The sequence below is a fragment of the Echeneis naucrates genome, chromosome 4 (genome assembly GCF_900963305.1).
Source record: "Echeneis naucrates chromosome 4, fEcheNa1.1, whole genome shotgun sequence".
In the NCBI taxonomy this organism is placed as follows: domain Eukaryota; kingdom Metazoa; phylum Chordata; class Actinopteri; order Carangiformes; family Echeneidae; genus Echeneis; species Echeneis naucrates.
In genome coordinates, this window is record NC_042514.1 from 7,697,579 (window position 1) to 7,918,072 (window position 220,494).

General features: G+C 41.1%; 2 protein-coding genes across 29 annotated transcripts; one reads left to right on the forward strand and one right to left on the reverse strand.

Annotated features, from left to right (window-relative positions):
• Nucleotides 1-18,368: 18,368 nt before the first annotated feature.
• On the forward strand, nucleotides 18,369-187,781 carry celf5a (cugbp, Elav-like family member 5a). 28 transcript variants are annotated; one of them, XM_029501005.1, is made up of 12 exons: nucleotides 18,369-18,513; nucleotides 33,691-33,773; nucleotides 114,576-114,624; nucleotides 158,814-158,942; nucleotides 161,523-161,602; nucleotides 168,848-168,994; nucleotides 176,164-176,312; nucleotides 183,495-183,700; nucleotides 183,824-183,826; nucleotides 184,020-184,106; nucleotides 185,227-185,310; nucleotides 187,635-187,781. In XM_029501005.1, the coding sequence occupies exons 1-12, from the start codon at nucleotides 18,369-18,371 to the stop codon at nucleotides 187,760-187,762; spliced, it is 1,290 nt and encodes a 429-aa protein (XP_029356865.1). In that variant the 3' UTR covers nucleotides 187,763-187,781. The 28 variants fall into 28 exon arrangements, with proteins under 28 accessions (XP_029356865.1, XP_029356867.1, XP_029356866.1 ...); XM_029501007.1 differs by having other exon boundaries at nucleotides 168,848-168,991; XM_029501006.1 differs by having other exon boundaries at nucleotides 158,817-158,942.
• Nucleotides 187,782-196,988: 9,207 nt separating this feature from the next.
• On the reverse strand, nucleotides 196,989-210,125 carry rgmd (RGM domain family, member D). Its single transcript, XM_029500131.1, has 5 exons — nucleotides 210,052-210,125; nucleotides 206,377-206,417; nucleotides 203,727-203,875; nucleotides 200,632-201,143; nucleotides 196,989-198,652 (listed from the first exon to the last, which is right to left on the reverse strand). Exons 2-5 carry the CDS (start codon nucleotides 206,412-206,414, stop codon nucleotides 197,954-197,956), a joined length of 1,398 nt encoding a protein of 465 aa, XP_029355991.1. The 5' UTR covers nucleotides 206,415-206,417; nucleotides 210,052-210,125; the 3' UTR covers nucleotides 196,989-197,953.
• Nucleotides 210,126-220,494: the final 10,369 nt, after the last annotated feature.

The window sequence follows — 220,494 nt, forward strand, 5'->3', positions numbered from 1 at the left end:
ATTAGTGGCAGCATCCAGCAAATGATTACCAGGCTGACCCAGTACCCGTATGATCACTTTCAATGCCTCATATTGGCAGTGCAATGGAATAGGGTCCCAGCCAACATACAAGAAAGCCAAAACACAGCCTAGACTCCACATGTCCACAGCCACACCCAGCGGAAGGCCCAGGATGACTTCAGGGGCCCTGTAGCCAATTATCTGTATTATTGTGCCAGTGTGCATTCTGGAGAGAGGCAAAGCCATACCAAAGTCAATTAGCTTCACCTTGAAGGAGTGCAGGTTTTGATCCACCAACATAATGTTGTCAGGCTTGATGTCTGCATGCACCACACCTGTTTTCTTGAGGGCGTACAGAGCCATCAGCAACTGCTGTGCAATCATTCGAATACTAGGCAGACGTAATGGCTTTAAGCTTATCCTCTCTATGAAGCTTTCAACGCTTATATGCAGCATTTCAAATACCAAACAAATATGTCCGTTGTGTTCAAAATGCTCGATAAGCTTGATCAAGTTGTACTTGTCATGGTCTACATTCTTGAGTCGCTGAAGCATGACTAGCTCTCTTTTACCAGCCCAGGACTCATCTTTCCTCACAATTTTTACAGCCATCTTCTCTTTTGTGTCTAATCTTAGGCACTGTGCCACTTGCCCAAATGCACCTTTCCCTACAATCTTTTGTACTAGGTACCTATTTTGTCCACCAGAGAGAACATCATATTTTTCTAACTGAAGGTGCTTGTCAACATTTCGACGAGCAGCACGAATGAAAGTTTTCTTTTTATTCACAGTTTCTTCAGCAACAACAGTGTCATTTAAGTCAGTGTGCCCTGATGGTCTCTTGTTAGCAGGGCCTCTGTCTGCTGTGCTGCAGCCTTTGTCCGGGTCAGATGTGACTGAATTTATACTTATAACTTCGCTGGATGTCACAAACCTCTTGAATTTAACTGACAGTTCCTCGTGCTGGCATTTTTTTTTCGTCAAACGGGCCGCTGTCACGTAATGGTTTGCATCCTTGGAAAAGTGTCTCATGGTGATGAATCGGTGTCCCAGTGCTCTGCTGGGGGTGATTCTTTGTGCTGCATCTGCATTCAGCATCCGTTTGAGGAGGCTGAAAAAGGCCTGCGTGTCCTCCTGGGCAGTGGGACTGTCCTCCTCAGGGAAAGTCCTAGCAATGTTGTTAAAACTGTCGCAGTTCTCAAAAGCACCCATTGAGCTGTCGGGTGTGTCTGTATTGGTGCAGCAGGGGAACTCACACTCTGCTTTCAGCATCCATGAAGAACCAGTGGAGTTTGTGATTTTAGTGAAAAAGTTTCTCATGTAAATGGCGTCATTCAGCATCTCATCTTCAAACTGACCCTGCATCTGGGTGATGATTTTCAAAATTTCCAGTTGACAGTGTGATGGAAATGGGTCCTGATTATAATATAGAAATGCTAAAACGCAGCCAAGACTCCACATGTCTATAGCCTCGTTCCATGGAAGGCCTAAAATAACTTCAGGGGCCCTGTAGCAGACCTTCTGAAAAATATAGCCAGGGCGTATTTTGGAGGTATGAATAGCCGTCCTGAAATCTATCAGTTTGACCCTGAAGGGCTTCTGCTTGTGATTGACCAACATGATATTGTTGGGCCTGATGTCTGCATGTACCAGCCCTATGCTTTTGAGGGCATTCAAAGACACCAGCATCTGCTGTGCAATTACTCGAATCTCAGACAGAGACAGCGGCCCCTCCTTCTCTAAAAAGTCATGAAGGGTTATGTCCAGCAGTTCGAATGTCATACAGAAATGTCCCTTGTGGTTAAAATGATCAATAAACCTGACCAAGTTGTTCTTATTTGGGTCAAGCTTCTTGAGTCTACGAAGATTGGCCACCTCTTTTTTTCCAGCCCAGCCCTCGTGGCTCCTCAAAACTTTCAAAGCAGTCTTCTCCTTGTTTTCCAGGTTTAGGCACTTGAGCACTTGGCCATATGTTCCTCCACCGCAGACACCCTTGATGAGGTACTCACCTACTTCAGCAGTTAGAACATCAAATTTTTGGAACTCAAGGTGGCTGTTCTTAAATTCAACAGGGGAAGGTGAAATTGAGTTTTTCATCGTAGCTGGTTTCTCTTCAGTTTTTCCGTCGTAGTTTAGTCCTTCCTTTGACGTCATTTCAAAATTCCACGAGTAGTTTTCTGTGCCAATACAAAGTCCTCCGAAGGGGGAATTCCAAATCCTTGTTAAAGTGAGGGGTTGTTCACTACACGCCGGTAATAAAGTTTCCTTGGTAAATCTGTAGTACTGTTAAAGGAAGCTGCTTTAGTCCTTCTCTCCATATATAAACATTCTGAGAGGATCCTGATGACATCGCAAAGATGCCTTTGAAGTTTAGACTGACAATTCTTTGAAGTTGTGACATCACACACTGTGTGCAAACTGACCACTCAGACACTCGACATTGGAAATGCCAAATAATTGTTAAAAAAAAAAAAAAGTGTCAGCCTCACATGTATACAACAAAATTTGAATGACATTAAATTAATTCTTTTGAGTTGTTTGTACATGTTTGTACATTGCCATGGTAACAATAAAGGTGCCTATATTCCATACTAGAGTTGCCATAAACAGTCATTTTGACCACTTTATGATCATGACAAATACCTAACTGAGATATGTATGTATTATTGTGTTACAGAATATTTTAAAAGCACAAAAGAAGACCTTAATGTACATTTTTACAGGCTCAAATATACATTTATTAATTTTGATATCATTGCATATACTACTCCTAAATAACAACTAAAAACCTCTTGTCTGAATATGATTATACTATTTGTGCAGTCATAACAAAAATTCAAAGAACTTTGAAGTGAGATCATCTTAAACAAGAAAAATACAGAGAACATTGTAAAAACCATGAGATAATTACATAACAGTGATTTTATATTAACTAATTACATCAATAGCTTGCTTGACTATTTGAATCTCACTGACTTAACAGCCTGACTGTTATTTTACAGAAATTTAAAAATACTGATGATACATACATTTCTTTTTCATATTTTAAAGACAAATTACTGTATATTTATACAGTATTATTAAATTGCGTGCACATGTAAGTAAATTGAAACCAATTATCTGTCTTTAAACATGTAGCTCATTATTACAAAGGCCAATGTCTATCACAACAATTTAACGTTGTTCTCTGTAATTTCAAAGCACAGACAGTCCCCAATTTACAAGAAAATTACATTCCAAATGGCCATTGGTATCCCGAATAGTTTGTAAGTTGTTTTTGTTACAACCTTTGCAGCATGGTGTGGTAAATGGGCAGCAATCAACACACAACAAAACAAAAGAGAACTTGAATATGGACAAATAGGAAGGTCACGAAAGTGAAGTTAGTTAAGTATATATCCTGGAAAAAAAAGACAGGAAAACATTTACTCTATTATTTTTGTGACATTGTTGAAATTCATGCAAATTATTTCAAATGAAATAATGTTCTAGATGGGTAAAGAAACGGCATTCTGTAAGAAAAAGAAAATAAAATCAAATAGTTTGTTTACTGTGCACTCAGACATGGTTAGGTCAAAGCCTAATCGTACTGTAACAGGGCATCGTGCCGTCCATCTTGATATTTGTTGATTGCATCGTTTGTTACCAGCTTGTCAGTTCGTGATGGAGATGCTGATAATGGTGTTCATTAAGTTTTTGACCAAAGGTTAGAGACATGTAGCCCGTAAAGGCTCCTTAGCACTGGACGTATATGTTTATACTGCTTCATTAACGTGTGTTCGGCTGAAAAGCTAACACAATTACTACACTGGTCATGATGGCATTCAAATGTCGGAGTAACTGATTATACTTAGTGTTGCTAGTAAACATTCATAGTGTCAGATTGTTTAAAGCTCAAATGAACTCAGAATGAGAAGAAAATTAGTCGATAACTGTTTTGTCCAAACGTGATCAGTCAGACAGAGGACAAGGAAACACGACGAGCTGAAGAATTTTAAGAGGACATTTCAAGACAGTAATGTTGTGAAGTGACCTTTTACGTGTCATTACTTACTAGACTCAGTAGTTGTCAATATTTTAGACCGCAGAGACATTGACCTCTGTTGACCTTGAAATTGACCTCCACCATGACTAGTAAGATGTTGCATGTGCTTGGAGTAAAGCAGTTATTGAGAAGAACGTTGGCTCCTTGTTAATGATATAGTGAAGATATCACAAGTAATGTGCCTACTTGATAAATAAAAAGAGAAAACAAAAGACCTTAAATTAACCTACCTCCTAGTTTGAAAACAGGAAAAAGGGAGCATAGAAGGAATCATCTTCTCACTCCTACATACTGCTACTATGAGAAATGTAATGATGATTTCACATATTTACATTATATAAAGCTCTCACAAAACATGGGGGGGCATTCTCAGATGGAGATTATCAGGTGGAGCCTAACCAATCAGCTGGCAGCACACAGGAAAAGGCCACCTGCAAATCCAACACACTCACACACTCTGATGTGAACACAGGCCACATCAGTTACATGGTAGAAGTGTACCATGTCTTGTCTTGGCCTGCTGACAAAGACAAACAGCACACACGGAGGGAAAACAAACACTCAGATTGGATTGACATCAAACCCGAACCCTAATCATTCAGGTTAGGTTATATTGTCCTCAATATGTGAACAAATCACAAAGTAAGAATGTAAATAAAAATCAAAAATCAAATAAAAGTCTGTGTTCTCACATTTGTCTTATATAAAATGATTTTTCATAATTTTTTGCAATTAAATAATACTTCTTTTTGTGTTATTCTGAAAGTAATTCATCATCTTAGTAAATGAATCAGGGAAACATTTGTATGCAATTTTTATTATTTTTATTTTATTTTGTTGAATACTATTAATAAACTATGAATAACATATAATAATATGTTTACACTGTGGAAGAAAAGAGGAGTGAACCCCGGATAGGACTATCACAGGGCTGACATATAGAGACGTACATTGACAAACAAACATTCACACTTAGATCTATGGGCATTTTAGAGTCACCAATGACAGACATGCATGTCTTTGGACTTTGGGAGGAAGCCACACAAGCACAGGAAAATGTGCACCGAAACAAACTAATGACATTCTTCCTGTGGGGCAACAGCACTGACCTGCTCAGATGTAGAGTTGCAGGTTCCAATCTCACTGTGTACGGTGTCAGTAGTAAACTGCTGTCTTCTTTGCTGCTGATGAGAGACCTTGGAATTTCAGGCATTAGGACCACATTGGACTGCGTTGTATCTTTAGGTGGTGTCATTTTTTTTTAATTAAGGGAGAAACTGGAGCACCCAGAGAAAACCCAAATACGCAGACATGATGAGATCCAAAAATCTGAGACCACTCTATGATCTCAGGCCACACTGATTGTCTCTCTTTATTCGATAACATCTACTCTCTGACATAGTAACTTTGAGAACATCCTTGAAAAGAATCTACAGGCCCGATTGAAAAATTTACGCTTGGTTTTAACTTCCACAAATCCCTCAGTCTCAACCCCTTTGTCTTTGTTGTCCCCTTCCCCATCAACATTTTGACAAATATCTGAGGTAGAGGTTGCCTTGGTAATGGTTTGTGGCTTCACAACAGTCTTTGGTCTTTTCTCTTTGTTAGTAGACACTTTTGCAGCTTTATCATGGTTGTTGGTCTCGTTGGCTTTATCATCACGTGATGGCAAATGAGAACTGAGGTTTGCATCAGCAGGAGAGTGTTTTGTGAAGATGAACGCGTGTTCCAGTGCTTGGATGGGACTAAGTCTTTCTTCAGGTTCTACGTGCAGCATCTGTTTAAGGAAGCTTAAAAAGACATCTGTGTCCTTAGGGATCTCTGCCACTGCAGAGCGCAATGTCACAATGTCATTAAAACTGGTAACCCTGTCTAAAGCACCCATAGGGTGATTGGTTTTGGTGCCTTTAACAGACTTGCAACAGCTCAGTCCACACACTTTTTTCAGCGTCCAGAAAGACCACCTACGCCCTTGAGAATGGTTGAAATGGTCAATGGTGTGAATTCCATTATTCAGCATCTTAGCACTGGGCTGACCCTGCACCTTAGTGATGACTCTCATTACCTCACGTTCACAGTGTAACGGATACAGATCCTGGCCGAGGTACATGTAAGCCAAAACACAACCGAGACCCCAAATGTCTATGGCCTCATCTACTTGGAGGCCAAGAATGACTTCAGGGGCTCTGTAGCCAATGGCCTGAACGACGGTGCCAGGCAGTACTTTAGAGACTGCAACCGTTGTGCCGAAATCAACCAGTTTCACCTTCAATGGATTCAACTGATGATTAACCAACATTATTTTATTTGGCTTGATGTCTGCATGTGCCAAACCAATGTCTTTGAGGGCATTCAGAGCCACCAACATCTGTTGGGTGATCACTCGAATTTGAGACAGCTGCAGTGGCTTTCTTCTTAATTTCCTTTCAATTAAATCTTTTATACTCATGTCTAGCATTTCAAATGCCAAACAAATGTGTCCCTTGTGGTGAAAATGCTCAGTAAACCTGACCAGGTTGTTCTTGTCATAGTCAAGTTTCCTGAGTTTTTTTAGCACCCTCACCTCTCTTTTACCAGCCAAAGTGCCTTTCTTCACAATCTTCATGGCCATCTTCTCTTTTGTATCTAATCTTGTGCATTGGGCTAATTTTCCAAATTTCCCCTCACACCGGAATGACTCAATTAGGTATGCACCTACTTTCCCAGAAATAATGTCATTTGTTTGTATAGGAAATGTTTGGTGTTTAGAGTCTTGACTAACAGAGCTATGTAACTTTGCCCTAGTTACACCAATTGTTTTTTTAACAGTGGCTGGGTCATCTGCTGGAGTTCCAGACTTGGAGATGACTTTTGTGACTTTGTCAAGTCTACTGGTGTTTGGTGATTTGTCATCAGTTGTGTTTTCCTCATCTGTGATTAAGGTGTTCTGGCAGGGAGTATATGTAAATTTACAGCTTGAAACTTTGGTAAATGTCTTCAAGCGCTGGGATTTATCAGGTGATGCTGTGAGGTGACATTTTTTCATTGTTGAAGGGGCTGTGAAGGTACTGGGCTCAGTATTTGTGTCATTCAGCAAGGGGGGGTTAATGAATTTGTGCTTTAGAGCTTCCTTGGGAGTGATTCTCTGTTTAGGATCTACATGCAGCATCTGTTTGAGAAGGCTTAAAAAATTTTTGGTGTCTTCATACTCATACGTGCTATCCACGTCACAAGGGTGAAACTTTTGCAGCTCCTCCAGTCTTTTGAGCGTGTGAAAGGAGCCCATGTACACTTCAGCCCTGGGGCTTTTATTTGAGCAACATCTAAGAGGGCACTCTCTCTTTAGCTTCCATTGATAAGGGGGGTAGATATCTTTGTAGAAAAAGCAACTTGTATTAGTGGCAGCATCCAGCAAATGATTACCAGGCTGACCCAGTACCCGTATGATCACTTTCAATGCCTCATATTGGCAGTGCAATGGAATAGGGTCCCAGCCAACATACAAGAAAGCCAAAACACAGCCTAGACTCCACATGTCCACAGCCACACCCAGCGGAAGGCCCAGGATGACTTCAGGGGCCCTGTAGCCAATTATCTGTATTATTGTGCCAGTGTGCATTCTGGAGAGAGGCAAGGCCATACCAAAGTCAATTAGCTTCACCTTGAAGGAGTGCAGGTTTTGATCCACCAACATAATGTTGTCAGGCTTGATGTCTGCATGCACCACACCTGTTTTCTTGAGGGCGTACAGAGCCATCAGCAACTGCTGTGCAATCATTCGAATACTAGGCAGACGTAATGGCTTTAAGCTTATCCTCTCTATGAAGCTTTCAACGCTTATATGCAGCATTTCAAATACCAAACAAATATGTCCGTTGTGTTCAAAATGCTCGATAAGCTTGATCAAGTTGTACTTGTCATGGTCTACATTCTTGAGTCGCTGAAGCATGACTAGCTCTCTTTTACCAGCCCAGGACTCATCTTTCCTCACAATTTTTACAGCCATCTTCTCTTTTGTGTCTAATCTTAGGCACTGTGCCACTTGCCCAAATGCACCTTTCCCTACAATCTTTTGTACTAGGTACCTATTTTGTCCACCAGAGAGAACATCATATTTTTCTAACTGAAGGTGCTTGTCAACATTTCGACGAGCAGCACGAATGAAAGTTTTCTTTTTATTCACAGTTTCTTCAGCAACAACAGTGTCATTTAAGTCAGTGTGCCCTGATGGTCTCTTGTTAGCAGGGCCTCTGTCTGCTGTGCTGCAGCCTTTGTCCGGGTCAGATGTGACTGAATTTATACTTATAACTTCGCTGGATGTCACAAACCTCTTGAATTTAACTGACAGTTCCTCGTGCTGGCATTTTTTTTTCGTCAAACGGGCCGCTGTCACGTAATGGTTTGCATCCTTGGAAAAGTGTCTCATGGTGATGAATCGGTGTCCCAGTGCTCTGCTGGGGGTGATTCTTTGTGCTGCATCTGCATTCAGCATCCGTTTGAGGAGGCTGAAAAAGGCCTGCGTGTCCTCCTGGGCAGTGGGACTGTCCTCCTCAGGGAAAGTCCTAGCAATGTTGTTAAAACTGTCGCAGTTCTCAAAAGCACCCATTGAGCTGTCGGGTGTGTCTGTATTGGTGCAGCAGGGGAACTCACACTCTGCTTTCAGCATCCATGAAGAACCAGTGGAGTTTGTGATTTTAGTGAAAAAGTTTCTCATGTAAATGGCGTCATTCAGCATCTCATCTTCAAACTGACCCTGCATCTGGGTGATGATTTTCAAAATTTCCAGTTGACAGTGTGATGGAAATGGGTCCTGATTATAATATAGAAATGCTAAAACGCAGCCAAGACTCCACATGTCTATAGCCTCGTTCCATGGAAGGCCTAAAATAACTTCAGGGGCCCTGTAGCAGACCTTCTGAAAAATATAGCCAGGGCGTATTTTGGAGGTATGAATAGCCGTCCCGAAATCTATCAGTTTGACCTTGAAGGGCTTCTGCTTGTGATTGACCAACATGATATTGTTGGGCCTGATGTCTGCATGTACCAGCCCTATGCTTTTGAGGGCATTCAAAGACACCAGCATCTGCTGTGCAATTACTCGAATCTCAGACAGAGACAGCGGCCCCTCCTTCTCTAAAAAGTCATGAAGGGTTATGTCCAGCAGTTCGAATGTCATACAGAAATGTCCCTTGTGGTTAAAATGATCAATAAACCTGACCAAGTTGTTCTTATTTGGGTCAAGCTTCTTGAGTCTACGAAGATTGGCCACCTCTTTTTTTCCAGCCCAGCCCTCCTGGCTCCTCAAAACTTTCAAAGCAGTCTTCTCCTTGTTTTCCAGGTTTAGGCACTTGAGCACTTGGCCATATGTTCCTCCACCGCAGACACCCTTGATGAGGTACTCACCTACTTCAGCAGTTAGAACATCAAATTTTTGGAACTCAAGGTGGCTGTTCTTAAATTCAACAGGGGAAGGTGAAATTGAGTTTTTCATCGTAGCTGGTTTCTCTTCAGTTTTTCCGTTGTAGTTTAGTCCTTCCTTTGACGTCATTTCAAAATTCCACGAGTAGTTTTCTGTGCCAATACAAAGTCCTCCGAAGGGGGAATTCCAAATCCTTGTTAAAGTGAGGGGTTGTTCACTACACGCCGGTAATAAAGTTTCCTTGGTAAATCTGTAGTACTGTTAAAGGAAGCTGCTTTAGTCCTTCTCTCCATATATAAACATTCTGAGAGGATCCTGATGACATCGCAAAGATGCCTTTGAAGTTTAGACTGACAATTCTTTGAAGTTGTGACATCACACACTGTGTGCAAACTGACCACTCAGACACTCGACATTGGAAATGCCAAATAATTGTTAAAAAAAAAAAAAAAAAAAAAAAAGTGTCAGCCTCACATGTATACAATAAAATTTGAATGACATTAAATTAATTCTTTTGAGTTGTTTGTACATGTTTGTACATGGTAACAATAAAGGTGCCTATATTCCATACTAGAGTTGCCATAAACAGTCATTTTGACCACTTTATGATCATGACAAATACCTAACTGAGATATGTATGTATTATTGTGTTACAGAATATTTTAAAAGCACAAAAGAAGACCTTAATGTACATTTTTACAGGCTCAAATATACATTTATTAATTTTGATATCATTGCATATACTACTCCTAAATAACAACTAAAAACCTCTTGTCTGAATATGATTATACTATTTGTGCAGTCATAACAAAAATTCAAAGAACTTTGAAGTGAGATCATCTTAAACAAGAAAAATATAGAGAATGTTGTAAAAACCATGAGATAATTACATAACAGTGATTTTATATTAACTAATTACATCAATAGCTTGCTTGACTATTTGAACCTCACTGACTTAACAGCCTGACTGTTATTTTACAGAAATTTAAAAATACTGATGATACATACATTTCTTTTTCCTATTTTAAAGACAAATTACTGTATATTTATACAGTATTTTTAAATTACGTACACGTATGTAAATTGAAACCAATTATCTGTCTTTAAATATGTAGCTCATTATTACAAAGGCCAATGTCTATCACAACAATTTAACGTTGTTCTCTGTAATTTCAAAGCACAGACACTCCCCAACAGTTCGTAAGTTGTTTTTGTTTTAACCTTTGCAGCATGGTGTGGTAAATGGGCAAGAATCAACACACAACGAAACAAAAGAGAACTGGAATATGGACAAATAGGAAGGTCACGAAAGTGAAGTTAGTTAAGTATATATCCTGGAAAAAAAAAGACAGGAAAACATTTACTCTATTATTTTTGTGACATTGTTGAAATTCATGCAAATTATTTCAAATGAAATAATGTTCTAGATGGATAAAGAAACGGCATTCTGTAAGAAAAAGAAAATAAAATCAAATAGTTTGTTTACTGTGCACTCAGACATGGTTAGGTCAAAGCCTAATCGTACTGTAACAGGGCATCGTGCCGTCCATCTTGATATTTGTTGATTGCATCGTTTGTTACCAGCTTGTCAGTTCGTGATGGAGATGTTAGTAATGGTGTTCATTAAGTTTTTGACCAAAGGTTAGAGACATGTAGCCCGTAAAGGCTCCTTAGCACTGGACGTATATGTTTATACTGCTTCATTAACGTGTGTTCGGCTGAAAAGCTAACACAATTACTACACTGGTCATGATGGCATTCAAATGTCGGAGTAACTGATTATACTTAGTGTTGCTAGTAAACATTCATAGTGTCAGATTGTTTAAAGCTCAAATGAACTCAGAATGAGAAGAAAATTAGTCAATAACTGTTTTGTCCAAACGTGATCAGTCAGACAGAGAGGACCAGGAAACACGACGAGCTAAAGTCCCCCTATCAGCTCAAATTTGTTAATTTTTTCTATCAAGTGCACACTTTGGTTAAATAGTAAGTTGTTTAAATTGACCGACAAAATTGGTCTTAAGTCAACGGGAAAGAATTTCCCCATAATTTTAAGAGGACATTTCAAGACAGTAATGTGCCTGTATGTGCAGTGTGTACAGATGATCTTCAGATGTTTGATATTTAGTCACGTGAAATGTTCGAATGGAGCCACAAAAGGTCATGTGCATGCTTTGTTGCTACAGATCATTAAAATAGCATTTATTTAAACTTATGATAGGAAACATTTCGTCATCCTTCTTATGGAATTTCTTTTTTCTCCAGATGCACCAAGGACCCAGCTGATTACCGGCAATTTCAATGTTGATTTTTCTTTATTGGCTACCTTGCTCTGTCGCTTCTGGCATTGATTCATTGACCTTTATGGTATGTTTTCATTTTACTTATTAAAACACTTTATAATTGGGTTTCTGACATTAGAAAATAATTACATGTTTGTTGTCAGAACCATATGGAGACTCTCTGCAGAGACTGAGTAAAACAAGATAAAACAGAATTTGAAATGCAAACTAAAAAAAAAACGACCACAACCTCTTCAGCTCTGCAGCACCAAATCATGACCTCATTATAGCAACCCTCACAGGCAAGACAGACCAATAGACACCAATAGACAATTCATCCCAAGGGACTCTGAATAAATTGTAAATTTGCATAAAAAAAAAGAATAAAAAGATGTTCTGTCCAATAGTGGTATACATTTTATTAGTAGAGATTCTGACCTCACTTTAATTTGAAGAGTGAAAATCACATAGCTTGGTATTAACACAAATACTGTAAGTTGAAGGGACCCTGTGAAGGACTGTTGACCTGTCAGGGGTGAACCCCACCCTCGCCCAACGTGAGCTAGGATTGGCTCCAACACCTTCCATGACCTACAAACAGATGAGCTGTAGAGGATGAATGAATGTAAGTGGAGGTTTGAGATGATTTGAGTTTTTTAACTCTATCTTCCAAAATAAAAGGTTTACTTTAAGATATTGAGCATGTGTAAATACTTCACAAACTGACAATTTTAATCTTTGGAAAAATCTTGTTTTTTTTTTTTTTTAATGCAAAAATCACTTTGTTGAAGGTGTTTGATCGTAACAATTTAGGAAAAATTGTTATGATCAAAAACTTAAATAAATTTTAGTAAAACATCTGTTCTTCCTACTTGGGTAACTGAAATGTATATTTGAAAAAGCTATATTGACATCTGTTCGGGAGTGTTTGGGGGCACGTGCCACCTGAGTTCAAACAGCAGCTGTTCGGTGATCTGGAAACAGCCCCATCAACACAGCCAAACATGAACTTCCCCACCATCATCGACCACTAACAACCTGAGCCTTCGTTACTGCATTCTTCCATCACAGTTACATGTAGTCAAACACAATACAAGATGTGCAACAGCCTCATCAGCATACACTGCCATAGCAGAGAGATAACCGTGCTGACAGAGGAAGCCAAGTATCCAGAGCTATTTTCGAAGCCTTGCTTGTTTCCCTGGCAGCTTGATGTCTGTAGATATGGATTAGTAACAGTAAATGTGATATTTGAAACACAGCTTGAGGGGAACTGGCAATTATTCAGTAAAGGTTAGTCATTATTTAGATTCTAGTGTCCTTACATGACTAGTGGGATTGGAGTGGTAAAAGAAACGGAGCAAAGCTTCCATCTGGTGGTTAGAAGTTGTAAGTAAAATGCAACAGTGGATCAAGAGTCACTGAAATTTTCTTCTGTGCTGGAGGTAGCCCACGATGGAAAGTCCATGTCAACCACTCCTTACTGTGGCTTGTGTGCTCTGCAGATACGTGCTGAAGCTATGATCAAGATTTATAATTTAATAATAGATGTGGATTTTTGTACGTGAAACTGGATCACTATCATTCTCATATACCTATAAATACATTCTCTAAACCTTCTGAATCCACATTGCAATATTGCAAGGTTTTTTCAGGTTGTTTGTGACTTTTCTATCCATTTCCTCTGCATAATGGACTACTCAAATTTCCTCTCTACAAAATTGAGTAAATTGAAGCCAAGACACAGGACTGGACAACACAGGAACATCATGTACTGAGTAGATAGGGTGTTTTTCTTGAAATGTAATTGTATTACTGCTAAAACTGCAGCAGTGGGGACAATTTGGAAAATGAGGCAGCTGTAGATCATAGCTGTGACAAAAAAACAAGATTACTTCTCCTGTACAACAAAGCTGTAACAACCACAGCGCTTTTGGAGCCAGGGTTTCAGATAATAGAATTAATCTCAGAAATGCCAGAATTGTTTCATCTTTTCCAATGACTCCTGCCCTTCTGTTATCATACAAGTTGTATAACACACTGCAAGACGCAGCACAGAAGATGGTAGTCAGGGCCCTCTGTGGACCCAGAACAACTGTTCAGTGGGCCAAAGGCACACCAGGGATTTGGATTTGTTTCAATTATATTCAGTTACAGAGGAAATTCACAAACATTAAGCTCTGCAGTGTTAAAAAAATATATGAGCGATTTTAGACTTGGATGCAAGCCAGGACTTGATCCCCCCCAGCTGGGTCACCTGGAGGAGGGGTTATGATGTTGAAAGACCCCCAATGGGTCCAGGAACATCACTGAAGATGCATCTTGAAAGCAGACAGCTTGTTACAGCACAGAACCGGTGCCACCTTTCTGCTAATGACTACATTCATGTTCCTCCTAATTGGAATTAAAGGCATGACATTGAGTTGTACAAATATTTGTATAGTCTGTGCGCTGTTCATCTTTTTCTTATTCACACTTCAGAGGCAGGAACAGAGAATTTATATGTCCTGCAGTAATTTCTGGGTGCTGCTCTTTCCTGTTTTCATTGCATGAAATATGGAATTTAATTAGAATAAATTTAAACTGATGAAGTAAAGAAGGAGTAAAACGTTTTAGCCTCGAAAATAATGCTGGACAGTCACAGTTTCAGTTGTTTAAGTGAAAGTCGGGTGTATTATCTCTATCATATTCAATGAAGCCTATCCTTTCAGTGGCTGCAGCATGACCAACACGAGGCAGAGTCTTTATTGGAAAAGCACTCATCAATATCAAACAGTTGCACTCTACTTTTAGACCAGGGAGTGAAAGTGGAGAAAAAAGGTGCGGCACACTGAACCTGCTGTTCAGCCTCCTCATATCACATCTCATCAGCCTGTCGAGTCACTGGCCCATAAAACTGTCTCCAGTGTGACATGCTGTCATCACATCACACCCTAATTTTCTTGAACAACACCTTACATTCCTTGCAAAGCATAACCACAGGGCAATGGTGAATTAGGCCACAGGGGATGCCTCCAATTCTCATCACTCATTAAATCACCACTACGTTTTCAACTTCACCATGCCAGCCCAAGCAGTGAAGAAGCTTTCCATCACCAGCAGTGTTGTTTTGTCCCGACTGAATACAGCTCACAACTAAGTAGTACATGGCAAGTGTGTGTACCTTCTCTGCCTATGAGCATTGACATGTTTTCACAGTATGTGAATTAGATACTGGATGTAGGGATGTGTTGAATTCTAGTAATTACGAAGAGTGTGTGAGTGTGCGTCTGTCAGGCTGTCTTCCCTGTATGGTTCCAAGTGCACACAGAATGCAGAATGACTCCCTAAGCTCCCTCTGTCTCCCTGTGGGCCCTCCAGACGTTAGAAAATGAGCAGATCGAGCCAGGCTGCCTCTGTCTGTGGGTCCGGACTGGTTAACAAGCAGCAGAATGAACGCCAGCCAGTTAAATTGTATGTAACTTTTTAGTTCGCACTAATAGTGTGACCTTTATTGATTTCTTGTCTCCCCCTTCAGCTTGGCAAAACACTAATGGCATTGGTCAATAAAGAACCATGAAGTGGAAGTTCTCAATACCCCTCCCCCTGTGTTGGCCGCGTCCCTAAAAATAGCCTCTCAACCTCCTTCAGAGGTGGGTGAGCCAGTGCCATGACAGCTTAGTGCTCTTATTCAATATCAGCTGCACTGTTTGTTTCCTCACTGCAGATGTAAGCAGGCTAACATGCTGAGCCATCCGCCAAACACATCTACTTCGACCCCTGTCCCTGCCAGCTCCCATTCAGATGGCCAATCACATCGAGTGAGTACCCTGCCTCCTTTAATCAATGCATTTATAACACGATGAACTGGGCATCAAATAACACAGTGGCTTAGGCGCACAAACAGCAGTTTCAGCATCTGTATCATACTCTGCACTCTGGGACCGACCTCTTGACAGAATCGCATTCACATTTCAATTGAACAAATACACATTAAAAAATGCTTGTGTCTGTGTCGCTACCACCCACTGTTTTATTGACTGGTAATGTCAATGTGTCGCCCTGCATGCTCATGTCTTTCCCACTACACTTGCACTTATTGAACTTTGCAGAAGAAATATTATGAGCACAGCTCAATAGAGCTGAAATTATCCCCACTTCCCTTCCACAGAAAACAACCATCTGCTCTGAACAACTTGTCAATGCTGAACTTTGTTGACCAATGTGTTTTCACTGCAAACCAGGGCCCTCTGATTGTGAGCCCTTTCCTCTCTTTGCAGGTTCACCACAGAATGCAGAGCAGCAGCAGAGGCAGCAGATAACCCGGCTCTCTTACAGCCATGTAGCTAAACGTAAGTCAAAGTCCTGGGAGGGGACTCCTGCGGTGCTGCTTCTCCACAGCAGGAGAAGCAGCAGCCATATCGATTCACCTTGCAGCCTCAAGCCTGCTGTCACAGACAGTATATAAATTTATTTAATCCACTGTTAAATGGACTGCAATTAGAAAACTGTCCAGCAGATGTGTTTTAGCCGAAGGGTGTTTTGTGGCCAAGTTGTAAGTCAAACTGCACGGTAGTTTTGTCAGCATTCTCATTTCACTTTTTTATTTAGATGATGGATTTGGCTCTGAGTGCTGAAAAGGCAAATGATACAAATAAACCCTCTCCTGGGGGATTAGCCTCCTTGCTATTTGGAAATTACTTTCAGTAAGTCTCCTAATTGTGGTTAATATTTGCTGGTTCTTTGACTCAACTAATGAATGGCAGCTGATTATAATACCACCAGCCTTCTAAAAAAGTGCTCTTGTTGCTCAACATGATCACCAAGTAGCGTTTACCTTCTGTCATTTAATGTCGGAGCGGTACATGCTGGCTTTTGTTTACTTTTAACATAACGTTGGACTGTTTTATAATTCAAAGCTTCGAGGCAATTTAAATGAATGAAATGCATAGACAGTCTCTTGAATACAGACCCTCTTTCCAACAAATGCCTTGTTCCAATTACCTTGGCAACAGAGCAAAAAATAAAAAGGAAGATTTGTGTCATATTCCAGGTGGGTGAGCAAGGACCCTGTATTGATTACTGTACTTTCAAAAATATCTAAAGTAGAGAAAGTGTGACATCAGACAGTGTAAAAATTCCACTATTCTTTTGAGTATTGATTGCTGAAATAGTCGAGCTGTCGTTTTCAGATAATGTCCTGTGTAATTATTTTACTGGGTTTTATCCTCAATGAATATTTTTGCCTAAAAGTGGTTTATGGAGAATATCAATGTTTCTTTAATATGAGTTAAGTTCATTCTATACAGTGTATCCCTCTAAGTTACAAGATTAATAGTTTGATGCAGATTCACTTTACATGGTCATAGTAAAAACTTTCCAGTTAAACTGAGGGATTTAACCCTTTAATGTCCTCACTAAGAAAAAGACTATAGAAACATTATTTCCTCGGGGCAATAATAAGGACAAAATTAAAAAACAGTTTTTAAAATATAGGCCTCTACCAAACAATTGAGATGACACTTCGTGGTAAATGTATTAAAATACATTCAAATATCAAAATGTGCTCTACCAAACGGTTGAGCAGGACATTGAAAGGTTAACTGGGAAGTTCACCTAAAACTGGGCTCCGACTCAGCATTCAGTGTTTCTGCTCTGGAAATGGTATGATTAGAGGTTTGATAACTCAGAGGGGCAATCTTACAAAAGTCTGGAACTTTAGAAGAACACTTGAGTCATGTTGTATTCAAGTATAAATCAAGTGTTTCCCCACTTCAGATCACAGTAAATGTAAATGTTCTTCGTGTGTCTGTTCTGGTCTTGTTGCTTCAGTTTTATCCAACCTCTTTGGTAGTTTTGTCTCTTTTCTCATTTTACTGGCTGCATATAAGACTTAACACATCCCACGTGACTTACACTAAAACACAATTGCAACAAATACATCAGAGGTTTGAAATGGCCTGGTATGACTTGTTTACTTTCATTTATACTCAGTGCGCTTTTTCACGGATACAAATTCATTTAAACATGTCAACGCTGCAAAAATACAGATGTGAGGAACAAAATCAACAATGGACTTGGAAGCTGAGACCAGATAAGCAATTGAAAGTGTCATTGGTGACACATTCACTTTTCCTGCTGTAACAGATCAAAATGTGTGACTACATTATAAAAGTAAAAGTCCAATCAGTAATTGTGTTTTCCAGAAGCTGGAGTCTGTCTGACAGAAGGGACACTGGGTGGCGCTGCAGAGCGTCTAATATCGCTCCTGTGCGTCTATTCCGCCTATCATCCCCCTTTTCTGCTTTGTGCTGTGTGTGCGTGTGTGTTGTGTGTCGGATAGAAAGTCAGCCTGGTTTCCAGCTGAGTGCTTGCTCTCTCACAGTGTGTGTGTGTGTGTGTGTGTGTGTGTGTGTGTTGTCATTATTATCCACTCTGCTCCCAGCTCAGAATGGCCAGATTCACTCAGACTGAAACAAGAAGGCAGCACCATCCACAGCAGCCCCAGCCCGCTCACTCCAGCCTGGTTTTCACCGGACCGGGGGCACCGCCGACCCAACCACCACTACTACTGATCCCACATCAGCACCAGTACCCTCAGATCACATTCCCGAAACCCATGAACGGGTCAGAACCCATTTCAATTCATCCGGAGAGCGGCAACATGAAAGACCAAGATGCCATTAAGCTGTTTATCGGGCAGATACCTCGGAACTTGGAAGAAAAAGACCTGAAGCCCCTGTTTGAACAGTTTGGGAAAATCCACGAACTGACAGTTCTCAAGGACCGATACACCGGCATGCACAAAGGTAACGGCTGAATGACTGCTTATTATTCCCTGTGCCGTGAAGGGATGTGTTTTAAACTCAGGCCTGCCTCCGAAAACGCGGATGTATGTCAATAATAAAAAAAAAAAAAATGTTATCCAGCTTAATCCAGAAATGATCAGTCTGGCTATCAGCCCAGTAATATCAATTAGTATCATCATGTGAATCATTTCTCACAAATATTCATCTAACATCCATCAGCTTTGGCATTTTGACCCAGTTCCGCTTGTTGTGTGTCTTATTTTAAGTTCTGTCATTTTTAAGACTGCCACAGCATTTCCGAGCCTTTTCTATTCCCATCTCGGTAATTCCACTTTTTTTTTTTTTTTTGTTACACGGTCATTCAAAATGGGAGATTTACAAATGCCACGGTCCAACTGCGGATCGGGAATGATCCGGTGACATTCTGTGTTGTGTGTTTGGTTTTTATTTGATTGCAACTGAGGAGGATTTTGTAAACGCGCTCCAAAGTGGGGCAGAGGCGCTCCGAGAGGATGCATTTTTAAAGAGCCTTTCGTTTGCCAGTCCCATCTCTTGAGGAGGGGACGGCATCATTTATTCATCCATATGCTTTCTTTAACGTCGGGCTGGGTACAAACCCGACACGGCCCAATCAGTTCAGTACCACAGTGTCTCCAAAGGGCGCAGGGACTGTCACAAGATGACGGACGTCGGCACGCAGAGTGGCCCCTGATGCTGCGCTGCTTCTGCTGAGATGGAAGACAGAGGGAGGCAGAGAGGGCGTAAATCCAGCCGACAACTTCCACCTTCCATAATGAAGTTGGCTATCAAGGATATATGGCGATAGAGATCACAGAGGCTGGGTGGGAAAAACCACCCACCCCCCCTCCTCCAACCTCACAGTGTAGACGTCATCATCATCATCACCATCATCATCATCATCATCATTCATCACTGCTACAGTTGCAACCAACTTTCATTTCGTTAATTACTTCCACATTGAGGGCTGTAGGTTGGTTAAGAGTCAGGACTGTTCCATGATGATACAGTCCGTCACCAGCTGGCCACCATAACTGCTGCTTTCATTTTAATCATCATTTAAACACAGTGTAAGATCACATCTGTCATTCAAAAGGGGGGTGGGCCCTCTGTGAGCAAGAGTTGGGACATACTTTCTTCTTTTGCGTAACAGTTATGGTTTAAATGCGTGTTTCTAGAACTGACCCACAGATGTTACAGACCACAGGCATAACCATGACTGTCGTTTTGTCATAGTGCTGCTACGTCTGAATGCCATTTTTGGTTCTTCATCTTGTTCCCTGCCGAGCTGATGGTGATATGTGAGGATGTTAGCAGAGCAGATAAGCCTTTCATTGCAGCGACATTTAGAAAAGAAAAATAACAATATTTGACAGTAATGTAAATGCCATTTGCGAGCATTACTACAATATAATGTCTCCTGTGACATATAGAATCACCATCAGAAGATATGAATTACGTTGACATTTCACACAACTGTGATAGAGCTCATGTACTGAGTCCAGAAGACACAGTTTTTCAAAGACCGAACAAATATACAGTAAGGTCATAATGGAATAAAAGGGGCATAAAGCAGTAAGACAAATGAAAAAATATAAATACATGCCTGACATTTTTTCATGTGAGCTAAAATTTCCTGCAGTCTCATCACGTTTGGATCACAAAACGTTCAAGCTGATGGAGGTTTAACGACAGACATAGCTAGTATTAGATTGTGTCACATATTTTATGAGGTCTAAATGGGAACTGTTCCCACCTAATCTTCAGGTGATATTGACAACTTATAGATGGGAAGCCAGTTTTTCGATATAGCACTCACTTAGCAGTCATCCGTTCGTATTACACGTCTTTGCTCTATGTTGCATAATGATTGCAGTATTAAGCTTTTGAGTGATTGTTGCTTCATTGCTGCGTCAGGGTAAAGATAATTTACTCTTAAATGTGTTTCCATGGAGAGGCAATAGAGTTTTAATAGATTTTGCATTTTATTCAGGCTTAATTATAACTATAATATGCATTCTAATTATTAAGTAGAGTTTAGCATTGAGTTTATTTTTATTTAATTAGTAAAGTTTAGCATAAATATACCAAGTTATTCACTCAGCTTCTTTTTACAAGATTAAAACAAGCTGACAACTCACATACATGTGTTGTCTTCGTATTATTATAACTGTCTTGGGTTTATTACATCAGTGTCGCCCCAGGGAAAGTAAAGCAACGGAATAAAGACACAAGTATGAAAACTAAGGTCCCCTCCTCAAAGTCCATGTCATTTTGAAAATCATATGCAAAAGATTACTAAGCATTTTTAGAGTATAAAACTCTAACAACCGTTACAATTTCCTCAGTTTGATTAACAAAATACATAAATTTAGGCCAGAGACCATCTACCCAAAGAAGCTAAATGTGTGTAAAAAGTCCAGTCTGAATGTATTATTAGTAATGTTTTTCTTTTTTCCCTGCTCTCTCATTAACTTACAACTAATTAACTTTAGATAAGTCTGTGAAATAAATGGCTTAGAATCTAATGAATTCTGACCACACGATTAACAATACATAATCAAACCCTAATATGTCAATGATCTCTGATGAAGTTATTTTATAGTTAATCGCATTATTAAGCAGAACGGATTATAAATATGGATCCCAATAGCAACAGTAGAACAGCACCCTGTAAGATGCACATTCAGGCTGACGAACACTGATGGACAGAAGGATAAACGCACGCACACACGCACACGCACGTTTTCATCATACTAAGTGTTGTGCATTTATAGCCCTTGCACTTATTCTGTCATTTTGATTTTCATTTCATCTACATTGTGCTTTGTGTGTTTATTATTTTCTATTTTGTTATGCAACAGATTTTTTCTCCCTTGGTAATCCATGAGGGAAAACATGGAATTAGTTTGTAAAGTGTGATAATAATGCATGGCCATAATAACTTGACTCAAGAGGATTAGCAAATGTGCATTGTCTGAAGCAGCAGTCTCTTGGGTGATCAGCTGGTTGCCTCCCTAAATAGTGGCTGCCTCTGCCAATTAAAAATTCAGTCTAGTCTCCCTCTTCAAATGATTAATTCTGCCCACGCTGTCGATGGCCTGCCAATTATTGTCGCCCAATTGGTATTAATAGGTAGAGGATTTCCTGATGTTGAATTTATCACAGACTGTGAAAACTTCTCCCCTTGGCTCTAATTAGCTCCCACTTACAGCACATGCAGAACACACTTTAATGTTTATGCACATATACTTCAGCAGAACCAGGGATAATCGGTAGTCTTTATTTTGGTCATGTGTTTACATTGTTGTTTTGTCTTCTCAGAAAAACTGTGTCCTTGAAGCAATGTTTGATTTATTTATTTATTTATTTATTTTTTCACATCGATTTTGAATGAATTGCTCTAATTGTCAAGAGAGATCATAAACAATGAGTTTAGTTGAGATTGACTAATCTTCCCTCACCCATTAAAGTAAGACGTGGCCAAAGAAGATGGATGGAGAAGGGAGAAAAGATTCTTTTTTTTTTTTTTTTTGCAGGTGCAAATCAGCACAGAAAAAACGATCCCTGTGCTGCTCCAATCTGCAGGCAAATGGCAGCCCAGTATCAATATTAAGCTAGTGTCTGGTATCATTGTGTTAATGCCTTTATAAATGGACCAGAGATATTGCCGTAGACCTCAGCCAAGCAGAAGCACAGTAAATCACAGAATAATCTAATGAAATATTTATTCAAGTTTTTATTTTTTCTCCTCCTCTGAGTCAGTGTGATAGATAGCATTCCTCAGTGGGTTGTCTTCCCAATAAAAAGGAGAGAAGGCAGGAAAAAGGAATAGTTGAAACACAGGATACGCATCAAACCAAACTACATGGTATTAATATAAAGTTTTCCTGTATACAATTAAAGCTGAAAGGCATTAGCACTGATTAAAGCGAGCCCCGGCTCATTGAGGCCTCTCTCCCCTTCGATATGATGAAGTGTGAGTGCATCTACACGTCTCCATATTGCAGGTTCCTTATAGGAAGTGTCAAAGATCACGGCACTGCAGGACGACAGCATCCCCCTGAGGAAACAGATGAATTCAATTCACTTACAGACCATAAACAGAGCTCTGGAGGTGACAGGGATAAGCTATAAATAAATATGCTGTGATATTATTCATTTCAGCAATGGTCCGTTTGTGTTTTGTCAATATGACGCTTGTGTGGTCGCTATCAAAATTAAATAATTTCATAGGGGGTTTAAGGAGAAATAAATTCCATTCCACCTGGACTGAGTGGCAGGAAAAACAATTATCAGTCTCCTTGCAGTTTTGTGCAGTGATTCGACTTACAAATCTGAATTAAAATCTTCTGTCAGGGCGAGTGAGCAAAGGCCACCGAGCCAAGCTAATGCAGTAACAACACTTGCATTGCAATCTTTAAACGTCTGTAAATATTGTAATAAGCAACAGGGCTTTCCTCATAAAAGATGCATCAGCTCAACTGGTACTGACAGGCGCTATGGGCCTTGACTTCAGGATGAGGAGAGATGCCTCCCGCTCTCTTCTCCTCATTTCTGTTGGTTTTCCAAGGAGATTGCCAATCTCAGGATGCCGACAAGGCCGCGCTCTGCAGGAGGTTAGTGTCCGCTCACCAAACTCACCTGGCTTTCATTCTGTCTCCGTCTCTTTCCCCTTAATCCCTGCCCAAGAGAGCCCTTCAGATGGATTGATTTCCTGCACCAATGCAACATTCATTATGGCTTGCGGTATATTTTGCTTTCAGTATATTGGAAGTGCGTTTACTACCTGACCTTTGTGGAATATGTTTGCTGTTAATGGGTGTCTAGAGCATGGAAAGACGTGCGGAGATGTGCAGTGAGGTTTTAAGGTAAACATGAGCCAACGTTAACACAAAGATACTTGTTTATGAAGCATATTTTATGATATTTCAGTAAATACACACAAAAAAGCGATGCGATGGCCGAGGTTTCATTGTGGGTTTTGTGAACAGGGACAGATCTGGAGGCACTCAGCCACCTGAGCAAGTAAAGCTCCTCTTGTTGATACAAATGTCTTCTAGACCGTTTTGCTATTATGTATTGACACCAGTAAATATAAATGCTAATTCCAATCCATGACCAACCATGACCAACAACTGTTGTTTTGATTTATGGGAGACTTTAATATTTGAAATATTATCCAAATAATTTGGTGGCCCGGCAGCATAGTGGTTAGCACTGTTGCCTCGCAACAAGAAGGTCATGGGTCTGTTCCCGGCCTGGGGCCTTTCTGTGTGGCGTACATGTTCTCCCCATGCTTGTGTGGGATTCCTCTGGGTACTCCAGTTTCCTCCCACCATCCAAAGGCATCATGTTTGGGTTTGACTTTAATTGTTTGTAGCTCTGAGTGTGAGTGTGAGTGCTTGTTGGTCTCTGGCTGTCTCTGTGTGTTGGCCCTGTGATGGACTGGTGGCCTCTCCAGGGTGCACCCCGCCCTCACCCAGAGTGAGCTGGGATTGGCTCCAGCACCACCCTTAACCTGGAAATGGATAAAAGGTAGACGATGAATGAATGAATGAATGAATGCATGAATATTCATGTAATCGATGCGACAAAAAAGGCAGTAACTTTGAAATTTGTAAAGATAATTTCTCCTGCTTGTGTCGGTGGTGTTTTCAAACTTTAGAGAGAGGATTTTTGGTTTAATTTGGTGTATTTCAGGTCACATTTCTCTTCTGAAGGTAGAGTTACTGGAATAGTGCAGCTTTCTTGTTCATACACAAAGGTCACAGCTATTTCCTTAGTCTAAATAGAGGGATAGAAGCCTATCTATTTTGTATGGGCAGCTTAGCAGAGAGTGCCATTGCCTACAGAGCAGAGTGTACTCTTATGAGGGGGGGTTTTAAAGGCACAGAGGGAAAAAAAGGGAGGGAGGGAGGAGGGGGTTGGTGGTTTCTGTTAGAATAGCATGAGCTCTTTAATGTTGTGTTTGAGCCTGACTGGGCACAGATTCATTTTAGAAGGAAAATGAAATAACAAGGGAGAGGGGAGAGAGGAGATTTTAATGCAATGTTTTGTGATAATCCCTCTCCATTTTGGAATGGTTCAGGAGAACTCATGCGATAAAGCCTTGTACAAGCCTGGAAAATAATAAGTTATTTGTCTTGCCTTATAGTACTGTGCCCTTGGAGGGCTTGCTAACCCCCATGTTTTGGCCAAAAAACAATCACAGATTAGTCAAGCTGTCACATCTCTCTGATTGCCAAATATTTGAGCCCTTGATGCTGGTGTGAATGAACAATGCATAAATGTCGTACATGTATCTGCCTGAGAGTGCATGTGAACACAAAGCTGAGCAGCTATGATTTAGCACCGTCATTCAATCCCTCTCTGTCCCACAGCCCACTGTGACTGAGGGGGAATCGGACAGGGAGCATGGCAAACGTATGCACCATGACCCAAAAGGCGAATGACAGACAGACAAATGGGCACAGCAGAGAGGATGTATGGACAGATGGATAAGTGGAAGGGAAAAGATGAAGTGTTTGTCAGAGATGCAAAAACAAATGGTTGATTTTTTTTTTTCCCCGGCAGTGGGAGAATAGAGTGATGGCTCAGCTTGGGACATGGAGGATCCCTCTGGCGGGAGGGGGGGCACAGGAAGATAGACAAGAAGGAGCAGAGGCTATTTTGATGTGAAATATTTCCGTTTCTAACACTGCTCTTTAAGGTGAACCACTTATTATTCCCAAAACATCTATATACACAACAATTATGATCTTTTAAGTTGAGACACAAAGAAAGCTCATTTTTTGTTTTTTGTTTTTTTTGACAATATGAATAATTGTCCACCTCCAACTGTATGATTAACATTAAAACCATTTTCTTAACAATGTAAGGGTATTGCTCTCTTATGCTGAAAACATCATTAGATTGAAAAATGTCTATGAATTCTAAGGTCTGTGCAGGATGTGTGAAGATACATGCTGCTCAGCATGGTTATAAATAGAAATTCTGTGGTATTTCCGAAAATAGGTTAAGCTGCCATCGCTGCACTGCTGGCATGACATCACTGATTGCCTGCCAGCCTCCCCCAAAAGACTGCTCCCATACTGTGTTCAAAAGGATGGAGAGAATGAGGGAGAGACACAAGAGACGGTTGTAGGACCATGTCCCCCTCATCTTCAGCACTGCTCCACCCCTCCCTTCACACCCAGTTCCTTCCATCACGCAGCAATCGCTCCCCTCACACCTTCCATCTATCTTGCCCACTGAAAGAGCATCGCCGTAGCTAACAGTCTCTGTACTTTATTGCCAGAGACACAAATTGGTCAGGGGCTTTGTACTGGAGATGTATCGTCGTCCACATTTTTTTTCCCTTTTTTTTTTTTGTGTGATACAAACAAATTGAAAGCCAAACAGTGCAGAAGAGAGATATGAAAGACATAATTTGTGTTTCTTTTTTCTTGATGATCAAATGTTAATTTGAGTGAATGAGCAGAGCATGTGGACTTTATATGAGTTCCAACATGGCATCCGATCTGTGGTTCACTATCTGACGGTAGATCTGGCTTAATTAAAAAAGACTACTCAAATTAATTAATGGCTGATGGGTTTTCATATCATTATGTCTGCTCGTTAGATTTATTTCATACTCCTATCTTCTTTTACCTATCCATGCATGATATTTATTCATGTTCCTATTCTTTCCATCTATCTATCTATCTATCTCTTTCTCTCTCTATTCATTTACAATCCGTCAGCAGAACAGTATTTCTGGTATCCTCTAGGCTGAATGTGGTTACTAGGAAATACACGTCAATTCAATTAACACCCCGGTGCCTGCTTGTTAGTCAGATCATTAGTGTTAATTATTACTCTTCACCAGCTCAGTGGTGACATGAGATAAATAAAGAAAGAAAGCCAGGACAAGGACACAAAGGAGTCTTTTTGCTATGCAAAGCATAGTTGAAAATATTTGCTTGTGTTTCCTCTTAAAGTGTGTCGTATGATGAAGAAGAATTTGCATGTTGAGCAGCCAGGGAGCCATAGCTTCTCTCCTTCTCTTTCAATCACTCCATCCAGGCAACCTCTGGGCCTTTGAAGTTCTGTCTTTAAAGGTATCTTTTAATTTGTAAAATCAAAGTGACTGAAAACCTGATCTGTCTATTAGTCCACAGTCGGTTTGCAGCTGCCAGTCATCTATGATTGTGGCTTCGCATGATCAATTGATGAGTCCCAAAGGTTTAAATGCCTTTCACCTTTTGAATGAGGGCAAACATTGTTGGCAATACTGCAAATGAGCCAATCAGAGGCGTTTGCGTCAGTGGAAACATTGTGCTTTTTCTGGTACTATACATCAGTAGGGAATGGTTGTCAGCCAAGGGTAATTTTATTATTTCCTTTATTTCCTTATTATTGTCCCGTTGCTGGCATCATCGTTTGTTTTAATACATGACGAAGAGAAGATGCAGTTTTTTTACTTTCTAGGTATGGGTGGGGGCGGGGGGGTTGGGCATTTTCAGAGAGACTTCTATTGATTGCTGAGCGAATCCCTTGGCCCAAGCAGACTTGGCTCAGGGAGGAGGAATGACGGGACTTGGCAGGTAAACTCCTGTTTCCCTTCCATAAGTAACACAGCAGGGCGGAGGAAGTGTGAACCTACACATTATTTACAGCTCTGTGAAACTCCACCCATTAACAGTGTCAATTAGCTTTCTCGTTAGGGATGCAGGCCACTAGATGGACTTATAGATTTGGCTCTGGCTGTATTAGCTGTAGAGGGATGGAGTATCCAAATACTCTGCAAAAGCCAAGGAAATCAAGAGGGTTCAGGCCAACCTGGGAAAGTATGGTCAGTTGCAGTTGCTCTCTCCACCTCCCAAAACTTCCCTGTTTCTGCCAAAAGGCATTATTTTAGAACTTTTTCAGAAACTATAGCTGGAAGTACTTCACTGTTTTCAGTCTCTTTTATGCTGGTACGCCTACAGTGTGAAGTCCTAAGTATATATGTGAGCTTTTGAGAGAAATACTCTACAGTTGGATTATATATGAAGCACCACTTTTGCCTTGAGAGAACTGTTTAACCTCAGTGCCATACAATAGATTTTGAAGTGTGAGGTTATCAAAGTCTCACTCCCTGCATTGCTATGGTGGCTTCTATGCTTTGATATTGATCCAAAAAACATGGATAGAGCATTTCTGAAAGAATTTATTGCGTTTGTCACACTCATTAGGCAATGCACACCCCACAATAACGTGCATGTATATGTTCTGTAAATACACACTCAAACAGTCCCTTTGGGATGTGCTGCCTATGGATCTGTTTGACTGCTGCTTGGAGGCTAGTGTAGTCAATGTGAGTGAGTAGCAACAAATCAATGGCTGTAGTCTCATAGTCAGGGGTCACAGAGGATACCAGGGAGGATCTGGGGACTATTTTTTTGCCCCCAAGATGGACACTGATGTTCCCCAGTGCTCTGCAACGCTCATCCTCCCCCAGCCATTGCTCAAGGTGAAGGAATGATGGGCAGGGTAGTGAGAGGAGAAATGGAAGAGCATTTGGAGTTGTACGCAGGAGAGATGAAAGGATGGAGTGATTGATGAAGGAATGATGGAGGACTGTGGTTTGCTCCAGGATCAGGAGTTGTGACTCAACAGTTGCTGGCCCACTTTAAGGTGGTTGAATGACTTAATTAAGGTTTACAGGTTATGCTAGCCTACCGCTAATATTACAGGATTCATAACTGTACAAGCCCATTAGCCCTGGGCAGAGAACATGTTGTTGTCAGAACAATGAGTGAAAGGATTTTAGGAAGTCCCAGCTAACTCCATGCTCTGCCTCGTCTTTTTTGTTAAACATCTCTGTCCATCCTACTTAGGTGATTGTTTGAATGTGTGAAAAGATTGAGGGTCTTTTTTTTCCAACGGTAGGGAGTGATTATAAAAAGTTAAAAGCTTCTCTGAGACCAGACTGATTACCCCCCTCATGGTCAATCTGTGCCACTGAGCCGCCTGCTTCCCTGGCTGGCAATGATTCAGGTCATAATCACATTGTATCAGTGCTGATGATGTGTGTTTCTTCCGACCCCTCTGAAAAAGGCTATCACTTCACCCAGAGCCCCACATGGCAGTAAATGAAGTAAGCAAGTAATCTACCCACATTGATAGCATTTTCCAAAGAGTGCAAATGATGTGTGAGGGAGCAGGCAAGACTGGTGCCAGGACTGGCTTGGTTTCTGCTAACCTCACACTTTCTGGCCAAGGAAATGCCACACTGAGAGCAAGTTCACACTTTTTCATTACACTGGGGCAACTTGGCTCCTCCAGGGCGAGGAGATGGAGAAAAGGGAGCAGAGAGGGTATGAAAAGGGGAGCAAAAAGAGAGAGGTTGTGGTTTAAAGCAGCCAGGTCTCCTAGGCATTGCATTCATATTTGACAATTCAACAGTACATGATTGATGCCCAATACCAATGCCGAAGTAGGACATTCGTATAGCGCTCCGGCACGTGAGATGCCATAGTGGCAGGTAGAACCTAATCACTTCATGGTCTCACTGGGATATATCAGTTTCATTACCTGCTGAGGCAGACTGACTGTTGTGAAATGGTATTCAAGTAAAAGTAACCCCCCCCACCCGAAAAAAAAAAACAAAAACAAAAACAAAAAAAAAACCCCACAAAAAATCAACAAACCAACCAACCAAACAAACAAGAAAACCCCAACACCAAAACAGAAACAAAAATTGAACAAAACAATGAATGCAGGAAACAGGTTTCCATTTGTTGCACCCCTGTCAATATATTTATGACACACATGCTTGTAACAGTTTCACTGGTCAAAAACGTGCTTAGTTTAAAAACATAATTTTGCTCACTCACATCTCTGGTGACTGGCATCATATGCATCTTAATTCACAGTAAGTGTTGAATTTTAGCATTTATTTTTTGTGTGTGAAGACTTTAAAGATACAACGTTCATTAACAATTATACCAATAAAGTTATTTTGAATTTGAATGAGCCAATCAGGTAACTGGAGCGTTTGCCCGTAATGAAGCTGCTGAGCTCCGACGGAAAATATTTAAAGAAAACTTTTAAAGACTATTTTCCTTTATTTTTCCCACGAATTCGGAGTAAGAGTCTTCTTTGCTGGGAACAGATAGCTGTGCGTTCAGCAGGAGTCGTTCACCAAAATGTACCGAAGGCTCTTTGACTTTGGTGAGTCAACCGATAGCTAGCTGACCTGATGCTAAATGCTAATTTTGTTTATATCCTGTCCATCCACAGTCTCTCCAGGTTGGTCTGTGACTTTTGGGAAGTGGAGAATAAGTTAAGGTTTTGTCCGATAGTTTTTTCTTTTGGAGTAATTATGCTGTACAAAGATCAGATATATATATATATATATATATATATAGTGGAGTTAGTAAAACCGAAATTATCTAAAATAATTGAATAAGGTTAAATTGATTATGTTTCTGGCTTTATTCATGTGAAACCTTTTGATGTTTCTAATGTTTTCCTTCCTGACTGCAGTAATAAGCACGGTAAACCTCAACAATCACGCTATCAGTTGTCATTTCATTCTAGCCTATTTATTTTTTAATATACATCCACTATCTGAATTATTTATAGGATAGAATGGGAGACGTGTTTTGGCTGTGGGGACAAATATCTGTAGTTTTAGCATTAATTTTCATAAAGCCCATCGCACCATATTTTGGATAGTATAGCTGACGACTGACTACTTTTCTATACAACAGGAACCACACTGTAAACGGTTCCCTTTACGTTAGCGAGGTGTCCCCACTGTAAACACCTCTACACTAGTCCCAGGGGAATAATGTGTAAATGTCAGTGTTGGCTGTATTTTAATGTAACTGTGATGATTACTTTTTTTTTTTTTTTTTTGTAGGAGCTGAATTGCATTTTCATAGCTGTGACCATGTGTTGTGTCCAGCAAATATCAAGATTTTTGCACAATTGTACTATATTTTTGTTCAGTGATGACTGGATTCATACATATTGTTACCATTGTAGGTCCTTGTGTGTGCAACAAAGAGGACGACAGCAGTTAAACTTAGTAGTAAGATATATACATATCTGGTCATGTGATTGTGCACACTAATATTAGGCAGGTTTTCTAGAATGAATGCCCTAAATCTGTGACAAAATTAAATACAATCAAAGATGTCAGCTTGCATTCGAAATCAGCTGGATTTCCTGATGCTGACTGACATTAATATCCCACAGAGAATTGCTCAAAAGAAAATTGAAGAGCTGCTCACAGTTGCAGAAAAACAAATTGTTTACTGGAGGGATACCACTGCAGGGGCACCCTGGATAACAAAATTAAGCATGAGATTTTCAAACCTAAGTAAACATTTTAATTTCTATTTATGAAATTTAAATCGCCAGTAGAGAAGTGATAGAAGGATAATTTCCTGTTAGTGTAAGCAGTTTGCTCATTTGATGTGTGGCAACTATTAAAATTGTATTCTGTGCAAAGTACATAGCACAGTTATTTTTTTTTTTGGATGTATGTGTTTGAGTCAGGCAATATGTTAATTATGTGGCTATATTAAGTCCTCTGACATGGCAAATCACAGGACCATGATCAGATGTGAATGTGTGTCTTAATATACAGAACCTGTAAACTTGAAACACAGGAAAGACAGTCCCACAGTCTTGGTAATGGGGAGTCTTGGGCTGCATGAATGTCAATGACTGCTTTCACCCCAGCTACACAGTTCCTTCCAGTGCACCGCCCCACTCTCTCTTCTATAAGATGCTTTAATTACGTGCCAATTCAACACAGTGAAGATGGAGAGACTCACACCCATTTTAGTGTACACATGCTGTGCACACTTAAAAAAAAAAAGATCATTCAGGAATGGGAGATGAATGGAGTGAAGTTAGCATCGGTGGAGAGAAAGTAGAGAAAGGAGGAGAGAATGGAACAAAGAAAAGGAGGAGTTTCTCCTCTTTGGAGCTGAAATCGGTGTGTGAGATCAGCCTGTTTTAGGTTTCTATCAGATGATGCAGAGGATCATCTCCTCACAGTGGGAAGGCTTCCCCCACTGCTGTATCAGCAGGCTCCGATTACAGTGGTTTTTTGTTGTGTTTCAAACAATTTCATCATGCGCCCCCCCTCCCACAGTTTTACACTTGGTATGCAATACAGCAGTGGCAATTTGTACGTGTTTGGATTCCTATTATGGAGTTGTTAAAGCTTTTTCGCCTCTGGCCTGCAAATTCTTATTAAGCCATACATTAAAGAGCACACAATCACATTTAAATGGAGTTCATGTTTCTCTTTTGTTTGCCAGTGTTGTGTTTGTTATTAATTTATTCGCAATGCCCAGTGCATTGCACATTAACAAATAAATTGTGTTTGTGATTGTAATGCAAAATGCTTGTTTCTTATTCAGAGACGGGGCCAGCATTTGTCAAGTAAACCAACAACAACAAACCCAGAGAGAGTGAGAAAAGGAGAAAAACATTTGCAAAAACTGAGCCATTCCCACCCATTACCTTCACCCATTTAAAAAACAAACAAACAAACAAACAAACAACCCAAAACAACATTGCTGCAGTCTTAGTATTTCTTTTCAAGCGGACTCAGAATAGAGAAAGGGAATAGACAGCAATGTGAGTGATTGAATGATTTATTTGGTGGCCGTTGGAAATCATTAGGTCAGGGGTGCTGGGACACAAAAGGCAATGGGGAGGGGCTGCACCTTGACACTAGTGCTACAGTCAGCCAGCTCAGAGGTCATGACCTCTGAAAGACTCGCTTTCTGCCCTTCTTATAATAAAAAGCAAGGTGTGATTAAACAGTGTAGAACACAAGCAAAGGGACTAGTTTCATAAAACAGCACATAAGGAACTGTTTGTGATTTTTTTTTTTAATAAGACTGGTGAAATACCAGTAATGTGCCCTAACCCTTACCCACATTTGCAGACACTCTTGGTTTAAAGCAGCAACATTAAAAAGGTTACAGCTCAATCAACTGATGGGAGAGACTTTAACCCTGCTTTTCGATGCAGTTCTCCTGAAGTTATGGTGCAGATGTTTACTGAAATTGCAAAAAAGATATGCACCATTTCTTTGTGTGAAAGCGATCTAATACACAGCAAGGAAAACAGATAGGAATATTGCCAGTGAAGACACTTAATACATCACCAGCCACTGAATACATGTGGCTGTTGAAATGAGATCCAAAATGCAGTGTCCGCTAATAAACCATCTTCAGAGTGGCAGAAATATGATGCATGGTATCTCATATGAACCTCATTAATAGAACACAAGCAAATCTATTTATTCAGACAGTCAGGGGGAAAATGATTGCCTCAATACTCCATCTGCTTTCTCTTGCTCTCCTGTCCTCCCTGCCTTTTCTTATCTGCCCCTCTCTGGAATCTTAAAATCTGACAGATATGTGTGTGTGTGTGTGTGTGTGTATGTGTGTGCGCGGTGTGTGTGCATGTGCGTGTATGGAGGTATACTCGTACCTTGTAGTTATGCAGTCACCCTGAAAAGTTTTAACATTTTAACATTACGTCCTGTCTTTTCCTTCCCTCTGTGACTATCTCCTGCTTTCTCCATCCTGACACTGATCACACCCCGTCCTCTCTCCTACAGCCCTGTTTCTTTTGTTCCTTCCTTCCACTGTTGTCACAACCATTCAAGATGGGGACACTGGCCAGGGCCAGGCTGCTTGGAGTTTTGGACAGGGCATGTTACTCCGGGGGGCTGTACAGGCCTGGCAATTCATCCAAAGAATTCTCTGCTCGTCTCCTCCTTTTATGCTGTGGCTTTTTTTTTTTCTTCTTTCTGTGCCACCATTGAAAACTGCCCACATGTAGCCTGCTATATTGCACGGTTGCCTGTTTTCATCTATTTGACACAGTTTTTCTAAGGAATGTCTGTATGGACTTTTTTTCATTAGTTAAAGAGGGCCTTAATATAGATCTTGTTCCTTAATGTTTTTAATTGCTCTGTAATTGTTAAATTGTCTTGTAGTTCATCTTCCTTGTTGGTATGGCATTCTTTGTTGATTGTTTTCTTAAATTGCTATACAATTTTGAAATGTATGGTAAGTCACTCATCTTTGTTTAATGCTCATATCAGTATACCTGGTTCTTGTGAGATTCATATGCTGTGTACCTCTATTGCAGGTTGTGCATTCCTTACCTACTGCGCCAGAGAGTCGGCCATCAAAGCCCAGAATGCTCTCCATGAACAGAAAACACTGCCAGGGGTAAGAGTCTTTCTCTCTCGTTCCCTGTCTCTCTTTTCCCCCCCTCCTCTTCTCACTTGCTGTCTCTCTCTCGTCTCTCTTTTCTCTCTATGGTGGTCACCAATGCCATCTGCACCCGGCTTCACACCAGCCGGCAGTCTCCTTGTATAGTCCCAGAGATGAAAAACACTTTAGAAAGCAATTCAATCAATAGCTCAGCCTTTTGAAGGCCTGGTTTCAACTTTTCCATGTGTCTGTCCTCAAGGGGATATTGCCAGCATTGATCCGACCTACTCTGCTTCCTACATTTGAAGCAATAGCATAGAATGACAGTTTTTTGGGGAAAAGCTCTTTATTTCTGGAGATGTGATGTTAGCAGAAAATATGTCAAACAGCATTTAGAATCATTCAGTTCATTTAATAAAGAGAAAATCACTCTGCTGCTGTCTAATTAGTGCTTAATCATGTAGTCACCTGGATTCATGTCTGTGCATTTGTGTAGGTGCAGCTGTCTGTATAGTTGTTTCTTTATGAGATCCTATTAGTGTCAAGACAATGATGCTGGAAAAGAAGGTGGGTAGAAGTGGCTCCCCATTGTGGCAGGATGGCTTAACATGGCCAGACCACGGCTGCAACAGGGAGAAACATCAGTAAGGATTAGCTCAACCACTGCCCCTCACCCACAAGACTCCCTCCGATGCCAGACAAAGAGCCCAAAAACCCAGCCTACATGTTTCAGATTAATCATGCAAATAAAACTAGCGCTAGCTAAATATTTTTTCCGGTGGCTTTCTTAAGAAATCAGTTGTTTTGTTTATCCTACAAATTAGCCAAGTGTGAGGCTGGAGGTTGTTGTTTGGCTCTTTTTCCTCTGCATTTGAATAATAAAATGGAACGGAGAGGAAGAAAGTTATTTCACATAATGCCAGAGGATGTGTTCATGAGAGAGTAGTTATGTGTTAAAAGCAAGGATTTGATTTGTTTTTCTGTTTTATGTGGGGTCTGGCTTTGTAGTCGGGGCATGACGGCACAGGCACAGATGCTAACTAGTCTCATGCTATTTCTACCTCTCCTCTATAGTTCCTTCTCCTTTTCTTAGTGCAGCTCTACAAATCTGGACTTAGAAAGGTTTAACAATTATCCAATTGGAGAGCTGTAAAGAATATTATTTACTGTGTCCACACGAATACACACTCACTGACTCTGGAAGTTACCATATTTTCACCTGTGAGGAATAAAACCCTTTTCTTGTATCTTTCAGTCCCGCTTCAGCTCTCCTGCTGACTTCCCCTCGACCCCACCCAGTACTGTCCACCCCACTTCCATGTGTCTCCCCTCCCACTGCTCTACTGCCACTGTTCTTCCTGAGACAGAGCGTGTCATAGAAATGTAACAGGCAGACATTGATGGGTGTCAGGCCTCACAGACGAGCCTGCTCTGCGGTTCCCTTCCCCTCAAATTCACTCACATATGCACACACCAGTGGTCAGGGAAAACACGGGCAGTGTGTACTGTAATGCTGTAGCCACACAATCAGGTGCACAAGCATGAAGAGCATTAACTGCACCTGACCATGGTAGCTCACCAGTTTGCCTAAACAGCTTACAGACATTTTTTGCTTGCTGAATGAGCAACTGCTGAGGAAAGATACGCAATCAGTTTTAGGACGCAGAATTTTCACAAGTATAATAGAGAAAATACATGCTGTGTTTTGTGTGTTTTTGTGTTAGCTTGCCTCCCACTGCTTCTCCTGTCCTCCTCGCTTGAGCCTCCCTGCTCCTAAATCTTTTGCGATATGACCCCTGTTGCTTCACTGCTTGATGGTAACTAGATATGCCAGTTGTTTGTTTGCAGAATCCTGCTTGATATGCAGTTTGCCACAGGCTATGGTGTAATTAATGTAAACTATGAATTCTCTAGAGATGAGTTATGAGTTTTTAATGTTGTCTTTTTGCCATCAATCCCTGCCTGGCTGCGCTCGTATTTGATGACTCATCCATAGGTGTTATTTAAAGTTTTTGAATTTGTGTCATGTCAAACCTCCAAAATCCTTTTGGATTTGAGAATTGAGAAATGAAAAAATCAGAATTGAACCATCTAACAAGCTTAGCTCTTTGCTGAACACCATGCACAAACAAAACAAGCACCATATACACACATGCCAGCATCCACAAGGACACCAGCATGCACCCACTCATTACCACACGCTCAAATACATATTTGAATTCATGGGATGGATAGTTTCAGAGTCAGTTCCCAGCTTGGTTTCAAACAATGATTCTGGTGTGATGTTCTTGGGCAAAGCATTGAATCTCTCGCTTAAGCAGACAAGAGAATGGAATTTCATATGTAAAATTCTTAAGATTTCAGTCCTGTTTGTGTGAAATCAACTGTGGCTACTGATAATGGCAGGTACATTTTAGATATGAGCTAGGCTGGCCCCAAGGGCAAAAACTGTTACTTTATCAGATATTCAGAGAGAAACAGCTTCTGCTTTGTGCCAACAAACTGTGGGTTGAGAAAATTCTTGTATATTATTGAAGAACAACTGCGTAATCTGACCTCTGACTCATGATTGAATCAAGATGGCTTTTCTCTTCCACATGTATGGATTGTTTCCTTTGGTTTGATTGTGTATGCATGCAGAGGGATCTATCAAAAGCTCATGGTTTATATTGTTCACATTTTGAATATAAATTGTATTGAAATAATTTTTTTATTAATCCAGTCTTAAGGATTGTAACTTGTACTTTATGTGTGTCCTGCAGTGCATATAGTTATGTTGCATACTGTATGTCTGCTTGAACCCACACATTAGCATGGAGGCACTGTTTGCTTCAAACACAACCCAGTGTCCTCTTATTATTAGAAAGAAGTGCTAGTGTTCTTGGATGTTATTATCCTGGTCCCCCTGTTACACATTAGCTGCTGAAAGGAACAGTATGGCCTAATGGAAGTGTACTGGACTGGAATATAGATTCCTGTGGTGAAGTGTGATGGGAGCCTTGGGGACATGAATGCCTGACATAAGTTTGGCCACTGAATAGGAGAAGCTCTGACAGTTTACCAGGTGTGCGTTGCTTGGCTCTATTAGCCGTTTGTATTTGTGTGCCTATGGTAAACCGGCTTTGCATTGCAGCCAGCCCTATGTATATACAGATAGCAGTGTATAAAGGTGGGAAGAAAACATGTGCACATGGCAGCTTGCCGTGATCACACAACGCCCACGATAGTCAGGCTTGAATATATTATTTGTGTGCTGTTTTGTGCTTGTTTGCTGCTGATGGAGCTGCACTACTTTTTATGTTATGTAACTGTATGGGTGCCTCTGTGTACGTGAATATGCTTGTGTGTGTTAATTTTAAAACCCAAGTGTCAGTCTTTTTGTCTGACCAAGTAAAACCGGAGGGTCTCATGATGATTTGGATAGTAAAATATTTTCCCAATGACCCCTTTATGATATATTTCCTCTTAAAAAACATACAACAGAAGCAGAAGGGCAGTTAAGGCCCACTGTTGCTATTTCTACAGCATTTGGTATGTGTGTGTGTGTGGGTGTGTGGGTGTGTGTGTGTGTGTGTGTGTGTGTGTTTGTGTGTCATAGCTCTCTACACGAGTCCGCAGGAGATTTACTCCACCCAGCTCAGCATCATGACAAAATCCTGCATCCTTCACACTATCCACCCAACCCCTCCTCCACACAGCCCCCCTCCTCAAATTCTCTGCCCTCTCACTGCCACTCCTCAAATCCAGCAGATCCAAGAAATAATCTCAGTTGCTGCAGCAAGTCTATTTACTGTAGCACAGAAAAACATGCCACCCTGCCCTTTTTGTCATGCTAGCATTGTGTACAACAGTGATTGTCTTGGAGAGCCATTGGTGGAAATGTGTTTGCTGCATGCATTTACTCCTGGTATTAGTACAGCTCGACCTGGGGGGAGTGTAAGAGGCTGGCAGTGATTCAGGAGGCAGGTTTATGGAAATAGCACCCGCATTAAAAACCCAATGAGAGCAGGGAGAAGATTATGCTCCGGCACACACATGTGGGCTCCTGAAATGTCAACACTCTAAGTAGATCCCCTCCCTCTCAATTGCCTCCTTCTCCCTCTGTCTCCATTTCTGTCTCTTCTGCTCTTTCATTCTTGCACTGTGGCCTCTGCTGCACATATACCTGCTCTGTTAGTCTGCCATGCGAGTGCACATGGATGCTTGTGTGTTTGTATGCACGTGGGTGCGTGTGTTTGCACGGATTTATATGTGTAGTTGTGCATGTGCTCTTGCTCAGACCCACCATAATAAGATGTATGAGAAGCAAGAAGCAGAGCCAGGATCTGTTGTGGAAAGTTTGTCGACCTTGTGCTGAAGAAATGAGGCTGGGGTGCTGTGGAGTCGTACATAGACATGACGTAAAGTGCAAAATTTTTTCCATTGGGCTTTGTGTACACATTTGCACACACAACATATACACACTCTTCTGCCTGCATGCATACTAACCCACCTGTTTATCAACTATAGCTGAGCTATCCTGTGTGCTAGCCTAGCTGCCGCAAAGGCTGAATAATTCAATGCTAGACTTTGTGAAGGTTGGTGGTATGAGTGTAGTGTACTGTATGATTGTGCATGTGTGTGCACTGTATGTGGCTGCATTGTGGGGATGGGAGTGGTGCGGACCGGCCAGCATGAAGCCAATCGGTGCTGGCAGAATTGGAGGCCTTGTAGTGAGGGAGAAGGGACTCATTAGAATTTAGCCTATGGGTAACCCGTGTGTGTGTGTGTGTGTGCGTGCGCACCTGCACATGTGCATATGTGGTCAAGAAGAAAACCATAGTGGAGTTGAAACAGACATGACAAGGTCTTTCTTTTCTTTGTCTTAAAAAAAAAAGAAAAGAAAACACCACTCTGCTGTATAAATTATACAGAGAAATCAGTTGTGAATTTGACTTGTGTTGAAAGAAAAATGTGATGTGTCTTGACTACCAAACCTATACTATATTCTTTCTATGTTCCCCATTTTTTATATTAGCTCTGGGTGCTCAGATGTTCTATTTTTGTTTCACTCAAATAAAATCTCTGTGCTTCTGTGATGAACAAACAAAAATGGACGAACATTTCAACACCCCTCTGTGGTGGGAATTTTCTCTCCGGAAAAATACCACCAGCCGACCTCAGCACTACAATAAGCTCTATGACCGCAGCTGATCTCAGAAACTACAAAAGTTTGCCTCTGATGTCTATGTTTTATAACCTTTGTTGATACACTGTGATGAGAATAAAGACAGCTTTGTAGATCCTGGTACTCAAATGGTTTTATGTGTGTAACGTGGCCTGTCTGTGAACTTATTACCTGAGTCAAATCACTGTGATGAATACAGGGAGCAGTGGTATCATAAAACATCAGGAGTTGTGAGTAGACATTTTTATTGTGATTCCCACTTATTATATTTCTCTGTAGGTATGACTACAGTGTTAACACCAGTGTGTTACCACAACATAACCACTTTTGTCTTAGTGTGTTTTTTTTGAGTGTGTGTGTGTTTATATGTGTTTGTATGTCAATGTGTGAGAGTATATGTACATTTGTACTTGTATGTATGTATGTATGTATGTATGTCTACTTACTGGCATATTGTTGTAAAGTATACACAGTAAAGAAAATGCTGTACCAGGAAATGCTCCTAGGGGAACTGAATCCCCCTACCTTTAGAACACACACTTATACTAACATGTATACACATGCACATACACTTACACGAACACACACACAATATACATGGCTCTGAAGCAGAGAGGCTAGAAATAGACTAAAGCACACAGGGTAACTGTTGGAGCCACCACAATGTTTCTTGTTTTCCAACTTCTGTCTCTGTCTCACTGTTGCTCCTCTGATACCCCTTTAAAACACATGCGGACACACACACACACAGGCGCACACACCTCTCCTTTGTTCAGCTCATTTTTCTATGTTGTAGATTAGCCACATATTTAGTGAAGCCTTCTTCTCCCCAGGGGATTGGCTTCCAAGGGTATTTTGAAAAAAGAACAGGAGCTGCACTGTGCACCTGCCTTTGGAGAATACAAAATATTCAATGAAACAATGAGCATGTATTTCATTATGAAATATAATTTTATATTATATTTACTACATCCATATACAACAACAACAAATACAGTATTAATATTCACTGCCATTACATAAAAAGTCAACCATTTTTATTTATTTTTTTTTTTTTGACAGCTTGCCTCGAGTTTGAGTTGACCGTAATTTGACCCCATCTATGGCATTGGCAGTGAAGACATCACAATACTGCTTCCCCTCCCACTGCTCAGGGTATCTCACTAACCGACTCTTGGGGAGAGGCATTGCTTGAAATACTAAAGTAATCCACTGCACACCCCGCCCGTTAAGCCATTTCACAGTGAGAAGTGTTCTATTTTTTCGGAGGTACAGGTTAGCAAAAAAGTTGAATTATTAATGTTTTTGATATTTTTAGCCTGTTTAACCTATTTCTGGTTGTGGCTGGAGACTGCTCGCCCGACTGTCTGAGATTCTGTCATGTGACACTGCTGTGATCTGGGTTATAGAGCTAGGGTATGTGTGTAATGGGAAAAACTGTTTAAGTGTGTCGGTAGGTTTGTTTTTGCTTGTGTACCAGTCTAACACATCCAGTTCAGACAATGTAATGCCAGTTTAGCACTGTGAACCTTTACCAGTGAGGGTGAAGCAGATGAGTCTGGTTTTATTCCAGCCCGGTGGGCATGGCTGTGCAGAGGCCCAGATACTGCCTGACAATCCATCTGTGGGTCTCTGTACAGACTTGTACAGGTGTGCCACTGCCTACAGATACAAAGATTGGGAATGAGTAGTGGGGTGTACACAAGGATGATAAACTATGGCCCTGAATGTAAGTGTCTTTGTGCGTATTTTGAAATAGAGAAGAGAAAGTGTACAAAAAACAGATATCCAAATAGACAAGACAAGCAGCTTAGGATGTATGGGCAAATGTAGAGTACATGTGACTTTACTCAGTAATGAAGGACCGACTTAAAACCCATCACCCATTGTACCCTAATTGGAGCTGACATCTCACTGGCTGGACCTTGTGCCTTTGGGAGAGAGTGGGGGATGAGTAAGGATTGTGTGAGAGATTAGAGGGAAATGAAGTGAAAGAATAGTTGAAATATTGAGAAAAGAGGAAAGGAGGGAGAAGGTGGCACAGGGTCATGTTGACAGCCTGAAGTTATACTTTCACACTTCAAGCAACCCTTCCCTTGTCTGGCTGTGTGTGTCTGTGTATATTTGTGTACTAAGGGTGTAACAGTGCGCTAAAGTCACAATTTGGCATGTACTTTGGGTTTGAAATCACAGTTTCAAATGCAAAAAAAAAAAAACAACAACAGAACTTCTTGTTTTCAATTTATTGTAAAATTGAAAACATAAAATAGTGAAAACATGAAATATATAGCAATTCCCTGAACAAAGGATGGATCTTAAAAAAAACAAACAACAACATACCTGGATCTAGGTAGGAAAATCAAGATGAGTAATAAAGAAAAATCGATTAAAGTGTGGCATTTAGAAAATATTGTAAGCATTTTCAATTTCACATTCAAACTGCTCAAAAAATTAAAAACTTTGTTTGCTTTACTATGCAATTTGAAATAAACTTGAAATCCTACTCACATACTCAATTCTTCAATGTATAAAATACAAACAAAATACAAAAAAAAACCAAAATACAAGCCACATGCTCCTCTGCTAACTCTGGGTGCTAAAACATGTTGCCAGATGGCTCCACGTGGCTCGTCTTTACTAATGTTAGACTGGGTCGTTAGTTGGATTAATTCATTTAGATTTGTTTGGGTAGCTCAAGCTCCATGAGGCTGGTCTGTGCTACATGCTAAACAAGGTTGCTAGGATGGCTTGACAACAACATACGCTTTGAGATAGTGTTCAAGGAGTGGCGAGTAGTTCCACTTTGTTTTACTGTGGTAATATTTTTGGTATGTTCAGGACACGCGTGCATTTGTACCGAATGCCCTGTATTGAATGATATGGGACGAATACACGTACCATTACACCCCTAATGTGTGCGCACACACAGCATGTGCTGTATATCTGTGCTAGACCGAATTGGCACATTTGTGTGGTGCAACCAGAGGGAGCTCATTTGTAAGGCAGATCTAGCCCTGCTTTGGTGTAGTGTCCACAGAGAGGGTATGGGGGCTGCACAGCATGACAGGCAACATTTGTCAGCAAAAATCAGAACTAATGAAATACAGTACACATGGCTGTAGGGCATGGAGAGGAGTGTGACTGACAGGAGGCATGAGTGGAAACAGCCCGTGGTAGCCCTCCATCATGGCTACCAACCTATCAGCCAGGCAAACTGATTTGTTTTAAACATCAGCCCCCCTTTCTATCCCAGATAAGGGCATCAGCATGAGGCATAGGGTAAAGGAGAGGAACAGTGTGTGTGAGGGTCCCTGGGGGTAATGACATGGAATACAAGTGAATGAGGAGTGTTAGTGATGGGTCTGTTCATGTGGAAGTGGCTATTTGCATTGCAGAGGAGGGCTGACACAGTGGAGCTCGCTCAGAGAGCCAGTGTCAGGGTGATCACTAGTGGTGAAATCTTCTGTTGTCTGCCCTGCAGGCACTGCATATAGCTGAACTAGCACCAGCATGATCAAACATATTGGCACATTGAAAACTTGTGTTTAAATTCTGAAGTGTTTTTGGTGCAGCTTTTTTGGGTTTCATTTTTGTCAAACTTAGGTTTTACCTGACTTGTCATTTAAGCAGTTCTGTTTTATTATGGAAGCCCTAAAGCATTTCATATAGAAAATTACAATAGGCTGGATGACTTCAAAATAGCTAGGAATATAAATTTTATAGTTATTGCCTACAGCTATAGTCTGTGGCCTCTAAACTATTTCAGTCTCAACTGCAATAAGAGGCAGCTTTTAATAATTTAAACTAAAACAGTATACTAGATGTCTTCCAGGCAGCAAGCTCAGGTATAGGTGAAACACTAAATTCGCTCCTACCCCTCACTGTTAAAACCATTGTGGGCCTGTGAAGAGCTTGTAGGGACACACATCACTGCGTTATATTCTTGTTTACAACAGAGTTGTTTGGCCCTGTGCAGAGCTTTACGTTTGTGTGTGTTTATATCGCGTATGAGCGACTGTGTGAGAGTGAGTGTACAACAGAGACTCCATAGTCCTTCACTCTTTTCAGACCTTGTGGCTTCATGCTTATTGGTGCTACTTATACACATACGTTTGGGATATTTTTTAGGATACAATATGTTGTTTGTGCCTATCATTTAATATGCATTCTGGAAGCTCTCAGATAGAAGGTGGTTGGCTGTAGTAGGGCCGGGCAGGGCCGGGCAAGAATATGATCTCAAAACTGCAGAAAGATTAAATCAAGGTCAATAATAATCATAAGCTTTGAACATACTATACTCAATATTGCATGGCAGAAATGCACATGACATCTGTCAGTCAGTGTCTGTCTTTTCTAGCTTACATGTACGATATGCCCATTTCATTGTGAGAGCAAGTTGTTTGAGCTACAATGGGTTTCAGCCAGAACTGTTAAAGGGAATTGGAAAAAATATAGACGTGAATGGAAGAGGAGCTGAGGGCAATTAAATGATGATAACAGTCAGTGTGAACAGGTACAATCATCAGAAACTAAATACAGTGTTGATAAAAAGGGTCATACATCCGCAATCGCATGGACCTGCTTTGATTATCTAAAACTTTATCAGACTACGCCAGTCTGCAAAGTATGCCGGCAGACTCCAAGTAGTAGGTCTAGTATAGCTGCTGTTAACAGTGCAAACGTTAGTGGGGCTTTTGTTGACACATTGTGCATTCTACATCTAAAACTTTACTTACATTTACTTTAATTTTTGTATTGACTTTAATTATATTGTTCAATAAACCTAAAGTCAAACTAGCTAACTTGCGTTTTTTTTTTTTTTTTTATTGTGATATTGTGATAAATTGAATGAATTTCCCCAATAAAGGAAATCTAATCTAATATCAATATTGATCAATATGGACAAAAAAAGAAAGAAAAATATGTTGTGACCACATTTTTTCCCATATCACCCATCCTGACTGTGAGATCAGCTTGGAGATGGACAAGCAACATGGAAAATAGGGGAAAATTATGAAGATGTGTGTATTATTGAGAGTAAAACAGGACAAAGAGCTGGGATGAATGAAAAAAATGACAGGGAGACTGAAATGAGAACTAAAAGGAAAAATATTTGAATCACTGAGTTGTGAAGATTAATAAATGAGATGGAGGAGATGGACCCTAACCCTGATGGAGGGCCTCACCGCCTGATCGGGACTGGTGGTTTAACCTGTATCATATGAATCAGGAGAAAAGCAGCACAGCTGTGGTCTCTTTTTATTCCCATGATAGAGTCCAAAGGAGTCCAGTAGGTAGTCCTTAGGTTGACAGTGTGGTGCTCAGTCTGTTAATATACAATGCCTTCCAGATATATGGGCTGAAGGGGGAAAAAGGCAGAAAACCAGGCAGGAGAAATCAAAATAAACAAAGTACTTAAGAACCAAAGCACTCATCCAGCTTTGATCCACAACATCCCCTGGATAATCCATGTTTTTCATATGGAGTCCATTGTTTGCCCTGTTTTGTCAATATATTAATATATGATATTGACGGAGCCCATAAAACCTCTCACAGCAATCCTCTCAACAAAGCACAGACCCAATGCACATTCTCCTCTGCCTCGTTTTTTTTTCCATGTGTACTAAATTTATGATGGCGTATTTACTCTTCAAGTAAATGTGGTAACTTGGGATCAGTCTTGTGCTGCAACATGCCACAGTATAATGAGTGTGTAACATTTTCTGTTTTAATGCTGCTGTGCTTAATTATGCTCCCTGTGTGTGAAAAGAGAAACAGTTATTGTCTTAGCTTACAGTGCCAACACACACTATTGAAGGTAGTGTTATGTAACAAAGTGTATGCTGTCTTGTTTGAAGATATTGTGTTTTCCATTATTAGTGAATAATTTATTTACCATTTTCAGGTAAAGTCCATTTTGAAGCTGTAATTATTTGTTAAGTTAAAAGAAGCCTTCTGCACAAATATAAGTCATTCAGGTTTATGTTTTGGCTTTTGGCATTTTGTTAGCTGCCTGATAAAAAGGGAACATTACATTGTAAAATATTTAAATTGATCGCATTCTGTAAATATACAGATTGTTTGGTCAAATCTTCCCAGGGTAAAAGCCAAATGCAATATGATTTTATTATATGTTGTTATGAAATTGTTATGAATATGTTAAGTCACTGTATCTTTGTCAGCTGCGCCTTCCTCTACATTTGCAGTACAGGACAGATTGGTACCTTAGTCCACAGCAGATTGAATTCCACCCACTGTTAATTACAAATCATGTGAAAAAGGGAACTACTCATTCCAGTCTCTGCACAAAAACACCCCCCCCCCAAAAAAAAAAACAAAACACAAAAACAAAAGAAAAACAGAAGCCTAGGAATTCACACACATATATTTGGAATATGAGGAAGCAGGCACTTCATTTTCCAATTTAGTTTCCTTTAACAAGGGAGTACCAGCCTTCTCATATTACCTACTGGGAAATAAGTGTTTACACACGTCTGCAGTTTGATTGTTTGATTGTGCACAGATGTTGCAGGTGATGAATCTCAGCCAGAATATAAATGACAATACCTGGAATTTCTAGTGGTGAATAATCTTCAACTTGCCTTATCATTTCATTTCAAGCTCTCTCTATGGAAACATGTATTCTGTTTTGCTGATTTATGATGCACACTATATGAAATGTCTCTCCTGGCTGTGTTTTAGTAGTCACAGAAGGTGTCACATGCGTATAAGAGCATGGAAAAGGCTCTCTGACAGACATTCACAAGGGTGGACATGGGTCTGTAAGTGTTTCTATGAGGTGTGCTAAAGCTGTCTCTCATCATCATCACACATCAGTAATGGGAATCAGACAAATGATTGCCATGGCAGCAAGGGCAGTCACACTGCTTAAATGAGTGTACACATACTGAGAGACAAACACAAACATGTGAACAGACACAATCAATTAGTTGCTTAGGCAGTGGAGGAGACAGCACATTTATTTACAGAATTTATTTTACCTGTTTTCTTGATTCATTATTTATTAATCTATCAATCTGTATGACACTATACCAGCGTATAGAGTTTGGCTGCTTTCCCACCTATTCTCCAATCTGCCAGTTTCCATATGTATCTCTGCTTGTCTGGCCTTACAAGGCCTCTTCTCTGCCCATCAAACTCGCTCTTCTTTTTCTCACTTTCTTTCTCTTTTATTTTGCCTCTCATCTCTTTCCATCGTACATCTTTGTCATCACATTAGTTCCTTGTATTCTTTGATCTTTTATTCCGTCTCTAAAACATTTTAAATTATGATGATGACTTGCAAATTTAACTCAGATTAATTTGATGGGTTCAACTTGTACCCATGGGTGTGTTTTACTGCAGTGTTATTAATATATTCCTGAAAGACTACTCTTCAGTGCCCCTCTTTCAAGATGGGGAAAGGACAGAGCATGGTGTCTAACCCCTCTTACTCTTTTCTTCAACTGCTAAGGATCTTACCATTTCTTTGTCTTCAAGATCTCTTCACTTGTCTTCTCGTGTCTTACCAGTTGACAGGTTTAAAGCTATTTTGTGGACAGTTTGACCCCTAGTGGGGCTCCCAAGCTAAGGCTTGTTCAGACTGGCTTGATTGATTTTTTTTTTTTTTTCTTTGGTGTTTGTATCAAATGACATGCATGAAATTACACATTTAAGTATGTATGAAGTTGACATGATGCGTACTTCTGCCGCCTGTGGAGGGTGCTAAAAGTTGGGGTTACTATTTAAAGGGGACACAAACGGTAAAGGTTTCAGAAAATATAAAAGGCTTTTCCATTCAGAAAATGTACCTAGTGTTTGTCAGACTCTATGTATGTGTGAAGAGTCATCACGGGGATTATAAGTATGCGTAGAGGTATTTAAGAAAACCATAATTGTGAACAGTTAAAGCTCTATAGGGGACAGTTGACTAACTTTACACTGGATGAATAGGAAGTCATTGCTGGGGCAGCGAAATTCTGCCATGTCCACTTACACATCTAAAAGCACTAAGGCTGTGTCTGCTGTATGAGCAGGATCTGATAATGACAGATTTATTAGAGTGTCAGTACATAGTGAGAGCCCTGTGGGTATAGGCTGTCCATCTATAGTTGCACTGCCTTAGTATATTTAAGGTTGTAGCAAAGAAGAGAAAATAAAAGACTTTTTTCTCTTTTTCTCCTTCACTCTTTCTCTCTTGCACTTTCTTTCTCTGTCAACACTGCTATCTTTTGCAGCTAGTTGCTTTATTGAAGATGCTTGATAGTGGTCTGGCTATAGCTTACAGAAATAGGACATACAGTAATAAAGGCAGGAGAGATGGCAGGTTATCTGAGGATCAGCTTAGGGGAGCAGCTTAAGAGAAAATAAGAAATTACAAATATCAAAATATGTCAGCCCACCTCAGACCTTCCATATCAAAAGACCAGATCACTGAGCTGTATATCGTGGCTTATTTTGCAGTGAAAACCAAATAGGCAGAAAGATCTATTCCCTTTTGCTAAAAATGAGAACAATGACGTATTGTCTAAATCGATAAGTGAATGGAGCAATAATGGTTAAGTGCGTGTTTAATCTGAGGATGTGGGTCTCCTGGTTGGATGCAATGAAATACCAGATGTATCTCTAAAGGTGTAATGTATGCATTATTTTGAAATTAGGGGATAAGATCGAAGTGCTCAACAACACACGTTTTTTTTTTCTTTCAATTTTTCTTTCATTTCCTTTTCCACAGTGGCACCACATAGTGCTTGTAAGACAAATCCTTTCTAATGGGAAACCTCTGGGGCTGCAGAGGAGCATGGTCGATACAGAGAAGACACAGAGGGCTTTGAAGATGGCCTATCTCTCTGCCTTCATCCAAATGAAAAGGCAAGAGCGGGGCCCATAGGGACACAGCCGGGCTAAATTTCTATTAACACTATCTACATAACACCTAAGATGTCCCTGTGTTTGATGTGACAGTGTCCAGATTAACTCACATTAGGGAGAACAGCAAAGCCCCTGGTGCTGTATCCTCACTTATTGCCTGGAAGACAGGAAGAGAAGCAACTGACTCAGACACAAGGGCAATCAAAAGAACCAATTTAAACATCTAAATAGAAATATGTTGATAGTTTTATTGTATTTCACATGGTTTAGTGTAATGCATTCTGTCTTTCTTTTCAAAAATGATTACTCTTTGAATAAAACAAGGTCTCACTCAAAAAAAGCCCACACTGAAAGATGCATAGAGGAATTGTCACCAAAGGCATAAACTGTTCCTGTGATTTAAGACAACACAGCCATTTAAATATCCCCCTCTGGTGATTTCGCATTCTGCATTTTTCTACAGTAAGAACAAATGATTCACTACTCCTATTTGAAGCTATCACACTATTGTGAAACAAATTATGTGTTGCTTGTGCTTTGACACACAGAGTGTCCATGCTTAGTTTGATTTCTTCTCACAGAGAAGTGGATGGGATCTGTTAGTGGCGCCTCGTAAATTGCAATCAAAACAAATCAAACAGAGGTCCAATTAAAGTGTGTGCATCCTCAACAGCAGGTGGACAGTGTCTGTGATGGGGTGTGACATATTGAAGCTTATTCTTACAGAATAAACAGCACAAACACATAAATTAAACCTTATTGATGAAAGGGTCTCATCACATTATTGGTTTTTAAGGGGGATTTTCATTCAACTGTAAGAAAGATATATTTCAGTTGGATTTCCTTCTTTAACCGTCACTAGTTTTGTGGGTTTACACTGAAGTTGCATCACTTGCTGTGAGGTATACCAGGACATCTATTTATTGGGGCTGCATAATCATTCAGTAATTCATTGGTGAATCAGTTGGATTGTATTTTAGTGATGTTATCACAGCATTTTATGATTTTCAACATTCTGTTCACATGAATAATTCCAAAGAAATTTTGATTAAATTATATGTTGTAATTCCTGACACTGAACACTGAGGTAATTAGGTTTATTGTTTAGCAGCTTAATTTTTTAGCATACATTGGCTTTATCCTAATCAACAGTAACAGTCCATGTAGAAAATAAATGACAATAAGGTTATAATTACCCATATCACTACAATTTCAAATAGAAAGTGTTGAACCTGAGACATTATTGTGAAGCAGCCCTTTATAATGTATACTTTTTTTGACGCGTGCATGCGTGCACATTTAAAGCACAAGTTCCACTGCAAAGGCAAAGTCAATGTGTGTGGTACCTGTCAGTAGGACTTTGTTCCCTTTTTGTGTCCATTCAAGCTTTGGCCCTCTGATTGAGAACCCTGGTTCAAATCAAATTAGCATCATTTGTTTGATTGTTGATCACAGCAGTTGGGTTGTTAAGGATTGCCATGGGTTACAGGATGAAGGCAGTTTCACTCTCCTGTTGAGAAAGTGTGGAAATGCCTTCTCCCCTTGAGCCAAAAGGGGCTCTAATGCATTGCCTCTTCCCTTTGATGTTGACTATAAATATGAATGGACTGGGGGCTGTGGTTATTATTGTATAGAAATATTTTTTTACAATTGTTTTTGAATGTTTATGGAGAGGAATGCTGTCAGCAGGGGAACACTGAGCATCAGGAGATTTAAGCACATAAAATAAAATAAAATCTTAGGCTTCAAAATATCCTTAAATATCATTGAAATTAGCTTTAACAAAGCAATTTACTTCAATTAATTATATTATGAATGGCATAACATTCTCATTGTTTCTCTCAAAATATTGTAAGTTAAGTGTGTCTTCCAAAACTACGTGCTACGTGTATTGGCAATGTGAGTACTGCTCAGAGTCAGAAGAAATTATAAGAAATAGGGCTGTCTTAATATTGCAGATCTGTGTTGAAGTAAAGCACTGCATCTTGAGCTTTCACCAGCCCACACGCTCCCACGTCAAGCCCATATATTTAGCAGGGGGAGAGGCTTTTTTCTTCTGCATGGGCTATGGTGCGAGAGGTACACGGGGGTTCTGAAATGTTTGTCTTTGTTTTCCTGGCAGAGTTTTCTCTGTGTGGGCGTTCACAGTTTCTAGGAGCACCTCGGGAATTCATTTCAACAGATGGAGGTTTTAACTGGAGTGCTGGCTTCCGAATTCAGGCCTATATGCTTTTGTAGCCTGCTATTTTAATTTGTTTCTTTGCTTGTGTGTTTGTTTGCTTACGTGTTGTTTTGCAGGAAAATAATCACAGGGTGCGCAGATGATGGTGGAGTTGCAATTACGTTGGCATGTAGCTATAGATTTAAGCTCCTGATGAAATATCGATGGCAGCTGATGCAATATTTTATGATGAATGCTGCTTTTGTGTCTATAAAGTTATAATAGCTTATTACACTAAGAATGTATTGTAGTTATGATATGATGATATATTTGAGGATAAACAACCGACTGATCTCTGCTGTCTATGGTGCTGTCCATGGTGCTGAAACTGCCAGGAGCACGTAGGGCCCCTTTTCTTTTCCACATGAACTTGTCTGTTTCTTTTTAGTGTAAATTATATGAACTTGGTCCTCTTTCTCTTCTTCCCAGTAGCGTTAGTAATAGAGAGAGACGCAATGAGTTGTAGCAGTGCAGTAGTCCACTGTTCAATACATGTGACCTGAATGGAATGTGTGTGTTTTGAGCCATCGAACATTTGCCGTGAAAATGCACATAAAAGAAAATATATTTTGCAAGGCAAAACAATTCTTGCCACCTCAGGGCAAAACTGCAGCGTGTTATGACACCCATCTAGTCGACTGCTTTCCGTCTTTTGTCTGAAACACATTTCTTATTCGATTTGACAACCTCAGAAAAGAGTAATTGCTTTTCTGACCTGTAATTTTAGCTCAGGCTTTGTATAAACCAAAATGCATACCTTTTGATTTATGTCTTTTGTCATGCTGCCAAACTCCTTTGAATTATTTGAACCCATGTGGGCAGGCCTGTAACATTTTTTTGTAGCATACCCTGAGCTGTAGCGGGATTTAACAGTTTGGATTTAAAATTTTTGTCCACATTGCCATTTCTTTTAGTTTTATTTTGCTAGTGTAAAGAGTAAGTGCCACAATAAATTTGTACAATACTATCCTCCTGAGTACCGTAAATCACAGTGGATATCCTATTGTGTACGTCTGTTCTCTATGTCTTTAGTTTTAGGACAATTTTTTTAAATGTCTGTCAGATTGCACATACCTATGCTCGCCACTCTGTTCATTATCCTCGCTCTCTGTCTCCTTTGTTTTTCTCACCTTTTTCTCCTCCCACTGCTCAAATTTTCTTTCCTCTTCTCTACACGTTTCCATCTTTGTGTCTCAAAGCCATTTTTCTCCCCACTCAGCGGTGGTGGCACTCTTTTCGGGATTGTGGGTGTTAGAGTGCCGCAGGCCTCCCTGGAGCCAGAACGTAGCCTACAAACACTCTGTCTAAAGACCAGACACTACTCCTTTGTATTAGTCCTGCTTAAATAAAGTAGGCACTATGTGGATTATGTGTCATTGGGTGGTGGACAAAGTATCTGCTCTCCGATATAGGCCAAGGTCTGCAGCCTACCAGTTTGTTCAAACATTTTAGACATATTTTATTTCAGACCAGTCAAGAACCAAACTCCTTTTCCTAGTTTTCCCATGATAATGCAGTTTCTAATTACATCTCAAATGTTCAGCTAACAGTGTGTTTCAAATGTACTGTATACAGTGGAGCTGCAACAATAAGTTGTAATGATTACATCAACTATAAAAATGTATTGATGCAAAATTGTATCTGTGACATATTGTATGATCAAGCTCTTTTGCATGATAATCACACAATCACATACTGGCTCATTTGTAACTGCAAAGCATTATCGGCTTACGCTGTCTGTATTCTGCATGGTACCAAAGAAGATGAATGAATGAATTATGGTGGAACAGTGACAAAAAGTCTAGAAAAGCAAGACTAAAGGTTCATTGAAAAAAAAAAACAGCATTTCACCGAAAACAACGAGCCAAATGCAAACTGCTTAAGTTGAGCTGCCACATCATGGCGACACAACAATGATCCACATGCACCTCAAATACAAGCAGCCATGAAATCCAGATGGTTCAGACCCTTTTTCTCTTTTATGGACATTACTGTCATTTTAAGGAAAGCTGTCCTCTTATTTATTTATTTTTTTTTTTAAGCCTTATATGCAGCCCTATCAGGAAATCACATTTTTGCGATCACAATTATTGATGCAAATTCAAGCAAATTCCCACTATATATACATATGTTTTTTCAATTTAATTATTATTTATTTATTATTTTTTATTGTGACTACAATCATATTATGTTAAAAATACATTTACTATCTTACAAATACATATGTAATATGTAGGGTCATTATTTTAATTCGATAATAATCATGAAAGAATAATCAACAGAGGGTTAGGGTTAGTCGAAAACTCAAATAATCATTAGTTGCAGCCCAAGTTTACAATTAGTAGCCCCGACAGTTTAGAACAACAAACAAATAGGTCACTGTTATGGTAATGTACTATAAATAGTTTTGTGTGTGTTAGGATGTGTGTGCAGACTCGGGTGGCACTGTGACTGTGTGTGTGTGTGTGTGTGTGTGTGTGTGTGTGTGTGTGTGTCTGTGTCTCAGGGATGTTCTGTTTAATTTTAGGCTCTCGGAATAAGAGAGCAGTGAGGAGACCAGGAGAGTGAAGGAGGAGTGAGCCCCAGCTCCAGCAGTTAATGGTTTAGTATTTTTAATAACTTGCTGGTGAGGTAATATATCTCCTTAGCACCCAATAGCCCTTCCATACATTACCAGTGTGTGAGAGCACTTATAAGCTGAATGTAGAGCTGGCTTTCCAATAACATGAAAATATTAAAATGTCTATTCCTAATAAATGTAAAAGAATGTAATCCGCCCCGCCCTCTTGTTTATACCTTATTTTAAATTGGAATGAAGGCATACAATCAGTGGTGGCAAAGTTGATTTTGACAAGAATGAATACAGACAGGATGAGTAATTTATTAATGCACTTTTCCCAACCTATTCTCCATCAGACCGGCTTTCTCTCCGTGCATAATATTTAAGAGAGGCTCATTAAAACTTAGATCTGCATAAGTAGAGCAGATAGAAAATACAGACAAAAATGCATTCACTGGATTATGGATATGAAATAACCGTTTTGGTTTCCAATTAAGCTTAGGCTTTATAATTAGCCAAAAGGGTTGCATGCTTTTTTTTTTTTTTTTTCCCAATCTTTATAATTAGCCAAAGGGTCACATGCTTTTTCTCAATCTTTTTTGCCTCTCATCTGAAGCTTTCATATTTTTTTTTAAATACCAAATCCACCCCATTGCATGAAAAATGAAGTCACTTTGTAGCCATTCATTCACGTAGAAGGCTCCGTATACTAGTACATTTTGACTTAACATAGAGAGACAGCTCTGTCCTCTATAGTCATGTTCTGCTCCTGACAAATAGACCCCGAGCTCTACACAGCCATTTGCAATGTGTATAATCTTCGTGCTATTAAAAAAAATGCCACTACCTTTAGCATAGTCAAATTCTTTGTACTCCAATACCACTAAAGATGGACTCGGAATGGATATGAATTCTGACAGAGGGGGAATGCATAATGCTGACACTGGTGATACACTGAATGATTCAATGCACAGCAACACAAAATGTTAGGATTTAATTGATTTTATTACTTAACTTATTAATATTCTGCATTGTCAGCATCACATTCTGCTTTACTTGAGCGTTATGATACTTGCTAAGCATTACTCTCTAAGCTTTATCATTTTATATTTTGTCAGTATTCATTCAAATCTCCATGCTGAAAATGATCTTGGTCATGTAAAAAGCAGCTGAAGCTCACTCGGTGCACTCTTTCTGTAGAAAGTCATCCCTCTCATGACCCAGCAGAGACAAACAGCACGCATAGTGGTCATTTTTTATTCTCCTTTGATATACCTGCTCAGTTGCCTTGAGAAGAAAGAGCAGATTGTTTGTTTTGCCGGGGCCCCCTTCATTTCGCACGAGAGAAAGAGACCATTAATATTGCCTTGCCGTACATCTTACACACTGATAATGGTGGCATTGCTTGAAGATGAAAAGAAATAGTGCATTACTGTCACTCTGGCAGATGACACATGAAGCTTTCACCGGGTGCCAGCATTGAATAGCCTTGATGCGTTACGGGTTGCTGAGGGATGGAAAAAAAAACGCAGAAATGCAAAAAGAGGTAAAACAAAATGGAAAAAGTAAACCAAGTAAGAGATGAAGAATTGAGTTTGATCAAAGGAAATTTAGGGGAAAAAAAGCAATGAAGCAAACAAGAGGAAGGATAAAACGGACTCGGCCTAGGACAAAACAAAGAAAACCACAAAGGAGATGCAGGCATTGCACAATATTTATTATATCCTGTAAAATGACAGTATGCTTGTCTGTAGCCTCTCCTTGAGAGAGTTAGTAAAGAAATCAGTAAAGAAAGATTGGTTTGTGTTGCAGCCAAGTATTAAAGTATGAAATATCAAAGGTAGGATTCTACCTGAAAGCAGCACAGTTTTATAAATACAGATAAATAAATGTACCTTTATCCTATTGGAACTAAACTAAATTTGCAAACCAAGAATTTGAAGAGAAAAAAAGTACCCATTAAAATCTAAAATTTATCTACGTATTTGTAGCTTTTTAATATAAACACTTCAGAAAATGGCTCCTTTGTAGAAAGATAAAGCACACAATTTTTTTTCTTAATGTTTGATTAATCCATCTTTTTTTCAAAAAACATTACAAAACTTCATAGAGATTAGTATTTACCTTGGAAAATTATATAATTCAATTCAAAATTAACACCAATTAACTTCTCATATATCTTGTGTGTGTGTGTGTATATATATATACACAGACATCAGTTTGTATCTGTTAATTTAATGGCTATGCTCATCAGATACATATTTTTCTCTTCTGGGAATTATAAGAGATTGTTTGGGCACATACAGTCAGGTTGTAAAATTAGAACACAAGAAAACTTTCACTTTGACTTCAATTTCAAACTATGTTAAACACAAAATACAGGGGTAGTTTTGTTTGAACAATCACAAAAAAATTGCAAAATGTCATACCCAAATCCAGTTTGATGTTAATGTGACTGTATGTTTTCTAATGACAAAGGCTTCCATTTTCAAATGCACTCTAACTCCTACAGCACCATCTGGCTTAATCAAGGGAAAAGAGATATATTTGACAAAAGTGCCAAATGTGTGGCTGTCCATGTAAACTATTTCATTGTGAAACACAAAGTCACACTTTTCTGTGTGTGGGAAGGCTGGACCAGGATAAGGTAGTTGGGTAAACACAGACTGATGTGTATCCTTTTCACTGCCTTAAGACGTGTCAAAAGTTATCACCATAGTCCATTTTTGTTTTTAGTTGCTCCTCTCTATCTGTCTGATCCCACTCTCCAGCTGTCTCTCTCTGTGGACATGTGACCTAGCAGCAGACTTGTGGGAACTGTAGTGATGCTGTCAAGCTGAAAGCCTCCCCGGAGTCTCAGTGGAAACAACAGTAAGAAACATTAGAACAACCTCAAAATGTCGACACAAACCGGTGTATTTGTCAGGCTGACCTGGATTTACTCAAAACAGCATTCAGTCTTACCATAGAAAACTGTCACTACACAACATATTGCTTTTTGAGAGATGGAAAAGTGGATGGGTTTGACACTACTTTCCTCTTTAGATGCTGCTGTGCCTGCTCACATATATGCTGGAACACCCTTGTCAAGGCTAGACATTATCAAGAGGAAGAGTTACTGGCTACAACAAACTAGACGTTGCTGTTTAAGACAGCAACTTGAATTTAAAGTGGAAATGAGTCAGTTTCCATGAAAACCATATATTTTTGGACACAATGCACATTCAAATTGACATACATTATTGTGCATAGATTTGCTCATGTGTACTCAATCAAACTTCTGTTCCTGTCAGAAACTTAATGTGAGACTACAAAATACAAGGATTTTGGTTTGGAAAGATTTCACGAATACCCCCTACAGTTTTTTTCTAGTCTTTTACCCTTTTTTACCAGCAACTCTACCAACCTAAACCCCCATTCCCACTTTGCCTCAGTGACAAACCAAGGTTTATTTCCCTTGTGGAAATATTGGACTGTCAGTCAGATCAATTGCCAGTGTCCAGGGCACTTCATGGTTCCTCTAATTATAATCCTGTGCAGCTGGCGTGGGCCCACGTAGCTCTGGGGCAGCCATTGTAATAGAGGCATCACAGGGCTATAGATGGATAGAGCGAAGCATCGGCCAAAGCCTTGCAGTCATCGCTTGTGTCGGTGGAGAGGCTTTACTCCAGCAGTCAGAGCAGGGCCCAGGGTGTCTTATCTGGCTCCTCCATGCGGCTCGTTGTATTCTGGGGGAGTGCATTACCAATTCTCTATCCCCCTCTCTCTATCATCTTTGTCCCTTCGTGCTTCTCCTCACTCCTCACATCCTTATGAGAAGTCCAGGCACTTTGCCATGTTTGCATGTAGAGACAGAGGTGCTGTATTGTCAGTAATACGGCATCCTCCTGGATGGAACCAAATTATGGCTTTGGTTTGTTTTGTAAAGTAGCTAAAGTGTCTGAGTGGAACTTCGAATATAAGGATGCAAACTCAAGAGCAGTTTCATATTCACTTGTGAATATTCTGGAGTTATATCTTTGTGAACCAGGAGCACAGAATAACCTTTACTTGTGTCAAGTATTTCCACATATTTTGTCCTTCCAAATATTGAAGTACTCAATTTTGCATCCTCACCAGTAGAAGTGTGAATAGTATGTGGAAAAGGCACCCTTTTCTCCTCACTGGCATGGTGCGATTCCCATCTCCACATGCTGGCAGAAGTGTGAGAGAGAGTCATGGAAAAAGACAGAAAGGAAAGAAAGGGAAAAGAGAACAGAGTGTGTGACAAGGAAAGGAGCAAGAGTATAGATGAACAAGACAATGAAAATGAGTGCTGACAGCAAATGGGTGGGGTCAGAGAGCGGGGGAGCATTGCTAAAAGATGTGGTTAAGGGAAAGAGGGACCATTGTAATATGAAAAGACATCAAAATGAGAAAGGGTGAACAGGAAACACAGGTGGAGAGGAGGGTGGAGTGGTGGGGACAACTGAAACTGGGAGATGACAACAACAAGGGAGAGACCTGAGGGTTACTCGGAGCAAACTGCCGACTGAAATACACAGACTAGCCTGGTTATATAAGCAGATGCTGCTTATATATGCTGCTTCTGGGGAACTGTGGGCTACTACTGGAGATGAAGAAGGCTCTCTGTCACCAGAAGAAAGGAAAGGGGACAGACAAGACATAAAAAACAAACACAAACAAAACAACAGAGATAGACATAGCGACATATAGGAAAAAAAAAAACAAAGTGAGAATGTTAAAGGGTGCAGGGCTGAAAATATAAGAATGTAAGGTCCTGTGTGACTGGCGACGGGGGGAAGCTTGGAGTGAGTAAAGGGATGAGTGAAAGGCAGTGATACATTTGAGAAAAGAATATAGTACAGTATACATGCAACAGAAAGTGAGGAAGTCCCAGAACGCGAGTGGGTCGATGAGGGATTAAATGGCGTAGACGGAAGAGTGGGAAATTGTATCTATGCTGGTATGATTTTTGTGTCTAAAATGTGTGACAGTATGTGTCTGTATTTCCGCTGTTATAAGTGTAACCTTGTGAGGAGGCATGTTCCAAACCACTCAGGACGTGATAAGCGTCACTCCAGCGTTTTATTAATAATTTAGATATCTTGTAATACTCTGAAGCATTAAATGTCCCCTCTGAAGTGGCTGATATGTGCATGTCATACGTCTGCATCTGTGTGTGTTCACATGCACACCACTCTGTCTCCCGTTAATGGAAGCATGAGTGTTTTGGGCTCAACCCTCAATTTTGCACTGCCACTGGTAAGGGGAGGAAGGAGGCAGGGTATTTAAGCTGCATGGTCTGGCAATCCAAATAGACCATGAAAGGGAAAAATAACTAAATCTGACCCCCCCCCCCACCCCCTCACCCCCGAATTCCCAGCGGTTCACAGACTGCAGTTCTAACTCGCTTTTTCACTCTACTGCTTTGTGTTTCAAACCACTAGTTCCCTTTGCTTCCCTTTATTTTGTTTCATATATTTTTTGGGGAATTTTGAGGTGGGGGGCAATGTTTTCCTTGTTGCTTTGCACTGTAGACTAGATTCTTTTCTCTTAGCATCCTCCCTCCCTATTTTTCGTCTTTCCTCTCCCCTTCTCTATCCCTCCACCCCCTACATCCTGACCCCTGGTCTGTCAGAAGTGTGACAGGTATGTCACGGCTCTCTCTGGCACTCTCAACTTGTTGACCTTTGTCTTAGAGATTACTCCAGTCACTGCTCTCTCCTTGCCAGGTAGGACTGACAAGATTGCCTGGCAACAAAAGCTCTGGCTGATGTTCTCTGACCATGCCAATCTGTCAGCTTCTAGTCAGCTGCCCCGATCTCAAACTGCCGCTGCATTGAGATTTGGCTCTGAGTTTACCTGCGTGTGGGCAAACTCATACTTACTTTTGGTGAATTATCAAGTTTGGTGCACACAAACACACAAAGCTTTTAAAATTCTTTGTTAATTGTTTTCAAAATGAGAAGAGTGGCAGTGAGAGAGGAGAGAAATCTGAAAATAAAGGCCTCACAATCTGCAGAGTATTAGATGATAAAGCAAACTAGAAAGAACAGAGAAAGAGTGAGAGAAGAGATGGGTGTGAGAGAGAGCGAGAGGAGGGGAGTGTATCAGGAAAGATGCCTATAGAACTCTCAACTATTGTTTCTCCCGGTGTGAGCAGTGTATAATCACTCAGCCCAACACCAGTAATGATACCATCTGGGCCTGGGGAAGACGGCAGCTTCTCTCCAACTGAAAAATGGATAGCATAGATCCAGAACGATTAGAGTATCAGCTATACACAACCTTTCCTCGGAGTAAATTCTAGCAGCTAATAACTACATTGAGCAACAGTGGGGAGTCTCAGCCATCCATCCATAACAAAAGTTGGGGTAGCAATTTTTATAAACGAATCCTTTCTTTGTGTGGGTGCTTACTTGTTTTAGGTTAGGGTAGGGTTGAGGCGTACAACAGTTTGTATGATGTGTCTATGTGTGTATGATGTATAGTTTAGCTCTCAGAGTCTGAGGTGTGATTACTGCATAAAAAAAATTCCCCTGAAAGCCTCTTAAGTCTCATTGGGCATTGTTCAACCTAATCCATCCACCTTTTTGTTTACAAACAGCAATCGCACTTTAAGCCTAGACACATTGTTATCAGGAAATCAAACATACTCAAAGAAATGTCTCTCATGTTACTTCAGGCTGCAAGGCTTGTGTACCCATTGTATGTCTTGCAGCATCCATTTCAGCTTTTGAAATGAAACCTCTAGTATTTTATTTTTACTCGATTTCTTTTTGTGAAAATAGTGCTTGCAAAAGAAATAAAAAGATGACAATGATGGTTCTCAATGACCTGTTGCCATGGCAACACTTCTCTATTGATCTAGCTAGCCCTCATCTCCTTTTACATTTGCCTTCACTCTCACTTTTTCCTGCCTCTATCAGTCTCTCCTTACTTACGCTCTCCATACTGTGCCCCATTTGCTTTCTATCTGTCTGTTGTGGTCTGTCATGGAGATTGATGCCTTGTAGGGCTATGCTAACCTTCACCTGGTTCAAGCATACATTCTGCTCCTCTGTTCCAATCTGTCAGATTAGATCCACCGCTACCTGCCTCATCCATAAACACATTTATTCAGAAAATAAATCCTAACCCCGGGCAATGAGTCAGTAAATACTTTGAAGTGCAACTGCGTAACGTGATTGCATTATTAAATGTTCTTATGCCCAAATATAGACAAACTGCAGGGTAGGAACAAAAAATTGACTTCATGCTCATTTCAGATCATTTTAATTCATTCTGTAATCTATGCTGCATGTGCCCCCTGACACTCTGTTGATAACATGCCAGGCACATTTTTTCCCTTTTATTTGTAGAACAGCTCCTGCATCAACTCGGAGATTATTTTATTTGGAGAACTATGAAATTAATAAATTGTTTAAGGTTTGGAACTGCTGTTCACAACAGGTTTGGCTCTGCAAAGTATGGCATAAATGTGTCGCATTTCAAGGTAAAATATGAGTACATAACATTATTACATGTGCCATTAAAATAATGCCTAGACTGTAGTATGACATAAAATACCTGCATATTATGGTTTTATGTTACATTAAATCTTAAGGTAATAATGTGATCCAGACAGATATGTATTCATTTTTAATTAAAGCCTGTGTACAGACCAACTCTTTATTTGCAATCAGTCGAGCTGAGATCATGATGATGGGGGATTCACCCACGACTGCTGAACATGTTCCATTACTGCACATCTCAATGCACAGTTCAGTTTTTCAAGGCTAGTGTAATTGTGTTTTGTATTTCTTCTGCACAAATAAACCTTAAATTCAAACTAATCTCTCAGCCCTTACAGTTTCTCTCTAATTTATTAGAATATATCAATATGTATTTATTTAACTTTCACATTCAAAGGTCTTTATTTTATTTCACAAGTAAATGAATAATTTAATTAAACCATGATGACAGAACTCTTTGTCCTGTATGGTGAGTATATTAGTGACACACATGTGCACATGCATGCACATGTAATCCACTTCTTTGCCAGGTGTCATAAACATACACAGTCATGCAGCACATGCATTTACATTGCCACCCTATGTGATTTCCTCATCCCTTTATTTCTGATGGGACCGTGACTAATGCTGGAAAATGGCAGCGAGTATTTTCAGCATGGAGGAGAATTTTTTTTATGGTCCAAGGAAGAATATATTTATAAATGGAAACTGCACAGGCAGATTGCAGACCTCCTACACAGTAGCACAAGTAAAGCATGTGTGTGTGTGCGCACACATGTGTTGCGTGGGTGCATGGGTATGTGCAGCTTAGGCCCCAGTAGGTGGCTGATACATCATATTATCATTGGTAATGGGCATTGGGCAACTGTGAATTGATGCACCTGATGCTCTGCCTCAAATATGGGCTTCTATAGCATGGATACCTTTTACAGTATAGTATTTAACGTTGATAAGTGCAGAACTCTAACCTGGATCTGATTGGTACTATAATAGTAACATTATGCTAACTGAGTTAATTACAGAGAGAACAGCAACTCAAAAATATGCCAGACAGGTCAGAAAGACAACTGGTCAAGCAACAATCACTGGTTTTACACCCATGTTAGCCAAATTTACTTCAAAGACTATTGTATAGAGTATACAATTAAAATATGTACCCAGAATTCCTTGTGAATGTAAAAGTCACAGCTAACAGATCAACTCTCAAGCACTTTTCTCACAAAGAAATGAGAGTATCATGTTGGTGTAGGAATGTTTCTAATGCCTCACACCTCAGCTGTGTTTCTATAGGTCCATCTTCTTGCTTCTTCTTGACCTATTTACAGTTAGAGATTAAATTATTTTGTCGACCTTTATGAGATGACTGTATCATCCAATTTGTGTCATTTGTGACACGTAGCTGTTAAGAAGCTCTTTTCACATATGAATGGTTAAACACCTCATGTTGTCCTGCTTATAGTTTAGTCCTGTCTCCATTTCTGCCTGTGTCCCCTCTCCCAAGGCTGTCTGTCTGCCTCTCTTCCTCATCTTCTTTTCTTACCTGCATGACTCCACATTCCTCTAACAGCCTGTCTGTCTGTGTTTTCTCTGCCCTGCCTGCCTGCTCTCCTGCTTTAGTCTGTGACTGCCTTCACAGTGTGACAGCCCACTAATGAAAGCAAGATAAGCATGCCAAGCAAACTGTTCATTTCAAATTAGGAAAAAAAATATCTCCTCACACATAAAAAAATACAAGTCGTCACCCACCCCCACCCCCTACCGTCCTTATCATTGCTGTATTCCTCCCTCCTCTGCCTGTCCCTAGCTAGCCGGAGCAAATTTGATTGGGACTGGATAGGGAGAGAATGGCAGCAGATAAGGCACCCGAAACCATCGCCAAACGAGGCCTGATGCAGCTGAGGATAAGGGCCCGAAACGCAATTATGCTGGCAGAATTCTTATATTAAACCCCAAACACCAGTATAAGACCGTTGCCACCCCCATTGCCATTCCTCCACCCCTCATCTCTCCATCCTTCCATCCCTACCTTTCTGTGAATGAAGAGTGTCTAATCTCTGTGGTTACAGATCTCTCTCTCAGGTCTTAACATGGCTGTAATCACACCCCTCGTTGTCTCTCCCCCCCCCAGCCCTCCACCCTCACACCAGTCAGATGTACCATTCCTGATAACAGCACCACTAAAGAAACATTTTTTTCCCTCTGTGGAATAGGCCAGTGCTCCTGTCAGCTAGGTGATAGTTACAGCTGTTTTCCTCTTTCTTGCTTAATGCGTTTCACACTTACTCTGTGCATCTTTGAGGTTATAATGGGGGAATAGATGTCACCGTTAACAGCAGCACGCATTATTTTAAGCCTTCCATTTCCTAGCCCACCAACAGTATAGAGTATAGTGTCATATTCCATTTCCTTCTGTATAGATTATATTTATATTCCCTTACCTTCTGCCTTATTCATTAGAAATTTCTTCAGGGATGCAGTGAAAATTCCAGACAATTGTTCTTTCAGCTACTTAGTCACGACCCTTTCAGGAGGCAGTTACTAGGGCTGGAACATTTTCTACTAATGAGAGAGGGGCATTCTCCTTTCCCAAAGCTCTCTGTCATGGAAAATGGTCTCAAATTATAATAGAAAAACAGCCATTATCTTGTACGTGGCAATATCAATGCCAGTGAACGAATCACTTTTATTTTGTTTGTCTTGCACTACAGTATGTCAGACTTTTTTTTTTTTTTTTTTTTTTTAAAGATTCTTGGACAGCAATGTATGCTAACTACAATCTCAATCCCAAATTGTTAATTAATGATACAGTTAAATGGAAAGCGGTTAATTTGCTAGAAAATCAAACAAAGCAGGGCAAGTGTTCAGATGGCACTGATGGCATTATTATGCAGGGAGAATATATCCTTAGTTCCAGGCATTGCATCACAGTGAATAGTGGTGATGATGGGGTGTTGCGGAGGGTGTACTGGAGATACATGGGGGGGTTGTAGTTAGGAGAGGCGTGTAGTAGCAGTGGGGGCGGGTGGGCTGGCTAACATGCACTATTCTGCTGTTTCCTGTCCTCCAGCTGTGAGGGCCATGGCTGCCACAGCACTATTAGGGGGTCCGGGTCACCGCCTGCCGAGCGCTCCATTGTCAGCTGCCCGCTTAACAGACACAGTAGGGAGAGAGAGTGTCCAACCTCTATTGTGGCACTGCTGCAAAACAGCAGAAGAGATGGGGGGAAAAAAAACATCTGATGACTGTATAATTACACAGTGAATGCAGTCCCTCCCCCACCAGTATTTTTCCTTTTTTTGTATTCATTCCTTTTCTTCCCCCTGTCTATTCCTTTTTTTTTTCCAGTAGAGTGTCTGCTAATTAAGCGCTTCCATTAGGCAGCCTGTAATTGGTTTGAAAAGTAATGACAAGCAAGTTTATTTACAAGGTAATTAGAATAAAGGCAGGCTTTGTACTGATAATAATCATTTACAACTGCAGTAAAAGAGAGAGAAAAAATGTAGAAACACTATAATTTGATGGACAGGCAGTTCAGCACACTATATGTAGTTATCAATGTTTTATCCTGTCTGTAAACACACTACTCATGGGCAGCTCTTTTTTCATCTTGCTGCTGTTTTGTTCAGTGTGCAAATACATGCCTTTCGCTGATAAATGTAGGAGCTTGAGCTAAATCAAAGAAGACATGCTGGGTAGCTTTCTTCATCTCCTCCCTCCCTGCCTCATATCATCATTATGCTAAATGTACAGAACTGGTCTGTCAGCTGAAAGCTGAAGACTTTGCTTAGTTGGTGTGATGGCTTGAAGAGAAGAGTCAGACATTGTGTTATTCCAATAATGTACAATTTTCTTCTCAGATTGGTAGGTGGGTGCAACAGCATTGGCAGGCTTAGAGAGGGAGACAGAGTGACAGAGGGGGGTAATACCCATGCACTTGGACATCTCTGCCCTTCACTTTCCAGGCAACAGATGGAAACAGTGTATTAAGGCACCCAGGGGCAACCCTGGGCACCCTGGCATAGCCGAGGCATGGCCAGGTTCAGGGGGAGCAGGTGGGCATCTGTTCTATGCCCTTAATCGCTTGCCGCACCCGCCATCCCTGTGGTGAACTAGGCTTTTTGTGTGTATGTGTTTGTGGGTGTGTAGAGGGATGTATTAATATCTAGGTACAGTATGGGTTTCTTGGTGGGTCACCTCTCTGCTGCCTTCAGTTAGGGGTAAGGGGGATTTACTGGGATGGTTTCCCAGACAGAGGCTTACTACAGACAGGGTGGCCCCACGACTGTGAGCTGCAGTACAGAAGCTTATTTGTTGGTTGTCACTCACTGCTCACAGAGATGCAACTAAGTCAAAAACAACCTAACTGAAGACTCAGGGTTGTGGCAGCAGGGTCACCACCAAGTGAAAAGCAAAATAAGCAAAGATGGGTAAATCTATACTCATACAATGTGCTACTCTTTGTTCGTTGTTCCAGACTGGGTTAAACTTTCATCAATCCATCTTCGTCTGCTTATCTGAGGTCAGGTTGCAGGGGGGTTTAACTTCATTAGGTGTAAACCTCTTTGTAGGTACAAGGATAAAGCGTGAAGTAACGCAAAAGTCAAGTGAAAAAGCCTTTGGCATGTTTTTCAGCTTTTTGTGGCCTAATGTCTTATTGCTCTCCCTGCAAAAGTAAATGACTCCAGATAGCACATGCTGATGTGTTAAAGTACCAGTGAAGATTTTGTTCTTCCTGTTATTGGCTTGAGCAAGTTTCTGTGCTTGGCTTTTAAATATTGAGCCAGACTCTATAGCAAACATAAACAGCCTTCAGTAAATATGATTGGCAGTCATGTTTCAAAGCCAGGCTAATTCCATTAAACTATTGATCACTCGCTGTAGTACCTGTTTACTTCAGTCAGGCCCTGGGCCCATGTTGTCTGTCAGTCTGTCTGTCTATCCGTTGTTGTTACAGCAGGTGAATAACTTTTTTATAAATCTCTCAACATGGTGCTAATGCATAGTAGATAAACAAAGAGGAGCATCTTGCTGCTCACTGACTGCCCAAAAAACACAGACGCTGACTGAGGTGGCTACGACAGAATAGGTAGCTGCATTTCTCATATGACAATTTTTTTTTTTTTTTATTCAGAATTTGATTGTTTATTGCCCATAGCCTAAATAAAATCTGCATGCCTATAACGTTGCACTAATACCTTTCATATGTGTGTGTTGGTGTGTCCCTTGTTTTCCATCTATCTTTGTCTTCTCTGAAGTTTGTGACTCATTCCTTGTCATCATTTTGTATACTATATTAATCTTCTGCCTTCTGGATATATCACAGCCCAAAAGGATCTGTATGAAAAAAAGAAATATTACTAGCTCTCCCTGTCTGAGCAGTGCACTTTATTGCTGTCAAACCAAGCTTGAGATTTGGGGGAAATCAGAAGCAAAGGGGGGGAGTGATCGAGGATGAGAGGTGAGAGACGAAAAAAGAAGTGGAGAGAAGGAGATGATGGCTCAGGCTTGACTGGAGCCTTAGCTGTTGTTTCACTTGAGTTTTACTATACTGAGCAAATCATTTGGTTGACTGATGTGATGCACGCCTCCCCCTCCTTACACTTTTTGCCTACTCATTTTAATTCTAACTTTGCTTTCTGCCATTCTCCTCTAGATTGGGGAGAAGGGTGGGAGTTTGTGTGTTAGGTGTAATGATGGGGACGCCTGTTCACCCCATGTACTGCTGGTAATGAGCAGGGGTAATCAACGATAACTCACCACAACTTCCCCATCACTGAGCTGTATGGCCGTGACCCGGAAACGGATAAGCGGTTAAGATGAATGAATGAATGAGCTGTATGGCTGCAGTTGGGAAAATGTGTGGCCCTAGTCATATAATCCAAATGAAATATGTCTGTGAGTGTTGCAATGCATGCATGCGTGTGTGTGGAATTTGTCCTACTTTACAGTCAATGAGGAGCTTATGAAATTTTAAAGTTAGTCCCACTAAGTTTTTTTCTTGCTTTTGCGAGCAGAGCACATGCACACACACAGAAGCATGAATTGTTCTGTGAGTCTACAGTTTTTGCCCTTAGGTATGTTTTGTGAGTTACTTCACAACAGTGCCCGGCATATTATGGACAGAGGACTGTAGTCTTACTTAGGAACACACAACCATAGCCCAATCTGTTTTCTCTTTTGCACACATAAGCGTGCCTAAGTACACTTATAGACAAAGACACACATATACAGGAAGATACACGCATAGCAGCTGAGCTTTGAGGAGTAACGAAGCAAACAATGAGTTTCCCCAGTGCATTGTGGCTTGGCTGCCCTGCTTTAAATGTGAGGAGAGTCATCAGCACTTAAACGCTTGATTGATGGCACAGAAGTGAGGATGATTGTGGGATATGCCAGCTCCAAATGACAAGCAATTACTCATTTTGTGTAATGAAAACCTTAACACCAATCATTGAAGCTTTACACCGTGCTAACGCTTTATGTAATATTATATGTTCCCTTCATCCACCTCCTACTCCCACCCCCGCTGCCATCCCTCGGGTGTCGCAGCAGACGTTTACTAAATAACATAATTTGTAATGGCTGAAGTGATGGCACAACATGCCTGCTAAGTGAGTGAGCAGAGGCAAGTGTTTTATGGCTGAGATTTGCTTTTTTCCTAACGTAGCTCTATGGTGGAAGGCTGAGAGTCCTGGCAGGTCTACTTACAGTAGCCCCGCAGACATCAGTGCCATTAGGTCTTCTGATTACCATTCTAAATGTTTGTGCCGCTTTAGCTTAGCACTATCATCCGTCCAGCAAAGGGTTGCTATGGAAACTAAAGCTTAATTATGGTTTTTATATGTGTTTGTATGTCAGTGTGCTTGTGCATGTGGCCTGAGCTTTAGCCAGCATTACATCTGTGTGTGTTTAAATGTGCACATGGATGCAAGCGGGTGTGTGTGAGATAATGAAAATGCTGTCCTCCGTTCTCTCCCTTTGCTCTGCCAAGACTACAATTACCCCTGCACTCCTCTCCCCCACAAAATCACTGTAATTATCTGTAGCCTGCATGGGCACACTGGTTGGCAACAGGTGCCATGTGAATGTTAATCCCCTCCCTCTGGCCGCATGCTATTCTTCTGCCTGGCCTCAGACAAACCAACTGTCACTGGCAGAAGGAAAGACACTCCAAAGCTGTGCACTCCTTCAGAGGCGCGTGTGTGTGGACAATAATTAGCCTAACCAGAGATGTTAAGTTGTGGGATGTCAAGTGTATTTAAAATGTTGAGCTTTTGTTGAACATGTACAATGGGGCGTGCATGGGTGTGCGAGTGGGTACATGTGTGAATTATGGCATGGAGTCCTTTCCTCCGTATGGCGAGCATGGGACTTATGCATACACCGAAATGCAAGTGCAAACACACACACGCGTGCAAACACACTCACACTCACAGAGATTTGACATCAATCCGTGGCATTAAATGAAGTGTGAAAAACAGGTCAGAGAGGACTTCCTGTCTTTATAAACACCCTAAACGCTACCCAGATGTTCCATGCCTCTCCTGTCCCTACGAAATCTGCTCATGTCAGCACTAAATGGCAAAATATAGCCTCTTTAAAGTGATATACACTAACTGAGGCAAGGACATCAGTGCGTACTACCTTGGCTTCTGCACTTTGACTATGGTTGGAAGTAAAAATGTCAGGCCCCCTACCTGTATTTATAGCACATTTCACTGTCTTTGCTTGAGTGCCATACCAACGAAAATGAGCAATATCTCTTTATTTCTACTTTTGACTGGCCATCTGTGCCAGGGATCAGCTGTGCTTTTAATAGACGTCATCTGACTTGACAGGGGTAAGCAAGAGGATACACACCAGCCTGCTAACTCTTATGTAAGTATGTAATTGAAGAAGGTGAGCACAAGGTGGAATGGAGACAGAAAGGAATCTTGAAAGGCCCAAGCACAATTACCACTAGCTTTTTATGAAAGAGTAGGCTGCCTTAATATGGCCAGTGCATGCAGGACCACACCAACATGACGGTAGAAGTCCTCTGACTTAGTGAGGTGTAGTTTGAAATGGTGGATCAGGTGTCTCTTGTCTCCACATGGTTGAGTATATCCTGTTTGAGCCATTGTGTCCTGAGTGGCTGCTCTCTCGCTCTGCCTGGTACATGAAAGTGCAGCAAATGCTTGTTAATACCAGGGTGAGGCATATTTAGTGTAAAGCATTTTGCTGGCTATTATTTTGAATGCAGTACATTAAGAGGGGCTACACAATGGTGTGGACAGATCAAATCAATGAATAAATAAATGATTGTGGCTCTTACTTTCGAGGAACCTCCAAACACAAACACATGCACACACGCACACACTAGTACAACATGGTTCCTGGCGTCCTCTCTAATGGTTTTTTGGTGCATTGGTTGACCTTTCCATCTACAGAAAAGCAGAAATATCCAGGACGACTGATTGTCGTCTCTTCTGTCATCTTTTCATCCTGCCCCCTCGTCCCTGTCATCTCAGCCATTATTCTGGACACAATCCTTTTGACATGGGGGCCACGTTCAATGTTTAATGCTGTTTGTTTTATATTCCTGCCTCATTTCCTTATATAAAAATTTATGATGACATTCTCTACCTTCCATAAAATATTCATAAATGTCATTATTAATAACTTCCATAGATCATCTAAATTGATCCCTCTGTCTGCTTTTATCTACACTGCCCACCATGGGTCCATTAGTTTGGAGTGAGAGACAAGCTTTTGTGTGTTTGGTTATATATAGACAGGACAGGACAGGATAGATGTACTTGTGCATATGTGTTTATTCATCTTTCTAAGAATGTGTGGTGAGTGTTTGGCATGGAAGCAACAGAGATGGGATTGGAGAAACACACCTCCGAGATATCCCTCATTTGCCTCAGAGTGGGGTACCTATACATATGTTCCATTCAATTTAAACTAGAATACAGTGTTTTTGTATGTGACTTAATGTCTTAATTCCTTGTTGGAACATTTTGTGAAGCGAATAATTTGCATTTCAAGCTAATTGTGAATAAATGAATGTAACGTGTGGTACCAGCTACAGATCCCTGTGCGAATCTTCATCCAAGTTGACCTCAATCTCTCTAATATATAATTCCTCTCTCTTAATGTCTAGTGTTCCTTATGAAAATTTCAAATATCCCATTAATCATTCATGGTCTAATTTCACTTACATGACATATGCATTATACGACAGCCAAAACACATGTGACTAATTTTACCAAAAGATAACACAAGTCATGAGAAGTCACCTATCACTTTCTCTCCTTTTTTCCCTCCTGTCACTCCACGTTTATGCTTTTCTACCAGTGTGTCTTTTTGTCTGCCCTTATTTTTTTTACTTTTTCTTCTTTGTATTAAGAGCTAGTGAATAATTGCCTTGCATGTTCTTTTATCATTATCTTCAAAGTTACATTTTCAAATCAAAGACTTTGCAAGATCACAGCATGATTTCCTTTCTGTATTCAATGATACGTATAGGCACATATACATATGTAAACAATTCAATGTACATTCAAGTCACAAGTTTTGGACACAGTTTCCCTTAAGTGTGTCGAAACTTTTGACTGGTACTGGTAGTGTATGTATATAGATATTATAGATAGTTGTTTAAATTATCTATATTGAGAGTCTGCCTATTTTATGGTTTTTGAAGGTGATTTATATTTGTTGGTTGAAATGTATTGTGCTGAGTTTTTATATACGTGTGACTCAAGTACTCACTTACCAACACAATCATTCATTAAATGCCATTATATTGACACAGAACAGAATTTTTCACCATGAATGTTGATTGTTGGAAGGACTTCAGTAAGCTGTATTGAAATTACAAGAATTTGTTGTATTGTTCTCTGTGTCTCTTGCCCTGGATTTTCTGGTTGTCTGTTTTAATGATAGGTCTGAGCCACAGAGTGCCCTTCTGTCTGCTGTCCACCACCCTGACACAGAGATGAAAGATGAAATGGAGATTGTGACTGATGCAATTACGGTGCTGCTGATTGAAGGAGAGGCCAAATTATCACCGCCCTGATTGGGCTTTGTCTGGACTGAGAGCATGCCATGCTCTGATTAAAGTGTCGCTTAAGTGTGTGTGTCTGTGTGTATCTGTCTGACTTGGACAGTGAAAAGTCTTTGGAGCTGAGAAAAAAGGAAAGACACTTTGTCATCTTTGACCTTCTCACAAGAGTCCTTCTTAACAAGAATGGAATCAATGTACTATCTACTGAATTAGATTTGATTTCACCATGATAGACTTTTTTTCAAGCCTATCCATTTTTCTTTTTAAAAACATATTTTAGAAAGTGTAATTTTCCCTCAAGGAGTTGACACTACCTCTATCAGACTTTCCTATTTGACCCTCAATTTCTTTTCCTAATTTTTCATCTGGTTTCATATCATCTGCATTTTGAATCTCTGCTGCAACATTCTCCTCGCACCACTGGGGGCCTCCTTTCTGTCTTTTTACATGTCTTTTCTGGCAATATAACCTCATGCACATCATCCATATTTTTCTCTCACTATGTCCAGCATTTTTTTTTTTTCTACTGGATGCTTTTCTGTCTTCCCCCAACCCCCGTTCACTCTCTCTCTTTCTGGCCTCTCTCTCATCTCCTGCTCCACTCTTGCATCAGTATTTTTCAAACAGCTTGTGTTCAGCTGAGCTCCAACTTCAAACATACATTTTAAAAGAACCGAAACTATCTCATGTTAAAAAAAAAAAAAAAAAGCCCCTGAGTCTTATTTGCCCAGAACTGCCACACTCGCTCGCTCCCTCTCTTCTCTCCATCTAGCCCTACATCCGTCCCTCCCCATCCAAAATGTTGTTTGTTTATCATCATTGGAGCATTCTAGCTCCGGGTTGTTGCATCAGAATTAGCAGCCTGACTAGCGCTGATGTATGTTCGGGTGTGCGCATGAGTGTGCAGTGGTGCTGTTGGTTCATTTCTAATTTCAGAGGGAGTTAGTTCTTCCCTGTGGCTGATCCTAGGAGCCAGCTGTTAGCTGTAGACTATTACAGCCTCACAGCATAGCAACATGGAGGTAACACACATCATATAATTCACCCCACCCTATTTCTGCATAGGACCAACTTTAAAGGCTTCACTCTCTCTCAGCAGGCACCTGATCCCTCCCCAATCCCTCCATCCATCCTGTCTTCTATCTTTCCCTCCCTCTCTCTGCTCACTGCTGTTGTAGACTGTAATACAAGGCCTTTAAATAATTACACACAGAACTTTTGTAGTATGGGCGAATGGGAACCGAGGGCTCAAGTGAAATCTAACCCCTTCACTGTGCAGCAGTATATACTATCTTTAAGCCGGATACTGATTGGTGAATTTGTGTTCGTCTTGTGTGTCTCTGTGACGATTTTCCTGGCTTTTTAAAACCAAGACTGATGTAATCTGTGGGAAAACAGCTTTCTAGTGACAGAGTATCTGGAAGGAGATCCCCAGGCTTTATCTATAAAAGAAATCTGTCAGCTGAGTGACAGGGTCTGAAAAAAAAGAGGATGATCTGTACTTAAGAGTTTAGGAAGATCAGAGGTTAGGTCTCCCAGTGGCTGGTTCTTGCTTTAAAAAATTGCGCTGTTTCTAATTTTGACACCTTTTTTGCAAAAGGTGAAGTTTTTCCCACAGGCCTTTTAATTGCTTTCCTATCTAATGTTTAATAAAGCCACAAGGCCTTGACACTATACTACACTATACTCATTATGAGAATAGTGATAGAGCCTTCTAGTTCAATGTGGTACCGTGCAAAGAAGTTAGTGTTTCCCCAACGGAAGGCAACACAGATGGACAACTATAACAGAGGAATTGATCATAATAAGTGTTCTCTGTTTTTACATTTGACCAACAAGCACCAAAGTTCACAAACAAAACCAAACTCTTATAGTCTTGTGTGGCTTTGTGTGGCAACTACAGCATTGTGTGGAGGCCTTTCAAAAACTGACATAAAAGTAACACTCGCCCACTAAGCACTCCAAACTGGGATCATGTGGAACAGCTATATATGGTACAGGGCCACTGTACTGTCTGTAGTTTAGCTGTACTTTTCACCATCTCACCTGCCAAGTGTAGGCTGCTTTGGAATTGGGTGCTGGGATTTGGCTTTGACCAGGCTCCCACTGATGTCTATACATACAAAGGAGGTTTGTGGATGGAGCCTAGCTCACAGCTTGAGTCCTGTTAATGCAAATGGCTGTTTCTGCTGGTGTATGGGTAGGGTTTATGTTCAATGCCAATGAATATTTATGTGTTTAAAACACATTTGTGGTGGGAGGCTCCTGTGGATATTAGAACAAGACTTTGACTCAGAGCCTTGGTGAGTGTCGGGGGGGTTTAAGGAGCATTGGAGTGTGGCTTAGGGGGCTGAGGATTTTGATTCAGCTGGGTTGATGGCTTAAAATGTCATATTTACCATTAGAACTGGAATATGAATATACAATTCAAATATTCTATAAATGTGAGTGGATGGGTCACTTTTATTTTAGACTTTAGATAGTATTTATAATATAGACAACGAAGAGGAGAGTAAAAATGGAATAAGTAGAGTCATTGAGTTAAGCACTCATAGCTGCCACACTAAGGCACATGTCAGTGCATAAATAAGCACATTTTGTACATACATTATTTAATCCGCAATTAAATGTTTTCGATGTTTAGATGTTTTTGACGTTGTGGTCGTGAACACTGAATAACTTTAGAATCTTTTGAATGAATGTGTCAGATTAGACTCATGATGCTTTTTCCCTCATCAAATCACAGATCAAACCACAGAAGGTGTGTAAAATTGATTTTCAGACTTTGATTTCAATAATGTAATAATGAAGTGTCCTCAGCCCTCTTGGTGCTGCACTACTGAGCATACTGTATACTGTACAAGGCCACAACTAATCAAATTCTCTCTCTTTCTCTCCTCCATGCCTTCTCCTCTGGTGCATCTCCAACATCAGGTAAGAAATTGTTCTATCATTCCACCAATCAATAGCAATATGGCCTGTAGCTAGCTACACACTGACACTGTCGACACTCAAAGATTTAGATGTGTGCAAATGGCAGCTGTGGTACTTTATTCTAGACACCAACAATATTATCAGAGCCCAGGTGGCGCAGCACAGTAAATCCACCTCTCCTCTTTTGTTTGGATCTTTTATCAAGACTGATACTTCCCATGTAATGAAAGCTATTTGGCAAGAGCTGTCGCTATGTGGCGTCCTGGGAGGGAGCTAAAAATGCTCTGGCTCATGTTGAAAACAGCTCAGTGCCCAGCTCAGGCAGCTGTACTGCTCCCGCTGATGTCTGGTGCATGTCTTCACTCCACAAGCCTCCTTTGACAGCCCCCCCCCCACAGTTTATGACAAATAGTGGGGCACTAAGCAGGCTAACAGTGAGGTAATGCCTGTTAGTTCATTAGTAGGCCAGGTCACTGTGGGCTCAGGACCAGATATACGGTGCTCTATGCCACGGACTCTGGGGTCAAAGGGCAGTTACACCAGCATCTTATATATGCACAAATAATATTTATGTACACAAATGTTTACACGCTTTCATCCATGCATACATCAGTACAAAACAATAGCAACAGATTTCTTGAATTTCCTTTATGTTCCCTAGAATTCATAAGAAAAAAGGCATCTGGGGACATGTTTCAAATTTCATCTGCCTTTACCATCTATTAATGCTTAAACGTTCTTCCAGTAATCAGTCATGAATATTTCTCAAACAAGCCTCTGACCTCTGACCTGATGGCCTTGGCCAAAACAAGTGAAATGAAGTGTGTTTCTGGTGAAACGGTTGACATAAGAGAGTAAATAAGACCATTACTTTTTCATCAAAATATTCTTATTGACAGTGGGGAACAAAATCATTTATTAAAGCTTGTCATTAAACTCAAGAAGAAAGCTCAGCATGATTCTTGTCTACCATTCTGTCTTATATCTGCAGCCCTGCCATCCCATCCCAAACTCTTTCCCTTAAGCTCTTAGTGGCTCACACACTCACCATCCTGACTAAGGGCTCTCAGAGGGCCACAGCCCAAACTGCTGGCCCTGTCTGTCTATTAATAAATGGCATTAACCACCTGGCCCTTGAGGGACTATTCATTTTAAAGATGAACTACCTTAAAGTACAACACAATGCCATCTCATTTTTACTGCTTCCTCATTACTGCTCAGGGCAGCTCAAGACTCATCACCAACCCTCCTCCTCCACCCCCCCATCCTTCTATCTTTTCATCCTGCCTTAACCACTCCCTTCTGTCACTGTCCTTTTGAGAAAACGACCGCGGCATCCAAACCTAAATCAATAGGAGAACAAGAAAAATGATTATGATCACAATGGTAAGAAAGTTTTCTTTTCTCCAGATGGTTTTCTAATTATGCTAAACTCCCATCAACTCGGTGGTTTGGCCTTTGAATTGCCACAGTCCCAATTCCCATCTCTGTAAATGCACTCACAGCGATTGTGATGATAAATTGGAGCCCTCATGTTAAAGTGTTTTATACTTATATAATTACCATAATAATCAAGTTTATTGTGGAGTGGTGTTCTATGCTCTACCATGGGTGTTTCATTCATAGCAATTACTGTTATAAACGTGCCACAGTGACTGTGTATCTGCACAATAAGCTGCTCAGGCCAGTTTGCTGTGATCCATGACAATGTAGTTCACTACTGGCCTGCTAAATCATTTACACTATAACATATAGAGGCTGTTCTTGGCTTTAATTACACTCACTCTCAATAAGTGCCACTATCGTGCTTATTAATTTCACAGTGGACAGCTAATATCAGGATCAAAGATATCACCATAGTTAAAAAGAGAAAAAAAAAAAAAAAAAATCTCAATTTGACTAGTCCTCTGTTTCTCATTTACGATATTTTATAGTTTTTTTTCTCTATTACTCTTTTTTTGTTTTAGTAGAAGATGAATCGAAATGCTTGGAATCATTGCACACGTCTACCCATGTGTCTGAATGTCAAAATATTTGTTCCGGGTTTGTTTTAGAATCCTGGCAAACGGGCGAAGGGAAGGTTTGAAGTTGTAGAGGAACAGCCTCATTATACTCACCAAGCTGCACAGTTATTCTGTATGAAGTGGAGATGAAAGGAAGAGAAAAGCTGAGAGCAAGAAGAAATAAAGAACATGGGAAAAAAAGAATGTGGAAAAAAAAAAGATGGCGCTTGAAGGAAGAGAAATGTGGAAAGAAAAGGGGGCTGGATCAAACAGATAAGGGGGAGGAAGGAAGGAAGGAAGAAAAGCACCATGTGTTTCTAAAAAAGAAGCAATATACAAAGTGAAAGAGATCAAATTATAGGAGGAGATAGTGACTCCACCGGTATGACTGGTTTATCAGTTGAGCTTAATGGTTTAAAGTTGCTGTGTCTCACTCTTTTACTCTGAAGTCCTAAAGACAATTTCAAATTACTCTATGCTGATATGGCTAATGTTAATTAAAAGCGGAATGCTTTAGCCTTTATTGTGTGATTATGTTTGAAGCATCAGACCCTTTTCTTTCATTTCTTCTTTCTTTTTTCCAACTCATTAATCTGGCTCCAACATACATGCACATAACTCAGAGTGTGTGTAGGCTACATACCAGTCTTGTTTTATCTGTTGTATTTATGTGTTTTCGGATGAGATTTCCCTGTAGACACAGGATTTGTTGTGAATCACAGCCTTTGGCCGGTAAGCAATGGCTTCACTTTTTGTAGGGCTGGACAGTATGGCCAAGATTTATAACACAATATATTTCTTAATTTTAGTTGATATGATATAATTCTGATAAAGATATGAAATGTATGAAAGGGAACAACTGCCAAGAATGCCTTCAACGGATGTCTGTACCTACAAACATTTGAAAAATGAGTTTGTCAAATTTGTGAAACCTTCTCCTATTAGATTTAAAGAAGGTAAAGTCAACCGATGTTCATCTTTTATTTGTATTCAGCCTTAAATATATCTAAACTAACTTTAACCTACAAGATAGGCTTAGTGTCAATAGATTGCAACAAAAGTACCTTGGCCACGATAAAGAATATAGAAAGGGCTCAGAGTTGCTACAGAATACAGAAAAAAGAGTGAGCAACAATAAAAACATATGCAAGTTGCTGATGTCTTTTTAGGGACAGACTGGCCTAAACTTCTATGGTGCCGCCTCTTCAGGCTCTCAGAATATTTTATTGAGGTGAACTGCTTCAGATGGTGAAAAGATTTGATGTATTCCCGCCGCGAGTCAGCACCACTCCAGCACTTTTAGCAGCACCTGAAGTTTATCTGATCTTCGACAGCCAAACCTCTTCCACACCACTAAATTGGTCTTTCCTGTCTTTCCTGTATTTTTTCTGCTTTATTATGACTTGTGGAAGCTCATTCAGTCACATTTGCATTGTGGGCTGAGGTTTACATTTAGCAGGTAAAACGTACGGTGTCAGAGTCTAGCCTGCTACTGCTGAGCACTGGCTGCATGCCTGCGGTGTTCCATATGATGCACCAATGCAGCCTGTTGCGTTCTGCTATTTTTGCTCAGCTTGAATACAGTGTAATGCAGCAGCAATCTGTGATGAACATCAATCAGTAACAGATGCTGTAAATAATCTATATTGGAATATCAGAAATCTGTTTAAAAAGCATATCATTGTTATTGAAAACAGTTTCTATATTGATTTAGATTTTTTGTCCAGCCCTAGTTCTGTGTACCAGATATTTTAATCTTTCATGTACCCCTAGCTGCCCGGGCCAGAACCCCATATACCTGTTGTTCTTATCCAGACAATACGTGTCATTGTTTCAATGGAGATGCAGTCTTGAAACTCTTCAAAGATTACGCACCACTGGCTCAGTTTCATTCTTTTCTGTTTGTTCTTTGAGACAAATGTACTATATAGTTTTGTTATGTACCAGGATGCATCAGTCCCAATCCCTCGATAAGCCATATGGTATCTTCTCAGCAGTGGCTAATATTTATGGATGGCATAATTGTATTAACATAGTACGATTGAGTATTTGGCAAGAAAACAAGCAGGCTTATTAGGTTTCAGCTACTGTAGTTCTGTAAAGCTGCTCTTACAGGCCACAAAACCAAGTGTCAAATAAGAAAATTGAGTTATTGAACCCAGAGCCTATAAGACAGCACAGAAATTGCAGGTACAGTGTTATAATAGCATGTTTTCACAAATGAGACCATGTGCATGCGGCCACATGAGAATTGTATTTAAGCTTTCACCATAGATAAAAAGGGATAATTTGACACCTCCAAAAGCTATTTTGACACATTAGGGCGACTGTAGCTACTGTATCTGCCTGGCTTGACATTCTATCTTGTTTGTATCCTCCCACATTGAATATGCAATCAAATCGCTCCCCTAGCAGATGAAATGGCATCCAGTTGACTCTCATATCCTCCACATGCATGATGTGAAGGTTCCTCATAGTGAGTGTGTATGTGTGATGAGGGGGTTGTGCTAACCCCTGGGATCTGGTCTGTGATGAAACATTCAAGAGGAGTTGCCAGAGGAGTGTATTCAACAACCGGCTATAAAATGAAGCTCTGGAAAAGCAATCTCCACTCACAGAGACCTATTGCTTTCATTACCAGCGAAGCTCTGTGCATCAAAGGCTATATTTTACTAAGATAAACGTTATGTCGTTATTCTTCGAAGGTGGGAGTGTCTGAATGGTCATTTGCATACCTTACACAGGCATGCTGCATACACAAAGCACTGGATAAAACCATTTCTAGAATCTTTTTTAGCTCATTCCGAACCTTTCATGCATTATAAAGTACAGAGCTTGTACAGTATGCATACCCCATACCTATTAAATGAGGATAAATAGATGGCATTAATTGTATAGCATCCATGCTAAAACCACTTTTTAATGCCATTGTTTGCTGATTCTGATCCTGTAATGACTCATGGGCACTTTTACAGCTGATAATTTTCATCATGTACATTGTTCATTCTGAAGTCCTGCATGTGGGAGCACATGAGCAAGCGTGTGTGAGTATGCACACGCTGCAAACACAGGCAGTGAACTGAGAGCGAAGGTCCATGAGTGTGTTTGCAGGCGTGGGTAAGGTGGAGCAGTCAGCATTTATTTAGCTAATCATCCAAATGAGTGTCATAAAGCGAGCCAGAGGCAGGAGGGGTGCAGACAGCTGCAGAGAAGAAACCCACTGTGGAAACTGTCTTCCCCTCTGAGAATAGACCAACCCATCCTATCTATGTCCCACACATAACATTTCACCAATTAAACATTGACTGATGCTCTGACTGATCAAGGTTACTGGGCCAAGGTGAGGCTCAATGAACAGTATCACATTGCTTTATGGTTTCTGTCCCATAGGTCTCCCTCTGCACTGGCTTTGCAGAGCCCTAGACTCTGGACACTGAAACTGGAAAAGTCAACATTATTGTTGCTTGAAATGGTCTAACCTTATGTTTTTGTAACATGTGATGTCTTGTGGTCACAGAGCTGTTTTCTCTTGAAAAAGCACTCTACACTGAATTCTAGCTAGACAATTACTGGCTTTTATTATGTTGTGGGCAAGATATCCCCAAACACTGATAAATAGAACTTAGATTTAAAAAGATTTTTTATCTTTTTGCGTCCATATCAAAATACTTTGGATTTGGAAACATTTACTGGTCGTTTGCAAAAATGATTTTGGTATTTTTATGGTATTTTTGGTATTTTTTTGGTAATTTTGGTATTTATTATCATAAAGTAATAATATTATAATTATTTATTATTTTGGAATGGGGACTTGGCTTTATTTGCGAGGTAAGTTATTTTGAATGCTGTTTGTTCTGGAGTGACGGTTCCCTTGATAGCAGTATTAGGCAAAAATAGTTTCATGATACCTGTGAGCATGAAACATTCATGGATGGCTCAACTGTAAAAAAAAGTCAACCACTGCTTTAAAAAAAAAAAAAAAGGTGGACCTTCGATAAAGATGATATAGTTCTGCATATAGGAAATATAAGAAATGCTTCCCAAGGCCAATTTTGGTAAAAACCGTCTAATCACAGAGCTTACAATCTTACACGTGCCTCACTAATGGTCAGCAGATGTTAAAGTTATGTTGCAGCAGAAACTGATAGCACAATCTGTATCTTGAATCACTTTTGGATTAATTTAAGTGTAGTGTGTTTTGTTCACACTTGAAATGATAAAGTGCTTAAATTTACATACTGATCCACATTTCTCTATAGCACCAGTGGCTGAGGCTCATGGATATTGCAGGTTTCAGAGCCATCTGCCATGGCAAGCTGGCAAGACAAAGTTGAAATAATTATTAGATCATTACATTATCTAAGAGAGTCCTCCTTTTTTCTACTTGACCAATACTGAGTATGTTATAGAACAAAAAATATCTAATAATTGTAGAAATGGTGGCTCCTCTCTGCTGTATTAATCCAAGGAAAAGGACACGACCTGGCTGACAGTGAGAATAGACTTGGTAAACATAAATTCGTCTTTGTGTCTGTTTTGGAGCATGTGTATCGGTGTCTTCTGTTGTCTGCCAGGCACACAGACTAGCTCCCAAAGGAGAGATACAGGTTAATCAGACACGTTGCTCTGAATTAGAGTTTCACAACCCATCAGCAGCACCACCCTCACTGATTTCCTCAGTCTGCCATCCTCCATTCTGTGCCTCTTTGAGACCAAGTTGCTCAGCAGTAATGGAGATAACTGCCGTGTAATAGACTTTTTTGTCGTATCCACTAGTGTCAAAGCAGCGTGGGTTCACTGTGACATGGTTATTGATTCCTGATTGGGCCTGCCCACTAGAGAGTTTAGAGAGATAGAGAGAAAGATGGAAGGCCAGCCCCAGGGCTAATAGGCCAAGGGGGCAAGGCTGAAGGTTTGATCCAGGCCAGTTCCTGAAGCTATGCTGTCCTTAAGGTAAATGACTCATTTCATTATAATGATTTACTGGAAACACCTTCCTGTCCTGCCTGTCATTGCCTGACTTTTTAGCAGTCTATTGCTCTCTTGTGTTGTCCCATACTGTTTTATTTCTTCTTCATCCTTCTCTCACCCTTCTTCCATCCCTCTCTCCATCATTCTCTCCACTGGCCTATCAGAGAGAGGATCATAACTCAGGTCAGGTCTATAAAAGCGTCAGGATCACAGTATGCATAGACCTTGCATTATAGGGTCAGCCTGGACTTCATTACCACAATTAGACTGAGGTGTTGCTGACTGCTAAATCCATTTGCTACCATGGATTTTACCACCAAATGATTGGAAGCTAAAAAATGCTGCTGCAGGCAGGCTTCCATTAGACAGCCTGTTCTAAAATACTCACTTTGTGCTGCTACGTTCACTAGCAAAATCCAGCACCAAAGAATGATTTCAGTATTGTACATACAAACCAGATTGATATGTAACAGAATGATGCTGCTGGAAATGAGAAATGAACTGAAAATTACAGCGAGTGGCTTTTTATTTTTGGAGACAATGGCTCTGCCAAAATAAATAAGTCCATAAAAAAAGCAAAAGCTAATCTAATATGTGACAGTCTGTCAGAATGGAATGGGGGTTCATGGGGGAATATTGTGCATGTGAAAGGCCATTGGAGGATTATAGTGAAAGGCCAGACAGAGCAAGAGAGAGAGTGCGCAACATAATAAAACCAGAGCAGCTGTTCAAAAGAGTGGAGGAGAAAAGAGAACAAAATAGTGGGAGAGGGAGCCTGAAAGAGTGTGTGTGTGAGAGAGAGAGCTTGCGGGAAGAGGCTAGAGGCTGTATTTTTAGGATTTAAAGATTTATTGAGTGACCAAAGAGCAGAAGCAAAGAGGGAGAGAGAGTAGATGGGAGAGAAGAATGGACATGGCTAATCATTTCAAAAGGCCTGAGTAGAAGCACTTTTGTCCTTGTCATTTTAATCTGGGGGCTGGACGGCAATGTCTCAATGAAGACGACGGAGAGAGTTTGAGCAGGCAGGCAACACCCGCACCCACCTGGTGTTGTGGGTTTTGGGCCTGGTCTGAGGTCTGTGGCTGAAGTCGGACACAGTCCTCCCTGCTTGTACGATCCTTCATTAATTTATAGAGTGGTGGACCCGGCTGCTTTCAGTGCACCAGGTGTGGCCTTGAACGACGCCTGTTAAAAAAAGACCTCATTTCCATTCTGGGGACTTTAAGCACTTAGGCTTGTTATGCCCAGGAGGGCAGTATGGTGTGGTATAGAGTAGAGCAAGCATTTCAGTGTGTGAACCAAGCCACTATGACTCACACTGCTTAAAATTGAACAGAAGCATGGGTACTATGGTCTCCTTTCTTCTTGCTTTTTACAACCTTACTTACTGTCTTGTAGGACTGGCTGGCTTATTTGTTGGCTTCATCAAACTGGCCCTTTCCACCACTGACCCCCACCCCCCTTCTGTAAATTGGTAGCATTAATATGCACCAGAAGTATTTCCCCTGTCCTCTTTAGAACCTAATCAGACTTTATTCAGATTTGCACAGCTGTAGTTCATGTATTATGCAGCATTAACTGCTACTTCAATAGTCATTAATAAAGAGTTGACTGGCCTCTGAATAAACGATGATGCAGGAAGACGATGAGGTTTTGTGAGCGACAGAGGGCAGGGAACATGACCTGTCAACTCCTACAGTTTATGTTCTTCAAATTGTTATTTATTCCCTTATTGTGTGCCATATTATGATGTCAATGAGGACAGTGGTGTCAAATGTAATTATACCAGTGGCAGCTTTGAAAAGCTGACTTTGAGTTTAAAAAGTTTTCCAGGTTTGCAGGGGGGCTTTGAGTGCCCTTTGTCGAAAATTCTATTGAAATATTTGTTTGCATGGCTCAGTGGCATTTAATCTCCTGTTGTTCATCAGTTTCTGCTTGATTTATTTCTTCACCTTCGCCTATTTATTGAATTTAATTACACCTCAAATCCCAATGCAAACCTGCTGCTGTTAAGGGCGGAGAGAGGTGGTGATGGAAGGAGGAAAGGGGAGGAGGTTGGGGAGTGGTGTAGAGTATAAACCATGACTCAGACAAATAGCTTGCTCCGTCCAAAGACATACAGTGTGTGCCCCCTTTTATTTAACAATGTAGACAAACACACATACACACTTAGACACATACATTAGCTGTGGGGGTCAGTAAATCACTGTAAGAGTGGTCCAGTAAGACACACATCCTCTAAAGCCCTGGCAAATGATCTGCAGTCTGTCTGCGGGCTCGCCGACCACATAAAATATCGGCCAGTTAATTAGCCAGTAATTGTGCAATGTGCTCTTCTTTTTATGTGCCATGCATTCAGCCATAAAGAGGCCAGTGTGCGTATGGCTGAGGGAGAGGAACACCGAGGTGTGTGCTACAGCATCAGCCCATTACAGGGCTACGATATGGCCAGAGGTCACATGTATTTCTTTTTTGAAGGGGAGTGGAAGTGGCCCAACCCCCCGCTGTATTTTTCTGAAAGTGCTAATGAAAGAGGCAGTCTCTTTAACTGGCTGCGCGCCTTTAACTCTTTCTGCTCTATACGCTCGATAATAAGTCAGGCTTTACTGTGGTGCCTTTGTAATTTCACTGTGGTCCGCTTCAAAGCTCAAAATGACATTATATGCTCTGTATTTTTAAGTCAAGGCAGATTCAGAGTTTCTTTCCTCGTGACCTGTTTCATCTTACAGAGTCAGCAGAGGATCTAAGATGAGCTTTACGTTATATTCTTTAAGAATACAAACAAATGTGGAGATCTGAAGTTGGAGATTGAGGTATTGCGTCTGGTAGTTCATGTAAAAATACAACTTCTATACAAGGGGATTTTCTGTGCATATTTGATGAATAGATCAGAGGGCTGATACAGCAAATACTACAGAGCACACAGCTGGATCGACTGTCTCTCCACTGCTGATTGAATGAATGTGGACAAGGTCCTGAGGTTCACAGTATCAGAGAAGGGGACATTCGTTATGTCTTCCATTTCAGAAATATGAAGTAGGTTGATGCATATATATATATATATATATATATATGTATGTATGTGTGCTCATACGTTGTAGCTAAAATGAAGTTGCTTTAAATGAGCATGTGGAATATATGCTCATGTGTCCTGGGGATAGTTTATGTGCTTTTGTGATTGCATGAGTGTGTATGTGTGTGTTTGCATGCGCATGTGAACATCTCAGAGCCACAGGGCTGTGTGTGTGTGTGTGTGTGTGTGTGTGTGTGTGTGTGTGTGAGTCAGTCAGTGTGCTGCCATACTAAAGGGACAGCAGCACACAGCAGTGAGACAGAGATGTGACAGTGATGGCTCCTTAGCCCCGGGCCACAGCTGGGAGGCCTGAGACACACCCACACTACTGACCTTCACTGTCACCGAAGCAACCACACACACACACACACACACACACACACACACAAACTACACAGATATGCATGCTCACATACACCACAGAGCCATGCACTCAATTGGGTCCATGTTCTTGTAGGTGGAGAAGACAGTTTGTACAGTATGTGGTTCACACGGTCGTGGTGGACACGACATACATGCACGCAGCATGCACGTGTACACACACACACACACACACACACACACACACACTTGTGTTCTGCCTCCCTCCCAACTGTGACTCAGAGCTTATCAGGTTGGGCACAATGATTCACCACCAGTTTGAGTAAGCTGCTTTCTGCATCCAGCTCTGTCTCACAGGCCAAATCCATATACTCATACTTCATTATCATCGTTACTCACCCCCCTCACCCCAACCATTTTATCTCACACCCCCACGCTTACTGTCTTGCTCCTAGTGTGGCTCTCTCCCCACTAACTAGTATCCAAAGCCTCTGCTGTAGCCATCAAGAGTTTTTCTTCTTTTTCATCGCTTTGCTTTAAATTTATAATTCACTAATGACACCAGTAGAAATAGCTGTTTCTAAAGATGATGAAAAACAAGATTTATGACTGAAGGATGCTGTATTCAAGCATGCGCAAGGTTATAATGACTCTCCTTGGCCTCCTGGCTTGTCTATAAATATTTATGCTTGGGGTTGTGAGCCTACAGGTCATCACGTTCTATGCTTAGTTCCTCTGTCAAATCAGTTGTCAAGCTGAAACATGATGTGCATAAGTAAGCATCAGGCAGATGGGGAAAATTATAAATTTAACTTGGACGGCTACAGCAATGCACTTGTGAACCTGCAAGTTTTAACATCTCAAGTGTCACAGTCTACTTTTTAACCTTGCATTGTTGGTAATGACACCTGTCATGATTCCATCATGTAAATGCTTGTACATTCTTCATCTGTGTGGTGTGAACCAAGACAACTAGAACAGCAATTAATGGGAGTGTTACTCACACTTTAAAAACTTAATTTGGTTCTTTCACAGATAAAATTTATTAGATTCCAATTTACAATGAAAATCTGTCAATGCATTAAATTATGTCACTCAATAGCTCAGCTTAAACTTTTCTGGGTTCATTCCAGAATCCACTTTGTAAATATTATGCCTTTGTGAATCACAATACTGGATCCATATAAGTCTTTCAGTACATTGTGTCAAACATATTAGCTCCTCCTTCACAGCAGTGAATCCCTTGCTGCTTTACTGTCACACTGTGTTGTGTGTTGTGGTATTGTCACCATATACTAAAAAGTATGCTAACAAGTGTATTTTCAATGGTTAGATAATGTGTTATGCACTGCAGGGAAATATTTTTGATGGTACACAGAAGAACAGAAGAGGTTTGGTGATAATAGGGCACAGGAGGGGAGAACAGGTTTTAATGGGGCAGAAAGGAGAGGATATGTTTGTGTATCTTAACCACAACAGTAACATCAGTGGCTCCTCCACTCTCCTTGATCTACCGTAACAAAACTGTACGCACAGTGCACAACAGAGCTTACATATACATATGGGACGTCTATTTTAATAAGGTAGCTAATCCTCACGTTTCCTTTTTTTCCCAGATAAATAAATTTGGTGTGAAATAATTGCACTGTTCTTGTAAATCAACTTGTTTCCAGGATATTTTTGAATCGAATGTTAATCTTGATTGCACTGACCTTCCCTTTTGCATGTTTTTGCTAATTACCTCAAGAGGATCCTTGAAATAGAGGGAACTGCAATAAAAATACAAATTAATTATCTCAGTTTTGTGTCAAATTTTTCTTGTTCTGCAGAAAATAAGCTGTGATGGATTGCTGAAATATTTTACAGCAAATCAGTGGTAAAAGTGAAGTAGAGTTTGTTGGGGTGGATATATTTCATATTTATATCTCCCAATGCTGTCTTGTATGGGCGTGCATATGTAACTGAGTTTAAAGGTTTGTGTTCAATAAAAAAAGAGGAAACACTCAGTTCAGTCAAAAGGGCATACGGCCATTGTACTGCTGAGCAAGACAACTGTCAGTCACATTTAAGCTGCACATTTGGTCCATTAGTGTGTACATGCTGCTTGTGCCTGTGTACAAATGAACTTATGTGTGTCTACGCATGTTTGTGTGCAGTGTGTGTTTGTGCATACACCTTACATGCAACTGTCAGCACACTACAGCACGGTATATCAGGTCCATGCAGCACCATTAGATCTTTCTGTGACATTTGATTTACACAGGCTGTCAAGAGCCCTGTGGGCCTGTCTCATCTGCCTGGAATAACCTACACCTCCTCTGAACAAAGACCTAAGGGTGGAGATGCTACATGTGTCTATGTATGTGTGTATATGTAGAGCAGGGCCTGGGGGTGAGAGTTCCTGCAACACACAGGATTTACACACTTCATGTCAGTCCTGAAGGAAGGAATTAGTTAATTAGCTCCTGAAAATATCTGCTTGTGTGTGTTTGAAAGAGAGAGAGAGAGAGACATGTAGTATTTATGTTTGTGAGTGTGTGGGTATGGTGTGCTGTTACACAACACCTAAGATTGAGTCCTTGCGTTCTGCTTGTCCATCCTCAATCTCAGGGTTGCAGTGAGCTGAGAAGGTCAGCCCTCTGCCTTACTCCAGTTTTTACTCTGGTGGATTAGGGGCATGCTGTGTTTGGCGTAAAGCTGCAGCCATTCACAGAGCGCTGAGCAGCAATGGTGGGGGTGAGCTTGTTGTTTGTGTATCCTTGCTGTAAGGATAATGATGTGATGAATGGAGAGAGAGAGAGAGAGAGAGAGAGAGAGAGAGAGTGGGAGAAAGAGAGGGAGAAAGAGAGAGAAGGAGAGAGAGAGATTTCAAGGCTAATGCCTGGGGGGATGTCAGACAAACCTGTGTATGTGTAATAACCACAGAGGTTAAAATGCTACACTGGCACTAGAGATGGCTGCCAAATATTTTGACATCCACTCTACCTCCTCCGCACAGCTGCTGCTGAGGTTAAGGAAGAGAGGGATGATTTACAGCGAAGAGAGAGATGGATTAATGTGAGTGAGAGGAGGGAGAGACTAGAATGTGAAAAGAGTGTGGGCAACAGAGGTGTTGATGTACAGTCAGTAAGAGAGATTGGGAGGGGAAGAAAGAGAAAGCTGCCTGTTTGCCTGTGTGCAATGCCCGCCTGTCTGTCTCCCTTGATTTCTTTCTCCCAGCGCTCCGTGCCTGAGGATGCGTCCATAGTGCTATTTGTTTCAAGGTTGTTCTAAATGTGACTGATGTGTAGAGCCAATGTGCTGTTTGCTTTGCTTTCTTTCACTACAGCTACATGTGAAAAGAATGTCATACCATATTAAACGTGGCAGAAAAACACACGGCACAAATGATGCCGATGGATGTTCCAAACAGGGTTATCTCTAGGCTAACCTCATACAGGGGTGAGTGTTTAATGGTGTATTCAAATTTTCTCATTCTTGTGAGCTGTTGAATGCCGCTACAAAACTCAGTTATGGGCTGTGAGATGGGTCACTTGATGCACAGTGTTTATTACCAATTGAAATAGGGGGGAAATTACTTTGCAGCAGATAGGCTGCTTTGTCTGTGTGTGTGTGTGTGTGTGTGTGTGTCTCTGACTGTATGTGTGTGATGCCTCCATAACCCCCCAGGGGCTGTATATATAGATTGTGTCTCTCATCTTCTTTTTATTCTGGTGTGTATGGATAAATAACTCCTGTTCCCTTTAGATTAGCCATGACCTTTCCACCCCTTCTATATGCACCTATCAGGCCCTTGTAACCCTTATCCCATGATTGCATTGTGAATCCTTCACAATAACAAATGCCAACTTCATTGATTGGCCAAAATAACAGACGTCTAAAATGAGGGGGGGGCCCGTGATGTGGCCACGGGGTCCCCTGGTTGTGAGAACTTGTGTTGTGAGAGATTGCAGAGAAAATAGAAAACCTTACTCATTAACTTCAAGTCCACAGCACCTAGATTTCATGGATTAATCAATGCTAACCTACTTTATCAAAGACACTTATCTTCCACATACAGAAATCTATGCATGTCCCTGGCCAAGAGGTCGATAGCAGGAAATATTTCACATTGCCCACCCTTTTTCCATCACTGATTCTCCTTCTCTCTCTCTTTCTCCCTCTCTGTCTCTCGCCCTGTCTTCACCAGTCACTGCATTTGTGTCTCTTCTTTTGCCTAAATGTCCTTGGGATCGGCGCGTGCGTAGAGAAGGGAGACCCATATCAGATAACTTATTAGTTCATTTTGCCCATCTCTTTCCAATAATGTGTAACATTACCAGTGTTATTAGATAAGAGATTAATGGTGCTTTGCCCTGCTCCTCCTCTTTAGGATGGGACATAGAGGAGAGAAGATAAAGGACAGAGAGAGAGAAAAGAGGGTAGGAATGAGGTAAAGACAGAGAGGGAGAATGAGAATGAGTGAATCCTCTTTGACTCAGGAGGCCTTAATGTCTGACTTAGCCCTGTAGTTAGAGGGTCATTCTCGGGAGCTGACGGACTGACAGCAGGGCCCTGAACTTCTACATTCTATCATTTCCCCCCGTTTACCCGGTCATCCTTCATCCCTTCTTTGCCCCCTTTCTCCTCCCTCCCTCTCTCGCTATCTCTCCATCTTCCTGAGTACTACCGTTCAGCAGCCTTTGATCCTCCTCCTTCACATCAATCAATGCAGGCAGCAGAGAAAAGAGAAAGAGGGAGAAGGATGACTCGTCTTCTAGCGCTTCAGGTGCTGTCTCTGCCATGTCAGGCAGAAGTCTGATGCTCTGTTTATTTATGCACTTATTTATGTATTTATTAGGCTGCGCTGCTTCCCTTCTGTGCTCCCTTTTTCCCCTCCACTCCCTCCCAGGCCCAGATAGACAGCAGGCAGAAGGGCTGTCAAGTTTTTGGATTTTACCAGGGTCATAATCCTGTAAACACTTCTGATGCTAACAACCAAACTGAATAGTGATGCCTCCTTATTGGTACCACCTTTTAAATCTGAGTGGATTTTTCCATCTCTCTTGCTCCCTCTCTTTATATTTGCTCACTTTATTTCTCACCTTCCCTCCCTCCTTCCTTCTTCCGTCTCTCCTTTTCCCCTGCTTCCTTCTCTGCTCCCTCTCTCTGTTGTATGGAGTAATAACTTGCTCATTATTGGTTGTAAAAAATATCTACTAAGAGATTATGCGAGATATAAAAAGCTCACAGGTGATGGGAGTCAGAACCTCTCTGCATCTATAATGAGGCCTGGGGATTGCAAAGCACACTCCGCAGAGACCAGGCATCCTCCACAAGCCCTGCACTGAGGCCTAACTCAGCTTACTGAGAGACAACTCGGCCCAGCTCAGCCCAGCTCAGCCGGGCTCAGCTCAACTCAGCTCAGCTCAGTTCAGCTCTGCTTGACCTTGGTCTGTGTAATTAATGTATTTACTGCAAGCTCATCTGATCTTGGTCTGTCAGTCATTAGGGTTTGAGAGTTTCATTGCGCTGCTGCGCCGCTGTTTGCCCCACTGCACTTTTGGCCTCCCCTTCATCTGCTCACCTCCGCTGCTTAGTTCTGGGAAATGAACGACTTACCTCCCTGGAGCTCTGTCAACTGAACGCACAACATCTCTCCTTTCATTTTTAGTCAACTATTTTGCTTGCCAAGAACTGAAAAAAAAAAAAAGAAAAAGTCTAAAATTATATTGGAATACATTTCAGTCTGTTGCAGGCTTTGGACTGTGTTATTATTATTTCAGGTTTATCAGGCTACTGTCTTGCTTTATTTGCTACAATCTCCTGTCGTTCTGTAGTTGTGTACTACATTCGGACCTGATAAATTTACTGCACCTTGTTAGTAACATGAATTATTAATTTTTAATTGCCTGTAATTAGTTGTTGTTGCTGTTTCACCTGCCCTCATCAGTTGCCTTGTGGCAAACTCACCTTGTTAAGTATTTGCTTATTTTACAAGGCATCTCTGCAAAGCCAGAAACATTAACGTTACTCTGATGAAATGTAGTGCTCATTTAGGAGATTTTTTTCTAAGAAACTAGACATACTTGGATTAAAAAACCAAAAAAACAAACCAATATTAATTTCTTTGAATAGCCACAAAAAGCTACCCATGAAAAAATGCCTGACATATCTGCTGTTGGGAAGATAATCTTTGAGTAAAGTTCAGGCAACTAGCAGCTCTTTTCTTCCTCATTGGCACTTCCAGCAATGACTTTCGGTGTACTGTTGCTGCTATGGTGCTGCCACATCAGTGTAATACTGCTATTGAAATTAAAAATTATACCCTCCTTGTACAATGCTTGTCAGACAATAACAGCTTCCATGAGGTCAGAGTTTTGAGAGCTGGGGACGGCACAGGAATTTGCTGGATACAGCCGCCTCTTAATTTTCTATGCAGGAAAACCCTGTTTCCACAGAGTTACAAATGCAGTCAAATAAATGGATGGAAGTGGCAGAGTGACAATAAAGAGGAGAGAAGGAGGGAGGGAGGGGACGCAGAGTGGGAACAGGAGAGGAGAAAACAAACATCTTTGCCCACCACAGGAACAGCGAAGGGCAAATGTCTGAATCATTTAAAACTCCTGAGACTGGGATCTGTTACAGTGACCAATGGCAACAGGGTCTGTCTGGTGGAGTGCATGGCATGCCCTGGGCAAAATTCTCCTCCTTTTTATCCCTTCATCTAACTGCCTCCCCGTTGCTTACACTAAATTGTAACAGGGATGGGGCTGGAAATGTGTTTGATTAAACTAGAGGAAAAAATTTAAATATTTAAGAAATTTAGAGAAAGAAATTTAAGAGGAAGCAATTACTGTAATGTCCAGACTATAGAGTGCACCTGAATATGAGCCGCACCCGCTAAATTTAAAGAGAAAAACAGTTTTGTACATATATAGGCCACAGGTGTCGGAAATATGGGAGGAAATGGCATATGGCAGGAATTATGTGACATAGAAAGATTTCGCCTTTTCGCCAGAGCGATCGACTTTAACTTGAAAGCTGCATAATATGCATTGCTTCGTGTGTTTTCCATGATTAGGGTGTGTGCATGAAGCGCAAAATAAATTACTGATCTGAAGAATTTAGTGTGGGTGCGTTTAATTTATAAACAATTTCATTGGTCCACTGTGACCTGGGTTGGGTAATTTCATTGGTCTGATGTGACGCTAAATATATTGATGACATGAAGCTCGTTACCCGTAAAAATCAATAAATTTGCCAGATAGTTGTTTAAGCCGCAGAGTTCAAAGTGTGTGAAAAAGTAGCTTCTTATAATCTGGAAATAAGGGTATGTGGAGAAGGGGGGGTAATACGCTAAAAATCATAGACATGTACACACACAACAATTCACTCAACTACACAGAGTGAGATTTTTCCTCTTTTTAGGCATCTGACAGCCTTTATTTGGTGTTTGTTACCCTCTTTGACCTGTGGGGACTATTAAATGTCAGTCCCCTTTAAGTGAAGAAGAAAGACAACTTCACCCAACTTCGGAACACCGTTAAAGGTCAGACATGGTTGTGGTGACAACTACTGCTTCCAACACGCACACTCCCACACTGCAGAAAAACAAACATGCAGGTGCAAACTCAAACTAACATTTAGCTCTCACACATACCTCACCCTTTCACTCCTTTGCTCTCTCCATCCTCTGTGGTTTGCCTTTTTTTGACATTCTGAGGACTTTTACTTTCTCTCCAGTAAGGTTTGCTGAAGGTCTGGTGTGTTTTTTCTTAAATGTTCCACTGATTGTAATGTTTTTATTAACGGAGCATGTTTGCTGAGAGACAAGCAGCTCTGAAATGGGAGGCATTATCAGGACAGATTGTCACATCTACTCTTGCTCCCAAGCTGATGACAATTACTGCACTAATATTCTACCTGTGCTTGTGAGGCTGTATGTGTGGACACTATGTGTATGTTTGTATTTGTGTGTAGGAGCAGCTACTTTTCAATCACAGCATGAAAATTTATTTGAAATTGTTTGCTTGGCCCTGAAGTCTTCATTAAGCAGTCACAAAACACACTGAGGCAGGGCTGCAAGGTTGCCATCCAGCAGGCCAAATGAAGATGCGGCCCCTCAGTTTAGCAACTCAAGGGGGAACACCACGCTCACATACACATACAGCACAAATATGAACATATACAAACACATTGCTGTGCTTCCTGCTTTATCTTGGGCTCATGCTCAATCCCCTCTCAGTGTCTATGTACACACAGAATATCTATGAAATAGCCTTCAAGTGAAAATGCAGAGTGAACAAAAATATTTTATTGGCTGTGTATTTTACAATGGTTAAATCAGGAAGAATTAGTTTTCCAGTTGATCGGCATATTCCTGAATGCTGTACTTGTGGCAGAATGATACTTCAATTTAGTGAAAATGAACCTGATTTCTCATTCAGCAGCCTACCTGCTTATCATCATAACTATTCATGCTAAGGATATCATTGCAGGGTGTATTTGATCACTTCACTACAAACACTCCTCCCAGACGGCTTTGTTGTATCTTCCTTTGCCCATTAAGCTGTTCATTAAAGAACGGCCTTGCCTGGGCCTACGGGCTGTGTGCAGTTATTTAATGTCTGTGCAGTATGTGTGCATAGGGGTGCCTTCAAGACCAACGTTGTGTGTGTGTACGTTGGCATGCATGTGTGCGAGGCTTTGTGTATATGGATGGGGGAGTGTGTGCTTGTACTGTATGTTTGCATACTTGCCCCATTATCCACACTTTGTGGCACTGCGAGTGGGGATGCAGATTTGTTTCTGTCAAGGTTAATAAATGAAGAAATCAAGGTGAGTGTGTCTCAATCCAGACACAAGGACACTGGGAAAGGTGGGGGGGCGATCAGACACCCAGCTGGTACCTCTGAAATTTTAATTAGGCCCCTCCACAGCCAGACATTGTGGTTGAGTGTTCAGACGTCAGTTGAACTATTTTCTTCCTCAATATTACCTAAGCCAGAGATGGGAGCTGAGGTTTGAGTTTAAAGACGGCCCCCCTCCCAGTCCCACCCCACTCTGAATCCCTTCGCTTTGCACCAACCATCACCCCAACCTCTCAGTCCCCATACTTTTTAAAGCACACTTGGTGTATTTTAATAGTACTGTGAGGTCATTATAGAGCATATGGAGTTTGCAGAGTAAACAATCTACTGTATACAATTTTATGAAAACACATGCACATCAACATGAGAATATTAACAATTCATCTTATAAATGTTCCACATGTGTTTCTTGATGACCTGCTACACATTTAATTTACTTTCAAGAGAAATATTTGTGCATTAATTTATTTAGCTGGAGAAACCAGTTAGAGCATAATGCTCTGAGTCAGGCTGCTGTTTTTAACCATTTCATTTGAACTTGTCTTTTAAACTTAGGAGATATCACCTTCTTCACATTTGAAATGTGTAAATGAAGGGTTAAAAAATAGATCAATAAAAACATCCTCCAGTTCTGGATTAATAACACTAGTTTAATATGTCCTTGTGATTCCTCTCAAACTGGCCTCAAAGTAATCTGAATGGGCTCTAACATGAATGTAGGACATCTCCAAGAAGTTGGACATGCTAAAAACAATATTGAGTTGTATCAGGACACAGTCCTGCTTTGGGGAGGAAATTCCCTAAGGCAGCTTGTGGCTCCTGACTCCTGTTTTGTCTATGTGCTGGTGCTGATTACAATACAGTGCCACCAAAGAGGTGTAACGATGCAGCTGCATCTAAACATGTCAAAGTGCAACACTTGTTACAAAATAATGTTGCACTTGTGGATTACGGTTTGTTGGGAACTGGAGGCGGTATGTATTTTTTTCAAGTGAAAAAAGTTTAAAAATTGTTCCACTGCAATATGATCTTATGTAATATGATGCTTAGCAATAGAATTTAGCAATAGAAGGGTCAAGGTGATAATGTCAATATATTTTATAACCAGAAAATCTAAATGTCTGGGATATGTGTTATACAAAAACACCTGTTCATTATTCAGAGATGAACCACAGGAAGGGGATATTGTGAGCACATTTACTACAACTTGGCCGGTTGGATGAAGCATACAACCAGGAGGCAGAAATTTCATTTGCTTGGGTGGTAGGGAGGGACAACAGAGCAGAGTGAGTATAACTGAGAAGAAAGTATAACAATGAAAATGGAGTCACATGCAACTGTGTGTGTGTGTTTGTGTGTCTGTCCATAACACTGTTGTAGGTATTTTACAGAATCGTACTTTCTGTTCATACTTTCTGTTGACACCACGGTAAGAAAAAATTGTTTGTATTTCCAATAATAACCCTAAAAAGTATTTAGTCCATATTGATGGACAGATGCAAACACATACACACACACACACACGTAACACACAGTTACAACCTTTGATCTGGCACAGACAGAAAAAGTTTTTAAAGCTGTCTTTGAAACGTCTTCTGTGGGACTATCATCCCCCTTTAAACAGATCTTGGATCAGCTTGTGGAGCATGTTAAGATCTCTTACTTAAAAAGGGCAATTTTATTAAAAGGTATCTCATTTTCACAACACAGTCTCGCCTCTGTATGTTTGCCATTCTTCTTATGTATACCAGATGGAACTATTTCAACACATGAATTATTTACTCATCTTTAATCCAAAACAGTTCAGGCCAGAGAGCCAAATTAGATCTTCCCACATATTTCTGCTTCCAAGACTAGACATAAATAAAAGACGCACTCTAGATGAAAGATAACTTAAAGATTTTGATAATGAAATCAACGTATCATCAAAGGCATCTTTTTCATGAATTAGTTATGACAAATAAACATGACTCACAGGCAAAGCAAAATATAAAAGCAACTGCACATAAACACATAAAAGCCCACTTTAATGTGTCCAGAACTGTCCATTAGAAAGCTAATTTTTATACATGTAGGTGGTAACTGTGTTTGCCAGCCATATCTGTCATTACGATGTATAACTGTCAAAAAAGTAAAGGCTATAAACTGTTCTAAACATAATGCATTGCTTCGTAGTTGATATACATTAATGTTGGTGGAGAAATTGCCATGAGCCCATTTGAGAACAGATATTTCTCTGGTATTTCTCAGTGAACAGGAGTGAGTGAGCCAACAAAAATAATCCTTTGTGCTTTTATTATGAGGCAATGACAACAAAGTCTGCAGACAACCACGGATGTTTTTTGATAGCTGAAAAACCTTTCTCTCAATAAACATTGTTGAAGCATCATTGAAAAAATACCAGCATGATGTTGCCCGGCCAACATTCGGCCAATTATCCTTGAGAGTAAAAAGAAAATCTTCCACCAAACAATAAAATACAGGAGAGAGGTGTCTTATTTTAGTAGTTGATGTCTTAAGAGAAACCTGATCAAAGGTTTAGCTGGTTTAGCTGATTTACTTTTAAAATATAACTTTACCCCTTATGCTTTAACTGATTTAACCCCGCATTCACCTTAATGCTTCCTGTGTTCATGTGGATAACCTTTAAATTCGGAACAGATGCAAATGACTTGTCCTCTTGGTGGATTTCTCACAAAATCCAATTTCTGGTAGAGGAGATTGCATTGAAATTGCCTCAGGAGGAGATAATACACCATCAGTAATTGTTTATAACATTGTTAATTTTTCAGGTTGGATTACTCCTTTAACTAAAAAAAGCAAAGCACGAAGAAAAAACCCCCAAACAAACAAACCAAAAAACTAAGAAGAAAAAGACTTAAAATTTACCTGCCAAGTGTTTTCAGCTGCCTGCTGTATATTAATCTCATTAGTAGTGTTCTATAGGAAGTGGGCAAGGCACACTCCATTATTTATGGAAGTGTAATTATCTATGGTGTCACAAGCAGGCAGGAATTTACAGGACCCCGGTTCTGCATCAGCACAATGGCTAGCTAGGTAATGAAGCGAACACACCTCCAGGCCGTACAGTACACTGTCTGATCTACTCTACTGTTTTGTTGCTTTTCGCTACAATAGTCTACACTACTGCAACCAATGAAGGCCAGCTTCATCGGTTCGGTGAATGACACAGAGTTAATGAGTTTGATACTTTGACAATATAAAAATGGCTTAATTATCCTTAATTAATTGGTTTAGTTTTCTTATTTGAGATTTGCTGCGTTTCTGTTTAGCCCATTTGTGAATTTAATATTTTGGGTTTCAGTTGATGGCACATTGAGCTTGGGTAAAATGTGACGTATTTTCTGAAAAATCTTAACCATAAATATATTACACATTCACCGAATCAAAATATAATCATGCTTTCGCTTATTGTGCTCACAACAGTCAGGACAATTTGCAAACACAATTTATGTTCATATTTTTTGTGTCAATTTGTATTACAGCCTCAGCAAATTCAGTAGACATTAGGCAAGATGTATTTGCATATTTTGCCTTAACAAGCAGAGACAAACGTTTGCTCAGACTAATTCAACACAACAGATCACCGCATTTTTATAACATGAACTTGTTGCTGACAAGAATTGGACTTGTTTCTCCATTGTACAATATAGTTAATTGCACAGTTACTGTATTACTGATATTTTAAAGTGTTTCCTTGAAATGTGTGCTTTCTCTGCCTTGTGGGATTGACTGTGTGTATTAAATAATGACTTATTAACTGAGGAAGAAGAATTGCTAAGAAGTATTCTTAGTTTATTTTTGAATTATTGTGTACGCAGGGGGAGGGGTAGGAAAAGCTGAAGCAGAGCTTGGACTCAGGGTGGCCAATTCTTTCTCTCTCTCTGGCCCAGCATTTCACTGTGTGTACAGACTTAGCAGCTTCCACAGCAGCTGCTGCAGCAACGATGGGGTCATTTACATATAAATGAAAGTTGCCGATCACACGCTGCTGACCCCATTTATTTCAGTGGACAGACAGACAGGCAGGCAAGGCGAGCGCCAGCGAGTTGCCGAATTACTCCAAATTACCGCATTTCCATCTCCACATCAGGCCTGTCAGGCCTGCAACCATCGTCCCAGCAGTTTTTTCACTTCCCCTCCTCCGCCACGCACCCACCACCAGGTCTGGAGTGACTCTAATTGGCAGTGGTGAATTTAAAAGACCTGTCAGTGGCTGAGGCTGTCACCACCCAGGACAGCACAGCAAAGAAACAACGTAGCCAGCTTATCACAGCACACCATTGCACAGCATAGCACAGAAACAGCATAGTCAGGTTAGCATAGCACACAAACAGCATAGCAAGCTCTGCACATCAAGCTGAAGGAATAACACCGCTCAGCATGGAAGAGCACAGTGTAACAGCCAAGCTCATCACAAGGCACAAAATGTATGTTGCACACAAAACCCTGCATCACACTAATGTTCATCTTTGACTTTCTTATCCCCTGTCTGCCATTACTTCCCTGTTCCTCTTTATTCCTTTTGTTTTCTGTTGGAGCTCTTAGGTTTATTTGAACCCCGGTGTCCTGTCTTACATCTAACCTTCCACATTATGTTTCCCTTCCTCCATTATGGTTTTCCCCCCATACTACATTCTCATGCCATCAGTTTGCGTGAGCATCTGGATCTGAATCCTGGGCCATATGCCCCAATAGCATCTTCATCACACTCTGTTCTTACACATGCAACCACTCACACACACACACACACACACACACTGTGCACTAAGTACTCGAGCACTCAAAGTCTCAAGGTATTACAAGGCAGTTTAATGCTACAGGGCTGCATGATCTTAACGTGACAGCTGTGTCCTTTACCAGGCAGCAACACACTCAAGCGTATCATTGGGTAAAAAATACAGCAAAAGTTACTTTTGTCTGTTCTGCAAAGGAGAGCGATAACCCTCATAGATAAAAGCAGCAGAGCTAGTGCCTGTAGCGACTTTATCTGGATGGTAAAGCAGCCTCTCTTCCTGCTTATTTGTCTTTTTCCTGTCTCATTCTTGGTTAGCCAAGCACACACCCTTATTAGTTCATTAAAAGGAGTGTGGTGCTGCTGCTGCTCTCTGACTTTGGTATAAGCAAGGGAAAGAGGCAAAGAATGGAGCTGAAGAAAAGGGGAGAGAGTCAAAACACCACTCTCTAATTACTCAAGATTGATGCATCCAGTGAACATCCTGGTAATCAGTGTTGTTTTTATTTGTTTAATGGTAGGACAGGGATCACAGACAGGCTGACCCTCTGTGATCATTAACAGAATTAATGCAGGCAGAAGCACAACTCCTCTCTGCTTGCCTGGTCTGGAAGCAAGTGTCAGAGTGTTGGTTTGTGAATGCATATGTCGCGTTTGTGTGTGTGTGTGTGTGTGTGTGTGTGTGTGTGTGTGTGTGTGTGTGTGTGTGTGTGTGTGTGTGTGTGGGGATGTTGGTTTGCATTTGAATTTGTTTACATCACTGAGCACTGAAATTAACCAACCATCCATTCCCATCTGGATTTATTTACAGATGGATATTATTCTGTATGTGATCACTCTAGTGCAGAGCTCATGTGCTTGCTGCTGTCATCACAGATACCATTTTTACTTTCGCAAACATGATGATGAAGTTTCATGAAAATTCGATATAGAAGACAGATACAGTGTAACCAGTAACAGGCCATTTTTATAGTGATTCTTTGCACTTGTACAATGATATTCATTACTTCCATTGAACAATTTGACAGCTACAGCACCACAGAAATGGCATATAGATTCTCATATGTAATAAATAAACATTGATATTATTTGTTTCTTTTTCAAAGATTACTTTTTGAAGAATTGAAAAGTAAATGAAAGTTGTTTCAGTCTATTCACGTATCTTTATGTATTTAGCCAATAAATGAGCAACATAGCAAAATGGAAACTAATAGAATTTTTGAAATAATATTATAACTATATATATTGATATCAACTTATAGCAATTTTGTAGTTATGAATTTTAACTGCTTGTCGTGTTTGTCTTTGTGTCCATCGCCACTCTGTGTGCATCCTGTCAGATGTCTTCACGGTCCATCTGTCTTTGCCCTAAATGGGAGTTACAGTCACACGTGACTTTCTCTTATAGATACTGTAGAGTGGAGGGGGCATATGGGTTTGCGTGAAGTCATGGAAAAATGGAGAGTGTAATGGCTGCAAACATTTGAAAAGATGACACTCTAATTTCATGGTAATTAATTAACGTACAGTAGGTGTGTGCCGGGGACGTGAAAGCTGCCCCCAGGGGCTGACATGCTATGCAACGGGCAAATGCCATGACTCCCACTGACAGGAGGAAGATGCTAAACTTAGATGGATCAGTTGGCAATTAAAGTTGGTAGAAAAATGTACTGAATCTTAAACATTCACACAGTTTGTACATCGTTGTAATGCATATTCCAGTATTGCACATTGTACATGTCCAAGGCATGCCTGGAACACAACAGTAGATGTGACATTGAGCTTCAGCCCAGTGCCAAGTTTCTGAAACTTCTCAAGCAGCTAAACTCAAGCGTGGGTGTTGAGAAGAAAATCCAGTAACAGAGGAGCAGCAGAAAAGTCTCTAAAGTCCTATACAATAAATGCTGGGTATGTGTGACACAGAGTAGAACAGAGAGAGAGAGTAAAAGTGGGTGTAAAATATGCAAAGGTCTAAATCCTCTCTTCATCTTCATCAGGAGCTCTTAAGACTCTCTTAGACAAGTTTCCTCTGGTGACCAAGATTTCCCCTGCACTCATCGCTCACTCATACATCTGTGTGTGTATGTGTGCATAGGTGTTTATAGTGGTTTAACAGCCACTGCTGGCTGCCTCTAAGTGGAACATATGAATTGATTTGTGCAATGAATCATGGGTTTCACTGCTCTGCACTGTGGTGGGATGTCTGGGATGTTAATGATGACCTAAAATTGCCACTGTATCTTTGAACTGAAAGGCAGACAGGAATTTAAAAAATACAAAAGGAGAGAAGGAAAGAGCTAGAATTTAGTTTAAGAGCAAGGCAGAGGGTGCTAGGAAGTTGAATAGAACACTTTGCTTTCTCTGCAGCATCATATATTGGATTTATGGCAAACATCTTGAATGTCAGCATGCACTTTGGAACAACTGGAACAGTTTGCTTTCTTTAAATGTACAGTTACGCACACATACCACACGTAGCAGAGGAATGTGAAACCTGCAAACCTCAAAAGCATTTTAAACTGTGGCTGTCCTACTGTCCTACCCCAGGCTAACCTCCAGCAGCCCCAGCGATGTAGTGTCAGCAATGACATTGGGATTCTATTAGCAGGTTGTGCGAGTTGCTGGCCCCCTGCCCTGTGGTGAGACCCACCATTGATCTGTCATGGGAGATGGCTGCTCCCTGCTCCTTGCTCCCATAGGGCTCAATTTGAACCTTTCCAAAAACCAGGGCCAAACCCTTTGCTTGAAATCCACCTGGGGAGCAGAGAGAGAGAGAGAAGAGCTCAAGGTCAGGCGTGACACTGGTGTGCAGATAAAGACAACTAGGTATGGTCGACACCAACTGTAATAGCCAGTGAAAAGTGAGGTTATTTGTTATTGATTCCCAATGAGGGAAATCACCAGGTCTATATAACGCTGTTTATGGCTGGGCAAAGTGTGTGTGTGTGTGTGTGTGTGTGTGTGTATGTATGTATGTGTATACCAGTCGGTCGATGTGAGACTCAGAGAATCCTCTGAAGGACAGAGAAAAGAAATTAAAGTCTTTCTCTCTCTCCCGGGTCTCCTCTCTCTCCTTCTATTTTGAATGAGTGCATAGTGATCTGTTTTCCCAGCCAGCCTCATTTGTATTTTTACTGAATTACCCCGGATGCGCAACCTGAACCCACTTAAGCATGTCACTTAGCGTTTGTTGAAGTTTGCCGAGACAGGGCCCTCATCAGGTTTCAATGAGGAAGGCTGTGGCTAAGTGGCCACTTGTCATGTTTATTTATTTCATTTTTATCCGTTTCCCACATGATGCCTATGTTTGCTGTCCAAGTTGTTTGGAAAGAAACGCCAGACCAGAGGGAGGGACAAGGGCTTGTGATCGCTGTGCAAGTACTTCATTACAGTATCTCCTCTCTGTTGTGTGCCATAAACTTGGTAATCTTTAATTCTTGTAAGTTGAGTTGGTGGTTATTTCTAGCTTGTGAGAAAAGAGCATGTTCTCTTTAAGAGTAAAGATAAGTTAAATATATATATAAAAAAAATGTCTTCTCTCGTTGTAAAGGTATTTGAATAATCTTGAATAAAATGTGTTTACATATAGTCATGGAATCTTTTAATCCTTTTTGACTCACACAGTATGAAGCAACACTAAGGAACACATGGGTGTATATGAATTAACAGTATGAGAGTACAAACAGAACAGAATATTGAAATTGCCCCCACGGGCGATTTCAGCTGTGCCGTGGCAGTGAGACACTTCCTGGTGCTGCTCCATTTATATGTATGAAAATCTCTCACGGATCCATGATATACATTATAGATGAGAACTCCCGTTCTGCACTTCAGTCACTGGAGCAGAATTTTCCATGATATGCACCCCCTACCACCACCACAGCCTCAACAGCCGCCCATTCCTCTCCTCCTTTTCTCTCGTACCTCTCTCCATTCATTTCTCCTTCCATATGCCCTCCCATTGGAGAGTTGTTTCATCCCTCACGAACTCCCTTTCATCCCTCTCCAGCCCTTTGGTCTCTTATCATTTCATCCTTCCATAAGTCAAACCTTACATCTTTACTTTTACCCATCCACCCTGCCTTCCCTCCCTTATTCGCCCCTCCCCCACAACATGGAGCGAGCAAGAGAGGAACATGTGAACAGAGAGATGGGAGCCTGCTGGGTCTCCCCCTGCAGTGCCACTGCACGTTGATTTGTCTCCTCCGGTTCCATATTGATTTAGTTTTAAACAAGGGAAAAATACAAGAAGAATGAGGTGCCGGAGGTGACATGAAATAATAAAAAAAAAAAAAGTGTGTGTGGGGTGGGGGGTGAGAGAAGAGGAGAAGTGCTTCTATGTATTAAATCTATGAGTTGAGTCCCAGGTGGGTTCAGGGCATTACCAGGTGGTTAGTGTACAGTGGTTGAACCCAGAAAGAAAGAAGCAGAGATGGAGTGTGTGTGAGATCTTTTATTTAAAATCTCTCTCTCTTTTTTTCTCTTCACATCCTTTGCTTTGTGCTTGCTAAATGAGTTGAAATGCATCTCTTTCTATGTCATGGTACAGTTCCTGCCTTAAAATGATTCTCTGCTCAGTTCAGTTTAAGTTGTGTGCAGAATAATCGATCCCCCCATTAATTCTACTTAGCTGAGCTTCACTTTACAAGCCTGGGCTTGACTGGTCCACCAAGGCCAGCGCTGCTGAATGGCTGACCTTTACACGGCTCCAACTGCCATTGATTTTCGGCAGGACTTATTTCATGAACTGGGGTTTGGAACAGGGTGCCCAGATGAAGATGAACTATGAGGCAAAATCAGTTTCTTTGGCCCTTTTCATTGTATTTGCACTCTACTCTCTTATTTTTCTCTTTTTCTCTGTCCTCTTTACTTTGGAATAAGCACTGTACATCATACAAGCTGAGTCCAGTGGGTGGTATAGTCTGAGAGCAAACAGTGTCCCCTCTGTGACACTGCCCCCTCCCCCTTCTCCCTGAGTTATGAGCCCTCCACATCCAAGTGTTAGGGTGTCTGTGAGTGTTTTATGTTCTTGCTTTAGTGTGTATGTGTGTTTCTGCCCATGTTTGAGTGTGTGTAGGGTACATTGGTAAGTGCTTTAGAAGAGCACTTTCTGTAACATGGCCCCTTGTTATTTGCAGTTAGGAAATAATGCAAAGCAGAGAGTGTGAACAAGCCATTAGAGCACCCGGTTTTGACCTCAGAGCCAAAGAATCGAGGAAAACAATCTTGACCTCACAGAACAACAGATGCAGCATCCACCTCACTGCTGCAGGGGTGAGGAGGAGGGAGGAGAGAGAGAGTGAATGCATCTCAAATCCCAAATGTGATTTCTGCAGGACTTAACATCCTATAGTGCATGATGTCAAATCTCTGAGTCCTAATTGTTAGATGAATGTGCTCAGATGAACATCATTAAAATGAATTAATTAATGAATAATGAAAGCTAAGACAAGGAATGGGTGGACGTGTGGGAGGGTTCTGAGTGAGATTTAGCATGAGTTCATTCAGAGTGCACAGTGTCTCCTTTTCTCCCTCCCTCTGCCTGCCTCTCTCGTCTTGGCCTGTATTAGCTGTATATCAGCGACTGTAAAAAAAAAAAAAAAAAAAAAAATCTCTAAATTTAATACTGGCTCATGAATACATGCAGGCATACAAATGTTCCAGGAAGGTGGGAGGCATGAGGGGCAGGTGAGGTCATGGGCTGACAACGATGCTGCTATAGTATGATGCTAGTTGTGGGGATGGTGGAGCAGACATTATGTGTAGCAGTTTGGTAGCACCTCAGGTTCTGAAATAGAGCCGGGCATACATTTTTTCATCTGGGGGAAAACCAGGGAAAGCCAGAGCCCATCATACTAGAACAGGAATGTCCCTGGACTCAGTTAGACTTGGGTCACAGGCTGGGTCTGAACCCTTAAAGACTTATAGTGCTCAATCCGTTGAAGAGTTTGAAAGGATTTTTGTGCATCTGTGTGTAGCTGCGATATAGCTATGGCCCCTAAAAAACTTATGTCTCTCATCTGATATTGCACAAATCCCACGTATACAGTACATGACACAACTTCTTTTATTTGAAAAAATGTTGCTGAAATATAGACATGAACACACATGTGCACGTGCACTCACCCACCCACACACACACACACACACACAAAAGCACACAAAACAATGCCTGGGTCCACATTCAGTCACCCACTCCCAATGAAATAAGCCACCCTCAGCCTTAGGGGGGTGAGTGTGGGGCAGTGAGGGGTGGGAGTTGTCAGAGACACTTCCAATGTGTTTTCTGCTCCAGTGCCTGTTGTTCTCACTTCGTCAGAGTGTGTTTGCTGCAGATTGGGAGAAATGGTGATAGGTCAGGCCGGTGGGCTACTTGTCTGGCCCTCAGGTTCGGTGCAGTTCAAGGTTGAACCAGACATATTGAGAGGGTTTTTTTTGTGTTTATTTAGCAAACGTTTCCAATGTGTTGCAGCGTCAGACTTTAAGAGGAGGAGGAGGAGACAAGAGACGGGCTGAGAAGACAGGCCTGTCCCTTTTGTTTGGTGCTGAATGCGCTTATAGACAAGTAGGGATTTTCTCAAAGTGTCAGGATGAAACATAAGCAGGCTTCCCAGCCAAGAGCTGGAGTGGTTGGAGAGTGATGGAACCAGCAGACGTCACTGGTGACAGAATGCTGTGTGTGTGTGTGTGTCTGTGTGTAGACATGGGGTATTGATATGCTGGAAATGAAGCTCGGAGCAGATGGACAGAGCAGGCTGGCCCTGTGTCGATCCTGTGAGCTCTGGCTCCTTCTCGCAATCCCCCTTTGATGGACACAGACACACACACACAAATATACACATGGCTCAGGCAACTGTGCCAAGTCCATATTTTACCAACTTGATAATAGTCCTATAGGATAACAAATGGTTGATCATCCTATCATCAAGTCACACTGATCTCCAACTATGGCAGATGTGGCTCGTTAATGAGAGCGACTGGAGAGGCCCTCCTGTGGCATATTGGAGTAGACAGCCAGATTTGGGGAAGAGGGTACAGAGACTGAGAGCAAATTGTATTGTGAAAGGAACAAAAGGGTTAAGACCAACAACCAATTGCCATATTTGAAATTATGTAGATTGAGGGATGTATTGTTTTGCCATCTACATTTCTGTCTCCCCTTTTTATCTTCCTCTCTCTCTCTCTCTCTCTCTCTCTCTCTCTCTCTCTCTCTCTCTCTCTCTCTCTCTCTCTCTCTCTCTCTCTCTCTCTCTGGCAACCCTCAGACCTCTCTCCAATCTAAAGCCAACATGCTTGGCTGCATCCCTATCATTCTCCCTCCTTCCGTCTATCTCTCTCCTCCTCTGGCTCCTTCTCCTGGTCCTCTCCCCTCCTATGAGGGATGGTATAGGGAGTGGAGGGGTAAAAAAGTGCAAGTGCTGGTGAATTGCTAATAGGTAATCATAGTGCTCAGGACAAGGATGCCTACTGGAGGTCTAGGGACCATTAAAGAAACGTCAACTCGGCATAGGTATGCCAAGAATTATGAGTCAGTGGGCAGGCAACACTTCTTGGCTCCCATTGGTCAGGGCAGCAGGCCGTAATCTGTCACAATCCTGGAGTTGCTGTGACAGCAGCGGGAGCATTCTGGGCTCAACACAGAGGGTAAAGGAAACATGCAGCTAAGGGTGTGTTCATGTCTATGTGTGTGTTTGTCTCATGTGCCACCATGAGTGTGGTTATGCGTATGTAGGGCTGTGCAATAAGTAGAAAATCTACCAGGATCAAAAACATGCATGTCACAACTCAAGATTTCATTTAAATTATGTTGTTCAGTAAATTGATTCTGTTTGGTAAGTTGTCAATGTAACTCTACGACTTTAATGCACCTGGAAGTACAACAATGAATCACATGTAATCCTAAAAGCAGACAACAGATCACTGTTCTTGTGTCAATTTTTTGAGTTTAATCCAAACTTGGGAAGTCAAATCAGCATTTTCCACCAAAGCTTTTTAATTAACATGTTGGAAAAAAGTTCCCCTTTCTAAAAAAAGCAATAGCAATTTGTTTAATGAACATCAACACAACCATGTCAGTCTGGCCAATATATGATCAAGAAACAACACCAGGGCATGTCTCAGCGTATAACACAAGCATTTCTTAAGTCACTCCCTATCTTTGAGCATACTGCAGATGGAAATAAATTATTAATAACTTTAATTAATTTTATTGCTCAGCACAAAGACCATGATTTGTTTATTGCTTTTTAGGTAAATGGTAATTAATTTTGATCATGATTTCTGGTCATATTACCTCACTCACTCACTTGCAGTATCTTGCTGGCATGGGCTCATTCTGTGATGATGTACATCATACCATAGCTGCAACTCACTGACAGTCAGGCAAGACATAATCTTCAAAGCAAATATCAAGGCAGCAACCAGATAGGGAACATGGTGTCAGTGCATAAGGGCACCTTTAAGCATTAAAGCCTCACACAACTCTGGATCTGTAATTCTGTCACGGAACATATCCTCTGCCATTTCGTTACTTCCTGCTCACTCTGGACTCTGACTGGGGTGCGTGCTAGGATTGGCATGATGCTGCCCTTCTGAAGCCACTGGGTTGGGTCTGTCGTCATGATCTTATCTATCTAAGGACAGTTCCTCAAAATGAACTAAAGAGTGTAAACCCCATCAAACAGCGAGCAGAATAAGAAAGATATAGAGAGAGAGAGAGTCTGTGTGTGTGGGAGAGATGTGAGCCCACCAAAAGCTTAAGCCTCCAGTGTGCTGTGCAGATAAGATTCATTAGATAGGTGGGTAAATGCAAGAGGCAAAGTGAGGCAGACATGGAGAGAGAGAGAGAGAGAGAGATTGAGCTTGCTGCTGCTCCAGCATTTGTTGACACAGATTTACAATGAGTCTCCCACTGCTTCACGCATTACAGTAACACGCCATGTCAATAGCTCTCTGGGCTTGAAAAGCAGCCGTGCCAAAGATGTCTGGGAGTGATGCCCTTCTCCTGATAACCAAAGTGTGGCTCATAAGTCAGGAAGTGGAGGATAAGGAGGAGCAGAAGAGGGGAAAAAGAATTTTTATGTGTCTTTTTGTTTCGCTTTTTTCTTATTAATAAATCCCCACCCACTTCTTTCTTTCAATCTCTTCTCAATCATTTTTTCATTAGTTTTCCCTTTTTTGTCACTTCTCTAAGACCCCCCCCCTCAATCTCTCTTAGTCTCTTACTCCTCTTTCCCTCTGTTTCTCTTTATCTCTTGGACGCCCTGCTACAGGCTCAGTAGGACAGGATTTAGGCATTAGCTCAATCCCCCTATCTACTCCCCCTTGTGATTGCACACTGTTTCTGTCACCCACATCCCCTAGTCTACTGCACGAGTCTTGCAGGACTCAGTCTCTTATAAAATTACTGGTAGGGAGCTTATACTGCGCAAGACAGGAAGACATGATCAACCACACAGACAAATGTTGGTGTGAGAGCGAGTGACTGTGCAAAGGGTTGGAACAATGACAAGCAAACTGGCAGGTGGTGGGTAACATTTTTAAATTATGTTTTCAATTAATCCAAATATACAATTACAACCAGTACTAAAGAATTTGATGAGAACCAGCAGAGACTCATACGATGCAGCTCTGCTGAGTCATGGGGTTCCACAAATGAGTTGGTTTTGATGTGTGACATTCACCTTCATGAAATCTTGATGAGAGCTGAGTTCTGCTGTCTGTATAATGAGGGCTTTAGCAGTCAGACAGCTGGCCAACCACTTCAGCTAGTAAAGCTATGATAATAAAGAGGGTTGGAAAGCAATTGGTAGATGGACTTCAGGCTGTCTGGGAGGCAGTTAGTGTTTTGGGGAAAGTGATAAACAGAAAACTTGGACGGCATCAGACAACAGAAGGTCCAATGGTCTTATCAGAGATGTTGTAGTGGTACTAGTAGCAATGGTACTACAGATCACACATGTTTGTGAGTTAGCTGCATCCTAGTTGCTAATTGTTGTACTATGTGGAGCATTCAGTTTAACAGATGGATATCAAAAGCTTTGTTCCAAAAGGAGCTATTCAGCCTCTGAAAAAAAAAAAAAAAGTAACACTTGTGCAAAACAACAACAAAGCAAAAACTAATTGCACTCTGAAAGTGAAAGCATGCATTGTTTCCTCTGAATGGCAAAACTCAACTTTATGGAATGTAAATTCTCAGTTTTTCGGAAATTGTACATCATAAATTCATATTTTTTTTCTCTCACTTAAAATGGATTGACTACTATAGAGAAAAACTTTTCTTTCACATACAAATATGAAACTGAGTAGCTGAGGTCTGCAGGTGTCTCTCAGTCCATGTCAGCTCCTCAAGCTCTAAATCCTCTCAGTTCTGATAGGAATCCCAAAGCTTATAGTGGCTTCCATCTCCTCAGTACTGACTGATGCTTCTTATCAGGACCAGCACACTGCTGCCGCCAGCACATTTTCACATATGGGTAAATTATAAATCACTTGCACAAACATTCTCCTGCTTGCATTCAAACACATATATAAACTTTGTAACATAGATTCAATACACAGGGCAGAGCTGCTATGGCACATTTCTTTCCAAAGTGCAGTAATGATTTATAGACACATAACCACAAATATTTTTCAACAGAACTTGAATTTCAGAAGACTTACATGTAAACAGACACTTTTACCTGAAGTTTGGAGCAGAGCCTAGTTTTTCATACACAACATGGAAGAGGTTATTTTATCTCTGGTAGTCGGCCATAAAGCTTTGGCAGCGGATTTGTTGAGTAATTCTGAAATAAATTGACCAGAATTTCACAATTTTGATAATATCCCCGTGTTCTTTGGTTTTCCAACAATTACTGGCATCTCTGTTGAAGTACATGATAGTCAACCTCTTTGTGTTGAACTCAGTGAGTGACTCTGGAGGGCGGTTCCAGTGTCTCGTCTGGTCTGGTCGAGTCTCTGGGGAGGTCCGGTCTCTGGTCTAGTCTTTACTCTCTGCAGGGTTCTGGCCCCACCGGTGTCTCGACTAGTCTTCTCTGGTCTAGTCTGGTCTGGTCCAGTCTAGGACCTGGGCGGTCGCCGTACCTTGCTGTAGCCTAGTCCATCACTCGTCACCAATCAACCAATTAACCTAGACATGTTCAGGTGCCCTCACTGGGAATGGAACCGCGCCCACTACGCTCAAGTCACTGCGTTCATTCAGTCATTCTTTCATTCTTTCATTCATTCATTCATTCATTCATTCATTCATTTATTCATTTATTTATTTATTTATTTGTAGGGGGAGTGCATTATTAGTGACACCACTCGGAGCATTTTCCAGACAGATTAATTCCTTTTTATTTTTTGGGGGCGGGGGGGGACTTTTCTGTAACATGTCGGCCAGTTCTGTTATTCTGTGTTTATAATGAATTCCGTTTTTTTTGTGATCATGGATTTTATAGGGTCCTATTTACCGAATGCCCAGGAAGACCAAGCTTGACATGAGCTTCACAGTATGCAAGGTTTGCAAAATGAGGAACCCATGTTTAACTGCACTATTTCTTTTCATAAAGAGACACTTTTATTTTTGTTACTTTAGCAATATGCGATATTGCTTTTATGTAACAGTTCCACCTAAGCATGGATAAATGTTTAAAACTTAATAAATGTGAAAAAGACACTTTAATGTCTCAATTTCTCATTCTGTCCAGCAGACTGGAATAGATCCTTTGCACACCTAGAGATTGAAGCAGAAATCGTTATGAATAAAATAATTTTGATTTGAATCGTAGCCTAAAAAATTGGAATTGAATCGATTTGTGAGATAGTAAGATTCCTACCACTATTATATATGTATGCATATTAGGCTGGCCTCTCTCTTTTTCTCACATCAGCTTCAATGTCCCACAAATACATTATTTTAAGGGTCTTCATAGGGGAGTTACTGACCTGTAGACCATGCTGAGTGTAGTTTACTTTCTGGCTATAAATGCTGCAGTTCTAGTACCTGTTCAATACTAAGAATACATTGTCACAGTGTTTCATTCGAATAAATATGTGCATTGTTTTTGTTAAAAAAAGACATTGTGAGGATATTATTCACTGCAAAATCAAACAATAATTCTGTCTCATTTTCATATAAAAGTGTTCAGATATCTTTTCTTATCCAGTTAAATTTGAATTTGAAATTCTTCATTACTAGTTTGAGCAAGGCTTTTAAATGTGATCTTTATTTGTAATTTTATTGTTAATGAACAGTTATTGTGACTGCAATGAACCACTTCATAACTGTAAATCATTCCACTGTGCCTCCAGCTTTCTCCAGCTCATTCCGTCCTACTCTAACTCTCTCTCTCCTTCTATCTCTGTCCTTCTTACTCTGTACAGTACGGATTTAAAGCTAAAGCTTGTGCCCCCAGACAGTTAACACTCGGCACACCCTCAGATCAATAATTGGAAATATTAATTATATCAGCATAGATGGCCCCGTCAGAAGGGGGCTATTTATGCCCCTGTTAGTGAGCAATGCAGCAATATTAGCTTTGATGGGCTACTAATATGTATTAATGATCCCTGGACAAACATTACTCTATATTACATCTAAAAGTCAAAGTCAGAAGACACCGCACACAGTGAATAGCTATTAGTTTTGGGGGTTTTCTTGCAAGCGCTGTAAGTAAGTACTTCAGCATAACTGTTGTAAAAAGACCTTTATTCTGTAAAACCAGGACAAGATTTACAGCAGTTGTATCTCTGTTTACTGCATTGCTGTGTATTGGAGGTTCATCTTTTTGGATAATATGAAAGTGACGCTTGGGTTTTGAACTTGCACCAGGTCTTTGAAACTCTTTTTAAAGCAGTATTATTATCTTGCTACTAGCCCTCTCTCTGGTATTTAAGCAGTTTGGATTATAGGACTCCGTACTGCTCTATCCCGTTAAAATCTACTAGTCATGAACTCATTAGTGTCATAGATAGTGCCAACAGTAGACTCTAAATCCTCCCCACTACTAACAAGCTAAGTATGGACTACAGTTCCTTGACTAGCTCCATGCAATTTGAAATCGGACAGCGGAATGTCTTTTGTGGTCGGAGCCCAAGGCCTTTGGTCTTTGTTGGGACTGATGATAGTTTCATTAAAAACATTGTTACCCAGCCAAGCCAAATCTTCCAGAATGCAGAAGATATGTAAAAATGTATATAAATCATACAAAATGGTACGATGGTACCGTGTTTGTGAATGGTCTGGAGTAGTGATTCCCAACTTGTGGGCCGTGAAGGGCCGCCAAATCATTTCTAAAAAAGTATGATTTTTATTATTATATTAAAAAAAATATATATATACAGAATAATGCTTTCAATGGTAAAACTCAGTTATGTTTAAAAGGATATCAAACTTGTTTAAATATTATTTTCATTATTTTGTTTTGTTTTTCCTCCAAGTATTAGACATGTATTTATGGGGTTGGAGGTGGCCCGCGAAGATTTTTGAGACTTAAAAGTGGGTCCTGAGTTGGAAAAGGTTGGGAACCACTGGTCTAGAGTGCTCATGTTTAAGCATATCATTTTGTATAGCACACCATCAGATTTAAAGACTCGCTAACTGAAAGCAGAAACAAACCAACAGAGTATGTGTCTGTATTCCAGGCCTATTACACACTACATTATGTACTGTAGGCCTTGGGGGTTACTATCTTGCCCTCTGTATAAAACAGCAGCGTACGACAGCTAAGAGCTTTAATTCAACTGACTGGAGGCTTAACTGGGCAGACGAGGTGGCTCAAGAAAAGCATATGGAACTATAGATTTGCCAAAGCCCTGAGAGCAGCACAGCTTGTAAAGTGAGGAAACGGGAAGCCATATTTTCTGCTAAGGGAGGAAAATGAAGAGCAGTAACTCATTTGAAAGTTGTGAGGCCACTGAGATGTTGTTAGGCATCAGATAAGCTAGTTAATTCTGAGTAATCAAAAACATTGAGCTGAAATTAATTTAAACCTGGTTATGGACCCTAATGAAAAGCGCTGAAAAATGTCAATCGTGTCCTCAGGAAAGAGGAGCTGTTTCTTCAACATAGTAGGCTGGAGACACTTCTTTCCAGCCTGTCGACGAGATGCAAACACAAACAAAAAACTGTACAACACACTTAGGAAATTCCTGATGTGTACAATGTGTGACACAAATGTGAAACATAAAAATCACATTTTCTTTTAAGAGCGCTTTTTCACCATGACTATATCTATGTTTCCCTCATGGGTGTTGAAATGCAAATCATGCTGTATATTAATTCAGACACATTTGGAGGGAACATATTTTCCTTGCATATCACATTTGGATTGAAACCACCCCTAACATTCATATTTTGAAAAATGCATTTTTTATTATATCAGAACCCTGTTGAATAAATCAAGGTATTTAGGTCACATACATACCCTCAGGTAGATAAACAAGGCAAGGAAGCAGAATATCAGGCTAGGCATATAAAAGTTTCTCCATCAATAATGGCTCAAGTTAAAAACAATTTTCCCAATTTATAATTAATGCCCCGCAAAATGCTGTAATATTTTTGGCTGCTGTGCCATACAGAAGCAGGTGGTTTCGTTTGTAAATATGCAGTGTTTGCAGAGGGAAGTTATGCTGTCTTCTTCAGGGTGTGTTTGAAAGTGAAAGGCGGGAGGTTGGAATCAGAGCTGTAGAAACGCCACTCAACAGAGGAAGTAATCTTATCTAGGAGTTGCAGGCTTTCTGCCTTGCTTTCTCTCTGTATTTACTGTATCTTTCCCCCCCCCCTCTCTCCATCTCTGTTGTCCTTTTTCACTATCTCTCCCTCTTTCCTCCTCTGCTTCCGAACTGCCTCACCTTACCACTGCCGTGGCGAAAAACACCCTGATTAAAACGTGTGTTATTTGCAGAGAAAGTAGCATCACTCAGGTCCTCACGGGTGTGTCGGGAATCTATTAGCACCAGCCTACAGCGGATATTGTAAAAACATACCCTATGGTATCTGAAGTTAATGAATTGTCTCCTTGGTAACAGCAGAGCTTGATAAATTGTACTTAAAAGTCAATGCATGTGTTTGCATATAGTGCAGGTGTGCTTTGGAACGTCTATTTAATTTCTGCTGGAATGACATAATTCTCTTTACGTGGTTAAGGGAAATCGGACAAAGTGAGAGCCATTCGTAGTGACTGTTCACAACCATAATGCATTGCTTTCAGGAAAATAAATAGACCATTAAGCTGGCATATTGGAGGCTGAACAGTAACTAGCTGTAGAGAGAGCTGCCTCCCACACACTGGCATCCCGTAGAGACGGCTGAGATCATAGCATGGTAGTGAAGCCTCAGCTGTAGGTTTGGCCTTCTCCATTGTGCATGTTAAACAAAAATCAGCTTGCAGGATGGAAGCATCTTTTGTCCGTTTGACATGTCAAAGGCAAATTCAAAGCTTCCCTGTGTTGTTGTGAAAGTGCAGAGGCTTGTAAAGTTATGTGCGAATTTGTCTTGTGGACGATTTTTTTCCCCATCCATTCAGAGGTTCTTTGTCTCAGAGGTTTCTTTGAACACGTGTGATAGCGTGGTGGATTCTGTAATTTATCCGTATATGCCGTGGAGCAGTGCGCCCTGTGGCTTGGCATTAGCATACTGTTCAGTTACTTTCCTTGTGTTGTAAAAGAAAAAGAAATCACTTGTTGATTGGGAGGAAGAAGGATGGGGAGCGAGCCAAGAAACAAGTAGCTTAATCCTCAACCTTTACAAGCGTAATACCCTCCTTGTTTTCCTACAAAGACTTAGCCACTGCTAGTTATTATTTACGATGGGTAAATTTATGGAATAATTTCAGTGAAGGAAGGTTACTCTGTTTCTCAAGGTGAAAATGGATACGTTTAGCACTTAATGAATCGGGCCTGGGCCTCTCCCCCATATATCAGCATGTTATTAAGACATTTTAAAATCCCATTATGGTGTTTCTCCTTGAACATGTCATGCTTTTATTGGACTGCCCTGTCTTTAAATCTGACCTTTTCGGCTCAGCGCTGGAATTGAACTGAAAAAAAAAAAAGATACATGGGAGGACATTCATTCATTTATTTATCTTCTACTGCTTATCCTTTTCCGGGTTGTGGGGGTTGCTGGAGCCAATCCCAGCTCACACTGGGTGAAGTTGGTGTGCACTCTGGAGAGGTCGCCAGTCCATCGCAGGACCAACAACCACTGACACTCACACAATTTAGATTCACCAATTCACCCAAACACAATGTCTTTGGACGGTGGGAGGAAATCCAGGCAAGCACAGGAAGAACATGCAAACTCCACACTAAATGGTCCCAGGCCCAGGAACCGAACCAGCGACCTTCTTGTTGTAGGGCAACAGCGCTGACCACTATGCCGCCGTGCTGCCCAAAATATACATATGGGGTTCTAAAAATATCAATGCTGAATCGTTCAGTGAGTGGGATTTCAGTTTGACTGGGATGCCAGGTAATGGCAAACAATTTCAAGCAATAAAAAGATGTTTAAATAGAAGCTACAAATGGGTTACTGTAAATAGCAGACTCTGGTCTAAAAGGGTGCTTTTATGTTGCAGTAATCTCGTTATATGTTTGTGCCACTTTTTGCCCCAGATATATTAAAATTTGTGTTTTTATAATTAAATCTATTAGTTTTAATTAGAATGAAGCACAAGGGAGCACTTACTGTCAACTATCTGTGAACATGGGCATTACATATATGGATATATATACAGTCTGTGTGCAAATTGCAGATAGTGCAATATGATTTTGATGCATGTGTTAGAAAAAGGCTACTGCAGCTGTAAAAACAGATAAATCACAGATGTGTCTTTCAGACTTTTCCTTGCAAACAAATCAGGTCCAAGTCTGGTAAAATTGTTCAACTTGAACAACAATAATGGAAGAAGAAGGAGGTAAAAGTGGGGAAGGAGGAGAGCGTGACACAAAAACTGTGATGACAGAGGCATCTAATCCAGGCAATGCCATTCTTATCAGGGTCCAGTGGATTAGAGTGAGCCTCCTAACCAGAGAATCCTTCCTAGCCAGACACTCTCCACAGCCCAAGGCCCTGGATCAATAGGCCTGCATTGATCTCCCTCCTCCTGTGGTTAGATTCACTTTTATTAGGACTGCCTCTGCGTTTCTCACTTAGACACACATATTCACCCCTTCACCCTTTCACCCTTTCATGTCACCTGCCATGAAAAACCACAAATACAAATGTAGACACACGCACACATGCATACACACACACCATATTTTATTTGTGCCAGAGGGATAAGGTTGTTTTGTTTAAACTGAATTACAGGCAGCAGAACCACCATAGTGACGTGTCAGTTAAGCTGCATGATGGCATTTTGATTTCCTCTACAGCCAAGTCTCTGATCAGTACTGCACAGCACAGCTATTAGTATGTAAGAGAGGGCTTTTACACCTTTTGGTCTGTGGCCTATTGTTGTACCAACGACAGCCAGAGTCACCAGCACTAACTTCTCTGTTGCACCCCCCCCCCCCTTCTTTCCCCTCCAGATGACTCGCCCCATCCAGGTGAAACCAGCTGACAGCGAGAGTCGTGGAGGTAGTTGTCTTCTTTTCTTCATAATTTTTTCATCTCCTCTTTTCATCTGTCTTATCTAGGCTAATTCTTTTCATTCTTTCCTTCTGATCTCATCTGCTCTGCCGTCTCTGTGCAGTTTTCACTCTGATTTTGCCTCATTTACATTCATAACTGTAGCTATTTGATCATAGCACAGAAACTTAAAAAATTGTTTCAACCAAAATGTGCTTGAACATACATTAAACACATTATTCTAACACATAGGTTTCTGCATCTCTCTCAGCTTTTAGAAATGTGTAACAATTCTTCTGGATCTAGCCTCAGTCATTTCCTTTTATTTGCTACTGGTTCATATAAACAGAATTTATGGAATCAGCTCCCTGTTTTTTTCCTCCTCATGCTGCTTGCGCCCTTGTACTGTTTGTAATTGATTAAAGAGTCTGTTATTGAAAGGATGTAGGGCTCTGACGGGCCTTCCTGCTGCTCCTTTCTTGTTTCCTATGCCAAGAACATTATCATTGCACTGTAAATTAGATGGTGCTTGGACTGAATTCTGGCGTGATAGACAGGCAAAGGTCCCGTTAAAATCCACACTGCTTGATCTGTTTGCATCTTAAACACAAGAGTAAATGGTAAAGAGGCAAGAGAAAAGAAGCAGGAGCACATACAGCTTGCCAAACAATCAATAAATTTGCAGGGTTCCTGCCAAGATCCTCATTACTTGGCCTTAATTCTGTTGTCTTTGATCTCTTCCGTTTTTGGAAGCTTTCATTTACCCGCTGCTTATCTGCATATATGTTAATGAGATGAGCAGGCATCCTTCAAGTCAGTGGCAAAGACAATGAACCTTGCTGCTATTTTTTGGTGTCCATCCCATGTGTCATGCAAACAAAGTGAGTCTCTTTTTGTCATTTAAAGGAGGAAGACTGTTTTCAGCCTTTCTCATCTTGGTGAAGAGAGAGAGATTTGGGAAGGAAAAACAGGCAAGGAGGGAAGATGGAGAAATGATGCCAGCTGCATGCAGCTGCTGTGCTGCACTTCTGAGGCTTTACCTAAAAACCTCTGCCTATTTTGGGTGAATTAGGATGGCTGGCCAGTTGGCCGCCAGTCAAATGGACACAATCTTCAAAGAACATTGTAACCCCATTGAGACAGAAGGAGGAAAGGCCAATAAAGATCACTGTGTCTTTCTTTCTTTCTTTCTTTCTTTCTTTCTTATCAACCATTCATTCAGAGCTTTAAAGGAGCAGTAAGACAAGCAGAAGGGTCTTGTGCTGTCAAGATTGATGTCTCCTATAGCTCCATTGATTTTGCCATTGTGGTGCTGTGTGTCCACATTAACAATGACACTCAGCTGTCTCTTTACTTGGCTGTGAGTGGCCAGTTTTAGAGCTCCCAGGGCACTTTGGTCAGTATGGGGTCCTCTTGCTGGCCAGCCATGGGGACCCTACTGGGGAACAAATGAGTGCTGGAACAGACCTGAGAGTTGCACATCATCTTAAATGAACAGGTCAGAGTGGTGCCGCAGGGGCAATCAAACACTAGCATGACTTTAACGGGTTAGGTGGCAGAAATGCCTCACAGCAGAACAAGAGCATGGGAAGGGGAATGGACCTTCTCTTATGCTTGTGTGCTTCTAATCTGTTGGCCTTCATTATTTCTGTGATAATTTTGGTATTCTCCATATGTAGTTGTGTCTTCAGCTCATGTTAGCTGATGGACTGTGTTGGTGATGCACCCCCATGTCCTACTTAGACAAGCCTTTGCTTCTTGTTGGCCGGAAAAACTGCAAAACTTTTTCATTTCAGAACTATCCTTATTTCACACTGTCAAAAGTGCCAAGATAAAATTTTTGTTGTTTTGATTTCTATTTGCCTGCTGTTCCCAGGTTCCACATCAATAAGTTCAGGACTATAACTCAGCATGATATAAAGGAGACGAACGAGTGGAGGAAAATATATTAATTAGCGTGATGGAGGGAGGGACACCAAGGACAGACCTAATTCTCCATCCTGCTTTCTCAGGGGCCACTTTTAGTCCAATTGGGGCATATATTCCTCAGTGCACACAGTCACTCTACAACACACAGTCATACTAATTAGTCCCTTAATCTCATTATGAGGAGGACAGTTCAGATCACCTGTGCCAGGTTGGCCACCCATTAGGGAAAAGCTGTTACTGTGGTTTTATACCTCCTGGACCTCTGCTCCTCTAGGATCAACTCTCTACTGTTATTAAGACCAGACCAGTGTACTTACCCTACTTACTGTTGCAGTGAAAAATGAAACTGCCTGCCTACAGTCTTCAAACAGGAAGACATTCAAGTATATTCCTCTAACAAATTCTCCTAAATATTTGATGACGCTTGAGCAAAACTGAACAGTTTTGTTGTGGAAATCTTAATAACTTTTATGGTGTTGGACACTGAGAACACAATGGTAAACATTAGACTATATCCAGCTAATGGGTAACTTCACTGAGGCCATACAAGCGAACTACCTTGCCTATAGAAATTGAATATATGGTAGAGTAAATCCATCCAAACATTCTGTCAGCCCCTGCTGCTTAGCAAAGACACACTGTGAAATGAATATTAATGGCCAATCACCTACCTAATCTAGCAGAACAGCAGCCGTTACACATTGAGCCACCAACAGCATGAATGCCTCAAGTCACTGATGACGCAGACCATTCTGGGATGTCTGCATGGGTCTTTTTAAAGAGGTGGATGTGGGGACCTGTCTCTCTGGTCTCTGATATGAGGATTAGAGTTATGAGGCCCAGATGACTGACACTGACTGATGCTGAGATTTAATTTGCGATGGGCTGCTCAGTGGCTCCTTAGAGGGCTTGGCATCCTTACATGGGATAAATCAGCTTTAACCTCTTTGATGTCATCCTAAACCCCTTAGTAGCAACTCACTCATAGCAGCCAACCATTACTACCTGCCCATGCTTGTTTCCTGTTATTTTGAAGGTTCTTCCTTCAATTGGTTTCCTCTTTTCAACATTTTTTATTTAGCTCAACTTAAAAGACCTGTCATGCTCACAGGGAAAATAATTTCTCTGTGATGTTTTCTTTTACTGCATTCCTCCACTCATTTCCCAGCGATACCCATTGTTAAAGTTTTGAGCATAGAGATTGTCCGGAAAGCAGGAAGGAGCAGGCTATATGTCAGCTGGGGCTCTGCTGGTGTTGCAGCAGGCCTGCCTGGCACAGCTAGAGCTACAGCCCACTGAGGAGGCCTGGATTAGAAACAGGCTCTGGCATTATCAAGGCAGGCCTGCCGCCCACGCACACACCCACACAGAGAGGACAAACAGGCAAACACAGACATACCCATCAGGCTTCGGTACGCATACACACACACACACACTCTTTCTCTCTCCATTTCTCACATGCAAACAGGGACATACACAGTAGGAAAATGGATGTACATGCCCACAAAGACCCACGCCCAGTATATGTTGCATATTTATGCACACACAATGCATTCATGTGCTGAAAGTAAGGGGTCAATTTTTTTATTTATTTATTTATTTTTATTTATTTATTTTTTTCAGAAGCTGTGTTTCATGTTGCAGGCCAACCAGCAACTTTGCATTGTGTTTGTGTGTTTGCTCCAACTGAAGGACAATGAAAAGGTTTGCTCCAGTTCACTGAGACGTGACGAAACGGAGGGAGAGAGAAAAAGAGAGATTGAGAGAGAGAGACAGAGAGAAAGGCAATAAGTTAAATGGAGAGTGAGGGCAAAAAAACAAAAGAAAGAAAGATTGGGAATCTAGATTGAGAGAACAAGGCTACATGCTCTGTTGCTGTTCTCTGCTCAGTTTTTGATGATGAATTTATCTGGCGTAAAAGACAACAGGGGTCTATGTATTAAACATCAGTGGCGTTCTCCTTTTCTTACTAGAGAGATGAGCTCCCATGTCAGAGCAGCTCAGTAATGAACCAAGCAAGAAGGCCTCTAAGCTCCACTGATCCCCTTTAGAAAAGAAGAAAAATGTAGGCAAGAGGGGGAAGTTGGGGGAAAAGAATGACGGGGGTAAAGACAGATGGCAGGAGTAAAGAGGTGAAAGAAGTAAATTTTTACTCAGACACTAAAAGTGGGAGATAGAGAGAGACAGACAGAGAGAGAGAGAGAGAGAGAAGTGCAAAATAAACAGAGAAAAGTGTGGATAAACCAACAAGAAGGAGGGGCGGCAGGGGCAAAGAAAAGAGCTGAACAGCATATCCTCCTTTTGGAGAGCAGAAAACTATAGATTACTGGTCACAATGTGCTTGGCTGGGGATAAATGGAGAGATCTTGAAATAGTAGGTAGCATGTTCAGAGGTTGTGGGGATCAGGGTGAGCTAATCCAATGGTAAGGCCAGCTGTGCGTCACACATTCAGAGCTCATGCTCCTTGTCCAAATCCCCTCTGGTGCTCTTATACAAACAATACTGAAACAAAGGCCTTTGCTAGCCAGTCAGCTAACTCCAAAAAGCCGGCCTGGGATGCTCAGGTCACTCTGCCTGTAAGCTCTTACATTTACCCTCACATCAGCACAAACTAGTTTGTTATTTTGAGAGGGAGGGGTTGGCTGAATTGGGTTTAGAAAAGACTGACAAGAAGAGAGAAAAACAGGAGAGCAACAAACAGAGCCAGAGGAAGAGACCCCGAAATCATTTCTACAGGGATGTGCTTTGCTCCTGAGGGTCAGATTGTGCTGAGGCTATAGCAGTTATGCAGAGTCAGTGGAAGAAGTAGATCACAACAATTCTCTAATACGCTGGGAAGGTGGAGATCAATTAGTCTTATCTAACAAACTACTGATGATAATACCAACACAAAAGTTGCTGACATGGCAAAGAACAGGAAGAGAACACAGAGTGATGATGTAATGAATTCAGCTAGTTGAAAGATGCAGTATTTCTGCAAACACCGTGTCTCATACTTTTTTCCTACCACAACACACTATTGTTGCAACTTTAGCACATCCGCAGATGGGAGCAGCAGCAACTTCCAAAGTGCAGACAAACTCACAGAAACACTTCGTATTGTAGCACTTTGAATACTGCAAAATAAAAAAAATGAAAAGCAGAATTCTGGCACAAATTATTGTTCAACATTGGATGATTTGGTCATTCTTGATAAATAAGTGTTGCCATTATTGCATCTGACTGTCTGCTTGTCTTTTAAAAGGTACAAATAGATACATTCAGGCAACCGCACAGTCGTCATTGTTCCTTCTTAAAAAACACATCCCTTCGTCCCTCGCTCTTTGCAACGGTCTCGTAGCGTAGGCGGATCAGCAAAGGTTACTGTTGAACACAGAAAGGAAAGGTCAGAAATCATGTTTAGTTTTCCTGGGGCCGGGAGGTAATTCCAGCCAGCAGATTGTGTTCAGATGAGCAAGCAGGCGGGCCAGGCCAGTGGTGGAGATGCTCATGCAGAAGGAAGCGAGGCGGGGATGGGGACAAGGTTATCCAGTCAGCCACTGCCTCTCAGCCCCTCCGCTGTCACCCTTAATAACACCCTCTCCCTTATCACCGCAACAATCACCTTGAGAAACAAACTTGTCTTCTTTTAGAGAGGGATGGAGATGGGAAAGAGATGTTCCTTGTATGCATCTGGTCTGCTATTCTCATTACAGCATCTTGACGTCTCTTTGGGGACAAATGGACTACAGATCAATTTAGTGTTCAATTCTCCACTCTTTATAATTCTTTCTCTATATAGCCCTCTCTCTTTGTTCCCCTTCTATTCTTCAGCCGATTTTTCTCTGTACATTTTAAATACATCAAAACATGTTGTATAGTAATTGTCCAGTTTGCTTTCAAAATACGAAGCATTACGTTCTGTACCACATAAATGTGGTGCTTTGATGTTTGAGCTGTTACTTTTAAGGCACAGTACTATATAATCCTATATCTATATTACCAAAAAACGAATACAGTATTGTGTTATTGACAGTAGGTATTTTGACAAAGACTAAATTGGTATATTTTATAACAATATGGACCATTATTAACATTGTAAAGCGTCCTTAAATGTGTTTTGTGTGTGTGTGTGTTGTATGGTAGGTTATTGTAGAGTCCGGATTGTAGGATTTGGACTGCTGAAGCAAACACATTGCTCATTAGAAATGAATTCCATTTATATACCAGGTACAGTCATGTTTCCCTTTTCAATACCAGCCATTAAGGTCTTTGGGGACTATTGAGGCACTGCAAATAATACTATTACAATGCTATTGGAACAAGTTGACCTTTTTAAGAATTGCTTTATTTACCTCTCATTTTGTGAACTTTTTCATTTTACTGGCTCTTTCATTTCCATTCACTTTAAATAACCTGTGGAATAAAAATTGCTTCTAGACGCAACACTTTTTATTGCATTTCTTTGAAGGGTCTTAACTCTGACTTTAACTTGAATTTATAGAATTCCTGCAGGTTTTTAAATTCAATATCAGTTCAGCAAGTTTTGACACAGAAATGTGATGAGTTTTATAATTAATCATAATATGTGCTCTGTTCCTTTGATTAAAAAATTCATTGGAATGGTTGGTAGAAGTTGAGGTGACCTGCTAATGGGAAGTCTTTGGATATATAACTGGTTACAGAATGTAGACAATGGTAATGGCTTGTCTTTGTCAGCCCATACCCTACAAACTACCCTACAAACGTGTGTGCGTGCGTTCTCCATGGATTTGGTGCTCTGTGATTGCAGTGGAGCTGGAGAGGCCAGAGGAAAGCTCTGATTGGAGGACAGAGTCTACACAACCTCAGCCAAATCACCGCAATCACCCGTTTGCTCCTTCTCTGTACTTTAATGACACCACTTCATAAGGAACTAGGCTCATCAAGCAACCCCCCCACCCACACACACACACACACACACACACACACACACACATTTGCACAGTGAGGTCAGGCTCAGCAGATCGGGCGGGCATGGCAGGCCTCAGAACAGGGAGAGGAGGTCCACCAGCAGATGGAAGGAGATTAAAGCAGACTGGAGACACATGCAGACAAGCAAAGGAACACACACACCCACACACACTTTGAAACAAGTTAGACAAGCGTAATCATTTGCAGTATTGGGCTTCTGAAGTCTGCATTTAAATCATAAAACTGTTATTCACTCAGGCAAATTAATGTTTGTGAGATTTTTTTTTTTTTTGCCAGTTTTAGCTCAACAATAGATTTTGCCCTCTTCTCTTCACTGTCTCAAGACACTGAATTCTCTGCCCTAATTCTGTGACTCTTTTGCTCCCCACATTCTATGAAGAATAAAAAGTGAGCGAGACAAAATACTCAGGATCTATTCTGTGTAAAAAAGCTGGAAAGAAGGAAACAATAATGATTTTATCTCAGGCAAAAACATCAGCACACTTGAATACACACAAACATGCAGACTGTAACAATCAGATATGGATTCGTGAGCACAAGCAATACTGAAGTTTAAAATTGGTGGTTGTTGAGAGCTAATAGCTGTTTGTAGCTAATGAATTGCTTTCCAGTATTTGCAAGGTGTGGCTGTGTTTACATGTTTACTTAGTGTGTTTAATAAGAGGAGAAATTAAGTTTCCTATTCAATTGTGTTTTCACCTTCATCCATCCTGTTCTTGTAAATGTGATAGCTCAGGATTACCATAAGGGAAGTTTCTCAAACTTGATATAAATATCAACGTTGTATAGACTTGATACAACTTCGTAAGTATGAACTGAGTGGAATTTGCTGATGAAAGGTCAAAGTTCAAGGATACATTGACCTCAAAAAATATTTTTTTCACTATAACTCATACATAAATTATAACCCAATTTAACACATGTCAAATTGGATAAATTAATTACTTTTTTTTTTTTTTTTACCTTTGAGCTTTATCAGAGCCCAAGGTAAGCGTCACTGTGAAATCTCATTGTTCTCCAAAAACACTTTTGGTCATTACTCAATGACCAACTCAGGAATACAGCAGGAAGTTGTGACCATATTTCCATCCAACCAAAAAGTGGAAACATGAAAAGAGCACGAGTGACAAATATGAAATGAGAGACAGAGCAAATGTATTGCGAGGCACCTAAGTGATGAGAGAGAAAGAGACAGGGGGGAAAAAAAAGCATTTTTCACCTAGGATATGGATGGAAAAGAAATGTTTTTCAAGTCAGTATGAAAGACAAGAAAAATATGCAAGGTAGTCACTTTTTAAAATTTGCGTTTACACAATACAACACACTACAACTCTGCCCTGAAAAGGTTGTCAGAACACTTAAGTGTGGAGAAAATGGAAAATACCAAGTCACTTACCAGATAAATGCCAACTCAAATATTTGATTTATATATTTTTAAGTATTGCATCCAAATTTTATGAATGCATGGTGACAGTAACAGTCTTTTTTTTTTCTTTCTTTTTTTACATTTAAAAAGGTTTCAATAGCAGAAAGTGTACAAAACAAGGTGGAAGCAACCTGGATTAAATTAGATGAGCACTGAGATTGAGCATCTGAAACTAAATTGGGCTCACCACGTCTGTCCCTCCAATCTAACCTCTCCTTTCCTCTGTTGTTCCATCTCAGCATATTAACTCCATTAGCCTTTCATATCACCCTCTGTCTCTCTTGCTGTCAGTCGACGCCATTCACTTAAATCACTGTGTCATGCCACCATTGGACTGTAAAGGACACCTGCTCCAATTGAGTGATTCACACAGATATGGAGACGGTGGGTTATACACAGACTTAGTCAAATATAGAATCTGTAAAAAATTTGGTTATCTAGTGTCATGAGTATATTGTCTCCAACTTAAGCTGCAGCAGTTATTAAAGCAATGACAACAGACAAGGACGTAGGACATTGGGACGGTGCAAAACGGCACAGGGATGGCGCGTGTTTGATGCACCATTAGGGAATGCCAACGTTGGTTCAGTGGGCACCATAAAGAGGCTTTTAAATTAGGCCCAGCTACGTCTCACCTGCCTTTTCCGTCCCACCTGCTGAGATGACAAATAGTGCTGCGAACATGCACGCACTGTGGCACACAGCCCCATGATTACCCAGCCGCCCACTCTCCATCCACCGTCTTTCCACCCATCTGCCAGTCAAACGAGTGCAGAGGTAATGGAGAGAGAAGCAGTCATTCTGGGGCTGTAAAACTGCAGCAGCCGAAAAGATGATTGGGGTAACCTTTGCTTTGGTGCATGAAGGAAGGAGGAGCAGTTCAACATTATTCATAAGTATTCGGGTGTAGGTGTGTATACGTGTATTCTGGACTGAGTCATTATTACAACGCTGCCAACTGAAGTGGTGATGTGGTCATGCTCTGACTGCCCTGGCCATGCCATGGTTCATGGTAACTTGTGATGGGAGTTTATATTTTCTTCTTTTTTGAAATCCTTAAAAACGTCTCTTCTCTTACTAGATCCTTGCACTGATCTTTATATCATGCTTATATGATCTTCTAATTTGTTCTATGTGCCTTTCTTCTCCTGCATGGCTTCATATGAAACCCGATTTTACTTTTGCTCCACCTCATTGACAAGTCTATCAGGCAAATTGGCAGTGCCAAAGATGATTGGGGAATGGGCCTCTGCAAAAAAAGTTAAAAAGAGTATTCCCAGACAAATGAATTCTTTAGGGCTTTGGACTGGGTCCAAATGCAGGCCACACTGATGCAAAATACATGAACAGGGCCTGTGATAAAGAATACAAAGGCATCAATTTTTGGGAAAAATAGAGAGATGAATGAGCCTTCAAATGGCTGTCATACCTTCAGCTGTCAGAACTCTGACCTGACACTTGAGCCAGTTTTATAGAACAAGGACTTCAAAGAACACTTTGATAGTGCACTGTGTTGTTGGGTGAGATCTGAGGGTCCGAACTGTCTTTTCATTCTAGATTAGCTTCTGAGTTGGACTCGGACAAATGACAAAGGTGGAGCTGTGCCTTGATAAGGATTAGATCCCCATCTCCAACTGACATTATTTGTTGCCGACACCACCTGATACAGATCCACAGTTGTGTTTGTGTTTTCCTTTTTTATACCTCCCATCTTCTTTCTCCCATCTTCAGCTTGCTCCTACAGCTATAAACTTGTCACGAAACCCAAAACATGACACGTCATCACTTGAAATATAAATAAGCCCATTCGTTAGCTATCGATTTTCCCACCATTAGAGAAGCGAATGTTGATGTGGAAGATATTGCGGGTCAGTTTTATGTTGCTTTGAGGTTTTTCAAGGAATTTGGTAGGGGTAAAGAAAAGAGGCCAGTGTACAACTCTAATATTAAGAAAATGTCTGGACTAGTTCAGGGACATGTATCTGGCATTAATGTTATCAGGGAATCGGGGAGCTGTGCAGGCACAATGTGCTTTAGGGAAAGGTACAACCCTCGACATCTGCCTGCCTGGACTGCTGGCACACTTCAACCTAATATGCAGGATTGGAAGCAGGGATTGATTCCTTAATGTTGAAGTGAAACCTTCAAGCACTGCTGCAACCATCCTACTCCTGGGCGATCCTGGAATCCTAATCTGATGAGGCCTCTTAATCTATAGGAGCTCAGTTTAACACGACTGGTCTGACAGCAGGGGCAGCAGCCAATGACAGGAGGAACATGTTAAATCTGTGTCTACCAGGCGTGAGACAGGAGGACGGCGTCTTTTGGTTGCATGGTGGGTGTAATGAAAGCAGGGGTATCGGGAGATGCTCCCTCTCCCAGGTCAAGGAGAAAGTGGAGTTTAAGATGCTGGGGGATGACGAAATCCCCGGCTTGCTGGCTGTCAGCCCCCTCGGATAGTTGTCGTCCTCTTTCCTCCTGTCCCCTCTATCCTCCTGTTATTTTAAGAATCTATTCTCGGCCTCCCAGCATGTACAATCTGAATTATTTATCTAGAGAAATGGGATCCCAGCACGAGACTGAAACAGGATTTTATTTGTACCATTTGATTCCATTAAAATAAACAACATACAGAGCCAGTCATAAGAATTTTACCACATCCCCACCTAGCACTCGGTAAGGGCGCTTTAATGTGATTTATTTAACTTAATCCAAATCATATCTTTATTATGATTTTATCATTATCATCACATTTCATCACAATTCATTTTGCCTTTTTTGGTCCAAATGAATTATTCAGAGAAAACAGTAATAAAGATCTAACAACATAAAGTAGGTTTTGTTTAACACATATAATACAAAGGAGGAGAACTCCATCCACTGTTTTGGAAATCTGTTTGTTTTGAGTTTTCATATTAGAATATTTTATCATCTCTGTTCTCACACCACACATCTAATGTGTGTCTTTATGTATGTATGAAAGACAATTATCATACGCTAATATATGTGATTTTTAGTAACACTCTTATTACTTCCCTCTCTGTCTTAACGGTGCATGATGAGGACTAATTGCTTATAATGGTTGTTAATACATGAGCCCACAAGCACAAGATGAAAAGGTGAAAACAGACAGACAGATAAAGCTCTGCCTCAGTATGAAATAAATGTGACCTACAACTACCAAAGTAACGTAGAGTAACAACACAGAGGAAACAAAGGGATCTGTCAAAATCCTGCACTATCTCACCCAGTGTGTCTGTGAAATCCTTTCTTCACCCGTGTGTGCATGTCAGGCTACCTTGCCTTCTATCTGGATGACATTAATGAAAGGTGAAAGAGGGAATAATCAAAGATCACAATATTTTACCCTTGATACTGATGCATGTTGGTACACTGCTGGCAGGAGAGATCTCCTTGCCGCTCAGTTCAGCTCTGATCTGACATTAGAATTCACTGTTACATTTCTCTCTCCAGCTCACTCATCTAGCTTTCCTGCTCATTCCCCCAGTGGCCCCCCCACCCCATCTACCTCTGTCCACACAGCCGGCCTGCCTGACTGCAGTTAAAGGGTAAATGTAGCTCAGGGGAAGTGTGCTGCCTCAAACACAAGGTCCTGAGGCTCACCATGCGACCTGGACCTCCCAACATCTTGCTTTTTTTTTTTTCTTCTTTTCTTTTTTTTTTTTTTTGCACTTCTTCTCCTCCACTTTGCCTTTTTTTCCACATCTCATCCAAAGGAACTGAACAGCTTCATCAAGAAATAGAGCTCAGTTCATTCATTCATCTTCAACCGTTTATCCGTTTCAGGGTTGCGGGGGTTGCTGCCAGGGGCAGGATACACCCTTGACAAGTCGCTAGTTCATCCATTCACACTCACATTCAGACCTACAGACCCAAACATTATGTTTTTGGATGGTGGGAGGAAACCCACACAGGCACAGGGAGAACATGCAAAGGCCCCAGGCCCGGGAACTGAACTCACAACCAATATCGACAATATAAAGTACTAACTAACCTTTTCTAAACAATATAAAAAATGGAGCAATCAGAGTTTTAATCATGCAGTTGAAGGGACTTAAAACAGCAATTTCAATTACATTTTAACTGCTTCCCTTTATAGATACAAAATGAAGAAAAAACAGCCAAATTCCAGGAAAGTAGAAAAAATATTTGTTTATTGACAATATAAAATGTTGTTGATTATAATCATTATTATATAACTGTTGTTTTCTGGACTCTCTCTTCATACATACACACACACATATGTATATATATATATTTTTTTTTTGTAATGTTTTTTTTTTTTTTTTTTTTAATGAGCACTATGCAAATGAGAGGAAAAGGATAATCCCATTTTACATAAATAATAGAGCAGAAAGTTTTATATAAAGTACCTTTATACAATGAAATATACATAGATCACAAATATTGTCATTGGATGACTCATCTGAACCGGTTAGTTTGCTGTCTGTGGGCAAAATAAGTTTTTGTGAGTTACCTGTGTATCAGTGTCTGTGTGTGTTCAAATGTGTGAGGCTGAATGACACTTTTCAGACTGAGGGTGAGACCATGTGGTCCACACTGACTGCTTTGGAGGGGGGGCAGGAGGGCCCAGCTGGTTCAGGGAGAAGAGCTCTCTGACTAGCCAGGAAAGCGGCAGAGCCTGCCAACCAACCTGACACACACACACAGACACGATCACACAGTGCCTGGTTAAGGAGGTTGTGCGCAGAAAAAAAATGCTGAGAATCACACACTGCTCTCGATGCAATTAGAAAGATTTATTTTACTGTCGGAGTGGTTTAGCTATGACTACTTCGAGGTACAGTCTCTGAGTGTGTCTCGGCTGAGCTTGCTTATGAACATAACACACAAAGAAGTGTGAGGAAAACACACTCAGACCTCCTGTTTACACAGGGACAGTGCAACCCACAGAGCTTAGTGAGATTCAGTCATTTCAGCTGACGTGCAGCTAGAATTTGGTAAAGATGCCTACTGCCAACAAAATTGTTCAATATCCTTGAATGTAACACAGGAAAAGAAAAAAATCTGTGTTTGTTGGCAGTCAGGTGCTGGCCTTGCAAATTATACATGACCACAGGTTTCTCTTGTTTTTGTCTGTCTGACGTATTGTTAGAGTACAGTTGGTCAAGCGGATGCCTGCAAATTGTTGTGTAAACAGAGAAAAAAAGAACAGTCCAGAAGCTGTCACATATCACAAAATGAAATTTCCTGCCTCTAATTCTATATTTTTCCCTGATACCATTTGTTTTGATCCTGTGAAGTAGTTAATAGAATTTCCTTAACATTAAAGGAGAGGATTTAATTAGATGTAAAATTTTGTGTTGGTTGGAAACTGTTTTACTTTACTTACCCACAGCTCCTTCACTACATTTGAAGTAACGGCACCATTGATTGCTATTTCAACATCTTTCACAGATAAGAACGGTTGCTGAAACAATACATATTTTAGATTTTATTTCTCCTGGGCTGGAGCAGCTCTATTTATTCTGACCTCCATCCAGCCATACGGGCCACTGGGTCTCTAGTGAAATCTGAAGTGTATCTCTAAATGGTGTGCAAGTGCTGCAAGACTTGCACAAATTAGCTGTGTTAAAGTATATGTATGCCGTCGATGGAGGGCAGGCTCACTGGAGGCAGTGCGCTGCTTATCTGAAAAGCAGGAACGTGAATAGCATGATTAGGTAGTCTAACCATAGGCGTCCACCCCCTCTAGCCTGGCCATTTCCACTACTTTTCTATACAGCAGTTTCTCTCTCTTTCTGCAAATAGTCTAAAGGGTAAGCCTAACCAGGGGCTATGTGTGAGTGGATGGACGACAGAGAGAAACAAGAGCTCGAAAAGGAATTTGTCATTTTAAACAAATTGGTTTGGAGAGAATCAAACTGAGCTTTTCTCCCCGTTTAGTCCTAACTGTCAGAATGGACAGAAGAAACAGCTGACCTAAAGTGGGAGAGTTACTGCTTACCTGTAAAACCCGTAAACCTGTGAGAGGACCTAACAGCGTGTGGTCCCCAGTTTCTCCATTAGAGAGCCGACTTGGCATTCAGAGGGAGTAATTGGCTGGATGAGGTTTCAGCAGGCTTAGCCACCCTGCTGGCATGCTGAGCCTGTCTGTCCCCATCCTTGAGTTGCTGCTCTGCTAGGCATGAGTATAGCCAGCTCAACTGCTGCCACGTCCTCTTCAAAGCCTGCAGAGAAGCTAGAGATGGCAGCAGCTGTTGTCCCAGGGGAGCCAAAGGAATTCAGGGCCTCTGGTCATTAGTGAGAACCACTGTGCTGGGACGAGCCTGGGTTTTAGACAGCTGAGAGACCTCTATCACCCGTCATCCCTTCATTCCTCCATCCCTTTCCATTCCCACATCCCTACCGAGGAGGATTCTGTATGCTGAACCTCCTTGGCTCTCATGCAAGACTAAGAACGGCTCAGTCCCATGTGGCAGGTGTGGAAGGAGAAAGGAAAGACTGTAGGTTGTCGGCTTTGCAGAAGTATAGAGTTTTCACAGACGGGATGTCTCCAGGAAAGTTTGGAATAGAAAAAAGGTGTGGGTGCATGGTTTCTATATAACTAATAATGAAATTCCGCAGGAGGTGACCTGCGGATGATTGGTTTGTGGCTTGTGTCATTCTTTGCAGCATTTAACCCTTATACAGTCCAAAAATGTGTTGTTTAAGAGCTTTGCAAAGTCTTAAAGCACAATCCACCCTTTAAGTTAATGAGACTTACAGGGACACCTGCTATTCCATTACAACAATTTGAAACAACAAAGAAGTAGAAAAGGACATCACCAGCAGTGCCAAATGTTATATTGTAGTCCTGTTGCATTGGGTTGCCCTTGGAAATGAGACTTATTAGGAATTTTGTCAAGATCTTTGCAATCTTTGCAAGCTTATCAACACTGGTTTAAGATGGTCCTCTCCACCTGTTTTTTTTTTTTCCTTTTGTAAATGTGATTCCTATTCCTATGCAATTTATTTTCGCATCAAGTACGACCTTGTTGCATTGACATCAATGCAAATGCTACATATCCAGAATCTTTTAGTGTCTTTACATGCACAATATTTTGCTGAATGGCTTCTTTCTGAAAGAAAAAAATGTTGAAATATGGATTCTTTCTTGGGTACAAGGGAAATTGAAAGAGGAAAATATGTACATTTTTAGTGTGCTGTCTTATTCTAAATAAGATAGAGAAGAATATCTAAACCAAAAAAAAAAACCTGACATTTACCGCTGTGTGTGCATGTGCATGTGTTTCAATACATTTGTGGGTATTAAAAAAAAAAAAACAGGAGCCTACTATACTTGTGGGGTGTGACAGATTCATGGGAACCAACATACTGGACCAACTTTAAATGGATCTCTGTTAACAAAGAGATGGTTTTAGGGTAATATGTAGCTGTATGCGAGCATTAGGGCTCACCAGTGATGGTTTTTGTGAGAGGCTGGTAATGCTTTATGCTACTGCTGGGTCCCCACGAATATAGTAGAACAAGGATTTTGGTGTGTGTGCGTGCTCACATGCACCAACTCTGAGCATGTTGTGATACCATCTGACTTATGAGTCACTGACATTTGGTGTGTGCTGAGACATAAGTCTCTGCTGAGTGGAGTGGGGAGAGCGTGCCCGTGTCTCTATGATACAGTGTGTGAACATCTGGAGGGGCCCAGCTCCACATAGTTTTGGACCGCTGTCGGCAGTCATCATGATATGCTGTCCCCGGTTTTTATTATAGCTATATCTATCTGGAAAATACATACATAATACATTTTCTTCCATCATTGTTTATGGATTAGGCAGAAAGGAGCCCGGTAAGGGAATTCTCAGCTGTTGCAAGGATATACAGGGGGTGAAAAAGTATCAAGGGCATTAAATTCAAAATCACTAAATCACACTTTAAAAGGCAGCTAGAGAACATGCCAGCGTCTAAAAATATTTGCACCCTGCTTTTAAAGTTTAAAATCCACATAATAGGTGATAAGCAAAGACAACACCAGTTCTAAGAACAAATGTTAGTGTCTGAACCACAGTAGGAATAATCACCTTTAATCATTTAGAAAATTGAAGCAACAAGGAGAATAGGAGGATTTATTCAATGAAAGATATGTTGAATGCATAATTATACAAAGTTCGATGCACAAGGTAATGCTGCATTTTGTTATAAATAAGATCAGATACAATGCTGACAATGATAAACAAACAGGGCTTTGAGAAGTTTCTGCTTTGGCTCATTAGCACTGATGTTTAAAGACTATTCCATAATGATATTCCTATAGGATGAACATGTCTATACAAAGTGTTAGACAAGTTCAGAAGCGGTGAAAACTAGAGTAGCATTAGAAACCTTATTTATCTTAATTAGATTATAACACTGACGCAGCATAATGGTCACTTTTAATAATCTTTGTCAATTAGTTTTCATTTTTGAAGTACAATTTCTGCTTCTGTCAAAAGAAATCAAGAGAAAACACTGATCCATATGTAATTAAAGAGACAGGACATCACTGTAATGCTTCTGCTGCAACCCCAAGGCCTTGTGTGATAAACTGCTCTGTGAAACTCAGTGCACATGCCCAAGAGAGAACATTTACTTTTTTCTGCCCCCTGTGTTTTCCTCTGTTAGCTTTGCATGCATTGTTAAATGGGACTGATGGAAGCACCCTGGCCATTACTCACTGCATTGCCTGGCTAATTTCTGTGCTCTTACAAGTACAAAGATGTCAAGCAGGAGCAGCAGGCTTACCTTGGCTTCCCCTGAGACCATTAATCCTTTGGCCAGTGTTGTCTCTCCCGGCACTGGATCACCTGGTTCAGTGTTGCTAGCAAACTGCTGTTTCCAGCCTTTTCCTCATTCAATCTATTTTAGTGGTGAGTTATCTGCTGCCACCAACAAAATCTGATGGCATTGGCAGAACTTAGTAACTCCTGAGCCATATAGACCTCTTTTCCTGCAGCAGGGGCCAGCTGCCTGGGGGAAGGGGTCATATGAGATGTCACTTAACTGACAAAAGACAATAAATAAATTATAAAAAATAATAAAATAAAATTTTACACAAATTTATCCGAACAGGCTAATATCCTCTCTCTAAAATCTATTATAAGTTACCTTCAGCTGGTGAAATCTGTCTTTTTCTTTGACAATACGCTGCCTTATTCTTCACAGTGAAATTCAGTGTGACTCTCTGACCACTTATGTCGATGATGCTCCTGTGAGTAATTAATATCGAATTAATTCCACGACCACAGATATGCCCCTCATTCATTCAGTTGTTAAACTTTTGCTGTTTCAAGTCAGTTGTTCATATTATATTGAACGCTATATTATATCCTGAAAGAAATTAAACAATTCCAGGGAATGGTGAAAAAAAAAATCCTTCTTTTGAATCAACTCTTGAATATCCAAGAATCTGGTCATTGTTTCTCATATTGCATTCACATTTTTAGCAGCCTAGCACCATGCAGTCCATTTAGTGTTTTCAATTTTGTGCAAATGCTGTGCTTACAGTGATTATTGTTCTCCATGCATACCTGCATTTATGAATCCTGCAGGTAGAGGATTATCGTATCCACTGGCCTGGTTTAACAAGGCTATTCAGTGCTTGTACGTGCATGGAGTCATTAGAGAACAACACAAAAAAATGCAGTCCGTGCTTAGCAACTTACACCGAAAGCTTTTGTTTCTAAAGCTATATCACAAAAAGATTTGTACTTTTTTTTTTTTTTAAAGCAGTTTGCCTTTTGTTTTAGTTTCAAAATAAATGAACATGTTATTCTTTAATGTTGCTCATGAGACTTTTTGCATACACACATTTTATAGAGGCAATTTCTTCCCTCTGGCCCAACCTCCAAATCTGTATCACTATTGATGAAGGTCATGGCCATGCGTTTTATTTGAATTATCAAATACAGTCTCACAAAAAAAGAAAGTAATATTTGCTGCTGATATGCTAACAAAACACTTGCATCAGCATAAGTCCTGCTTTCTTTTTTTGTGTGTTTGTATGTTTATGTATAGGTGGGAATATCAGAGCATATGCGATCAATTGATCTTTCTGAGTACCAACACATAACCTCCCATATTATAGAATTTGGCTGTTCATTCAATACGAGATGACTTTCTGAGCAGCCAAACTGCTTTAAACAGAATCATTACATTAACATATTTACTATAATAATAAGATGATAATAATATGATGAGAATGTTTCTGAAGTGTTTAAAGTGTCATAATGACACTCCAACAGCTTCAATAAGCCAAGATTGTTTAATATTTAACCTTTAAGGGAAAGATTTGATAGTGGTGTGTCACAATGTTAACTATAAACGTCAAGAGGAACTCTGAAATTGGGCTTCATAGTCCTTGCTCACACGATAACACATCAAGCCAAATATATAGACAAAAATTGTCCAATGACAAACCTGATATTACTACTTAAACTTTAAACTTTATTCATCTGCATGTTGTACTGTAGCGGTTCTGCTTTCTTACCATTTCTCCCTTTCTCTGTCTCCCTGTAACAATTTCTTTTCTTATTTCAATTCAAAGCATCTTTATACAGCAGTGGAGCAAGAAAGCAGAGTAGAGTGAGAATAAACGAGGAGTCGAAAGAGGGAGGTGGACAGTAGATTACCTTTGCAACTTCAAGAGAAAATGCAGCTTATAATGATCCGGGATGTTCCTGGGAAAGGTCAGCTGAAATTGCAACAACCGTAATTAGTAGCTTATCAATAATGCATCCAAGGGTTCAATGGGTATGCAGTCTCAGTTTGTACGTGTGTGTGCCTATGTGTGTGTTAGGGAGCATACACGCATGGCTGGGCAGGTGAGTGAGTGTGTGTAACTACGCACCTGTGTGTACCCAGGGATGACCAGCAACAGCTCTTTTCATGGCATTCATTTACATAAAAACATGTACCTGCCACTCAGGGGAGCTACTACAAAATTAGCGTCCAGATCCCCACTAACAAACCGTACTGCCCCACAAGAGTATTGACACAACTGGTGGTATTACAAACTCATTGAAAACTTCAAGAGATGTCGATCACTCATGCAATTACTATTGATCACCTTGTCAAAATTAGGGGCCTGAGATAAGGGTATATTTTGCATGGAAGATGTTGAAAGTATTGGAGTATTATGCAGAATTGGTATCAGCTCTCACGCAATCACCAGCTAATTATCTAGTAGTGGAATACATTCCCTGAAGCACCGTCTAGGTCCAGGCACACACTATTACTGGCTACTGTTGAATGTCAAGTCCTCTCTTAGTGGAACTACATATTTTATACATACTTTATACTTTTTCCAAAAGTTCCAGGAGATGCGTAGAAAGCAGCTCAGGCTTAAAGAGGAAGAGACGCACTGATATGACTATTTACTGCACCAAATATAAATATATTCATAAATTACATTTGTCCGTAACCTTTTCTACACACTTGGTTTTTATTTTGAAGATGATTATTTAGGTCTGTCTATATTGGATATTGTCATGCAGCAAATCCCCGTGGTGCCAGATGACACAAGCCTAGGTTATAGTAAAGATCATTCAACAGCTATCCTTGCTGATTTAATTTCATAGGATTGCATCAGCGACTTGATCAAAAAAGATGCTCTTCATGCTTGTTTAACTTCTTTCTTGATCAACACTATTTCCATTTTCTTCCATCATATTGCACATCCCCACACCGGCTGATAATGTAGCCACTAACTTCCACTGAGCACATCTTTGAATGATTTCAGTCAGAGTATACTGAACTGAAACATTAAGATAGAAAAAGGAAACTTGAGTACCTTACATAATTCATTAGGGATGTTCTTAGTCAGACCCCTGGCTAGATGATAAGGAGATCAAGACTGAGGTAGATATTATCTCGCCCACAGAACCTTTTCCTTGCCTCCTTCTCCTCCTCCAGCAGGTGAAGTATGCAAGCTCTTCAGATCAACACTGTGCTTGACGGAAGAGAGAAACCTGAGGTGCATTTTAGTCGTCGCGAAGGGAGGGGTGGGGGATTGCAGGGATCGAGTGGACCTCAGGCAGTGAGTGTGTGTGTGTGTGTGTGTGTTTTGGATGAATTGTTGGTGTGTGTGTGTGATGTAATGATCCCAGGTTCTTTGGCCCCTGCCTGTTGATAAGTTGCTGCAGAACACATGAACAGGGGAAACGGGAAGCAAGCGAGATGAATGTGATTGGATTGCCGGCCGAGTGCAGCCTCTTCCATCTGTCTCAGAGTCTGCCATCCCATCTCACAGGCGGCAGGAGGTAATTGGGTTCATTGTTCTCTCCACAGGATCCCCTGGATTGAAAGCTTCATTATCTGGATAACCATGAATGTAAATGAACCACACGTATGCAGTGGGGTAATGGGAAAAAATAGATCATCGCTTGGCACAACCAAAACACATCACACATCCACGAACACATACAGTGGCCATGCATTTTTGTGTGTATGTGTCATCACATGCAAAAAGACCTACACAATAGACTTGCTGCTTGTCTTTATTTCATCTCTCTCTCTGATACATGTGCATGCCCACTTTTTTTGTTGGGGATTGGATTCACATTGCTTTTGGCTCTCTAAAAGCCTTTTTGTGTATCAAATAGAGGGGAGTTGCCTCCATCTTCAACGGTTGTGGCTGCTGCTCTCGTCAACCCTGTTTTGTTTTTGTTTTTTTTTATGGCGATAGCTAACAGAACTGCATAAGACCATGCAATGAAGAGCAGCAAACCACACCGTCTCTGTAAGTGTTAAAGACAGGCACCTGTATACCATGTCTACCATGAATTGCAAGAGCGATTTTGAAGGGCAATAATTCTTATGTGCTTTGACTTATTCACACGTAAACAATGCGTAGCAGAAATCCAGGCAAATATTTGTCCATAAAATAGAGTTCATGTTGAGCTAAGCCTTTGGACAGTTTTGATACAGATGATGACATTATATTGCAAGCTCAAAGACTCATTGGCCATGAGTTTCTACTGGCAGCAACCCTGGAAGGGTTAAAGCATCTGCCCTGAAAATAAACAGGAGCTCACAGTGGAGCCCAACTCTCAGATCCTTTGGCAAATCCATCAGTTAGCTGCAGATGTGATCTGCATTCAAGATTACTACGATTTAAGCGTGTCAGGATAACAGCCTTATCTGGTCTCTAATGGGCGCTGCGTTTTCAATTTGCTTCTCTAGAGGGACCTGTGGTCTGGTAGGACCTGGGATGGTAGCCTGCAGAGAAAACTGCACTAACAATGATCATCCCCATCCCTCAGGATTCGTGTATTTCTTTTTTATTTTATTGCATATATCAATGAGTTCATAAATGAAGTCAGCAATGTGAACTGATGTTTGGGGTCATTGTACAGAGTGGAGACTGGAAGGAAAGTAAATTCACAGGAGAGTAGAATAAAGTGCTGTCCTTACTGACTGTGCCATGCTGTGCCTTTGCGTCTGTTGTAGGGCCCTGTCAGATTGTGTTTACTTTCCTGAAGGACGTTTCACCTCTGGAAGCCTGGGAATGAATGGAGAACTCATTTCTCCAACAGAGACTAGTCAATCACTCCGCATTTATTCTCCTCTCTTGCAGTGACCTCTCCCCAGCCGGGCGAACAATGGCACCCTCGAAAACTGCAGATGAGTTTGACTCAAAGCAGGGCTTTAAATACTGGCCACATCAATACTTCTAAAAAGCTCAGTGAAATGAAAGAAAAACATTACATTAGACGGAGGACAGGGGGCATTTTTCTCTTTTAGTACACAATACAATAAATTTTAAGCTATTTTCTATACTGTGTTCTATAGCCACAGTATACTTATGATGTTCTTGAAAGTACTCTCTGTGAGGTAAGCCCTCATGCATCAACACTCGGCACAGAGTGGATGAGGGCTGCTTCATCTAAAAGAGGTTTGAAGCTTAGCATGGCTGCATAGTTAATGTCATGACTTGGGTCTGGCAGATGGCAGAAACAGTTAGGGATCTCATTAGATCAACCAAGCGTCTATGCCTCGTTGCAAAACCTTTCATTAAAGTTCCATTGCTGGAATACCGCTATCTCACAATATTGGTCAAAGTCAAGCGAGGGTAGAGCAAAGTGTTGAAATTTTACATGTGCGTGAAGCTGAGAGATTAACACAATGCATATGTCTAATCAGGGGAGATAGAAAACAATATGCGTGTGTGTGTGTGGTGTACAGAGACGTGTAAATGTGCTAACTGGAGTCTTTATATCTGTGCGTGAAAGTATTTGTGTGGGTGTGATGAGTGATGCTTCCTTGCTGAGCATAGCAAACAGGATTGTAATGGTCACAGAGCACATTTTGTACCTTTTGCCTTGTAATTAACTGGAATTTGTTCAGCACAAATACACTGCAGGCATGGGAAACTAAAAAAATCTTCTTGAGCAAATTATTGACAGTTGGTGAGAGGAGGCTTTTTTTTTTTTTTTGAAGGGAAAGGATTCAAAGTGCCTTCATGTTAACACTTATTTTATTTGTATTATCTTTAATGACACAGAGGCTAAATGGACCATAGAGGGAACTGATTAGCAGCACCCTACAGCATAACAGCCCCAAGTCACTATGGATGTTTTATGGGTTTTTAAAGGACATTTAAAATTAATTTCCATATATGGTTTCAGGCATAGGACTAATCACAGCAAGCAGTCTTTAAATGAATGATGCCATGAACTCCGAGGCATCAGAACTGCTTCCTGGCAGCAGTCATTACAAAGAAAAAGGGCATCACTCTAGAAAGGATGATCTTGGGCAACGCAATAGGCACAGAAGACTGAATCAGCTCTCTTTACGGGCACATTTCCACTGCCAAGGTGCCATTATCTTTAATGTTGATTGATGCTATTTGATAGAGATAGAGAAGAGAAAGTTTCTGACATTCAAGTTTTGGCCTATTTTTATTTCCTTTACTTTCAATGATTACACTCAGCTTGGTAAAGTTTTCAGCACAGTTGAAACCCACCGGATGTCAGACATTGACTAGATTCACATCAAACTTCCCAATACACAATTTCATCTTTTCTTCTCCAAAAGGTACTAACTATATATACACACACCCATGAGATTCACATTAGAAAAGGTTTGTGAATAGTCACTAATTGGATGGGTTTTAAAGGCTCGTAATAAACCATATTGTACCAAGTCATGAAATCACAGGAAAAATGTGAATGTTTAACCGCATCAGGTGACAAGATCCTTGTTGTGGACGATCCCTGGCAGTACATATAGTGCATTCCTCTTTATGTCCTCACTCAACGAACACTGGATGAAAGAGAATACGAATCCTCAACACTTCTAGCACATCACAGGGTAGCACCATCAAACACACGACTAAAAGTTTAATCTTTCAAAGGAAGGAAGCACAACATACTCTGCTCGCCTTTGCCCTAGCAGACTCAGAATGACTTTAGTTGTTGAAAGCGTTACTGATCAACACCTTAGGAAAGCAATTGGCAGGACTATTATGCACAGCGATTTATTTATTTATTTATTTATGTATTTTTTCCATAGTTACCCCTGGTGATACGAGAGCATGGAGGCCCATGCCCGCAGCGCTCTGGTTGATGGTGCTTTGCTGGGATCTGTGGAACAGAAAACCAAGCTATTTGCTGGGAATACAGCAGCCTCAGAAGTAGCTCCTAGCCTCAGGGTGCAAAATACTTGAAAATAAGCTTCTGGTCTCTTTGATGTGTGTGTGCACCAAATCTAAAGGTATTTTAAATGGTGCTGCCTTTGAGCCAAGGACGAGTTTAAATTGTCTCTTGGAACTGAAAATGGGTGAGGTGGCAAAGAAGGTTAAGTAAGAATCAAGAAATATAATATTTTTTCCTGATGGTTGCATTACCATAATGTACACTTCACACATTGTCTGACAGGAGTAATCCCAGTGGTGTTTTTTTAAGATGGTTATCAAGGATATCTGGAGCACCAGAGGTTTATTGTTCGTTCAGTGATGAGTGAAGACAATAGTCTTGGGAGGCTCTTGTGATGAGAAGATGAGTTTTTATAAGGTGAAGACATTACGTTTATTTACAACACTGTCCTGTTTAACTGCTCTAATAGGATGGTAAAAGACTGTTCTGGAGTAAATTAAGTGAGTAGTTTATAACATCTCCCTCTTCACTGCTGTTTCATTTTGTATGGTGGCTACAATAACAGCTATCTTCTATGTGAAAATCTGCTCTTTTTTTTTTGTTGTTGTTGTTTTTTTGTTTTTCAACAGTTATTTATCGTAGCAGATAGGCAACCCAACAGCCCAAACAATTACTTGTCACACAACATGGAAATTACCAACCAAAGCAACTATACAATTTAGAAATGATATAAAAACACATATAAAAGATGACATTGTCACACATGGAGAAATAAAATCTTGAATATCAACATACTCCCAATGTTAGGTGTCAAAAAAAATGACAAAGAGAGACAAAGTGAAAGAGGATGGTGTGATGGCAGACTTATTCATATGAGAACTTTTAGACCTGAAGCAGCACTAGAGAGACACTCATCATGGTTCAGTACGAGCTATAGCTGGTAGAGAGGGAAAAACGTAATGTTATTCCATGAAAAAAAGCATAAAGCTTCTCACTATTTCATTGAGTCTGTAGATGTGGCAGAACTCATACAGCAGACTGCACAGAATCCCGGGAAGTCTGAATGGCACACAACATCTACAAAGACCCCAATTTTGAAATAGGATGGTTACTAAACTGCTGTAACGATGGCTTTTCAGGTTTCCTTGTGCCTCAAAAAAGAGAGAGATGAAAAGTAACATTTCACAATCTTTGGTATTTTATTTATTTATTTATTTTATTTTTGCTTTCAAGAGGAGAGGGGAATGAAAAATTTCACGCTTCAACAATTATTCTCCCTCTTTCCTATTCTGTGGTCACTTCCTCCACTTTCTTCCAGACACACTTTTAAAGTAAAGGTTCCTTTTTCAGCCGTGAAGACCAGTGTTGGTTTGAATGCACATTTGAAGGTAACTTTAGAAAAACCATACATTATTTTCAAACTGTGGGTTTTTTTTGTGCACATTGGCACAAAACAAAGGTGGTCTGGACCTTTGCAAGATATAATGCTACTGGCACCATTTTCTCTCATAGTATCCCTTATCTTTTTGAACCAGGGACACTCCAAAGTATTCACTATTTACAGAAGAATAGTCTGTGGCTTTTAGAGGGCCTTTCATCAACCAAAATTGATGTCATCTGGGATGTACTGCACAGAAATCTCAAAAAGCACTCACCTTATTCTGCCTCTGTGCACTCACTATTTTTCACATTTTGAAATATGTAACAGAGATGGCTAATTACACTGTTTCTGTCTTTCGCTACACAGTCAGCCAATAAAATGTGCTGCACTTACCACATTTCTGTCTATTGGCTGCCCATTGACAAATTGTTTTAGCGATTGTACACTTTTGTACCTTTTTAAAACACAGTTGTAGTTGTAAAAAAAAAACAAACAAACAAACCAATCAGCTCATAACTGTAAACACTCATCTTAACATAACACACTTCACTTATTGAACTGAACAGTTATTAAATAAAGTGTGGTAACTGCATTAATGTTTTCACAAACACTTAAGTTACAGTATATTAATAAATGCAGTGCTGGACTGTAATCTGAACACCTTTTTCTGTGACAAAGTTACAATTTCCAAACATGAATTAGATTAAAGTTACTAGTCCAAGTAACAATACACAACGAGTTACATTCTTTATATATAACTATATAAACAATATATAGTTATATTGTTTATTTATTTATTTTTATTTTTGAGGTCTCAGGTAGACATCACTTGTGTTTGTTATGACACTGCTTACAAAAGTTGGAGGTAGAGTACAAAGTGTCAGGTAAGCAGGAGCATCAAGACTTCCAACTGCAAAAAACATGTGAAAGCAAAGCACAGTGAAATGAATTTTCTCACTTTTACATTTTCTACATTTTTAGAGTTACTTGGACAACACTGCACATGACACATGCCAACTGTCATCAAATATTAGCTTAATTTGTCAGATATAAATGAATTTTATGGCATCTATGGTCAGGCCACATATTTGTGTCTGCATCTATTGTAAAGCCATAAAATTGCACCCTTAAATTGGGTGAATTAATCTACTGTGATTATAGATATTATAATTTGTCACATTAATTGACCTAAAAAAAAGTACTGGACAAATCATTGCTATGTTGTAGATGTGTGCTGTTGTGTGATATAGATACTTTTAATGAATGCTTTAACAGTGTGATGCTTCAACAGTCTCAGAGGGCAGTGTCTCCGACTGCCACGGAGCCAGCTTTTACGCTCTCCTTCTCGTTTTCCTATTACCCCTTCATCTTTGATGTCTGTAGAGAGATGTTGTGGCCATAATTCTGAGATGGATTTTTCGTCTAAGCCTCCTTTGTTCAATGGAGGCAGCTGCATTAATCCCAGGTAACACCTCTGATCAAGGGTTTAATTTAAACCTGGAAAGGGTGTGCACGCCACAATCCTACAGGCCAGATTGTTGTGTTGACAACAGTAGTGATGGATGGGTTTTGCCTGAGGTGGAGAGAAAGGCAGAGATCTCTGTTTGCTAATTTTTCCAGGTACTACAAACACATGGTGTGACAGGAAATGAGGGAAATTGCAGTTGGCTCTCTTTATTGACATTTGTTGGCTCTGTTGCATCAGTTCTCTCTCTCTCTTACTCTCTGTCTCCTTTTAAGAAGGATAAACACAACCATCTGTACCAGGCTGGACACAATACACTGGGCAGAAGTTAAAATCTGTTATATAACAATACCATTTCTATTGGGCGCAACAGAGTGTCTATGCATGGGTTGTCCTTGCTGCAGAAGACAGCCAAAGTGTTTGTATTTTATCCCTGGGTGATTTATTTTTCACTGAGTGATCTTCCAAAACAAAGATGGTCTTTTGGTTTTCCTCATTTCAGAATGGTTTACTCCCTGCTGCATTGATTTCTCTTGTTACTGCAGGTCAGGAAGAGAAAATTGAATTGGAAATTGCAGAAACACTATTTCATTTTTCTACAATTTCTATTTTTTCCTACCCACCCCCCACCCCACCTAATTTCCTCTCTAATAACACTGTCGTCTAGTGCAAAAGGCTGCATTCACCCCTGTGATTTTAGACCACAGTGATTTGCATTGCACTTTGCTATTTGCCCTCCTTCAGTACACATGGGGTTCTGCTTTTATAAGAACACTGGGTAAAAATTTGTCGGATTGCTTGTTAGGATATTTTACATTTTGCGGAAATGTTACAGTAATAGCAAAGTGAGTAAAGCGAGTTTGGTGTCATCTTGATGGAACAAATAGGTTGACATGACACTCTGTTTTGCCTACTGTTAATGTGAGTCAAGTCTGGCTTGTTTTACCACAGTTCTTAATGTATCTTTCCACTGAAAATGTACATGTTAGTGGCACCGTAGACCTTTCTCCTTACTTGCAATTCCCTTCCAGGAGCAAGTAGGGATGCGAACTGATAAGATTTTATTGATATCAGTTCCAATATTGATTTTGCTTATTGATCCGATTCTCTCCCCTTAATGATTCCTGATTAGTTTTCTGTGTGGCCTACAGATTTTCAGTGTCAATTCAACACTTCTATTATCTCGTAGTCTGAACACACTGTACTGAAAAAGGAGTGTGTTTGACTAATGTGCACAAAAGATTTAATTTAATTTAATTTTTTTTTTTTACAGTGTTTCCTACAGGTTGAAAGGTAACCTGTGGCAGCAGGTGGTAAAACATCTGACGGATGGGCATACAGAGACTCATCCAGTTAGAGAGAGAAAGTGTTATTTTCTTTACTGTAGCTACAATTTACAGATACCCCACCTCACATTCAGGCTATTGTTAGACTGTATAACTAGGTGGCTGCACACAGGGAAGCCTCTAGTCCTGACTCGGTTACTGCAGCTCAAACAGATGTGGGCTCTAAAATTAGTTTAAAAAGAGTAAAATAAAATGTTAAGATGCACCTAATTTGAAGCCAAACGATTTTATCTACCTGCACCGGCTGCATTGTCTCAGCATATTGGAGCTCCTATTAGTCAAGAAGCAGCAATCTCACATTATGCACTTATAAAGTGTTACTGTCAAAGCTTCCAGACTACCGTATGTCTCTTCTCACATTTAAATCTAATATACAGTATCCATGAGCCAGTAACTATTTGAACCTAAATAGTCCTCATGTCGGCACGAACGTTTACAGAGAGCTCTCTGACTCTATGCACCATTACTGTGAACTGCCCTAAAACTTGACACTATCCCTTGGAAATGTAAACGCTTTATTCGTTGATGTATTTATGACTATTGTGAATCTAATGATGTTATAGTTGATAGTGTGTTCCTTGGTTTGTCTTCTGTTGCCTTGATTGCATTTTGTGATCCCCACTGACCTGAAAGAGATTTTCACCTTTTCTTTTCTAACCTTTGTCAGGAGTTAGGAGTCACCTGGAACTGGTGTTTGATTTCCCTCTATGAAAGCAACTTGAAGAATGTTTCTTACTTCCATCTTCAGTTCCTTTTAACGGCCTCAAGCAGAGTGTCTGTATTGATCACTTGCAAAATTAATACACTCTCTCTCTCTAGAAATTAAAAATTGTGCTGAAATGTAGAGGTAAAAATCTCAATTTGATGTGAAAATCCCAGTATCAAATTTTGATTCCAGTAGTCCAGGCTACATTACCCAATGCCCCAGGTGGAGCTGTTAAGTATAACACAGCTGAAATGTACATCACTACTTCCACAACCCAAGGTTATCTTTCAAATGTTGTATCATTTGGCAAACAAGCAAGCTGTATTTTAGTTGTAATTTCAGCTGGTAACAGCACATTTTACAATCTCTGTGAATACTTTTTCACATCCACAGCAGACACTTGCAGTCGAAGCCAAAAGGCTTGTGTTGCAGTGGAAAACGCACGGTTGTGAAAAATAAAAGAATTCTTTTTAGCTCCAGTTTCAGGGATCTGCTGTCGTGAATCCTGCCTCACTGTCACTTTTTCTTGAATTTACCCAAAGCCTGTCTCACTATGACAAGTAAAAACGTGACCTTAGCTGTCTGCTACTGTTAATGTTAAAAAAAAAAAAAAGAGGTAAATTTGGTAAATAATTCTAATATCTCACACAACAGAAAAATAATTGGCAGCACTTGTATTTGATTGGTTTAATTTCTTTAAAACATGCTTAACTACTGAAATTGGGGTTTTAACTGCAGCAGGAACAAAGCAGAAGCGAATGAGGGTTGGCAGCCCCCAACAGGATTGAATAGGTAGCTTTTTCATTCTAAACACCTAATCAGGGATGTTTTTCCACCTAGGATGAAAGGTGAATGTAATTAACTTTATTCAACAAGCTGGTAAGATTAAGAAATAGCAGCAGGATAGAGCAGGAACAGCACTAATGACCACTGTTGATAAGTGCAGACAAAACATACAGCGTGCATTTCTACTCAAGTAAACAGCATATGTTTCAGAAACATGAGGCTTTTTAATCCTACCAACAAAAAATGAAAAAATTCATTAATATAAACTGAACAGTGATTTTGCAAAGTGGCTCATGAACATTTTAAATAGATTTTTAAAGTTATCCATTCTTGCTTCTGCAAAATACTTTGAACTTATATAGGGTTAGGGTTATATATATATATGTATATAGCCGTGTGTATGTTTTTTTGTTTTTTTTTCTCAGATGAACTGTATTTTCCAAAAATGTGCCTGAGAGATGCAGGTTTGAAAAGATTTTTTATTTTTTACTTTTTTACCATAAGAATGTGTTTATTCCGTTTTCTCAAAAATAAAATTGGCACATTGTCTCTCGCACGTCCCCATGGGTTGCTAGATTAACCAGAAAAGCACTTTATGAATAAATTATGGGGAACAGAGAAATGCTTGTTCAGTGCTGAATAAACTAAAAGTAAAGTTTTTTTTATATAGTTCTTGGGTTGAGATATTTACCTCATAGTTAATAAAAAAAAAAAACCTACTGGAGAAAATGGAGTGGTATTCTCTGGTGACTATTGGAAATATATTGTTATTTATTAAAAAATTGATCGAAGTTACTTTTTTGATCTATATATTGTTTAAAACAATTCAACTCATTAAATAAATAAAATCCAAACTACAAGCTGCAGCTATCAGGCTCCACTTCTGTTCATGGTTTGTTCTCTGTCAGGGTTTTTGACCAGAGTTTTCTCTATTTGGCCATTTATAGCATGGTGAGCCGAACCCTGTATCATAGCAACAGTAACTATGGGAATAGAAACCTGTGGAGAGGTCAATGTGATGGCCTCCACTTGGCCCCTCTGTACAAAGGCTCGCTCATTGATTTTTCTAATTCGCCATCTAAAACCCACCTCCGCTTCAAAACACTCTACACACAAACAGAAAAAAGTATTTAATGACTTCCTTTAATTTAATTCTGAGACTCATGTCTGACTAATTATAGCAAGACAAAGCATTTATTTCAAATTAGACAGCCTTACTTTGCCGCAGAACCTCTGTTATTGTAATAGTTTTTTTTTTTCTCTCGTCTATGCATTTGATGTTGGCTTCAGTGCTCATGGGACAAACTCTCCAGGGGTCCTTAATTGACAAGTGTGTACAATAACTAATCAGCGGCGAAGCAACTGCCCTTTAAAATTGCGAATTAACTGAACTAATTTCAGATAATCCTTCACCACACTGGACCACGCTGTCAGCAGCAATTGAAATGCAGACACCTATCTGCATCTCAGACTTCTGTCATTTCACTATACACCCAAACCTCCCAGAGGGAAAAGTGGTGTGGTTGATAAACTGTCGATGGAGCTGTGAGAAGATTAAAACAATTTTCTAGCGTAATGTGACCTCACAAACACACCCCTTCATTCCTGCATACGGTTATGTACAGATAACATACAAGGTGGCATTTCTTAAACCATGGACAGTATGCACAAGCCACAATGGATTAATTTGAGTTGACGGGGTTAAGTCCAGGAGGCATTTGCCCATGAAAGTTCATGCATTATATGAGGTTTACTGTTTCAAATTCTGTTTCTGTGTTGATGCCTAACCTTTCCACCCTAAAGCTATATGATGTGTTCTGTCAACACGGTCCTCTGCTGCAGATTAACGTTGTCAGACAGCTGCAGAATGAAAAGGACAACATGCTGTTTTCATAGCAATGGAGGAAACTCTTGACAGCTTGACCTGACATCAGACATCAGTGTGTTTTCTGAAAACAAGCGATGAACTTAAAATGTCTGCTGTACAAAAGGGGAGATACATACTGCAATTACATATGTTGTCATTTATACCTACTAACCCTTTAATTGCCTGTTGGACAAGAAGATTTAGGTTCTTTAAATTAATTGAGTTGTTGTGTAGGTGTCTAATTACCAGTGTTTCTCTTGATTACATCACCACTGAGTGATTAAGTAGCCTTGCGGAGGTTGTTGAGGAGAACAGAAAATAATACAGCTTCTTTGATTATAACTCACACTGAACTGAAAGTTGACAGCCTTCAGCCCTCTCAGTCCACTCAAATAATGTTTTGCTGAGCTTCTCTGAATGTTGGTTACGTTTGCATTTATTTATTTTTTTTATTTCTGTTTTGGTCAATCTTTATATTTGACGATGGGTAGATTTATGTTTTGGAGAACACAACACATAATATAAACTTTTAACTGATTTGGTTGCAAGATAGTAAGTTTGGTTGGTTGGTTCTTATTTGGAGGAAACGGAACTAGACAGATTTTGTGATAAGATTACCAAAGGTTAGGTTTGAATCAAATAGCACTCAAGCAATTCAGGAAACATTGTGAACATTTGCAGATCACAAACCAAGGGCATTCTGAATGGGGGTGAAGAGTCAACGACGATGTGTTAAAAGGTAGCTTTTCTGATTTTTAATTATTAAATAGTTTGAAATGTGTCATTGAAGAGTTGATGCCATTGAGAGAGTCTAAAATGTCAAGTGGCAAGACATCCAGAAAGCTGAGCTGCTGTGACAAGACATCATATTCCATATCTGTGCATGTGTATGCACAGATATGAAAACTAACTTTTACTAGAAAATGAACTCAACAGCCTCTTCCTTCTTTCTAGTCTCATCTTTTATTTCTATCATCTGAAATCAGTAATCATTATCAGTATCAGTAAGCAACCACAGGCCACTGCTGTGTACCTCCAGAGGTTTGAATGTTATTTTGCATTTTGGAAGTGGAGTTAGATGTCAGAAGGCAGAAACGCTCTTAAACAGAATATGCACATTCCCTTCTAGGTAAAATCCAAACGGGCATCATTTGTGATGCTGTCATACCAATGAGATTCTGAGATGGTCTAAATATATTTTTAGATCTCAGGTTGTAGTCATATATTCATTGCAGGGGTTTGTGCATCTGACAGCAGTCTGTGTGACAGCCTATCATCCGTTTAGAGATGTGTGGTCAGCGTAGCATTGACAGGAGAGGTAACTGGATAAAAAGGTGGATCTACAGGAGCTTCCTAGTCGACAAGTGTGTACAGAGAGCCACTGTCCCCCTCTCCCCTACATGCATTTTTCATCACGTGCTCCTCTTTTTTTATACTATTTAGCTTCTCCCTCCCCTCTAAACTTCCATGTGGTGCGTGCTGACATGGCATTTCTCAGCCTTGCACACAAAGCCCTCTGGTGCTAAATGTACAAGAGTTGGAGCATGGCCATGTTGGTGGGCGTGTGTGTCTCTCTGTGTGTGTCTGTCTGACTGTGTGTGTGCCTGTGTGCCATGTGCTCATGTGTTTATACATGTGAATATTGGCAACACCATGCTTGCCCATTCTCCTCTTATTGCCTCCCTCTCCCACACTTACATTACACTGTATGTGATCCCATTACCACAGGCAAAGGCTTATGGCGTGTCCAAGTGGCAGCACCCGTACTACGAGACAGTTTTGCTCCCCACATAGAAAGATCCTCTTAAATTATTTTGAGCTGAAATTCAAATTTTACTTAGTTTTGGCTTCAAGCAACAGGCCAAGCTGCCAGTGTAACTAGTTTAGGTAAAGGTCAGGCGGAATTAAAATGCTTACTGTAAAGTTTGCCACAGAGAAAGAGATAGAGAGCGACAGAGGAAAAGGCTACATGCTCGATGGTTGGGTCTAAGTTGGGGAGAAAATTAAATCTGTCTTTTGCAGTACAGTTCTATTAGGTGTTAGCTTGACAGGTCCAAATTTTTCGCTCTCACATATCTGTCATATTCCAAGATATAGATTGTATTAAGCCCACGAAATCGAAAACTAAAGTAGCTTTACGGCTCAATGGTCTCATCAACAGACAGCACATGCTTTACATTTCTTTGCGTGCCAGGACACCAGTTGATTTGCTCTGTCAGTAAACAAATCCAATAAACCTGATGCATGAAGTACAAGAGCGACGTGGAGATGTAATTGACATCCGATGAAGAATTCCACCCTTCTTACTTGATGATTTCTTCAATATATAGATATTTATTTCATTAAACATCAAGTTAAATATTCTGGAAATGAAAACAAATGGGCTGACAAAAATATTGGGACAGAGAAAAGAGATAAAGAGAGACAGAACGGGCCATCACTCTTTTCGGTCTGTATGTGTGTTATAGAGCACATTATGGGAGACATCACAATCATATAGATTTTCTTGTTTCGTGTCTCTGTCTTACTAACATGCCTCTGTTTATGCCTTTTTTATCCCTCCATTCTGTATTTGATTTTGGTTTTTTTTTGCATTTTTGACATAACACAATATTGAAAATGGCCTATAAGTCTAATAGAGTTGGGTCAGAGGATGGACACACTTGCACAGTATGCCGATCTTTTTACCTACAATGCTGCTGGCCTTGAGATGAAACATTACCTGCAGCTGTAACACTAACTCCATTAGAGGCTATAATTTTCTTTGCTTGTAGCTTCTGCATCTCTTCAAAGTCATGTCTAAACTGCTGCTGCAGATACTCTTCTAGCCAACAGGTGGCACATACTTGACTGAGACTTCAGCTTTGATATTACTGGTACCACAACACTGCAGAGGAATAATATTCACTGAGCTTGGTCTCAGGTGTTTGTTTTCTGTGACACTCTTGTTACCATGTTTGTGCCAATAATCACATGCACCTGCCAATTTGATGGTTGAGGGTACGTCTTCTCATATCAGTTCCCACAACGAAAATTGAAATGTATTTATCCAAGTGGGGGGAAACAAAATGAAAGGAAGATGAAAGAAAGAAGTGAATATTTTTTTCTTTCTCTCTGCAGTAGATTATTCTTGAAAAGGTTCTACAAAAGAACTATCTGCCTCTGCTTCCTTGTCCTTGTTATGTTTGTGCAAGTGATAATGGCAACATATCTGTTCCTAGTGATCACATTGATCATAAAAGATAATCCTCTGAAGAACACTGCATTTTTTTCAACAGCTAGCAGGTCTGGTTAAGTTTTATGTCACGAACCTTGATGTTGAGCGATACACTGTGAATGCTCTCATCTACAGTAGTCTTTGACAGAGACAGATATTTCATGTACATTCGCTTTCTCATAGATGTAATATACAGGATGTTGCGAAAAGCCTTGGCAGCAGTTCATTAGTTTAGCAGTGCATGGCTCTGTGGAAATATGTGTTACAAGTAGATCTGATTATTCAGACAAGTAGGAATAAAAAAAGTTAGAATAGAGGGTAAGGGAGTCTCATATGCGTGCTTGCCTTAGGCTACCAAAACACTATAGCTGTCCTACATATGAAAAGCTTTCAGTAGAATCCCATCTTCTAAAAAAAATGCTGATTGACCTTCTAGCCTAATTAAAGTGCACCATCGCCAACAGACAGCAGATAAGACAGCCTGGCTGTCAGTGTGACTGACAGGGTTAGGCTCTCCCCCTGCAGTCACATCAGCACTACAGAGGCCATGCATACAAAAAGCACACGACAGCACAGAAAGTGGAAAAGCTCCAAGTTTAGTATCATGTCTCCCATCAAGAATCAGTTCTAACTAATAATATGGAAATGGTAAAGTATAAAGTGCGCCAGTGACAGGCTTATGTATTTATTTATGTATTTGCAACTTTACTTCATGCAGCATTTCCCTCCACCCTATAACTGTTAACACTGCAGTTTTTTCAGAGTAAAGAGATGCTCTGTGCTAAACTAGAGTGTATGAAAAATGAAGCTGCTGGCTGATGTCACTCCCACAAGGAAAATCTGAATCCACTTTCACCGAGGTCTATGTGGGGCTAGGTAGGTGAGACCTCGAGTGCACCCTATATTCCTCTACAACCCACACTTTGGGCCAGGAGAAAGCTGACATGCAGGGGGGTCTGTAAGCCTCTTTTGTCCATGTGCAGCAAAGTCATCTGCCAGCTCAGTTGCTCTTGCAGACAAAGCTTTAGAGAAACACTCCATATGCTGGTACATTCTCACCTTCTTGAGCTGGAATTGGGCATAGCCCCTTGTTCCCTTTCTCCTAAGCCTCCTCCCTTTCATTTCCCTATCTCATTGACCCTTTCCCGTTTTCTTTCTTATTACTTTAGTTATATCTGAACCTGGATATTTCTGTTATGCGGTCTGCTGTAATTGAGTAGGAATACCATAACCTTTAGCTATTATCTTACAGATTTCTTCCATTTCAGCTTTGTCTGACTGTCAACCTTTCTATTGTCTTTTTCTCAGATAGAGACTTTTGTTCCAGCGTGAGTTTATATTTCATGATATTGCAGCTGTCGAGAGGTGAGGAGGTGAGAGGATATTGGTCTTGTACTCTATAGTTAACACAATACAATCAGGGGGTGGGAGGATGTCACATCAGGCTCAGTGTGGCTTGCCGTATAATGAAGTTTGTTGTCTCTTGCTGTAATCAATTTTGTCCTTCCATATCAGAAAAAAAAGGTAATAAAGTGAGAAAAGCAAATGGATGGTTGATGAGTTACCTTTGTGGTAACTCATTAACCATCCATAATACAAGAGAATGAAAAGCGAGATGGAGATAGTGCAGCAGAGGCAAAGGGTAAAAGAAAGTGGGCGAACAAAGAAAGAAAAAATATCTCAGAGAGATGATAGGAGAAGCAGCTCAGAGCAACTCCGCTGTTCACAAAAAGGAAGGACAGAGAGAAACTACTAGGAGAGGAAGGCAGGTGGGGGTTGGTTGAGGGGGCTGGCCAAGGGGGTGTGTCCAACATTACCCTCATGAATCAGTGTCAGTGGAGCGATGAGAAAATAATTAAGAAACAGCCTAGCGCTGTGTTAAATACTGCCAAAGGTAAAAGGCCTTTTCTACTGTATAGAAACGCAGTTCAGACGGAAAAGAAGAATAGCAATAAATGGGATAGTGGAAAATAGGGGGGGAGAAAATCCATATCATAACGGATGCCAAAATGCCCTTCGGATGGCATTATGAAGGGAGACAATATAAATAGCGCTGCCATATTGTAAATGTTTATATACAGTTGCTACGTATACACGTTGCACAGCAGTTTCAGGATTTATGACTGTAGCAGTAATACACTGAAGTCGACACAAGGCTGCGAGTAATATTTCACATTTGTTATCATATTGAGTGTAAATTTGCTGAGACGTATATGATGGAGATAAAATATTTTAAGCAATTTCTCCTTCTGTTCCTCTCCTTTCGACTGTTCTTGCTCTGAAGTAGAGTGCAAGCCTTTGACTGGGCCACGTGCTGACTGTAACTGCACAGAGAACAAATGAAAGGAACACACAAAACACACATGCGCGCCAGCAGTCATGCTTACACACCTCAGAGGTTTTACGTGGAGCATTTAGGGAGGGCAGAACCAAGTCAGAAGCCTGTAATTGTATTTTCAAGGCTTCCAACAGCGCCAAGATGCAGCTGAAATCCCCCAGCTGGCAGCACATAGTGGAGAAGCCATTAGATTGCACCAGTGCATAAAATCGGTTGAGATCTTTGGAGATTATGGAGTTGACATATAGGAGGTCCTGTATGTTATATGTACATTTTGCTCGTTAATATCTGGCAAGAAACGTATATCTACACTTACAGGTGTGTGTGGCTGACTTTTTCAGGTGTCGTATGTAATATTCATCATCCTTTTCTTTCCAGCCAAAAAAATAATAAAAAATTCCCTCTGAGATGGAATCAGTCAGTGCGTGCGCAGGAAAAGTGTGCTGTCAGAATTCAGAACTCCTCCTGTGAGGCCGCTGTTCGGCATCGTATTATAGTCTGATCTTAAGCTCTTTGGCCTTGCTAACACGTTATAGAGCTTGTGGTGCAACTGTTAACCAACGGCAACCTCCCACTCGCTGCAGAAATACTTCAAAATTGTTTCAGATGCCTTCATATCATGTGTAATATGTATTCTATATGTGTCTTCATGTATGCCTGTTGTTATAATCACTTCCATTTCCAAGTTGCCATTTGTTTCTGACTCTGTATGTGAGTGTGTGTTCATACAATTTTATGGATACTTTATCCATACTTGCCCCCGTGTTTGCTGTGGGTATGCATTCAAGAGCAGTCGTGTGTTTGTGTTTGTGTCTTTGCATGTGCATGAAAGCATTGAAGTCTAATCCATCCCAGTAGAGTGCTTGGTGAGGGATGCACTGTTTCTGCAGCATAGCTATCAAGGCCCTCCGTGGACTGCTCTATGGCATTTTTACTGATGGCTTTTATGGGTTGCAGCCGAGCTGCCAATGAGCATCCTTGACACCAAAATGATGAAACTATGACATGTAATCACGCCAGTGTCACAGTATGTGCTGTTAGAGTTTAGAGAAGCAGATTGCTGTAGCTGCTGCTAAAGGGAACACGTGGAAGCTGACTTTCGGGCCGATGATGAAATATTGTATGTTTAGTGCTCACTCTTTATTCAGTCATCTATGTTTCAATGGAAGTCCATAACGATTTGCTTTGGTGTTGAAATTGCACAACTGGATGTGATGAGAGCTACAGTATTGTTTTCTTTGCTGTGCTGTTTCCAAGCAACAGCTCCAAAGTTGTGAGGGAAACATCCTTAATAAGCTCCCTCATTAGGGCCGGTGCATGGTAGGCCTTACAATTTGTGCTGTCAAGTCTGTGGGTTAACATGCAAACTTCAAAAGACAGCTGCAGATACAGTACCAACACACACACACACACACACACACACACAGGAGTCCTCATTTACTTTAGAAATTGGTAAACAAGCGATTCTATCAACCCACATTTCTTGCTCAGATGAAGGTGTGTCGGTGGAACCTACTAACTAGGTTCTGTCTGAAGTGGCTCCAGCATTATGACAGAACACGCGGCCATCCTCTCTGTGGTGATAACGCAGCACATGAAAGGCTCATTATTCAAGAGTTAATTTGGCAGGCTATTCTCACCCTAAGGCTGTGCCAAACCTCGGACTCCCTCCCTCCTTGGTCTCTGTCCCTCCCGCTAATCCGCTACTGTACGTGGGGTGGGGAGGATGACCTTAGCACATCTATACACAGCTGAGCACACATCCTGTACATTCTTGTGTACTGTACATGCACCCACCCACATACACACTTCTATACACATAATCTCATTAATACAAACACAACCCTAGTTAGATCCCTATATGTAATAAATTGGATTAAATTCCACTGGCTAAGCACTGTGATCTCTTAGGGTTAATTAATTTCATTCCATTCTGTCTGTGTTTTTTATGCTTGAACACATGCTGACACTGTTATTGTGTGGCATCTTGCTCATTGGAGAAGTATAATAGGCTTGTGAAGAAAGGAGAGGGAGACACAATGTATGGTATTCTGGCTACAAAGTGATTTTGATTCTTTCTTTCTTCTGTCAAGTAAGTACGCTACACTAGCTAGCTCTAATATGGTGGATCCTTCCCCTTCTTACAGCCTCTCCCTAGTTCTTATCTTCCCCTCCAAATGAGAAAACCTGGATGTCTTCTCTGGGCCCCTGTTTCTGCCTGGATGCTATCTCATTTGGTTTTAATATATTTATCCATTCATTATTGTTCTCTTTTATCGGCCAGCTAATATTGTTCATAATTTGTCCTTATCTTCAAGCCTGACAGTCAAATTTGCACTTCGGCTCAGCAGACAGATGGAGAATTGACCCTTTTCCAACCCCTCCTTCCCTAACTCCTCTCCTCCCTTCATTCCTCTCCTCTCCAAACGCCGATGAAACATGACTGACAGCCTGCTGTATAAGTAGTTGCCATAGCAACCTCCCCATCCTTGTGACAAGTGCTTCTTGTCTATAGGGCACTCTCGCCCTCTGTCACAATATCTCTCTTGCTCCCTCGCTGTTGCAACGACTGAGAAAGAGATAAAGAAAGAAAATTTGAAAATCAGACAGCACCTAAGGCAGTTGGTATCCTTTTCTCCCAAACTTCACCCCCTTTCTACCCCACCAACCACCTGCCCGCCCGGCCATCCACCACCACCACCAACCCTGACAATGATTTACCAACTCCTGTGGTGCGACTCTTTCATCCATCCTGGCTTATCAAGGACTGCAGGACTTTATGCACAGCATTTTACAGTACAGGCACATCGTTCGCACTCTCCCGCACATTCACTCTCTCCTTCTCTCCTCCTGTTTCTCTTGTTCATTTTTTTTTTTTTTTTTTTTGCTCCCTCTGGTGCTCTTCTTCTTCTTCTTTCCTCCAAAAACTCCTACTCTCCACCGTTGCTACTCAGTAAGTCTCAATGCAGTCTGCAGTGTTATCATGGAACATGCACTGATAAGTCTCTAGTACATTGGACTGTGCAGCAGGCTGTTGTGTGTTGTATGGACAGGAGATCCTTCTAACTTGTGGTGGAATTAAACGTTATGTAACAAAAGAGGGAGCTGTGTAGACATTTGGACAATGTGCATAAGTAAAGAATTACAATGGTGTTGTCAGGCATGCATCTGCTGTAATAGTCAGGCTACAGCATGAAGATCGGCAATATGAAATATTACTGAATTAATTTGCTGGTGCGCAGTGACTCAAAGACTTCACACAAGGCCAATGCGCTCATACTGAAAAGCTTATATTGATTTGAAAGGGCCCAAATGGACCTAGTAATCTTTAGTATGTATAACCAGGCACCACACTGCCATTTCATTATTCTGGAGTTTAATTTCCGATGCATTTATTCCAAACAAGCATCTGTTTAATAACTCAGAGTAAATTAAACATGATGGGGGGTGAATTTCAGGACAGCAGTGCTGTGTCACAATAAAGTTGGATACAGTACTCTGCCACAGTGAGCTGTAAATGCATCTTTATGCCAGCGTGCTCCATAGTTATCACAGTTAACTTGCTGGTGGCTATTAGACCCCTGAATTGTTTAGGTGATGACATTTCATTGTAAATTCTAAAGCAGAGAGTTGCTCTAATTTAGGATGATGTTAATGTTTGCTCAGCTCCGTTGTGATGTAGATGCGAAGAATGGCTCATAATTTCTTGTCTTGTTTTGTATCCATCTTTACAGTAGACACGATTTACCACGGGTGAGACGCTGCAAGGGAGAGATGATATACAGTCACACTGTGAAAAGGCTTTTCTGATTGAACATGTTTATAATTTTCACATTGCACACAGTTTCATGGTTGTGTGAGACTGACAGTTCACCTCAGAGAGATAAGTCCATGAATCATTCATAAACATTCTTAACTTTACTTTCACTTTGGCTCCAATTTAAAGTGGCTGATCAGAAATCTTATACTACACTGGGAAAATCCCCCATTTTGAGGCAACACTGTTTTACCTGTATGTACAAATGCAGGCCCTTCCCCCAGTTGGGAGTGCTGGAAGTGTGACCCCCACTTCCATATGTATGGAATATGTCACTGGATTTTATGAAGCATGTACTGTACTGCATGGATGAGGCTGAATTACAGATTAAGGATGAGTGCCCTTGAACCATTGCAAAGGAAAAGGAGTGTAGATTTCCGCAGTGACTTTCTTAGACTGCCATGCTTGAATCAAAGAGGCAAGAACTCCAGTAAAGATGTGTTAAGATAAATATCTGGATTTCAGAATCTGTGTGAACAAGCAGGTTTGTTAGACAACCCTGCTGAGATACAACAGTATTTGCATGTGCTTTGCCAGATGTAGCAGGCTTATCGATGGCATGTTGCAGCAGTGGTCAATCTAGCAATAGTAGTTAGCCATTGCTACAGTAGAAACCAGCAGCAGTATAGTCATTTGTATAAAGTTAATCTGATAGTAGTGACATCTGAGGTAGTGAGAAACGTGTATAGCAGTGGATGGAAGATAGTAATACATTATGCTGGTTAACATGGTGTCTGTGAGACTTTTTGTTTTATTCTCTGAGCCACACAAGTTAAACACCATTAATTAATTTACGAACAGTTGCCCTGCAGAAAAAGTCAACACACTTTAGGTAGTGATAGTTAACAGTGGGAAATGTAACTTGTGTGTATATAGAGATCAGTCATATACGAACCCCTGTGTCAGGGTGTGAGCGGACAGCCCACTGTGTGCATGTAATTTCAACTCTAGGTGTTAAGCTTCCTATGTGTGTGTGTGTGTCTGTTTGCACACTGCCTGTGTTGCGCTGTTGTAGATAAATCAGATAATGTTTCTACTGGCAATGAACACAAGACCTGAATTCCCAAGGTAGCATTTTAGTTGAGAGCAGCCACAGCAGAATTCTAGACTGGAACAGATCTCATAGATGATCTGTTTTCATGCGTGGTTAGCTTGTTTTCAAAGCACACTCAGAACATGCTCTCCTCTCTCTCTCGCTCTCTCTCTGATCCACAGATGAAGAACTCTGACTAAATGCTATTACCACAGAAATAAACCTCGTATAAAGTCACATCTTTCCTGTATTTCAGTCAACTCCTGTATGCGTATTTAGATTTTCTGATACTATGCAAAAAAAAAATGCCCACACACTGAACATGACTCCAGTGTGTAAGGCTTTTGTGTCACTGGCGGTGAACCAGTACAGGGATGTGATATATAGTGGCCAGCGATATGTTATACTTGGAGTCCTATAAATATTATTTCATTCAGCTGGAGTTGACTTGCCGGTTATCAGTCTTTCAGCTGAGGGATGGATGCAATGCCGTATTTTAAAACAGGCCACACGTGAGCTGTTCACAGTGTGATTGTCGAGAGTGCAGCTCAAATGGAATTGATAAAGGTCATGCATTAATTCAAAACTTGTCAAGCCCCCATAATCTACTTAAACAAGGGGCTGACAGCCAAAGTAGTGCCCTGCAAGGGATGAGTGTGGTTCCATGGGCGGTTCTGTGTGCTGTGTGTAGCTGTGTGCCTCTATATAGGAGCATGTACGAGAAAAGGTCTGGCAGCATTCAGAGAAATTTGTGCAGGCCAGCCCCCCACCCCCCACCCCCACCCCCTCTCGACTCATCTCCCCCATCCAACCTCAGAATTTATATTCTCCCTCCAGCAAAAGGAAGGACCATCTTGGCCTTTCATTTTCCAGTTCAGGGCTTTCCTTTTTTTGCAGATAAATGCTCTCCAATCCACCCTGACAGATGTCACATTGCATCACTTCCATTTTGATACATTCCCTCTGATCCTGCCACTTGCAATAAGGAGCCAGCACCAGGGACGCCCCTCCCCAGACAACTCTATGACATGGGTGATTATTTTAAAGGTGCATCATTGATGGTGCCGAGTGCTGAAACCCTAACTGGGCGCTGCATTCATGTACACTTGCTACCATGTCCGCTGCAGGAATGTGGGTATCGGCTTTTGTCTGGGTCAGGAAATAACAACAATGTGACATACTCAGTAGTCATCACAGGTTACCCTGACACTGCAATACCTCTGGCAGCGATTTATGCCACTCTCAACTGCTTCACAGCAGCAGCCACCAATCCTGTTTCTCACTCAGTCTCTCCACTGTGACTTCACAGGTCAGAGTTGGAGAAGCAATCCGTACAAAGGGAAGGTTTTAGTGCTTCTGCTGCCAGCAGAGAGACACTGCACAGTAGCATTAATCATACAAGGACAGAATACATCAGTAAACACAGTGTGTCAGGTCAAGGTAAAGATCAGATCCCACAGCATTTAACAGGACTCAATAGCATACAGGCTATCTATTGAAAAGTCAGCGTTATTCATGGCATGTCTCCCAGCCTTTGTTGCTCGCAGGAGAGACACGCCATTGTTCCCCACGCCAGTGCACATAGAAATATTTCTCTGGCTACACAAAAAACACTGGATCAGCAGCAATTAGTAGAGTAAGAGAGAGATAAAGAGAGGAAAGGAGGGAGGGAGGCAGTCGGAGAAAAAAATGAGGGGGAAAAAAATGTAGAATCAGCGAGAGAAAAAGAAGAGCAGAAAAGAGAGAGTGGAGAGAGATGAATAGAGAAAGAGACCAAGGGAGACAGTGAGTAAAAGAGAGAGAAAGAGCACAATTTTCTCGCCAGTTCAGTACAGTGTGTAGAAAGTTGGAACTGCCTGGAGCCCCTGGTGCTTTTAAAGGACCAAAGACTTGTTCATTGTCTTGGGATCCCTGTTCCAGAGTGAGTGAATGTGTGTGTGAGTGTGTGTGTAATCTCTTCATTAGTCTTACCATTGCACTTTCCCTCCAGCCCCTGACCATTCACTTACCCCCAGCAGCTACAGCACATGTGCCCATATGGGACTAAACCCACTTATACTACAGATTTAAATGATCAGTCTTGGAAAAGAGATAATACAACGTGACTCGAGTTGTACTCGCGCTAAATTATCTGGACAGTTACAGTACCAAGGCTCTGTGGATGTGTCTCCCGTGTTTGTTCCTGTGGAAAAAAAGACTCCTTCTTTAATGGTTCTCTGTTCCACCAATAATGAGATTTAACTCCTTGATGCTCTGAAATTAGTCTCATAATTGAGGTCAGAGTTAAAATTTTATGTTATGTCTCTTTGTTTGTTCCAGAAGACAGGAAGTTGTTTGTTGGGATGCTGAACAAACAACAGACTGAGGAGGATGTTTACCGCCTCTTCGAACCCTACGGAGTCATTGAGGAGTGCACAGTCCTAAGGGGTCCTGACGGAAACAGCAAAGGTAGGAGCCATGATACAGTTGTCAGCATTATTTAGGTCACTGACTGAGAAGTGACAGAGAGTGTCAGGTTCCATGACAGCTGGGTTATGTGAAATGTATGTGACGCGTGCATCGGATGTGGGTCAAGATGCATTTTCACATTATCACAAACATTTTTAACAGGACACGGTTTGATTTGCTAGACAGCTGTAAGCAGTAACTGTAATATTAAGACTAACACATTAAATAGTGTTTGACTGATGTCTGACTTTTCTAATCTTTTTTAAAATATTGTCATCTTTTAAAGAGCAGTGGGAAGAGTTTGTTTAGACACAGGAGTAATCGCAGATGCAATCCAGATGCCAGGTTCAAACTCAGAAGACTGCTGAAGATGCCAACCTGCAAACGTTATCAGTAACTCAAATCCAATCACCTACAGTAATGATTCAAAAAACGACAGTAGTTTAAAAATGCTGACTTTGCCTTTGCAAACTCTTTCTCAGCATATACCATATCTCATTTCTAGGGAAAAAAAACCCAACTTGTCCACATTACAAAGCCATGATTTCACTGTCACTGTCCTCAAATGTTAATCTGTAGCTTTTTTTTCCTATAGATGTTCTGTGCGTCTATATTGTAACTCAGGTACTGTCGTGTTGCTGTCTCACAGGCTTTTTTAACGCAACTCAACACTTTTGAAGACATCAGTTTCCTCTGACATGCAGCAAAGAGCAAAGGCACTAGTGGTTTTTCATGTCTCTAAAGCCTATTTGTGTCCAGCGTTTATGGAAATTGTTGTGGATTTATATCTAAGGGGGTTTGAAGTCAGAGCGCCCTGACTTCAGTGGTTTGGAGGGAGAGAGGGGAAAGATAGATGCCAAAACAATTCAAGTGTCCCTACTGTGAGGATGGGGGCAGCCAGGGGAAGTTGCATTCCTCTTTGTGGCTGTGATATATTTTGCACTCTTTCTGAATCAAGTCTTTGGATTGAAACATCAGAGTCCAAATGTTACTATTATATTCAGCTTTGTCTGTTAATGGTTCTTGAAGTTACAAAAACAGATCCATTTTGCATTGGCTTTTTGTGCGGAATTTTGTGCAACAGTGTAAGTCTGACAGCAGAATATGTTAGGCTCCTTAGTTTCATATTCGTGACAGTCTTGTTTGCTTTATTTCAAAAAGTGGATGCAGCGTATCCCAGTATGTTAGGAGTTAAATGTCTAATTATTGCGACATGTATTTTGTACTACTGTAGCAAAGTACTTTACAGACCGTGCCAAGCTCTAGTTCTTTTCTATCCATATCTCAATAGGGGGCAATCGTTTGACAGCTGAATGGGCATCTTGACTGGATGGTGTCCACAGGGGTAAGCCCATTAAGAGGGGAAGAATGGCAGGGCGGCTGGGTCATGCAGGACAGATGATAAGCAGAATAAAGTATGAAAGATTAAATAAGAGTCAAAAAAAAAGTTAAAATGAAATAAAATCAGGTGAAATAGGGTGTAATTATAAGCGGGCATGGCAGCTCGGTGGTAGTCGTACTGCTGCCTTATTGCAACACACCCATGAACTCAGCACAGAGACACACAAGAGAAATGGATTTGGCTCTTCTGTATGATCTGAATGTATGTTCATTTGTTAGCTTTGTAATAGACTGAGCGCGTGTCCTGGTGGTCTCTCTATGATCCAAGAAGACGCCTGGACAAAGATAACACAACTTAAAATTAATACGTGTACGGGTTATGTAATTGGTAAAATTATTTGATTTGAGCGAGTATGGGCATACAGGGACACAATAATAGTCTTAAAATATGCTACAAGATGTTTAAGGAGATTATTTAATGAAGCATTGAAGGTCTGTTTAAGTCAAATATTTTTTTAAACACACCGTAACATCCATTTTCCAGTTCTCAAACGCCACACTGTTGCCTTACAACAAGAAGGTTGCAGGTTCAGTTCCCAGGCCTGTGTGGTGTTTGAATGTTCTCCCCATGCCTGCGTGGGGGTTGGTGTTACCCTAACCCAGAAATGGATAAGCGATAGAAGATGAATGAGTGAATTAATGAATACCTTATGATCTGCAATGCGCACTTTAAAAGTATCTACTTCTATTGATTTTTTTCTGTTATTGACAATTTTCCTAATGGACATTTGAGAGTGTGGCTTCTGTGGTTTCTGGCATCTGAACTTCCTATTCACAAGTACTGATCAGAACATCCTGTTGATGGAACATTAAACTTTACTGAATTCTCAAACTGGGTTGTTTTCTATCTGAAAACGTTATGAGATTAGTCAGATTATGTCGTATTTAATATGCACAGACAGGCATGTGGTGCTAAATAGCATGCTTTTCTGCTTCATCAGTGCAATGTTTAGCCTGAAGCTTCTGCCTGCTTGTCTGCCTTCCTAATACCAGGAGTGGGGCAGCCTGCTGTGCAATGAGAGCCTTTCACCGCACAGTGATTTCTGTGGTGTCAAATAGAATTCAACATCCTTTATTAATATATCGTAGGCCTTAACTTCTCTCAATTGAATACATTTACTGTGCATATTTACTGTATGTATGCTGTGTGTGTCTGTGTGTGTGGTATGTATCTTCCAGGTTGCGCCTTTGTCAAGTTCTCCACACATACTGAGGCTCAGTCTGCAATCAGTGCCCTTCACGGCAGCCAGACCATGCCAGTAAGTACAGCTTCCTCCCTCTGATACACAAACACGCACACACGGAAACAGTCAACACGCAGCATCCTTGATTGAAGATTTTTAACTTGCCTCCAACTTCAAGGTTTTAATCAACTTATAGAGAGCGCAATAATTTTGATAAATCAGTTCTGTTTTTTATAAAGCAAACAGAAACAACCAGAAATAACCTTCTGCCTGTTTACTTAACTTGCTACCTAAAAAAAAATCCAAATCTAATTTCCAGACAAAACTGTTTAGAATGATAATTGAATTTTGGGTGAGTCATCAATCAGTAGTTCTGCTTGCATAATCAGTGAATATAACTCCAGTGTGAGATTACATTTGCTCGTTATGTAAGCACAGCGTGTCCTCTGTATTGGATTTACTACGAGTGCAGAAGCTGTACTGCTCATTTGTATGTGTCTTGTGTTTTGGCATGGTCGCTGTATACCTGATGGTGTCAAAATAAAAGCTACTTACTCTGCACTCCAAACCTGAATGGAGTTATTCTCCATGACATCCAGCAAGCGGACAAGGAGTCACGTCCCATATTATTCAGTTGCCTCAAGTACATGCTGCTTTCATCTTCACTTTTGTTTTGGGAACCCTTGCCTCAGTTAAGCAGAAACTGTGAACTCTTGCCCACCCTTTCTCACAGGTATTGTGTTGCACCGTATGATTTAATTATTAATGGTTGCCAATGTGTGGCTCAAGAGAGGAATGCGGACAGAAGTGCTAAAAACCAGCTGTGCCATTTTGGCATAACCACCAAGTCAATCTAAGTGCAAATGACTGGAGGTCAGAAGGAAAGACTCAGGATGTCCATTCTTCATAGATACTCCTTCTCTGTTGCTTCATCCCTCTATCTCTGCTAGCGCTCTGCCCTCGCTCGTCTCTTTTTGGCAGCCTCTTGGGATATTAGGCAATAGACTTGTTTACTCCACCTTTCACCACATTGGCTGCTGAATTATTCATCTAACTATAAGCAGGGGGCCAAAGGGAGGGTAGGAAGAGCTGGAGAAAGAGAGACAGAGAGTGGGGCAGAGGGAGAATGAGTGAATGGACAGGATTTATACCTCCTGCTCTGGTAAATTGATTATAGAAATCTGATCAGCATCTCATATCCTGTGGCTGCTGGAGGAGAGGGCACAGTGTGTCTGCCTCACTGAGATTAGTGTACCACCAGTGGACCATTACGTCTCAGCAGGACAGTGCTATTCAGAGCAAAATGTCCATCAGTGAAGCAAAGATCCTGGAAAAACCTTGGACCGTACATCCTCTGTGTCTGTTTGAATTCAAGTTGACTGCAGTTGAGTCACTGCTGCAACATGATTGAATGCATGAATAAATATATCATTTTTTTCGTTTACAGCACATTGGGATGGGATAAAATAAATATAGGAAGAGAGACCACTGACAGCGAGGATGCAGGATACAACAAATGTAATCAATGGACACCTTCACTGCAACCAGTTGGCAACTGTTATATGACTATTTCTTTATGGCTAGTAAAAAAGATTAATTGCTCTAATTAAGTAAATGAAAGAGCTAGCCAGCATATGCATAAATACGTGAATAATTTGCTATCTCATCACGTATGTGGCTGTTGAGCAGACTCGGAGAGACTATGAATATAGCCCAGCTAATAGCATTGTTAGCTGAGGTGTTGAAGTCCAACGAATATTAACACTGCAACTATCCACAGCAGTTTGACAGATCTACTGCCAATCCCCCAAAGCATCAACACGAGCTTCTTAGAGTTTCTGAGTGCATGCACACACGCAGGAATGCATGCTTGTGCATTCATAAACATCTATATGGACAAGAACGTTATGGGAAGCAGATTTTCACGAGTGACTGTGTCTCGTGCATGCACGCGCACACACACGCATACACTTTCTATATTGCTCCTTTCACTGTTTCACTGTCACATGCTCATACAGCCACAGGCTAGGGTCAGAGGCTCCCTGACTGATCTTATTTTCCAGCTCGGAGGACTTGAGCAGAATACATTTGTGGTATTCATGTATAAGGGGAGTGGGCATTTTGTATGTATTCTATATGTGAGTTGTGAAGGAGAGAGAAAATGTGCATGGAGAGAACGCACGTGTCTGCAGTAGGCAGTGCATGCAAAGTTATAGTTAACCTGTGAATTTGTGTCACTAATCACCACCAAATGTGACATTATGAACAGAGATGGTAAGATATCGTAAGTGTATGAATTATACAGGTGCATCAACAGGTCACATTATCTCCATTAGACCCCAACCCGTCATATTTCAATCTTGCATACCTACACATATACACCTTCACCATCCCTTGGCCTCAGGCACACACACACGCACTGCTACAGTTCAGGCTATGAGTATCTCAATTAAACATTTAAACGCAAGAGCTGTAAAGCAAATTGCTGGGATTCAGCAGGGCCATGTAGGAAGTAAGTCCTGGGACGGAATTATACCGAAATGAGAGGGGGATGCGGGTCAGGTCCACAGAGCCATGCTGATTTTTTTCACTCCGTATCCACCTCAGCTCAGACACAGGGACTTGGATAGAGACACTGGAACAGGATGATGGGAGGAAAAGGGCTGGACAAAGGAAAGCAAATGAGTTTTCATAGAAGAGAAAGCTGGATGGTTGAAAGAGATGAGTGAAGACATTAAAAAAAAAAAATGCATCCAAATGTGATCCCCCAGCTTCTGGATCTTCTCTAAAACTTCAGAGTAAACACATAACATTTAAGTGTCATGAGTGCCAAGACTTGAGGCTCAATTAGACGCTTTGCTTTAATGCCCAGATCAGTTGCCTGAAACTATATCCAAATAAAAGACGGAAAGGCAAAACAGCTGCAGATATTGTTTAATCTGTGGTTTCAGTTGGAAAACAGTTCTGATCTTATTTAATGCTTAATGAGATATAGAGTCTTGATGTCAGTACTTCAGAAGGATGATAGATTGTTGTTTCTAATCATTAAATAATATTCTGCCTTTATATATTTTTTTAAGCTCAGAGTCAGTGTGTATTTATAAAGTGTGATTACAGTGGGTAGTTAGGTGCTGTAAAGCGATGGTAATGGCATATTAAAACATAATATTGTGCACAACAGAGCATCATATAAAGGAAGTGAATTGTAGGATTTATATTTTCTGTTGTACTGTAGTTTGTAACTCCGAGTTGAAGTCTAATGTTCTTTACTGCCATTTAGTCTGAGAAGTGGAATCTATAATACATACTTGATTTGTTGGACAGTTTAATAAAAGCGATGCCTCTGTGGGTTATTTTTATGTGTACAGATACTGTATTCCACCACATTTCAATAAATATAAATAAAAAAGAACAGAGGCAGTGCAGGCGATATCGAATTGAGTTGTTTTTATATATATTACAGACGTCACAAATTGATGTTACCACTATCTTTATGACCCCCACTATTAATTCAAAATAGTCTATTTGTGTGCCCTTGAATGGAGGTTATTTTGTCACAATTCAGTCAGTAATACTTACATCCCCAATTCCAAAAAAGTTGGAATGATGTGTAAAATGTACATAAAAACAGAAAGCAATGATTTGCAAATCTCATAAAACCAATATTTAATTCCCAAAAGAACATAAACAGCATGTGTTGAAACTGAGACATGTACATGTACTGTATTATTTAAATATTTGAATTTGATGGTAGCAACACATCTCAAAAAAGTTTGAACAGGGCGAGGTTTACTTTGTGTTATATCTCCTCTTAACAACTGTCTGTGAACATCTGGGAAGTGAGGAGACCAGTTGCTGGAGTTTTAGGAGAGGAATGGTGTCTCATCCTTGTCCTGTGTAAAATGTTTTATTTACATTTTACTAGGGTTGTGCCAAAAAATCGATTCATACAAGAATCACGATTCTCATTTACTACGATTCAGAATCGATTTAAAATGTCTCAAAATCAATAATAAAAAAATTAATAAATAAAACAATCAACAATTCAATCTGCCCCGTCCTCGTTGAAAGATTTGGACTCATTTTGGTTTTTACCAAGAACCCTTTTTATTCCGGGGTTCGGTTTCTGTGGAGGGGTCCAGTCTCTTGTCTTCTCTAGTCTCTAGTCTCTGGAGCGGGGGTCCGGTGTCTCGTCTAGTCTGGTCTGATCTGGTCTGGTCTGGTCTAGTCTCTGGGGAGGTCTAGTCTCGTCTGGGCCGGTCTAGGAGCTGGGGGGGTCACAGTTCCTTGCTGTAGCCCAGTCCACATGTTCAGGTGCCCACACTGGGAATCGAACCACGCCCACTACGCTCAAGTCTCCACATTCATTCATTCATTTATTTATTTATTCATTTATTCATTTATTTATTCATTCATGGGTAGGAGGGCGTGCATTATTGGTGACCCCCCTCAGAGCATTTTCCCAACAGATACGTTCCTTTTTACTCCGGAAAAAAAATCAAAAAAAGGTTTATGTAGAATGTTGGCCAGTTCTTTTATTCTGTGTTTATAATGAATTCAGTTTTTTTGTGCTGGTGGATTTTACAGGGCCCTATTTACCGAATGCCCAGGAAGACCGAGCTTGACATGATCTTCACACTGTGCAAGAGCATTTTGCATTTTGTCTCAAGAGTGTAGTTGCAAAATGACTAAGCACTTTGGGAACCCATGTTAGATCGTGATTGAAGCAGAAATCATTATGAATCGTTTTGAATCGAATCATAGCCACAAAAAAAGGAATCGAATCGTTAGATAGTAAAAGATTCCCACCCCTACATTTTACACAGCGTCCCAACATTTTTGGAATTGGGGTTGTCTATCAACCAGTGCTAAACTAACTTGCTTGTTTTAGCAAACTATCACTGAATTTACCGCTGCTGTACAATAGGCCTCCCAACTTCAACGGGCAGTACCTCTGATGTGAACTTGGCAAATTTTAACTCCCAAACACAGGAGTCTGAACTTAGCATATAGAGAAACGCCTCTATATATAAAGTTAAAGAAGTAGTTTTATTCGCATAAGGGAGTGAAGCTTGGACACAAACCAATCCCCCTTGGCAATGAGGAGGAACTGTAAAGAGGCAGAATCTCTGTTTTATCCACCCTGTTTGAATCCCCTTCCTTCAGTGGCTGTCTAGGTAGCCAGGAACCGCTCAGCGGGGGGATTCTGCTCATACTTGGCAGCTTAAAAATTTAATGAGACTTTAACTTCGCACTTCATCCTCCTCCCTTTATAGCAATGGTGATTCTGCTCACTGATATTCTGACAAGCCTGAGAAAACCTGGGAGATAAACAAATGTGGCAAAGGATGCTTCGTTGACAGGCCAAGGTGTACAGGTGTACTAAAGAGAACCAGTTGGAGGGCAAACTTACTATACAGAGCTACTTGAAAAAAGCTTTGCAGAGTGTGAGACATACATGCAAGGTTATAAAAGAGAATGGTACTGCACTCTTATGCACCAGGACAGTTCTTTCTATAACTCCAGTCAATTTTAGATGAAAAAAAAAAAAAAGTTGAGGTCAACACTAACTTAATACCCTCAATTTATAAAAATTAGAAAAGCAGAGCAGTTAAAGGGAGGTCAAATGTTATTACTAGATATTTGTGTTTGTATTCAGGTCCTGTCATACTATGTCCTGGGCTCTCCCAAAGTTAAACTGCATAATAAAGTTAATGATGCACATAGTAAAAAGCTGGACAGACACAACAAACCACCCTTAAAGCTGCAAGTGTGTCAACCTTGAAGTGACCAATAGCATTGTGGGATACTTAGTAAACAGAGTGAGATACTTTTCTTTATGGTTTTTGTAATGTTGTTTTTCTCTTTGTAAAGTCAAACATGGCTAAGAGCAGTGTTGTTCCAATGTGGCAGCATGGGCCATACAGTAAAAATCATAACAATTAGTCACTCATCTGGGCAGAGGACAGGTGTCAGCCATCTTCACAGTCTGCTAATTAGTCTGTCCGCCAGTTAACCAACCCATCAACCATCATAGTCAGTCAATCACTCTCCTAACTAGACAATAAGCCATTTAGTCAGTCAGCTGAACTAACTGGCCATCCAACTACAATCCTTCAACCCTGTGATTCAACCAGCGAGAAAACGAGCAGGAGAGGGTTAGAGGGAATATTGAAGAAAGTGGATGGGAGAGAGAAAAGAACAGGATAAAATCTATATACTGCAGTCCAAAGTTCCAGTGAATGTCTTTGAACATCACTAGACATCTCTGCGGATGTCTTTATTAGCAGACATCCTTAGTCCTCAGTCAAGGAAAAATACAAAGAAAGGGAAAGAAAACCTATAATGCAATTAGTAACAATCATCATTACATTTGTCATTTCCAGATGCTTGTTGTCATTTAATCAGAGTCCTGCTGGGTTTCACAAAGATCCAAGTCAAGCAATAAAAGCCACTTCAGACATTTAAAGCCCCCAACCCCCACTCTTCAGTCCCAGCACAAGTCACCACTGTTATTGACAATATGCATCAATTTCAGGGAGGCCTCTTATTGTGACTGACACACAACCTTTCTACACTGTCAGATCAGAGTAATATTTCGGCCTTTTATGTGGATCGATTGGCCAGTTTGGGGGCGCAGAGGGGAGGAGAGGCGGAGCACACAAAAGGTCAACTGTAGTGCTAAATCATTTGAAGATTCTTAATGAAGGGTGTGTGGCAGACACACCTGCTGGTTTCATTATTGGGCTGCACGAAGGAGGCGTTAATTCTGGTAGCCACATAGAGGAGAGGGAGGCTAAAATGGATGAAATGAGGGAAATTGCCCAAACTGCTACATTTTCTTTGAAGAGCGCTCTTACCAAAGTCAAAGGGAGCTGCTGCCAATCGTAGCTCTTATTTGAAATCATTGTATGGCAGTTCTTTTAACCTTAACTGTGGGAAGGAGCACCAAGGTTACACATATGTTCTGCACCGGATGGAGAATACTGGGGAAAAATATCAAGTCCTTCTGTCATGCATGAGAAGCCTGCCTTGCCCTGAGTGACTTTGTACACTGGTTAAACACTGAAGGAGTGAAGCGTTTCTGTCTGCACATCTGTTTCCAAAGCTGTTCACGCAATGAGTGGAATATTTGTATTCTACGCTGTTGGTCTCATGTTCATGTTTTGCAGCCATAAAATGAGGACGATTCTCAGCAACAATACAATAATGTGATGATGCTGCATCAGAATGTAAAATAAGAAAGGAAAATTGACATGCAATTAGAGAGCTCAACGGATATTGATGTTAACAACAGTCTGCCCCCCCTTCTGCCTTCAGGGTGCGTCCTCCAGCTTGGTGGTCAAGTTTGCCGACACAGACAAGGAGCGCACCATCAGACGTATGCAGCAGATGGTTGGGCAGTTTGGCATCTTCAACCCAGCCATCGCCCTTCCCTTCAGCACCTACAGCTCTTACGCACATGCGGTGAGTTGGAATAGACATAAATACACAGCAGACTGTAGATAGATTATGAGTCTATGAATCCTGTGTCTATATCCACATGAAACGTTTCGGGGTGAATTAACAACGAGTCTAAAACACATTTTTTACTAACAGTTAATCTTTGTCTGAAAGATGTTGCTCAAAGTGAATTCGCAATTGAGCTCCTAAGTAGACTCATTCAGTCTTTTAGCTCATTATTTTGCTTTCATTTTTTGGATGCATTGGTCCAGTTTCATAGCATCATTTTCAGACTTCAGAGGCTAAAATCTACTGTCAGTTTCCAAGTTAACAACTAGCTGGTTATTATAGTTATGCATTTAGTAGGTCAAGAGTGATAAATATCGCCCAGGAGTTGGTGAAAACAAACCAGCATGAGTATTTGTTTATCAGTGGCCAGACACACAACTCTAAATGAATCCTAATCTTGTACCGTATCTACCAGAAACAGACCTGAAGTAGTGTTTGTGTTTACACCTTGTTTTTCATATCTTTCATTTCACTATATTTACTTACATAAAAGAGTTTTGGAGTCTGTCCTTGATGTATCCAATATGCTTCAAGCAGTTATGTGTAGATTTTGAAAATGCCCAATTTGGAAGACACCCAGTGGGACACACAAACTGCTCCCATGTTTCCAAGGATGAGTGGACAGAAATGGATGCCATCACATACTCTACCAGTCAAAAGTTTGGACGCACTTTTGACTGGTAGAGTAGATTACTTAAAATTAAATAAAATAAAATTAGCCATAATCCCCATTGAGATTTGTGTTACAGCAGGGCCACTTAGGTGTCAGAACTCATATCACACACAATTTGACTACAGGCTTTAATGCTTGGGCTTAGCTTTAATTGATCCAAATGAACGTCAGATAGTTGAATATGGGATATCTGCCACTGAAATATGCTGTTCTATGCACTTTTCCAATAATTCCACACAGGAACTTTTTTTTCTGGCACATTTCTCTGTATTTCGGGCCTTAATTGGTAGATATTGGTGTAAGTGAATCTTAGCTTGCCAGACTATCATCATCTCTCTCTCTCTTAAGTGCTGCTGCCATGCCAATGCATTAATCCTTAGCACATTGGTTTGTACCCTCCAACCCCTTCATCAGCCTCGCTCTGCCCTCCTACACACATCTACTGTACCCCACCACCACCACCACCTCAGGGCATGGCACCATAAGCGCACAGCGGACCCCCGGCTCTTTGATGAGTTCAGACGGCCTATGCAGCCCCTCTCCCCATCTGCCCCCGCTACCCTCTATCACTGATTCTCTACACTTCCCCTCTCCCTCCCCCTCTTCCTCCCCCTGTCCCTCCCTCTGGGCCCATAAGATGCTTCAGGGGCCACAGTTGACTTGGGAGTATTCCTTGGACAACTTATCTGAACACAAACTTTCCTCCTACTTGCTGAGGCACTGCACACATATGCATGCCAATGCACACACATGGATACAACCCACATAAAGTGGACTAAGATTAATTTAAGATAAGCTTAACAGCCAGCATTGAGATAAAAAACAAAACAAAAAAAAACAAAACCTGGGCGTGTGTCACCACATATTGCATGAATACACATAGTGCTGAAATATTCATACTATTTATTTACAGAAAAGGTGGAACAGAAATTCCTGTTTTCTTGCACATATTTGGATGTAAAAGTGACATATTTTGCAGCTTCTAAATGCCAGGATTAATTGTAGATGTTAGCCAGGTCTAGGGGGCTTATCCCGTTCCCTCATTTTCATATCACAGCCACGGGACCCAGTGTGAAATGTGCAAATTGACCATCCCACAGTAATTGTGAGGCCATCTCTTGTGCTCTCTCCAGTAAAACTCCCACCTTCATTACGATTCATGAAATGCAGCCTTTTCCCAGAAAATGTGGAGAAATGCAAATGTTTAAAGGATGGTGGAGGCAGTGGCGGTCTGCGGGGAGACCATTGTGCCCCGCTCAGGTTGGCCATGACTCTTATTTACTGTGGCAGAGACCCATGTCGACTCATACCGACACGCACAAGAGTGTACACACACTGAGAAGCAAATGTTCTTTCTTTCTCTCTTTTTCTCCTCCCTCTCTCTCATGCACACATATAATATGACAAAGAGCAGGATGATGTTCGGAAATTGAGTTCCAAGTGAAAGTAACAAGGGCATGCGGGATACTTCAGCATTAGTGAGAATCAATTACCATTAAATCTGGAGGAGAAATTGCATGTATGTGCGTTCTCGACACAAAGATTATACAGTATGAATGATGGTAGTGAAGGTGAAATTCTCCTTGTTTCAAAATTATGAATCACAGAGATTCTGATGCCATGCACCTGCATATAATGAACTCAACAAAATAACGCAAGCAACTCTGAGGCAGGGCAACCTTGGAGATAAACTCACCCTAACTACTGATAAAGTAATGAGTGCACATGAGGCAGTAATGGAATATCAGCAGGTCTTGCTTTCATATCACACCAATGACTTGTTTAATGAATCTGAATGGTGGTGCTGCTAGGTACATAATAATTTGGAATAAAGGCAAATATTAGATATATTTAGTGTGGGTGTCCAGCTTGCACAGTTGTTATGATTACATTACAGTCATTGGCACTGGCTGCATGCACATGGTGTGCAGACGTGATTTCCCTGTAGCCACCAGGAATGTGCTGAAGTGATACGACGAATGTTTCTTTACGGCAAGATAAACTACATTTATTCCCCCAAGACGAAAAACCTGCAGTGACAGAAAAAGGACTTTATCTCCAAAGACACACTACATGTTCGCCTACTCTTCATATACACTGGCCAAGAGAAGAGGAGGTGGCATGGTATAGAATACAGACGTGGGGAGAGATGGTATATATAGCTATAACCAGAGAGTACAGTAAATGGTAAATTCAAAGAGCTACCTCTCCACTACAGCAGTGGATAGGATTATAGAGTTGAGCTGACAGCCAGTAAATTGGATTTTAGGAGAAGGAGGGGGCTCTGAACACAAATTGGAGCGATACAACACTGACAACATGTGCCAAAAATGAGAAATATGCCATTTTCACGATAGACACAGATACTGGTGTGCTCTGACAGGAGACATCCGATTTGCAAAAAGGTGATTTCATAAAACACAAGCTGAGAGTGAGATTCCATGTTTCATTCCAACGTTTGTGGTAAGTGATAATAGTTCTCCCATGAATTGCAGAATGCAAGTAATAAAACCAGATTTTATTACCTTTTTGATTTCCCCTTCAAGACACAAACATCATATTTGTACATGATTAGATTTGATTCAAGTCACTTTTCTTCCCTCGCCTTCCAAAGTCATGTCTCCTTGTAAGGACAGCCATTTTAGCTTCCCTTTAGGCAGGGGACTACATGCTTTTCCATGGACAAGAGAGAAGTTTCTCCAGCACAGCACCCCTTCTTACCTCCCTCAACGATTCTGTAGTGTGAGATAGTTAAATGAGAGCAGAGAAAATGGTTTAACTTGGTGTAACTAGTGACAGTGTGTGGGTGGATGAGGGGGAGGATGATGACAGTAAACTCACATTAGGAAACATCTCCCCCTGTTGGAGAGACTCACACTGGAAACTGAGCTTCTTGCAGCACAGCCCACATGAGGAATGATGCTAACAGATTACTGGCTGTACAGTAAACTGCCTCCACACACATATACATACAGAAACAGGTGCGTGACCTGGTTTAGCTGTATTATGGTCGTGAGGACCAGTTCTTGACTTGCCTAGCATTGCCTCACTCACACACACACACACACACACACACACACACACACACACACACACACACACACACACACACATATGTATAACATGCATCACAGATGAAAAATCCTATTAAAATCTTTGTGTGGAGATACATGGGGGTTACAAATGAGGCCCTTGAGCTTCAGTCTTTAGTTTGCCCCAGTGACCCACTGCCTCCCTCCCTTTCTAATTTTTTCAAGCTTTTTCACTGTCTCTCCCACCTTACTTCTCTTTGTCCCCCTTCCCTCTGTCTTTCCCTGGCTGGGTGAGCTATAAGGGGTCACATGTGACAGTGCTGAGAGTCAGCGAGTCACAGAGCAGCGCTACAGAGATAATTGCCATGTGATAAAGAGGTGATTGCTTGCTCTCACCAGGGGAGAGTAATGCCATCAGGTTGCAATAAAAAAGCAGATGTCTGACACTAAATGAATGCTACTGTAGCCTGGGCAACTTTCTTTGCTCCTTTTCATTTCACTCACTCCTCTTTTGTCCCCTTGTTTTTATCTGCTTATTCTACCCTCTTCTTTTCTTTTCAAGAGGAAACAGAAAAGGTTGCGTCTGTGATGATGATTGACGAGTTGTGCCCATTCTCTGCCAGAGACACTTGCTATCTGCTAGGTAGTGTGTAAATGAAGCAGTATTGGCTTTTGAACGTAATGCTTTTGAAATTTTGAAAAAGAAGAAAAAAGCAAAACATACTACAAGTATAATGGAATGACTTTGAATATCTCTGTCCACATAATGCTCTGCTTTTTGTTCTTTGTTTTAGTTATTTATTTATTTTATCAGAGCTAGTTTTTATTAACTACTGAAATCCAACATAATTACATGCTTGAGTTTCCAATTTGCTACATTTTAAATTGGAAGGAAGCATCAATGAATGCCAGAGTTGTTATCCATGACAATCTGATGGATGGTATTAAGGATTGTTTTATCTAAGCCATGCATTGAGAGAGAGAGGCTGGTATCAGGAAGTCACAAGTATTCCTTCCCACTGCCGTGTATGAGGCCACAGGGTCCACAATGAAGAGGCGGCAGGCTTATTAGAATCAACTCTAAATCCCCGGTCCTCAATGAAAGGAGCTCGAGAAAAGACAAAACACAACAGTGAGTGGTGCTACAGTGTATTTGTTCTGTAATACCAGCCCAGTTGACTATTTATCCTGAAGTCCAGCCTTGTTCACATCCTAATAGGGAGGGCAGTCACAGCATTGCCAAAGCAAGGGAGCCCCAGATCCTCCAACCCTTGTTTGTTTTTAATGTCACTGGCTTTTGTTTAGGGCAGCACAGCGACATAGTGGTTAGCTCTGTTGCCCCACAACAAGAAGGCCGTAGGGGCGCTTCCCGGGTCTGAGACCTTTCTGTGCAGAGTTCGAATGGTGGGTTTCTTCCCACCGTCCAAACACTTCATGTTTGGGTTAATTGGCGAATAAATTGTCTGTAGGTCTGAGTGTGAGTGGTTGTTGGTCTGCCTCTGTGTGTTGGCCCTGTGATGGACTGGTGACCTGTCCAGGGTGCACCCCGCCCTCACCCAAGGTGAGCTGGGATCTGCTCCTGCACCCCCCATGACCCGGAAATGGATAAGTGGTAGAAGATGAATGAATGGCTTTTGTTTAGTCTCTTGTTCCGCTGCTTTCTTTTATAGTTGTGGAGCCTTAAAGGCACGATTCATCTTATTAGGAAAGGAATGGATGATCCCCATTTGTCACGTTGATAAAATTATGTAAATGACAAAAGGCCTTAATAGATAGCAATGGCGAGACATGTGGCTAATGGATGGGATGCCAGTGTTGGGCACTCTATAGCAGGACATTTGCTTTCAGATTACCTGACAGGAGCACAGAGGGAAAGTAATTGACTTTTGCATTGCAGGGTCCCCATGCAAATACAAGCAGAGGAGCATTCTATACCTCCGCTGTCTCACAATATCGTCATTAGCATTAGTGCCAGTAGCAGAGGAGTTTGATTTCTGTTTATACGAGTCCGTTTCAGCAGCTCCCCTGACACATAGCAACTATGCAGTATTAAACAGATGCAAAGTCAGGGGCAGGAGGTTGGTCCATCTCTGTTTGTATTCCTACATCACACACGTCTGCATGCCTGATGGGCACCTACATAGCCTGCAGAAGATTATTGATTCCCCAGATAAACCCCTTGGTTCACAAGCTGCAAAAGCCATTGTACAATGATGGATTTTCTTCTGAATTAGGCATTCAGTATTTGGTTTGCACTGGCCGAATTTAAGATGAGTGTGGAAACTCAAATAATCTCTTTAGCTCTTCATGCATGTTGTGTGTTTGTTTGTGAGCCCTGTGCAGGGCGATGGTGCATGTGAGTATGTCCTGTGCATAAGAATAAACACTGGGCAGTTGGCCGCATTTGATGGAAAATAGTTTCAGCTCTCACTTTGCACTTCATGCTAATTGAAGTGCTGAGTCAATGAAATCATATTGATTTTTATTTCATTTTGGGACAGTCCGACGGGTGACGATCAACTGCCGTTGAATTTCACTTAACATGTTGTATTAGTAATGCAGTTTGGAATATGAGTTGCCAGTTATGCCAGAGTGGAGTTGTACAGTAGTTACAAAAGATCCCAATATTGTTTGGTAAAATTATGCCTCCCGAACATCTTTTCAGACTGCAAAAACAAGCGAGGACTGACATCATGAAATGAAGTTCCAACCCCAAATGTATTCTGTTTGCAAATTGCTTTCTATTTTGGCCAATGTAACCCCAAGACAGGCCTACTGGTTTTCCAACTGAATAGTAAAACAAAGCCAATTTCAGATAGATGTTGGGCTATAAGCAGCAATCATTACAAATACATCAGAAAAATTAGAGATGAATCCAGGGGAAAACAGACAAGAGTGGGAGAAGTCCGTGGCATTTCTATATGGCCAAACAGAAGATTGTGAAGTTTGACAATCGTAAGGAAAAAGCATTTCAACTCTACTGCAAACTTTGCCTGCACAGAGATAATGTGCACATGTCAATTCCTTGATTTGTATGAGCTCAACAGACAGCTATTAAATTGTTTCTGCAGCTGGTGACAGGCTTCCTGCTGAGAGAATAGACAGATTCACTAAACATAGGTTGACAGGCTTCTTTTTTCTTCCCTTTCTTTTATTCCGCTCTACTTTCTCTCTACTTCCCATGCACTATCCATCCATCAACCTCAACATCCCTCCCTCTGTTGTACCCTTGCAATGTTTCTCTCTCCTCTCGTCTCTCTTTTGCCGTCTTTGTCTGACTCCTTCCCAACTTACTATATTTTTCATTACCATCTGTCCTCCCCTCACCTCTGTTGCCCCCTCTTCCCCCTTCTGCTGCCTTACACACCCCATCCATCCCTCCTTTCCATCACCCATCTCTCCGTGTCCCTCTTCTTTAGCTCATGCAGCAGCAGGCAGCCATCATGGCAGCAAGCCACGGAGGTTACCTCACGCCTAGCGTGGCTTTCCCCGCCACACAGATCCACCAGATGGGGGCGCTCAACATCAACAGCCTCCCACCCACCCCCATGACCCCGGTGTCGGGTGAGTTTCATCAAGCCCTGGGTGAGCACTTAGTTTCGTTCCCTTTCTTCCTCTGACTGTGCGTGTCTGTTGGCAGGGTATCGTATGATTCTACAAATGTGTCACTGGAAGTTTGTAGCTTTTATGTGCGCATGTATGTATTTGTATGAGTCAGTAATTTTCCTGTACGAGGTTTTGATTATGTCTGTATGTCTATTTGAAGGTGTGTGTGCGTGTGTGTGTGTGTCTTTTGCAGTTTGAGAATAACAAAAAACTAGTGTGGCAGCAAGGCCAAAAGAAAGGATGCCTGCTTACTGGTAATCCAAAATTATTCCACTGGAGAGAAAAAGAGTCTAAGATGAAAAAAATACGTTCAATGGGATTTGCATGTTTATGTTGTTTGTGGATGCTGGAAATATTTGGGGATAGTAGCAGCTGAATACGGAATATCAATAAGTAAGTTTACAGATAAAGCACTAATTTCCCTGTAGTATTTTGACCTTGTGCTTTGAACTACTTGTGCATGATCTGCATGCAGTTGGTTTTGTTTTCCATAACAAACACCTCCTATGCAGATAGATTACAGAGGAAAGAGAAGGACTTTGAAATACCTACCCACTGCATAACATTTGCTAACTCAGCAATGTTTCATTTTCCTTGAGACAGAGGAAACAGAGGATTCTCCACTCGACAAAAGCATGAGCTGAAATAAATAATACAGGAGTATCCGAGTCTTTGTTGTGCTCTGTTCACCTACTTTGTCTACACTGCAGGATTGAGTTTTTAAGGTGATGACTTTGGTAACTTTAAAATCATTGTGAGAGAGAGAGTGAACCACCATCAGTTCCACAAAGACTATTTTAGAATTTCTTCATAGGTATTACAGAAAACAAGCACTTTACTACAAACTTGCTGCACGGTTTCAAATTCTCTGTCTGCGCTGCGGTTTCTGTGGGGAAGACAATATTCCCTTCAATTGGTAATCTGTTGATGTCCTCCACAGCAGGCACAAAACGGACAGTGGCATTGTACAGGCAGTGCCTGTTGGGTCCTGCCTGACTCCGTTCATAACAAACTTAATGTCAGTCCTGTGTAAACCTATTAATTGAGCACGCCTCCACCTAAAGCAAAAGGAATATGTATAGATAAAGTAAGATGATAGAAAATTCTTGTGGACACACATGCAAGCTTACAATGTATAATTTTCAACATGAGGCAATATATCCTGAGAAGAGAACCATTTGTCAACTATTCACAGCAACGTTTTCAGTGCAAAGTGTGCACTTTTGGGCAGGTATAATCAATCAGACAGTGATTAAAAGTGGAGCTTAGTATTGCCACAAAGCTCTTATTTTGATGGGAAAAGCTCTGACAGCAAAGCAAGTCAGATCTTTGTTTTCAGCTTGCATACCTGTATTTTGCACACAATTGTGCTGATGAAAGATAGTGCAACTGTACTGCAAGGAATTCAACCTGTGTGTCTGTGTGTGTGTGTCAGTGGGAGCTTTGTCTTCCAGCCAGCTTTGTGCTGTTTGTGAATGTCTTTTGAACTGTAGCCCCTTTAAAGCCAAGATTGGTGCCTTTCTCAAAGGGAGATAAAGCTGAACATTGTTGGATATTTTGGATAAAAGCTAAACAAAACTACTTATGTACAGGCAACTTTAAGGCAATTTCATATCAGTTGGCAATGCTAACAACTTGGCTGAGGCAAGGAAAATATGTTTATAATTGTGCTTCAGAGGTAAAGAGAAGAGTCTGAAGTAGCAGAATGCCTCTGCTTTCTGACACGTCTTTGTGTAAATTATCGTCCACTGATCACTGATGGCACCTTTTATTATTGAATGTTCATTACATTATCAATCCTTTGGAGCAACTTTGGCTTTTGCAAATATGAAATGTTTTATTTCTTCATTCATTTATTTGAGTGTGGCTGCCAGCTTGCTGCTTTGGCTATTTTCTCCTTTCCCTTTCACCCTTGTGGTTTTGACTTACTTGGAGTTCATTTGAAAGAATATATAAAATTACTCGAAAGGCAGTCCGTATAAGTAGACAAGAGGCCCTGACACTACAGAGAGACTGGATGTCTGCCAGAGTCAGTGAAATAATCAATTGTAATATCAGAGTTTGTTTTCAGGATGTGGGAGCAGAGCGCTTTTCTGCTTTGACAGAGGTTTAATTTATGCATTAAGTTATTTCATCAACCAAATTACATTGCAAAACAAATTCACACATTCTGACATTTGGCAGCTCTGTCAAATGTACAAAGGAATAAAAGGTAGAAATGTTAATGTTCCCTTTGCGGAAATGAGCGCAGTTGGCCATTGAGAGCTCCACTACTGGCCTACTGAATCACACATTCAAGACCAAATAGTAATAAAATACACAAATAAAATATCCTTTCTGAGCTGGGAAATGTGTGGCATTCATCTTTTATTTAAATGACCACCATAACCTCTAAAACATAAATAAACTTGTTTGAGACAGCAAGCCGAGGTACAAAGAGGCTCAGAGGTTAAGGGTGTTACTCTGAAAACAATGAGATATCCATTTGATCAACAGATGCAAAGCATTTAAGCTTGATGGTGCATAAGCCGTTTGCCAGATGGTTCGGCTGATTAGAGCATGTATCCTTACAATGATGCATGATGATGCTTTTTGAAAATAATGTTCACCAGGTGCCACTCCCCGAGTGCTGCACAAGAAATAAAAGTTAAACCAAACAAGGGAGCGAGAGGAAGAGAGAGATTAAGAGTGTGAGGGAGGAGGGAGAAAGGCAGCGAGATGCCGTTCCCGCTGGGTGTATGTGGTGAGGAACATGTAGTGTCAAGGATGCTTTGTTAGGATGTGAGTAGGGTGTAATCAAAGTCACTCTAATGTTCTGTTACATGGCGCTGCTCTATACTGAAGAGCAAGCCCATCTTACACAGAATATACTGCAGATGCTCCACATCCAGAGCCAACCCACTCACAGGGAGGCTGGATGTGCCTTCACATCTTCGCTGGAGAAGAGCATGGTTACATCACTGATGAGGAACATTTCCATAGCGACAAACACCAGGAAACTAGCGAGCTCTCTGACAGCTCATTCTCAATATGTGCACCTGTTCTCCATGACTCATCATACTTGTCATACAGATACTTGAGACATTATATTTAATGTAATTTATTCTGAAACAAATGCTGATCACATCAGGTTAAATGTTAACTAACTTAAAATATCCAAATCAGCAGTCCCTGGTGGTAATGATGAGAGTGATTTAGAATCCCACAGATTCACTGACTGAGTGAGAATCAAAGTGGGATGTTACAGCTGGGAAAACAGACACCTGTGTGTCCTCATTTCCAACTCACAACCTATCTGAGACACTGAAACTACATTCTCAATTGTTGCTCTCTCTTGCTAGACCTTATTCTTCCTAAAATGAATTTTACTTACATTTTCTTACATCTTCAACCGCATAGATGGCACGTCCAGTTCCACACAGGGCCATAGAAATGTCCTCTCTTTCTAGAAGAAGCTTTTGTCTTTGAGGTTGTTTTGTCTTGTCTTGTTCAGACTGGAAGGTAACAGGAGAATAGGCAGCTGGTCAAGTCCCTGTCTTTTTGTGGAGACTGAAGGTTCACTCATGGGTTTGGAGTCAGTAGTAGATTGGAACAACACATAAAACTGCTCCAGAAGCTTTCCTTTTTCCTCTAGATATTGTCAAGCGGGCCAAGGTGGGTACACACTTAACAGCTGTCAGAGACATTGCAGACCTGTGCTGTATGGATTGTGGCTCAGTTGAGTTGCAGCGCCTCGAAAGCATCATTGGCGCTCTAAATTTTATTTGCTGAAAATAATTTTTTCTTCTCTTTCATTTATTTATTTATTTATTCATTTATTTATTTATTTATTTATTTTTGGCATTTGCTCTCGTTAGGTTCCCCACAACATAACGTAACTGTACAGAATTGCATCATCATCATACAAGTGCATTCTGACTAAAATGAACAGGTTCAGATGTTGAATTTTAAATAAAACTTAACTGATTAATTAGGAGACCGATGCTACTCATCACAGATCAAGGGCTCATCAGTGTTATTTGCTATGACAGCTATACATTTATAAAAACTGTGTAACCTAAAATGTAAGAACAAAACCGTTGTACTGTTGGAGAAAAGTTGTTGGATGTTGGATGTCTGCACTCTGTCCTGATTTCTTTGAGAAAATGGGATTTCAGGGCCTTTAAGTGGAAGAACTTTATAGATCCTACAAGCTGTTGTGTACGATATCACTGGTAAATTCATCTTATATCGAATGCAGAACAAATTATGGCATGCTCACCTTTAAAGTTGCACTTCGATGGGCATTTCAGTGTTTAATGGATGCATAGAAAAATGGAAAAAAAAAAGTGAGAGCCACAGAGTTCATTTGGAATTTCATTTAATTTAGGCCATATTTTATTTGCTCAAACACTCAAATATTTATCCATACTGTCAAAAGGACATAATTCAAGGTGACATAATTATTTTTTGCTATGCCAACTGGCTTTTGAAAAAGCTTGCCTTTCTATATCCACATTTATTATTCACACTTTGAGAACCAGGCAGACATTTTCTCTGAGTCTAAATGCATGACATTTGAAATCAGTTAGATGAAAGCATCTGTTTTGAGTGCTTATTACTTGTTCCAGCAAAAGACAGTCCTTGTGCTGGTAATGACTGCACTCTCCAGTATGGGTATAGCATTCCTCGCTGATTTGAATGTATAATTAGCATAATAAATACATCTGTCGCATGTGAGGAGTTGTTCATCGCACAGAGCAAATCAACAGTTTTCTCCTCTAAGATGCTGCCTGCAAGAATATGAATGTAATTTTGCTTCCATAACATACATTTATGTGATGTACACATATACATATTGGTGCTGTTTAGCATTGAAGACTTCTTTCTTGCTGTCAGAAGTGGAGAATGATAGTTAAGCGCCCGCTGTATAGAATATATAATCTGCTGACCTATAGCTTCATATGCAGCCTTTCCAGACTGAGGAACAACATGTCATTATTACAAGCCAATACACAAAGCACACACACACTGACACCCACTCTTGCACAGTGCACTCTTGTGTGTGCATTGTAAACCAGCTATGAATACAATTTTCCACAGTGCAACAACTATATGTCCACTGAGGTATAAAATGAAAATGTCTTATTTTCTAGTTCAGGACAGTAGGAAATATTTCCCCATTTCAACTGAAGAGAACATTTTCAGGGTCTGCTCATGTTGGATATTGGGCCATTGTGGCAGCGAGAATAAAGATGATGACCGGGCTACATAAATTGCTTTCTTGTGTAATCATTGTTTTATCGGGCATGGTGTTGCTTATTGTCTTCTCCTTGTTTCATGACCCTATTCTCTAACTCAGTACATGAATAACCCAGCTACTGCAGTATTTTTCAGCATTCACTTTAGTTACTGGACGTGAAATGTTTCAGAGCTTTGCCCTCCTACAGTATCAATGCTGCCTTCTGACACTAATGATTCTTATGCTTCTTCCCTGCTGTGACATTTCCAAAACGATAACATGATGCACTCAGTGGTTGAACTCTATCTGCAACTTGCGTTATATTTTCCCCTTTACCACACAAAACCGCCTTGTCCAGCGGGTGACCCTGGATCTTATGCAATTGCATGTAATGGGTCCGCACTACCATCTACTAGTACCACTCCTACTATTACTACCACACATACAGAGAGACAGGCTCCCACAGCACTGCTAAGCCTTGGAAAATGAATTTGCCTGATGATGGAGAGGGTGCATTATCTGGCGGTACAGTACAGTGCGTGTGGCCCGGGCAGACTAGCTGTCTCTCGTCCTCAGAATAGGAGCGGCAGTCTCCTGGGTCCTGGTAGGAGAATGGGCTGAAGCTGCAGTCTAATTCATCACAGTTCCACAGGAAACAAGCAATTGTGGGGAGGCTTCAAAAAAATAAAGGAAAAAAGAAAAGGAATCCAGTGCAAAAGACACAACAGCCCTCACTAGACCTGGGCAATTCCCCTGGTCAACACAACAGTTGGCATGACTGTCAGACTCCTTATGACTTAAATGCTGAGACAGAAAGGCGGCGAGAGAGTGGAGAAAAGAAGAGAAAAGAATTCCCATATGGCTATGTAGATGATATTACTTGGTGGTGGGAGGTTTCAGCATGTGATGTTCAGCATATTTGCCATTGCATTAGCATAAATCTCAGCGCATGTTGTGTGTATACTGGATGTGATTGTTTACCCTATCTGGACCACCCCTCACAGGGGGTTCTTTACTGAGATACCAGATTGTGGGGATATGGCTTGCTGGAGGGTTTCCGTGACAACCTGGGCTTTCTGTCCAATCAGGGCGAGGGTTTCCAGATTGAGAGGTGGTCCTCAGGGGAGCTGTACTTCAACAAGCTTGGATGCTTTGCCACGGAGCAGCCGTTTTAGAGCGACCATCACACAGTGAGATTCTGCTCAATATGGGTACTTTGACGTTCCCGGCATAATTGGAAACACTTTTCAAGGAGGGTCCTTTTAAAATACGTTGAATGAGAGAGGACAGGGAGCATCCAATTTCAATTCCACTCATGAACCTTCCTGCAGCTGCCTTTCAGGCGTGTACCATATATGTGGTGACCCACCCATTTGTCAAACTGCCAACTGTTGTTGTTTTGTCTGGTTTTTATTTATGATGTATAAAAGTTACAGGCATCTTTGTGTTTTCACTACCTGCCCATTCAAGCAAATCTCCCTCTGTAATCGCCTTCTATCTGGTCCAGATCTTTTTCTTTTTTTTCCCTTTTTTTTTATCCCCCTCAGAAGTTGCATAGTGGTTTCATCATCTTGAGCAGTAGGAGCCAGAAGGGTAACACACAAACACTACAGACAGGCTCATTTTTCACAGGTTGATTTCCCAGCTCTCCTGCAGGATGTGTCATGACAAACGGCAGATATGTGACAGACTCACGTCACACGCGTGTCCTTGCATTAGAGAGGAAATGCAGTGTAGCTTCTGGCCACAAGCTTTGTTTGTGTGTGTGTGTCTTTTTTTCTGTACACAATAGGAGAGTGCTTCTGTGTCTACACTTGTTTATGCCTGAACACATTATTACTGTTTTGTAATATTATGCAGAGCCACGCAGATGGAGTCCACCTGATTCAGTAACAGTGAACCTCTTTCCCCAGCAGGCCTCAGTTCTCCACCAGCCAACATCACCACCTCCGCCGTGCCCAGCATCGTCACCCCCATTGTCAACGGCTTCACCGGCATCCCTCATCAGCCCAACGGACACCCTGCCGTGGAGACCGTATACACCAACGGCCTGCCGCCCTACTCCACCCAGAGCCCCACCGCTGCTGACACCCTCCAGCAAGCCTTCACCGGAGTACAGCAATACACAGGTGAGAGCGAGGAACGCTGTTTATTATACCGCACTGTCTTAGGCTTTTACTATCTGCTGTAACTGCTAAATGAGTTCCAGCAAGGAGCCAATGACTGCAGGGTAACTACTTAGTGAGTATGAGGCCGTATGTATTCAGATAATGTAGGACACTGCCTTAGATCAGAACATCAGAGAGCCTTTGATTACACATGTTATGCTTGTGTGATTGACCTTAAGCATCCTTGACATCATTCTCTGTAGGATCCCCGTTTTTACACTCCCCTCTCCCCTTTACATCCATCTCCCTCCCTTTTCTCCCTCTCTCTGCCTCCCTGCAGCGATCTACCCAGCCACCACGCTGACTCCCATTGGTCAGACACTGCCCCAACCACCCCAGGTCATCCAGCAGCAGCAGCAGAGAGAAGGTGAGGGTGAGAGAACGTTATTACTTTTACACTTCACACATCTCATCCTGTGTAATGGGTATATAAAGAAGACGAGTATGAAGGAGCAATATTGCTTTTCCACTGCACACCTCATTCTGTGCAATACATAAATAAAGAATGTGAGGGTGGCAGAAGACTATTACTTTAATACAGTACAAATCTCATTATCTCTAATAGATAAATAAAGTGGACCAACTAAGAGAACAGTACTACTAAATACAGTTCACACCTCATCTTATATAATGGATATATCAAGCATAAGGCTGATAGAATAATCTTAATACAACTATATTGTGCTGTTCACCTTGAAAATAAGTCATACATTATCTACAAAGGCCCATGTTTTTTCCCTCATAGGCATTCATTAAAACTTATATGATCATATTCTTAGCTAGCAGAAAATAGTGGCAGTACAATCCAGATGGAAAAAATGTGGTCGCATATTTCATATTTAAATATGCGAGTTCCAGTTACACCTGCTGCAGGTCTGCAAAAAAAAATAATTCAAATTGTACTGAAATTTGCTCTGAATGAGCAGCAGCATTGGAAATTAGAAATCATCATCAAAAAGACAGGTGTACACGTATGAGCCCCATATATGACGCAATCAAGCCTTTACAATTGCACATCATGTACAAGGACGTAGCCACGGCTGGGCTGGGGAGAGCAGGGAGAAACACACCAATAAATATATCAAGATATTATTTAAAAAATTGGATTTCTTATGCCGCTCGTACATCATACAAGTTACTCGTTAAAGATAGTGATCATCGTGGAGATTTAGTCCGTCATATTCACATTTAATCTAAAAAGTTGATTGAATGTAAATAGAAATTTTAAATGCATTCTCAGTATCCACATGGTATCAGCAAATTAAGGCACAAACTTTTCAATTTATTTTTGTGTGTTTAAGAACTGTAATGTTTTATCGCTGATGTCACAGACATCCTGGAAATCTATTTCCACTTATCTTAATTTGTTCAACTTGAGAGACTGCATAGATGAAAATAACAAATTCACAGCTGCTTCGCTCTCCCACATCCTCTCAACCCCCCCGCCCCCCCCTCTCTGTGTCTCCATATCGTTTCTTCATATCTAGGCCCAGAGGGCTGTAACCTGTTCATCTACCACCTGCCACAGGAGTTTGGAGACAATGAACTCATGCAGATGTTTTTGCCCTTCGGCACTGTCATCTCTTCGAAGGTCTTCATGGACCGGGCAACCAACCAGAGCAAGTGCTTTGGTGTGTTACTCTCTGCCTCTCACACTGACTTTTACATCTTCTTTTACCAGCTTTCTACATTAATGAATGAAAAGTTTTTGGGTTATTTTTTCAGTTTATGATGATACACAGGTCCGTACTCTGCTTTATAGAATGTTAAAAAAAAAAAAAAAACAGCTTTTATTTCTGAACAAGTAAATGCAATGATGGTAAACATATTCAGGTACATAGAAATGCGTTCTTGAATAAAACAAAATAGCTTTTGAGGTCGGATCTCTATGAGTTTCAGAAGCTCACAGATTTACAGAGAAAGTACTACAGTCAAAACAAACATACACACACTAATACATATTTTAAATGTGGTAGATTCTGATGACACATCAGCACATGGACCCAGAAGATTGAACAGTCACATGATCTTAGCCCTGACTGCCTGACCTCAATTTACATCTTGATGACTGTTGTGTTTTGGCACCATGGAAAAAAAAATGTTCACTGTGGCCGAACTAGCCATGATGCAGCATTCAGGGTCCATGTCCTTGTTTCTGTCTGGCAACTGTGTGACCTGGAAACCTAAAGGTGCTGCATCAGCATCCATGTTGCCTTTCTGTAACCCCATTATCTGTCAATACCCTCAGTGCTGGGGCTGATTCACACACCACCTGTCCCATTTAGCCCTGTCTGCTTGCACACACCAACAAGCCCCAGGGCTAATACAAACTTTCAGGAGGCAAGCAGGGATGCTGGGGAGGGGCAGGAAGGCAAAGGACAGTTATGGATCAGCATTTGTTTTCGCTTCAGGGAACCAAAAGAACTGTGAGCACAAATTGATCAGTGTTCCTGTTTCCCTGGGGGAACTTAATAACATATAAATTCATGAAAGAAGAGCTATTTGCAGTATTGACTTGTACACTATGCATTTACAACTTAATGTTAGGCCTGGGGAAGGATGCAGCACGCTGGTGTAATTAATCTAGAAAAGAGAAAGAGGAGATAAACTTTGATTGATGGCGTGCAAAAGACTGGGAAACGTAGAGAAAGGGAGAAGGCACACTTGTGTGACAAGACTGAGCCAACAGTTTAGAGCTCTAAGCCGGCCTCGCCTCATCTCCGTTCCCCTGCTCAAATGTGTTAACCTGATGCTGGGTGAGGAGGTCACCTCCTCTCCCTGCCTCTGCACTCACTTCAAACTTCCATTAGGTCCTCCTCCTAGCTGTCCAGCCTCTCGCCCTAATGGGTAAGCCAAAAACCAAGTAGACCAGGCAGACATCTCCCCCAGGTGGCTGTGGACGTAGAGAGGCTCCTGCTGTTTTTCACGGGTCATCCACTGTTCCTAATGACACCACAGACACAGGGGAACGCATCAAGCGGAGACACACTCCGCTGAAGTTTCTGGTCACTGGATTCTCGGGGCTTTATTTTTGCACATGATGGAAACAGGATGTTCAACATAGGTCTGAGGAGCGGTGTATTTTGGGGAAATGCTTGGAGGGCTTTGGTGTCTGCAGCCATCCTGTCTCCTCATGATGAACTATGTTTGCTCTTGTTTTGCTCATACTATTTTGGGCATTGGCTTGTCCTCATTCAGGGATGTCAAAGAGCCACTCAGAAGAGGACATTATTAAGTTAAAGACAGCAAATATTCAGAGGAATGACTCCGTCGCTGCAGATTTTCAGTGGACTAGAATCTGCTGATGTCATTCAGGTCATTGTGTATCAAACATTTTTTACAAAAAGCAAAATCCAAACTACTGATCAGTTTATTTGATAAAACAAAAAAAAAAACTAACACAATATTTAACTAGTTGAATAGAAATCTTTTCCTGAGTAACCTCAGGGCAAAACAAGTCTGCCCCAGCCAGTGAAAGTGAGTCTTGTGAGTATTTGCAGCATGTTTGGTTTCAAATTGATGGAAATGTTTTCTCTATTTTACATGTTATCTTCTCTTCGGGCCACTGTGCTGAGGAATCACAAATAATTCTTGATATAAAATCTCTTCCATATAAACTTCATAGCATATTGTGACAGGCACTGAGCCAATGCAATCTAAGTCCTTCTGATAAAAGATAGGCCATGATGATTAAGCAGTGAAAACAGAGATATTTGTTTCTACTCTCATGCTCACTTGTAGCTTTTTAAATATGAAATTGTGTCCAACAGCTAGTTGAGTCATTTGTAACAAATATCATCTGTAAATATTGACTCCAACTTTCATCTCAAAGGTCATTTTTTGCACTCATAATTACATAATTCTCATTAGAGCTGACTGATTTGTTCCTTCACAGGCTTTGTGAGCTTCGACAACCCTGCTAGTGCACAGGCAGCTATTCAGGCCATGAATGGCTTTCAGATTGGCATGAAGAGGTTGAAAGTCCAGCTAAAGAGACCGAAGGATGCCAGCCGCCCTTACTGACACAGCCTACCTTCAGTATTCATTGCAGCAGCACAGGTGAGCACCGAGTGTCACTGAATCAACATTTTTTTTTTTTTTTTTTAAATCTCTGGTTTAAGAGTGTGACTTGATGTTTGCTGACATGTTGATGGCCAGACTCTACGGTTTCCACTTCTTGATTTCTAAGACTGTATCACTATCAAACACACTTTTATGTTCAGTGGATGTAAAGCTCAATCCTTTGTGGTTTTAGTATCTGCAGACATGTAGAGACTGGAAGATTGGATTTCATATGCAGCACAGCAGGCATATTAATTATGGAACAATCTGTCATCATTGTGATTGACAAAGATTGATTGGTGTGCCATTGTAGGTTAGCTCTCTCCAGACCATTACACCGATATAATAGAGCCATATTGAACTATCCAAAGTTTAAAGAATTGGATCTCTGAAATGACAGTTTAATGAGCAGTCAGATCTGAAATTGCCCCCCCCCCCCTTTTTTTTTTCTATTTCCAGGTTTTAGAGGACACGTGAAGATATCTTGGAGGAGTTAAACTTTTTTTCTTTGAAAGCAAAATATGTTTTAAAAAAATCAACACATAAGGAATTTTTGAAGACATATCAGCATTTACTTATGAAGATATAGGTTACGGCAGAAAACGAAGAAGCGGAAGAGGAGGAGGTGCCTCACCGGGGGACATAACAGTAACAGATGGCACAGTGCAAGAAAGACAAACAGAGAGAAAAAAAAGAAACTGACAAAAGATGTGATGAGACTGAACAACAGAACTTTTTCTTGTTGAGACTTGAATTGTTAATTAAGCAACAAACTAACAAACAAAAAAGCAGCAACAACAAATAGATTTCTATATACATATTATATACACATATATATAAGGAAAGAGGCGCTCGTGGCTTTTACTGTACTGGACAAATGAGGGTTAAAACTTGAAGATCAAGAAAAGCAGTGGAAAAAAAGAAGCTATTCTGAACATCCACTGACAGACTTTCATTCTCTTTCCCTCTTTCTCTTATTCTCTCACCGTCTCTCTCAGCAAGCGCAGAACTATGACTCTTGGAGGTCACTGAGGTTTCCATTAGCAACAGTAGAACTGCAAATCTTTCACCCCTAAGGGACCAAAGGACCAAACATTTTTATTGTTCTGAACAGTAATATATAGTATTAATGATACTAATACTACAAACTACTACTAATAATATTACAAGTTAAACTTAAGAAGAAATACTAGCTTCAGGTTGAAAAAAAGAGGAAAGGGGTTTTGGTTTCTTTTCCTTTTACATTTATAGCTACTGGGTTTGAGAATATTAAAGCAAAACAGAAAAAAAATGTATAAAAAAGTAAAGCTATACTATTTTAGTGGCGTAGAATATGTGGGTTAGACTTTGTTTCGGGCATGTTCAGATATGTTCTTTTGCCACTCATCGCTCCATCTTATCACAGTATTTCATCTCGGAGGTGTGATCTGACGGCGTTATTGTGTCGGAGAGGAAGTAGATGAGTCCAGCAGTGCCAAAAGTGACACAGTGACTGCCTCGCAAAGCGGAGCATCGCAGATCTGCAGCGTATTTATCCATTTAGTGCTGTCCTCTGTTCCCATCAGCGCATTGCAATTCCATAACTGAAACAAGAGTCATTCCGTGTCGTCATTAAAACCTTGATATTCCAGATAATCTGACCGTAAAGCACTGTGGTAAAAGAGCCACCCGGCTGAGCTGGATACGCAGCATTGAAACAGCACAGCATCTGTAACTGCTTAATAAAATATACAAATGAGCCTGACAGCAGTTGTAAAAATTTCCATCGGCGTGTCACAGTGGTCCCTGCCAGGTCATGCCCTCTCCTGCTGCCAAGCTCCTCCAGCTGCTCTCAGCAGGCATGAGCAGCGCCCCCCCGCTCCCTCACTCACCCCCTCTTATCCCCTCTCCTCACCTCCAAGTGCCAGCATATCTCTCTCTTAATAGGGAGCATCAGTTCACGGGGGCCCAAGAGCTAACCCACTGCATAATTAGGATAATGATAATATTGATCAGATGGGGAGCAGCACCGTGGGGCAAGAGATGCACAATCAATTACACATTGGCATTTTGAATGAATTGACTAAGTGACAGAGTTAATTTTTCTCTCAGTAGTGGGATGGGAGTCTCTTTCCTCTCTTCATACCATCCACAGTCTCAGAGGGGACCCCAAATCTGACAGAGACACCATGTCCCGTGGGACGCGTTGAAGGCTCTTAAATCTACATCATTATCGCAAAGAAACAAAAAGGTTTAGTTCTTTATGAGGCACCGACAGACTCTGTAGACAGAGTTTAAAGTAGATTCTACAAGTTCTTCATCCAAAAGCAGCTGTGGTTTTTTTCCAAAGGGTATAATAGCACAATAAAAGCTTGTACACCGCTGAGGAGCAGCCTGGCATTACCAGCCTTAGGAGGTCAAATTAAGAGCAAAATGATCCATCAATTAGACAGCAGCAGGCCTGTAAGTGTGGCTGCTACAGCTGCTGCTGCTTCAACGAGATGACAGCTTACCATTAGCGCCGGTCACACGTGGCTCCTATACGGTGTGGTCACGACACATCACGCCGTATCAGATATGACTAATTAACTAAGCTTGCATCCACTGAGGTGATGCTCTCACCAAGGGACACAGAACATCCATGATGAAATCTGCTTTTCTCCAGTTCATTTTGTTTTCAGGTTCAGCTGCTTTTTTTTTTTTTTCTCTTCTCCAGGTATATTTCTACATCCATTCTCGTACTACATTTGTTCAGTTAACATTCTCTCAGTTTTCTTTTCATTTTTCATGGGCTCAGTTTGCTCTCTAAAGCAGCTTGCCCCTCAGGACTCTACGAGACCTCAGTGGTCCGATCATTGCTGTAAACTTTAGACACATCACTGCTTCACTCATCAAATCACAATTCCCTCTCTATGGGCCCATCTGCTCGAGTAGAGTCTTCGAAAAACGTGACTTCCATGCTTCTGTAGTCTGGTACAACAAATGTCATCACCAGAATGGCTTCCCAGGTCCTGATGACTGTATCCTGTCTTTTATTTTTACCGGCTCAGCCGTTCCATTTATGTTTCTGCTCCGCTGGATCAGTATTATTTGAGAGGGGAAGTTTCATTTATTAGCAGACCTTTCACAAATGTTACCTTCATTCACTCTATATTGCTCTGTTGCAGGAAATACTTAGACCTTGTGAGAAGAAAGTCTTTGAAAATGCCTTTTCTCATCATGAATTGCCAAATTATGCAAGCATATCCACTGCATCTCCTCATCAGACTGTAAATGTGCCAGATTCCTTCAACTCTTATGATAACCTAATATAATTGTCACTTTTCAGGAAATGTTCATTAGTGGAGTGAGATATTTGATTTTGTGATGTATCACAGTGTAGGCAGGGTCCGGTCCAGCTGTTATGATATACATTAAGTACAAATGGCTTTTACAGTGAAAAGGCTAGATCTCGTATATATTTTCCACAGGAATTACAGCTTTTTCTTCCCCTGGTGAGTTAGTGTTAGTTTCTTTCTCCTGTCAGGCCCCAGCAGCTTCAGGAAGCTGTGATATATGCCCTCTTTTCCCCAGGCCGTACAGGGCCTTATAAACCCGCTCAAAAATCTTTTCTTGTGGGATTTCCACTGGAAAGTTTTTTAAATTATTAAAATCAAATTAAATTTGGCCTTCACAACAGCTTGGGTAATGCAAATTAAAGATGCCAGCTGTGGCTAAAATTTAATGAGTTTGCAAAGATGTTGAGTTAATTTTATTCTGCCAAGGAAAAAAAATTTAAGTTGATCGAGTGCAATTAAACCAGTGAAGGTTTGTGGATGGAGACAGTTTCCAACCTGATCGGGTTTGTAGTTGTGTATGTAGTGTTTAGGCCTTGATATACGTATCTGCCATACGATTCAGAAAAGCGGAGGAAAGACATAAAAAGGCTCCAATTCAAGAAATGAATTGAGCTGTGAAACATTTATGAATAATTCGAACCGACTGCAAACCCACAAAAAGAAAGAAAGACAGGAAATATACATGAGATGCACGAGGTTGAGCCGAACTTTATTTCTTACCTTCTTTCACTCTTGCTTCCATTTTTTATATTTTTCAAAATATTTGTCATCCTATCATGGTGCCCTTTCAATTTCTGAGCATGCTCAAGGGGGGCAGGGAGGGTTAAAGATTATGGTACTACTCGTATAAACAATATGATTCTTTAACTATGGTTTGAATGCTAAGGATAGTAGCTTATTATAAATATGAAATCTGTATATTATGGAAAATCAGCACAGGACCTTTCTTTGGGTAAATATAGGTTGGGGATTTGAAAATGGAGGGAGGGGTTGGGGAGGGAGGTGGGGGGGTGGGTGGGTTTCGCTTTATAAAGATCTTAACTTTCTGGTTTCTCAGCACAAAGCATACAAAAACATAAACAGCAGTATGGAGTCTGTGAAGTAGACTTTACTGATACACAGGGCGCAAAAAGCAGAATCTCAGTACTATTCTTTAAACCTGGAGGAGAAAATGCTGTTTACAGGTTGTATTGTTTCTTTTTTCTTTTTAAAGGAGAGCGCCACCTGTTTTTGTGGCAGCGTCAGTACAGCATGGATAAACTGACAGGGAAAGCAGTATCTTTTTATAAAAAGAAAAATGAAAAAAAAAAAACAAGCAAACAAACAAACAATGTGTTCTGTATTAGCCTGAGAAACCAAACTTTTTCCCCCTGTTGAAATTTCTTAATACTTGCTGCTTAGATTACTTCATATTTATGACTAATGATTTAATAATTTTATATTTACTTATTGGCTCAAGTATGTAACTTGATGTTTGTTTGTTTGTTTATTTATTTATTTATTTATTTATTATTTTATTTATTTATATTTATTTTGCCAGTTTTATTTTTCCTTTCTTTTATGGTTATGGTAAGATAAAGATATGTATCAAAAAGAAATGCTTATTGGGGCTTTTCTCTCTTTCTCTCCTTTTTTTCCAATTTTACAATAAAAATTCAAACTGGATGTTTTGTTTCTCACACTAATATTGAATGACGTGCGGGACTGTGGTGCAAAGAGAGGGGGTGTTGTTGCACCAGGAGCTGCTCCTGTCCAGGACCTTGATGGTTGCAGGGTGCGGATGTTGCAACCTTTTACGGCTCGCCACCTTGGAATCTGTTGGAACCTTATCCCTGTTAAGGGGTGCAACTGCGATATGAAGGTCACGGTCCTCTACACACTCCCACAGATTTTTCTCTTTCAAACATTCAACATTTCATTTTTGTGACTCCGATCTCTCTCCTCAGGATGAAACCTAATTTAAGATCATTTCGGTGAGCTGTTACTTTGGCCGCTGAAGGATATTCCAGTTAGCTCTGCTGCAGGGAGACAACTGGAATATGTGTCAGGGCGTGCTGTCTGAGATAGTAAAAGCGTATTTAAAAGGAAAAAAAAAAAAAAAAAACACACACACTCCACTCAGACATCAAGCGCTCTCTGTTGGGAAGTGTCACCGGGAGGCTCTAATAGAGAGACAGGGGAACAAATAACATTATCATCTTGACAAGCAGTAAATTGATATAAGGAAGGCGTCGAGTATCAGTCAGGTTTACATAGCTATTGCATTGCTTTGAAGCCAGGAGCTAAATCTGATGCAACATCTTGACAGTTGACTTGCGTCTGCATGTACACCTTGTAATATCATCTCCTAACATCAGCACTCACGGTGCAGCAGAGGCACTGCAGCTGAGACGCCACATTCACATTTTGAGGGGGGAGGGGGGAGGGGGGGGGGGGGAAAGGAAAGAACTGGTGGGACAAAAAAAAGTAGAACCACTGGCTCATGAAATAAATTGTCCCAATTACAATAAAGTGTGGCTCTTGGTCAGCGTGCACGGCAGGCAGTTCATCTTTATTACAATCAGTTAATGAAAATCAATCCCCCTCCTGATAAACTCTTATCTCAACGGCCTTTGCGTGCCCCTCGTGCAGGGAGATAATAAATTAGGGTAATATTGCCTTTGATGAGGGAGTGAATTGCAAATTATTGTAACTTTCCAAGATTTATGATGCAGATGCTTAATTTCCGAGCTGGGTTTTTTGGGGCGTCGGGGTGCCGGGGGACCATTTGTTAAAAGTTTGGTGACACGGGCTCGTTAATAAAAATACACAGTCAGACAACCAGGTGCTCTCAACTGTTCTCTACTGTTACAGTAGCAGAGAAAACACTGTTGAAATGTCAGAGGAGCTACTAGCTGGTAGGATTCAGCCTCACACTTTGAATGTTTACTTGTAACAGAACACAGAATACATACGAAGAGGCAGAAACCCAGGGGATGTCATGTGTTTACTAAAGTAGGACTGCCAATCATACAGTATCACCCCCCACCCCTCAAAATCTCTATCTCACAAGCCAGGAGCATATGATTTGATATGTAGGTCAATACCCATTCTGCTGTGAGCCAGTGGGTGAGGTGTATCTAGTTGCTGGCTGTCACTCTGATTATTGAGGAGACACAGAAAGATTGGGTTGGTCAGGTATGAGAGAGCCTGTGGTACGAGATAGCTGTATAATCTCTGCAGCTGGAGCTGTCGAAACACCACACACACACTTAAACTCCGTGAGAAATGAGTAATTTCTCACTCTTTGTTCTGCAGCAGTGACCTGTGTAACAGGGTGTAATGTATGTACATGCTGGACGTCTTCTGTTCGCTGCAACAATCAGAGTCTGGAGTGCGTCATTAAGCAAAATGCTTCAGTGAAAAAGGGTGATGGGAGACTCACGAGTCGTCAGAAACTGCAGGAATGATGCGAGGTGATCATTTACGGAGCCACTGGTGAAACTGAAGGCAAACACAATCTCACGAGAGCAGCTGAATGACTTTACAGCTGCGGCTGACAGACACCTTCTGCATCGTTGGGCATCAATAAACGGCAGAACAGGAGAATGAACTGGAAACCATAAATGCAACCACTGATGTTTTCCACAAAGGCTGCAATTACCACTCATCGTCCACTTTATCTTTTATTAATATTATCATCATGTCACATCTGTCTGAGGCCTCCAAGCTGCTCTCTAACTTGACATATGACACCTCGAATATCAACACCAAAGTAAATTTAAGCCTGGGGATTTTTTCACACTGACAAAAGCCTCCTCATCAAGGCCACCTCATTTAAGTCTAAGGAAGATGTGGCATTAAGACAGCCATCAATCTATCCATTATAAATCAAGGAGAGGACTCACACACCACTATCTATTTATCTTGCCAAGTGCTCTATTAATATCAAATTAATTTCCCCATCGAGAGAATCAATCACTCAAGGAGTTTTTTTCTGAAGTCATTAGCTCGGTAATTGTCCTTGTTTACAGGGGAAAGTCAAGACAGGATGGCTCAAAGAGGGTGGACAAGCAATCTATACGGGCTTCAACAGTTTCCTCCAAACCTGACAGGACTCTCCACCTTCTTACAAATTATTCTTTTGCATTTATTCCTTAAGAAAAAAGTTTTCAATGCCACCACCCCCCCCACCTCCCCAAACACACACATTTTAAATGTTGTCAAGTTTTCTCACAGCGGACTGAGAGGGCGCTCTCACATGGGGTTATTATATAAGCCTGATACTGCCTGACAGACAGCGAGCTGTCAGGTGGCTGCAGCTCGACATCTAACATGAATCAAGATGAGGCCTGAAGCTTTTCAGTTTAGTTTTAAAACCACAAAGCAAATTAGCCAGAGGAGCATCAGCTGCAACACCGGGCTCAGAGCAGCGGTGACACATTTTGATGGAAGGCGTTAAAGTGAACCCAGAGGAGAAAGAATGATTCAGGTCATTAACTTTAATAAAAAGTATCAATGCAACTGTATAAAAAAGACAAAGTAAATGTGCTGCATCCGACATCAGCAAAGTGTTTATAGTCGAATAAAGTTTTCCCTTTGACTGATAAACTATCACATCCTAATACCAATAATTATTAGTTTGTTTGTACTTATTCAGCCTGTAAATCACATTCTTTCTTCATATTAAGTCACAGAAAATCACTTTAGATTAATTTGATGGCGCTCAACCTTTTGGTACAGGTGGTCAGAGGGGCCACAAAATAAATCGCAGGGGTTGTGGATGATTAGAGCTGAAACAATCAATAGATGAATCAATTATTTGATCTACAGAAAAGCAAGAAAAAAAATCTATAGCAATTTCGACATTGTGCATCATTGAATCTGGAGGAGTCCCAATCTAAAAAAACTGCAAACTGAATTACTTTTGAAGCTGCTTCCTTTATTTTTTTGAAAGTCAAACTGCATTGCTGTGCTTCTTCCTGAAGGTTAGGGAAAAAAACGCTCAAAATGAAAAGATTCCAATTTAATGGAAGAACCTCAAAACTGTACTTAAGATGAGTTCTGTGTAAGCCAATTTCCAATCCCCTTCCTCCTCCTCAAATTAGGAAGGAGGTGATGAAGTTGAGTTGCGCCATCTGAAATGTGACTAACGTGTGAACGAGTCGAATTGAGACCCTGTTTCATCAGATGTCTCTCAAATGGCGCAGCTCACTGAGGTGTTGTCTTTGTTTGAGGAAATGGGACACGGAGAGATTAAGTATGACTGCACATGTGATGAAACACACTGTCACTCAGAGCTACTTTTAACTCTGTTCAAGATAAAAATGAAAGCTACATCTACTAATTATAGAGCATTAATTCTTAATGTCTTCATAAAGGAATGTGCTGGAGATTTCTTAAATGCATTTTTGATGGTGATAAACGCTGATCCCATCCTTCGCTGCTCGCAGTGCTCATTGTTCATATACAGTGTAAATATCAGCAGCGTGTGCTGTTGTTGACTCTAACCTGGTGTTAACCACCGACTAAATCCTATTTGGAGCCGTGCAGCACTCTGGCAGACAAAAGCAAAGCCAACAGCCAGCTCAGCACTCAGAGGTAACATTTACACAGGGGACTGAGAACATACTGTGGATCCCTACAAGCTACACAGTCAGCTTGTCAAAACTGTCTTTATAGTACAACCTGTCAGGCCTTGTAGACCGAAGACCCCAACAGGACAGAGGCGCTGTGATGTAGGCAGAGTCTGAACACCGTTAAACATGAATACTTTTTTCAATTTCCAAATGTTTTGCTTGTCATTTTAGAACTTAAAAAAAGATGTGCAGCATACGTTTACCCATTAATGGTGCAAAAACCCCCAAGTTCACAGAAAAATAACAAAAAGGTCAGGAGTGTCCAACACTTTAATACACAAAATTATAGATAAAACACAACACTTATTAGTTTACTTTTCTTACAATGCCTCAAAATAACCTACTTAACTCAACAAATGTAAAACATCTATAAACAGTCAAATGTACACAATATAAAACACATATATACACTCTTTTAATATATTATTATATAAAGATTTGTTTTTTTTTTTTGTTTTTTTTTTATCTTTATAACTGGAAGCCACACAGCTTGAAGAGGAGTGTTTCACAGAAGATGAGAACTGAGAATGACACATAATTTGTTATGGATAGGTAGTTTTTACATACAGTTGTTGGATCCTGTGTATTTAGTGTGCCGACTTCTGGAACAACATTTAAATACACACAACTTGCTGTTAAAACCTGTAAGTGCTACTGATATAACTGGATTATACAGAAACTAAAAGCCAGTTTTCTCTGCAGATAAAAAAAAAAAAAAGAAAAGAAAAGAAAAAGCTTTCACTTTGTGTAATTATCTGCAGCTCATGTGGAGTGTTTGGAGATTGTGCATTCTCAGTAAAAACTATATATTTACAAAACAAAACAAAACAAAAAAAACTCTGTTCAGCTGCCCCATGGTCAGCAAATATTTGAGTTTTACATTTTAAAAGAAATATGTAAAACAATTAATAGCATATATGTGAAAATGGTGAAGCCATATTTGAGCCAAAAGCTTGTGACTGTATGTTTATATAACGTTCTTCAGTTGAAGTGGTCCTCATATTAATCCACAGAACATGTAAAGTGGGAACAAACTTCATCTTTCATGAGTGTGAAATCCTTCAAATTGCAAAGACAGAAACATTCAAAAATTCACAGAAAACAAAATAACAAATACAAATCTGAGCTCGAGTCACTCTTTCCTCAAGCTGATAACGCTTCCACATTCCGTTTGCTTCCATGTTTTTTTAATCATTTATATTTATTAATTTTTTATTTTACAAAAGCAGCAGAGAGAGGAGTAGGAGCGCAAGAATGGGGCTGTTGGCCGCCGCGGCAGCTGACGCCTGCGACACCCCCTGGTTGTAGAGATGAGGAGTCCTTGGGGGGTTCTGCTTCAGTTTACTGGGCGGCAGAGCCTTTAAATCCTCCAGAGCGCCGTAGGCAGCCATAGAGAACTCTGGGTCCCCTGTGGTCAGCAAGTCAAACACACAGGACTGAAAGTACACGTCCTCCACCTGCAGCGTCTCTCTACACTTGGCTGTGGCCCTCTCCACCGTGTAGGCCTGATGGGGGGGCCGCAGGGGGCCCAGCTCCATGTTGGTGCCCTGCAGACGGGGCTGCTGGCTCTGCCGGGCCAGCGTGTGCTCCTTGATGAGCTCGTTGCGTGGGCAGCCGTGCAGGCAGAGCTGCAGACCCCCGTTGTCCTCTGTGTAGTCCAGGTTGTCCTCCGGCATGCGGATGGCAAAAGTCAGGTAGCTGCCTACACGCCGGATGATGATGGAAGTGCCAATGTAACGGGCCTGGATCTTCACCTGCCGGCCCACTCCGGAGCCGCCACGCTCCACGATGGTCAAGCTGCCGCTCTCGCCGCCGCTGCGAGTCCCGTCCTGAAAAGCCAGTGGCAGATCCTCAGTGGTGGCCTGGTACACTTTCTGATCTGTACAGCCGTGATAGGACTTAAAGATCACTGTGATCTGCAACAGAGAGAAGCAGATAACAGTGTGAAACGACATCTTCAAACTGAATAAAATATGCATTTGTATTTGGTGTTATTCATAATTAGAGCTGAACATTTTGTAGAAGTATTGTGGGTATGATCATATGGACAAATGCAATGTTCAAATATCCTGTGATTGTTTCACTGAAGGTAAAATGTGACAGATAGAGATGCACTGGCCTACAAAGCTTACCCTCCACATGTTGGACATCCCAAACAAAAGTCTCAGTATTTCCCTTTCATGTATTTATTTCTTTAAATAAATAAAATTAAATCATGACTTAAATTACAGTATGTGCCTAAATAAAGATTTTGTACCCAATCATTAACCCCTGTCTGAATATTTTCGTCCTTGATGAAACGCAGTGATACTTTGGATAAAGACAAGTTCAAGCTTTTAAAAAAAAAGGTATGGAATTAATCCACAAGGTGGCAGCAACAACCCATTCATTTAAAAGGCAGAGGCGTCATGGCTCCTGCTCCATCAGTGATAGTGGTTGTCAGTAACCTGATGCCAATTTATTCAGAACCATAGCAAACTATTCTGCAGGATTGATGGCAGTGTCACCAACCAAACTCTTCACATGTATAACAACTAAGTGATCTTTAGAGTCGCCTGTTCTTAGGCGCACAGACACACATGATATAAAGGCAATAACAGGTAGTTGTCCTGAAATGCCTGATCAAACAACACTGTTTCATAACTGGCTCAGTTATCTGTGTGTCCTTCCTCTCTTCCACACTGGCAGAGCTGCTTTTTGCTCAGTGACTGACTGTGATCTGTATTCCAGCTGAGCTTTGAAAAATTGGGCCCTTAAGTCCGATTCTTCAAAAACATCTTGTCAAAGCAGTGGCTGAGGATACATTTACACTTACGGGGATACTGTATTTGATGGATGATTTCCCGTCTTAAGTCTGGCAGTTGAAAACAACTCAGAAAGCATGATGGGTCCATGTGTGTGCTGGCACAGACCCAACGCACTCTACAGGTTTACATTAGGCTGCTAAGGCCTGCGAAAAAGGTTTGCTCTGAAACAGCTGATGCAATATGACACAGTTTATCGTTTTCTATAAACAAACAGCAGAATTAGGAAAACCAGTGTTATCAGTGGGGAACACAGTCTTTACGATTTTGACACAAACCTCTAATGTAAGCAGCTTATTGAACCTATTTTAATGGACAGCCTGTACATCACTTATCAACCTCAGTATCTATAGGTGCACTACAGCTTTCAACAATAACAGCTATACTAGATTGAAAATCCAACTTCATTAACAAAAAAATAAATAAATAAATAAAAATGTTGCTCTCCAATTACTGCTCCTTTTTTCACATTATTCCATATTTACACTAAAAGCACCCAGTTAATTATTTGACCAGAGGGGTGAAAAAAACATTCCAGATTGTGGCGGTGGAGGAAAATGTTTGAGTGAGCGTTAATCACTACCATATGACCACCCATGTGTTAAAGGTAGAGCGCTCAAGCATGTCTGTGATTCAACACCACTAAAGGACTCCCCTCCTCTCTTTTCCCCTCACAGATCTGAAGGAGCTCCAAGACAAGAGGAATGCTGGAGGCTCCAGAGGCGCCGAGGAATGACGATTAACTTCACATGTTTGATACTTTATGGCAATACTTCGGTCCACAAGCTAACACCCAAAAACAGTCGATTCATGTAGGCCACTAGATTCAAACTTTGTGTGACCATGAGTGTGTATTTCTGATGCAGGCTTCAGTGGTGGTTGTGGCAATTGCGACAGATTTCTCCTCATAAACAGAAGCAGAAACAACACGACAAAAATCTTCATCAAGCTAAACAGGATATAGGTCCGTAGATGGGGTTTTGGAAATATCTAAAGGGTTACAACATGTCAATATGGTTTCTTTTTCCTGTTTGGTGAAGCTATTTACTTATCAAGGACTCCATATTGTGCGACTATGACGCCACCCTTACCTTGCTGGTAGCTGTGGCACTTGAGCCGAGGACAACGGGCACATTGGTCACCTGCACCGACAGGAAGCGGTTATCAATTAGGGGCCATGCCCCTTCCACCTTACAGGTCTGAAACTCATCTCGGAAAGTCCGTAGGTGTGGGTCCCCGAATAATCCACAGTGGGCGTATTTCTTCTGCTGGCCCGTCGAGCCCGACACAAGGACCCGATTCTCATAGTCGCACAGCTCCGACACGGCCGGCCGAGACGTGCTGGGGACTTTCGCAGAGGAGGTTGGCCCGTCGCTGGAGCAGTTATGTTGAGAGAATAATTCCTTGATGCGGAAGACGGCCGAGTGGTAAACCAAGTCACCCCTACAGCTGCGGGCCTGTCGTCGGGTGCACAAGGCGTAGGCCCTCAGGGCGATGCAGTAGTCCACGTCCAGAGCCACATCCTCCTGCAGGCCACTTGAGGGTGAGGTAGAAGCCACGTATTCTGTATTACAGCGCTGAATTCGACACTGCTGGCAGTGAGCTGAAAAATAAACACAATGAACATCAACATTTTGTCCTGCAATATCTGCATACGTCATAAACAAACAAACAAATATGTTTCAGTCACTTTCCTCCATCACCTCCCTGTGTGCAAAAAGTAGGCTGACCAATTCTCCTGATCTGAATCCAAACCAGGTTTACTGCTAACAACATTACCTCAGCTCAATGCTCAAGGCAGCAGAGTCAGAACTTTTCCACTATCAAGTTTAGCTCAATCAGGAGAGCCATTAAAACCCAAATGCGTGAGCTCACAAGGCATGATCCCACACTGAGCTCCAGAGTGAGTCAAAACTTATTTCCCCCCAACTAGCCCTCACAGGAGTTGCATCTAGCCTCACTGTAGGAGGAAACCAACCTGTGTTAGTCTGCCTGAGGGTGTTGAATGTGGTTTGGCTGTTGCTGAGGTAATTGAAATCCATTAAGCTGCTCAACAAGGTATGGCAGAGCTCCGTGTGGAGGCAGCTAACTTCAACCACAGCATTAATGTCACAAAGAGTGACGCTTCTTCAGCAACTCAGGGAGCTCACTGGAGGCCGGACACAGATGGGGGCTGCAAACACAGCGTGGGATATTTAGGTGGTGCAGCCTAAACAGCGCCTCCAGTCAGTTTAGCAGTCTCATGTGGGACATTAGCTTAACACTAAACTCTAACAACTTCTGCAGGAAATAGAGGAGTGTGGATATTTATCAAGTTCGTGTAAAGCTGTGTGCTGTGTTATACAAAGACTGGGATAGAGTTCATTTTCAACAGAGAGCAGATCAACATCAGCCAGCATCCACAACACATACATCACTTTGACTGCAAGACCCTTCTATGGCAACAGAGGACTCTTCTGTTTACGCCAAAGCTCTGTCAAATCTCCAAACCTCCCAAACAAAGACGACAAGATAAGCAGGGAGATTTCACACCTAGTGCTCATGAATAAGTTTTTTAATAATTTCTTCGCTTCCACTCTACATCTGATACACTGAAAGAGCCCGGCAGATGATAAATGCACTTCACAGCCACTGCAGTTCAACACCATCCCTGACAAAAACCGAGATGTGAGTGTGAGGGTCAAGTCGAATTTGCATCCCTCCTCTGAATTCCAACAAGCCTCCCCTGTCTTACCGCGAAGTCAGCCAAGTCTGCTGTGATTGGCACTTTTTGAAACTCACTACTTGCACAGCCATCAACAAGCATGCATGCCTGAAGAGTCTTTCTGCTCTGGCACTTAGTAAGCTTCCAACAAGTGTGAGGACAGAAAAAGCAAAACACACAGTGACCACACAAACAGACCCAGTAACAGTGTATCACTGATAAGTGGATTACAGTTTGACAGACACAAAAGGAGATAAAGATGCCACTTTTAATGGCTTCAGCCTGATCTGATTATGGCGTTAAATAATCAGTACTTGTATCAAAATATTTCCTACTATGAGCTCAGTGGGCTCAGAGCCAGAAACGGAAGATCAGTACAAAACAGGGTCTAAACTTTCATGGTGGTTTCAGCCAAATCACAACAGGTTTATAATGATTACACTTTGAGGTAAACACTAAAACAAGACGACATTTTGGACACAGGTCTGTATAATGAGCTAATATTTGTATATGATGAAGAGTATTTAATCAAACTTTTAAAGGTGGAAAAGTGCCAAAACAGCATAAAGGAGCTCTTTATGTTGCTCTTTATGTACGATCACCTTTATATCCAGTTATGACAGCTGCTTTCTTCAGTTAAAGCCATAAAGTGTCTGAGGACTTTTTTTAACTTCATCTTAAACAAACAAACAAAAAGAAAACACACAAAAAAAAAAGTGAAGCAGATCAACTTGTCCACAGAAAACACAACAACCTGCTCCGCTGCCCGGAGAGGCCAAAGAGTCGGACCGTCATGCCTGCTGGCTAACAAAGTTAATAAATGAAGCATGAACAGGGAGAAACACCGAGCTGCTCAAACTGTGAAAAGCTGCCCACAACGAATCGACACAAAATGATCCGGTTTGGTTTCATGTTGTCGGGTTGTTATTGTTGTTGTTGTTGTTTTTTTTTTTTTTTCGGATTTTCACAAAAACACAAACACGGCTGCGGATGCTAATGAGCTATGCTAACGGAGAGCTAACATGGCAACAAGTTTGCAGCAGCAACGCGTGTTTGATTTATTTATTTATTTATTTTTTATTTATTTATTTATTTATTTTTCCTGGAAGGGGAAAGGTGATGGACTGATAGACTTCAATCTGGTGGTGATAAATCTGATCAGTTTGAGTTGTTTTTAGGGGAGAATTTGGTGGAAACAGCCGACGGAGGAGTCGAGCTAACAGAGGCAGCACTTTGTCCCCTTCAACAACAACACCGACTTCTCCTCCTCCTAAAACTACAACAAAAACAAACCTTAACATCTGAGCAACCTGCCACCAAAGTTACAGTCGTGTTTTTTTAGTAAAACAAAGTTTGGCCACGGAGGGGGGGGGGGAGTAAACCCCCCCTCCGCCGACTCTACCTCCATTTGGGGGAGAGCAGGACGGAGCTCCGCACACAGCACAAGTTATCAACCAACAAAAGTAAACAACAACCTCTTACCTGGTCGGAACAGCAGCGAAAGTAAAACCATCGTCAACGTTACACAGTCCCAAAGCTGCCGCTTAGCCGTGATCTGAGGTCCGCTTCTCCCCATACCAATCCATCCAGTTAGAATGGAGATCCGCGACTGCTGCTCATCGACGCTGCGGCTGCGGAGAGTCAGACAGAGAGTCGGTCTGCCCCGCCGAGCGCTGTCATTCAAAAAGGGGCCCCTGTTCAGAGGGAGGGGTCTGAAGAGGGCCACTGTTCAGGGGGAGGGGTCTGAAGAGGGCCACTGTTCAGGGGGAGGGGTCTGAAGAGGGCCACTGTTCAGAGGGAGGGGTCTGAAGAGGGCCACTGTTCAGGGGGAGGGGTCTGAAGAGGGCCACTGATCAGAGGGAGGGGTCTGAAGAGGGCCACTGATCAGAGGGAGGGGTCTGAAGAGGGCCACTGTTCAGGGGGAGGGGTCTGAAGAGGGCCACTGTTCAGGGGGAGGGGTCTGAAGAGGGCCACTGTTCAGAGGGAGGGGGCCCCTGTTCAGAGGGAGGGGTCTGAAGAGGGCCACTGTTCAGAGGGAGGGGTCTGAAGAGGGCCACTGTTCAGGGGGAGGGGTCTGAAGAGGGCCACTGTTCAGAGGGAGGGGGCCACTGATCAGAGGGAGGGGGCCACTGTTCAGAGGGAGGGGCCTGAAGAGGGCCACTGATCAGAGGGAGGGGGCCACTGATCAGAGGGAGGGGCCTGAAGAGGGCCACTGATCAGAGGGAGGGGTCTGAAGAGGGCCACTGTTCAGAGGGAGGGGGCCACTGATCAGAGGGAGGGGCCTGAAGAGGGCCACTGATCAGAGGGAGGGGCCTGAAGAGGAGAGACTGGGGGCCACTGTGTTCAGAGGGAGGGGGGGGTCTGAAGAGGAGACCTGGGGCCCCTGTGTTCAGAGGAAGAGGGCCAAACTGTGTTTAGAGGGAGGGGAGACTGGGGGCCACTGTGTTTAGATGGGGGGGGGGGGGGGTGTCTGAAGAGGGTCACTGTTCAGAGGGAGGGGCCTGAAGAGGTGACCACCGCCCCATGACACACTAATTATTCACTAACCACTTGATATTTACATGTGGTGGCAATTACAGCAGGAGAGTGGCCCCAACACTTAAAATTGCCCTGATTATGATTGAAGGATTGTTGTTGGGTGTTTTTAGTTGTTTTTGTTGTTGTTGTTGTTTTGTGTGTGTGTGTGTGTGTGTGTGGCTGCAATGGTTACACAACTGCCTATTAAATCGACATGTATAATACAGAGCTTGTGAAAATGCCTTTCACCATTTCACAAGTAATCCAACTTTCCTCATGCAGAAAGTTTATGTGTCTGAATTATAAGGCGCTCAAAGGCATCTGTGCTAGCTGCCCCCCCGCCCCTCGCCCCTCGCCCCTCCTCCTCCTGAGGACAAATGTTGGTGTGTTTTCAGCATTAAACAGGATTTTCTCACCTGTTGTTTTCTCACTCCGGCCTTGGAGTTAGAATAATGGGATTTGATTGACAATTGTGAGTGTGACGTGCTTCATTTATCTGGTGAATGTGTTAAATAAAAAAACTGTAAACTAAATTAATTATGGTCAATTAATGACTAAGAAGTAATGACTGAGAGTGAGAGTAAATAGAGGAGACCCATAATCTGGACTTTTCTGCATTTCCCTGGATAATAGTTAATTTGGGGTTGGTTAATTCCTTTTCAATCTATTTCAATCTTCTTGAAAGACGGTTACTGTTGGTTTCTCTCATGTACAAAATACTCTGACTCAATTATTTTCTCTCAGCAAATCTCGATGTTCCATTCATTTTTCCATTACATTCTCAGTTAGCAACTTGTGTGTTACTCTTTTCCTTTTGTGGCCAACTTTCCATCTCTCTCACTTCAACGACACTTCATCTTTCATTTGCACAGCTGCTGTGAGGCCAGACCATCTGCAAGGCACATAGTCTTCACCAGTTTTCAGCCTTTTTTTTTTTTTTGCCTGAGACACACTGTGGTTTTTTTATACCATGCAAATAAAGAACTGTAACACAGCGGCCAATTACTAAATGAAATATTAGTGTTACAAAAATCAACACTAAAGGATCGCGTAGTTTCTCGAATGAGATGAAACGCTAAAGCTTTGTGTTGGTGCTGATGGTGCGTTTGGTTTGTAGCTGTGGGTCTCCCTCTGGGCCTTCCTCCCGACTTTATGAGAGAGAAGTGAACCCAGACAGTTATTGGATCACTGGTTTTTCTATACACATGCAGGCTCCTCCAGCCACACAATTGTGTGATTCAGGTGGCCTGTCAGTCTTGTGAAAGGTCTTCACAGGCCCATGTTGATGTGGGGCTGATATATATAGTGGAGGGGGAAATGAAGACAGCTCAACCCAAGTGGAACGTTTGGATTGTTGTGAGCTGCCATGAGGGGCCTCTGTCACACTGGAACCAGTGTGCCAAGTCTATCCCCCCAGTGGGCTCTACCTTACTCTGTTTTTTCAGCTAATTTTGGAGGCTTGCTTGGTTGATCTGCTTTATGACTGTGCTTTATAGTCACATTTAAATCTCCTCAATTAGGTTACATTTAGTGGCTCCTAGAACAACTTGGAAACTGGGCAGGGCTGATAGCGAGAATGCAATGTACGTCAGATTAAGATGAATGCATATCTCACCTACAGCAGAGCTTGCCTTGAGACGAAACTGTTGACATTTCCTAAGGAGAGAAACATAATATTTGATGTCATTTACAACAGCCAAAGATGAGAAAAGAACATCTGCTAATCTGAAGTGCGTGACATAAGAATAAAAGACAGCTAAAATCCAAATCTATAGTTGTACTTGATAAGATGCTGTCTGCTAAATGAACTGCAGTTTCACACCGCACCATTGATGGCCACCGAAGCAAACAGTTAATTGATCCAGGTGGACGGTAAGGATGAATTCAGCACATGAAAGAAACTCCAAGACCGGCCTGTCAGGCTTGATGGGTGGAGAAAGGCCTCTTTATTCCCACGTTTCCTTACCGGTGTATTGCATTGCATGACCCAGCAAATATGTAGCTCTACACTACCAACTTTGAAACAAGTTTGGGAGAGTCGGCGTGTGGGTGGACAACAGGAGTGTGTATCAGGTAAAAAAACATGGCTGGCTCATTTCTCCTGCTGACAGTGGGTCACTTGTTCAGGTACAATTGAGAAAAATGAAGTTTGAATCGCTGGTTACTTTCAACCTGTTGTCATGTCCTCAGTTCTCCTTTATGATTCATTCATTCATTCATCTTCAACCATTCATTCATTCATTCATTCATCTTAATGATTCCATTAGGTATTTTTCGTATTTGTACCAAACCAAAAATGTGCTCTTCTTCTTGAGCAAATATAAAAAAAAAAATACCCAATAGATTCACAAAGAAGCGCTGGGGACGTAAAAACAGTAAGTGATCATTAAAACTTCAGACTAAGCAACAGAAAATGTAGAGTGAAGCACGAGAGTGAGAAAGAAAGAATGGGAGAAAGAGGGGGGAGGGGGAGAAAAAGAGGGAGTGAGGGATTGGGTTTCCTCTGACTGTGGGCCTGGGCAGCTCCACATGTTCCTCATTAAGGTCCTCACACTGTGGGACCAGCTCCACACCGGGATGCTTGTTTTTGTTATTAGGCCTAACGTGCTGTGGTCTGGTGGAAGCCCGAAAACACGACCAGCACAGGACCGTCTCCTCAGCTCTCTGTCCTCAATCCAAAGAAATAAATCACGCCTCTGACTTCACATATCTGCAGCCACATGTTAAAAACACTGCATATTTTCACAGCTTGTATGTGATTTAGTCAAACACAATACTGGAAAATTAGCATTCACATCTAATTTCTATTATGTCTGAGCATGTCAATGCCATGCCACTGAACTGCACAAGCACGAGCCCTCTTTTAATTTTTAGCTGTCAACATCTAAAAACAATGCTTTTAAAATAATAACGGTAATATAAATAAAAAGTACAGTTGCAGGAAACTGTTCAGGTTTCCTGCTTCCAATTTTTGTTTAATTTCATGCCCATCTAGATTTGTCAACTGAGACATGTATCATGTTTCTTCTAGTGGCTGATAACATCAGAGATTGGAATCAGAAGTAGCACGCGCCCTCTGTTGCCTCTACTAGCACCACACGGTTGCAATATATGAGACCCACTTATTGAATTTTAAACAGGAACCAGAGCAAATTGGGTGTTTTTTTTCTTGTTTTTTTTTTTTTTTTTTTTGAGTACCCCTGTCTGAAATAAGGTGGCCTAGAGCACAGCTGAAGAGAGAAAGAGAGACGCAGAAAGAAAGTGTCTCTGGTTCAGGCCTTTTGCTGTTAGATCTGTTATCGCAGCAGAGATAAGGGAAACTGTGGTGTGAGTGTATACGGGTCGGCATTGATAGCATCTCCATTCAAGGATCCCACTTACAGCGCCCTGATTGATAGCTGACAGCATGTTAGGTTTGTGTGTGTGTGTGTGTGTCGGGGCGGGGGGTTTGTAGGTACCCTTCAGAAGGTAACCATGCAGGCATCCATTTGCAAAGTTTACTTTGAGTTTCTTTGAATGTTTGCTTCTCAGTAAACACAAATTATTCCACTTGCATGTCACCTGTGCACTGAGGGAAATGGTCAGTACTACACGCTGTCTGAAATCTGAATTTATGAGTGTGGGAAAGAGGGGGAATAGTTTTTTATTCACTTGTTTAACAATAAAAGTGATTTTCTACCTTGCTTTTGTTTGTCACTTTAGTCTTCACACCACCAAACTCTTTTCTTCCTTTCTTCCTTTTTCACAGAGCCAATGTTGACACACGGTCAAGCTTCATGCTCATGAATAGACAGTCAACTGACAGGTAACCCTAGCTCTGGGGTCACAGGGTCATCCCAGCCTGATGAGGGATGATGGGTAAAATAAATGGAGAGCTGCTCACAGAAGGACCTCTGATGTCCTCAGCCTAAAGGGAGAGTTCAGGGCACATTTGACCTCTGACTCAAGCCCTCGTTATGTGTTTATGTGTGTGTGTGTTTTGAGGGTTAAACATCTCCCCAATCTTAATTTCTCTCGTATTTTCTCTGCCTTTGTTTTCAAGGCCAAGTTATTTTAAACCAATAAATCAAGTAGCAAAAACAATTCAATGTATACAGCTTCACTGAGCAGCCTGTGAAGCTTATTCCAATGCATAACTTTGTTTGAACATGCCTCGTCTTTTTCTTTTCATGACAACACTCCCTCGCTTTTATTCTGCAGCCATGATGCATTATGGAAATGGGGAACAAATTGCTCTGTAATGACCCATCACAGCTCTCTTTGCTCCCAGAAATTGAAATGCTCGTATGCCTCTACACCCACCAAACTCAAGAATTAATACTTAATATTTTTCACCGTTCAGTCTTTGTATAGATGTGAGAGCATGTTTGTGCATTGCAGAAAATACACTTTAAAAAAAATATATATTTTTAAAAATCAGGTTTTGGATTTTAAGTGTTTTTCCTCCTGTCTTTCACTGGTTGGATAAATAAACCCATAGCAGTTGATTAGCATTTCAAAAAACCACTCTGCACTTCTTTGGGTTTTTGCCCTACGTACACCGATTGCTCTTCAGACCTGACATCTTGAGGCTTAATCTGCAGAAATGGTTGTGATAAAGCTAAACCTTTAGTTGGTCTGCAACAGTATTGCTTCTTCCCTGGCCCACCCAGGCAACTGCCCTGAACCGAGAATAGACAGATAGATAATCACTCATGAGCATAAATTTAGCCATTTTGATCTTCAAAATTTTTAGCCAAGAAGGCATTCAGAGAATGTCCCCTCCTGCAGGAGTTGCTTTAAGGCAGTGAAACATGGAAGAACATGAAAAGAAAAGCGAACACAGAAAGTGAAAAGAAGTGAATACAGTCAAGTTTAATTGACTTGCTGATATATGCTCTGAGCACAAATATGTTAGGTGGGGAAACATCTGCATGGAAGTTGATATGGCTGTTTTCCCCCCTTTGCTTTACAGCAGATGTTTCTCACATTCACTCTTGGTCTATAGTGGAGGCAGCCCTTGTATAGTTTTTTTTTTGGGGGGGGGATCACGAACATCAGACAATACAGAAGCACACAACTTCTTTTAAAAAGTCAGCTGCTACATTTGCACTTGTGAGTTTCCAATGACGCTCAACATTTTACTTCTGTATTAGTGTGTTTTGTATTTCACAAGAATTATGATTTTACACTTAGTAAAAAACAATAGCGACAGCCAGGTTTTATTGAAACATTATCTTGTCAGTATCTTCGGGCATTTGTGAATCCGAGGATGTTGAGTCATGCCAGAGAGGAGAAAAAAGAATCTTACCTTGGATTACCTCGCTCTATGCTGTATTGTGAATTCTAGCAGTGCTCTAATAGGAGTTTGAATCAGCACACGCTGTGAACCCTCGTTCTCCCAACAACTTCAGCTGGCCAAATAAGAACTTGGGCAGCTAGTGGGACAGATAGCCATTGAAACCAAGGCACATGACAACAGCTGTCTGTTTCAAGAATCGGCACTTTGATTAGAGCAGGATGGTAGTGAGCGATGTGGCCTAATTCCTACATATCTGGGTAGGGCACTTCTGAGAAGAGAGAGAGAGAGAGAAAAAAAAAAGCAAAAGCATTGAATGGAAAAAAGAGTGAAGGCACAATGACATGCCTGCATAGACAGAGACATGCACACCCACACTTATACTGCAAATATACTACATATATTCATAGATATTCACAGGCTTGAAACCATGTGTCACACTTGGAAAGCTTCCCATATTCTCTAAAAGTCCATCAAACACACAGCCGCTGGCCCCGAGTGTGAGATGAGCAAATGTGCTCATCTTTACGTGTGAATGAGATCCAAAGTCTTCATCCTGAACTGCCCGCCCCTCCCCTACAGTGTCTCTCCTTCTGCAGCAATTCTTTTTAACTTTGTTTGTGTTGTTCGAATGCCAAAACACTATGGAGCCACAATCATTCCTCTGCACAGCTTTTTCATGTGGCATGGTATGGTATGAGCTGAATTCACAAGCAAGAGGGATCATGCCTCATAATGGCTGTTTGGTTATCATTTGGCTGCTGCAAACAGGCCGAAGAGATGTGAATGTGATTAACCTTGCCAGACTGACTCAGTGTGCTCGCTCCGGGATATAAGCATGCGTTCTTGGTGATTTATGGATGTGGAGTAGTCAGCCACAAGGCCTCAGGCTTAGGGAGAGAGCAAAACAACAGTGCTTAATGCAAGTCTGACAAATATTCTGCAGGAAATCCATACGGACTGTTCCATCATATCGTTCAGACCCCCTGGTTCTTCCACAGTTGTAAATTGCAACTTGTAAACTCACAAATTCCACATTAACAAAGCTGAAGGGAGGAAAAAAACATTCCCTGACTTGGTTTGCTTCGCAGTAACACACCATACTGTTTCTGCTCTGTCCAGACAGCATAGAAAATGTATCTTTGCAAGCTCCCTGGGAAATGTGCCTTGGAACAGATGTGAATTTCCAATAAAAGTGATTCTTAATCCTGCATGCATTTCTCAAAGTTGTGAAATTTCAAAATACCTCATAGGCCGCATATGATTCATCCAGCATTGTTCTTTCCTGTCCAATCTCTTTAGGCAAGCAGCTGTTCACACTGACAGCTGCAATCGGCCCTGCAGCAGAGAGGCAATTAAAAAAAATCAAACCAATGTTGTGTTTCAGTTGATCCATTGCTATTTCTGCATATAATCCCTTCTCTTATGCCTCCCCTCTCCTTTACATACACATACACTCTTTCTCAGGCATTTTACACACACATGCTTATAAACAACCTCATCAGGAGTGTCAGAGATGGTTGATGGCGAGATGGTTTGAATATTCACTTTTTTTTTTCTAGAGACAAAAGTTCCAAATCGCAGTGACGCAGCACTGTTGGATTTGAGGCATTATTGAGGCCAGAGCCGAGAGGAGCCATGTAATCTCTGAGACTTACTGCTCCAGAGATTTTTTCCATATCCTCTTCAGTGGAGGTATGTGGCCACACAAAGTCTGCCTGGCGTCACCGTGGCATTCAGCTGAGGGTTAAATCGAGCCGAGGCCATGCCTTATGCCACAAGCACTGACACATTGTCATGCGTCCATGCACACGTAAACACACACATTCATACAAGAGCTCGCATGCCCAGTTGTGCCTCTCTTTTCCAAACACACAGCACACACGCACGCACATTACAGCACACTTGTACAGTGACCGTGCCTCCAGTTGTTCCCTCCTCTCACGGCATATAGCAGGTGTGAGGCGGGGTGTGACAGAGAAGGGCTGGGAGGGCGTGTTGTGCTCGGGGATCTGCAATGTAAAGAACAGCTTTCCTATTGTTTCAAACGTGTGTGCTCTTTTGGAAATGATTTGGAAAATGTAGTGGGATTAAACCATAGGCCAAGCACTTTGGCTCCCAAACACCATGAACTCATGCACATTCAAACACCACGATAGAAACATAATTGCCATATGTGATGAAACTATCACATATGGCAACATGTGATAGTTTTATCTACGTACGTAATTCCTTACAGTTTCTGATAGTTCATCTGGTGGCAAACTGGTCTGACTATCAAAGCCCTCTTTCAGCTGCACTGACAAGAAGAGTAATGGTCCTTGGCAAAAAGACAAGCTCTTTCAGAAGGAGATCCAGCAACTCAAATACATTTTCAAACTGGTCCAGGACTGTAGGTGAAGCAGCAGCTGTATGGTGGTGTCAGGAGAAGACACACAGATCGCTTCATGCAGTAATCTTATTTTAAGGATGAGCCAAGTTATTATCACAATTCAAATGCTGCAATGAGAAAAATGATCCACAGCGAAGAAAGGAGATGTTCTGAATAATATGACAATAGATTTTTCTAAAAGTAATAGCGCCCCTGGTCCGTCCCCCCCCCCCCCCCCCCCCCCCCCCCCTCCCAGCTCTTGCAGCCGCAATTCATTCTTAGCTGTGGTGGCACAATGTAAACTGATTTTATTTTTCACAGCTTTAATTAAAATGCGGCAAAATTATCATCATCTCAGTTTACAGGACAACTATCAAAACTTCTCTTCAGCCAACATGAAAGATCTTCCTGTCTCAGTCAGGAATATGTGGCAGATTGAAATCATTCTTCAATAGTTAAAGAGTTACTTCAGTCTCAATGGAAGATTTGTTCCTCTGTTTGTTTTTTTGTTTTCTTCTTCTCTCTGTACATTCTGCTCAACAGATGCCATCACTTTGTCAGAGAAGTGCATAATTGTCCTTAACCAAAGAGATGACCCTCGTGATTTATTTGTAATGGATGGTGCACAGACAGACCATTATATACACTGAGTGGCTTTAACCAGCTGTAGACTCTGTGTTTCCACACACACACACACACACACTGAATATTTTTGAAAAGCACCCATCTTGTATTCTGAGAAGACGGGAAGCATGGATCATCGGGGATGGTGATTTCTGACTTCCTCTGGAGTCTTGTCTAATGATTGCTAGGGATAAAGGGGCCATCATCTTTCCTGTTTGCCCCCCCGCCCCTCCCCATTCTCCACCCCAAGTACTTCCTGTCCACCACATGTGTGCTGCAGCATCCAGACGTGCATTTACTTCATTTTTTTGTCTCTTAATGGTCGAGTGGAAAAGGTGCCAGTGATACAAGCCAGGGTGAATTCTCCTGATGTTATTTTAAATATTTAGAAATTCATGGACCTTCCTGCCAAATGGGCCCTTGGCTTTCAAATAAAATATTACATGTAGATTGTGGTGCTAAATCAAATGAAGCACTGTACTGTCTTCTCTCCCTCTTCTTCTTCGCTGCCTCCTCTTTCTCCACCTCCTTCGCCTACTCTTCATTTATCTTCTGCACCTCATCCTCTTCCTCCAGCTCCAGACAGGAGCATTACAGAGTAATAACAGTCGGCTAAGAGCGCTTTCGTAATTGCCCAGGCTCATGTGCTGTGGAAAGCCAGGGCAGGGGCCAGCGGCATCAAAGCCTGACTGATCATTCCTCAGCCTCCCTCTACTGAAAGGGGGGGGGAGAGGAAAAGGAGGGGGAAGAAACACAAATACAGATGGACAAACAAACCAGGGGAAGTCAAAACTGAAGCAGATGTGGCAACAGCAGTAGATGGACAGATAGACGGACAGACGGAACTGAAGAACCGTAGCAGAATGCAGTGACTTCTCCCCCGCGCCCCCCCCCCACTCCAACACCTGTTAATGTTTAACAAATAATGGGGGAGGCAGCAGCAGTAGGGATGAGAAAATTTTTCAAGAAAAACAAAAAAAAAAAAAAAAAAAGTGATCTTGAGGTGACATCATGGATTATTAAGGTGGGGGTGGGTCTAATAAGGCCTGGTTTGGCCTGGTCGGTAAAGAGGCCAGGAAACCGAGGCAGAAGCAATTTGAGAAGCTGAGGCCTCCGTCTGCAGCTGTGCACTCTCTGCCAGCCACACAGCTGCAGGATTGACAATACTGCAAGTATTTATCCATGACCTCTCCTCTACTTCACAGTCCAATGCATGTTTATTTGACACATATGTTACAGCAGAGTATATTTAAGAATAACTCATCAATCTGAGCTTTTACTAGAGAGGTAAGATAAACAAAAAAATCCTCAAGATGAAAAAAAATCTAATGCAAAAAAAAAAAAAAAAAAAGTGATCTCAAATATTGTTTAAAGTTATGTCTTTTCCAGAGCAGTCAGCAGAACGGCTTACTTTTCAGCCATGTCACATGTTTTTCCATGGAGACATAATATGAGCAGCACTAACATGGAAAACATGCAATCATCCCAACAGATGTTGTCCAGAGCACTGAGATTAGCAAAGACTACAGCAAAACAATGAGGTGAAGATTTATAAGACACCCTTGGATGATGCAGCTACACCACACACTGTGATCAGAGTGTGATCAGAGACAAATCTTTGCAGACTGTGACGTTCCAAGTTTGAACTAGTAATTGCGTGTGTGTGTGTGTGAGAAGGTGTGTGCACTAAATTGTGCCAAACGCTGAGAATTTAACTCTGCAATCTTTTTATTGGCTGTGTTTAAAGTTGCCAGATTGTGAGCAGCTTTCCCCTTTGAAACTATGCGCTGCTTGCATTGCCACAGTTGCCGCATTCATCTTTGCAGACACCTCAATTACAACCCACTGATAGCCTTAAAGCGGGAGAGGAGCTCAGGAATGCTCTGATGGGGCAACTGCCAAGCATCACAACACCATCAGCTCCTAGCTCCCAACAGAGAGCGAGAGAGAGAGAGAGAGAGCATGAGAGGGAGAGATGGAGAGAGGGAGGAGAGGGGGAGAAAGCAGGATGAATATGTTTGCAGACCAAACCAGGAGAGAGCAGGAGGAGGAGGGAATAATATGTGGCACCACTCTGAGAACTGAACCCTCCGCCACAGCGCTTTTGTTGCCAGATCACAACCAGATGTGCCAAGTGTGTCCAAACAGGAATGACTGTGCGAAGGCAATTTTCGTCAATTTGTCAGATTTTAGAGTTGCCCCCCCCCCCCCACTAACTTCCCCCTCCCCCTTTTGCTCATGCCTCATGAGGAAAGACAAGGAGGAGCACAAAATTATTTCAAACAGACTCCCTTCAATGGTCGCTCCATTCTTTCCCTCCAGCACAGTTGTGATGAGAGATAGACAGCACAGCGTCTGAGCACAGAGGGGCAAGACAAGGCCTGTAGTATTGACAAATAACCGCCCACCTAACTTTCATGCATCAGCGTTACTGTATCTACTGATCCAAATGTTCAGGACATTTATTTACTACAGTCAAAATTCCCCGCACCATTCGCACACCTTAAATTTATCATCATCACTCTCTGCCCAGATTACTCAGGCAAAACAAAGAGAAAGGTAAATAGAAAAAAGGCGAGACAGCAGGTCTATCCTCATGCTAGCGCTGCCTTGATTTTCACAACTTGAACATTTTGAACTTAGCACATTTCATCAACATCTCAGTCTGTTTACAGGTCTTCGGTATACTTCTGTATATGTGAAAACCAGCTGCACACTCCTCATCTCAGCTCCAGGCTGCACTGGCTGCTGTACTGGAATCACAGATTCATCCGTCAGTGGTCATGTTGCATTGTGGGCAATGTGGGCAAGTTAAGACAATAAAAAGATCCGGAGGATAAGAAATAGCACTTTTGTTTCTACTGCATTTCCTTTGGAGTGGTGTGGTAAATCTGAGTCTCCTAATCATGTTTGCCTAGACATGGGAAAAGAAAGTATGCTTTGTTGAAGCTCTATAATAAATCAAAGGCAGTGTTTTGCCTTTATGGCAAACATGAAACATACCAGTTCAAGGGATTGGGGGAGTAGAAGGTTAGAGGTGAGTGGTAGGAAACTATATGTGCAAAACACAAACAACACAGTCCCTGCAAGGTCCTCACCTATAGGGGATCTTATGAACTGGCCTCCCTCAGGTCCTGCTCTGTTGTTTTGCCCCTCAGCAGAACAACCTAAAGAAATTGCTTTTGTGCCATTGCATGTAAGCAGGCAATCAGACGTAAAGAGGTGCAGCCTGATGAGTGTCTTAAATGCATTTTTGCTCAGAGTAGTCATGACCAAGGCTTAGCTGCTAACACTTTGAGACGGCACTAATTCTTTTCAGTGAGAAAACTAGTGACATTCTTGGATGCTAATAAGTACCGTGGAGGTGGTTGGACGCTCCGATGCATCCATAGCCTTGTAGTTGCATTATTATGAAATTAAATTTTCTGTCTGCTGTTTTCTTTTACTGGATCCCACCCACCTAGTCAAAGCTCTCTTTCCCTGAGTCACACATTTGGAAGGCAACAAAAATGAATCTTTGGACCAATGAAAGGGACAATTGTGGGCGGCAGAACATCTCTGTCAGTCATGTGTCTTGTTACTCTGTAAGTGAGCTCAACTTCACTAATGCCTGTTTTAATTTGTTGCCTCACTGCTCTGGAATCCAGGATGAATTGCTGTTGTTCATTTTGCTTCCAAAATGGCGGGTCGTGCTTGCTTTATTGAGTGTTTAACATATTTATGAGAGTTTGTTGCTCTGTCTTATATTTCAGAGCGAAGTTTTCTTCCACTTTTGAAAAAAATGGATGTCAAATTGAAACCCTTCATATTTCAACATAGCTGCATTTACAACATATTGCAGTGACCAACTGCAAATCTAACTCCATATAATTAAATCAGTGTAGAATTTTTATTTTTTTTTTTGGTATTATAGCAAAAAAAGACTGGCACATACAAGGCTTGTGTACTTGACTTTTTTCAAAGCTGAAATGGCTGGAAAGAAAGACATGTTGGCAGTGAGAGTGCAGAATGTCATAACCCAGCAATCAAGTATATTCCACCCAGTAAAACTGTAAAGTTACGGGTTTTCCCTCCTTGGGGTGTTTGTCTAGTGTTACAGCTGAAAGATGGACAGCAACATTAGAGTTTCCTTACAAGAATCTGTGTGGGTGTGAGATTGGGTGCACATGAGAATACTCTACACTTTTTCTTTTGAGAGACAGAGTAAGAGGTACTCTTCCCCCCTTGTATACGTCGGCGCGTTTATATCATTGTGTCATGAGGGAATGTTTTGTTCTCTCCTTTGGTTTTGAGTGACATTCACGCTTTGCACTGACGTGTGCAAACCAGATGCTCATAGAGTTATAAAAAAACAAAACAAAAAAAAAAACAACCTTTACAAGTATTTATGCACACTACACATGATCTGTCTGAGTGGTGGATTATGTTTGTGCAGGAAAGACCTATGCGAGTACATGGGTGTGTCAGTGTATGTGAGTGTGCATATGCACAAACATGTTATCTTCCAGTATCAGTCATGTATGTGTGCGCACATGCTGCGCTTCCATCCGAATACCTGTGGTTCTATCTATGAGTCGTCCATTGACAAAAATATGCTGGCATGCACTTATGTACATATAGCATGTTGGTATGTTTGTGAGTATGCTCAGGGAATGTGCATCAGTGCCGGCGGTGTGTGTTTGTGTGTACAGACACATAGCAGCTGCTGGCCGCCACCTGTGGCAGAGACCTCTCTCAGGCCTGTTGTGGCTCCAAATAGTCCCTTTGGGCTCACAGGGATTCAGCCTGTGGATGTCAGAGACGGTCAGGCTCAAAGGGAGGCCTGCCTGACTCGATGGATTGCTTTTCTCTACACCATTGTAAACTTTTTATTTCTATCCCCCAATGCAAAAGAAATGTACTTCTAAAATAAATTCTTAGTCCCAAATCATTCCTTCTTCTTTTTGTGGGTTTTGCTTGTTTGTTGCTTCTTTAGCCATGTCATTTAACCACACCCCAAAACGGCGCTAATCCTCACAACGTTTCAAGAAACAACAACTCCACTATGGAACACTTTTAAATGGACACCCATTCTTCCAGCCCTGGAGATGTGCATCATGCTCAAAAAGCAGATAATTAAGATGAAAATTGTTACATTTTGTTCCATGTGATTTCTATGAACACACATCCTCAAATAGCTTTTCGTTCAGCTTGCTGCAATTGCACAGTGTGAAATGTTCTCAGCATTAATGCGTATGATAGAAAAGAAAAAGAGGGGGGAAGAAGAGAGAAGAAGAGAATTTCAAATGGAGAACAATGTTGTTATCTTTTCTTTGTTTTTTGTTACAATAGCTTGTTCTGTCTCCATTTGGTAAACAGATAAGACTAGGAGGGCAATGATAAGCTGTCGGTAAGTACTTAAAATTGGACCTCCTGTGTTACTGAGTCATCCGTTTGTGAGTTTGTCATGAGCGATCACAGGCGAGATAAATAGATTACAATGTCTGATTTTGCATCCACCCAAATAGGCAGAATAATTCTCTCCGTTACTCAGTGCGTGGGTTTTAATCTATGTGTGCCCCACTGACTAATATCAAAACACATTCAACTTTCCATTTTTACATCAACCTTTGTCATTTTTCCAATGCTGAAATTGCAGACAGGTTGGAGAATGTATGTGTTAGTAATTTGGAAACTTAGTTGTGGGGGTTAGCAGTGTCATATCCCACAATGCACCACTGAATTCCTTTAACATGTGGTGAGTCAGGAAAGGGGTGGTTGACCTATGCCTTCCCATGAGCCCCTCGGGAACAGCTTTGCTCAGTTGCTCAAGAAATCTAGGATCACTGCACAAACTGCTGTGCTGGTTGTGACTGGAATTGTAATCACTTTGTTCTCCTTCTTCCCCTCCAAGCTGAACCGCCACTGTTCTTCCTTTTTTCCTTTTCTTTCCTCCGCTTCCCGTCTTTCACCACTGTACATTCTCTTACTGATGCCTATTTTTCTGTCTTGTCTCTGTTTTAGTCTTCTTAGTATGCGGTGCAACACCAGATCTACACATGCAATCCATTATGCTCAGTAGAAGAGGGAGAAAGTACAGGAAGCTGAAGGTGAAACGTGTTCCTCTACGTTATTGTTTTCACTGCATGAGCACAATTTTACTTTCTGCGGCTTCGCAAAACGTGTCATCATTGTTCAGCAGCGACTTTGGGAATGTGCTATTGTTCTTTAATAGATTCCTTCTTAGGGAACCACTATACTCAATATAAACAAACTAGAGGAACATCCAGTGAATGTATTTTTTTTTTCAGCAATTTTATGCTCATTTGGTTTTGTTTTACTATCTGGGGTGACAGACTGAATAATGTCAGAATGTAACTATAAAGGACTGTACTTCACTTGAGCATTTCCATTTTCTTTCACTAGCTCAAAGTACTTTTGAGCTCAATTTCAATAAGATGAAGCATTTGGATGTTTCTCTCACCAAATTGTCTTGCGATGTTGTATATAAGGAGGTTCATTTGTTCTCAGGTCTCTCTTGTTAATGAGATCTTTATTTGATCAGCAATACAAAGCAGAGACAGGTGTGACTTTGACATTTTATGTATATTTTAGCTTTTCATCACTCATAAATACATTGAGAGGAAGCAGGAAGGGCACCATGCAGACAGAACATGCAAAGTCCAAAAAGAAAGGGCCCAGGTGAAGGGTTCAAACCCACAACCTTCTTGCAGTGAGGTGTGCTGTAGAATGTATTGCTATAATATTTAAGGTGACATTTGGTCAAAAAATGGAACTCGTCCAAAACTTTGTGAGTCACCAAACACTTGCAAAACTGATGGCATTTTGTATAAATGGTAGGATGCTAAACATTAGTACTGCTACTATTGTCACTGTGGACAATTTAGTGCCCATGTCAGTATTTAACACAAACTCCACTCTGCCTAACTGCAGTTCCACAGATCTGCTAACATCTGTAACAACTGCTGTCGATTGTAATGCTGTTGTATGGGTACTCTTGCACAGTAAGGGTTCTTCATACCTCTTCCAACAAAGTGTTCATATTAAAAATTGCCATTCAGAACCATATTTATTGTTTTTTATTACCATAATGATTGGATTTGTTTCGAACCAATTATATAGAATCAGTGTGTATAATTACTATGTATGACATTTTCTATAATAGAACCACTCCCTTTGGCATTCAAGGGGCCTGTTAAGTTTAGTTTAACGTAGACTTGTGACTCTGTGTCAGTCTGTGCAGAGGGAGGAAAACAGGACCAGCACGCTCTTGTATTAACTCTGCGCTCAAATCGTCTTTGTGTAGCTTTTACTGACACAATGACACAAAATGTTAATATAGGAAACTAAGAAACTGTTTCAACTTCACTGGTTGAATTAATATAACCCTAAACATGTAGTGCAGAGACGCAGTAATCAATCTGTTGATTGGATGCTGATGAGATGCTCTTCCTTTACAC

What these genes read in the sequence shown, in the direction of transcription:
- celf5a (XM_029500990.1), top strand. Translation starts at nt 18,369, where the DNA reads ATGAAAGACCAAGATGCCATTAAGCTGTTTATCGGGCAGATACCTCGG. An exon ending in ACAGCTCTTACGCACATGCG is followed by an intron (nt 168,995 to 176,163) that starts GTGAGTTGGAAT and finishes CCTCTTCTTTAG; the next exon opens with CTCATGCAGCAGCAGGCAGC. An exon ending in CAACCAGAGCAAGTGCTTTG is followed by an intron (nt 185,371 to 187,634) that starts GTGTGTTACTCT and finishes GTTCCTTCACAG; the next exon opens with GCTTTGTGAGCTTCGACAAC.
- rgmd (XM_029500131.1), bottom strand. Translation starts at nt 206,414, where the DNA reads ATGTCAACAGTTTCGTCTCAAGGCAAGCTCTGCTGTAG. An exon ending in TTCGCTGCTGTTCCGACCAG is followed by an intron (nt 201,144 to 203,726) that starts GTAAGAGGTTGT and finishes TTTATTTTTCAG; the next exon opens with CTCACTGCCAGCAGTGTCGA. An exon ending in GTGCCACAGCTACCAGCAAG is followed by an intron (nt 198,653 to 200,631) that starts GTAAGGGTGGCG and finishes TCTCTGTTGCAG; the next exon opens with ATCACAGTGATCTTTAAGTC.